The 288,358-nt window shown below is 41.0% G+C and overlaps 2 protein-coding genes across 3 annotated transcripts; one reads left to right on the forward strand and one right to left on the reverse strand.

Annotated features, from left to right (window-relative positions):
- Positions 1 to 7,078: 7,078 nt before the first annotated feature.
- Positions 7,079 to 211,091, forward strand: RASGRP1 (RAS guanyl releasing protein 1). 2 transcript variants are annotated; one of them, XM_059913669.1, is made up of 17 exons: positions 7,079 to 7,129; positions 131,740 to 131,921; positions 165,853 to 165,958; positions 175,068 to 175,130; positions 176,066 to 176,197; positions 178,129 to 178,282; positions 181,868 to 182,041; positions 183,054 to 183,170; positions 185,472 to 185,747; positions 187,252 to 187,332; positions 196,930 to 197,034; positions 197,887 to 197,996; positions 198,746 to 198,890; positions 199,626 to 199,662; positions 200,331 to 200,483; positions 201,341 to 201,726; positions 208,519 to 211,091. In XM_059913669.1, exons 2-17 carry the CDS (start codon positions 131,846 to 131,848, stop codon positions 208,651 to 208,653), a joined length of 2,250 nt encoding a protein of 749 aa, XP_059769652.1. In that variant the 5' UTR covers positions 7,079 to 7,129; positions 131,740 to 131,845; the 3' UTR covers positions 208,654 to 211,091. The 2 variants fall into 2 exon arrangements, with proteins under 2 accessions (XP_059769652.1, XP_059769651.1); XM_059913668.1 differs by lacking the exon at positions 7,079 to 7,129 and adding an exon at positions 126,940 to 127,278.
- Positions 211,092 to 213,843: 2,752 nt separating this feature from the next.
- On the reverse strand, positions 213,844 to 247,273 carry FAM98B (family with sequence similarity 98 member B). Its single transcript, XM_059915587.1, has 8 exons — positions 247,185 to 247,273; positions 238,975 to 239,120; positions 237,685 to 237,819; positions 232,084 to 232,262; positions 228,897 to 228,977; positions 228,177 to 228,293; positions 216,993 to 217,160; positions 213,844 to 214,907 (listed from the first exon to the last, which is right to left on the reverse strand). The coding sequence occupies exons 1-8, from the start codon at positions 247,253 to 247,255 to the stop codon at positions 214,572 to 214,574; spliced, it is 1,233 nt and encodes a 410-aa protein (XP_059771570.1). The 5' UTR covers positions 247,256 to 247,273; the 3' UTR covers positions 213,844 to 214,571.
- Positions 247,274 to 288,358: the final 41,085 nt, after the last annotated feature.

Genomic DNA, 288,358 nt, shown 5'->3' on the forward strand with positions numbered 1-288,358 from the left:
CATTCTGAGTGTTAAAAATAAAATCATAATGGGTCAGAGCAGATAGAAGTAAAATTCTGAGAGTCTCTGTGTCCTGGGAAAGAAAAGTGAGAGGAAGACTAGAGAGATATACAGTTAAAGAGACTGAAGAGGAGGTGCCGGGGTACCTAGCATTTCCACAGACAAAAAGGGAAAGATCACACACACAGACACACACAATTACACAGGAAGGAGAAGAATGGAAAGTTGGCAGAACAAAGAAAGGTATGAAGAATGGCTGCCCTTGAGGAATCTAGTAATTTCTTCAGATCACCAGTCATTGCAGTCTTTCAAAGAGTGAACTTCTACAGTTCTTCTCAATACACATCTCACTCTAAGAAGACATTTCTGGAAAAGACTATTAAAAACTTCAGTTATTAAGACAATTTCTCCTTTTTTTTTTTTTGGTTACAGATTCTATTTTAACAGTTGATCTTTCACCTGTAAGATCTACATTATGATTGCTTCTGGGAGTCTTTAAGAGGTTTCAAATTTAACACAATTAATCATAATATAATGAAGTAGTAAATAAGGCTTTGAAAATGTAAATCAATGCTAATTTTAGTATGTACTAACATTCAAAAAGATTTTCTCTTAACCTCCAACAACTACCTTTGCTATTTAATCAGGAGATTGTGGGGTGCTCCCTGGCCTGTCCTTAACCTCTTAAATCTTTTAGGAGCCCATTGTCCTTATCTACCCAAAGGCCAGTCCAAGCTTGGGTTAAAACTAGGTAGAAAAAAAAGAGAGGGTTTAGCACTTACCATCACCTGGTGGAGCAGGGCCAAGCTTGAAGAATCCTGGCAAATGAAACCAACAAAAGGGGCTGGTGCCGGCTCAGTGGGCCAGGGTAATTTTTTTACATATAATTAGAGTCTGTCACCTTTTATCTTGGGTCAGTGGACATATTCACCCCATTGGCAGCCCATTTAATCATTCACTCTATTCACTTGAATGTTTGAGAATTCTTTGGTGGGGACAAGCTCAAATAATTCATTTAAATAAAAGAAATGAGAGGGGAAATGGTTTTAAAACTCTTCGGACAATGTATTTAAAACTCATAATCTGTTGATACTGTAAAACAAAGAATGTCGTTCACCATCTGGTTCTACAAAGATTAAGTCACCAGCACTGCAGTCACTGACTACAGTACACCCTGGAAGGAATTCAGGATGAAGGACAGGATGAGACACTCTGTGCTTTGGGAAAACAGGCAAAACAGGCCCTTAGTTAGATAATGTTTCAGGAGAAAATTTTTTATGAACCTGGGTTCTTGCATCTTCCCATACTTAGAAAAGCATTAAAATGATTAACTGAAATACCTGTTCCTCATGACTAGCACTAACCTACCAAGATGTATGCTGGATTACACGTACTCCGTAGCCAAAATCACATACATACTGGCCTCTCCTTCCTCTTCGGAGCAGGTCCTCAGAGCTACCTGAGAGGCTGTCTCCCAGGCTACAGTCCTCAGTAAGTCCCCAAATAAATCTGAAAGTCACAGCTCTCAAGTTGTGCATTTTTTTTTCAGTCAACAGTAATGATGGCATCTTTCCTGAAATGATTGGGAGTCCACAGTCTCTGTCCTCAGCCCCCTGCCGTACTCACTGCCTGCGAGAGGTCACCCGCCAAGCACCACACTGTTGATGGCTACCAGCCATGCCTCTCACCAAAGCCCATGTTTCCCCATCAGAAAACACTAGAATGAAAGCTTCAGAAGGTCCCAGTCCAAGCACATCTTACTTACCCAGCACCTAGCACAGTAGCTCAGAGTACACATCCAATAAGTATTCATTGGATGAATGAATGAATGAATGAATGAATGTTTATTTCCAGTAGTCTATCACCAAGTCTGTTCACCAAACATATCCAGACTCAAACTCAGAATCTCCCCCTCTTGCCCTCCTGACACTATTCTGCAAGAAACCCGAATTTTAAACTTGCAATCAGCTTATGTTTCTCTTCTTTGGGCCCTATACTGGGTCCTACCAACTTCTCCTTTGATATATCTGAGTATCTCCTTTGTCCCCGGGTTAACAGTTAAGGCCACAGTACACACCTCAAGCTTTTCTTTTTTTTTTTTTTTTTGAGGTATAATTTTTTTTTCCAGTTTTATTGAGAAATAATTGACATAGAGCTGTGTATAAGTTCAAGGTGTGTAAGTTCAAGGTATACAGCATAATAATTTGATTTACGTACATTATGAAGTGACTATCACAGTAAGTTTAGTGAACATCCATCAACTCATACAGGTACAAGATTTTTAAAAATAGAAAAAAAAATTTTTCCTTGTGATGAGAACTGAGGATTCACTCTCTTAACAACTTTGATATGTTAATATAACATACAGTGGTGTTAATTATATTTACCGTGTTGTAAATTACATACCAAGCACTTATTTATCTTTTAACTGGAAGTGTGTCCCTCTTAATCTCCCTCACCTATTTCTTTCCTCCCCTCATATTCTTCCCCTCTGGCAAACACCTGTTTGTTCTCTGTATCTATATCTTTGTTGCTGTTTTGTTATGTTTGTTCATTTGCTTTGTTTTTTTAGATGTCACATATGAGTGAAATCTCATAGTATTTGTCTTTCTCTGTCTGACTTATTTCACCTAGCATAATACCCCCAAAGTCCATCCATGTTGTTGCCAATGGCAAGGTTTCATTCTTTTTTATGGCTGAGCAATAGTTCATTGTATATCTTCTTTATCCATTCATCTATTGATGCACACTTAGGCTGCTTCCATATCTTGGCTGTTGTAAATAATCTGTAGTGAACATAGGCATGCATATGTCTTTTCTAATGAGCGTTTTTGTTTTCTTCTGATAAATACCCAGGAGTGGAATTGCTGGATCAGATGATACTTCTATGTTTAAATTTTTGAGGAGTTTCCATACTGTTCTCCGTAGTGGCTGCATCAATATACATTCCTACCAACAGCGTACGAGGGTTATCTTTTCTCCACATCCTCGCCAACACTTGTTATTTGTTGTCTTTTCCATAAAAGCTTTCAATATAATAATAGTTATCCCTCTGATTTTCTCCCTGTTCCACACATCCAACAAACTAGTACTGTACCATGGAAGAGCTTCTTTACTTCCTAGCCTACAATGGCTTCACATTTATGCTCAGACCAAGCACAGAAGCAGGAATGGACTAAGGAGCAAGCACTGAATGACCCCTGTGCCACTGATACCCTGTGAGACTCTGGGAAGTTTGCCTCATCACCTTGAATCTCCATTGCTCCGTCAGTAAGATGCCAGGTTAGGAGTAGGTGGTTTCCAAAAATATGTCCACACTAAAATATCGCCATTAGTATCCTGCCAACTCCACTGAATCCTTCATTAATTTTGCATTCCTCATCCATTCAAACTATGTCCCCACCCCACAGCATATAGACAAGTTACCTTCTACTTCTATCAGGCTTCCTAATCTATACCACTAGGCTCAGTTCCACACTTAATCTTGGCTCATCCTACTTTTTTCTCCACGTGATGAACCCTACCTCCTTATCAGTCCAAATTCTGCACTTCCATCAAGGTCCAACTCAAATCCAACTTCTAGGAAACCTCCTCTATCTATGATGGCATGCTCTTTATCCAAGCACCTGTAACAAAGTGCCACTCTGTCTTCCCAAAGCAGATACTCCTAGAGAGGAAGGCCTCTGCAGGGAAATAACAATGAACCTCCAAGGTTCTAAACTTTTAAAAGCATGTGTTTGAGGTAAACATTAAAAACCAATTCTTGTCTATGTTTTGCTTTAAAGTTGCATGTCTAAATGGTAGGCAGAAATTTTTATCCTCTTGATAATTATTATGGAAGAATTTTTCTTTTGCAAGAATAGTGTATGTATTGCCAGAGATAAAGGAGATACTTCGAATGGATGAAATGCCAGAGAATATGCTCAAGTAACAATAGATGGATGACTTAAATGCCCAGTCAGGAGGGTATTTCCTATTAACTATAGGACTTTCATTTTGTTGAGCACTAAAATGAGTGGAGTATTCCACTGTAACAGGATACCGAATGAGTCTTTTCTTGTTGTCAAAGTTTTTGACACAGTCCCAAGCTGAGAACAGTAGAGGAAAGGTAGCCTCCCGTTCCAAGGAGAGATGTTAAACACACACAGGACTTAATAAAAATCAGGCACACTGACCCTGGGATTCCTAACCTCACTACATACCTGCAGCCTATTGAAGAGACATATGGAGGGAGGCATATATGAACACAGAAGTTGGGCCTCCTTCCCAAGTACAGAATTACAAGAATGTCATCCTGTTTGGGAAAACAAAATAGGATTCAGATTGTAATTAGATTGTCTCTGATAAGCTATAGGCCAAATAGGATAGGATAGTATTTAAGAACATGTATGCCCTAGGAATTATATGGCCTGGGTTCAAATTATGGCTCTGCCATTTACTAACAGGGAACCCCAGGGAATTCATCTCATCTTTAAGAGCCTATTTCCTCATCCTTAAAAATGCAGATCATAACAGTACCTACTTCACAAGGTTTTGTGAGGATTAAAAGAAGTAGAACTGATATTGTGCTTAGTACAGAGCCTGTCCCTTAGTAATGAATGTGAGCTATTACTATGTGCCAGACATTCAACCAGCCAGCAGGAGAAACTCAGCTCAGAAAGACTTTCTTCTCCATCTTGACCACAAATATTTATCCTTTATCTGAAAAATCCATTTCCTGTTTCAGATGAGATTTTGCTTCCTAAGAAAACAGCTACACATCTCAAGTACACATCTGGCTCATAGTGGCTAACAGAGAGACACAGCAGAAAGCAGGCAAAAATGATGAGAAACCTGTTTTCCCTAAAATTGCGCAGCTGGTGGGGGCCCTCGAGTGGAAGAATCATCCTCTCTGTTAAACTGTTTCCTGATTCTATCCACAAGCAGAGTTATCTTTCCATTTCTTCCTAATTGTGTGTGAGGGTAAAAAATTTAGGAGACATAGGGAGTTGTGTAAAGAGTTGCAAAATAAAAACTCTGAGTCCAGAACCACTGGCTCAAACAACTTTATTCTTAGGAAGGTGGTTGCCCTGTATAGATAAAAAGGGCTCTGCTGTTGATGATGACGTCACTGAGTTGAGTGCCAGTTCTGTTAACCATCAAGGGACAATGAGCCATGCGCATTATATTTTTCCATGTTACCAATAACTCACATTTTGCCTGGGTTAGAGCACATTCCTCTTGGTGCCAGGAATACACAGCTCTCTCTTCTGTAACTTGGCTGGTCTTGCCACAGATGATTCCTGTGACCCGGAATGTCTTACAGCCATGCTCAAACCAACTGAGCTAATTGGCTTAGACACTCTTAGGGATGATGCAGAGACCCCCACCTCTGGGATCACAACACCCTATGTCTAAAATGGCCTGTGGGAAATTTACAGGGTCATGGTCATGTTATTTACATGCAAATAGGAAAGGAAAATCCATTCCAGCAGGCCACATTCTAACTACAAATACCAGAAGAAGTTATAAATACACAAGAGGAAAGCCAAACACCCTGTTAGCATTTTCTCAGAATGCCTAGGAAAGTGAGCCAACTGCTTTAGTGGTTACAAAGGGCTTGGGCAAAATCCTATGGCCCTTGGCATCAGATGTTTTCCTTATGCTAATTTTGTAGATAGCAACTTTTGCGCAACATTTTCAGGGTTAAACCAAGGAAAGCATAAAATATATGTATTTTTTAGAGCTCCATTTATATTGCAGTCATTTCTCTGTGCTTCTCTTAGGGCAGCAGGAAGCCCAGATTGGCCTCTAGCCTTCCTCAAAAGTTTTCTCTGACCTGTTTCTTAACAACTGGAAGCTACCAGTAAACACTCAACTCACTACTTCCTCCTAGTTCAAGTTCAGTGTGAAGTTCAGATCTGATGTCTTTAGGGCAGGTTTCCAAGTCAGTCCATTGTCATCTTTCATGGCCAGCTGAAAGTTAAATTTTTTTTATTTTAAAGATTTCATTTAGCTTGCAGATTTGAACAGTTCATTAGCCCCAGTAGGAAAGGAATGAAAGCTTTATCTCGGGATAATTCGCCTGGGTTCTCTAGGAAAACCACCTGCAGTGCAGGATGTGAGGGAAAAGTTGACCCACAGCGCCATCTCCTGGTCCGTCTCATGCGTTACACTGAGAGTGAGAGGCGTCAGGGAACAGCTGAGCACTTCTAATAGTGACTTTCCGGACATAAAAGTACATCAAGCCAACAGTGGTGTCGATGAACAATCCCCAAAATATGAAAGTGTGAGCATGGCCTGCTCAGAAATCTCCAGGACATTGATTGGTGCAAGTATTAAAAATAACCAATGTGGTGTACACTCAGATACGCTAAAAGCGGGCAAGAACATTCAAGTGTTAAAAGGAAAAATGAAAAATGCCTCTGTAACAATGTGAGAAAACTTCCAGGAAGATACTAACAGGAGGATAAAAGAGTATCAATTATGATCACAAGCATATAAAAAGAATGGAATGTGGAAAAGTGAAAAGTGGGATGTATAAAGATGGCAACAAATGATTGATTGATTTTTCTAGTGTCACTTAATATTATGTTTTGTATGTACAACCTCACTTTGTGATGGTGTATCATACTCACAGGATACGTTCTCCCATATGGAAAAAAACCAAGTGCAGCCAACTCACACATAGTGACCACTATCAACCTTGCCCAACAAACCATTCTTTTTCTCTCCTAAATCAGCTGTAGATCATGTGTGTAAGGACTCGTGAAACTGGAATCATGGGAGAGCATTAATCCAGTATCACTAATCACCAGGAATTTAACATGCCAATCACACAGTCCCTACAACAGTCACTTCCAAACCTGGCTTATACAGAAAACCTCGGAGAGCTTTTTAAAAATTAATTTCTCATCCTTATTCCCAGATCTACTGCAACAGAAACTCTCGGTCTGGAACTCAAGAAATTGCAGGTTCAAATGCTGCCCAGGTGATTCTAAAAGTAACCAGCTCACAAGCTTACAATTGTGACCCCTGGAGGGTCACAGCTGTATCTGATTGAGAAGGGAACACAGACTCGATAAAATCCCTGCCTTGTCAGTCCTGCGCTGCTTTCAAGAGATGTAGCTTCAGCTCCAGATCGTCAAAGGTAAGCGTGCTTTACTACAAAAGTTTGCTAATACTTAACTGAGTTTCTTTGGGCCAGACTATTTTCAAATGAAGAAATAACGCAATTTGTGTATAATCTATGACTGCTTTCTTCCCAAATCTTTTCTCTAAGAACTGTGAAAGTTAAGATCATTTTAATATTCACCAAAATCTAAGTCCAGGAAGAAAAATGTCTTGGATGTTGGGGAGTGGGGTGCACAGTTACCCAAGAAGGAAACCCTTCTGGTCCAAGAACTGTCTGGGTGACTCTGGAACATTAACTGTGGCAATGAGCTAGTGGAGTAAGGCTGGCGGTTGGAAGATTAATTAAATGCACTTGTGGCAAATATGGAGTGAATTAATAAATGCCAGAACTAAGATGGGGATTGAAAGGAGGCATGTTTTCTTCAAAGTGGACCATGAATCCCACTTCCAAGAAAAGGCCACCCTGTATCCCCTCATCAGAATTCGCCTGTCACACCTTTTGAGTTTATCCCACTCTCACATCCCTCATCAGAGCCCACATATCACAGTATTGGAGTCGATCGGGCGGTGTGTGTTCTAATTCCCCGTCTGACAGATTCCAGTCTGCCCAGAGGACAGACCTGCATTCTCACCTTTTCATGCCCTGATGCACCTAGAATAGTACTTTGCCCACAATGGAAACTCATAAATATTGACCGATTTGGTTAAGGAGCAAGGGTGTGTTGCCACCGTCGGTGATTAGAACCAGCACTTTGTTTAAAACAGAAACTGCAATTCCTAAGGATAGAAATTACAAGAGAGAATAGACAGCCTCAGCAGGGGTGTCAAGTGCATTCAAAGAATCCTTTTGGCCCTGACTTCTTTGTCGTGACCGAGGGAGGAATGTGAGCTCAGGATGGTCTCTGCAGAAATACCTTCTCAAGTGGGCAGGAAGCAGAGCAGGAATTATGGGACTTGAGGAAACCTCTAGATTTCCCACCATATCCCGGAAATCTCACAACTAACCCTTCTGACAGTGAAAAAGGAAAGGCTGTTTGTAGATGGGGGGGCTCTGTGAGGTTCCCAGGGAGGAGAGTGGGATAGACTTCAAAACAGGTACTGAAGATCATGGCCTCCTGAAAGCTAAAGTGTTTTGACAGTCAAAGAAGCTCAGGGACGGGGGTCTGTTGAATGATTTACTAAAACCTTCTACAGTTCTGCTCTTGTTCACGCTGGTGGGGGAGGACAAGAGGAGGAGGAAGTCTACTACAAACAGGAAGTACAGAAGGGGCCAAACAGAAAGAAGCTTTATAACCAGAAATACCATTGTTGTTTTTCCCATCAGTGAAAACATTTGAGTAGCTTACGTATATACCAGTAGTCAGTTTCACAGAACACTATTTTCATTTTATTCCATTTCTCTCCGGAGTCTCTGCTAAGCTATGAGACATTGACTTTAGTCCCGTTAATCACTCTACAAGCACATGCTCTAAGTCATTAGTTTCAGAATGAGCTCATTTACTACAAATTCATACTATAGGTATGCCCCTCCCCACATTAAGCAAACCTGATGTACATAAAAATATGGATTTACACTAGCCATAAATTAGGGAGAGGTAGCCCTGTTTATAAAATAATTACTCACTGTAAAAGAGGATTTGTCACAGCTCCTTTGAAATTGTGAGCTTATGATACAATTTGAAAGCAACTTTTGGTGATTAAGAGCACATGCTCCAGAGTCTGACAGCTGGGTTCAATGTGAGCTCTGCTCGTTTCTCGCTGTGTGACTTTGGGCAAGTGAGACAACATATCTTTGCTTCAGTGTCTTCATTTGTAAAAAGAAGATATGATACAGTTCTTGGCACTGTGCCCGGCCCTCCTCTGCTGTAGAAAGTGTGGCACAGCACTGTCAGGGCCAGGTGAGGGGGAGGCACCTGGACCAGGTAGAAAATTTGACACTAAAGAGAAACTTATTTTCTCCAGAAAGAATACAACATACGTACGTCTTTTTGAAAAGCAAATAGATGTTATCCCTTTGGGAGCTGCAGGAAGAAATCACAAGTGCTATTATTTATTAGATACATACCTTTCCGTTTTATCTCAACCTTACTTTCTCTGACATCAAATTGATGACAAGATCTTCCCACCCAACTCAGAATCAATCCTACCCAGCTAAAAGGGGAAGGAAGTTTCCACAGCAGGGGAACCATAGCAGTCACATTTCTAATTAGTTGCTGAGTTTCTTCCCATCCGGAATGAAGAACGGTAGATGGTGGGTCAGTAGATGATAGAGTTGGTTGACAGCTGGATAACGAATCGCTCCTCAAACTATCAATGCTGAATGATAACCGTATCTAATTTCCGTGCATAGAAAAGTCATGCCTTCTGATCTTACACTTGTTAGCAGTAAACTTATGGTTGAAAAAACAATGATCATAAAAAATATTCTTTTCATTGTAATGAGGCCAGTTTAAAGCTAAGGTAAAGATACATTTAGCAAAAACTCAAAGCAAATGAAATGCTGGTTCAGGAAATATTCTTATGTTTTGATTTTGTCTGGGCCTAATAGCGTTTAAAAATAATGATCCAAATAATGCTAAGTGTTTTCTTATACATAATTGTGGGTAGAGTTCAAAATAAATAACTACACAGATTTTCTGAATACTCTAGTAGTTGTTACAGGTGGAGGGGGTGAATTTCTTGATTGGAAGTGTTGATATTTTGTTCACCATGGGGGGTTTTTTGGCATTGATTTTGATTTGTTTAAAAAACATTTCATTAAAATCTTTTTCTTGATTACTGAGGGTTTTGGGGACCCCTTAAATTTTGTGTCCAGGGTAATTAAATGCCTTACTTGTCTCACCCTTGTCCTGGCCCTGTTGGGGAAATGTGCACCACATCCTTAGTGAGAGGAGCTGCGGTCACATGGCAAAGGGCAAGGATATCAGGAAAGATGAAGAATCAGAGCTAGTAATGCAATCAAACACCACAGTTAGTTTTGACCATTTTTGTACTTTATTAATGGGAATTGTACAATGTATGTTCTGGCTTCTTTGTTAATGTTTGTGAAATGCATCCGTAGGGTTGTGTGTACTTGTAAATCATTCGTTCTTGTTGCTAAATAGAATTCCGTATTGCAAAGACATCACAATGTTGATGGGCATTTGAATAGTCACAGTCTAGAGCTATTATGAATAGTGCTGCTTTGAATGATCTAGTATAAATTTCTGTTAAATATCTATGCATTTTTGTTTGGGCACATACCTGGGAGTGGAATTGCTGGATCAGAAGGTGTGTGTATGTTCATTTTTAGTAGATACTGCTAGTTTTCTAATGATTCATTTATTTAGCTTTATTAAGTCTTTATCTGGTAATATAAGGCTTGCAGTTTGTTCTTCTTTTTCAAGATGGTCTTGGCTATCCTCGGCCCCTTGCATTTCTAAATGAAATTTAGAAGTAGCTTGTCCATTTGCACCAAAAAAAAAAAAAAAAACAATAAAAAACCTGATAGGATTTTTATTGGGTTTGTTTTAAATCTAAAAACTAAAAGTGGGGAGAATTGACACCTTTACAACATGCTTCCATGTCGTCTTAAATTTCTCAGTGTCTCATACTTTTGTTTGTCTACTTTGAAAAAAAATAGGTAGCCAATAAATACATAAAATAGGCAGTCAACAGATGCATGGTTGGCACAAGGCTTTAGGCTGAATTATATTTTTCAGCCGCACTACTCATCCCACCAACACCTGAACTCACCCTTCTCTTCCACCCCTCTGGGCCTTGCATGTGCCCTTCCTTCCGTCGGGTGGAATCCCTTCCTGCCTCTATCCCTCCTACCTGACAAAATCGAATATTCCTTGATGACTCAACTCAAATTTCACTGCTCTGTAGAGTTGGTAGATCTTCCTTGTGGTCTCCCACTGCATTCTCCTTTGGCTGGTTTTAAGTCACCACAGTGTATTGTTATGAGCTGCTTCAGTGCCCACTAAACTTCTGGGTGCTGACCAGAGCCACCCCAGCACTCGGTGGATATGTATTGGCTTACTGGGAGAAAAAAAAAAAGTTATTCCTTTTGCTGTTGTTGAGTTGTTTGGTTTAGGTGGTTTGTTGGCTGGTTTGCTTGTTTTGTCTTTGTGGGACTTCATTTTGGGTTTAAGTTTAGTCAAAGAAAAAATGTTGTATCTTAGTTTGGCCCTCTGGTCAAAACCTGTCAATCTGATTTTTGTTTCACGAATCATTTTGATTTGAAAATATTCATATACACTCAACCTCTTTCCAATAAGGCTTTGAAACAGATACATTGCTTGGTCTGATTCACTCCACAGCTTCTAGGTTAGTTTAAAAGAAAACTATTAACTACATTTTTTTCAAATACCAGTCACAGGAGAGCTCATGGCAAGGCAGTCACACCTCCAGTGACCACTAGGTGGCAGCTTCACTCTCACTATGACCAGCGTGACACGGTCTTGCACTGTCCAAGTAGTCTGGGGGTGCAGGATGAACCATGGGATGAAATTTGCTTAACTAGGCCTGTTGGTGGAAAAATAAAGGCCAAAAATCATCCCTGAAGAAAATGGAGTTACGGGGACTACAGCATGTGGAAAATGGAAAGGAATGCCATTAGACGTTGTTTCACTGAAAGGTTAGCAAAAACTAAATTGACCACATCCAAAAATTAGTGAGAAAGATGTACAATTACAGAGACAGGTCAGACGGTGTTGAAAGTCAAAGGAGTCTCTTGTTGGCCCCCCCCGATGGAACCCAGTCCCTTGGGATGGGGGAGGGGAGATAGGGTAAGGGTACTCGCTGGTAGGACTGAGCCCCTGGTAATGTTCGTAAATTCTCCTGTTTAGAGCCTCTAGACATCATTGGATGGGACTCTATCCAACTGTTTTTGGTTGAGTCTGTTGTCAGCCCTGAGATGATGTGCAGCGCATGCCAAAACTTTGCTCTGTGTTTGAGGAGTGGGGGCAGAGGACATGTATTAATCACCTATTCGGTACAAGCAACTTCATGGATTTTATTTCATTTAATCCTTACAACTTTATATGAATCAGGTAACCGTTATCCCATTTTACAGATAAGAAAGCTGAATTTCAGAGCAAGTATATATCTTATCCAAAACCACAGAGTGAGAGGTTGGGGATTGAAACCCAGCACTCTGACTGATACCATAACCCCAGGCTGATTCCCAAGAAATCCCACCTTCCTCTCCTGGGAATGATGAGCGCATCTCCCTCCTCAGATTGCTGTGGCATGAAGGGAGATGGTGCTCATAGAGAGCCCAGCACCATGTCTGGGGCACAGTCAGCACCAGCACCAGTAAACGGAGGTCACCAGAGGCGCAAGGTCCTTCCTCATCAAGGCCCTCCAAGCTGGAAGCTGCAGCCATTTTCTCTGGACCCCAGAAAAGACAGCGGCCTGGAGACAGACCTCGCTATTTCGCCCGTGTTGATCTCACCTAAAAGTGACATTCTCACCACCCAAAGAGGAACCTCTCAGAGGTCCTGCTGGAGGGGAACTGGGCCAGGGGGAAGTGACTGACCTGGAATAACTGCCCCTCCGTTGTCTGTAACCCGAGACTGGCTGGTTCCCCTCTTCTGGGTAACCACAAAAGGAACCTTGAGGGGCTCTGTTTGGTCTTTCTAGTTCTGACTCTAAGTTTGATAAGAGTCTTTACAGACCCAAAGTGTAAATCAGAGCCAGGGCTTGTCTCCACAGAAACCTAAGGAGGCTCCTGGAACAGCAAGTCCAGGCATTTCACGGGTCCATCCCCACAGGCCACCATGGACCTGAGGAAACTGACTGAATAATGAGCTCGGAGGAGACTGAAGGCTGAAAGTCTCAACCATCTTCTGTCAGGACTGGACTTCTTTTATAGCACAAATTCCTTCTGGCCTAGAATAGGGAAACTGAGGCCCATAGGAAGCAAGGCCTTGAGACCTTAGATGGGCCTGAGGAGACAGAGGCCCTGGGCAGCCGCCCTGCTGACGTTAAGACACCACAAAGAACCTGAGAAATCAAATTACTCATTCTTTCTCTTTCTCTGCTCCCAACCCCGCAAAGACTGCTCAGAAGGAAGACGGTCGAGGCTAGACCAAACTGCTAGATTCAGAGGGCACTGCCGCAGCTATGAGTTAATAACCACTGGGGATTACAGGCTACGTGAACAGGAGCAGCTTCTCCACTTTTCCCCCTGCCGGAGTGTGAGCTGGAAAAGAGGCTAAGGAGGAGAGGGAGAGAAAGGTTTGAAAGAAGAGCTAATAGCAAGGGGCCTGTAGCTTCTCCCCTGCCATCCTCACCACCACCACCACCACCACCACCACCACCACCACCACCAGCAAGCCTCAGGCCCTGTCCCGAGCGGGGTGGGGGGAAGGGAGGAAATAAGCAGGACTCCCCACAAGGCACCTGAGAGGAGAGATCATACGTTGCCCCCCCACCCCCACCCCAGCTGGAATTCCCTAAGCAGCAGCCACAATAGACACATCTGCCGCTGGGTCATGAGGAGGGAGGAGGTGGGGAGAGGGCAAGGTGTGGTCAGGTGGGAGGGGCCGGAGGTCATTTCCGGGCTTCCCTGGAGTGAAGTGTAATGGAGGAGAGCCATGAGTTTGCTTTTGGACACAGCGTGATCTGGAGGCCTTAAGCTACAAACTGAGACAACTTGCCAGCCCCGGGAGGACCCTTGAAGGAAAGAAGAGTCGCGTGGGGGCTGTGTGAGGGCCATCAGCCTGGAGTAAGGGGCCAGGGGCTGCCTCTGTGAAGCAGCAGAGAGAACGAGAAGCAGTAGGGGGTCCTATGTGCTTCCTGAAAAGGCCAGCCTCTAGCAACATCTCTCCCAGGGGCCAGGCAGGTGGCGATGCCGGCAACAATACCAGCAGAGAAGTAAACTCAGATGTGCCAAGAAAGGTACAGGACCAGAAGGAAGGATGCCCTCCCTACCACCGGCACATGGCCAGCCATGCAAAGGGACTTCTCTAACACTGGCTGCTACCAAGGAAATTGGGGTGCCAAAGCACGAAAATTATATTCATTTATAAAACATATTCCACTCTGTAGCCATTCGTATGAGTTTTCTGTTGCTGCTATAACAAATTACCATAACTTAAACAGCTTAAAGCACAAACATATTATGTCATAGTTCTGTGGGCCAGAAGTCCCATGAGGCTCCCGGGGCTAAAATCGAGGCATCAGCGGGGCTGTTCCTTTGTGGAGGCTCTAAGGGAGAGTCCATTTCTTTACTTATTCGGGTGTTGGCGGTTCCATGGGGTTGTGGGACTGAGGTCCCCATTTCCTTGCTGGCTGTCAGCTGGGGTCACCCTTAGCTCCTAGAGGGCTCTCTGTGTTCATTCACGTGGCCCCAGACATCTCAGAACCAATGCGGCGTCAAGTCCTTCTCACATTGCCCTCTCTTTGACCTTCTTCCACACTTGCAATTCTCTCTCTGGGCATACCCAGGAAAGGTTGTCTGCTTTAAAGGACTCCTGTGATTAGAATGGGCCCACTGGATAGTCCAGGATAATCTCTCCATCTCAAGGTCCACAACGCTAATCACACCTGCAAAACCCCTTTTTTGCCAAGTCAGGTAACATATTCGCAGGTCCTGGGGATTAGGATGTGAATGTCTTTGGGGAGCCATTATGCTGTCTACCATACCATTATACATTGAACAAGATTCGATTTAGTGCCTTAATGGGCCAGGCACAGTGCTAGGTGCTGGTTTCAGATGCCAGCATCAGGGGCTTCGGGCTAGGGAGAAAGCTGAGGTGGGGGCAGCACAGGGGGACATCTGTCTGACGGCTCCTCTGCAGCACCTAGGGAGCACCATTTACATAAAATGCAGTACAAACTGTACCCCTACCCCTACCCCGTTCACCTCCTTGGCTCCCCGGCCCTCGCCCCTGAATCATGCAGCCTGCAGCCTGGTCTGGAGTTTGCTGCAGGTCTCTGGAGAGGGTCATTCCAATTCTCTGGGAGGCTAAGGAGCTCGCCAGAGGACTGAGATGGAGGAACCTGCTAGATCCAGGTTCGGCCACAGCAGAAAGGACGACAAGTCCCGAGAGCCTTGGACACAGGCCTGGGTGCTGCCCCTGCCCTTTAGCCCATTTCCAGACCTGGTTCACAGTCCCCAGGGGACTAGAGAAGGAAACGCCCAGGGTGCTCTAGGGCCCCTTGTAACTCCATAGCATAAGAGAGACATGGGGAGAGGGCAGAAAAAAGGTTGGTTTCTCACTTATTGAAGCCCTTTCCGGCTGAGGCTCCCTGGCCTATATTTTACGGCCCCTGAGGTCATGGGAGCCACCAACTTGCTGGGTTTTTCTCAACCACAATCATGGTGAGTCAGCACAGTGGTTAGTTGTCAGCTGGGAGGCCACAGCCCCCAGCAGAGCCCCAGGTGGAGCGGTCCCCTGATCAGCCCATCCCCGTGGTCCTGCCGCCGTGTTCCTTCCAGGCCGGGGCCTCCCCAGCCTGGCTGGCCCCCTGGGGGCACACCTGAGCAGCCGTGCATCCAGCTGGGTGCAGGGCTTCCAAAGCCACAGTATGAAAGGTGAAGGTGAGGGATAAACCAGAAAAGAAGTCATCAGCCGGCTCCAACAAGCACAGGCTGGCATTTGGCCAATAGCACCTCAGGCTCTTTGCTTCCGGCCAAACTGGAGATCGGAGGGAGTCGGTAGGGCATTCTGCCTTCCTCTCTGCTCTAGAGTTCATATCTAGGAGCCAGGCCCTGACAACTAGAATCCTGCAGATAGCGTCCACCTCACGTCCCCACATTCTGGCCAACCAGGCTTCCAGTGGCAGGAATGGCTACCAGGAAGGGGTGTTCAGTACCTCTCATTTAAAAGGCTCTTCATACCACAAAACCCAAAATGCCAGTGGTGGTCACTTCTGCCCCTACCACTTAAAACCTGCTGGCAGGGGAGACCTTTAGGGGGTGATGCCCTCACAAACATAACATTCCTCGTTTTATCTTTTCTGCACCCCTCTTCAGGGCTAAGTCACTGGCGATTGCCCTGAGTGATACAAAGCCAGTTGGTAGCAGGGAGGAAACTTGTCAGCGATTACTACTCCAGACGACAGCTCTGTGGCCTGGAAGGCAAGTCTTACTCTAAAGAGCCCCTACCCCACCCCAGTCCTGAAGTACTCTGTAGCATCTCTTGCAGGGTACGTATGCCTCTGGGTTTCTGTTTAAGGACATTGGCCACCAGCTAAGCCTGGGAGAAAGCTTTCCTCTCGCATCTTCCCTTCCCCAAATAGCACCATTACAAGGGCCAGAATAATCAGTATCTCTCATCACAGGCACACTGAGCTTTCAGAACCAAGTATGACAGAGAACTCGGCTGCTGCTTATGACCAGGAAGGCACAAGGTTATTTGACCCCCTGCCTTCACAAGGTTTGAAGTTTGGAAAATTCTTGAAATTCATAGCTAAAATAAGAAATCTGGATTGTCTTGGATTTTGGTTAATATCTAGTAAATCTACTCATCTAGCCAGTAACCTCAGTGACTAATGAGTCTAACCAGGTTTTCAACTGAATCGAGTCTCCAGTAATTTTCCATTCAGGGCACCCAAGTTAAACATTACAAAGGCCCCTTTACTATTTGGTCACTATAAAATAATCAAAGCTCCAGTGAAAAGCGGTCGCCAGATATACAAGTGTTTCTGGGGTGGTTCTTGGACCCTATCCCTACAGGCAGCCTAAGAAGAGGGGGTTGTTTCCGCTCACCTGCAGAGTTGAGATGGCTAGAAATTTCCACAACAGTACTAAGCAACTGCCCAAAGGGTGATAGGAGCAGAGTATCTGATCAGGCAATTTCAGCATCTGAAAAGAGAAGAGTCAAGGCTAGTCTTTCTTTTCTTCCTGATAAAGCTAATCGCCTTAGGTTACTGCAGAGCATAAGACTTGGTGGCACAAAAAGAATAACAAAATTACAGAAAGTGTAATTTGGAGGCTCTGTCAAGATGAGCACACTCTATGCAAGTGGTGTAAATGCTCTGAAGCTCTGATGCTCACGGACAAGGGTGTCTGGAGCGGGAACGACGCCTGCATTCGTGTTCAGGCTCCCGAGGGGACAAAGCTCTTTGGTCTGCAGTTAACCAGTCCACTCTTCTTGACTTTAGAACACATCCACTTGGTGCGTGCTATTTTCTCACACATAATTTTCCCACAGTGGTTTCACATGTACATTCACATGAGTAAAATACCATAGTCCCCCATTATCCATGGTTTCACTTTCTGCAGTTTCAGCTACCCGTGGTCAACCACAGTCCAAAAATATTAAATGGAAAGTTTCAGAAACAAACAACTCGTAAGTTTTCAATTGTGCGACGTTCTGAGTAGCGTGATGAAATCTTGTGCCACCCTCCTCGGTCCTGCCAGGGGTATCAGCGCATCCCGCCCATTAGTGACATAGTAGCTGCCTGCGTTATCTGACTGTCCTGGTATCATGGGGCTTGTGTTCAAGTCACCCTTATTTTGCTTAGTAACAGCCCCAAAATGCAAGAGGAGTGATGCTGGCAATTCGGATAAGCCAAAGAGAAGCTGTAAAGTGCTTCCTTTAAGAGAAAAGTTGAAAGTCCTTGGTTTAATAAGGAAAGAAAAAAAAAAGTCATATGCTAAGGTTGACCTACAGCAAGAATGAATCTTCTATCCATAAAGTTGTGAAGAAGGAAGAAGAAATTCGTGCTAGTTTTGCTGTCGCACCTCAGACTGCACAAATTACAGCCACGGTGTGTGATAAGTGCTTAGTTAAGATGGAAAAGGTGTTAACATTTGTACAGTAAGGTATTTAGAGAGAGAGAGAGACCACGTTCACGTAACTTTTATTACAGTATTTTGTTTTAATTGTATTTTATTATTGTTGTTAATCTCTTACTGTGCCTAATTTATAAATTAAACTTTATCATAGGTATGCGTATAGGGTTTGGTGCTATGCGTGGTTTCAGGCACACACTGGGGGTCTTGGAACATATCCCCGTGGATAAGGGGAGGCTGCTGTGTGCTTTTTACACTTTGCTGGGTGTTGAAGTTGCTGCCTGATGGAAAGTCTTACGGCCTCCCCTTGCAGTGGCTTTCCCTGATACGGGGTTTGTGAAGCTCCAGAGTGCAAGACACACTCATCTAAACAATACCGCAAGGCAACCAAGTTTGCATTTTCTGCCCTGCTTCTCCAGCCTGCGTCCTCATGTGAAACCCTATCGAAGTGTGTCCTTGCCTCCTCGGACAGTAACCTGCTTCTAGAGTAGAAACTTCTTTCTCTTCGTTTGCTTTGGCAGTAACAGACCTCCTACCTCCCTTCTCGGTTCCATATCACCCCATGATATGAAACATCCCCATGCCCCAGCACTTTCCCACCTTGGACCAAGACCAGCATGGAATTGATCTCCCACGGTGCCTCCCCCTGTGTTTAGAATGTCCCAAACCCTGAGGTAAGGTTGCTCTGGTTCTTTGCGTGTACCCTTGAAAATCAGGTCAAATCCTACTGAGCTCTTTGGAGGAAGAAATCAGAGTTTACCTTCTTACTTAGAGCACCCCATCCCACGTCTGAGAAGAAAATTCCTTGTGACCTCTTCTCCCTTCAGGCCCTTGCCTGGGCTGGACTGCGGATGCAGAAAGGTGGCCAAGATGGAGGCTGATAGAGACGATTACCAGTAAGCACGGGTCCAGCCTTACCGCCTCCACGGCTCCTAGAGCCACAGCTTCCTGCGAGAAGGAAGAAGATCTGCCCTTTATCTTCGCTCCACTCTGCAGCCTGATGGCCTGGCCTGACTTTCTCCACCTGCCTCCTTGGCTTTCCTTCTCCCAGGGTTAGTCATCCTACCAGGGTTGCTTCCGGAGGGAAGTGGTTCAAAAAGAGGGACATCAAAGGGCAGACTTGTGGAAAGGTGGTGAGCCACAGAGGGGGCCTGAGAACCAAAAAGGGCTTTGGTTGAGGCTTGCATTCCCCCCAATCCTCAGCCCATTCCCTCAATCCACATGTATATTTTAAGTTAGAGGTCAACACAATCCCTGACATCTCTTCTTTCTGACCAGTATTTGTTACCCAGACTAACTCTGGGTCATTGAAGGGGTTTGAGTGAATACAGTGGTCCACACCTTCACTCTTACTTGGGATGGTCTTTGGGAAAGGAATCTTTCCCAGAGTCTCCCCTCCACAAGCAGTTTCACAGTAAGAGGGGAAGCTAGCACAACCCCTGGCCAGTCCCAGGGCGTATGATGTATAAAGTTTTTCACGACCTTTACATTTGAAATCCTCCTGTCTCTCCATAAATCTCCTAGTCCAACCCAGGAGGTAAGCAAAGCCTGGGAGACTCCCAGCTCAAAGGCCCCTTGCAGCTGTGCCCTAAATCAGCAATCCAGTGGAAGCCCACAAATCACAGGCCAGGGCGGGGCGCTGGCTGCACTTCTCCAGATCCTCACTAGAGGGAGACCTAACATATTTGTTCTTCCGAAACGCACCTGAATTTACCTGATGTTTATGAGGCCCAGATACTCTTACGTGTTGCTTGACTTCCTAACAACAAATGACTATAACAGCTGTATCTTTTGGGTGCTTAATGTTCAGAGAGCTTTCACATATTATCTCAGGTTGTCTTCTCACCACCAAAGGCGAGCACTATTCCCATTCCAGTCTTACAGGTGAGGACGCTGAGGTGCAAAGCGGGTCAGCAGTTTCCCCCAAATAAACGATGTAATTTATGCGTAAAGCACCATGGGAGCATGGATGAAACAATTAAATAATAGTTATAACGAATGTTTCTGGAGCTCTGTATGTCCAGCCCTGTGCCAAATGCTGCACGAACTTTCCTTAGCCCTCCCACCAGCTGGTCTGGAAATTACATCAGAAGCACGGGCAGGTGCTACCATCCAGGAGAGAGAGCACGTTTTTTAAAAGGCCCTGTCTTTGGACCATCTCCTCTTTTTGTCTCTTGTTCTGACCACAGATGTTTCAAATGCACTTGAACAGACCCAGCTTTCCCACAGCTTCCTCTAACGGCCTCTCATCCAAGTCTCAATGACAGTCATATCTGGGGTAACAATGGTGCTTCCTCTCACTTCCCCCAGGACCTCTAGCTACACCACTAGGAATTATTATTAGTCCCAATTTGGAGATGAGGAAACTGAAGCTCAGATAAGCTAAGTAATTTGTGCAAGTTCATTCAGCTTATAAAGGAAGAATTCTGGTGTCTGGGGAGGGAGGTATGCGTGGACATTGGTTAATGTCAAGCTCCAGAGCAAACAAGAAAAGTTAGGGCATCATAGGCAAAGGAAATGGCCTGGACAGAAGTACAAAGAAGCGTGTTTGATTAAGATCTCCAGACAGGTGTGTGTAGTGGGAGTACAGTTGGGCCTCCATATCCACAAGTTTTGCATGCGTGTATTCAACCAACTAGAATTGAAGATATTTGAAAAAACAATTCCAGAAACTTCCAAAAAGCAAACTTGAGTTTGCACTGCAGTGGCACTATTTACGTGGCATTTACATTGTATTAGGTATGATAAGCAATCTAGAGATGATTTAAAGTACACAGGAGGGTGTGCTTAGGTTTATATGCAAATACTACACCATTTTTATAAGAGACTTGAGCATCCACAGATTTTGGTATCCATGGGGCTCCTGGGACCAATCCCCCATGGATACCGAGGGACAGCCATATAGGGAGTGGAGGGACTGGTCTGCCAAGCTGAAAGATGGCACTCTCCTGTGAGCCACAGATTTTTTTTTTTTTTTAATTTATTTATTTTTGGCTGCGTTGGCTCTTCCTTGCTGTGTGCATGCTTTCTCCAGTTGTGGCGAGCAGGGGCTACTCTTAGTTGCAGTGCATGGGCTTCTCATTGCGGTGGCTTCTCTTGTTGCGGAGCACAGGCTCTAGACACGCGGGCATCTGTAGTTGTGGCTCGCAGGCTCTAGAGCGCAGGCTCAGTAGTTGTGGCGCACGGGCTTCGTTGCTCCGCGGCGTGTGGGAACTTCCTGGACCAGGGCTTGAACCCTTGTCCCCTGCATTGGGAGGCAGATTCTTAACCACTGCGCCACCAGGGAAGCCCCAGTTTTTTTTTTTTTAATTGAATTATAGTTGATTGTAAAATGTTGTATTAGTTTCAGGTGTACAGCACAGTGATTCAGTTTACATATATTGTTTTTCAGATTCTTTTCAATTATAGGTTATTACAAGATATTGAATATAGTTCCCTGTGCTATACAGTACGTCCTTGTTGTTTATCTGTTTTACATATAGTAGTATGTATATGTTAATTCCAAATTAATCCCTCCTCCTCTTTCCCCTTTGGTGACCATAAGTTTGTTTTCAATGTCTGTGAGTCTATTTCTGTTTTGTAAATAAGTTCATTTGTATTACTTTTTAGATTCCGCATGTAAGTGATATCATATGATATTTGTCTTTGTATACAAGTACAAATATTTGTATTTGTCAGACATATGATATATGTCTGACTTACTTAGTATGATAATTTCTAGGTCCAACCATGTTGCTGCAAATGGCATTATTTCATTCTTTTTTATGGCTGAGTAATATTCCATTCCCTCTCTCTCTCTCTCCCTCTCTCTCTCTCTCTCCCCCCCCCATCTTCGTCTCTCTCTATATATATATGTGTGTATATATATATGTGTGTATATATACCACATCTTTATCCATTCATCTGTCAATGGACATGTAGGTTGTTTCCATGTCTTGGCTATTATTAGTGCTGCATTGAACACTGGGGTGCATGTATCTTTTCAAATTAGGTTTTTTGCTTTTTCCAGATATATGCTCAGGAGTGGGATTGCTGGATCATATGATAACTCTATTTTTAGTTTTTTAAGCAACCTCCGTACTGTTCTCCATAGTGGCTGCACCAATTTACATTCCCACCAACCATGTAGGAGGGGTCCCTTTTCTCCACACCCTCTCCAGCATTTATTATTTGTAGACTTTTTGATGATGACCATTCTGAATGGCATGAGGTGATATCTCATTTTAGTTTTAATTCACATTTCTCTAATAATTAGCAATATTGAACATCTTTTCATGTGCTTTTTGGCCATCTGTATATCTTCCTCAGAGAAATGTCTATTTAGGCCTTCCTCCCATTTTGTGATTGGGTTGTTTGTTTTTTGATATTGAGTTGTATGAGTTGTTTGTATATTATGGAAATTAATCCCTTGTCGGCCACATCATTTGCAGATATTTTCTCCCAGTCCATAGGTTGTCTTTTCACTTTGTTTATAGTTTCCTTTTCTGTGCAAAAACTTTTAAGTTTAATTAGGTTCCATTTGTTTATTTTTGCTTTTGTTTCCATCACTCTAGAAGACAGATCCAAAAAAAATATTGCTGCGATTTATGTCAAAGAGTGTTCTGCCTATGTTTTCCTTTAAGAGTTTTATAGTATCAGGTCTTACATTTAGGTCTTTAATCCATTTTGAGTTTATTTTTGTATATGGTGTTACAGAATGTTCTAACATTATTCTTTTACATGTAGCTGTCCAGTTTTCCCAGCACCACTTATTGAAGAAACTGTCTTTTCTCCATTGTATATTCTTGCCTCCTTTGTCATAGATTAATTGATAGTAAGTGCATGGGTTTATTTCTGGGCTTTAAATTCTGTTCCATTGATCTATGTGTCTGTTTTTGTGGCAGTACCATACTGTTTTGATGACTGTAGCTTTGTAGTATAGTTGGAAGTCAGGGACCCTGATTCTTCCAGCTCCAGTCTCCTTTCTCAAAATTGTTTTGGCTATTCAAGGCTTTTGTGTTTCCATGGAAATTTTAAAACTATTCTAGTTCAGTGGAAACTGCCAATGGTAATTTGACAGGGATTGCATTGAATCTATAGACTACCTTGGGTAGTATGGTCATTTTAACGATGGATTCTTTCAATCCAAGAACACAGTAGATTTTTAAACAGAGTTTCCATGTGATCAGATCTACTTATTACTTAGACCTTTAACCAGAGTATTTCAAAATAATTTACTACTTTTGGTTGATTTTAGTTAATTAAAAAAACCCATGAGACAGGATAATAGTGCTATCACCCCCATTGTAGTGGTAAGGAAACTCAAGCAGAGAAGTTAAATGGCATGCTTAGGATCTTAGGTCATCAGTGACAAAGCAAAACCTGTGCCCTAATCTTCCAGCTCCTGGTCCTGAACTCTGTCCCTAACCGTGACCCAATGTTTGAGTCCAAGAAGACAGCCAGCCAGGCACACTTACCTGTACTAAAAAATACAGAGACCTCTGAGCCGCCCCCACCCACCATGGCCCTGCTCAGGGCCCCCTCACGCTGCACTGCCTCACACTGCACACTCTCCCACAGTTTTGCAGAGAAGTTCCTGCCACCTTTGGTCGGTCTTATATTTGGAGGTGCAAACATTTATTCAAACAGCAAGAAAGAAAATTCGGAGCCCAGCTGACCTTTTTCACTCTGCCTTTGATACTTCCCCTGTCCACGTCAGATCAAAAAAGAATAATTAATCTTCAGAAAACTGAGTTTCAACCAGTTTAAAGCATTTCATTGAAGAAGATACACTTCAATGTGGTGTTTAGCTCCTCAGTGATACTTGTAACCCTGTAACCCTGGGTAAACCCTTTGAAGAATTCTAAGAACCCTCTCACAGGAAAGAGCGGCTCTGGGGCCTCTGGCTGTTCTCTCTGGGTTCCTCTGAGCTCAGAGTTTTGAAGTCTGGGTGGGACCAAGAAAAGATGGTTGTGGGGAAGGGAGGGGGGAGGGGGGCAATCAAGGGACAGAAGAACCAGCCGTGCAAAACCTTGGTTTGACAAATATATCACTTCTGGGGACAGAGGGCCCCTCCTTAACACATGGCTACATCCCCTGCCCCCAGCACAGGAGAATAAATGTATTTTGATGATGTTGATTATGGCTCTTCCTTAGGCAAGGAAGAAAGGAGGTCATGCAGGAAAGGCAGGATGGAGGGACAAAATGAGTCAGTAGGAATACTAGTGAAACTAGGAGCTAGGATTCAGGGGACAGAAAAGGACAGAGTGGCAGCTGTATAAACCTGCCGCAAAAGCCAGGGCTCTGGAGAGAGAGTGGAATGCTGGTCTAACTGCATGATTTGGGGCAAGTTATGGAACCTTGTTGAGCCCATTTCTCCTCTGTAAGACGGAGATCATAGCAACATCTACCTCACAGAGTACCTGTGAAAATTGAGGGATAAACCACATAGAAGCACTTCGCCTGGTACCTGGCACCTACCAAGTGCCCAATAAATATGTTATTATTAATTAAAAATTCAAGATCGTCCTTCATAAAGAAAGTCTGTCACTTCTGTGAACTTTCTCTCATTGTTTTTTCTTTATTATGTCTACAAATGGTATTTGTTAAGTATATATATTTTAATTCTTCCTTCATCACCTTATCCATGTTCAGTTAATCAGTTTCTTATAAACAAAGCAAACCTCCCAGCCTGCTCTACGGTCAAAAGGACACCCTGGGGACTTCCCTGGTGGTACAGTGGCTAAGACTTCGCGCTCCCAATGCAGGGGGCCCAGGTTCGATCCCTGGTCAGGGAACTAGATTCTCACACGCATGCCGCAACTGAGTGTTCGCATGCCACAACTCAGGAGCCTGTGAGCCACAACTAAGACCCAGTGCAATCAAAAAAAAAAGGACACCCTGCCTCCTCTTTCTTGCTTCATTGTTAACTAAGTTTAGTTTTGTTTCTTATTTTCTGGGAAATGCTGTCGGCCCCAGGTTCCTCCTCCCCAGAGCCAGCAGCAGGGCACCATGGTTTCCATCTCACCAAGCACATAATGGAGCATCCTAGGGAGATAATGGATTCCAGAGAGCAAGGGGCCACTTACACAGAAGAGCCCGGAGTCTCTGGATAAAGGGTGACAGCACAGAAACCACACGAATGCACTCCTTCCATCACTGTCCTCCAAGTTTTCCTGTCTTCCATGATTAATTTCAATTAAGCTTTGCTTTTTAAACCCTTTGTCTGCCCCCTCCCCGGGGTCATTAGCTTTCATCCGGCACAGCAGCTGGCAGCCAGAGTTAGCCCTGACACTTCTCAGAAACCTCGAGAAGCCAGATAATTGGAGCCAGATAATTTTTTAGAAACCTTAACGTGGCTCTTTACCTTGAACGTTTTCAACTTTGACAGAAGCCACTGGAACATGGACCCTGAAGAAGTAATGTACCAGAGGGCGGGGAAAAGGTCACTAGCTTTGTCTGTTTTCCGTCCCAGGTGCTGAAGATGGTCAGGCCAGCATTGAGATAGACCAGTAAACCAGTTTATTTTGCAACTGATTTAGCAGCTATAGGTAGGTTTTAACTTTTTTATTTGTAAAAAGAATTATGTATTTTATGGAATTTTAACTCATTTTGTCGCCTTCCAACTCTGAAACCCAAAAGCTCTTTTACCAGCCAAACTGGGGAAGGGGTAAAACTGGGATGGGGTCAGAGCTGATAGGGTAACTACCAGATGACGTCTGGAGATTCTCATTCTAGAGCATTTGTCTACTGAAATCTTGACACATCTCTCCTTTTCTAACACTCTTGTTCCACCTCCCCACACTGCCGCTTGCACCGCACCCAGCCCCCCAAAAAAGAATTGAAGGCAGAGTTCTTGTCTGTACATCGAAGTAACAACTCCTATAATATATGTGTGCTGCCACTAGATGGCATCAAAGGTCCCAGTTCTATTGCTGTTCTTCGTGCGGGCTACCTGGCTGGGCATGAAGAATGCAGCGGTGAACAAAAAAGACAGAGTGCCAATCCCCCCAAAAAACTCCAAGTCTAGCAAGACAGACATTGAACAAAATATTATAAATAGTTAAATTGCAATGCTGGGAGGAAGCGTCAAGGGGCTAATGCTGGGAGTGGGCAGAGACAGAAAGCTCACCCCATGTTCTATGGGCTTTTGCACATGCTCCGGCCACTTTGCAGGTTGGTGGGGCCTTGTGACTGGTTCAGGGCAATGGGATGTGAGTGGAAACCATATGTGACGCTTTACAGCCAAAGCAGAGAAAAGCGAGTGTAATTTTTCCATGCTTCTCTCTCCCTTTGCTGTGGTAGCTGGTGACATGACAGATGCTCAAGCCTTTGTTAACCTGAACTCCCTGAGTGACTCTGTGGAGCAGAGCCCTCACTAATCCCCATGCTTCACCCCAAACCTTCACTGCTCACGGTGGGTAGGTAGCATGAATCTTTATTGAATTAAGCCATAGAGATGGGGGGGCGCAATAATTTGTTTCTGCAGTATAACCTAGAACATATGTTCGTCTGACTGAGGACCATACCATGCTTTCTAGTTGCAGGGATGGAAGTAAGTGAGATCCTTTTCCTCTAAATAAGTGGGCCTTGCATGAGAAGCACAGACGTGTGAGGATAGAGAAAGCACAAGCAAGCTGCATTGCCATCTCCAATCCTCCTGAGACCAGTGGGGAGAAAGGGAGACTCCCTAACCCAAGAGGCTAGGGGAGGTTAGCTTTTCTTACCATTCCAAGCCAGGTACTGAGCACGTGACAACAGAGCAGAGGGTATGATTTTTCCAGCAGACTCAGGTCAGGCCAGGGGAGGGCAGAGCTGCAGGCAGCTGATCTCAGCAGGACCAACTCACATTCTGTTGTCTCAGGCTGGCCGCAGAGATGACCGTGCGGTCTTTTTATAGCTGCCACACACATAATGAAGGAGAGCAGTCAGGTATTTCGTGGTTGGGCTAAACCAGGCACCAGTGACCCCCCCAGCCAGCTTTCTTTTCAGTTATGTATTTTGGGGGAACTTCTTTTTTTTTTTTTAATTAATTAATTTATTTATTTATTTATTGTTTTGGGTTTTTTTTTGGCTGCGTTGGGTTTTTCGTTGCTGCGCACGGGCTTTCTCTAGTTGCAGCGAGCACGGGCTACTCTTTGTTGCGGTGCGTGGGCTTCTCATTGTGGTGGCTTCTCTTGTTGCGGAGCACGGGCTCTAGGCGCATGGGCTTTAGTAGTTGTGGCACGTGGGCTCAGTAGTTGTGGCTCGCGGGCTCTAGAGCGCAGGCTCAGTAGCTGTGGCGCACGGGTTTAGTTGCTCTGCAGCAAGTGGGATCTTCTCGGACCAGGGCTCGAACCCATGTCCCCTGCATTGGCGGGCGGATTCTTAACCACTGTGCCACCAGGGAAGCCCCTGGGGGAACTTCTTATTCTGATATAATTTCATACTTACAGAAAAAAAAAATCTAAAAAGAGTGGAAAGAACACTCATTTGCCCTTTTGCCCAGATTCACTAGTCCACCTCAGAAGGGTTTCTAGAAACCAACTGATCTCTTTCATACCAAACATATCTTTAATGCCTAACTCAAACTTCAGTGTTAACATTCTAGTTTCATAAACCAGTTTTATATTTAAGACTTATAAAATTTGCAGGGTATCCTTAAGAGGTAAAGAGTTCTTTCAAACTCATAAAGAAAAAGTAAAACTCTTTGGAAAAATAGGCAAAGGCTATAAGTAGACAGTTACAAGAGAAGTAGAATTGGCAAATAGAACTATGAAAAAAATTCAACCTCTCTAGTAATTAAATATAAATTGAAACCTCATTTTCCACCAAACAGACTGACCAAGCTTTCCATGGGTGGTAATATTTGTAAAGGAGACAGTCTGAGGAAATGGACACTCTCATACACTAGTGGTGGTTCTGGAAATTACTGCAACTTTCTGATTGGCTTATCTGGCAACAAAAATCAATTTTTTTAAATGCACTTGTCTTTTAATGTAGCAATTTTAATTCTAGGAATTTATCTGAGGGAAATAGGCAACTAGGTGCCCCTGACCCTCCCATGAGCGGAAAGGTATTCATCATGACATCATTTTTATCTGAGTAAATGTCAAAAAGTAGGGACTTTGGTGAAATAAACAATGGTGTTTCGTACAAAGCACTAACACCACCTACACTGTACTTACCGAATGCCAGACTCTGTTCTCAACACTTTGCATATATTAACTCATCTAATCCTCCCAACGAATAGGCACTACAGTTACTGTCAGCATTTTACAGATGATGAAATTCAAGCGCAGAGAGGCTCACTAACTCATCCCGGGTCATAAAGCTGCTGAATGTGGAGCTAACCTTGGCACCCTGGCAGGCTGGCCCGAATCTGCCCTCTTAAGACATGCATCGTCCAACCTCACACAGGGTGTGTAAGCCTCTCTCTGCCGCCAGTAAGATGACAATATATTTATATTCACTGTCACGGAAAAGTGTTCATAATAGATGATGGAGAAAAAACAGATTATGAGATATTATGTACAGTGTGAAAACCACTTTAAATAAGGAATTATGTATGCATTTAGCTAAGGATGTATGAAACATATTTCTCTAACAAAAGATTAGCAGTGTTAGGATTGTGGTAGATTTTCGCTTCATTTTTCTTCTCTTTATTTTCTATGTTTTCTACAATGCTAGTGCAATTCTTGTAGTATAAAATTTTAAATGACTTTTTCCACTACCCAGTCCTGCCTTCTTCTCTTTCCTTCTACGGATATCGGTCCCAGGGGCACTCCCTAATAAACATCCTGCACACTAAACTCCATCTTAGTGTCAGCTTCCCAGAGAACCCAGCCTGGAAGAATTGGTGCCAAGAGTGGCCCAAGGAAGCAGGCAATGGAGTTATGTGTAGGAGCTGGGTCACTCACCATCCAGCTGGGGTGGCTGGACTACAGATGGCCCCTGATGCAATCACTAAAACTGTCCTGTGGTGAAATACACTAGTGCATAGATGGATGGGAATGCAAGAGCTCGTGTTATGTATTTGGTGTTAGAAAAGTACTGGGGAAAGAGTAACCTTGAGGGCAGTGAAAGAGGATGCTGTTGCTACACCGTGTTGAAGTTTCACAAAAAGAATATAGCTCAGAGTATGGCTGAGAGCATTTAGCAGTCCATTGAAAACCAAGTGACAAAGCCAGAGGCTCTCCATAAAAGCAAATGAAGAGGGTTTCCTCACCTGAAGATGGAGGACAAGGAAAGTTGAGGCCCAGACCTTAATAGGAAGTATAGCCCAAACTCCAGTGAAGGTTAAAACTCCCAGTCAAGGCAGGTTTGTTATACCAAAGTCAGGAAGTTGGTTGGGGGAAATGAATCCTGACCCATGGGATGGAATGTCTGGGTTGATTTCTCCCAAACACTTGAGTTAATTCCCAAACTCCTCTAAAACCTCTGAACCTGAAGAAATGATCCACTCTCTCACTTAAAGACAATGCAGAGGCCTCTACTCGCCCCAGCTACTGGCCACTTTGCTTACAACTAGGATTAAGTTGCAGCTCACCCAGCTGTAGACATGCTGGGCCTGGGAAGGCAAAAAGGGACTGCACCCCCAACAGAGCACCAGGCCCTACCTAGCAGGTACACACGTGAGATTGGATTCTGAGGGCACTTGATCAAGGAGGCTGGAACATAGCACTGAATAAGAGGAATTTTATTGAGTTGGAAGTATTTTTCTGAAATACAGATTTTAACATCCTGGTAAGGACCCCAAGAAATGGTACATACTTGCTACTAGGCTGTATTCTAGATACACGAAAAAGCAATGGCTCCTGGTAAATGAGAGAAAAATGCCAGAATTGTATTTCACAGGAAGACTAAGTACACTGGTGCAAGGCACACCAACATCACTAAGAAGTTCAGTGGTGGCTCTCCTTTGTAGACTGCTGGTGATGGTAAGAAAGCGATTACAGAACTAAGCTACCTGATAGTAATAGAGATAACAGGAACCCCACCCCACATCTTAAAAATAGAGGCCAGATAATGATGCTTAACTCTCAGAATGAATCTAATTATCATGAGTGGCAAGGTTGCAGTAATAGCCAAGAGGGTTTGGCCAAGACAGTTATAGAAATAGTTAATAGAACACAGCATCCCTCGGGACAAAATAGATGGGATTCAACAGAGCTACTCTCTGACTTACCATCAGAATAAACCAAAAACGGATGATCAAGAAGCTGAGGGCAATTGCCCCAATAAAAATCCGAGATCACTTGCCCAGTTATTGGACTTAACCCAGGTTTTAGATTAGAGCCAATGGTGGAAGGAAAGGCAGGGTTCCCAGAAGGAAGGACTTTGCAGAAGAAAATCTACAAATGGCCGATAACAATTCATGGAAACCTGCTGATACCAGTTGTCTTCAGAAACATGCAAATTAAAACCAAGATGAGACACCGTTTCACACCCATTAAAATGGCTATTACCTGGCATGAAAGACTGGCATTACCAAATGTTGAACAAAATGAGGAGTATTTGATTTGGGGATCCAAACTGAATCTCATAATCATCAGGTAGTAGACCTAGTGTAGTCAAAGCGCATGATCAGAAGCTAACGCGTCCCTCCCCCAGACCCAGAGAAGGATGTAAAGGGTTCAGGTTGTGAATCCTTTCTTTCATGGCTTTTTAAAAAAATTTTTTAACCTTTAATTCCACTGTGAAAATATATAACCTCTGAAAACTTTTCAATGTGTAACTTTTCTGGATTTTTTCCATGCTCTGCAAGCTGTAATTAAGCTGTATAAAATTAAGTAGACTTAATTTTAGATTTACAGAAAAATCAAGAAGATAGTATAGAGAGTTCCCATATACCCCTCACCCAGTTTCCCTATTATTAACATCTTACATTAGTAGGCCACATTTGTTATCATTAATGAACCAACATTTATACATTATTATTAACTAAAGTTCATGTTTTATTCAGTCTCCTTAGTTTTTCCCTAATGTCCTTTTTTCTGTTCCAGGATCCCATCCAGGACACCCCATTACACTTGGCTGTCATGTCTCCTTAGGCTCTTCTTGACTGTGGTAGTTTTAGACTTTCCTTGTTCTCGATGACCTTGACAGTTTTGAGGAGTGGTGGTCAGGTATATCGTAGGATGCCCCTGTGTACTGGAATTTGTCTGATAGTTTCCTCGTGGTAAGACTGAGGTTATGGGACTTCCTTGGCTTTTTTATCCTGTTTTGGATAACTTTGTAAATGATCCCAATTACTGGCTGAAGAGAGTTCTTTCTGATCTCCGGAAAACCTCAGCTTCTTGCTGCTTTAGTGGGTTGAGCTAATATTCAAATTCTGAGTGGAGTCAGAAATAGTAGAAGCAAAAGTATTGGAATATTTGCTTTCAAAAAAGATATACTCTTCACACTGCCAAGCCTATAAAGAAACCTAGTAATTACCATTAGCTTTTATTTAATTAGCATTTGTTTGAGTGGTACCACCTCCCCCATCACAAGGGTGCCAAAGTCTTATTTCAGCTCAATAAAGATGTTTTTCTAATCGCTTTATAATCCTTGTATTTTAATAAAATACCAAGGAGCAATTAGTTTTTATGAAGGTAATTGGCATTGAAATATTACTTGTGCTTGAGATTTAGTTTTTTTTTTCTTTCAATACATAAAAGTGCAATCACATGATGAAGAAAGCAAATTTGTGCATGTTTAATTGACTAACAATAGAAAAGCTGGCAGCTGCTCTTCTTGATGTACATTTGTGACATTTTGCTGTCTTATAAATACCTCAAACTGAACAAATAGACGGAAAATTTGAGGGGAAAAAAAAGGTGGTTTACTATATGAAAAATTTGAGTTTTCTTTGTATTGAGGTATAACTTATATATAGTAAAGTACACAGATCAGTGATCGATTTGATGAGTTTTGACAACTATTTTCCACTACCCCAGACAAAGCAAGGAGCTTTTCCATCACCCCAGAAAGTTCCCTTGTGCTTCTTTCCAGTGGATTCACCCGTCCCCCTTGACAGAGGGACCACTTTCTGATTTCCATCAGGGGTTTGTTTTGCTTAGACTTCATATAAATGCAATCATACTGTATGTAATTTTTTATGTTTAGCTTCTTTCATTTAACATATTTTGAGATTAGCCGTAATAGCAATTCAGCCCAGATCAAGGGAAATCATAGCCCTGCTAGGCTCTATGCAGGGCAGCCCCATCTGTAATATTTATTCCTCTCGGATAATTCTCTTTAGTTGAGACACTGACAATCTAGGGTGTCTCCAGAAGAAGTGTCTGGAAGTCAGTTAAGACCAAGGAACAGTTGAGAGAATTCAGACGTAGAAAACAGACTTTTATGAGGAAGAATAGAGAAGGAAAAGGGGGACAAGATAATGGTCGCACAATATTAGAAGGGCTGTCATCTGAAAGAGGAAATAGATTTTGTGTATGTAGTTCCAGAATTAGAACCTGTGGGTGGAAATTACTGGGAGGCAGTTTTTCAGCTCTATATAAAGAGGAACATCTTTCAACAACAGGTCATTGGGGTACCTTGAATAGCAGTTGAGTTTCTCATCACAGAGGATGTTGAAGTAGAGGCTCATAGCTGTTTATCTTGGATGCTGTTAAAGGACATCCCATTAGGTGGGAGAGGACATCTTCCTATGACTCCGTGGTTTTCAATTTAGACAAAGCTGGGCTTTACCTCCACTTTATACTAGTTGGTTCGTGTGGTTTTTGACCTCGTATATTTCACGTTGGCAACAAGGTCATGTGGTTTTCACTCCAAGCATCTCAGAACCAGCTGCTGACATGAAAACTTTCTAAGGCTGAGTATTCAGGGCCCAGAGTGGATTTTGTGTTCTTACTTTCAAAGCGTTCTTTACCAGAAAGGGTCCTTCTCAGCCTTGTTCTCCAAGCACCCTACTGGATAGCCACAGGCAGTATGAGGTCTTCATCCCTGATAAACAAGAATACAGCATCCACAAAGGCAAATGCTACCGAAGAGTCTGCCTTATCCTCCTTCAAGGTCCAGCTTGCAACTAAAATGAAAACTTAGGGCTCTGCAAATCTTTTATGAGCTGCCATCAGTGAGCTGGATAAATACAGAAAAGGGGTGATGAAAAGAGAGGAAATATTTATAAGAGAAGGCGGCTGTCCTCCAGGGAGCTGAAAGGTCTCCTTAATCTGCCTTCAACATCTGCACACACCCTTCCTCCCCAGTCTCCCAGCCTGCTGCCAGTAAGCCGAGGGGCAGCTGCCTGCTGTGAATAACTGAATGCTGGCTCCACCCCAAGCAACTGTCCTAGAAGAAAAGAAAGCAGAGGAAATCAGTTGATCGTCATCCAGCAGATCCCAAATTGACCTCTTATCACCTTCTACAGATACCAGTTCTAACAAGCATCTTCTTTGTCCTCGTAGCTTGTCTTTTCCCTTTTGCCTCCCCCAGCTACTTTTCAAGTTCCCATCCATCAGGAAACCACTTCTGTACGGTGCCTGGATCTGCCCCTCCCTTTTTTCTCAAAACCGCCCATCTCTGAGCAGCCTGCCGTGAATCTCACCCACCTGCTTCACTCCCTGACTCCACCTCTCACAGCTTGTAAACAGCCCGGCATGCCCGTGTGACCTCATTCATGTATTGCCTTAGGGCACAGGCAAGTCATTTTTAGAGATACACATAAGGTTTCCTAATAATGACTCAAGGAACACCTCCTTGACTTTTCAATCTGCGGACACTTGACAATGCGATGTTGGGCTGAAAGCACATTGCAGCCCAAGTTGTTCACCAAGAGCACACTTCCAATGCCGCCTGCGGAGAAGGCGTGCCCGGTGGTGGCTCTCTGGACCAAGAAAGATCTGATTTTTATAGCTGCTCCTTCCTCCCAAGACACTTGTGTGAGGCTCTGCCCTGGTCACATGCCTTGAGGAGAGCTAATGGGCAGGATTAGGCTAACTAAGCATTCAGGTGGGCACACAGAATGGCTAAAGCAACCTCAGCCCTTCCAAGCTGATTCTGCTTTCAGAGACCATCTAGCCGGCCCACTCACTCAGAGAGGGGAAGTGGCTTCTCCAACTCCTCCCTGTTAGTGAAGAAGCAAAGCCCAGGATAGGATGAAGCCACCCAACACACGAGAGAGAGGAAGAAAGAGAGACAAACTGTAGTCGTTGGGGAAATGTTGGCCCAGGGCCCGGGGCCAAGCCACCCAGCAGACCCTGGCAGGCAGGCAGCACATGGGCAAGAAAAGAGTGAGCCACAGAGGGCTGGACAGTCACCCTCACAGGCAGGAGCTGGGGGCGCCCTCAAAAACACAAAGCTGCCTTGAGAGCAGCCAGGGAAAACCTGTTGGCCCCAGAGCGCAGCCAGAATTCTCGGGGCAGTGCGAGTATTTAAGATGCAGCCTGCAAATGGCCCCCCATCTCCAGGAGATTTTTTTTCTCTTCTCTGCTAGCTCTCTCATGCGCTCTCCCTTTTTTTTTTTTTTTTAAAATACCAAACCAACACAGTAAAGTCCTAGACTTGAAGAGTATGTCAGCAAGGGCCCAGGGAACCTCTGACACACTCCCAAGCTGGTCAACCAGAGTGAGAGCCAAGGCCAGTCCTCAGGGCCATAGAATGACCATAGTGGTGATCCAGGCGGGGCAGGGAGCCAACTTCTACGTGCTTTGGGGGTAAGAGGCACAATCTCGGCAGTGGAGACATTGAAAGGAACGTCTCCTGGTTTCTGACCTCTAAGAAGGAAAATAAATCTAATTTGGGCAGTTCGAGGAAGCCAGAGGGATTTGCCAGCTCAGCATCTCCTCCACCCGCCATCCCCCTGCCCCGCCATCCCTCCCCCACCATCAGCAGCCCATGGGCTCTTTCACCTCCCTCCCTTCTCTGCTGCCAGCACTGTTCCTTCTGTGACCCCAATGTCCTTCCTAAGACTAGAGCAGGAGAGGGAAGGGGAGCTCCTCACGTGAGGTGGAAAATAAACTAATGGTGAAATTCAAAACAAAACAAAACAAAACAAAAAACAGAACTAGGCAGGGCTAGGGCAGGAACCCACATTTCTCAGTTTGGGCATGACTTACCTTATGCAAGGAGCTAAAACATGGATAAGATAGGTTATTGTGTCAGCGGGAAGCTGGTGTAACACAGGAAGAACTGGGATTGACTTGGTAAATTACATGTCTGACCTTGACTCTGTGAACCTGTTTTCTCATCTGTGAAATGGGACGGTAATACCTCCCTTACAGCTTCTGTACAGGAGGAAAAGGACATGCACATGGCCTGTGCTTCTTGACATTCACCATGTAAAGATTTCTGTGTCTTTTGCTGTCATTTAGCCAGACTCTGGCATTCATTTCAGGTTTAATGTCACCCCAAAACATACTCAAAATTGCCTCAAATATTTAAAATATGAAGCTTTAGCTAACTCTACATGCAACATCAAAATACTACTGTTTAAGGTGAATTTTTTTTAAGTTATTCATCTAGATCATCTGGGCTAGAGTCAAAGTTAGAGGAAATTTTCTAAAGTGTTTTGTGGCTCTTAACTGCTGTTGAAAACATCTGGGGCTTATTTTTCACCTTTGAAGAAGATATTGCCTCATAATTTTACATCTTATGGGACATCAGACACATTGACATGTTGGCTAGAGGTAGTGCACATGAGAAACCAATTCTGACTGAATGATACCTGGATGGAAACTTCTCCCTGAGAATCTCTTTCTTCAATTTCCAAATACTCTTAAAGAGCATAAAGGTCCTGCCAGTATTGAGAGAGGAAGGTGGGGAGAAAAGAGGGGGGAGGGGTGGAGAATTAGAGAGAGAGAGAGAACTGTGCTTTGTTGATAGGAGGCAGGAAATAGTGGGAGTCAGAGGGATCGAAGTCATCATTCGGGTGGGGAGAATGGGCCTGGAGCCTAGGCTGGGTTTGGGATGATCCCACTGGTTCCCGGACTAAGTGGTGAGTCACAGAGGCAGGAGGTGTGGAGAAGGGGAGGCTGTCCTTAATGACCTAATATGCCATCAGGGAAGGTCAAGGAGTTGGGCCTGCTCTCCCCCACCTCCTTCCCCAAGGAGCACACAGCACACACTCATGTCCCCAAGCTGTAGCCTATCCTTTTATGACTTCCTCTTCAGAGCTTCCTTGATGCTCTTCATAACCTGATTTCAGGTTATGATCCTGTTGTGGAGGAGGAAACACCCAGAGGAATCTGCCCCAGCTCTGTATCACCATCCCTCCCCACTCCAGATGGTTCTCATTGTGAAAGTTTACCTTCTGGGCTTTCAAATATGTTTATATTCTGCCTTGAAAAGCTACTGTGCCCACATCCCCTCTCTTCCAGGTCCTTTAGAAATACCCTGCTGTCTGCTCAAGGGGACCCCTATTTTTGTGGTCTCAGTCATAGGGCTGTTTACTTTGTCTCAGCATCCTACATACATTGTCACTTTTTAATCCTGACCCTAAGAAGCATGTAGTATTATCCTAATTTTAGAGAAGGAAAAGAGAATCTTTGGAGAGAAGATTACTCTCTCGGTACAGAAACAGGATTCTCAACAGGTTTGTCTCCATAATGTTACCCATTCTATAATAATTTCTCCCTAAACTTAATCCTCAATTAAAAGGAAATTTTAGAAAATTTTATTTTATATCGGAGTATAGTTGATTAACAATGTTGTGTAAGTTTTAGTTGTACAGCAAAGTGATTCAGTTATACATATACATGTATCTATTCTTTTTCAAATTCTTTTCCCATTTAGGTTATTACAGAATATCTAGCAGAGTTCCCTGTGCTATACAGTAGGTCCTTGTTGGTTATCAATTTTAAATGTAGTAGTATGTATATGTCAATCCCAAACTACCAATTTATCCTTCCCCCCACCTTTCCCCTTTGGTAACCATAAGTTTGTTTTCTAAGTCTGTGAGTCTGCTTCTGTTTTGTAAATAAGTTCATTTGTATCCTTTTTGTTTTAGATTCCATGTATAAGTGATATCATATAATATTTGCCTTTCTCTGTCTGGCTTAATTCACCTAGTATGATAATCTCTATGTCCATGCATGTTGCTACAAATGGCATTATTTCATTCTTTTTTTATGGCTGAGTAATATTCCACTGTTTATATGTACCACATCTTCTTTATCCATTCATCTGTCAATGGACATTTAGGTTGCTTCCATGTCTTGGCTGTTGTAAACAGTGCTGCAATGAACACTGGGGTGCATGTTTCCTTTTGAACCATGGTTTTCTCTGGATATATGCCCAGGAGTGGGATTACTGGATCATATGGTAACTCTATTTTTAATTTTTTAAGGAACCTCCATACTGTTCTCCATAGTAGCTGTACCAATTTACATTCCCACCAACAGTGTAGAAGGGTTCCCTTTTCTCCACACCCTCTCCAGCATTTATTGTTTGTAGACTTTTTGATGATGGCCATTTTGACTGGTGTGAGGTGGTATCTCATTGTAATTTTGACTTGCATTTCTCTAATAATTAGTGATGGTGAGCATCTTTTCATATGCCTCTTGGCCATCTGTATGTCTTATTTGGAGAAATGTCTATTTAGGTCTTCTCCCCATTTTTTGACTGGTTTTGTTTTGTTTTTTGATATTGAGCTTCATGAGCTGTTTGTAAATTTTCGAGATTAATCCCTGTCGGTTACATCGTTTTTGCAAATATTTTCTCCCATTCTGTGGTTCGTCTTTTTGTTTTGTTTATGGTTTCCTTTGTTGTGCAAAAGCTTTTGAGTTTAATTAGGTCCCATTCCTTTATTTTTGTTTTTATTTCCATTACTCTAGGAGACGGCTCAGAAAACATCTTGCTGCGATGTATGTCAAAGAGTGTTCTGCCTATGTTTTCCTCTAAGAGTTTTATAGTATCTGGTCTTACATTTAGATCTTTAATCCATTCTGAGTTTATTTTTGTGTATGGTGTTAAAGAATGTTCTAATTTCATTCCTTTACATATAGCTGTCCAGTTTTCCCAGCACCATTTATTGAAGAGATTATCTTTTGTCCACTGTATAGTCTTGCCTCCTTTGTTGTAGATTAATTGACCATAGGTACATGGGTTTATTTCTGGGCTTTCTATACTGTTCCATTGATCTATATTTCTGTTTTTGTGCCAGTACCATACTGTTTTGATGACTGTAGCTTTGTAGCATGTCTGAAGTCAGGGAGCCTGATTCTTCCAGCTCCATTTTTCTTTCTCAAGATTGCTTTAGCTGTTTGAGGTCTTGTGTCTCAAGAGGAATTTTTATTTTCTATCTTAAGAAAATAAATTGATGCCATGGATTTATCTTTGAAGCAAGGCAATAACATTCTTGGCTGCCTATCCAACAATTGCCATCTTCCTTCTTCTTAATATAACCCCAACTCTGTTTTTTATTCTACATAGCCAATATCTCTTAGGGAAACTAACTCCACTTCAGGTTCAGGATGGGACAGACTGGTATAAGAATAATCCCATACCTCTTGTCTAAAACAATTTCTAATTGTCTTAGAAATGAGCATGTGACCCAATTCTGACCAATAAGACATGAGGAGAAGTTTGATGGGGTCTTCTGAAAGTTTCTTTTTTGCTCTTAAGATAAAAACAGAAATAGTGTCTCTCTCTTTCCCACTGTATGTGAACAAGGAAGCAAACAGCCGCAATCACTACTGGCAGCCACCCAGTCATAAGAAGAGGAGCTTAGGATGAAGCCAGTATGGGGAATGTCACAGAAGAGAGATGAGAATAATATGACATCACTCACTGATATCACTAAAGTACTGGATAAACCAACCCTGAAGGCAACCTTCCACCTCTGGATTTTTTTTTTTAATTAATTAATTTATTTATTTTTTATATTTATTTTTGGCTGTGTTGGGTCTTCGTTTCTGCACGAGGGCTTCCTCTAGTTGCGGCAAGTGGGGGCCACTCTTCATCGCCATGCACGGGCCTCTCACTATCGCGGCCTCTCTTGCTGCAGAGCACAGGCTCCAGATGCGCAGGCTCAGTAGTTGTGGCTCACAGGCCCAGTTGCTCCGCGGCATGTGGGATCTTCCCAGACCAGGGCTCGAACCCATGTCCCCTGCATTAGCAGGCAGATTCTCAACCACTGCGCCACCAGGGAAGCCCCCACCTCTGGATTTTATGCCTAATAAGCAAATACATTTTTACATGATGTTAACAGATTTGATTTAGGTTGTTTGTTCTTCACAGCTGAAAGCATCTTTAACTGATGCTGGGATCTGTCACATCTCCAGCATCCACGTGACTGTGTACTCATCATTCACATTTTGAATGATGGTTGAGAGACCCCATACAACCCTCAATCAACAAACAAAAGCCAGGTTTTGGATGTGGCAAGTTTTGTGTGGTACCTTAAAGATGGAACAAATTTTTTGTCATTGGGCAGCCGCTGAAAGATGAAGTCAGTTTTCCCTTCCCTTGAGTCTGGGCTGGCCATATGGCCTCTTCTGACTAACACAGTGCAGTGAAAGTGACATTGGATAACTTCTGAGGCCTTAAGAGACTTGCAACTTTCATCATGCCACTTGGAACACTCCCTCTTAGAACACAGTGACCCTGTAAATCATCCACCTATCCTGTGACCATCTTGCCATGAAGAAGCCCAAGCTAACCATAAGAGAGAAAGAGACAGACAGGCAGACAGACCCTGTGGAGTTAGCACTGAGGTGCCAGACATGATAAAACCTTCTTGAATGCAGCCAAGTGAACCCCAGCAGACTCCGTAGAGAGCTAAGAAACACTCAGCTGAGCCCTATCCAAATTCATGACTCACAAATAAAAATAAATGAAGATTGTTATTTTAAGCCACGGAGTTTTGTGGTGGTTTATTGTACAGCCATAGATAACTGAAACGAGAAGAAAATATAGAAACTCTTTTTTTGCAAGCTTCAGTAACAGAAACAAAAAGCTTTCTGCTGAACCCTTGTCTGTCTAGAAACTTCATTAGTCAGCACACTCCATTCCCCCAGTGCCTCAGCTAATCCTGGATTTAAGAATGTATGACCACATAGTAAGATGGGGACACGTAGCAGGTGAGTGTAAGGATGATGTTGTTCTACTCCTGCTCGCCTCTACCGTCATCAGATCTTGGGTTCTCATCAGAGTTTTCAAAAGGCTAAAGAAAATGTGTGGGAGAATGATATGCACCCAAGGGGAGCCCACTTCCTTGGTCTCGTGAGCGTTCTCCATCTACATGCACACATGTACATCCACTAAGTGTGAGTTCTGGCCAGTTTCTAGTCTGTATGCTTGGCAGGACAGCAGTTATTCAAGCATTTGTCCCATAAAAAGTCAGTAGAATTGGAAATAGCCACCAGTTTCTTTTTAAGCCGAGCTGAAATTTTGAGCTAAATTCATTTTAACTAGGGATTTATGACGGGAAAGGAATAGTTCTAATTAAATAAGTATTAGCCTCAGACAGTGTGAATAATGACCCATTGGAAGTTTCCCAGTCCCCTAATAGCTAATTAACAGCTCATAACTGGCTTCCCTTTGTGTCTCAAGGCAAGCATGAAAAGGAGGCCTTGACTGACTAATGAGATCGGCTCAAACCGGATTAAAAATGAAAATTGGCTTTGCAGACTCCAGACCTGCAAATGCACTCCACGTGAAAAGAAAGGATTATTTTTAAGGCATCTGGGCAATCAATGTGGGAACAGAGCAGGCGTACAGCCGAAGGCATTGATCATTTGACAACCTCAGGGTGAAGCCTTTCGCAGCCGCCTAGACAGAGGACCCGATGGCCAGCTGAGAGGGAAATGGCCTCCCCATTGTCATGCTGTCTCAGGGTTTGAGAGCGAAAGCCAAATAGCCTTTGCAGAGACCAGTTCTTCCTCCGTCATGTTTGTATTTCAGATAAGTATTAAGGTAGACAGACAGCAAATTAGAAGCCAATAAATACCAATTTCCACCTCTGCAAGTCCATATTAGGAACTCTTCTTCCTCCATCCGAGCTGAAGACCAGCTCTTCACTGTTAAAGGAGATGTGCTCAGCTTTCCCGAGGCAGTTGTAAGCCTATACCGTGGCCACCTCCCACAGAACACTTACTGGAAAATGTTCTTGAATAGGCAGTCGTGGACTCCGGAAAAATACTGTGTGGATTTTCAGGAGCCCCTCTGCTGGAGATAACCACATCCCTTTTATGTGGCTGGTAGTTATAGTTACACTGGCTAAACCCTAGGCAAGCCCCTGCTTTTACCACCACTCCCCCTGCCCCCTCCCCAAAAATACTAAAATAGTATATAGAGCCAATATTTATTTGCCCCATAGTATTCCATTCAGTGCATGGACATTGCTTTCAGTCATGGTGGAGCAGTGGTGGCCAGGGGCTCCCCTATTACCATTAATACAGAGCACCCAGCCCACTTCTACCCCCCCCCTTTGAACTGAGAACCTGTTCTAATGGTGGGCCAGAGTGAGGCCACAGTTAAAGACGTGCTGATCTGGGGTCACCACAGAGCCGCTGGAAATCTTCATCACTTGGCTGACCCACAAACAGCAGATTAAATGTAGAGAGTGGAGGAGGAACAACTTCCTTTCTGAGTTTGTAAATAAAATGTATGACCTGCCCTAGTCAGGAAATGGGATGCTTTCCGTTAGCCAAATAGGTTGCCACTGTTCAAAAACTTAGGACGATGTTGAATTGAATTGAATTTTTATTTGATGATTTTTAAGAGGCATTGGAGACTTCATAGTGCTTTCAGTTCTTCATAACAAGCCTCATCAAAAAGTGAATAAGGGCTAATGAATAAAACAATCCAAAGATTGGAAAGCCAGTTTTACCAAGCTGGTTTGAATGTGTTATGCCTATCCTGCATCCCAGATGAAGATTCCTAACCTTCCAATAGTTCAGTATCTTTAGTTTCCCCCCTACCATGTTACCATGGTGAAGATAGAACCACGTCAAGGTTGCACAGTCCTTTTCCTTCTCTCTCAAGAACACCTCCAATGTGTGCTCCTCACTTTCATCCACCCAGATCAAAAGATCAATCAGAAGCCAAGAACCATCAGGGCTTTCCTGGTGGCACAGTGGTTTAGAATCCGCCTGCCAACGCAGGGGACACGGGTTCGAGCCCTGGGCTGGGAAGACCCCACATGCCGCAGAGCAGCTAAGCCCATGCGCCACAACTACTGAAGCCCGCACACCTAGAGCCCGTGCTCCATCCACAACAAGAAAATCTACTGCAATGAGAAGCCCGCGCACCGCAACGAAGACCCAACACAGCCAAAAATAAATAAATAAATAAATAAATTTATTTAAAAAAAGAAACGAAACCAAGAATCATCAGACCTTACACCAGACAACACAGAAACCAAGTCCACATCCAAAAAAATGTATGGAGTACACCTAGCCTTTATCTACTCCTTGCAAGGCTTAATGCCAACCCATTTGGTTTATTGCCAAGAAAGGTGGTAACTCTCAAGGGATGCTGCAGACGCACTAGACAGCAGTTAATTAACACTCTCTCAAGGTGAACAGAAGTGCTCTTCCAGGCTGGAAAGAATCTTTTTTTTTTTTTTTTTTCAGAACTGTGACTTGGCACTGACAGTTCAAAACTGTCAACAGTAATTTGGGGGACGGGAATATGTGTTTTTAGTTATTTTAATCAGCAGCATGTAGTGAGCACACTTCCACTGCAGAGTTCCATCTGCATAAGCTTTTATGGAAGATTGGAAATAACATCATGTCTGCCCTCAATTAGTTGATCGGGTGAAGAAGTTAGGACCAGCACAGACACCATTATAAAGGGTATAGGTAAGCCCATAAAAAGTAATATTACATTAATATTGTGAATGTATGGAGTAAGAATGACTAAAGGATGGCCGCCTTTTAAATTTGAGTTAAGCTGTTCAAGGATGAGGACATTTAAACTAGTGTCTTGGAGGGAGTGGTGAATGGGCATCAACAGCGGAGGGGCAAGCAAGGAAACCCTGTGCAAGGCCTGGCCAGAACATTTGATGGAGGAAGAACATTTAAACGATCCGTGCTCGGTATGGCTGGGGGAGAACAATAACTCCTTCAAAATTCAGGACTTAGTAAGAAAAAGAGGAGATTCAGGTGTTCTTTACATCTCATTCACGCTAAACAAGTTCCAGTATAGGGTGCCTCATGACTGATAGTATATTTTGAAGCCTTCACTCTTTTTTCCCTTTTTAAGGGCTATGGGTTGTGGTCAAATAGTAAAAGTCAGCACTTTCATTTACAGAAAAATCAGCATTTCCAGGGGACTTGGAAATAATGCCATTCTGAAATGCTTTGTCCTGACCGTTAAAACATTAATCCCAAAGGGAACCAGGATTTTTCATTTTCAAGGTCTACAAAAAGTTGATCTGATGTTTGATTTCTAATCATTTTCTTCGCTCCCTCCCATATAGTATTCCCAAATGATAGAATTCTAGTATTTAAGAATTTATTTTAAGGGTCATCTGGTCTAGTTCCCTTATTTTGAAGATGAGCAAACTGGGGCCTCAAGGGGCCCTGAGACTTGCCCAAGGCCATGAACAAACTAGGAGCCCCTCTTTCAGGGGGCTTTTGATGCCTACAATTCTTTCCCGTGGGTCCTTTTTCCCTAGTGAAATCCTGGGAAGAAAGTTCTTAAGAACAGTAAATTACCTTCACCACAATAAAGCAGTGAATCATGTACCAAAATTTCTCTCCCACCCATCACTTTATGCACTTCATCTTAAAGCTTCGTTTTTATTCTATGAAGGCAAAACAGCCTTTAAGGGTCGGATATTCTTAAGTCAGTCAATGTGGGAAGGGGGAGGTGAAAAAGGAGCTCTCCGAGGATAATCGCAATGAGAACAAAAGCTTTTGCAAATTATGCAATACATTATAATTATGCTCTAAAATTGCTCTTCAGCTGGAGGTGTCAATGGAGAGCATTACAATTTTTAAATAGTACTGTTCTGATGGAGATTCACGAACATTTGAGGTGTTCATGTGTGCGCATACATATTGAGGCAAACCACGGGGCTGTAAGCGTTCATGCAGAGCTCTGGTATCCTTTCCCCCACAATAAAAAAAAAAAAAGAAGAAGAAGAAGAAAAAGGAAAAAAAACTATCTAAATGTACATGCAAGCATTGCCCTTATGGACGAATCCTTGAGGGAAAAGAACTGGAGCTTTCAGTTCAACACATCTAAAAACACTCCAGGCTTCCTGAAGATGTGTGGTTTGAGTTTATGTGTCCTAAGCTGTCTGCCCACCCCCAGATGAAACTAGATGAGGAACAAGAGATTGAGTGTGTTCCTAGAGTGAACAGAAAAGAATGCTGGAAGCAAAGGGATCAAAGTATGAGAAAGTACAATGTATTGCTGTTTTCTGTATAGCTGTCTGAGCACAGCACTATGCTGGACATTTTGGGAAGTACAAGAAAGCAGACTTTTCTTATCTGTAGAATTAAGAAGGTCAATGATTTTAGCTACTGGCTCTTGCCATGCCTGTAATAAGAGAGTCATGATTTACAAAGGTATTATTTTTAAGTGTTGTTCTGAGTTTCAAATTCCTACCTTAGGTGATCCCATTTTTCTCTTCCTTGCCTTAAACTTTGACTGAATCAACAGTTTTTGTTGTTAATGTTTTTGTTCTTATATATCAATGAGTCCCAACCTGGCCTCGTATTAGAATCCCCTGGGGAATCTTAAAAACAACAACAACAGCAAAAAAAAGACCAGTTATATCAGAATTTCTAAGTCTGGGCATCAGTTTTTAGGAAAGCTCCCTCAGTGTTTCTGATGTGCAGCCATGAGTGAGAATCCTTGTTATAGATAGTATAACAAGATCATTCTGTAGAAACTTCAGTTAAAATCCGTTTTGCCTATTAATTTGGTCCAAAGTTCTGAATGTGTAAATAGGCCCCATGTGGGACATAAAACCAAAGGTGTCTATACCAAGACCTGTAGATGGCAGTAGATGACTCTAAGGTCCATAGAAAATTCCAGAATTTAGTTACTTCAAATCTGGGACCATTTTCTTATATGGACAATGCACTCTGGTTTGTCTGTAGCAAGTGCTACCTTTCTACTTCATTCTGTGGTTTTCTAAGGCAGTCTCTTGTCAAAATCTTTTCCCAGATTGACCACAAGCTCTTCCCATTCACAATGGCCCTGGAACTCCTTTTGCAAAATAGGCATGTGCTAGCCGGATGTATTGGTAATGGGTGTAATGCATCCCTTCCCAAAGCCTAGGTTTTATAACTAGATAGGCAACCTTTTGCTTCAAGAAGGGCATAAGCTCATGTGATAACAGTTGCTGCTTTCAGTAGCACTTCCTTCTCTACCTTGATTCTGCAACTGAGTCTGCACTGAGTGCAGGATGGGAGACTCTGAGATCAGGTGGGCACAGAGGGCAAGGAGGACAGTGCTGAGGACGAGGGGCAGCAGCATGGAATGGTGACCCATGGGGGGCATTCTATGTATGAGTGACCATGGAAAGCTAGACTTTAAATCTTGTACTAGAATCTTTCTTTGGAATATAATTTCTTTACATAAATATTTCTTTCTACATGCACACACACACACATATGAAATATATATATAAATTGATTTATATTTTTACCTTATATATAATATATAAATTTATAGAGATTTTGTACATTTATATGTTATATAAATAAAAGTTGTATATATGTACATATACATATATACATATACACACATGTATGTGTAAACTGGGGAAATATATCAGGGTGCTTGGTCAAATTCAACAGAAACTAATAATAATTTAAAAAGAAAAATAGAACCGGTTTGCAGGGCAGAAGTTGAGACACAGATGTAGAGAACAAACGTATGGACACCAAGGGGGGAAAACTGTGGTGGGGTGGGGATTGTGGTGTGCTGAATTGGGCAATTGGGATTGACATGTATACAGTGATGTGTATAAAATTGAAGACTGATTAAAAAAAAAAAAAGAAAAGAAAAGAAAAATAAATTTTTGGAAGGATACTGGGTACATCAGTGAATTGACAGAAAAGGTGAGAACCAGACTCAGAAAATATAAGTAAGTCATGCTATCTACGCTGCTTTGCTGATGCCACCTGGATCTAGTGTCACTGGACACTCACCATTAAAATTGCTGCTGGACCCTGGATTCTCCAACATGTGAATAACCCCAACTGTGCCATCAGGAGTAGGTGCCTTTGCTGAATGCAAGTAAAAGTTGGAAGCATCAGTAGAAACATAAGCAATAGACTGCAAGTTCTTTGAACCAAAGGAACATACCACATTCATCTCTCCGTTAAAACATTGCCTTGCACAAAATGGTACTCTATAAATACTTGTAAATTTTAAAAATGAAAGGAAATTAATCAGCATGACATGCCATGACATGAGATGACATGGAATAACATAGCATGAAATGGAGGCAACAAATGATGAGAAGCAGAATGTTATCACAGGATAATTTCTATGGAAGAATTTGAGTCTTAACTCTACCACTTAGGAATCTCAGACAATGGATTGTCATTTACTTCAACTTGGCCTCGATTTCTCCATGGTAAAAATAAGAATAATAATTGTCCTGCCCCTGTCATAGGATGATTTCAAGACTAGAATAAATGCTTTGAAAATAGACGCGCCATATTTTATAAGATAGAACTCTATGGGGTGCAAATAATTTCCTTCTAAAAAGCACAAATCAGAGGCCCTCAAGCAACACCCGCACCCCGCTTGCTAGTCCCAATCTAGAAAAACATTGCTTGTTTTAGGTTAGTCTACATGCGGATTACTTCCTAACTTAGTGATGCAATGGGGATTTCTTGGGGAAGATTCTTAGCTAGGTTGATGTGGACACCATGAAAGGAGAAGAAGAAGTAAGAACTGAGACAGTTTACAAGAGGGTTTATTTCCCAGGGTATCTGAATAAATTTAACTCCATCACACACACTACAACCCAGACCTCAACAAGACATTCAGCCTGATAACTTGACTTCTGCAGGAGTCCAGCATTTATTTAGGGGAAAATGATTTAGTGTGCATATTCAGTATTGAAGGACAGCAAAAGTCATGAATTAGGGCTTCTGGAGGACAGAGAATATTTCTTATACATGGGTATTTTTATGGGTATTTTTCTCCCCAGCACCTTAAATAATTTCTAGCACAGATTAGTATTTAATACATGCTGCTGAATTAACTAATGAATAAAGAATTAATCAGGTGGATATCTACGGTATGGTATAATACCATTTCCTTAGCCTGAATGCCAATGTGCTGTGTAAGTGAGCACATGGAAACGGTTAAAGAATGGGCTAATAGATGAAGGATAAATAAGAAAACAAAAATTTAGGGAGCTCCCATCCCCACCCCTACCCCTACCATCCTCAATCCAGTCTAAAATGCAACTCTAAGCAACCACTGATATTCCTGTGCTGTAACCCACTCTCTAAGCACTGATTAAAAAGAAATAATTTCCCTATGCATCTCATTCTCCCTGGGTATTGGCCTATTGCCCAGGGTTACAAGAGCAGAAGAATGGAGAATATTTGCAGAAGAGAGGAAATTTGTTACGACATCTTACATTTGTATAACACCGTATACGTTTTTTCAACAGACTTTATTTTTTAGAGCAGTTTTAGGTTCACAGCACAATTGAGAGGAAGGTACAGAAATTCCCACATTCCCCCTTCCCCCACACAAGCATAGTCTCCCTCATTATTAGCATCCCCCACCTGAGTGGTACATTCATTATAACTGATGAACCTATGGTGACAAAACATTATCACCCAAAGACCACGGTTTCCATTAGGGTTCACTCCTAGTGTTAATACGTTTTATGGGTTTGGACAAATGGATACTGTTCACAGATGTATGTTTTTCAAAGTATGTTTACTGTACTAATCCTCAGTAATCCTGAAAACAAGCTTATGAAGTGGGTACGATTTTTATCTACATTGAAATATACAGACCAATGAAGGGACTTATCCACCACTATGAATAGAAGGAACCCGGACAAGACCCCATGTCACCACAGTGAGGGGTCTTTCCATCCATGTCAGTCATTATCAATGACTTTACTGTACACAGTAAAGGGCTCAGGTGAGTCTGCCTCAGTCTCACACAAGACATGAAAGTGCTTAGTGAGGTGCTGATGCTGAGACTCAGGCCAAGAAATGCTGCTTACAAATAGACTGCACAGAAAGTGCTGTTTCTGAATCGCTATCCCAGGGAGGGAAGCTAAACAAAATGTAATGTCCCAAGTTGTTTTGTGGGTTTGGGGTCTTCTTGTTGGTTTTTTTTTTTTTTTTTTTTTTTTTTTTTGTACACTTCATCAGCTGAGATATTCTGTGCTGCAGAAGGAGCCAGGAGTAGAGGGAGAGAAGGGAGGAGGGGAGAGTGACAGAGTACAAGAATAGAACATTCTAATTAACAGCTATAAAGTGAGAACTATGCAGTGCTTTTAAGGGAGAGTACCCTTCCTTGAAAAGAGACGTAAATTGGGAAATCCACAGAGAAACAACCATAGATATTGGTATAGGAACTGGACTCCATTCTTGGGGTTTGTTTGTATACATCACACTGGAAATGCTGGCCACGCAATTCATCTTTGGACCTTAGCTTCCCCTTAACTCAAAGTTCATGAAAAAGTGACATGAATAAAGGAGGAGGTAGGAGCTAAAATATGTTACCAGTCCATCAGCAGAGACCAACGACATGGTCATCTCGACTTTTAAAGTGTTATTAACAACTTGAGAAGGTAAAGAGAAGCACATATGAAACAGAACAACTCAAGCCAATAAGTAATCAAGTGCTTTGGACTATGGGTGGGACCACAGTTCTCCAACAGAGGGTGCATATACCCCAAAAGGAGACACTGGAATCTTCACCTGGACTGTATGTCAGATAGTCACATGTCCTGAGGGAAGAATAGAGTATTTACAAGGAGGAAGAGTTGACAGTGGCTGCTCTATTTCCAATAATTGTGACAAATGGATTTGTCTGTCCCTGCTTGAATGAATTTATCAATTAGTTAGCAAAGACTAGATAATATAGCTCCCACAAAATGGACAAATGCCATGAATTTTTTTGGTAAATTATCCATGGGTTGAAAATAATATTAATGACTTTAGTACAAAATAACTACAAGAAACTGCCCGGGCTGACATTTCTACCTCTCCTGGAACAAGCTCCTCATCAGCTTCAATATAAGGTAAACACAAGGATGATCTTTTCAAATATGTCAGGGTGTCAACAAAGTTTTGAAATTATCAAAGAAGAAAAAGCATTTGAAACATAGACTTACATCCACTGTTATTAACAATGAACCATGTCGCTAAATGAGTATGTTTCCTTGAGATATAAACTAATAATATCATGAAGACATCACAATTAGCATGATATTTTAAAATATTGTTTATTTCCTTTTTATCTCAGCTTTTAAAATTTCCCTTTTTTCTACATAATGTTTAAGAGCAGTTGTATGTATATGCTTTAAAGAATCAGTAAATACGTATACTGGGAAATAGCTCAAAAATGCTCTGCTGGTAGGGATATGCCATCAGAAAAGCAAAGATCACTGGTTTAAGAGTGAACAGTGGAAATTCAGAGGGAGATAAATCAGTAAAAGGTGAGGTCAGGGAGAGTTTCACAGAACTTGGATTTGAAGGATGGGGTGCACAGAGAAGGTGAGTCCAGATGAAAGAAAAAGGTGTCAAGAATGGCATAAAAAAAGGATGCTAGAGAACAGACCTGACTTCTGAGGGCTTGGCAGTGGGGAGGAATAAAGGCTTAACAGCTCAATTTGAGACACATGTGCTTACTAGTAACAGGGAGTCAGCAAGTTTCCCTGACTTTTACTTCTTCCACTCTCATCCTGCCCTCTCTCCCTCAACTCCACCTTTCTGTAACCTCAGCTACATCCTCTGAAGGTGGCACCACAAACATATCTTCACCTGTAGGCTGACTTTTCCAGGTACCTGTTTGATATCTCCTCAAATCCCCACGACTCCTCAGATTCCACAAGTCCATACATGTCATCAATCTGAAAGAACCTCTTCACCCATCTCCATCTTCAAGCATCCGTACCTCTTTGCATTTCAACCAAGTAGAGAGAGCTCTTCACCTAGTATCGCTTTATTGTTCTAAGAGCTACATTTTATATCTTTTTAGAGAACTAAGAGCAGTTATCCATTCAGCAGATATTTATTAAGCACCTGCCATGTGCCAGGCACTGATCAGGGAACATCAGTGGAAAAAACACACAATGATCCCTGACATAGAGGAGCAAGGACATCTAAATTTAAGAAAATCAATAAATAAACCTACAGATAAAATGAAATGCCAAGGCCACCAATGACTGATCTTTGAGAAAAATTTATCTGAGATCTTTAGCAGCAACATCTATCACTTTACAGGGGCAATATGCTGGGGTTTTGGGAGTCAGTCCGACCTGGGTTCAAATCTCATCTCCGTCACTAACAAGCTTGTCTTCTTAGGCAAGTTACCTGAAGTCTATTTCCTTATCTGCAAAGTGGGCATAAAAATACAAAATTGAGATGTTGTACGTTTCTAAGAAATGAAATCTGTTAAGTGCTTTACACATAGTTAGTGCTCAATAAATGTTAGTTTCTTTCTTTTCTATAAATATGCCCATGTTGGCTTTGCTGAGAAATGATATGTGTGTGCCGATGACATACAAATAAGTCAAACTGAAAGGATAATTCGGGATGAGGGAGCTGAGGGGAAAATCCCTACCCAACCACTGCTGCCTCCTCTACGGAAGCTTCTCAATGTCCCTGTCAGAATTTGTTTTTCCTGGGCCCACTCTATTGTTTATAGACCACAGTGATTTTTACTGTGGCTATTTCTGTATCTCTGTCTCTGCATTCATTGAAGGCAGTGTCGTGTCGTGCTTCCTGTCCCCTTCGGCATCCAATTTGGTGCCAACCACAAATACAGGCCTCGTTGAATTCAGGTAGCAACTGAACACATCAGTGAAATATCTTGTTCATTGTGTCCTAGCAAGTCATTCTATATGACTAGTGGAGCGAATTATGGGATAGGTTCTGTATGAGCCAGCTTGGGCCATCATAACAAAGTACCAGAGACCTAAACATGGCCTTTCCTCTGTGCATGCAGAGAGCTGTCTTCCTCTTATAAGGACACCAATCGGCTGGGATTAGGGCCCCACCCTTATGACCTCATTTGACCTAAATTATCCCCTTAAAAGCCTTGTCTCCAGTTACAGCCACATAGGGGTTTGGGCTTCAACATATGAATTGGGGGGAGGGAAAGGGGACACACAGTTCAGTCCATAACAGATCCCTAGCTTTATTTTTGTCTACAAACAGAAATGCTAATTAAAGAAAGAGGGAGAGTCATGGTCCCTGATCTAATGAAATTCACATCTCCATCTATCAAGATTGAAAACAGAGTTAGAAATGAAGAGAAAGGCAGGAAATAATGAGGAGCCCCTGATTCTACCAGTGTGTAAATTATGTCAACAGGATAGGTAATGTATTCATCAGGGAATTAGGAGTCCAAAACTAAATGCCAATCTCAAGCAATGCATCTAACCTCTCTTACTTAATTTTCCATTCTATAAAATGAGATTAAGACATCCTGCTGCCAAAAAATAAAAAAATGATTTTGTAATTCATAAATAAACAAGGCAGGGACTTCCCTGGTGGCGCAGTGGTTAAGAACCCGCCTGCCAACGCAGGGGACACAGGTTCGTTCCCTGGTCGGGGAAGATCCCACATGCCCATGCGCCACAACTACTGAGCCTGCGCTCTAGAGCCCACGTGCTGCAACTACTGAGCCCACGTGCCTAGAGCTCGTGCTCTGCAGCAAGAGAAGCCACCGCAATGAGAAGCCCGCACACCACAACGAAGAGTAGTCCCCGCTCGCCACAACTAGAGAAAGCCTGCACGCAGCAACGAGACCCAATGCAGCCAAAAAATAAAAAAGATAAACAAGGCAATATTTTCCATTTTTAAAACTATCTCCTTTCCCCTTATTAACCTCTTCACAATCACTGCCTTCAAAACCATATTTGGTCTTGGTTATTTTTACATTGTATAGTGCTTGGGATGAATTTGCTCCCCAAACATAGGCAGTCCTTTGTGTTACTTTCTCTCCTTTGCAAGGCTTGGTATCTGAGTAGGAATTCTTGTTCTTGTCCCAGAGCAATTGAGAAGCTGCGTTTCTGATTTCTTGGCAGAGCAAGGAAAAAAAAAAAAAAACCACTCTACTGTGTCTTCTCTCCTAATTGAACCTCATCTACCTGAAAATTTCTCTTTCTGGGTCTTCCCCTCCACAAAAGCACAAATGCACAGGCAGCATTTTTTTTTTTTTTTTTAACAAAACAGGCATGGCCCAGCCTCTTTAATGAAGCTCAGCATGGTACTCCATTCTGGTCCCTGTATATAAATTTGAGTCAACTACACAACAACTAGCCAAGGTCAGAAAGACAGTGAGACAGTCAGAAGTCCCATTCACTAGTTTTCCACCTCTCTGTGTGCCTTTTGGGTACATTGTAGAATTGTACTTCCTGGTCCCTTTGGGATTTGGTGTAGCCATGAAACTGGTTCTAGCCAATGAAGGGAAGTGACTCATGTCACTTCTGGGTCCATCATTTATTTAGTTATGAGACTGTCCAGAGTGCTCTTCTGCTCTACCTTGGTGGCCAGCAATATTCCAGGTAGTAACTGCTTTGTCAGATTGGATCAGGAGGAAGGATGCAGAGAGAATCTCCCCATCTCCCCAAATCCCCCATTCACCAACCCAGGTCAGTTATGTAGCACATGTGAGAAATAAACTTTCACTGGGTAAAGCACCAACATTTTGGGATTCTTTGTTCCTGAAGCAAAACCTAGTCTATCCTGACTGATAAAGACAGCTACTATCATTTCTGACCCTCTCCCACACACATTCTTACAATCTCCTGAAGGATACAGTCTGTCCACCTTGGACATCACAATCCCACACACATGGTTGTTCAAGCGTACACAGCTAAATTTTACAAGAGAGACTATAGACTCTTGAGTTCACGTAAAACACATATGTTCATATAACTCAGTTTTCTGGATCCAAATTTAAAATGCTGAAATGTTCCATAATTTGAGAGCTCTTGTTCTAGACTTGCACTGTCTGACACGGTAGCCACGAGTCACATGTGCTATTGAGCACTCAGAATGTATGTAGTTAGTGCAACTGAGGAACCAAATTTTTAAGTTTAATCTAATTTTAATTCATTCAATATTTAAGTTAACGTAAAATATCTCAGATACTACTTATATTGATTATCTGTTGAAGTGGTAATATTTTGGATGTATTGAGCTACTTAGCTCAATAGATTATAGATTAATAAAAATATTTTTACCTATTTCTTCTTACCTTTTAAAATGCAGCTACTAGAAAATTTAAATTTATATATGTGGCTCACGTTATATTTCTGTGGAACAGAGCTAGTCTAGAACCTAAATTGCTCAGGGTTGCGATTCTTTATTCGGATCCTGCTTCTGTCTTCCAGTCCCAAACAGAACAATGCTGTCAAGTCCATTTAGTTTCTAAGGAGCAAGTTTTCCCTCCACGGCCCTAGAAGTCCCTAATTGGCTAAGGTTGAAAGGAGTGTTTCCGCTGCTTTGCTAAGCCCTGCAGAACTCTTCCCTAGGAATCCTACTGTGTGATTCTCGTCTCTGAGGCCAGCTCCCAGCCCTGCTGACGGCTCCTTCTCCAGCTAATCCTCCTTGGAGCGCTACTTTATGGTTTCCTGTTTCCCTGTGTGTCCTTTTTTCACAACTACCGCACAGATTATCCTTCTTAGACGTTATTTGCACCTGCATGCTGACTCATCTGAGACATCTTCCTAATCTCCTTAAGGAAATTACTGAAGACCGCTGTATTTATGTTTTAATCCCGAGCTTCTTGTGTAATGGAGGGTGGGAAGAGGAAGAGTGCCTATCAGTTTACCATAGGGTTTTAGGAAAGGAGAACATTTATTCTCACCTTCTTATGAAGAGGTTTGACTTAATCTATTGTTTTCCTTGAATGAGGTCTGAGAGACGAGGTTTCTCCTGGATACATTGCCCCTCTCAGAATGGCCAGTTAGAGAGCACAAGACTTCTGTTGGACAACCTTGCTTATCAGTGACATCATTCAGCACCTGTCCACAGATTTCTCCTGAGGCTCTTACAGTCTCTTGCTCTTCTTGGTGAAAGTTTAAAGCATTTTGGATGGTTTAAAGCCAGGTCATTAGGACAAGCTTACAGAATCTGCCAGAGCCTGGGGAAGCGCTAGCATGATGAGGCCTGGACTCCTTTCCTTACCCTCCTTTGCATCAGCTATTTATCTGGCCTTTGGTGCTTGGTTCCCTTTCAAAACCGCCCCTCTGAATGTCAAATAGCTGACCCAGTCTCACATTCTTCAAAGACAGGTAAAAGGTCCCCCCATCGTGACCTATCACCCAAAGTCTTACTGAAGCTGGTTATCATTTTTGGAGCCTGCAAAGATCAAACAATTCTTCTGTAGTTGCTCAGACAGCCACAGGAAAACTCCACCCCCTCCCCAACCTAACTTCCTGACCCCAAAACCCAGAGTCTAATCACTGAGCCAATAGCTTTAAGTTTGGGGTTTTGACAGCTACACAAAGCTGGGTTGCAAGAAAGTGGCTTCCAGACAAGGGTAAAGGAGAATGCACGAGGGGCCCTGCAAGTCTCCTCACTTTTAATCTGATGGTTCTTCTAATCTGCATCCTGCTTTGCATAGGTTTTCAGTTTGATTTCCTTCTCATTCCAGACCTTGAAGTTAATTCGTTTCAGAGATTAAAGTCAGGGAGTCATCTATTTTATGAAGTAGTCAGAGGAAAGACCTGCGTGCACCTTGCATCATCTCTGTCCCAAACTGGGAGTCCCAGAATACAGAGGCTGACACAGGGTAGAGATTCAAATCCAAACCGGTTACACTGGGCTTTAGACCAAATAAAACGTTGAATGTGAATAAAGAAGTGGATGAAGAGTTTATGTTAAGCGGTCACACCAAGCTTCTGACCTCAGCTCGCTGAGCTGACTTCATACTACTTAAACCTCAAGGCTTAGAGGCCAGAGCTACCCAGCATGCTGTGGATTGAGGGGCTGGCCTGCCTGGGCCTTGATCACTGCTCAGAAGTGCAAGTTTCACTCATATCAAAGGGCCTTTGCTTTTCTGCAGAGGAGTGTAGGAACACAAGTCAAGTAACACATGAGTGTTTTACACATGTATTTAAGTGTGTTTGGTGTTTTTGCCATTCATATTCTCTGATCTTAGAATCCAGAGCTTACCCTCTACCCACACTATCTCCCATTCATGAGCCACTAATTCCTGAAATGTCCCACTAAATAATTTGGCCTAAGGGTAAGAATATCCTCAGAAGGGATGATACATCAAAGCTCATTAATCATCTACATTATAGATGATTCTATAGTATCTTCTATGCCATCATGTTTTGAGAGAAGTTTAAGGTTGCCTGAGAAAGTATTTTAGAAAAAAGAAAAGTTTCCCTCCCTCACATCTCTGCACGGGGCCAGATCTGTACGGGGATGGGGATGGGAGAGGCAGGGAGTGGGGAGTAAGGACTGGGCATGGGGATGACCTGGTTCTGCTTCCTCTTTCTTGTCCAACGGGCCTTCACTTCAGCTTGCTCGGTGCTGGAGCGTCAAGGCCAGACCGGGGAGGGTTATCTTTGTCACCTGGAGGGGAAGGAGGTGTGGTTTTATTTTAACTTCAGCTTCCTTTGTTACTTGGGTGCAGCTCTCACAAGTGTTAACTTGCTCTGCTTCTGAGAGCTGAGTATTTGCTCCCCGAGCCCATGTATTTAGACGGAGAGGGGGGAAAAAACTATCCCTTTGAAGGGAAGGTGGGTGAAAGAGAAAGCCACATTAAACAACCAGCCCGTGTTAAATTTGGACTTGCTCCTATTTGTAAGGGGTTTAAAAATACCCCGGGGCCCTTTTCTGCTTTTGCACTTTTTTATCTAGCAGCTTACCCCATTTCCAAGCAGCCCTGCATAAAGGTACTTCCTCTGACTCTCTTATACCTGCTGAGAGTTTTGATATCAGTTCTCTCTGAAGGTTTCAGGGGCTCTAGAAATGCCTGTTAGAAGCTTGAAGACTCTGGCCCCAGCTAGGGAAGAAGATCTGCATTCAACCATGACAAACAATAATGAAGTATTCATCCTGCTCCACCCACCTGACACCCACCCCAATCCGACCAACGTAAACCCACACTGGAGGGGTGTGTCCCGGGAGGTGCTCACTCAAAGATCAGTTGATTTAATTGTTGTTGTGAGAGAGTTGTGGAGGGCACCCCTTTAACGTGGGTTTCCAGTGTCAGGAGAGCGTCTTGATCTGCCTCTGACAAGTTATGGAGGCATGGGGCTCTTCGCGGGACACAAAATCCTTTCTGTGTTCTATAAGAACGAGTTCTTAATTACCGCTCTCAAAATGAAAAAACAAATGGGAACAGACATCAATAAAGCCTAGGTTAAATATAATAGGGTGTAACCATAAGTGGGAAACTGAACAGTTGCAAAAAAAAAAAAAGAATGAGGAAGCTCTCTGGGCACTGATATGGAACAATCACCAAGAGATACTATTAAGTGATAAAAAAGTAAGGTACAGAAAGATGATAGTCTGCTACTAGTATAAAATAATCTTCCTTTTTTACACACATAGATTTTCGGAGATCCACAAAAGAGGATGTATTCTATATTGTTTCCCAGAGCTTCCAGAATGTTCAAGCCCCAGATTCCCTGAGGGACCCATCTGTCGAGTGCTTACTATATGCCAGGCACTGTCTCAAACAAATAAGATCCAGATATACTCAACACTACGAAGAATAACCCCATAAACACTCAGCTACCGCAGTGGTTAACTCATTGGCCCTCATTTCATCTCTAACCCCGACCACTGTCAAACTCTGCCACCTCCACGCCTGAACATACACATTCTTGGGATTATTCTGAAGGAAATCACAGACATCGTATCATTTTGTCCGTAAAAACTTCAATATAAATGTATAAAACATAATGACTAAGTTTTTAAACGTAACCACAATTAACAGCATTACACCTCCCCAAATTAACAGTAGTTCTTTAAAATCATCACACGTCCAGACCATGTTCACTCTCATGAGATGACCAGGAAAATTTGAACACTAACTGCGTTTGCATATAATTTTTTAGAGTTGATTTGTTCAAATCAGGATCTAAACAGGGTACATTGGCATTTGGCTGTGATTGACCTTGTCTATTTTCATCTTTATGGGGTTTTTTGAGATTTATTTGTTGAATAAACTGGGTTGCTTGACTTGCAGAGATTCTCACCTTCTGGATTTGGCTGATTGCATCCTCACAGTTTTGTTTCAGTTTTGTCTATTCAACTTCCTATGCAAATTGATGTTCGATCTAGAAGCCTAGTTTGACTCAGATTTAATCTTTTTTAGAAGAATACTTCATAGGCGGTGGTGTGTGCATCCATCAGGAGGCATATGATGTCTGTCTCTCTTTTGGTGATATTAGCAGCCATTGATGGTCATTACCTAGATCCATTATTTCAATTAGGAGTTGCAAAATAGTGTTATCCCAGTTCTGTCACTCTTCCTTGTTTACTGGAATACTCCCATAGAGAGAAAATTTTTAACTATTTGGTTATCCTGAGATGGAATTCTCACATGAAAAGAAAGATAAATGCTTGACCTTTTCCCTCTACTTACGAATAATTCAGGATAATGAGTTGGTCCTCCAACATCCTCCAAAGATGACCAGTTAGCATTTTTTTAGTATCTTTATGAATTCATGGGTTTTAACATACCTGATATATTTTAACTCATTGTGATTTTTAGCTTTTCTGATGCTCAAATGGCTCTATCTTCGGCCAGTGTGAAGTTCAAGTTGGTTCTTGGGAAATTCGACACAAGCCCAATAGTCTTTGATAACTTCCTTGCAAACTGGTATGACAGGATATCCAAACTCCTCTTGTCTGTTGTCTGCCTTCAGACCTGGAACATCCATTTCTCCGAAAATCCCTGGTTCCTTTTACTGGAAAATGTTATTTAGATGCTACAATCTAGCCACTAGGGGTGCTTATTGCTAATGGGTTGACCTCTTTTATGGAGGGAACCAGAAAAGAAGTATTAAAAAAAAATACATCATAGACTCATACTGATATTTTAATTTAATAGGATTACAGGGTTTTGCTTTGGTGATTTTGTATCCTTTTTTGTCTTACATGAAAGATCAAAGTTTCTAATCTCTTTAACATAATCTTTTATTTTATACTACAATATATGTAACCATTGCAGGTAATGATACAAACAATACCATCAGCAAGTTTTTTTGTATGTTTGTTGTTATTGCTATTGTTATTGTTTGGTTTCTTTTGCAGTTCTTTTTATCTTCACAGTTTACCACATTAGGATTGTACGGTCACATGACTGTCTTAAATCTTGTTTTTTCTTTTTAGGAATTGCTTCTTTAACTTTGATTTAATTCTTAAATAATTATATAAGACATTTACATTTGTATCAATGTTATATCTACAAAACAAGGTACATTCAGAAAAGTCTAGCTTCCATCTCTATTCTCTTTACCTTCCCTCTTCTTATTCCCTTAAGTAATTGTTTTATTTATTTTATGGTTCTTTAAATGTCATCCATGCACTAATATCACCCTTCCTGAGATAAATCTTAAAATACTATTGATATATACACTTTTTTGTCTTCACTTTTTCCACTAAAACATCTTATTGAGCTGATCACTCCATGGCCATGTATAAAAATAGCCTTCTTGGGGCTTCCCTGGTGGCGCAGTGGTTGAGAATCTGCCTGCCAATGCAGGGGACACAGGTTCGAGCCCTGGTCTGGGAAGATCCCACATGCCGCGGAGCAACTGGGCCCGTGAGCCGCAACTGCTGAGCCTGCGCGTCTGGAGCCTGTGCTCCGCAATAAGAGAGACCGTGATAGTGAGAGGCCCGCGCACCGCGATGAAGAGTGGCCCCCGCTTGCCACAACTAGAGAAAGCCCACGCACAGAAACGAAGACCCAACACAGCCAAAAAGAAAGAAAGAAAGAAGGAAATAATAAAAATAAAGGAATTCCTTTAAAAAAAAAGAAGAAAGAAAGAAAGCAAAGCACACTTAGGAAAAAAAGAACAAATTTAACCAAAGCCTGGTTAATATTAGTTAACAATCACTGAGTGCTTATAAAAAACAAAAACAAACAAACAAAAAAACTAGCCTTCTTCCTGTTTATAGCTGCATAGTATTCTACTGAAAGGATGTTCCATAGTTTATTCAACTAATTTCCAATTTTTTGCTATAAAAACAATTCTGTAATGTATAGTCATATATAAAAGTCTTTTTGTTGTTGTTGTTCTTTTACAACATATCTCCTTCCCAAAGGAGAAGTGCATATATAATTTTACTAGATGTGTCAACCATCCATTGTGCCTGTAACATTTTGCTGTCCAAACTAGCAATGTATGAGATTGTCTATTTCTCCACAGCCTCACCAACATAATATGTTATCAATATTTCAGATTTTTGCTGATCTGACAGGTGACAAAATTATATCTCAGTGAAGTTTTCATGTGTATTTCTGTTATTGTGAGGTCAAGCATCTTTTCATATGTTTAAGAACCATCTTCCTTTGTTTTTCTGTGAACTTTCTGCTCGTATTTCCAGCCCGTTTTTCATAGGTGTATTGGTGTATTATTTTCTATGTTTTTGGAAGCTCTTTTACATTAAAGTATTAGCTCCTTGCTATCTAAGTTGCAAATATTTCTTTCTAGATCTAATAACCCTTTTTAAACATATATTTTGATACCCTCATATAAAAACACTAAAACAGAAAGGAGTTAAAGAAGCTCCTAGGGCTTCCCTGGTGGCACAGTGGTTAAGAATCCGTCTGCCAATGCAGGGGACACGGGTTTGAGCCCTGGTCCGGGAAGATCCCACATGCCGCGGAGCAACTAAGCCCGTGCGCCACAGCCACTGAGCCTGCGCTCTAGAGCCCGCAAGCCACAACTACTGAGGCCCGTATGCCACAACTACTGAAGCCCACATGCCTAGAGCCCATGCTCCGCAACAGGAGAAGCCACCGCAATGAGAAGCCCGCGCACCACAATGAAGAGTAGCCCCCGCTTGCCGCAACTAGAGAAAGCCACGCACAGCAAAGGAGAACCAAAGCGGCCAAAAATAAATAAATAAAATAAATAATTTATAAATTAAAAAAAAAAGAAGCGCCTAAAGGCCAGGAAAAAAAGACTGCACATTTCATGGATAACAAAACATAGGTTAACAGTAGTTAATCACAAGAGGTATATCTATGGACTCTGGTTCTCCATGTCAGACTTTGGATGACAGCACATTTAGAGTCAGACGCCAGATTCCAGATCTGCCTGGATAATCCACAATACATCACCTCAACACTTGGTGCCTTTGGTTTCCATTTCTGCAAAACACCTAGCAGAGCACACTGTTTCCATTTATGTCAAGTTCATTTATTCAACAAACACTTCTGGACACCTTCCAGTTAGAGTGTACCAGTCAGGCAAGGTCTCACTGAGGTGGTGATATCTGAACTAAGACCTAAAAAGAGAGGCCAGCCATTGTGAATGAAGATCTAGGGAATGGATTTCCAGGCAAAGGGAACATCAAATGCTAAGTCATTCAAAGAGAAAAAGTTTGGAATGTTTAAGGAACACGAGTATAGGTGGAGAACCATGAGTGAAGGGACAAGTGTGGTGGGTGAGGTTGACAGCAGGGGCCAGGTTACATAGGCTTTCCTAGGTTAAGGTTAGGAGCTTGGGTTTCAACTGGCTTCCACTCTTGCCTGTGGCTCAGTTCTATTTTTTGCTGGTTTATTTGTTTTCCCCCATTGCATTAATTATTTTCACTCTATCTTTCTCACCTTACAACATTAGCAGTGGCTCTCTCCTACCATTCACTGCCCATTCTCTACCTTGGCCTCTGAGATTGGGAGCACCGTTCTTATTCTCCTGGGACCTGACAGCTCTTCTTCCTGGAGGAGAAAAGCAGTGTGAATGTGACCAGTTAACACACACAACCACTGCATTTAGCACAGTCACATAAGAGGCAATTCATTTTCTACACATAAAGGAAATACATGTTCACACATGCTAACACACGTACCTGGTCTTTGCCCAACACGGATGGATAATAATCCCTCATACATTTGCAAGCGCCTTCTTGTGCAAAGTACTTCTTGTCCAGGTACTTTATAAGTTTCTTGTGAGAGTTGTATTTATCTTTTGCACGCTCTGTAAATTCTTGGAACGTTATCACATACTTAATAAACATTAGTGGCGGCTTGTTTATTAATTAACTTTCCTTGGAGTTCCACTATTACGAAATCCTATTTCAGCTGCCATGCCACTATTGCAGGTGGTAACAACAATTAGAGAAGCCAAGAAAACTATTCAAACTGAACATTTTTCATGCTTTACCAGCCCCACCCCTCATGCCCCCCACTGCTGATAGTAAATGAGTCTTTCCCTACCTTAGGAAAATCTGTAAAATCTGGAAAGGGCAGTGAAGAGCTAAATGAATAATTCTCAAATGAATTAATACAACCTGCCAGGAGCATAAGAGACCTAGGACAAAATTTCAAATGCTAGCTTTTTCTTCATAGAATGCCTGTTTAATTTGGGAGACTAAATATTCTGCTTGAGAAACATGTTCCCTAATCACTTTTTATCTTTGGCTATACGTGACATTTCTCTTCTTCTGGATGACTGTTTTTAACTTAGTAATTTAATTTTCATTCCAGCAGACACTTATTCTCACACACAATTGAAGAAAGTATTTAAAAGGAAACCTAAAATACAAATGTCTTCTTAGATTCAATTAATATTTAATGAGTGCCTTCTAGATGTCTGGTACTTTTCACAAACACTACTTTATTTCATTTTCTTCTGGAGTAGTGTTTTTTTTTTTGTTTTTTGGTTTTTGGTTTTTTTAGTACCAGGCCAAATACTGGGGATGTGTATCAGTCAGGTTGGACTTTCTTATGCTGTAGTAACAAACAACCCCACATCATAGTGATTTAAAACAAAGAAAGTTTATTTTGTACTCACATTAAATGTGCACCATGGGTCGGATAGGGATCGGCTCACCATCTTCATCATTCTCACTCTGGGTCCTAGGTTGACAGACCAATAACTACCTGGCCAGTCAGGCAAAGGAACAGCCAGAGTATAAAGGGTCTGCCACTGGCAAATAACTTCAGTGGCCCAGGGTGGACACAAATCACCTTCAACATAACTCATTGGTCAGAACTAGTCATATGGCTTTAGGGGGGTCAAGAAGTACAATCCTACCACATGCCCAGAAGCAGAGAGTTAGAAATAGTCAGTGACCAGTATCAAGGACATTACAGGATAGACAATTTAAATGACATGCTTCTTGTCTTTGCTGGAGCAATCAATCCAGTTGGGGAGACAGATACATAAACAGAAAATTTCAAAAATTGTGTGGTAAGTGCAGACTGAAGTCTGCAAAGGTGGCTATGGGAGCACAGAGGGAGGGTGGTGAGTTCAAGATGGGAGGTGTGGAGGGTAGCAAAGGCTGTCCAATGAAGGGAATAGCTGAGTGAATAGTGAATGATAGGTTTACCCTCCAGCAGCTGGAACCAAGGCAGAGGCAAGAGATAGTACAATGTATGTAGAACGAGAAGCAGAGTATCATTGCAACATAGCTGAGTGTTAAGTGCTAGGCCAGAAGGGACAAGAGGCAGACTGTAGATGTAGGCAGAAGCCAGATCGTGCCATTGCAGGGAGCTTGAACCTTAGCCCAGGAGAAAGGGAAGTATTGGAGTGTTTAAAGCAGGAAAGTACTATGGTCAGTGTGTCCTCTCTTGGGGCATACAGTCCATTGTTCCTTCTTAACTTCTTCGGAAATGAGAGAAGAAGATGGTACTTAGAGAAAAATTGTGAAATCAACCCAAATTAGATCAAAGCTGAGAAATGGAAAGTTTCCATAAAGAGCAGAATGTCTCAAGCCCTAGCCAACTGGAACATCTATTAACTAATCTAAAGATATTTGGGGGTGGAGGGAAGAGAGGTTTTGTTCAGCCTTGAAAGCCTAAAAAGTGATTTTCACAAAGTCAAATACAGACTCTGTTCATCCAGCTCTGCCCAGAGGAGAGAGAAACGTCACAAATGGACTTTGAGAATTGCCCATCACATTGCTAAGGTCAAGCCAATTATGAGGTATTATCAGAGACTGTGCTGTTAAACAAAACCATTGTTTAAACAATTCTACTGTAATATGTAATCCCTACATAATGTGATATATTATTATACATTATAATAATGTAGTTTTTTATTTTAAAGTCAGTTTCATTTTATATTAAGGTAGTTATCCCAGCTTTCTTTGTTAAGTGTTTTCATGGTATCTCTTTTATCAGCATTTTATTTTCAGCTTTTTGTGAATTATACTTTATGTATTTTGAAACCATCATATATCTAGACTATAAGATTGTGAGTTTAAAAAAAAAAAGAAGGAAACCTGAACCACTGTATTTGAACCAGTGAATTTAGCCCAATTACATTTATCATGATTACTGATCTATTTGGCTGGATCTAATTCCATAGTTTTATTTTATGCTTTCTATTTCCCCTTCTTTCTCATTGCTGCTTTTTCTTAAATTCTGTTGGATTTATCACATCTCCTACTTTCTCTTTTGCTTTCTGCTGGTTTTGAAGTTATATTTTTTATTTCTATATTTTGAGGATAACTCTTAAATTCTACATACCAGATTAATCAACAAAATCTAAATTTAATCAATATTCCCAACTTCCTCACACATAATAGAAAAACACTAGAACTTTTAAAATTCGGTAAGCTCTTTCCTATCCTACATGTTATTGTTTTTTTCTACTTTAATTTCACTTTGAAATTACATCCCCACGATACTCTTCATTTTGTTGGTGCTATTATTGTTATTGTCTATATCACTCCTTATCAATTTCTCACTGTTTCATATCAAATATTATGCACTTTGAATTCCCAGACCTTGTAGGCAATATAATTTTGGATAGCAAGCCCATGCAAGGCATAGGTCTGTGATTGCATTTTCTCAGATCAGACTCTTTATTTTTCACCAAGAGCCATACAGAAACAGAGAAGTTTCGTTTTTGAGTCTTGGGCCATGGTGTAGATTTTTTTCTCTTTTGTCCTTTCACTGAGAGTACAGCCTCAGCTGTCCTGAATGTCCTGACTTTGGCAGACACCTCAGGTTCACTCCCCACATCATGCAAATTCTAGCTCCTTATTTCACATACTATGGTCCTCAAAGCCCACGGCCCTTGTTGCAGGAACCCATAACCCCCATACCAAGGGCAGCCAGGGTCCGTTTACAAGCTTACTGATCTTGTTTTCAGTTCCTTTTTCATTTCTGGGATCTAGGGATTTCCCTTTTTTTCCCTTGTAAACTCAACTATAAATTACAAAGAATTTTTCAACATTTTATTTAGCTTTTCTCAGAATTTGTAGTGGGAGAGTTTCAGGTTCTCTTAGTCTACTCTTTTGCCAGAGCCATAGATTTTCTATGTCGTGTGTGTGTATATGCATATATTTATATATACATATATGTGTTTGTATATGTTTTCTATATACTCTAATCTTCTCTATTTTCTATGTAGTCTACATATTTATATATACATATATATATATGTATTTATATATAAAGTATTTATACATAACTGCAACAATTGCACATAAACTCCCACAATTGCTTAAGGCCCAATTTCTATAAGAAATACCTTGTTATAATATAATGATGTAGAATTGCTCATAGTGGTTTCTGCTTCTCTGATTGAACCTTGACTAATACAAAGTTTGATACTGGGAGTGATTTGGTCGATTGCTTCTAAATGCACTGGAGGGGTTGGAAAAAGAAATAATGAGCTCAGAGCTTTAAATTCCCAACTCAAAATCTGTAGAAGAGGCCTAAAATACACATCTTCCCTAATAGAAACCTTTATCTCCTACAGCCTTAGGGTCAAGATTTCCAAAATTACACCCAAAATCTACTCTTGCAGGTGGCTGAATTACAATGCAAATTGACTTCCCTACCTTATAGTTTCCCAAGTTAAAGTTAGAGTAATAATTGTCAAAGAGTGGGGCCTTGAATATTGGGATGGGGCTCTATGGGTAAATTCCAATGAAGCTGGGCAACTTGAACTCCGAAACTCTACTAAGCCTACTTTGCCAGTAGAAGCAGTTCTTCCTTCCCTGTCCAAGGAGGTTAGTGTCCTTTTGCCTGAAGAACCTGTAATCACCTTCCCTGAGATATTTTGCATTGCAAGGAATTGGTGATCTTCCTTCCTTCCCACCAGCCTTTACTGCTCCTATACCTAGACTTGAGTCCCAGAAAATCCAAGAAGGCAAGGTACAAAGTGTGACTCATGAGGAGGTACAATAAACACCAGAAAAGTTGGATTATTTTGCCACTTTACATCAAAAGAAATCTCAGTAACAACCAGTTCCCAGACTTGAGCTAGTTCACAGAACCCCTTGAATTAAGAATAAGGACCCCCTTGAGTAAGGACCCTGCCGCACAGACTAAAAAATTGTATTGCAAATCCTCCTAACTTTCCCCAAAGGCACCTATGGCCATTTATCAAAGTGACTGTGCATTGGAGAAGGAAAAATAATCAGACTTTTCAGGGATTATTGGACGTTCACTAATTTCTGGAGATCCAAAGCACCACTGTGTCAACTAGTCAGTAGTAGTAGTAGTCCTAATGGAGGTTGGGTGACGAAGGGAGTTTTGACTCAAGTCTGGTTCATGGTAGTCACAGTGGATACCTAACCTCGGACAAGATCATCGTTGTACGCCACGGAGATTTTTGTGGTTGTTTGTTATTTAACATTAGTGTGGCAACAGATAACTGATATAATTGATCTAAGAAAGTTTAGGGGAGATTAAATTCAAAGGGCCTGATTTTTAAATGCAATAAGGCATTAGCCTTATTTACAGATACTGATACTGAAGGATAAGGGAAAGACAATTTACTTGTCCAAAGTCACAAAGGATAACATAGTAAGTCCCCTGCATACGAACGAGCTCCATTCTGACAGTGCATTTGTACGTCCAATTTGTTCGTAAGTCCAACAAAGTTAGCCTACGTGCCCAACTAACACAATTGACTACATAGTACTGTACTGTAATAGGTTTATAATACTTTTCACACAAATAATACATAAAAAACAACACAAAAAATAAAGAAAATATTTTTAATCTTACAGTACAGTACCTTGAAAAGTACAGTAGTACCAGCTACATCACCACTGCTTTTACACTCACTTCCAAACATCCTGGGCTTGAAATAAAGATACTGTACTACTGTACTCTATACAGTACTGTACAGTAAAGTACACAAAAGCACAACCATTTGTAGAGGATGCACGCATGTGACAATGTACGCCAGACACGTGAACTAACTTATGTGATTGGACATGTGAATGCACGTTCGCAACTTGAAGGTTCGTATGTAGGGAACTTACTGTATTAGAAAGTGCCCAGTTATTATTCTCTGTGTGATGACATGTAAAGAATGTGATTATATTTCAGACAGGGTGTCATGACCCATTTAACTAACAGACATTTGCAAGTAGGTGGTAGGATGTTAAAAATTATGTTCTAACTTTATTTACATTTTGCTATAGGCTAACTACAACTTAGCCAGCATGTTCATGGTTGCCTGTCTCTATTTCTACTTCTCGGCTTAGTATCTCACAGAATGGGTTATCACTATACTACTACTAATTTACTTTTTATCAAAGCATACCCCAAACTATGAGTCACCTTTTCCTTTAAGACAAAGTAGTAGAGTTCAAGTTTAGCTGTGTGCTAAGGGGCCAGCTATAAGGTGTGATTTTCAGGAGTGCAAGAAAATCAACTTGTCTTAATTCCCTTATTGGATTCTCTAAGTACCTGCTCTCTCCCATTAATCACCCCTTGGATTCTTATATTAAAAAGAGCTGGTAAAATTCAAATATTCCTTGACAAGGGTAACATCAAATACAAGTGTAAAAGATTTGCGGTTACTGGGGGCGGGGGGAGTTTGGAGGGAAGGGAAAGTGTGTGGAGGAGAAAGGTCAGGTCCAATGAGGTTGATGGAAGAGAAGCCCAGGTAGATGAGTCAGGGAGACATCCAAGCAGCTTCTCAGGAAGGAGAAAGGAAGCTGGGGGCAGGTTTATCTACTTCATTTGAAGGAGGCAGGTGGCCTCTTTCTAGGAGTCAGAGTGGGATATGATCAATTTCAAGAAGTCAAGAACAGAAGTGGTAAAACAGTAAAAATGATAGATTAGAAATTTGAAAACCTGGTGCTGGGCTCCAGCTTGACCACAGATAAGCTGTATGACTTTGGGCAGTAACTTCACCCCTTGTCCTCACTCTTCATCCCCCAAATGAGACTCCTCAGAGCACCTTTCCTGCTTTTCAGTACTGTGCGTTGTCCCCTGGCAGAGCCTCTGATCTAGATAAGAAGTACAACAGAAATTCTGTTTTTAATCCCAGCAAGTGGCATGTGAGTAGAGGTGTGGTGTTTAACCCTTAGAACAACCACATCCAGTCTTATCACTGAGGCTAATGTGCACATGACTCGAGAGGTCTTTGCCATCACTGGCATTGGCAGCCCTTGTTGATTTAACGGCACTGTTTCCAAAGAAGATTACTGCTAAGCCATGGTTGCTGTGATGTTCAAGGTAACAGGTGTTTGTGGTTTCAGAGTGGGTCTTTGTACTTCACCTCTTCCTTACTCACACTTGTCTTCAAGTCATAGCAGTCTCCTGGACGAGAAAAGCCCTGAATCTTTCCAACAGTTCTAAGACCTGCTACTTCACACCACACCAAAAATTATTGTTGTTCCTAATCTCTTCCATCTCTGGCTCCAGAGTTCGTTTACCAAAGAGGTCCAAAGGTAACCCATTCCCCCCTAACTTGGAGGAAATGGCTGCTACAGTGCACCCTTTAGCTGCTGTCCAGTTGTCAAGGGTCTTTGTAAATTCTTTGCCAATGCTGATTAATTCTCTCAACAGACCAGTAGGGAAATTTCTGTAGGAAACAGTTTTCCATATGACAAAACTGAGACAGGGAGCCTATGAACTGCCCTTTACTACAAGTTGGCCTGAGACTAGATCACAAGACACCAAAGTGACATGATACTCTCTCCCGTGGCTCTAAGTCTCTCACATTTGGAAATCCCTGATCCATTTACAAATTTCCCAAACTCCATCTTCACTGTTAAGAATATAAGCTTTGTGATTCTGTCAGACAGATATGGACTAAGCCAAGCTGATTCTATGAACATTTCATATTAACAATATTTATTGGGCTTTGTTTAGCATAATCCCACTTATGAGAAACGTACATCTTTGTTCCAACACATAGGAATGATCATCACAATCAGCCTATGGGATCTCCCACCCTTAGGCGGTAACATAAGACTCCTCCCAGCTAGTAGGTTAATGTGTAGAAGATATCAGATGGATCCAAACTTTGCTAGCCCAACTCGTGACTTAAGAGTGAAGAGGAAAGTCTCCCAAAGCTGTCCTATTTGGAATACTCATTTTAATTCATATTCAGTGGTAGAAACTAGAAAAGTTTCTCAGGAAGCCTTTGGCCCTACTCCAACCAACTTTCTCTTGGGCAACCTCTGAACTTCATCTGAGAGTACATTTACCAAAGAAACCCACAGCTAATCTATACTCCTCTAACTTTGGAGGAAATGAGTGGAGTTGGGTCAAAGAGAGGAGGGACATGACCTACACGTATACAAAGGGAATGTTCTCTTGAGCAGGGTGGACCCTTGAATACCCACCGTAGGTTCAGATGTACCCCAGCAGGCATTTGGGGAGTGGATTTGCCTAACCTCCTATGGACTAACTTGTACTTATTCCTTAGATCCAAGAGGAGTGAATAATGAGATCTGCCTGGAAATTTAATCAAGTTAGTTCAACCCTTTCAACCAATGAAAGATGGGCAGAAATACATGATACATCTTAAGGGTAGATAACTACGAATGAACATACTTTTACAATTGCCCACATTTCATTGGCCAAAGCACATTACATGACCAAGCTCAACATCAGTGGGGCAGAGAAATATATTCTACCTCTAGTAGGAGAAACTGCAATATCATATAGCAAAGGGCATTGATGCAGAGAAAGGTAAAAAGTTGAGAACAAATATCTATTGCTGCATAATACATTATCTTTAAAACAGCAAATATTTATTATCTCATGGCTTCCATGGGTCAGGAATCCAAGAGCAGCTTAGTTGAGTGATTCTGGCTCAGTGTCTGTCATGAAGTTTCAATCAAGTTGTCAGTCAGAGCTGCAGCTATCTGAGGCTTGATGGCTGAAGGCTCTGTTTCCAAGCTCACTGCCATGGTTGTTGGCTGACCTGTTCTTCTCCATATGGACGTCTCCAAAGGCTGCCTGAGTACCCCATGACTTGGTAGCCAGCTCCCCGCTGAGTGAGTGATCCGAGAGAGAGAGGGGAAAAAAAAGAGAACCCAAGACAGCCACTAAGTTTTGTCACTTCATCTCAGAAGTGACATACATCACATCTTTCATATTCTATTGGTCCCACACACCGACTCTGCTGTGTGAAAGGAGACTATACAAGGGTTTGGAAACCAGAAGGCAGGGATCATTGGGGGCCATCTTGGCTGTGATAGGTTGTAATAGCCTGTGATAGGTTGGCTATCACAGTTGTGATTTAAAATACCTTATTTAGTTATCCCCATAATCCGCTGAACTGTTTCCACACTGTAGTATTACTGGGTTCAAACCATTACAGCTAACCCAGGGCAATAGTATTTGTACAGATTTTTTTTGTCAAATCTTGTTAATTTTTATACCAAAAATAGTACTATAAATATCAATAGTTTTTCACCTTTGGGCTTTTTTTTTTTTTTTTTTTTTTACATATCTGTCTGCCTGTGCATACATTTTCTTCCAACCAGCACATACTCATTACCACTTATTCTCCATTCACCAGTCGCACAGATGAGTTCTCAAATATCACTCTTTCTGTGAAGCCTTTCCTGACTACTGCTCACCTCGGACGGTATCCTCCTATGTCTCCACAGCTTTTTGGACGTACCTCAGTGAAAAACCCTTAACCAATCACAGAGTATTTATATTCTTCTCGGTCTCCTTCATTAGACTGTGAGGCTGCCAGGGCCCAATATTTGGCATAATAGCAACTCAATAAATGTTTGAAGAAAGCATGAGAAGGAAGACAGGAGAAATAGAAGATAGGGCCTAATCTTAACAGGATTTCATTACACTGGTTTCCTACCATCTACTAGTTAAGCTTCTCCAATGTGTCAGGCAGTATTAGATGCTTTCATAGTCGTCATCTCATGAAATTCTTGCAATAATCTAATAAATAAGAATGATTTGGGGAGGGTTTGCCTATCAAGCTCAGAAAAGTTAAATAATTTTCCAAGGAAGTGGTAAAACCAGGATTTCATCCTTGATTCTTGCATTCTAAGCTCACATTCTTCACACCACCCCTTTCAGCCTCTGTAGGGAAGAGGCCCCTTGCTTTTACTATACTGAACAGTGTACCTACTACTTCCTAGAACGAGTTCTCTCGCTCAGTGATCCTCCCACATCAGTCGCTAAAAGTCATTTCTGAGGATATTCCTTCACTCTTCACCTGTGCTTTGATTCGGGTTCCAGAACCCCGAGCTGCGTAAAGCCTGGGAGCTCTCCCTTTCACCTAAGAGGATGAGTTGTGTCTGGAGGAGTAGACACATTACAGAGGAGCCTGGAGAAACCCAGAGCCCTGCAGGCAGGAGGCGCCCAGCAGCCAACTCCAGCTCCCTGGATCCGCTCACACCGAGGAAGCGAGCTGCCCCAGGCATCTCACTGCACATGGCCATCCCTGGAGCCAGGCTCTAGAGAGCCCTGCAGACTCTGACATTTAAAGGTCACACCTTCTAGGAAGTTGAGAGGATGAAATGAATGGCATACATGAAAGTATTAAGAATTCTTTGAGAGAAAACTGCGGCATAAATTCAAAATAGCATTAGCATATTTTTGAAAACCATTATTTACGTTAATTTCTTTTTTTCCCAGCCGGTTAACTTGGGCACATATGGATACACACATATAAAAGTTTTTAAATAAACACACACATAATACATAAATAAATATAATACTAATTTTTTTTTCATTATTTTTTATTATTATTTATTTATTTATTTTTGGCTGTGTTGGGTCTTCGTTTCTGTGCGTGGGCTTTCTCTAGTTGTGGCAAGCGGGGCCCACTCTTCATCGCGGTGCGCGGGCCTCTCACTGTCGTGGCCTCTCCTGTTGCGGAGCACAAGCTCCAGACGCGCAGGCTCAGTAGTTGTGGCTCACGGGCCCAGTTGCTCCGCGGCATGTGGGATCTTCCCAGACCAGGGCTCGAACCCGCGTCCCCAGCATTGGCAGGCAGACTCTCAACCACTGCGCCACCAGGGAAGCCCCTAATTTTTTTTAATTATAAATTGAATTAAGTCACAGATATGAGAGGGGAGTGTATTGCAGTCTTTTCTTTCTTTTTTCTTTTTTGCTGGCCTCCTCCTCCACCACACCTCCTGCCTCCAGAGTGCTAAAAACCTAGTAGATATCCTTCTGTATCTTTTCCTCCATGCACACACTCATACATATTCAATAATGGGTCATTACTTATTTAACAATAATGGGAACCAAATTATACAAGCTTTTCAGCATCATGCATTTTTCAGTCAAGAGTATGTCATAGAAATTCCCCCAAGTCAAATGGTACAGTTCCAAATTCTTCTTTTTAAAGTTACATGATATCTTATGATATGACCTTGGCCCACAATTTTTTTTTTAATCCACTCCCATCTTAATGAGCACTTACTTGTCTCCAGATTTTTTTTTTTTTTTTTTTTTTTACAAACAAGGCTGAATGTAGAGCTCCACATTTTGGTGTTTTATTTCTGTGGGCTGTATGCTCAGAAAAGCGATTGCTGGCTCTTAGAAATTGTTTCCAGTCTGATGGGACTAAAGAGATAGCTTATTGTTACTTACGGTGCATTTCTCTTGCTACTAGTGATTGTAAGCTTTTCTTCAGGTATTTGTTACCATGTTGGTTTTTCCCTAATGAATTGTTTTTTCTATATCCTTTGCCTTATTTTTGTTAGATAATTTGTCTTTTATTAATTTATGAGAGCTCTTCACATATTATAGAGAAAATCTTCTACAGTGGAATGATATTTTTCCATATTTATCATTTGTTTCTTGATGTTGTTCATGGTCTCCTTCGACTTCTCCTTGTCATTTCTGTGTGTGTATGTGTGTGTATGTGTGTTTGTATGTGTGTATGTATGTATGTATATATATTCTTATACTCTTTTATCTGTTCTTTTACAGTCTCTGGTTTTCCTGTCTTAGTTAAGAAAATGTTCTCTATCCGAGATTATTCATGAAGTTTCCTAGATTTTATTGTATTTTGTTGCATTAATTTTTTTGCATGTACATCTTTAGTCATCTGAAATTTATTTGACTTTCTGTAAGTTAGAGCTAATTTTATCTTTATCCAGATGAAGATGAAGAAACAGTTGTGCCAGCACCATTTGTTTAAAAATCCATCATTTCCTCACTGAATCACCTTAGAAGTATATTAAATCCTTCATATGCTTCAATTGTTTTCTAGTTTCTTTATTCTGTTATGCTAATCTATTTCTCTATTCCTAAAACAACATTATTCTTCTATGATTATAAAATGTTCTGATATCTGGTAAAGCAAAACCAACTCAAGAAAATCCCCCCTTCTTTTTATTCCCCTTTTTCTAGCTATTCTTGGACATTTATTCTCCTATGTGATATTTAAGATTGTTTTATCCAATTCCAAGGGGAAAGTCTATTGAGATTCTCATTGAAGTTTAATCAGATTTTTACATTAGTTTGAGGAAGATTTATTTACAATTCTAAGCTTTTTTATAAGAACAAAGTATGTCTTTACATATCTTTTATAATCATTATTGCTATTGGAAATGAAATATTTTCTCTATGTTCATTTTAAGTGCTTATGGTAATATGGAGAAAAGTTAATGATTTATATGCATTTATCGTATAGATAACCACCTACTTAATTCTTTTATTAATTCTAGTATTTTTTTTACTTGATCTTCTAATTTTCCAAGTATACAATTGCATATCCATCAGAAGAGATTATTTTTTTCTTCTTTTCCCAAAGTTTTTACAAATCATTTCATTTTTAAAAATACCATTGCACTCACTAGAATTCTAAGCCAATACTTAATAATAATATTGATGGAAGGCAGTCCCACTTGTTTCTGATTCTAACTGGAAAGGTTTTAGCAAGCTTGTATCATTTTGGAAAAGGATTTTTTCACTGTCTAGGACCTCATTTCCCAAGTCATCTTCATTTGCTGAGAGCTGCCCAGGAATTTCCCAGGGAACAGCATGTTCCTGCTTCCCTGTAGGTTCGTATAGAAGGGAGACTCAAACGGCAAGCAGAGGGACCACCAGGAGTGATGGAAGTCCTGCTCCCTCCATAAGAGAAGGGATTCCTTTAAGGAGTGTCACACTGTAAGCAGGAGTGAGAGCAGAGACTCTGGCCTCCGTGAAAATGAAGCCATCTGTGCTCTAGTAGGGAACTCTCCGCCTGTCACCAAGTCACCAGCTGCTCCCCTTCCCTTCTTTACAGGATCACTTACTTTCTAGCAAACTCTTCTTCAGTTCATCCCAAACCAAACTTCTCATTCCACAAACCTGGGCATGGAAAGCCCAGCCCCTCCTCTGGCTCTCCACAGGCTTTCCCTTCCATCACCCTCAGGACTCCTCTTCTGGAAGAAGTTCCACCTCTTCCTCCAAGTGGGACCCACTGGCGTGGGTTTCACAGGTCTCACTATGTACTACCCATCAATGACAAGTTTCTGCAGTAACAGACACTTTACTACAAATACACATGTACTATCTGGCCACCTAGGCGCCGCGCAGGAGGATATCTAATCACCATTAAAGAATTAAATCCCTAGATTTAATTTGACAATTGACAGTTGGATAATTCTTTGTTGTAGAAGGCTGTCCCGTGCAATGTAGGATGTTTAGCAGAATCCCTGGCCTCTTTACATGCCAGTAGCATCCCCATTTCCAACAGTGACAACCGAAAACGGCTCCAAACATTATCAAATGTTCCCTGGTGGGGGTGGGGTGAGGGCAGGAGGGCGCAAAACCTTCACAGTTGAGAAAAGCACTGCCCTAGGCTATGTGCCCTGAAGCATACTACCTAGAGTTGCCTGTGTGTGAAATAGCTTATTTGCAAATCATTGCCCGTAAATTGAAGCATCTGTCCTTGTCACTTTCAATTTAGAGCTTATTTGAAACTACTGCTTCTTTCCTCTCTTCAGAGTCATACTGCTTACGGCTTGCTTCTCTTGATTGGCAGGCACCCTGGCCTCTTGTTGAAGGATGATGGCTCAGAGATCCCGAAAGTTAATTTTATGTGTGCCACAGTGGGGTCAGTTCACACCAATGTTATCTATTTTTAGTTGCAAGAGTAGGATTATTTTTATTGATATTTAGCCTGCTGGCGTATCACTCAGCATGAAGTATGTGTACTTTTGTTCCTATTGATGATGGAGATAAAATATGTGCACCTTTCAGAATTGGCAATTTTCAAAAGGAAATTAGCTTTCCCCTGAGTGGCCTGACACTGCAGTTTGGTGGATGACATCCCAGTAGACAACCTACAAACAAACTCTTGACTCTAGAAGTAAGTGTGAGCTATTTATAGGCAAGAGATGATTTTCAAGTGGGTAGGTCAAAGGGAAAAACAAGCTGAAAAAAGCAAGGAAACTCCCATTCACCCAGTACCTTGAAGTAAGGAACTGTAGCGCCATTCGCCAAAATGGAAAGTCTGCATCACTGTTACTAATGGAGGAGTGATGTTTCGGTGAGTTTTCAGCTTGTTGAAAGCGTCAACCCACTTTGTTTGACTCAACCACAGACTCCATTTAAAACACAAAACCTGAAGACACATCCTTAAGACAAAGGAAACAAAGGGATTTCATACAGGATCTTGAAAACATCAATCAGATGACACGTATCCTAGCAACAGGGATGCTGGTAAAAGGCTGTCTGCTGTGAACGTGGGGCTCTTCACTCTGTTGGAGATAGGTTTCCACGTGCCTGTGGATACAGAGACCATCAGCATTGCGAAAGGCTGTCATGTCACTGCTGCCCTCCTTTTTGCTAAGGAAAATCAGAAAACTGTGCAGCATCCTTGGAAGGAAGTACAGTCTGGGGCAAGAGACTGGGTTGCAAGCAGCTCTGAGGTTGAAGGGGGCAGTGTCCTGAAAGGGGCAAGCCGGTGGGCTCTGCAAAGGCAAAGGTTGGTTCTTGAGGAGGTTGAGCTGCTTGGTCATTGGTCAGAGACAACAGTCTCCTTCCCAGTCAGCCTTTCAGAGCTGTATCTCATGGTGCTGGCTCTATGGCTGCCAGCTTCACTAGAATTTAGGACAAAGCTCAAGGCAAAGAGCAGCAGCTGGTTGATGGGAAGACTGTGACCCTTGGTTCCCAGACCATGGGGACAGACCCTGCTCTCTTTTAAGATGGCTCTGACTGAGCATGTAAGACCTATATCTAAGATATATAGATACTGTCAATCTTGACCAAGAATCAGCTAACTTTTTCTGTGAAGAGTAAGCTAGTAAATATTTCAGGCTTTTCATGCCATAAGGGAGCACCAAAGCAGCCCTAGACAATACATAAAAGAATGGTGTATCTGTCTCCAAATAAAACTTTACTCACAAAAATTGGTTAGTGGGCAGGAATTGGCCCACAGGCCACAGTTTGGTGACTCCTGATCTTGATGGAAAACATCAAACACAGCTAATTCTCCCCATCTGAAAAAGACCGCTCCCTCAAATCTGTCTGACCCCTGCCCTAGTTCAGGTCCTCATCTTCTCTGTTAACGCCTCTTCTGAACCCAGTCTTTCCCTTCTCCAACATATATTTTCCATTGCTGACAATATTATCCTCTTAGAATACACAATCAACCCTTGAACAACACGGGGTTTAAGAATGCTAACCCCCTGCATATCCCTGGATCCAGCCCACCGCTGGTCCAATAGTACTATAGTATTTACTATTGAAAAAAATCTGCTTGTAAGTGGGCCCGCAGAGTTCAAACCTGTGCTGTTCAAGGACTGACTGTATCGTGAACCCATCACTCCTGCCTCAAAACCCTCTAATAGGGCTTACCTGGTGGCGCAGTGGTTGAGGGTCTGCCTGCCAATGCAGGGGACACAGGTTCGAGCCCTGGTCTGGGAAGATCCCACATGCCGTAGAGCAGCTGGGCCCGTGAGCCACAATTACTGAGCCTGCGTGTCTGGAGCCTGTGCTCCGCAACAAGAGAGGCCGCGATAATGAGAGGCCCGCGCACCGCGATGAGGAGTGGCCCCCGCTTGCCGCAACTAGAGAAAGACCTAGCACAGAAACGAAGACCCAACACAGCCAAAAATAAATAAGTAAATAAATAAAATTAAAAAAAAAAAACCCTCTAATAGCTCCCCAATGCTTAGAGCAAAAAATACAAATTCCTCCATACAGCCTTCAAACCCTCCACAATCCACTCTGCCTTCCCACAGGCATCCTGAGCTCCCACCATGGTGCCAAGGTGCCCGTCCCCAAACATGCCAGGCAGTTATTGCCTCCAAACTTTGTCTACACGTGTTCTCTGCCCTGCAGGATCAGGCCCACAGTCCCTGCCTGCCGGTCATTCTCATCCTTAAACTGTCACTTCAGACTCACCTTCCCAAAGGCACCTTTCCTGTTTGCCTACTGTATATGATTTGCTCCCTTCAGTGGGCTCCCAGAGAGTTGATTTTATCTCTCTCTTAAAAACAGCATCCTTGAGTTACAGCTCTTGCCATCTGTTGCTCCCTATTCCATAAATCGTATGCTTCTTGGCTATCCCTTTTTTAGCTCTACATAGGCCACAGTATGCTCAATTCAATCATTCAATCGTTTATCCACCAACAGATGCGTTTTGTGCACCTGCTGTATACTTTGCGACGCTGTCAGTGGTGGGGAGACAGCCACAAACTAGACAATATCTGCTCTCAGGCTTATAGGATAGTGAGGAAAGACAGATCGAAGTAGGCAAACCAACAAACCAAAATATAAGGTCATTTCCGATTGAGAAAAACACCACTTAAAAAAAAAACAACCCAGGGTAATTTGTTAGGAAAACTGAGGGTGTGGGTAGGCACAAAGCTATTTTTGCTACAGGGCAGCAGGGGAGGCCCCTCTCTGGGCGGATGATATTTGAACTGATACCAAGTAATGATGATGAATTAAATAGTTGAGTGAGGGGAAGCAACCACTTATGCCAAGCTCTGCAGAGAGAAAGTACTTTTAAGTGTCCTTTAAATAAATAATAAATTTAAATATTTCTAATATTAAATAAATTATAATATAGTTCTTTAAAAAAATGAGGTAAGTGTATATATGCAGAGATGAAAAGATATCTAAGATGTACTGTTAAGTGAAAATAAGAGCAACTTGCAGAAGTGTGTAAAATTTTAAATTTTCTTTGAAATTAAATAATTCATGTACACAGATGTTAATCCATGCCCGAGAAATTTCTGGGAGGCACAGAAGTCAAAGTTAAGAGCGGTAACTTCTAGGGGTGATATCGAGGGGCTGCGATACTTTTGTTTTCCTTTCCACACCTGTCTAAACCATTGGAAAATTCAACAAGCATGTATCCCTTCGATAATTTTACACACCAAAAACTCTATTTCTCATGGGAAAAAGTTTCCTTTATGAAGCCTTCTTCAGTTTTTTTTTAGTCTGTAACTTCTGGGTGAATTTCTTCCTGACATGCTGGGAGAATTCTTCTTGTTCTCCTTACTGTTATTGAAACTTTTGTCTTTCTCTCCTCACTCCCAACAGCAAGCAACCCCAGCCCTTCAGTACCCTTTACACACACGTGCACACACACACACACACACACACACACAGATGCTCACCCTCAAAATCACCAAGGACATCTTTTTTGATATGCATCATGTCCTGAAGCGTTGAGATTCCCTGTTCTAAACAGGCTAGTGTTGCCAGATAAAATACAGGACCCCAGTTAAGTTTGAGTTGCAGATAAACAGTGAATAATTTTTTAATGTAAGTATGTCCCAAATATTGCATACTAGAAAATTATACTAAACAATAACTCTTTGCTCAGCTGAGATTCAAATTTAACTGAGTATCCTATATCTTATATTTGCTAAATCTGCCACTTTAAAACAGGCACACGTGCTGAATGAAAGATGCTAAAATCTTGGATGAAGGACATTAAATCTTCCCCATGAACATCTTTCCACTGAGTTAGACGTGCATTTTTCCAAACCCTGATTCTGTCTGAACATAGTCCCCGTGGCTCCCCTTTCATGGCCTTCTCAAAAAAATACCTACACATGATAGGGCTTGATTGTGTGCTTCAATATTTATTCTGTTGTCCTTCCTTGAGCCTCGTCTACAACCACTCTGCCTTAGTTACAGAGTCCAGAAGAGAGACCCCCTATCCTCATACCAATCCACGCCTTCATGATGGTGGACACAGAGCCAGGACTCTGCTTTTCCGCGGGCAGTGGTGCTGAGCCCTGATGACACACTAGAATCACCCAGAAAACTTTACAATATGCCCATGCCCAGACCCACCCCAGATAAAGTGATCGCAGAATCTCGAGCAGTGAGACCCAGTCTTTAACACGTTCTAAAGTTCCCCAGGTAACTCTAAGGTGCAGCCAACGCTGTGAACAATTGCCGTAACACCTAAGCCATCTGTACCCCATCTTCAAGCTTTAAGTCCCATAAAGTAGTGCCTCTCGAACTTTCTATGCAGATGGATAAGCTCGGGATGCTGTTAAAATGCAGATCCTGGCTTTTTCGGGAGGGGGTGACGCTGAGATGGGGGCGGCAGCAGCCGAAGCTAATGAAACTTAAAAGCTTTTGCACAGCAAAGGAAAACATAAACAAGAAGAAAAGACAACCCTCAGAATGGGAGAAAATATATGCAAATGAAGCAACTGACAAAGGATTAATCTCCAAAATTTACGAGCAGCTCATGCAACTCAATATCAAAAAAACAAACAACCCAATCCAAAAATGGGCAGAAGACCTAAATAGACATTTCTCCAAAGAAGATATACAGATTGCCAACAAACACATGAAAGGATGCTCAACATCACTAATCATTAGAGAAATGCAAATCAAAACTACAATGAGGTATCACCTCACACCAGTCAGAATGGCCATCATCAAAAAATCTACAAACAATAAATGCTGGTGAGGGTGTGGAGAAAAGGGAACCCTCTTGCACTGTTGGTGGGAATGTAAAAACTGATACAGCCACTATGGAGAACAGTATGGAGATTCCTTAAAAAACTAAGTATAGAACTACCATATGACTCAGCAATCCCACTACTGGGCATATACCCTGAGAAAACCATAATTCAAAAAGAGTCATGTACCACAATGTTCATTGCAGCTCTATTTACAATAGCCAGGACATGGAAGCAACCTAAGTGTCCATTGACAGATGAATGCATAAAGAAGATGTGGCACATATATACAATGGAATATTACTCAGCCATAAAAAGAAATGAAATTGAGTTATTTGCAGTGAGGTGGATGGACCTAGAGTCTGTCATACAGAGTGAAGTAAGAAAGAGAAAAACAAATACCGTATGCTAACACATATATATGGTCTCTAAAAAAAAAAAAAAATGGTTCTGAAGAACCTAGGGGCAGGGCAGGAATAAAGATGCAGATGTAGGGAATGGACTTGAGGACACGGGGAGTGGGAAGGGTAAGCTGGCATCTGAAGTGAGAGAGTGGCATGGACATATATACACTACCAAATGTAAAATAGATAGCTAGTGGGAAGCAGCCGCATAGCACAGGGAGATCAGCTCGGTGCTTTGTGACCACCTAGAGGGATGGGATAGGGAGGATGGGGGGGAGACGCAAGAGGGAGGAGATATGGGGATGTGTGTATATGTACAGCTGATTCACTTCGTTATAAAGCAGAAACCGGCACACCATTGAAAAGCAATTATACTCCAAAAAAGATGTTAAAAACAAAATGCAGATTCTGATTCCATAGTTCTGGGCGGGCAGGGGCGCTGAGAGTCTGCATTGATAACAAGCTCCCAGGTGCTGCTGCTGGTCCTTGAGACATACTTTAAGGAGCAAGGCCATTAATAGTAATAATAACAGCAGCAACAGGACTAAACCACCTTCAAATCAAAGTCATTGCTACTTTTTACTTTATAATCCATGTAATAAGCAAAATTTCTAATGAGACTGGTAATAAAAAGTTTCTTTGGATCCACAATAGTCCTAAGACTAGCACCATATGTGCACTCAGTTTCAAGTTGCAACTTCTTTGGATTCATTTCCTATCCGTGGGAAGCTAAAGAGAAAATAACAGTGGTTCAGGTTTCAGCACACAGATTTTTTTTTTTCCGATGCCAATAGTCTGAAACCTCAGGCTGACGTTTCCTTTCTAAGGGTCATGAAACCCAGCAGATCTGTCAGGCTCGGCTGTGGAATGACTTTTAACTCACAGCTATTTACAAAAAGGAGCCACCATGTCTTAGTGGACTGGCCACGTGATACGCTCGTTGGAGTCATGTAAATGGGCTAAGTGGCCTCAAGAGGGCCCTGCAGCCCTACGGCCCAAGTCCGTAACTCTGCACTGTCCCCCGGAACAGCCCCAACTGGCTTTCCAAGGGAACTTCCCATTTGCAGTGGACGGAAGTGAGGCTCTGGGGCTCCCCAGGCTCTGGTTTGAATCTCTGCTCTTTCACTGAGCGGCTCTGTGACCTAGGACAAGTCATGTCACTTGCTTTAAGCCTTAGATTCCTAGATATCGTCTGTAAAAAAGGAAACAGAAGAGATTACAGGCAGAGTGTTTGGTTAGCACGGTGCATGGCACATGAGTAACATTAAACTCTAGCTGTTATTGTGTCGGGTTCTCCTCCATCTCTAAGTCAAATGGAAACACTAGCCTTGATGTCCCTTACAGAGAAAAGCTGAATCACTGCATTCAAGTACAGCACATGCTGTCCTCTGTCCTGGCTTGGGTTCTAGCCTATGTGAAGGACAGCAACTGGTGGCCGCAAAGAAATACAGTAATAGCTACGTCATACCTGCACGTACTAAGAAATCATATCAGGCTTGAATGCAAACAAAATCCAACAGGTTTTTCTCCTACTTCATGGAAAAGGAAGTTTGTCTTGTGACCAGAGCTACTTCCTTTTAAGGCCAAGGAAGAGAGAACTAAGGACAGCTTGAGTTACCCTGTGCATCTTTTGCAGGAGCAGAGACTTACACTGTGATGCTCTTAGTGGGGTCTGCAAATGTCAGGAGAGAGTAGCCAATGAAAAGAAAAGTGCCATAGGTTTTTAATATGGATGAAAAGCTGCCTGCTCTCTCCTAAGCAAGTGAGGAACAAGAGAAGCAAGGAATTCAACCCTATTTACAGGGAATCTCTGGAATAAACGGGTAAACGGGAGAGGTGATGTTGTTCAGAACCATGTTTCAGTGCAAAACCTACCAGTATCGAGACTGGCTTCTGGAGGGCGATTTGTGACTTGTTTCAGCAAAGAGATGATTAAAATGTAAAAATAGCAGATAACCCTTGAAATGCCAGTGTCAGCCTCAAAGAACAGCTTCCAGAGATGAGGAGTGGGTGGACTTCCAGAGACACAGATTCAAAATCTAACTTTAGCCTGAACTTTCCAAAGCTGCTCAGCAGTACCGGGGGAAAGATTTAGTGTGAAGGCAGCTAAGAATAGCAGCTCAAATCAGACTATGGAATTAGATGAGTTTCAATCAACCACATGTCCCCCCAGTCTCTTACCTCCTCCCAGCCTCAGTGGGACATGAATACCCATAGCACTGGAGAGTTAGGGCTATAAGAGATGAGGCTCAGACCCGGAACAGTGACGACAAGAGCTGACATTTATTGAGTGATTAAGACTTGCAGGCCTTATGCTAAGTGCTTCCCAGAGATTGATTCATTTGATACTCACCCCCGAACTAGATGTAGCTTCATTTTACAAATGGGCATATTTATACTTTGAGATACCAAGAAACTAATCTAAGGTCACTCCACTGGTGAAGAGGTAGAACTTGGAAAAAGTGCTGGGAAATGGAAAGAAAAACTGAAAGAACTGGAAGATCAGGGGCTTTGACAAGGAGGAGAGACCTTCAAGGACAGAAAGGGCTAGATAACAGGGACATGCGTTGTCCACTTGTTCTATGAGAAATGAATAGAGACGTCTTGCACTGCAGCAAGGGGTAAGGAATTAGGTTAGATCTAAGGAAAAAAGATTCCAGATTGCAAAGCTATGTAACATAAGTATTCATTATTGAGGGACAATGAGAAACCGGCTGAGTTAATTTAAAAAAACAAAAACAAAAACATAGGGTGGTGTTGTGCTTCTCCAAGTATGTCCCACAGGACACTAGTTCTCTAAGACATTAACAGGTATCATCAATACTCAGAAAATATTGTGCTAAATGGATTTGAACAGATTTCTCTACTGGTGGAGCTCTAAGAGCTTTGAACAGCTAATATATGTTGTGAGTCTCTAGTGGCAGAATGGAGTAGGTGGTGTTCCCTGAACTTATTTGACCAGAACCCTTTTCATAATGGCCTTTGCTCAAATATGCATGGAGAAAACCTGGGGTTTTCTAAGATGATTTAAGCATGGAACTTCCTGGAGGCTGGGAACTGGCCTTGCCACTCAAAGTATAGTCCATGCACTCTGTCATTGGTATGGGCATCATTTAGGAGCTAGTGAGAAATGTGGAATCTTCACCCCACCCCAGACCTACAGAATCAGAACCGGCCTTTTAACAATGTGCCCTCATGATTTATTTGCAGGTTAAAGCTTGAGAAGCTCAAAATTTCTTCAAGTCTCAGGATTTAGCTAACATTAGCTGTCTGCGGCATAAAAAAACCTCCCCCAAATTTACTGTGTCTTGAAACACTAATGATTTATTTCTCATGATTCCGTAGGTTGACTTGGCTTAGTTGGTAGATTCTGCCTCAAGTGGCGTGGGCTGCATTCACGGACTGGACTGCAAGGTCCAAGTTTTCACTCATATATCTGGTGCCTCAGTGCTCTTCCCTGGGGCTTCTCTACATGGATAGATCAGGCTTTCTCAAAGCATTGAATTCTCAGGGTATTGGCCTTCTTACATGGAAGCTGGCTTCCAAAAAGGAAGAAAAAGATGCTGCCAATTCTATTAGGGCCTGGGCTTAAAAGTCCCAGAATATCACTTCTGCTGCATTCAATTTATTAGTCAAAACAAATCATGAGACTGATTAGATTCAAGGAGTGGGGAAATGGTTTCCACCTCTTGATGAGTGAAGTGGCATGTATATACAAGGAGAGAAGGAATTGGTGGTGGCCATCTTTGGAGGCCATCATACTGCCCCTCTTGGATGATATTAGATGCTGTGCATGAGCCCTGCCTAAAACTAAGTGCTTGAAAAGTGCGCTAATGTGTGTCCTGGACTGGCCCTTCCTCCAAGGTCAACAGACACTTCAACCCACTTTACAAAGGAAAGGTATGTCCCATCCACAGAGCATGTCAATACAAGAGGAGGGGTGGGAGAATGGGTTAAGTCTCATTATTTATCAACACCAACCAAAACTATTTATTCTGGACCTACTATGTTCCAGGAACTTATATCTGCATATATATCAGTGTACCATGCAGCTACAAGCCTACTCTCTGAAGCTTCCAGTCTAGTGTTAGGAAACAGTTGATAAATTAGTGAATCATTAAATAAACACAATAATTTTAGGAAGCGATAAGGACTATAAAGAAGATAAAATAGGGCAATATAATTGTGAGAGACTTCCTAAGTTCATTTAGATAGGAGGTCAGAGAAGGTCTCAGAGTGGGTGTGTCATTAAGCTGAGACCGGAAGGTTGGGAAGGAAGCAGCCATTCAAAGAAATGAGGTCAGAGTGGCAAAGGATGCAAGTACAAAGGCCCTGAGGCAGGGACATGCTCTACATGCTCAAGGGACAGAAGAAAGACCATTGTGCCTGGAGCACATTCCATAAGGGAACGGGAGCCCGAGATGAGGCTGGAGAGGTGGGTGAAGACCAAGGCTTCAAAGGGCTCTGTACGCAGAGTAGGAATATAAGAACCAGACCAGAGTAAGAATGTGATGTGCTCACATTATATCCTAAATGCAGTGGAAAGCCACTGGACGGTTTCATGCCGGAGGTGACACAACTTGATTTGCATTTTTACAGGAAGTCTCTGGCTGCTGTGTGAGAAACAGATTGGAGAGAAGAGCAGAAGCAGGGAGACAGGTTTAGGAGGCTAATGCGGCAATCTGGGCTAGAGGAAATGGCAGTTAGCACTCGGTGGGCTCTCAGTGCTGCAGGGCCCTGTGGAGTGGCCCTGTCTGTCCTCCCTATCCTCCTAGCATCAGGGAAGTACAGCCGACATCCTCCCAGCCCCTGTGGTTCCACTCCAAACAAAGACATCTTAATTGAAGCCTTCACAGAGTAGACTATTGCCCTGGATGTCTGTCTTTTTAGAATAAAATTTTCCTGGAGGTTCTTTTATACCTAGAAATAGGTATTGTGAGACATTCCATTTCCTTCCTTAATCTTCCAGGGTCCTGACCCTAAACCCCAATTGGGCCAATTGATTAGAAATCAATTAAAAACTTAATAAATGACCTTTGGTCATCACAAGCTTATCTTTCTACTCTGTTGGGTAGAAGTTGTAACGAACAGCCCAGGTAAACTACATGACAAGGAGAGAGGCCTGGAGAACAGAAGGATCTAGCAAAGCATAGCTTATTTCTGCCTTCATTTATTTCCCCCAAATCCTTTTTCAAAGTTCACAGCTAAGAGGAAAACAAGTAGATTGGGGGCTCAGCGCTAATGCCCACTTGCTCAGGTATTGGTAAGAGGAAAGGGACTCAGCTCCAGAGCTTGGAATAACAGTTGTGTTTTTGTAAGACTGTATTCCAGAAGCTGTTCCTTATAAACTAAGGCAACAGGGTGGATGGTAAGCTGGGCTGATAAGGGGAGGGGGGAGGGAGAGAGAAGGGAGACAAGGAGAAAAGATGGTTAAATAAAGAAGGAAAAAACAGTGATAATAGAACGTGAAAAGAAAGTGGTGAGGTCAGGGTCACCGAATCTCAAACCAGACGTACAAACTCAGTTTTCCAACCCCTTCTGAAAACATAGAGACTGAGGCAAAGTGGCACAAGTGGGACCAGAGCCCAGCTCTTCTGATTCTCAGAGCTTTTCCTCCTCCACATTGTGATTTTCAGGATTTTGTGAAAGTCTCCACATAGAACTAAGTGCAACAGAGCACCTCGCACTCTGTGGAACTCTGTAAATATTTAATGACGCTGAGCTAGGTAGTGATAAGTGCAATCATATCAGTATTAGCACAAATGTTTCCTCAGGTCCCTGAGTAGTTTTCAGTAAGGAAAAGTCAACGACAAGGGCAACAGCCAGGGTATAGAGCCGGGTAAAGATCTGTTGTTTATTTTTAGTTTGGAATTCCTCTCTGCTTCAGAGTTCATTTTCCATGGGGTTTCCTCCCTAGTAGCTGCTGTGTGAGATGCAGTTGGCTGTTGGAAAAAGAGGGAGACTTCTAAAGAAAAAGAAAGAATGATTCTCAGCCGCTCAGGGCTAATGGCATGGGCACCAGTCTAACCAGTGGCAGCTCCTTGCTGAGGAGCTGGAATCCCAAAGAGGAAAATGTCTGGCATAGGGCGTTCTATAAAATTTTGATGAGCAAATAAACACCCCTGACTCCTGCTCCATCTCTCAGCTCTTCTGGGCACAGAGGAAAGGTTTAAACATACAAAAGGAGAAGAAGAAAAAGTGAAAAATAAAAGAATAACGTGTCACTTCCTCTATTGCCTTTATGTCCCACTCAAAGGAGATCTATTTGAAAGTAAGGAGTGTCCCTCCTAAAACTGTTATTTAAACATCCAAGAACTGTTAGTTAAGCACCCAGAGGGTGACTGAAGGTGAGGTCCAGCTGTAATGTGGGGGCCACCTGCGAAGTGGCAGACATTAGATGAGTTAAGCCAAAGGCAAAACACAAGTAAGAGCCACTCCACATCTCCTGAGATCAAGGGATTCAAGACCAGTAGTGAGCTACGGGCACCTGGACATTTAAGAAGTGCTGGCCTCGGTGGAGAAGGGGAGGAGGAACCAGTAAGGAGGATCCTTAATTCCAGGTGGAGATGGGAGGGAAGGGGGCTCTGCACCGCAGTCCAAACACTGAGCAGAGCGCAGTCTCTGACACCTTGACCCACACAAGAAGGAGAGTGGAGGCTTAAAGGAGAAGAAGAAAAGTCAGTGAGTCACAATTTGTTTTTATACTGAGAGGTGGACACTCAGACGTCCAAGCAAACAGGAGGAAAGGAAACCCACTTTTTTGGTACACAGAGCTATCCAAAAACTCACTTCTGACCCCTTTAAAATGAGGGGGTTCATCTAATGGGAAACTCTGCAAAGCCAGTCCTTAGCACTAACATCTGTTAAGACCACATAGTCCTCTTGGTAATATATCACTTCTGTGAGATAATAAGTTCCTTGAGGGCAGGCCTCACATCTATTTCATCTCTGTATCTTTCAGCGTGGAGCTCAGGGGTTTGTACATAGAGGCACTCTGTCTGTTGAATGACTGATCATGGAGGAAGGCTGTTTCCATAGGCTCTCTAAGAAGCCTCTCATCTTTCCCCATTCAATCCATACTTTACTCCAAAGCCAGGTTAACCTTCATAATACACAATTCTGTGTATGCCATATCTGTCCTCAGAACTGTCCATGGTTCCCTGGTGCACACAGTTACAGCAAGTTCACTGTCCCTGGCTGATGTGCATGCCCACTCTAGCATGCCAGCCTTGTCTCACCCCATTCCCCTCTAAACCCTCTGCTTTCCACCCTCCACCTGCACCACTCCCTAATTCCCCAACACTCTCCATGCCTTTCCAGTGTGGGACCTTTCTTTGCATCTGCCATCTGCCTGGAATCCCAGCAGGAGGAGGAGCAGACTAGAGGTCTGGACACCTGGCTTGGAATCCCACCTCTACTAGTTCACTAGCTGTGTGATCTAAGGCAATTTTGTTTAAACCACTGAGTCTCATTTCTCCACCTTTAAAATGAGGGATCTTGGGCTTCCCTGGTGGCGCAGTGGTTGAGAGTCTGCCTGCCAATGCAGGGGACACGGGTTCGAGCCCTGGTCTGGGAGGATCCCACATGCTGCGGAGCGGCTGGGCCCGTGAGCCACAATTACTGAGCCTGCGCGTCTGGAGCCTGTGCTCCGCAACAAGAGAGGCCACGATAGTGAGAGGCCCGCGCACCGCGATGAAGTGGCCCCCGCTTGCCGCAACTGGAGAAAGCCCTCGCACAGAAACAAAGACCCAACACAGCCATTAAATAAAAAATAAATTAGTTAATTAATAAAAGCAATCTTTAAAAAAAAAAAATGAGGGATCTTATTAACTTCGCAGAGTTGTTGTAAACTGAGCTAAAACTAGATAACATTTGTGAAAGCAGCAGGCGTAGTAGGTGCCCAACACGTTTGTTCTTCCTCTTTATGACCCTTCATTTCTGAACACAAGTGACAGCTCCTTGCTATAAGCAGAAGACCCTCTCCCTCCCTGGCCTGAGCAGGCAGCTATGGAGGATATTCACGTCACAGTGAGGTAGGTGTCATCTCCAGCTCAAGACACATCCTCCTTGGAAGCAAACAGGCTGGCAGATGACATAGCTATGTGCCCTCAGACACACAAACCTGGAGCCATGGTGCTAGAAACTCTTTACAGGCTATCTAACCAGATCTCCTGATTTATAAATAAGGAAACTGAAGCCCAGCGAGGAGCCGAGCCTGGCCTCCTACCTTTTCTCTTTACTCTTCCCCATCCTGTGAACAAGGGCCAATACTCCTGAACCAGCCAGATGTACAGGAACGCCCTGGGGCTGAGCCTGGGACTGAAATCACAGGCCAAAAACTTCCTAGCAAGTGTCTAGCCCCTTGCCTTATTCCAGACAGGCAGGCACCTTCCACTCACCCAGCACTTATTGGACGCCTACAAAGTGCTGGGTCCACACCTGTGAGGGGGATATTAAGATGCCTGAGACAGACACCATCCCTCCCTTAAGATTCCCAGCCTAGCCAGAGAGGAGTCACGTGTTCGATTAATCCCCATGCACTGCGGGAACTGCGTCCACCTGGCAGTAGGAGCACCTAAGGACTGGGCCGTGCTCCCTGGGAGAGCAGAAAAATCTTCACAAAGGAGACAGATGAGTTGGACCTTGAAGAATAAGCAGCTCGCTAAGGGTACTGATGTTGGGCAGGGCGTTCCCACTCGGTCATTTATTTTCACTGTGCAAACAAGTCCAGTAGCACATGCTGGAGGGGAGGCTGTACACCCGTGCCCACTGGGGACTGTTCTCGTCACAACAGAAGATCCGGCTCCATGACGGGCAGCCCAGGACTCTCCCAAGCTGTACCAGGGTCAGGGATGTTTTTGAGCCAAATGCCAGTTACCCAATATTTCCTCTAATTTATTTGTTTTACTCTGATTACTTCCAAAGGTCCCTTATCACCTCCTTTACTGCTGGGATTGAGGTGGGCCTACATTAGAATAACCAGAACCTCAGATATGGAAGCCTTCATTCAGAGAAAAAGAGAGACAAAAGCAAGTGGGAAAGCCCTTCAGTGAGAAGTAGATGGGTAAACCTCCGAAAAGAAAAGGTATTTTTGCACAGTGGGCTGGTTGTGTACTCCAGGAAGCAGATGCCTAGACAGAGTTAAGAGTCCAGGAGATTTACTGGAGGTTAAGACCTGTGAAAGAGAAAGAGGAAAGAGGGCAGGAGTAGGTAGGGAAAGTCTTCAGACAATGATGTAGGTCTGACACCCGACAGGAAAGGAACAGAAGAGAGGATTGGGTAGAATGTTTGGGGGCAAAGATTGCTGACAGAGAAGAAATGACTGGCCCTTGTCCCCCTGAGCTCAGTCATGGCCAGGGCCGCCTGGGCGGTGCTTAATGGGTTCCAAAGCTGAGGCAGATCCCAAAGGAACCTGCCCTAAAAGCATGCCTCATGGCAGGTTCTCTCTTAAAGGGAGATCTGAGCAACACATCTCCACAGCTGCCAAACACTCGCATCATCTTGACGTAAAAGAACTTAGAGGAGAATCTACTGTCCTGATAGATGGTAGAAACTTGTTCTCCATGTGTGGGGAGTAAACCCTGATCTTAATATAACAGATTAATTGTAGGTTCTATTTGTTGGTTAATTACTGGTGTACCTGATAGGAAAAACTCAATCGCTACTGTTTGTGGCTGGACAGTTGAGGGTAAAGCTTTGCTCCTGGAGCTCTTAGCTCTCTAGGGACCAAATTCTTTGGTTAAGCAAGTCACTCAACTATCTGATCACTAAATGAAAAGAAGTATAAGTCAATGTTCTCAGCTAGATAGAGAGAGAGAATAGGGGAGAAAAAGAAGAATAATCCATGAGACCTTGAGCACCATGAATACAGGATCCCATTTTTTTCCCCCCAGTGAATGGCTTGCTGCTCCCAGTGTCTGGGATATGGAAGCCCTCAAAAAATATGGAATGAGTGAATAAATGGATGAAGAGATAAATGTTACCCACCACCTCTAGATAAAACAGTTCTTTCTTACACTTATTCCTCCCTGTGTTTAGCTTCTCAGACATATTTTGATTTTGTTTTCTATATTTTTCTTTACATGCCATGCTGCATCCATTGGGGTTCAGTGGTAGAGGACATAATCCTTTTTAACTAGTTTAAGTAGGAAGGGATTTATTAAATGCCTTATAGAATCACTGGGACGGGAAGGAACAGACTCTAGGTTGAGCTGCCAGGAAAGATTCCTGAAGCACACTGCAGAACCGGCCCATCAAGGGAGCTGCTGCCTCTTCTACAACAAGGAAGCTACCTCCACCAGAACTACACCACTGCCACAGCAACCAGGAAGGTGCCAAGACCTGGAATCCTCCACTGCTGCCAGCTCCAGATCACAACACACCTACTACAGTATGGATGAATGCCCCATACTCTGCCTCTCATCACCCATGTAAGTAATAGACTCTGGAAAGGCCAATTGCCTCCACATGCTTTTTGGCCCTCAGAAGCAGCAGAAGCATGGCTCATGACCCATGTCTGTCCTCCAGATCTACATGAGTGCCACTAATTGGTCAAATTTGAATCACTTCAGGAAGCCTAGCTTGCAGGGAGTTGAGAAAATGTAGTTTTTAGACTTCCAGCCTCTGCAGGATAGAAGAAGGCAATGTGGGAGGAGGGCAGAACGAATTGATGAGCCGTGTCGCCATATTCTCCTTTGCTGAAACCTCGGAGAAGATCTTATCCTCTTATCTTCTATCAATTGCAAAGTAAGCATGTTCAAGCCAATCCTAAGGTAGCATTGCATCCTCACTTGTGAAGAGATTTAAAACAACTTTTGTGTGTTTTCTATGGAGAAAGAAAAGCAGGAGTCATTGGTCTTTAGTTGTCTTCTACAAAGGGACATCATCTATGGACTTTGGCTCCCTGGATACTCCATTCAGAGTTCCATGAGGTCACTGATGTCCCTCTGTAATCATGACTTTTTGTGTGAGGTCAGGTAGTTAACAACCCTTAAAGAGTTCATAGCAACCCGAAATACAACGTCTAGGTTTGACTTTTGGTGCTCTTGTGACTTCTATGTCCCCATGTAGAGAGTTCTGGTGCAATCATTAAACCTTGCGGACATTACTCAGTAAAAAGGTATTTATTGAACACTTGCTGCGTGCCAAGCACCATTTGCGTATGTAATTGGCATGTTGAATAAGTATAACTCATAATGTATTTGGAATTGGTTTTGTCTCCCATTGTCTCTCTCTCTCTCTTTTTTTGTTGTTGTTGTTGTTGAAGTATAGTTGATTTAGAACATTGTGTTAGTTTCTGGTGTAGAGCAAAGTGATTCAGATATGTACAGATATAGATACATAATTTTGCAGATTCTTTTCCATTATAGGTTATTATAAGATATTGAATATAGTTCCCTGTGCTATACAGTAGGACCTTGTTGTTTATCTATTTTATATACAGTAGTTTGTGTCTACTTATCCCAGACTCCTAATTTATCTCTTCCACCTCCTTTCCCCTTTGGTAACCATAAGTTTGTTTTCTATGTCTGTGAGTCTGTTTCTGTTTTGTAAGTAAGTTCATTTGTATCATTTTTTTAGATTCCACATGTAAGTGATAATCACATGATAATTGTCTTTATCTGACTTACTTCACTTAGCATGATAATCTCTAGGTCCATCCATGTTGCTGCAAATGGCATTTTTTCGTTCTTTTTTATGGCTGTGTAATATTCCATTGTGTATATATACCACATCTTCTTTATCCATTCATCTGTTGATGGACATTTAGGTTGCTTCCATGTCTTGGCTCTTGCAAATTGTGCTGCTATGAACATTGTGGTGTACGTATCTTTTCGAATTAAGAGTTTTGCTCAGATATATGCCTAGGAGTGGGATTGCTGGATCATATGATAGTTCTATTTTTAGTTTTTTAAGGAATCTTCATACTGTTCTCCATAGTGACTGCACCAATTTACATTCCCACCGACAGTGTAGGTGTTTCCCATTGTCCCGTAACGATTTTTCAGGGGGTTAACTTTTCCTGCCCCTAGTTAAAAACCTTGGCAAGTATTGTGACATTTTTGCTCACTCCTAGGTAATAGAATAGTATTAGAGCCACTTTAAGCCACAAAGACATTCTCACTTTGGTCATGATAATGTCCAGTCCTGTGTAATAATCAAGAGGCTGAACTCAACTTAGTATTGAATCCCCTCTCCTCAGGTCTGTCTCAGGCTGGGAGCCCACAGTGGGGGAGGAGGGTTGACACTTCAGCCTTCCACTTCATGATCTTCCTCACTCCCTCACCATCATACCTAAAAGAGAGGAGGAGTGGGGAGAGCGGTGGGGATTGGACAGTACTTCCTTGTCTGGATAGCTGTGCTCTCTGGGCCTGGCACTTGCTAGTGTTGGTGTCCCTGGGCAGGTGAACTCTCTCTCTCATAAAGTGTTTTTGTAGCTCTTCATGGGCCTCCTGCTAGGCTCGTCTCCCCCGCAGCCCCTTTGACCTGGTGAATACATCTGTATTCTTGGTAGCCTCTTACAGCTCCTTCCTCATCCCCTGGGCATTGGGCAATGCATCTCTGGCCCCTTTTGATGGAGTTTCTCCTCTCCTCTCAAGACAGTACCTCTTTTGGACAGGAACCAAGATGGCTACATCTCATCCCTCTCCCAAGTGGCCTTCATCTAGTCCACAGGACATGGGGCGACATTTACGGCAGCCTTGCCCTGAAAAGTCCTTGATCTGGCTGAGGGGGTTGGGAGACATGAAACACATCCTCAGAGTTATTTCTTCCATAAATCTACAGAGGGTGTGCAGGTGGCAGATTTTGTTTCTTACTCCCTTTGGCAGCTGATAATTATCAAGTTGATACCTCAGTCAAAACAGAGGCAAGAATGGTCCCATTGTAACATCCTGTAACACATGCTTTCTAATGTCCCTTCACAGAGATTTGCCCCTCCCTTTTACAGAGAGTTCCTCAGCAATAGAAATCATGCTTGCGTTGTTCTTTTCTCCCCGACACATCCTTCAAGATCCATCTCATCTCCCATTCCTTTGGTGAAGCATGAAGTCTTTCTGACTGTTTAATGTTTCTCAACCTTTTTCACATGTCCCTGTCAAGTCTGCCTCTTGCATAAAGCCCTGATCCACCTGCATGCCCCCTAACACAACTCCCTCCTTGGACTCCCTTGGGACCTTTATATACATCAATTACTACATTATGTATTGGTTTTTTCTCCTACTATTTGCCATACATAGTAGCCTGAGAACTCTTCAAGGACAGCACCCATATCTTAGCCAACTCATACTACTAGCACCATACTTGGTCCATCAAAGACAAGCAATTCATTCATCCAACATGGGTTTATTGAGCAACCACTACAGGCACCGAGGACACCATGATGAACAAGACAGATGAAGCCTTCACCTTCATGGCACTTCAAGGAACTCATATGCCTTTGTAGCACCTCATGGAATACCCCTCAGAGGTCCCATCTGTGCTGGGCCCCTCAGAGATGTGGCCCAGTGAACTGGCACAGTGAGATTCTTCACTACTTAGCATGGAGGTCCATCACACTTCTAAACAGTTACCACAAATACTTCTGGAGAACTCTAACTTGTTCCACTAATGTGGACTCACTCGTTCAGTGACACAGTTTATTCAAAAAAGGCCTGGTAAGTGTCCTGTAAGTCTAATACTGGTGACTACTTTATGCTTTGTGAGAAAGGTGATGCTCCCCAGAGGAAAGTTTCTTCCTCATGAGTCACCTGAGTACACACCCAGCCCAGGGCTCCCCAGCAATGACATCAGGTCTGTGCACACAGAGCGGGAGAAAAAAACAGTGCTCACATAGCAAATGTTCTTGTCTTCACTTCTAATAAGAGAGTATGGCTCACTGAAGTTCTGGATTATAGGACTACTGTCTGTTGCAGTCCTTTGTGTGAGGATTGTGTGAGGTGGGGAGGACAGTAACAATGAGGCAGATCGTACCTGAACATTGGAGATGAAGAATACCTGAGTCTGAATCTGTCAGTGCTGGCAAACTCTACACATCAAACTCATTGACAACAAGAGTCTCCTCCCAGAGGATGACCTAAGGGCTATAGGGCCTGGAAGGCCCTCTACTCAAAAACCATTTCTCCCCTCCCTCCATATCACAAAGCAAGAAATTTTCACCATGGGACTTCAGCTGAGGTAGGATGTCTCTAGAAGCTCTGTGTTCGGATGGCCACAAAGGGCAGTGGGTATCAGAAATTCCAATCATGGTTGACAATGTAAGTCCTTGGGCCCTCAATATTTTGATTCAGAGAGCAGTCACAGCCCCAAACACTATGGAATTTGCTATAGCTTTTGCTATATTTGCTGTAGGATTCACTCTGCATGGATTCAGTCTGGGCTTGACATCAAAGGACACAGGATAGGCAAGACCTGACAAGGGAAAAGTTGACAGACCACGTTCAGACTCTGGGGTAACACAGAGAAGAGCACATGGGGCAAAGTTGTGGGAGGCCAGGTCCCAGAGGAAGAGATCCCTCAGAGAAGACAGACTCCACATCAGATCAGTGTACAGGTTGCTGGTTCCTGGGAAGAAGGAAGCTGGCAGGCCTGTGTTCACTGTGGAGCTATATATAACAAAGACACATGGCCAATATTTCTGTTAACGTCATTCTAGTTTCTCAGAAGCCTTCCTGAGCTAAGACTCCTCTATCCTCCATAAACCTTTCCTGTAGAAGAGGGTTCAGTCACATAACCAAGTCATGAGTCAGCTGAGCTGCCAACTTCCTGGAGAGCATCACCAAGCCTGAGGCTGGGCTCATGTTGGACTGAAGTGACTTTTCCAGGTGTCTTGAAACAGCCGATCCAGAACTTCCCTGCAAAGATGAGGTGGCACTTCAGCAAACACCACCGGTCCTCTCCTCTCACTTGGGACTGGTTATGCTTTATGGCACTAACAGCGGAGACTAGGAGTAGAAATGAGACCTCCTCAGAGCTAACTAGAGGTTACCTAGCTTTACCACCAGGACCAGCAGGAGTACTGCTCCACCCACCTTGCGAAAGACTGCTGCAAAAATAGGCCAAGCTGATGCTCACTCTGCAAATGTAGATGCAGAATGTAAGCATGATACTTCGCCTCAGTGGTTCTCCCTTTTGGACCTACTGCTCCTGTTGCATAGGTCTTGTTACTTCACCCACCTCCCACCCCTTAACAGATACCATGGAGATTCCAAATTCCCTGCATATGCTCCTCCTTTTCTGGAATGTTTCCCCCTTTTGTTTCTCTATCTCATACCTTCTAAGATTCAGCTCTAACTTTCAATCTTCTATCAAGGCATCCTTGACAACTCTGAACTCCAGAAATCCTAACTGTACTTGTAATCCGTAGGGTGGTTCTGAAATCTGGGGCAAAACAAAACTCTCTGAGGAGCTCTTTAAATATTTACCATCACCATCCTCAGACTGTCTGAACTTGAAATTTTGGGAGTCAGGATGGGAAATCTGTCTTTTTGTTTTTGTTTTCGGTTTGGGTTTGTTTGTTTTTTTATATGCCTGTAGATCCTCATTTAAGAGTCACTAGTCTCTAAAGAACCATATCGTATTTGATATATACTGTCGTAAGGGTTTTTACTGTTTGGAGTTTGCTACCTTTTTTTTCCTACCAATCCATCAGCTCCTCTGTCCAGGAGCAGGGCTACCCACTCACACACACACACACACACACACACACACACACACACACACACACACAGTTCAGTGCAGTACACGGTGAAGATATAATAAATTGTTGATGCTAGATTGCCACACCTGATGAGGAGAGAAGGAAATGGAGTGGTGGGAAAGTGAATGATTTATATTGTCTTATACGTCTTCCTTTTGTTGTGATTCTATGAAGAACAAATCCTATACATGCCCCGGACCATGCTGTAAAGAGCTGGTCTTAAAAGGGAAGGGTTGTGGCTAAATCCAGAGCACTGACAATGCCAAATGAAGATATAAATTAACAGGAACTCTCATTCAGTGCTGGTGGGAATGCAAAATGGTACAGCCACTTTGGGAGACAGTTTGGAAATTTCCTACAAAACTAAACATACTCTTAGCACACGATCCAGCAGTGGTACTACTTGGTATTTACTGAAATAAGCTGAAAATTTATGGCCACACAAAAACCCAATCATGGATATTTATATCTGCTTTATTCATAATTACCGAATCTTGGAAGCAACCAAGATGCCCTTCAGTAGGTGAATGGGTAAATAAACCATGGTACATCTGAACAATGGAATATATTATTCAGTGCTAAAAAGAAATAAGATATTAAGCCATGAAAAGACATGGAGGAAGCTCAAAAGCATATTACTAAGTGAAAGAAACCAATCTGAAAAGGCTTCATACTATGTGATTCCAACTATATGACATTTTGGAAAAGGCAAAACCATAGAGACAGTAAAAAGATCAGGGGTTGCAAGGGGTTGTGGGGAGGGAGGGATGAATAGATGGAGCACAGAGGGTTTTTAGAGCAGTGAAACTACTCTGTATGATACTATAATGATGGATACATGTCATTATTAATTTGTCCAAGCCCATAGAATGAAAAACACCAAGAGCGAACCTTAATGTAAACTATGGACTTTGGGCGATAATGATGGTTGACAATGGTTCATCAATTGTAACAAATGTCCCACTTCGGAGGAGGTTGGTAATGGGGGAGGCTGTGCACGTGTGGGGTGGGAGTATATGGGAAATCTCCATGCCTTCTGCTCAAATTTGCTGTAAAAATAAAGTCTATTTTTAAAAAGTGAAGGAGAGGGTTAGTTATCACTGTGCTGCGTGACAACTCATGCATTTCCATCAAGTCTCATTCTAGTAAAAGGAGGGTTATGATAAGGACACAGAGATGATGGCATCTTAGGAAAGGGAATTAAGTAAAGTCAAGCCTTAGGAGCACTGAAAAGCCATCAGAAATAGTAATAGTAATGATAATAGCTATTCTTTTGTGAGTGCTTATCCTGTGCCAGACACTGTGCTGGGCAATTCACCTGATGGCGATACCATCCTACTACCTTAAAGATGAGGAAATTGAGTCCTAGAGCAGTTAGGTAATTTGTCCATGTTCACAAATAACAGAGTCCAGATTAAAACCCTAGCCTGTCAGACCCCAGAGTTGGAGTGTTTAACCAGTCTTTTCATTTCTTAGCATCACGTGGCTCTTTTCTTCTCTGCCTCGCTCAGTAGAAGAGCTCCTTCTACTTTCTCACCTACTGGCACGTGATACAGAATGGCTGCCTCATCCCTAGAGCTTTTATAGAGACTCCTATCTCTATGACTCCCAATTCAGATTCTTGAGAGTATATGACTATCCAATGAATTGGCTGCCTTTGAGTCAGGTATTTATCCAGGAACCAATCAACTATAGCCAGGAGGGTCACCCCAGAGCTATGGGTAGCATAGATAAATTGCCAGATATGTACGTTATATCGGGACATCACTTACTATCCTTGGAAACAGAAACCTGGAGTAGGCATTGTAAATGTGCTGCTTGCCTCCTATGTAGAATCAGGCTAATAATGGCACATCCCCATCGTGCTATGATGAGATTTAAAGGAGTTAATCCATGGGAAGTGTATAGTGCATTACTCTGTGCCTGGTACAGAGTAATTGCTATGAATGGCATTATTATTCAAGCTGTACTACAACCATGTTTGCTCTGGTATTCTAGTATGCTATGCCCTTGACTCCCAACTTAGTTTGTTTGCCTGACCCACCTCTTTCAAGAACATATGCTTCGGGACTTCCTTGGCGGCGCAGTGGTTAAGAATCTGCCTGCCAATGCAGGGGACACAGGTTTGAGCCCTGGTCCGGGAAGATCCCACATGCCGCGGAGCAACTAAGCCCGTGCACCACAACTACTGAGCCTGTGCTCTAGAGCCTGCGAGCCACAACTACTGAAGCCCGTGCGCCTAGAGCCAGTGCTCTGCAACAAGAGAAGCCACTGCAATGAAAAGCCCACGCACCGCAACGAAGAGTAGCCCCCGCTCGCCACAACTAGAGAAAGCCCGCGTGCAGCAACGAAGACCCAACACAGCCAAAAATAAATAAATGTATTTTTAAAAAACCCAAAAACATATGCTTCAACAATTGCCAAACTCAGATGTCTCTGGAAACACATCCTCTTCCGGTGTGGGTTTGATAACACCCTTAGACAACAAAGGTGGATAATTCCGAGTCTGAAAATGTCCAGGGCTATTCTAAAGTGACCCAAACCAATGCTAGCTCTTATCTTTGGGAAGGTAGTTACAAAACCAGGTCTTAAAGGAAGAAAGTAGAATTCACAGAAGCAGTAGGCAGATATGCCCGACAGCAAATTCTGCTCCTGAAGGCATAGGTTTTGCTCCACTGGCCCATTTAACAAGGAAATCATTCATTAATGAGCATAAATAACAGGCAAAAAGGACTGTCAGACTGAGCTTGTCCAGACAGCCAAAGTGAGTTATGCATTTACACAATATCCCTTAGTGATGGCACCATACCTAGCTAGGGAATTTAAGCATTTCCAGAGGATTGCTATGAACCTCAGCATAGTTCTTCTAGAATCAATGTAAACAGTGTCTTATACAAAACAGGCATTCTGACTTTTGTTGATTCTGTAAAGAGTAGATAAAGAACAAAAGGAGGCGGTGCTGCCCTGAGGCATCATACAAACAAACAAGATAAGGTATTTCTCAGCCCAGGCATCACAACAGCCACGAACTTATGTTTGTGTTATTTCAAAATTTTCATTTGATTCCCAACTATTGCCCTGCAAACATAGTAAAGCCTCTATTCTCCAATTTTCCAGATGATAAGATTGAGGCCTAGCAAGTTACTACTATTGCCACTGCTAGTAAGAAGAGCTAGGAGGATTAGAACCCAGGTCTCCTGACTGACGTGTCATTTCACTGCCCCATGATGTGTCCCTGTGGTGTGCTCATGGTGAAAACTATAGAAGGAACCTTCCAAACAGTGGAATCACCTGGCTGAGAAATAATCGGCATCTCTTAAAATGTGTTCCTTAAATCACTATTGTGTCATTATGCTTTGAGAATATGCTTGGGAATTAATGCTCACCAAGTAGCCCATCTTGATTTATAATATACATTAGTTTATTAAAGGCTCGGAGCATTTGTACACAAAGAAATCTATATAATTCATATTAACCCTTTAATCCTCAAACCTATTTGACCATCAAACTCTTTTGGGGTATGTTATTTATTAATATCATACAGTGGAATATTCTTTGGAAAATGTTTTAGACTATGTTAAAAACAATCATTCAGTGACATAAGTAAATTAACTAAAAAATTATGCCTCATTCTGTTTTGCTTGATCCTCAGTTTCTTAGGCCCAAACAAATTTCTAGAAGTGATACTAATTCTAAGGAAGCTTTTTGGACATGCAGGGTGCTGTTAGGAGGCATATAAAGGGAGATGAAACTTGAAAGATTTGAAGTAGGCATTAAGAGGGCAGATTAATATAGAAATAGAGTTTCGGGCTTCCCTGGTGGCGCAGTGGTTAAGAATCCGCCTGCCAATGCAGAGGACACGGGTTTGAGCCCTGGTCTGGGAGGATCCCACATGCTGCGGAGCAACTAAGCCCGTGCGCCACAACTACTGAGCCTGCGCTCTAGAGCCCATGAGCCACAACTACTGAAGCCCACGTGCCACAACTACTGAAGCCCACGCGCCTAGAGCCCGTGCTCTGTAACAAGAGAAGCCACCACAATGAGAAGCCCGCGCACCGCAACGAAGAGTAGCCCCTGCTCGCCGCAACTAGAGAAAGCCTGTGTGCAGCAACGAAGACCCAACGCAGCCAAAAATAAATTAAAAAAATAAGTAAATAAATAAATAAGTTTATTAAAAAAAAAAAAGAAAGAAAGAAATAGAGTTTCTATTTCCAACTTCAGGTGGCCTAAGGAAACTCCAGGTAGCCTTCTCTCTTCATTTTTTCTCTCCCCCTACATACTTTTCATTTATCTAAGTCAGTTTCAGGGCTGTGAGGAGTGACATGGTTCTCCTTTCCTTCCTCATCTTGTGGCTTTCCCCCTAAAGAGAACTTTCTCTCATCCCCTGGGAAAATTGTCTTTCTGGAGATCAACAGCTTCTGTGAAGATGAAAGCAACCACCCTGTGGTTGCTGGGAACAATGATGGCAGCATTAAGGAGGAAGGGACTGTTAATTAAGCAACCAACATCCACTGCACAGAATGAACCTTTCGTTATTAAACTACTTTATCACACCTTCTTAGCAGTGGCCGGAGCTCCCCAGTTATCTACCAAAGCAACTTCCCTTGAAAGAATTAATTTTGAGACTTCTTGGCCCTACCCCTTTTACATCCGGATTAAATCATTGATCCAAGTTCCCAATTTACTGAACACATTTCCCACTCGGGGAAATGCACGAGCTTCCTCGCCTGTGGCCATTCCCAAAAGCAGTCATATTTTAAGATGTTTTTTCTAGTCTTTGTCCTCACCTGGGGCCGAGGGAGGGTTTAGGAGACTGGCCACTTTCTGTAACGTATTTTCCTTCTCACATGATCCAAAATGGCCTGGTGCTCCCAGAACTTTTCTCCGACTCATGTTCTCATCTCTAAGGTTTCTTCTGTACTATCAGAGCGGTTCTTCCAGGAAACAGCCTCAGTGTTTAAGACAACGTGCCCCAGAGAGCAGCCCCTTCTCTGGCCCACAGGCTGCGGACATCACTTCCTCAGTAGTCCAGCCTGCCCTTCAGAAACAGGGAATGTATTCCTTCTAGGAGGGCTTCTCAAGAGTGAGATGAGTTAACGCCTTCCTGAGCGCCTGCTGGGAGATGTAGAGAGGATTCCCAGCCACCACTTCCACCTTCCATGCCTCCACTATCTCCAGGACCCTGAAGCCGATGTTCCCCAACAAGACAGTACGCTCCTGAATGGTTCCTCTTGGGGAACCAGCTGACTGAGGGCTGCCCCCTCCGTTGTTTGGCTGATACTCTACAGCCAACCCTGAGCACTGCTGAGTCACCTTTCTGGGAAGTCCAGCCTGTTACCATCTCTTTTATCTCTTCCTCACTTGCTCAGAGCAAGAGCAAAGTTAACTTGCTAGACATTGCAGAGTGAAGGATGCTTTCTTGCGGAATTTAAGCACCCAGAGCAGAAAAAAGCACCCCTACTCAAATGATTCCCCTTCTCAGCTGCTTGTAATGCCCTTTTTACCATTTATATCACTCTACCTAGATTAGAAATGACACTTCTCTTAAAGGTTAAGGTAACACTTTTACCTAATAAATAGTTATGTAAATAATAACAAAATCAAACATATATGTGAAATGTACATAACTGCTTTATAAATATTAATGTTTATATTTCATAAATACAATATTAATAAACTCACATGACAATGTTATGAGATAGGTACTCTTATTATGTCCATTTTACAGACTAGAAAACTGAGGAAGAGAAAGGTAAAGTAAATTCCCTATTCAGCTAGTGCAGTGAGTGGCAGAGCTGGTGTTACCTTTTCCTCCTGGACTCTGTCCTGGTGTCCCCCTCATGGAGATGAAGGGAAGAGAGCAGGGCTGGGAAGCTGAGATGCCACCTAGAAATGGAGCATGAACCTGGTTGGGAGCTACCCTGCCTCCTCCCCCTGCATTCTCAGTAGGGTGAAATGGGCTGCTGGATTCTGTTGTGCTCAGGGCCAGTGGGGACTGAGTCCAGGAGGGTCCAGTGGATGGAAAATTACTAAGAGGAGACATCAAAGGTAGGGGTATTCTTGCTAAACTGGTCTAACAAGATTCTTACCTGCGAAGGCAGGCCAAAGACTTAGACATCAAAGATGGGGGACGAGGCACTTGATCAGATATCAAGGGTAGGGGGGGGGGCGTTCTTGCTCAACTGACTCAGCAGGATTCTTGCTAAAATTGCACCAAATAGGCCCAAGACAGGACAAGGTCAACACTTCCTCGAGAAAGGGGCTCAGAGAGAGATACCTGACGAAAATTTGGTCAAAGAGAGAGTCTTTGTCAACACACACACACACACCAGGTTTGCCCTCCTGCATTCCCCCTAGTGCTACTTCTTTTCTAAGAAATTGGGCCAAGTCAGGGATCAGAAGACTTGAGTTCTAATCAAGACTCAAGTTCCGCCTTGTTCTCCCTCTTCATCCTTGAGCTCTTTTTCACGAACTCCCTGAGAAGGTCCTGGATGGGGGGGAAAAGCAAGACAGAACCATCTCCTGGGGTCCAGTCACTAGCACTAGGTCTCAGTGGCCGGGTCAGGTGGAGAAGAGGCAGGAGAGTCAGAGCAAGTACCAGTTTCAAGGAGAGCTTAATGCTCATTTTAACTGGTTTTCAACTACATAATAATGTGGCAAGAGGGGAAAGCAGTGCCACCAAGGATTTTCTGACATGATTTCAAAGGATGTTTAGCATCCCTGCAGATTTAAGCACAAAGCAGGGTCAAGAAAAATGGCAAAAAACTTTGAAATGAGCAAAAAGATTATCGAGTATCCTTTCAGTGAAATGCAAGATACTGTCTGGAGGACCCTCCCAGGATTGTCTGATTCATTAGCGGTCTGTGCCTTTCTTGGTCTTCAACAATTTTGCAACTCTGTAGAGACAGACTTTAACTCATGGAGAGCTGAGAGCGATGCAAATGATTCCTGTTCATGAAAAACCAAACAAATTTTGTCCTGTGGAAAATAAAACTGATTTCCACCCTGTGAGACAGGCTGTTTTTGCATCTAGTAGCAAATTTAACTCAGCATTTCTGATTGCCTATATAAAGAACTGGACTTTAGCTTTGCCTTTGAACTAGTTGTCATATCTTACTAGGTCTCTCAATATTCATGAGTGAATATTTGATGTGTATTCAATTTGTAAGAGAGTCACAATTTTACCTTTTAAAAAAATTATTCTCTGACAATAGAGATTCCACAATTTGATAGCTAGCAATAAAAATCCTTTCTTACTCTTCTAGGGTGTGACCTTAAGATTAGACCAGTTGCTAGATCATGCTGACTTTCAAAAAGAGACAGCTTTAAAAGTAAATAAATCAAGTTTTAAAAGGTTCCTTGCAAGGGGACTAGGACTTAATTATTTTTGCATTAAAGTATAGTTGATTTACAATGTTGTGTTAATCTCTGCTGTACAGCAAAGTGACTCAGCTATACATATACATACATTCTTTTTTATATTCTTTTCTATTATGGTTTGTCTCAGAATATTGAATATAGTTCCCTGTGCTATACAGTAGGACCGTTTTGTTTATTCATTCTATATGTAATAGTTTGCATCTACTAACCCCAAACTCCCAATCCATCCCTCCCCCACCCTGAGGACTAGGACTCATACAGCATCTTTAATTCATTGGCAGAGACTTCCTGGAGCATTGAGATGCACCTGGGCCAACAGGAAAATATCAACTGGCAGTATCAGTGCAAAAGAAAGGATATGAGAGGTATATATGCCGGTACACCATGTGTACACTAGACCCACACTAGGGGAGCCTGGACAGAATCTTCTTAAAGAGAGGGATGCAGAAAACTAAGATGAAGAGAGCAAGAGAGAGAGTTCTAACTTGTATTACTTAAGTTACTTAAGAATTGGGGTTTCTTCAGTTTATTTTTATAGCCCCACTTACCTATTCTTGCTTTAATTGCTTGTGCTTTTGGTGTCATATATAAGAAATCATTGTCAAGATCAGTGGAATATTATTCAGTTTTTTCAAAGAAGGAAATCCTGCCACATGGTGACAACATGGATGAACCTGGAGGACGTTATACTAAGTGAAATAAGTCAGTCACAGCAGGACAAATACAGCATGATTCCACTTATATGAAGTGTCTAAAATCATCATAGAAACAGAGTAAAATGGTTGCCAGGGGCTAGGGGGGAGGAAAAATAGGGTTACCGTACAGTGGGTATAAAGTTTCATTTATACAAGATAAGTTCTAGAGATCCACTGTACACCACTGTGCCTATAGTCAGCAATACTGTACTGTACACTTACAAATTTTGTTAAGAGGGTAGATGTCATGTTAAGTGTTCTTACCACAATCAATCAAAAGTAACAAACTCAAAAAAAAAAGAATTAGTGACTGTTTAGATTCCAACTTTTCTCTGCAGTGTTCTTAATTCAGACATGGCAACATAGACCAGAATGTGGCTGTAATGATCAGGGGGTGGCCGCCGACATTACCGAGCAGCTGTTTCATTCCATGCTCCTGATTTTTGGTCTCCTTTATCCTACTTCATGTGAAAAAAAATAAGGTTGGAGGCAGTGAACAGGGGCCTTTTTTTTAAAAAAAAACACAAGGGTGCTTTATTTCAAGTCCATGCCATCTAAATCTACTGAGTACAGTAACCAGGACCGGAGAGGGGACGAATTAGAACCTAAACGACAACAACAACAGCACCAGGACGTTCGCCCCCTGCATTGTGAATCTTAGTTCAGAAGAATCCGTGCGCTGGCAAGGCAAGGGCCGCAGTCACAAACTGCTGACTCCCCAGCCTTGCTTTTCCCACTGCCCCTGATCCCCTCTGCAGATAAAAGCAGACCAGAAACATAACCACCAGGGCAAGGAGCCTGCTGTCACTAAATAAGGGGCAGAACGAGCCCCAAGAATCAGCTGGTTTCCAGGCCTGATCCAAAGCCCACCTGCATCTGAATCACCAGGAGAACTTATTAGAAATGCAGATGCATTTTCTCCATCCTGAAGATTGTGAACCAGTGGTGATTTGAGTATGCTTCAAAGTTTGTAAGTCATTATATTTCAGTCGAAATAACAAAAAGACGGGAGGATGGTGCTTATCCTCTGTGGGCCTTAAACACCAGTCAGGGCAGAATTCAAACTGGGGTCCAGATATCTCGACATGCAGGCTCTCCCCACTGCCCCACTGCCTCTCAGGCACAGTTAAGGTAGAGAAATAAAATGGGCTTGATCAAAGTGTTTTTCTCTTCACCATCTGCTTACCATTTTCAAACCATCTGTTCCTTCTCATGAACTATCTTGACTATTAAGGCACTAGAGGGTGGTGAGTAGAGCTGGATTCTGGACCAGGATTTAAATTCTGACTTTGCCACTTCCTAACTTTGAAACCCTGGGTAAGTTAATTCATGTCTCAGTGGCTCAGTTTTCTCATCTATAATAGTGGTATCTACTATTACTGTTGTGAGAGGTATCCTAATTAACACAAGCTGTGACAGTTTAACTAACACAGGTTATATGAATTCAAATTACAGTATACAAAGAACTCATCAATGGATTCAGTAAAGTTGCAGGATACAAAATTAACACACAGAAATCTGTTGCATTTCTATACACTAACAACAAAAGATCAGAAAGAGAAATTAAAGAAACAATCCCATTTACCATCATATCAAAAAGAATAAAATAACTAGGAATAAACCTACCTAAGGAGACAAAAGACCTGTACTCCGAAAACTATAAGATGCTGATGAAAGAAATCGAAGGTGACACAAAGAGATGAAAAGATATACCATGTTCTGGGATTAGAAGAATCAATATTGTCAAAATGACTATACTACCCAAGGCAATCTACAAATTCAGTGCAATCCCCATCAAATTACCAATGGCATTTCTCACAGAACTAGAACAAAAAAATCTTAAAATTTGTGTGGAGACACAAAAGACCCCAAATAGCCAAAGCAATCTTGAGGAGAAAACACAGAGCTGGAGGAATCAGGCTCCCTGACTTCAGACTGTACTACAAAGCTACAGTCATCAAAACAGTATGGTACTGGCACAAAGACAGACTTATATATCAATGCAACAGGATAGAAAGCCCAGAAATGAACCCACATACCTATGGTCAATTAATCTATGACAAAGGAGGCAAGACTATACAATGGAGGAAAGACAGTCTCTTCAATAAATGGTGCGGGGAAAACTGGACAGCTACATGTAAAAAAATGAAATGTGACCATTCTTTAACACCATACACAAAAATAAACTCAAAATGGATTAAAGACCTAAATGTAAGGCCAGATACTATAAAACTCTTAGAGGAAAACATAGGCACAACACTCTTTGATATACATCACAGCAAGATCTTTTCTGAGCCATCTCCTGGAGTAATGGCAATAAAAACAAAAATCAACAAATGAGACCTAATTAAACTCAAAACCTTCTGCACAGAAAAGGAAACCGTAAACAAAATGAAAAGATAACTCACAGAATGGGAGAAAATATTTGCAAACAATGTGACCGACAAGGGATTAGTCTCCAAAATTTACAAACAGTTCATGGGGCTCAATATAAAAAACACAAACAACCCAATCAAAAAATGGGCAGAAGACCTAAACAGACATTTCTCCAAAGAAGAAATACAGATGGCCAAAAAGCACATGAAAAGATGCTCAACATCACTAATTATCAGAGAAATGCAAATCAAAACTACAATGAGATATTACCTCACACCAGTCAGAATGGCCATCATCGAAAAATCTATAAGCAATAAATGCTGGAGAGGGTGTGGAGAAAAGGGAACCCTTTTGCACTGTTAGTGGGAATGTAAATTGGTACAGCCACTATGGAGAACAGTATGGAGGTTCCTTAAGGAAAAAAATATAGAGCTACCCTATGATCCAGCAATTCCACTCCTGGGCATATACCCAAAGAAAAACATGGCCCAGAAGGATACATGCACCCCAATGTTCATTGCAGTGCTGTTTACAACAGCCAAGACATGGAAGCAGTCTAAATGTTCATCGATAGATGAATGGATAAGGAAGATGTGGTACAAATATACAATGGAATATTACTCAGCCATTAAAAAGAATGAAATAATGCCATTTGCAACAACATTGATGGACCTAGAAATTATCATACTAAGTGAAGTAAGCCAGACAGAGAAAGACAAATATCATATGGTGTTGCTTATATGCAGAATCTAAAAAGAAATGGTACAAATGAACTTATTTACAAAACAGAAACAGACCCACAGACTTAGAGAACAAATTTATGGTTACCAGGGGGAAGGGTCGGGGGAAGGGATAGATTGGGAGTTTGGCATTGACATGTACACACTGCAGTGTTTAAAATATATAACCACTGTATATAACCACTGTGCTACTGTATAGCACAGGGAATGCTGTTCAATATTCTATAATAACCTAAATGGGAAAATAATTTGAAAAAGAATAGATACATATATATGTATAATTGAATCACTTTGCTGAAACTAACACAACGTTGTTAATCAACTGTGCTCCAATATAAAATAAATATTTTAAAAATTACTATATATATATATATATATATACATATATATATATATATATGACTCCCTGCCCAGCACAAGCAGAGGAAAGGCCACGTGAGGACCCAGGGAAAAGGTGGCCATCTGCAAGCCAGGAAGAGAGCCTTGTCAGAAACTGGATCTGCTGCCACCTTGATCTTAGACTCCTGGCCTCCAGTGCTGTGAGAAAATAATTTTCTGTTGTTTAAAAAAAAAATCAATATATGTATAGAGTTTAAAATAGAGCTTGATGTGTGTTAAGTGTTCCGTAAGTATTAACTGTCACCCTTATTACTCTTGGCTTCTCTCCTATGATTATGTCTTCAGGTAGGAGGAGGGTTTAACAATTAATTTAGCTATCATGGGTATAATACTGAGGCAATTTCCCAGCTACAACCTTAGCCCACTGGCCCATAACTCCCTCATTTGGCCCTATCAGTCAAGGTCACTGTCCTTGAAGTTCTGCCCAGGTGCGTGTTCAGTGGGGACTGAGCTTGGTTAGACCTTGGCATGAGGCAGGAACTCAAAGGGGAACCCAGTCATTGCCTCTGAGACTATGCAGTATGTCACTGGTAGTTACTTTCCCTTGGTGAGCTTCCCATAGAATTAAAGGTGTATTTTGGTGTTCTATCCCCTGATAAAAGTCAGAGGCATCTATTAAGACATGACACAGGCTCCTCAGATAAGAAAAATGTGAGACATCCCCTTCCCACCCCGACTGGATCTTGTTCTCATATACCCCACCCCAAGCTTTCCTACCAGACCCCCAGTTAGAGGACTCTTAGAGCAGAGATAAACGTCAAGATCAATTCAGCACAATTTGCAGAAGAAAAGGAGAACTAGATATCCTAAGCATTTATAGCATGAATCTTGTCTCTTTAAAAGAAGATGACGTTAAGAAGTGGTAACTACCAAACCAAAGTCTGTCATTTAAATAAAGAGCAAGCATTACTTATGACAGAGCTGAGTGTGTTGAAGTATGCCCTGGAAACGAGAATCACTTTAGATAATGACTCTTCTTGCTTTTAAGAGAATTCATGAGACTCGCTGTGCACACTGCATTGGAAAGTCACTAAAACCACTGAAGCATGTCACGTTCAGCACTCCTGGCCACAGAAGTCTTAGAACACCTGCAGGTAAGGCAGGTAAGAGCATCAGGAGTCTCTGAGATGCTACCTACTTATTAAACAACAATTATTTGTCCTGTGATGCCCTGGGCACTGGAGGCTACAGGGGACATAGGACATTGCTCTGCAGGACCACTTGCTGTCTGTCTGACTCTGAGTAAATAATGCAAATCCCTTTGAACTTCAGTTTCCTTGTCTGAGACATAGGGAGCAAAATACTTAAGTGTATTAGTTAGGATGCTTTTTCGGGGGTGTAAGTTACAGAAAAAGCATGACTCAAGTACTTTAACAATAATGGTCAGTCCCATCTCACGTATCAGCAAGTGTACAGGTATGCCAGGAGCTGGGGCCTGCCTCTGCTTTGCTTGCCTCTGGTCTCCTCCATCTGTGTTGGCTTCCTTTACATAGAAGTGCCAGGCAAACATCCAGACACCACAAGGTGCAGAGCAGGGAGAAGGGATATCTCTTCCTAAATGCCACTTCTTCATCAATGAGGAAGCCTTCCCAAACTCCCACCCCCACCAGCCAGGCTTCCCTCGTACCTCACTGGCTTGAATGGTTCACATGACCACCTGTGACCCAATCACTGGTGACAGATGCCACGATTGGTTTAAAGTATTCAGCACTTACCCCTAGGCTGAGGGCAGAATCAGCTTCCCCAAAGACAGGATGATAGGAGGACAAAAACCTAAATAATAGCAGGACTTTGTGGACGAGGAAGAAACAGTAGGTGGCTAATGCAGCAACCAATGGTGTTTACTACACCACCCCATGAAATTCTTGTGATGAACAGATGAGATGGTGAATGAAAATGGCTCACGCAATGCTTGGCACATGGGAATAATAATAGCTGACATTTTTGAGTACTTATAATGTGCCAGGCACTTTATATGAATTCTCTGATTTAATTAGTGCCCTGTGAGGTAGGTGCCATTATTATGCCCATTTTATGGATGAGGAGACTGGAACACAGGTCAGTTAAGTAACTTGATCAAGGCAGAGTCTGCATTTAAACTCAGGCACTCTGACTTAAAGTCCTGCTCTCATGCATTCATTCTCTAAGATTTACTGCACTGAAATGGTAGTCAAGTTCATTACCCCATCTCTGCCTTAATCTCAAGAAATGTGTAAATTTTGAGTTCAATGGGATTCGCACACATGAAAAATCAGAGAGCAATACAGTAAAGCAGCTAGTGACAAGGTCTGTGGTTTAAGAGAGGAAAGATGTAACCAATGTACATAGGGAAGACAGTAGGGGGTGATACTGCCAGGAAGGCAACAGGGGATGGGTCTCCATGGAGGTGTGAGTCTGAGAGGCAATGGAAAACATTCCAGACTGCTGTAGCAGCTTGGAGTTTTCAGGAATAAAAGGCCACTCTTACATGACTTGGGCAAAGGGCAGTGGCTTTGGAATCCACTCTTCGGAGATGGAGAAGCAGAGCAGAGCTCCAGCCACAATATCTGCTGTAGACTTGGGCTGGACCAAAGGTGGCGCTAGAGTTCAAACTTAAGGTAGTTGTGCACCTATCCTGGCCTCCACAGCCCCTCATCTCCCCAAGGATTAATCCCTGTGCCTGCATTTTGGGTACCCAAGCCCTCTGAGTGACAAGAGATCTACACCCAAACCTCACGTTCTTATGAAGAGTACCCTAAGTTTTCCAGGCAGAGAGGACATTAGAATGTTGATGGAATTCCATCCTCTAGATGGAATTTCCCAGAGGAATCTGACTCAAGGGAGAGGATTTCTCTCTATATCTTACACCACTTCCTGCAGCACCAACCTTCATGCCAAGAAACGCCCCCTCAAGGACATGTTCTGGGCAGGGTTTCAGGTCATGTTATCCTAAGTCGATGTTTTTGAATCAAATCACTGTGTCTACATCCTATTTAGAGTCTTACCTATTATCAGTTTCTTGTTTATCACCTTTTACCTTATTTAGTCTTAAAATTACTTCCCAAATTCCTCTGCAATCTGATATTTAGGCAACAGGTACCTTTCTAGGTTAATAAAATAGATCCAAGTTGGGAAAGGTTAGTCTTTGGAGTGAGAGATTGAGTTCAATTCGCAGCATGGTCACTCACCGCTGGGTGCCTCTGGACACCAGGTCTTTGTGAAGCAAAGACCACACACGCACAACAGTACATTTCCCCATCCCGATGGTGAGCAAAGTATAAGGAGGGCATCTAGATCATTGTCTGGCATATAATTGGTGTTTTAAATGTTAGTTTCTTCCTCCCTTCTGTCCTTTACCCTTTATAGGGGGTAGGGAGGAATGTTCAAATGTAGTAAAAGCAAAAGAACCTGTGTGTAGTTTTTAGGATGCCTGATTATGCCACTAAGTTGCTGTGTGCCCTGGGATGAGACCTTTACCTTCTCTGGTTCCATTTTCTCATCTATAAAAAGAGGAGGTTAGAGTCAATATTCAGAGTCACCTGTATATTTAAGATGATATGTTTATTATATACTATCTACATTCCCCAAGTTCAGAGTCACAGGAATTCCCCTAATTCATCTGTCTCATCTAGGCTCCAGACTCATCTCCCCCAAGTGGGTGTGGCCCAGTTTCTTCCCATTCAGCTTGGCCTGCAGGGTTCTTCCTGCCTCAAACCTGTTGTGAAATGGCTGTTATCTAAGACTAACAAGGACCTACTGACCACTTAGGGAGCAGGCATGGCGGGCCCCAGCAATAGTGATCTCAGACCCGTCTAGACAGCCAGCAGTTCATTGATAGCAAAGCACCTGATAGATGTCAGTGGGAGGGAATGTGAGGTCACCTCACCCTGTGGTTTGCAAACTGTGTGCCTCAGGGACCTGGAGGTCCCTCAGCACCCCTGGCAGCTGAGGGGCAGGGAGGCAACAACAGATGGGCCCTTTCCCACCAGAGTGGGTTCACCTCCGATTCATTCACTTCCCAGTTTTCGGCAGAGGGTTACCATGTAAATTTTAGGATTACTTGTTCTGGTTCTGTGAAAAATGTCATGGGTAATTTGATAGGGATCACATTAAATCTATAGATTGCTTTAAGTAGTGTGGCCATTTTAACAATATTAATTCTTCCAATCCAAGAACATGGGATATCTTTCCATTTCTTTCTCAGCATATAAGTCATTCACCTCCTTGGTGAGGTTTATTCTGAAGTATTTTTTCTATGTGATTATAAAAGGGATTTTTTTTTACATTCCCTTTCTGATATTTCATTGTTAGTGTAAAGAAATGCAACTGATTTCTGTGTGTTAATCTTGTATCCTGCTACCTTGCTGAATTCATTTATCAGTTCTAGTAATTTTTGTGTGGCGTCTTTAGGGTTTTTTATATATAGTATCATGTCTTCTTCATTTAATGACAACTTTACCTCTTCCCTACCAATTTGAATACCTCTTATTTCTTTTTCTTGTCTGATTGCTGTGGCTAAGACTTCCCATACTGTGTTGAAGAGAAGTGGTGAGAATGGGCATCCTTGTCTTGTTCCAGATTTTAGCAGGACGGCTTTCAGTTTTTCACCATTGAGTATTATATTGGCTGTGGGTTTGTCATAAATAGCTTTTATTATGTTGAGATATGTTGCCTCTATACCCACCTTGGTATGAGTTTTTATCATGAATGGATGTTGAATTTTATCAAATGCTTTTTCTGCATCTATTGAGATGATCATATAGTTTTTGTCTTTTCTTTTGTTGATGTGGTGTATCACATTGATTGATTTGTGTATGTTGAATCATGCTTGTGTCCCTGGGATGAATCCAACTTGGTCATGGTGTATGATCTTTTTTATGTGTTGTTGAATTCTCTTTGCTAATATTTTGTTGAGAATTTTTGCATCTATATTCATCAGAGATACTGGCCTGTAATTTTCTTTTTTAGTAGTGTCTTTGTCTGGTTTGGGTATCCTTTCAGACTTCTGACTTGCTGAACAGTGAGGTTATATATTTGTGTTGTGTTAAGTCAGTAAATTCAGAGTAATTGTTACAGTAGAACTAGGAAACGAATAGAGGAGGGTGGGAATATTGGTGTTGTGCTCGGAGCAGCTGAACGATCCTATTGTATAATGGTTGGGGGTGGGGGTAAGAATTTTTTTGCTTATCTATGTTTCTTATCTTTACCTAATTGAACACATATAACTTTTGTAATAAAAATGAGAAGTTATTATTTTCAAGAAGAGAACTCTTCTTGAGTTTTAGGACATTTCATCAAAGTCCTAAAAGAGAGCCAGCTAGGAGTCAGGCATCTGCAGCTTAGTGGGAGGGGAAGGGTCAACCGGAGTCAACAGGAGATACAACATGTGGTCTGGAATGTCTCTAATACCCATTAATTTACCCAGGGTGATAATGTCCAGGGACTCTTGAGGGATGGGTAGAGTAGCACTCAGGAACACCAGGCTTCCCCCAAATTGAACTGAGAGAATGAATTGAGAAGTGAGCAGGCACAAGAAGAAGAAGGGGAAAAAATGAGAAAAAATGCTTTAGGCAAAAAAGGAAAAATAAAAATATTAACATGAAGGGGAATCCTCAGACACTTTACAAATCAGTATGAAGGAGGCAGACAGAGCAAAGCTCAACAGGCTGGCCCACACTGAGCAGACACGTGACAGTGGAGGTTTATAGCAGCCTTCCAGCAGGTTCTTTAGGGTTCCTCCCAGGAAGCAGCCCTTCCTGCAGATTTTTCCTAGCCCCCTTTTTTCCCACCAGAATATACCTGACTCATTCTAAAGATAACTGTCATATACACTTAATTCAGTCAATGTCATGGGGGAAAAAAGGAAGGAGGCTCCTTCTAGAATAGCTCTGTCTGGTAGACAATGCAAGCTACATATGTCATTTTTAATCTTGAGTGGTCACATTAAAAAAAAAAACAATAAAAAGAAACAGATGAAACTAATTTTTATAATATATTTTATTTAACTCAATATAGCCAAAATATTATTTCAACATGTAGTCAATATTAAAATTACACTGATGAGATATTTTATGCTCTTTATTTCATGCTAAGTCTTCAGAATCTGATGTATATTTTGCACTTAAAGCACATCTCAATTTGGAGTAGCCACACTTCAAGTGCCCAATAGCCACATCTGGCTAGTAGCTATGGCACAGGACAGTGTGGTTCTCTATTAAAAGAAATTAAGTGACCCAATGACCAAAATCAGTGGGTAATTCTAATCTGGATTCTAGTTCTATAAAAGACATTCTTAGGGCAATTGAGAACATTTGAATAGGGACTGGACAAATGGAAAAAAAATTGACTGTGGACTAGTTATTGGATACTATTATAGAACTATTATTAGTTATAAGTGAAATACTATGGGTATGTGAGAGAGTGTCCTTATACTTAGGAGATTTAGGCTGAAGTATTCAGGGATAAAGTGTCATGATGTCTGAAAATTATTCTTGAAAAAATGTTCTTGAAAGAAAGCAAATATGGCAAACTGTTAATCATTACTGAATCTAGGTTGAAGGCAGATGGATGTCCTATGTACTATTTTTTCAACTTCCCTCTATGTTTGAAATTGATAATAAAAACTTAGGTAAAAGACACACACACACACACACACACACACACACACACACACACACACTCCTGCCCTAGACTCCATTCCAAACAGGGAAAATTTATCTGTTGGAGGCTCTTAATCTGCTGAACTAATTGTGTTAAAATATTTTTTATGGTAGAATATTTTATAGAGGAAGCAACATTGTTAGTAGTAAGAACACAAAATTTGAAGACAAAAGAACAAGATTCCATTTACTAGTTATATAACTTGAGTAGCCCTGTCTTAGAAAGCTTCAATTTCCTTATTACATATAATTATATAAAATATTTTATATATAAATATTATATCACACATTAATAATATATAATATATGTAATATATATAAATTTATAATTATATGTATTTTATATAATTATTATTACTATAAAATAATATTAAGATAGATGATAGATAGATAGATAGATAATCAGACAGACTATAGCCTTAAATTGTTACACAAAGGACATCTAGTATGGCCTTTTAAAGGGAACTTTGAATGGTAAAGACTCTACAGGAATCTCAAGCCAAGGAGCCAGCGAGTGAGGAAGCAGTTTTTGTTGAACGAACCCTGATGATATCATTTTGTTGTCTGTCCACCTGGAAAGAGAAAGGCTCTCCAAAGCCTCTGTCCCTGGCCACACACTCCTGAGCTGTGATGAGGAAGCCTTTGCCCTGTGCACGTGTCAGCACCACTGCTCCAGAGTTGACAAACAGAACCACCAGCAAGGGACAGATGGGCAGGCTCGGTTGAGTGACAGCTGGAAATGACTTTGAAACTATGAAATCCCAAATAATATCTGGAAGTAGAAAAATCCAAATTATGTGAGAAGGAGTCATCCCCATGGACGAAGAACACTTGACATCCACAAAAATATTTGTTTTGGAATCATATCCATGCATCCTTGGAGCACCACAGTCAGTGTAAGATGAAGAGAAAACAGACATGTGCATCCACATCTGTCATTTTAAACTCGGCCTCAGAGGAATTGGACATTTTGTCTAACTAGCACCAAAGGTCTGAGTTAGGAAGACTCTACTAACTAGAATAAAAGCTCCTGGAGGGGCTTTGCATGCCCGTGTTCTCCTTAAACACTGGTTGAATTGGATTGACTTTTTTTACTCACTGCCAGAGTCAGGAATAGAGTACAGGTCTCTTGTTCTAAGACACAAACCTCAAAATTCATTTATTATCCCCAAACATAGACACTATACAGATAACCATTTACCTCAGAAATCCTATTCTGGTGGGTTCCATTTCTTAGTCTGGCAAAGATCTTAATATTTGTGATGAAGTTATTCTGACCTCTTACTTTCCCCTTTGTTTTTTATGCTGTGAGGTCTCTCTTCCTTGCTTTTACTGAACTTCAGAGTTCTGAGATGATTTCTTTCCCTTTTCCATATAGGTAACTTCTACTGCCCTGCTCACTTTCACAGGTTTGCTTCCTTAAACAATCTCAACACTGAAAATTTACCCTCATAGGGTGCACACACTCAGAAACATACAAACACATGCACCTAGACAGACTCACATATTTGAAGACCACACTTAAATCCCAGAGTTCTTAGATTGCCCTCAAAAAGTCTTAGTCCAATCAGTTGCTCCAAACCTTAAAACATTGTAACAGCTAGTTATACTTCTAAAGTTTGGACCAACTGATGTGAAAAAGGCCAATGTCTTGTTTTGTTTTTGTTGGTTTGTTTGTTTGTTTTTTACTTAGGCTTAGTAAACACTTTCTTCATAGACATTTTTAAAATAGTAAAGTTCATCTCATACCTCTGGAATTACTAATCTCTGAAAGTATGGAGTCTGGATTAATGATGTTTTACTGTATCACTTATCTAACTGAAGAGCGTGGAATTCAGTCAAAGTAAATTGAGGTGAAAATTATCACAGATACTCCAACTGGAGTACCGCTGGGAAAACCAAGACTTCAGAAGTAAGTGACTTGTCTAGTGAGTTAAGCAAAGAAATGAAAAATTGAACTAACACTAATGTTTACTTAAAAGCTGAGGAAAACTCTGCAAAACTCAAAGGCTGATCGCCCTTGACCCCTTTCCAGGCCCTAACCCTTTTGAAACTAGTTCAGGGGCATCCTGGCTGGGCCAGCTCCTGAGAAGGAGAGAAGAGGAGAGTAAACCTCTGAGACTATCTTGGCCCCTCCAGAAATTTATCATTTTTCTGATTGACATTCTTAGGAAATTTTTTTTTCTCAGCAAAACAAGCTATGAAATTCAGAAGATTTTTAACATTTATATTCATAGTAAAATATATGCATATTTTCAGTTTACATGTACAAGTCCCTGATTAAAAACCAAAAATGACATAGTTAAGGTCAAGACTAAAACTGCTTTTAGGGATTGAGCTGAGTACTTGCTTCCCTAAACTACAAGACCAGGTGCAGCACAGAGCAAGTGTCGCAATGGAGATGATTTCGGGGACAGAGACAATTTTGACATACCAGTTTATTGTTTTTATTACATAGATTTCTCCCCTTTTTAATGAAACAAAAGAACTCAACAGAGGGGGAGCATATAAAAATCAAATTGTATAATATGAATCAATTATGAAGCCAACCAGACTCTTCAGATAATACCTGCTAGAAACCAGGGAACAGAAATGAGATGAAGAAAGGCAAAGACAAATGCCTTACCACCTGTGACATAATCTTTTCCGGAAAGACTCGGTGCTGTTTTGGTCAAGAGGCCAAGCTAGACTTTGAAGACATGATGCAATTCTCAGTTAGTTAATGGTTCACCTTGTGGCCCAAACCAAGTCACTTACCTGTGTGCCACGGCACAGACTCTTGTGAATAATGAGCAAAGAACAGGGATGGAAAGTCATCTGTGAACTAAGAGGAACCATCTGTCTACCAAAATCTCAGGAAAAACTCAGGAAGGTTTGCAGTTCCCCACCCCTCAGCCCTGAAAGTCTAGACTCTTTTAGAGAGTCCCCAGTCATGAAGTCTCAGTCTGGCATGTTTCCAGGGGACACTCACAGCCCTAACTCTCCCTCAGCAAACAAGTCCATCGTTAAGTGTCCATAAATAGGGTTCTTGCAGGTCTCAGAGTTCTGGATCCTCCTAGTCATGCCCAGAACAGGATTTGCTTTCTAAGTTCGACACCACAATGGATAAGACCTTCCTGAGTCCTCTAGATCAGCACTGGCTGAGATCTGAGTTAAACCTCCTTAGGGAACAACTAAGACCTCAGCAGCTTTCAAGAAAAGTGGGGGGGAAAAAAAAAAAAAAAAGACATAGGGAAGAAGGAACCTGGCAAACTGGCAACCATTTCCCTGAGTTCTATTATCTGCTGGAATGATGGTGTTTTCTGTTTGCTTCGTACCTGTAATGACAGCCATGCCCCTCATGAAATACAAGATGAGAATAAGTATAGATAGGACAGGAAAGGGTTAGCTATTTCTTCCTCTTCCAGATGAAACTTATGCCAGGCAGTGAGCACTTCCTATCTGTAAATGGCGACTGACCTGCCAATCAAAGTGTGCTTGGATTCCAGACTGCACAGTTTCATGTGCTTTCTCCCTGCAAAAATGAGCAACCTTGGTTCAGTCAGGGATGAAATCAGGAATACCAGAGACTGAAAGGACTTTTGTTTTAGACAATCTTTTGAAAGCCTAATTTCCTTTAGCTCTGGTCCTATTCATGTCACTCAACAATGAGTTACTGTTCAGAAGGAGCTCCATCTGCCAAAAATATTGGGTCTTGAGAGTCTGAATCTAAAGCTATCCCTGACTCTCAGAAGCCTATCCTAGGTTTGGGATATCCACAACCTTAGTAAAGTTATGGTGCAACAAATATTAAGACTATTATCAATCTCAGGCAACCCAACCCCCTGCCTCCAAGTGACGAGGGCAAAAAACACAAGACTGTTCAAAGGAAAAAAATCTTTCCCAGAGGATGAAATAGGATGGGACATAGTTAAGTGCTCAGGAACCTGGACCTATCATGCTTCTCTGTAGCAGAAACTAGAAAGTAGGCAAGCCTTCCTACTTACTGCATATCCACGTATTTCCTTATCTCTAGCCCCCATTTTATAGGCATCTTGGATAATTGGCCCTCTTACCCTTCCTTCATGTATTCCAGTGTCTGTAAGGACAGGTTTTGTCATGCACTCTTGGGGCTGGCAGAGATGCCAGACATCACATTAAACAGAAGATAAAATAAAAAGTGGTCCTCAAATGTCCTGGAAGAGAAAAAGGAAAGGTGAGACCCTGATGGAAATAGCAAGAAATGGAAGTTGACGTGTCATCTGTGAGTCTTTTAGAGAGGCTGGGAACCAGGAAGAGAAGCAGCACCGCTGAGTCAGGAACTTCCCAGCATGTAGATTTGCTGTGTGTTGAAAACAAGGCAAGCGAGGGACCCTTTTTCTTCAGTGACCAGATCTGTATCAGAAGCTGTAAGCACGTTGGGTGGGACCACAAGGTAGGGGGATACTGAGAGCACTGGGTTTCTGGGATGTTCCAGGAAAGGATGGTCCAAATGGGAAATTGAGGGACTAGGCAAAATAATGTAAACACCAGAAGTCAAAATCAAACTTAACTCCTAATTTGACCAGGTTAGACCAAAAGACTGAACTTATATTGGCACCTCAGAAAAATATTCACACCTGTTGAGGGTAGATTTTAAGATTGTAGTACAGTCATGAGAATTTTTTTGAAGTATAATGATGAGCTAAAACTCTCTTCACACAAATGAATAAACACGCAAAGAAAGCAGCACTCTTGGGTTGTAGTAAAGAAGCCCTAAGGAATAAGGCTTGAATCACTTGATAAAATAATTCCCCATTTTTAAAGAGAAGACCAAAGCCCCTAAAAAAGGAATCATGGAGAAGAAATTACAGTAGGAACTGCATTTTTAGTCCAATCTGCTAAGGAAACATTCACAGGTGTAGGCACACACACATACGCACACACACACGAGAGGTATGGTACATGTTATATGAGAAGTGACATAATAAGGTAACAAGGCCCCGACCAACGTATTAATAGCACATTGACAACAGTTATACTTTCACTTTTCAAATAACTGAAAGTGAAAACTTGGGCCTAAAGAAATCTTAGGTCAGTGGCTCTCCCTCCCCCAACCAATGGCCAAGTCTTTTCAGAGGCAATTCTAGTTTGAGCTGGGCCGACTATCAGTGTAACTAGACCAAAATTCTGACCCTTTGATGCTCTGGCTGTGGTTGATAAGACAGCTAAAAGCTCAGCACTTCATTGAGACCATCAACAATATGGTTAGTGCTGGTTACTGATCCTCTTTACTTCACCCAGAATTTTCTAATAGGCTATAGCCAATGAGATCAACTGTTTTGGGTACAAAATCTAATATGAGTGGGAGATGTAACAAAATGGTGATAAGCTTGGGCTCCAGAATCACACTGAACTGAAACCCAGCTTCATATTTCACTAGCTGTGTGTCCTTGCATGAGTCACTTAACCTTTTTGAGCCTTAAATCCCACCATCTATAAAGAGAGGACAACAAGGGTAGATCATCATAAAGTCTTTTTGTAAGAATGACATGAAATAATGTGTACTTATTTCTTGGCACAGTGCTTGACATGTAGGAAGTGCTCAATATGTCAGCTCATAGAATCATCGTGAGGAATCTAGGGTAAACAGAAAATACAGACAAAAAAGTAAAAAGTATTCTGTTTGATCGTAGAATCTAGCTCAGCATAGCCTAACATGTAAGTCGGCCCTTTTTTGTTTGTTTGGTTGGTTGTTTTTGCTGCCTACCAACTGCGCCCAATAGTCTAGCCTACTTTCTGCAATAGCCCAGGGGCTGCCACGTCTTTTCTGGCTAGGCCTCTGGGTACTATAGTTTCAAGTTCAAGTCTGACACGGAAGCAGTAGGTACTTACTCACTCCCTGGCACAGAGCTAGTATTCCTTATTCCCTACACCGACAGCCAGTTGGTCAGTAAGTACTGCTTTCTTGGCTCCTCCAAGCCGGGCCCTCTGGCCTTGAATGACCCTCCAGCGCCCCTAGTTTTATCTCGCCTCCCCAGGCAAACCTCCACTTTTCATGCAATTTCTCACCTCACTGCCCTCCAGGTCACCTTTCATATGCCTCCCTACCGGGTGTTCAAAAGGGACAGAGGGAGCCCCTCCTTGAAACTCACCTTTCCCCTTATATTTATACCAACATTTCTCAATAGCCAGAAGCCAGTACTCTCTCAGAGCCAGAAAAGAGCACTTGGTCTTTCTTGAAGGAGCCAGGCTCACTCCGAGGGCAGACTCAGGAGGCATGGGGCCAAGAGCCCACAGTACCTAGAGGGGCCCGCAAAGAGGTTCTAATTTCTTTTTAAAACCAAAGAAAAGAATGAAGGTGATAAGAACGTATGTATAATCATTGAATCCATTCCGGATTCTATTCATCTTTATGCCAACACAATCATAAAATATACTTTAAAATATATTTTTATGGAGGAAGGGGCTCACAAATACACTGTGGCCCTGCCACTCTTGCTGAGTTGAGAGTGGTCCTAAGTGAGGCAAACCTGAGGCAAACTCACCCACCTGAACCCTGCCTCCTACGTGACCCATTTATTTCCTCTGTCTGGTACAGGACAAAAAGTCACAGCGACTCAGATTTTTAAGAGGATTTTTTATATAGCACAGGTAACTGTACTCAGTATTTTGTAATAACCTGTAAGGGAAAAGAATCTGAAAAAAAATATATATATATATATATACATATAACCGAATCATATATATGTATAACCGAATCACTTTGCTGTATACCTGAAACTAACACAACATTGTAAATCAACTATACTTCAGTTTTTTAAAAAAGAGGATTTTTTAAACAACTGCCAACATTGATTATATAGAACTTGTCTGTTTCCATCATATGTCTAACCCAGACTTCTTCACACCTCCACCCAAATACAAACGATGCCAAAGCACTAACACAACATCAGGATCACACCTGCATGTGCCAAATTAAGAGCCAGCATGAGGTGACCTTCCTCAGGAAACAAAGCCTCATTTCTGGGGCACTTGAAAATCACACATAAATGGGCACTGATTGGATTTATCAAAGCATATGGTGATACTTTTCACTGATTGATTTAATTGAAAAATCAGTTAAGCTGCACACTTGGTTGATGGTTGGGTCTCCATCCATACTTATGAAGCCATCATGTAGACTACTCTAGCTGTACACTTTGTTCAGAGGCAAGTTTTCTCAGTTTGATGCAAGGTGCAGAAACAAAACAAAAGAACACAAGACAGAAAAGACAGTTTTCTTTTACAGTAAATTCTGGCTATCATTTGGACGAATGCCAAGAAATTTCTTCAACCAAAATGTGTTGAGTCTCTGTTACCAGTTAGACAGGGAGGCAGATCAATCTTGATCAATACTTGCAGCAAATTTAAGCCTTCAGCTTTGTTTTTGAATCAGTGAATTTCTGATTTTTATGATGCTGTCTTGGGTGTGACTATTATTGGTGAAACACAGTCTCTGTACCAAGGGAACACAGCTACCTACAGGGTTAAGTCACACCCTTTTTAGTCGGGCTCACTTCCCACCTCCAAATCCAGAGGAACAGGCAAGACAAGACTATTGCATCCCAATGTATCCTTTCCTAAGCCTGCTATCTGCCCATGAGAGTTTCACGCTCTATTCCCACCACAAAGAATCAGACTGAAGAAAAAGATACTTAACGTCCCACGTGGGGTGGAAAACTGGGCTTTGGCACAGGGGCGTGGGCTGGGGTGTTACAACTCCACTGTCAAATCAAGAAGTAAAATGCTTGTAAGTTGTGTGTGAAATGGCCTACTTCTTATTCTTCGTATTTCTTAAATATGAGTAAAATATGACCCCTTTTAAAGGGGAAAAAAATTTCTTCTAGACCCTTAAGGATGTGTCTGCCGGTGATCCCGGCGTGAGAAGCACCCACCCATATTAATTTACAATGATTTTCTCCATCGCTCACATGCAAGTGTCTTTATTAATACTCAGGAGTTTTCATTTTAATACTATGCTTATCACAGTACTTTTTTGAATGCATATTAAACAGTTTTTGTACTCAGAAAACCACATCCTTTGGCTGGTCCAGGCCACTTGAATCTTTCTATTAACTGGGTTTTTTTCGAGCTTTTACCCGTGTCTTTGTAGGTGTTAAATGATTAAGTAGTATTAGTGCTAGGGTGGTGCTAGGTGCACAATAGGAGTTTTAAAAATAGCGGTTGCATTACTAAACTAGTTTTAGCTTTTAAATTGTTGCTGTTCTGATTGCAACGCAGACATTTGAAACGCTCAGTGTTGAATGGTAATTAACTCAGCCCTCTCTCCAGCAGCGCTCAGCTCAAGCACCCAGAGGCTATCTTGGGAAGTGGCGTTAATTGAATCACATCTAAAGTGGAGCAAGGGACTCAAGGTGCTCATGGGGAACCCTTCAAAGTGAGAAGCGTCTCAGATTCTGCAAAGGCAAACTAAGATTAAGTCAGACTTGAGAACCTTATTTATGTGTTGGCAGAGGGTGGGGAGAATCAAAGTTCCTGTGTGTAGTTCAGCAAGGCACTCTGCTCTGCTTCTTCTTTACCTCTGCATCTTCCTCGTCTCTGAAACACGGGCCTCGCCTCTCCTCTTCCCTCACTTCTCTTTGGCTAGTGAGCTGTTCATCTCATCCTTTACATCTTAACCCACACCTCACTTCCTCTGAGAAGTCGGCTCCCCATCAACCAAGACTAGGGCAGGTGTCCCTTGGATGTGATTGCATAGCACTTACTAGTTTACCAAAACATTCACCTCGTGTGCCCACAACCTGGCACTCAAAACATTAATGTGTCCGCAGTGGTTGCTACGTGCCAGGCATAGACCATGTCATATAATCATTAGCAAAGTTGCATGAGGTAGGCCTTGTTTGTACCCATTTTTACAGACGTGGAAACTGAGGCTTAGAAAAGTTAACTTGCTCAGGGTCACATTACTAGGAAGCATGAGGGCTGAGATTCAAAATCAGTCTAACTCTAGAGCTCACACTTTGAACTACTGTGCCATTCTGCCTCCCAAATATTTGTGAAAAACATACTGTTTGATATTTTTTGATAAACTTGAACAAAGCAGATTCACCGACAACTTACCTTTTCTGGCCCCAGCTTCTGGTTTTTTAAAGCTATTCGGGCCAGAATCAGAAAGCAAGAAGTTCTATGCCAGAATGATTCAAAATAGGATTCATTGATGGACTAAATGCTTGTACACAATACAAAAATAAAAATTACAAAAGGGGAAAAAATGAAAAGCAAGATTCCCCGTACTCAGAGCCACCTAGTTCCCCTTTTCCAGAGATAACTACTGAGATCTATTATCATCATGAGAGGTAGCCCTAGAGCTGTATTTTGTAAACTATGATCCCAACCTACTAATGGATCAATTTTGAGGGTCCTGACCAACATTTGTTTTTTAATGTCATTAAAAAAAAAAAAGATTTGAAAGGATCATGTTTCACACAGCTTGTGTTTCAGTTTGACATGTACATCTGAGTCACAGGGTGTAAAATGTGATGTTACACTTCTCACCACGGAGTAATATTCAAAACTGTTGGAAAGCCACCGACCGGGCTTTTGGACAGAAGTTGGACATTATGAAGGCCGCTTCCACAGAGAACCTCCCGCCCTTACTTCCCATGAGTCACTTTGGAACTCAGCAGCCGGACCCTGTAAAGCAGAAGTCAGATCCCTTCCCTCCTCTGTTCAAAGTCTTCCAGGGACCCCCCCCCCCCATCTCACTGAGAGCAAAAGCCATGAGACAACATGTATTTCTGTTTGTTTGTTAATATCCTAAAACAATTCCAAAATCAAATAAAACATATGGGCTCCATGATGTAAAGAAATATGACCTGTGGCGGAGAGAGGGTCCCTGAGAAGGGGCTTCAACAGAGACGAGCAGCATCCTTCAGCTGAAAACAAGAATGGATATCTTAAAATACCATTTATATGACATTCATCAAATTCCCTTTAGAGAATCCTGGGGGTACCTTAAGGAGGTAGAACACTCTCCAGAAGAGCTGGCCCACGGACAGAGAGACTCCCCAAGAGGCATGGGCTGCCTCCATAAGAAGATGCCAAGGACAAAGAAACATGCAGGAGTCCAACCATAAGCCCCCAAACTACAGGCCCGGAGCAAAAGTGGCTGCTTCTCACGTGGGCAGTTTCTCTAGCTTTGGTCCATGGTGAGCGGCAGCAGGGATGTACAGTGTTCAGTGTGGGATGGCCAGTCACAATAATAAAGTAATGAGGCCAGTTCTCCCTGTCTCAGAAACAGGAGCGGCACTCAGCAGGAGAGGAAAGGATGGTGCCACATCCCCCCCCCCTTTTCTCTCTCCATCTCTCTTCACTCTCCCGTGGAGCTGTGTGTCCCTAAATGTGGCAGCTTTGTCCTCATTGGTCCATATGGGTGCCTCAACCGGAATACCCCATGGTGTCCCCATGAGAGCGGGGGTAACCCAACTCTGCGGTGGCAGCTCCTGGAAATCAGGGTATAACATCCTAGCATATTTGGACTCGTCTGTTTATTAGACACGTAAGCTCATGTGAACAGGGCTCTTATCTGTCATGTTCTCTATGAGATTCTCAATGCCAAGGACAGCATCTGACACTAAGTAGGGACCCAGTGAATGTATCTCAAATGGATGAAAAAATGTTAGACCACAGAGTGGAAGCTGTGGTGGCCAATAGGTACTCCAAGCATAACCAGTCATCAGGCAGATTCTGCAAGGTGGGTTTGCAGCCCTTGCCCCTGGAAGGCAGCCCTGCGTGTGCCCTCTGGGGTGATTTGCCAGTCTGCTATGCGTTTGGTATAACTGTGCCTGTGTGCATCTAGGTGAAAAGAGATGGCAGGCGGAAGGAAATACACAAGCAAGAGCACTGAGGCTTGTGAGGGCACAGGGCACAGCAATTACCAGCAGTGACCAAGTCACAACCTAACAGGTCAGGTGCCTGGGAGGGCATGGCTGGAGGCCAGGATGGACAGGTAAGGTTAGTTGTGAAGGTGAGCAACGTTAAGAAGTTTGTAGTTTATTCTGTAGGCAACTGGAGAATTCCTTGGCAGTTTGGAAGCAAAGAATGACATGATCAGGTAATTCTGAAAACAACGTGAAAAAAGGATCAGAGAAGAGGAGGTTCTACAACTAGGGAGCCCATTTATGAGGCTATGACACATGTTCAGGTTCAGAGATAACTGGGGCCAAGACATGTGGCCGTGGAGATGGAGAGGAAGCCCTGGGGGACGATTCGGGGAGGCGACCAGTTGGAAATATGGTTTGGGATGTTAGATATCAAGGTTAGATATTCAGACATGGGAGTCATTTGGGTCCTGTTGAAGTCATGGAAGAAATTAAAAACACCTAATTTGAAGAAAAAAAACCCCCACCGGATTTGAGTAATGGATCATTTAGAAAATCTGATGAAAACAGGTATTTTTAGTTGCAGAGGCTTCGCAGATACTCACCAAAAAGCCAAGTAAAAGGTCTGGGGATATCAGTTAAGAGCCCCTGGTTGAAAGAAGAAAGAATAACAGAGAAAGGGTCCCAAGGAATGACCTTACCCAAAGGGTGAGCAGAAGACGACAGTGGTCCCCAGCCTTTCTCAACTGTTACAGAGACATTGACTACTGCCTATCAAAGAGTTTGGAGAAGCAGAAAAGAGGATAAGCGAACAAGAGAAAAGAAGGAGCACTTTGTTCCTGAGGTCAGAGGTGTCTCAGCACCATGGAGACTAACCACATGGCAGAAGATGAAGAAAGAGATGGAGCTAACTTCTAATTTTTTAGGCGTTTGGAAAAGACAAATTGCTCAAGTAGGAACAGCCAGATAAGCCTCTTCAAAGAGTTCAGCTGGGCCCAGAAACCCAATCAGGTGCAAGTGGAATGCAGAGCTCTCAGGAAGCCTGAGAGGAAGAAGCTTCCTAGGTAGAAGCAGGCCTCTTTCTTTAGAAAACTGAGCAAGACTCACAAGACTTGTTTCTCGAATGAACTAATAGCTAATCATTTCTATACTTATTACGTAATGAACTGCAGGTGTATAGCTGCATACAACCGCCTGCAACTGTGTTCAGTATTGTGTGTATACACCCAGTAGCCTATCTAAACACATTTACATATATTTATGCATTTATATAAAGGTACGTGTTTAGCCATTTGGCATGTATACATATGCATATACAGTGTAAGTCTGGAAGAGTGTCATAATTTAATATTTATTAAATATCCAAATGTTCCTTCTATGTGTATGGCTGTGACCGAGGACTTGGTTCTATTACACAATGTTCATGAGGATTCTCTGGAGAAATTTCTTACCGCTCTCAGGATGAAAAGAGTTGATCTTCTCTTGAGCAATTTTTTTTTTTTTTTGTCTTGCATGTGACAGAAATTGAATTTTAGACAAGGCTTCCCTTTTGAACATGACTGCTAGAAATCCAGGAGACAAATCTTCGGTCCCACTTGGAGTAAGTGTTTTGGACTCTATGGAATGCATTAAAAAAAATTCATTTCTGGCTCCATTTTATGTACTTTAATTTTCACTTTTCATTTCATACACTTCTTTTTGTGAGTTACACACCTTTGTAAGCTATCTTGGACTGTTTGTTTGTTTGTTGTGTTTAGGATAAGGTGGCATATACGTATGAGGCTTTAAGGTCCAGAACATTATGGCTGGGATGGGACTTATTAATATGACTAGAGTTAGAGCATGTGACACTGATAATGGGTATGTTATTAGGACAATCCCACAGCGATTACAGGGAGTCAGCCAGATCTCAGCCCAGGCTGTGGTTCTCTCTGCTGTGTACTAGTTGTGTGATGGGAAGCATATTATTCTCTAACCCTTCATTTATTTCATCTTTAAAACAGTGACCTCTTGGTTTTTGGGGGAGGCGGCGTACATGAGGAATGTACAGAAAGCACTTAGCACAAGGCACTCAGTCAACATTAGTTACTGCTGTTACCACTATCTTTTCGGCAAGCAGGGGTAGGCAGCCATTTCTGACCAGATCTGCCGTCAGAAAGTCCTCCCCAGCCCTGACCCCTCTCTCCCATATCCACAGACGCCAGGCAGCTGTGTCCCGCCTGACCTGCAGCGCACCTGCACACTCGCTGCCTCCCGCAGGGTGTCTTGTTAATTGCTACCAACAAGACTCCCAAAGGCACAGGCTAAGGCGGACCCACAACCGTGTATTCGTTCTTTACCCCACCCCCGACTCTGCGCTCTGATATATACCAGAGAGGCCTGCGAGGGCACGAGGGGTCTTCGGGAGACTGGACTGAAATTCGGGAAGGCGGGAGCAGGGTGGGGGGCGGCTGTTGCCCCGAGAGCCGCCAGGTGAAGCCGGGTTCCCCCGGCTCCCAACCCCTCTCCTGGCGCTGGTTTGGTGATATCCAGGGCACCTGGAGCCTCCCCGCCCTTCCAGCTCCGCTTCCGTCTTCAGCCACGGGCCGGGAGAAGTAGCCGCCAGGGGTGAAAGGCGAGGTTGGAGGGAGGCGCAGGGCTCCGGGGACTACCGAGTAATGGGGGCAGGTTTCGGGGAAGAACTGAACAGCGCCACACATTTCCTCGGCGATAACATCAGCGCTTGTCAGGTGGTTGGAGCGGGCGTGTGTGCGCGCGTGCGCAAGGAGGAGGGCGAGGGGGCGCGCTCACACAAAGTTTGTGCCTGTGGGTTCGCCGCGGTCGGGCGTCCTGGGCGAGGAGGCCGGGGCGGAGGGGCCCGGCAGGCGGTGGTGGCGATGCGCCGCACCCCGCCGAGCCCGTCCCGCCGCGCTGGGTGAGGCGGCTCCTGGAGCGCGGCCGCGGCCATGGGCACCCTGGGCAAAGCGAGAGAAGCTCCGCGGTGAGTAGGGGCGTCCGTTTCCTTTCTTGGGGCGGGGGCCACAGCGCGCGCGGCCCCAGGACCTCGCCGGGATGGGAAGTGGGGGGGCCGGCACGGCGCCGCCGCCTCCGGGAAGTTGCGGGCCCGGGGTGCGGGCGGCAGCGGCGGCCGGTCGGGGTCTCGGCCGAAGTCTCGGCCGAAGTCGGGGGAGACGGGCGCGAGGGACGGACGAGCCCGGAGCGCCCTGCGCGTCTCGCCCGACGGACTGGGGAGGGAGCCGGCTTGCGCGGCCGCGCGGCCAGAGTTGGCCCGGCGAGCCCCGGAATCGCGCTTAGCGACCTGGTCCCCCGGCGCCGGGCCCCTGGAACTCCCACTCGCGGACTTTCCGCGCCCCCTGCACCTGCCGCAGCTCCTGCAGCGCCACCTGGCGGCCCGTCCGGCCCTGCGGACGTCGGGCCGGACCCAGAAGGCCAGCTGCCTTTGCCAGGAGTGCACCAGGGGTCAGTGAGCCACATAACCACCTGGGTGGAAACCTGCACTCGCCTTCACCCACCGTGATCCTAGAGACTTGTTTTAGGAGGGTCTTGGGGGTGACAGAAGATGAAGGAAAAGTGACCGTGAGTGAAAAAGCTATTGGCAGGAGAAGGAGGCCTGGAGGGGCCAGGCAACTTTGAGTTTGTCCCGCAAAGGGCCGGAACTGGACAACTGCCTGGCAACGGCCTGGGCTCAGCATAGGGCCGGGAAAGCCGTGCTCTTCCCACCTCCATCCACACAGACTCTGTTGCTCCTGGCCGTGCCCAGTCGAGGCAGGAAGCGTTGCCCTGCTGGACCTTATGGATCTAAAAGTTCTTGGTCCTTTGTGCCCTCCCCCACCCCGTCCTGTACCGTGAAGGTCCAGCACTTTGCCTTGCACCGGACTGAGAGGAGGAGCTTCAGTACATTCAACTGAGTCTGTATTATGGGAACGGGGAGAGGACAGGACTGGAAGAAATCCTCAGTAGAAACCAATAAAAGCCATCTTCCACTGCAAAGAAAGTTGTGGAAGCTTCCATTCGTTCTCCTTGTCCATTTCATCCCTTACTCTTCTGGGCTGAATTTCATGAAAAGTTCAACCCGAAATTGCAACCTCCACTGAGATACCTGAGGCTGGAGTGGATTGCACCTGAACCACTTCAGAGTTTTGACAGTCTCCTTCAGCAAACTGGATGGGGCCTTAGCAAGTTTTAGCCTCAGGAAACACTTTCAAGTTGTTTCTCTAGGGCGCTATTTTTTTTTTTTTTTTTAATACTTGAGGGAGCTGGTGAGGAGACATTTGCCTACTTTCCTTTAAAAATACATATGCCTTTGCAGACTTAGAGGTGAATTCATTCTATGTCTAAAATAAAGCATTTTATAAATCCTTATCTACAGCCATTTCACCAGAAGAGAACGATTTGAAGGTTTGTCACATAGCAGCCAGTCAAGAGACTCCACAGCAAAATTGCCCAGCTTCCTAGTTTATGGTGCACATAACCCCCATCTTCCTGACCTCTCAGGATGCCATTTGGGTTTTAGCAGTTTCTCTTCTCCCTGGTTTCTCCTGCCCAAGCCCTCTGAGTCTCAGCGGCCTCCCCCCGACTGCATCTCACCCTCCCTTCCCCGTCCCCTAAATACTCCCTTCAAGTTCATTCTTTCTGCTTGTATTTTACCAGTCCCTCCTAGTTCTGATAAAAGCATCTACCTCTGAGAATCACCTCCGGCACCAAAGTGGTTTCCCCTACAGGTGACACTAGGAAACATTGCCAGACTTAGAGCCAGGGCAGTTTTTGGAGTCGTGAATAGTTGATGCTACCAACTGAGGGAGAAAATGGAATTTTCCCTGGATTGGCCAGATGAGAGACAGAGGTAGACACCGACATCCCGGCCCCAGCTGGTAGAGCTGTGTGTGGAGACAGCCTCCAGTTGCCGTGGCCTCTTCTCTTGGGGCTAAGGAGAAGTAATATGGGAGGCCTAAGAGAAAAAGAGGCTTCTAACAAGAAAGACTTTGTTTTCATCTTTCCCAAGTCTGCCTTGGGTAGAGGTCTTAATGGTGAAGAGGCAGCAGCTAAGGCCAAAAGCTGACTTATCCCAACACTGGACAACCAGTGCCAGGTTTAGAGAGTCCTCACTGCTTCTGCGGAGGGAAGGGAGCATGGCATGGACACAGGAGGCTTGGCTTCTACCTGGCTCTGCACTGGTGCCCAGTCACATTGCCCTTCCCAGCCCAGACCTCCACATGCATGGGGGAAGGGCTTGGAGAATGACCATGGAGGGGCCATCCAGCTCTGGGGTCTGAGGACTTTTGGGGACCTGAAAAAGAAGTAGGACCCAAGATTCAGCCTTTATGTTATCAGCTATGCTTTTGGAGGATTTTACTTTTGTCTTAAGTTGAATTGACCTTTTCAGCTCCTCTTGCTAATTCTGATGTAGTGAAAGGTGCATAGTCCCAGGCACAGTAAATATTTATTAAACCAAATCAGAGAGGTGCCAAGTACAAATCCCAGATCAAGTACGTATGAGTTCTACAACCTTGTCTATGTCATTTAGCCTCTTTTAGACTCAGTTTCAACATCGTGAAATGGAGATAACATCTCTCTGGGCTGTAAGCTTTAAAGACCATGTAAATCCCCAGCCCAGAGCCTGCCATATCAAAGGTACTCAATTCAGGGTGGCCATTATTTTCTTTCATTTTCAGATGCTGATCTGATCTTGGGACTATCACAGGGCCTGGGTAAAAATCAGTAATGTCCAGAAACTTGATCAAGTCCTGTAACACCAACCTGATCTTTCAGAAATCACTGCCTTGGCTTAGCAGATTCCCAAGAGCCAGTTTCTGATTGGATTTCACTGAGCCCATCCTAGGTTGGAACAGATGGCAGTAGCCAATGCCAGACCAGCATTCTGGAGCTACTTTGAAAGGGAACTCGAAGGTCAGGGTGTTCCCTTCACTAGTCTGGCTTTGTACTAAGTGGTCCCACTGTCTTTTTAACAGGGTGGTTTCCCAAAATCCATGTGTGCCCTAGCATTTTATTTTGATCTGAGTACTTCTTCAGCTCCTTCTGAGTGAGGTTACATCTTGTCGAGAAGCTTTCCTCAACACTCCACTTAGAACTGTTTTTCCCTCCTCTGAGAACATCACACGTCTTGCCCTTGACACTCACAGGACAGTTATTTAAGATTTATAGAGTTATCTTTTCTTGGTCTGGTTCTGATTCTTCAACTAGATTTTTGTATTAAGGAACTTCCAGATCACCTTCATACTACAACAACTAACATATAATGAGTATGTTTTACAGTTTGCAAAGTACCTTCACAGACTATCTCACTGGTCCTCTCTGGCCTATCACACATGTGTTGCTCATAGGATAAGTACTTATGATTAATTAATGCCATCATGTGTTTATCAAATATATAGTGGTTAGTTAAAGTTATGGATCTACGGTATATTTCTTTTCTTCATCTCCTCTTTGGTAATAAACATGAAATAGCCAAAGCCACAGTAAGGAGAGGAGAATATACTCAAAGAAGTTATCAGCAACAACACCTATCACTAGTAAACCTTCAAAGATGATAGATATGTCTCTGTATGTTATGTTTATTTTTTTAATGGAAGGAAAAATAAAATGCTTAATTAACCTACTGATATCATTTTGCAAACAACTTGACTTACACTTATGAGGTCATGACCAAAGGTAAAGCTAAGTGAAAGTGGAGGAAGGTGACCTGTTGGGCTGTAAAGACATTTCCAGATTCAGACTTGTCCTTTTGTATTCACTTCTGGAATAAAGCTCTCATAATCAGTAAGGACTTGATAGGATAATGTTTAATCATAAAAATGACTCAGAATGATTATCAGTAATGAAAAACAGAATCTTAGAACCAACCAAGATTTGTGAAAAAGACAGGGCTAGCTTAAAATCTAAACACCGCCCCCATAACCCTCACCCCCTGCACGCGGGTCCTCGGGCTTTGCCTTCTCCCCCAAAATCCTTAAAGATGTTTCTGAGGCCACCTGACTTTCTCCAGTAACTCTGGTGTTGCTCAAGAGGAATGAATTTAGCTGAAGATGAGACCAAACTTAAACAATTCTTAAGACCCAAGTCAGTGGTCTCAGGGCTAAAATAAAAATTTATTGCTAGGAGCTAAAAACTGCCAAGAATAGTCTTGCGTCTGCCTCTTCCTTTCGGGAACTGGAGAAAGCAGGCCAAAGCAATCCTAACCCCAGGCTGAGGAGCCCTGTTCGTTGCAACCCTGAAGTCTCACCTTGCTATTAGTGTGAGAGATGTCTCTTTAACAGCTAACCAGTCCGTGTGGTGCCTTTACCAAGTGGGAGGGGTATGTCTTATCAGCCCAACTCCTGGGATTAATTGTCTTATCTCTACTCCTTTCCTCTTCAGTCTGCCTGCAGAGCAGCGTGGTCAGCCCCTGGCCGCTCTACTCTCCCCGCCTTTTCTCTTTCCCCAGGAAACCTCATGGCTGCAGAGCAGCCCCTAAAGCAAGACTAGAGGGGAAGCCCTCCAGCAGCCCCCTCCCCTCCCATCCCAGCCTGGCCCAGATCACCCAGTTCCGAATGATGGTGTCTCTGGGACATTTAGCCAAAGGAGCCAGCCTGGACGATCTCATCGACAGCTGTGTTCAATCTTTCGGTGAGTTGGCGAACTGCCCACATGCATAAAAATCGCTCTCTTACTTTGTTCTTCCTTAAAAAGTGCGTTATAGAATAGCAACCTAGATTGCATTTGGGGTTTAAAAATAGCTCTTGAGCCTTTGAAATGCTGGAGACTGTGCAGTGCTTATGGCACATGACTATGTGGGTGTAATAGGTCGTGATGAGAAGTGCGATTTAAAGCAAGAAAAGTTACTGAGGAGAGTTTGCATTTCCAATTTTCTCAGGATGGAGGTTTTTCTTGTGGTGAAAAATATGATAAAATGCAGTGGTACATCTGGTGCTTTTCTGTCCTTGTGTTCTTGGGGCACACAAAGACTAGGTCACCTGAGCAAACGCTGTTATCAAATAGAAATTCGAAAGCCTTTGGATCATTTGGACAATAAAGTCTTAATAATTCCCCTCACAATCTTGAGGGTGGTTGTGGAGGAATAGGAGAGGACCAGGCAAAGCCAGATGTCTGTGCCTGAAAGGTACTGGCAAATGAGCGGTGTGATTGAGGATTGAGGATCTATAAAATGAGCAGACAGACACATGGGCGGGGAGTTATCTAGGCGTGCACTCTGTCATCACCCGTACTCACAGTGAGGGACGAGCAACTTAGTGCAGCTGACAAGCAATTATCGACAAAGATGCCCTATTTGTAGGCACTGTCTTTCTTTTGACTGTTATATGTGAAGTAGTGATTGAAAAGTACTAAATGTTTGTTCCCGTTCCAAAAAAGAAATGATGGAAAATTCATAGAGTTTCAATATCACCGGCCCCCCTCCTTGCCCCTTTAGAAACCCCTCCACCTCCCACCGGGAAGCAGATAAGCATGTGTGTCTCCGCTCAGAAGCGCCAGCCCGCCCTGCCCCGGCGCCTCCCACGGAGCATAGGGGTAGCCCAACGTGCAGGACTGTTAGAACTCAGAGCTAGGGATTATTCATTGGCTGGACCTGTTTAGTGCTCAGTCAAACCTTATTTGTAGAATTCAGAAAAATTGACATTTTGGAGATTCTCATTTAGTATAATTTAGCAAAACATTGAAAAGAATAGTTTTGGTGGGGGACATATGTCTACGTATAGCTGATTCACTTTGTTATAAAGCAGAAATTAACACACCATTGTAAAGCAATTATACTCCAATAAAGATGTAAAAAAAAAAAAAAGAATAGTTTTGGTGATTCCACCATTTGGTTTAAAGCAGCCGTTCTCAAATGTTCCTGCAAAATCACATGGAGGTTTTTTTGTAAAACAGATTGCTGGGTCCCACCCGCAGGCTGGCTGCTCTAGCAGGTCTGGGGTGGGGCCCAAGAATTTACATTTCTGTCAGCTTCCCAGGTGCTGCTGCTGCAGCTTATCCAAGAACCTCACTTTGAGAATCACTGCTTTATTGTTTATTTTAGATTTTTTAACTTGGAAAAGAGGGAGTATTTTTACTAGTTTAGCATTAAATTTTAATTAAATTTCTATTTAGTTACACTTTAGTCTTTCAGCTGAGGATGAATTTGGGAGCAGAATGAATGGTTTTCTATTTCAAAATAATCTCTTTGGAAAATATCCATCCAAGGAGATAAGCTAGAAGATGGGGGGGATGGGTGGAAGCATGGCTGAAATGAGCCATTATTCATCATGCACTTTACTTTTACCTGGTTCCCAGCTTGATAAGCTGCAAAGTTCCTCACACAGTCGTGATAGTCTTATTTACTGGTCTTTAGCAGGGCACTCTATTTCATGAATAAGCATTTTTATTCTCTTTCCATTTCACTGTTGAGGAAACAAGGTCCAACAATATCTTTATCATGCCATCTTTCTTCCTCCCCTGCCCGCTCAGTTCAAGGCTGTTGCCCTAACCTTCAAATCATCATGACGTCAACCTGAAAAATACATGACCGATTCTCAGGTCCTGCAAAATAAAAAATAACCAAGCCTGACCCACTCCCCTCAGTGGATCCTAGCAGGGCTAAAGATACTGTTTCCTGGATTATGTTGAACTGAAAAGTACCTTAAAATCCCAAAGCTATTAAAAAAAAAAAAACCCATTGAGTCTAATAGTCTTTTATCCATTATCATGAAGTATCAATAGCCCCTAATTAAGCCCCTAATTGCATCTGACATTCGGCTGGGCCTTGCATGAGAGAATTACAGTGACCGAACCCCTATTCCATTATTCAAGCTTAGAATACCGAGGAATGCACCATTCGGGGAAAGAAAAAAATGTACCAAAGACAGGGCAATGATAAGGTAAGGTGTGCAGGAAGAATAAATTCTTTAAACCATGTAGGCTCTGAGTGAGTTCCCTCCAAGGGTGAGGGCATAGACTAGGGAGAGCAGCCATGGTCTGTTCAAACCCCTCTCGTGCAGGGCGTGGGAATGCTGCCGGAAGGGCAGCAAGGAGCCATCACAAGGCAAGGCTTTGCACCTGAGGTCCTGCAGGGTTTCCTGCCACAGAATTTACATGAAAGAGGCAAAAAAGAAAAGACACCCTATGTCTGGAGGGAATGGGAGATGACACTTTTGTCTGTGAATTCCACTCTGGTTATCACTTGACGTCTGGTGGGGCAGGGGTGTGGAGCTAGAGCTGGGGGCCGGGGAGGCCAAAGCCGGATTGTGACAAGCAGCCATCCACGGTAGGACATTGCTTGTGCTTCTGTAGGTCTCCTTGGAGGTGATCCGAGAATAGTAAAGAGCAAAGCTGATGTTTATCTTGAAACTTACCTTACTGGTTATTTTCTCTGATTAGTATAGAAGAGTTTTTGCTTTAGAGTAAAACAGTCTAGCATAATTTTTTGTTCATGAGTTTAGAAGTCTTCTCATTTGAATACCCATGGAAAGAGAGGGAAATAACGCCACCAAAGCATGGGGAAAGTTTTTGTATCAGGGGGAGTGGGGCGGGGGTCATCTCTCCCTTCAGACTCAGGTTTCAGCCACTCCTCCCAACAACTTGAAAGAAAAAAAAAAAAAAAGGGAGGAAATAAAACCTCTTTTGAACACAAAGACTGACTAATTAGTCCATTTACTTTTTACTACTGTCTCAACCTCACCTTGGTGCAGATGCTTTGAAGAGGTTTGAACTGACTACAGCTGTGCTGTCCAGTATGGCAGCCACTACCCACCTGTGGCTATTTACGTAGACATTTTAATTAATTACAATTATATCAAATGTAAAATTTAGTTCCTAAGCTTCACCAGCCATAGTTCAAGTGCTCAATAGCCGCAAGTGGTACCTGCTGCTGGACAGAGTAAATAGAAAATATTCCCTTCTTTGCAGAAAGTCCATTGGATAGCACTGGCCTGGGTAGATGGTTGAGCGGAAGGGGAAAAGCAGTGTGGGATTTGCATTTTTCTAGCAGCTCCAGCTAATAGTCTGAATACTGTCTAAGGCATCCTGGGCATTTGGCAGTCTTTACTGATGGCTTTCTCTTCAGTATTATTAACCATTAATTACCACCCACACTGTTCTCAGAGGAAGGACTTATTACAAGGCTGTTAGGGATGGGTGGCCTGCACGTACAAATTAAGGCCTCTAGCAAGCCTCTAGCAAGCCTCCCAATGCCACATACAAGGTTACAGATCTGTGATTAGAAATTCAGAGCCTTGAGTCATAGTGCGTTGCTTTCACCATGAAACAACCCACTCCCACCTTCTGTTTTAATCAGAGGTCATGCTTTACATTGTCACCATATTATTGCTTATTAATCCACGCTTCCACTGAACATAATGAGGCAAATCATCACAACCCTGGTACGTTTATGTCAAATGTATGTGAATCACACCATCTGTTTCAGAGGTAGGAAAGACCTATGAGATCATCTGGGCTTTTTATAATGTTTTCACTTTGTAAGAGGGCTGCCAGCTTTGAGGGCTGAATGGAAGGCTTCAGATGTCCCAGTTCTGCCCCCCTCTGAATGCAAGACAACTTCTGACAGCCTCAGAAAGAAAACTGCAAACATGTCCCAGCAAGGGACCCTCAGCAAGCAGCCCTCCTGCTCCCAGGTCGAGTGTGGGAAGAAACTCAACATCTTTGTCTTACCTGACAGCGAGAAAGGAAACACAGCTTAGCTAGTATCTTATTTATGGTGTGTTGTTTCTTTCTTTCTTGGAGGGCTATATGTATTGATTTTCTTTTAAACTCAAAACAACTCTGAAATAGGTCAGGTATTAGTGTCTCTATGGACAGAGGAGACAATAAGTGGAGCCTGTGAGAACTGAAACAACTTGCCTCGTGCCCCCAGCCCCCCAGCCCAGTCTAAAGAGAAAACACGCTCCCAGAAGCCTCTTGAAAGCTGAGCTGGGTCATGCTTAGGTCCTTCTCCTAGGGCAAGCTCCCTCCACTCGGGGGAGACCTGCATGCCCCACAGGACAAGTCTGTACTCTGTGCCCACAGTCTGCAGGCCTGGTGTCTCCCAGATTAGAAATTAAACTCCATTCAATGTAGGAAACATTTATTGGACCCCATCTATATACCAGATATCTGCTTGAAATTCTCTCAAACAAATTCTGAATTAATTAAAATTAGTGTGTGCATTGTATCTCCCAAACGAGAAAAACCTCCAGACTAATAGGTATGTTTCCCGTACCACTAACAGATGTATTTCCTGCAGTTGGATGTTAAAAGCATTGTATAGACCTCAGCTTACTAAGGGTAAAACACTACATCTATTTTTAAAGTTAGATCCAAAAAAGGCAAACACATACTTGTTGGGACTATTGTTCCCTCCATGGCAGAGGGAAGATTCAGTGTTCCTCACCACTCTGCAACTTAGTCTGTGCACCAAAGCCAAGTGCCCAGAGGCAACAAAAGCACAAGACCAGATGCCAAGGGCCGTGACGTTGAAGGGCAGTCGGACTCAGGAACCAGCAACTTCAAGGAACAAAGCCAAATGTAGGGTCAGGAAGGCTGGCCACTGTGAGGACAGGCCCTTTGTGAAGAAGACCACAGCTGTCCCAGTAGCCTCCTCAGTGGAATCTCCCATCTCTGGGAGTCATGGTTGCAAGATTTCGTATGTATAGGATGGTCCTTGGGGCACCCACGTCCTGAGGCTCCGGGGCATCAGAGCAGCTCCCGGGCATGACTGTTCTTAGCCCTCTGGAGTGAATTCGTATTCTATGATTGGGATGCTGAATATTGCAAGGAGCCTCCTTGCTGCATCTTTGATAGGCTGGCAGGTCTGCTCTCTCCAGGTGTGAGGCATGGTGACTAGAGGGAATTTCCCATCTCCTCCTTTCTTAGGCCTGGTGGGTTGGGCCTTGACCTGAATTGGCCCCATTCATCTTCACAACAGCTCTGTGAGGTGGATATTATTTTGCTCTTTTAATTAACAGGTAATTGAAGCTCAGGAATGTTAGTAACCCGTGGAAAGTGGCCAAACTCATTAGTGGGAGAGCCGCTGAGACCTGAACTCTGGCACTCCTGTTCTCTCCACTCTACCAGAGGTTCTCCAGCTTCAGCATGAACAGTCATCATTGTGGGGTGTGTTCAACATTCAGGTTCCTGAGGGTCAACTCCAGAGCTTTTCATTCAGTCGTGGTTTTGAAGGAGGTGACCCCACAAACTGATTTTGAGAAACACCATCCTACAGCACACTTGCTTCTTGGACATCCCAGAGCATTTTCTCAGGCTTTCTAGGGGAACACGGAAAACTTGAAGAATACAAATCCTCTGAAAAACGTTAGAGCAAATAGGTTTTCAACTATATGAACTAGACAATCACGAGGCGAAACCAGTGTCCTGGCCATCTCTAAAGCAATCAGTCCAGATCTAACTAGAGAGAGGCCTGCCTTTGAGCAGGTTTGCAACTCTGGGCCCACTTCTGTCCGATTTTCCTGCACTTCTATCCCTTTTCAAATGCAGAAACTCTTGAAAACTTCCCGCCTGTCAGTCTTTTGGCCGTGGAAATAAACGGAAAGTGGTGGTCTATTATTACTATGATTTGCTTCCTTGCACTCAAAGGCAGCATTCCCAACGTGCATTTCCACCTTTAAGCCACACTCGGACCAGTTTACTGTGGTGCTGGGGGCCTGGCTCCCTGGTGTATGCCAGTTCCCCGTGGGTCAGAGACGCAGAAGTAGTGGCTTAGCTGAGGGGACTGGAGAGGTGCTCCTCTGAGTACTTCTTCAAAAGCGCTGCTTTTGCAGCAGACTTTTTAAGGCCCTATATCGACATGAAGGTTGTTAAGTCCATGATGGAAACACATTAGGAAATAACGTGAAAGCAAAAACGGTGTGTTCAGTTGTTGGCTGTGGTTGGCAGTGAGACCACCGGGGAAGGTTATCTGAAGTGCAGACCCACCCCTGGCCCACCTCCTGTTGGTAGGACCTGCCTCCTTCTGCCTGGAGCTGTTACAGCTGCTGGACTCGGTGCCTTGGTCTGCCGGTAGTTTGGGCTACCAGCTAGTTGGGGTTGTCCTAGAGTGGTTATGAGGAAGACAGCAGGGAAAGAGCGAGAGAAGAAGCAGGGTCAGCTACACACGTCCTACGCAGACGCACAGGGCACCACACTTGACTGGATGCTGTCACAGTCTTGAAAGTCTTACTCTGTGAGAGCAGGTTGTTACATCGTCAGGAGTTTAGCAGGCCAATTGCTAAATACAGGCATCAATAAAAATTAAATTATATAAACTTACAGTTATATTAAAAATAAAAATAAACCCTCAAAACTCATCATTTCCTAGTATATTACCACATTTTACTGTCATCCATCTTCTTGAGATGGCCATTGTGTCTGTATCGTACAAATGCTATATAGTGATATACTATACATGTATAGCACATACGTATCATACATAGACATATAGTGGTGTGGAGATAGCTGCGTCTCTTCCCAGCTCCGTGGTCCGTGAAGTCACGCCAGGAGCTTGACGTTCCCTGTGTTGGGAGTATCTATTCCAGGGAAATGGGCAGACACTACCAATCGGTTCGTCTCGACCCCACCCCTGGAGAGGCCATCGTTAAGCATTTACCATCACCTTCCCCCAGCTACAGAGGATGCTTACACGGCAAAGGGAAAAGGCGGCAAGCTGAAAACTGGAAATTTTACTTTGTGTTACCTGTTTAGGAGAAAGTGTTATTTGCTGTTGTTTTGCTTCTTTCATCTATCTTATAAAACAACTCTCCATGTGTTCTTCAAAGAAAAAGAACCATATATCTTACAGATAAGGAGTCACATATCAGTGAAGTTGAGAAATTTTTTTGAAGTGACAGATCTGTGGTCACAAGAGGGGAAGGGGGCTGGGGGAGTGGGTGAAAGGGGTGAAAGAGGGTCAATTATATGGTGACAGATGGTAAGTAGGCTTTTGGGGGTGATCACTGTGTAGTGTATATACAAATATTGAATTATAGTGTTGTACACCTGAAACATATGTAACAGTAAAAAAAAAAATGTCACAGTGGAAATTTAAGACTGAGAGATTCTCATTTTAGAGTCGAAGTTATTCTGTGTTTTTGTTTTTTTAATTTACCTCCTCTAAAAATTCTCCGTGATTAAACTTTCCCTTATTCCTGATCAACTAAACCTCAATTTTGTGACTTCTGTTCTTCATTAATGCATTAATGCTAGCATTATATGCTGTCTCTCTTCGTTTCTGATTCCATCTGTTTAATCGTTTGCCTTCATTTCTCTCTATGTGGTAACAGGCACTATTGATACATAAAACCAAGCTTTTGTTGAGTGTGTTTTCATAAGTTTGTTTGCTAACTATATTTCTAATTTTGTGAGCTGTCCACGTCTTTGCCTATTTATCACTTGTTTAATGTTTTTATTATTAGAGGTTATGAAAGCTTTTTATGGTTTTTAAAAAAAAAAGCCTGTTAACTTTTTTTTTTAACTTGCTTTTTAATTAATTAATTTATTTATTTATTTTTGGCTGTGTTGGGTCTTCGTTTCTGTGCGAGGGCTTTCTCTAGCTGCAGCAAGCGGGGGCCACTCTTCATCGCGGTACGCGGGCCTCTCACCATCGCGGCCTCTCTTGTTGAAGAGCACAGGCTCCAGGCGCACAGGCTCAGTAATTGTGGCTCACGGGCCCAGTTGCTCCACGGCACGTGGGATCCTCCCAGACCAGGGCGCGAACCCGTGTCCCCTGCATTGGCAGGCAGACTCTCAACCACTGCACCACCAGGGAAGCCCCCTGTTAACTCTTTGATTGGCATTTGCTACAGGCATTTTTTTCCTCACTCTCATTTCAGTTTTTATGTTGTTTTTGGGACATTAATGAAATATTACATTTTTATGTCGTTAAATTTTTCATGTTTTCTTTGTCTTTTCCTTTATTAACTCTAAACTTGAAGAAAAAAAATCCCTATTCCAAAGATTTGGTGACTATTCCATTGTCATTTTAATAAAAGTTTTATTAAATCCATTGTATGATATAATTCCATATTCCACTATTGTGGATGATCAGTAAAACTTTGTCGATAGTTTTTGCTGAAAAAAAAAAAGAAGCCTTCAGTCTTGTTTTTGAGGTTGTCATTGGCTTAAACCCAGGGCGCCTGGACTGTCACTTTGTAACTCAGAGTCTCAATTTCCCCTCACTGTCATACTCCTGAAATGATTTCTGAGACTGAAAATGTATGGGAGAAGGCGTAATGGGGTCTCAATCATGATGTTGACTGTGAACTTGTAAGTCCTTTGGGAATTTGTCTGTTTTTAAAGAAAGTACTTTTGATTATTAGAAGAGCCAGTATCCTTAGGGTGAAGACTTAAAAGACCAACCAAATTTAAATCGATTTTTTCCCTAAATTATTAATATAGACTGAATCTATGTTGTACTTACATAGACTTTTTTATTGTGGTAAAATGTACATAACATAAAATTTACCACGTACATAGACTTTAAAATTTTTTCTAGTAATAGTTACCTTTTGAGTATTTACTATGAACAACACAGTGTTTATAGTAATATTTTTATATACATATTCTCATTTAATTCCCACTACTTTATAAGTTCTTGTATTTACAAAGATCTGACTATAACTCAGCTCACATACTTACTTTTTTTCCAGTTTTTTTTTTTTGAGACATAATTGACATACATCACTGTATAAGTTTAAGGTGTACAGCATAATGGTTTGATTGACATATATTGTGAAATGATTACCACAATAAGTTCAGCTAACATCCATCTTCTCATATTTGTATTTACAAAGATCTAATTGTAACTCAGCTCTCCTGTCTTACTTTTAAAATTTTAATAACTTTTTTTTTAACATCTTTATTGGAGTATAATTGCTAACATTTTAATAACTTTTAAAATTATTTATGTTCACTATAGAAAGCTTAGACAATACAGACTAGCAAAAAGAAGAAAATTGCATTCATCCATTCTACCACCAAAAGCAAGATAAGCACTATCGACACAGTTGGGTATATCGTCTAGATTCTCTTCTATGCATGTTTATGTACTGCAATCCTATTAACTATTTTATGGTAGATTGACTACAATTACCTCTTTGCTTTTCATAATTCACATTTTAAACAATTATGATCTTAAAATCAGTATTAGTATTTATAAAGAGGTGTGCTAGCACACAAAGTTGCTATTCCATCCTAAAATTGATTTTAAAAAATAATTCTGGCGTAATCTCTTCACATGTGAGGCATAAAAGTGAAGGTTGCTTGGCAACTAAAATGATTCTAATGAGGACTTAAAGACATTACAAGGACAGAAAAGTAGTTACTCATTTCTTTCCAATGCTAAATGCTAATTATGATAACCATGACCGATTATAGTTGTAATAAATGAAGGAAACAAAAAATGCTCCCATTAACTTAAAAGTCTAGAGGTGAGCTTTTCTTTTTTTTTTTTTTTTTTCTTTTATGTTTAGGGAAAGTCAGCAGGGTTTTGCTGGAGGGAAACAGAAACAGTGGAAACATCTTGTGTCTTTGTTAACTTTCTAAGAGAATCTTAAGAAGTAGCAACTGGGAAAGATACATGGTAGAAGCACAAAGATGCTACAATTTGGTACATTTGTGATTCTTCTGCGGAGAAGGTGGGCAGTGGTGTGAGGGAGGACATGCTGTCTGCTTTGGTTTTCTCCAAAGAGTGTTCAAGGGCCCTGGGGCGACTGCTGAGGTTCTTACCAAAATCTTCAGGCAGAAGATGCTGCCAGGATGGAGGTTGGATTAGAGGGACACCAGCAATTAATTGAAATGAACAAAGGGAGTAGGGACCAGAGGTACTGTTCTCGAGGGGGAAGGGGAAGCAGAGATTGGCAGTTTTATAGTGAAGGAGAGAGTGGAATAACCAGAGTAGTAAGGCAGTCAGGGATGAAGTCACTTGGGAGTTTCTGGGGTAGGGGAGCAAAGGTAGCTTTGTCTGGCTTCCCTCCACTGATGTCTGTGAACTGCTGTCCCCCCAGGACTTGTTTTTGTAATCTTGCGAAGAGCCGCATTTAAAGGAGGCACCCAGGACATTTAGGAAGCCAAGAAACGTCCCAGCATTATGATTTATGAGTCTATCTTGTTAGAATGTAGTTACAGCCTACAGAGTATCCTTAAGTCTGGTGAGCAGTTAATCCTTTCGGTTAATTTTGCATTCACTTATTTAATGCCAGATGCATAGGGATGTTTTCATGCTCCCTTCCCCGCTTCTTCCTCCCCAGCTCACTTGCATCCTGGGTTCCAGATTTACTCCACCCAAACCTCCTTTGGTGGGTTCACCATTTCCCTCCACTCCCAGGTAGTTCAAGGCACACAATGAGTCACTCCGGCTTCTGATGTGTTGCTTTCCAGAAGACAGCTGTAGTTCCCACACTCCTGGCTGCTGGACTTTGTCTTCAGTTATTGCCAAGGATGAGCCGAGCGCGTGGTGACTGGGGTTCTCCTGACTGTTTGGCGCTGCTTTAAATAAACCCGGAAGGACCTATTCCCCACAGTTACGGTGCCTGTGGCTCCCCCGCCGTCTCTGCCCTCAGTGGCTTAGAGTCCTGTTACCCGGTCAGCAACCACCAACATCTGCCCAAGATGGATTAGCTTCAGTTAACTGAGAAAGTGTGCCCTGAAAATTGCTAGAAAGATAGAGGAGGATTCTCTGGACTAAAAGAGATTTAAGGGACATTTCAACCAGTCATAACATGTGAACCTTTTTTCTAAATGTACACACACATGCATACTCATAATTATTATATAATTATATGTACTTGGAAATTTGTATGCTGAATGGATATTTGATGATATTAAGGAATTGCTATCAATTTTATTTGAGGCATGTTAATGACGCATTGGTTTTTTTTTTTCTTTTCTTAGGAGTTCTTATTTTTTAAAATACATACTGAAATAGTTACTGATGAAATATCATGTTTGGGATTTGCTTTTAAATAATATGGGAGGGAGAAGTGAGTGGGTTATAGATGAACTGGCCGTGTTCTGATCATTGTGGAAGCCAGATAGGTCCATAGAGGTCCCTTACATTGTTTTTGCCTACTATGGTATATGCTTATAATTTTCCATATTGAGATCTTAAAAAGAAAAGTATTCTCAAACCTAAGAAAAATAGATGATTAAGAATTCCAGAAAATTCAAAGGAATCTAGTCTAATTTTCTTTGGTGATGAAATAGAGTGCTATGTCGGTCTTAAAGAGGGAAGAGGAAAGTCAAGAATAAACATAGGGTACTTTGGTTGCACAGCACTGAAATACCTTATTCATGTCCTGTACTTGACATCCCACATCACATTCAGCCCACTCCCTGCTTCAGCACTGAGAAGTTGAATTCCCGGTATCCAGAAAGACCAAAACAAAACAAAAAACCCTGCAGACTTCAATCTTCAACCCTTCTATCAGAGGCAGGACTTGGAGTTACATGACTGAGAGAATGTAATACCCTCCTCCCCACCCCACATCATACACACACACACACACACACACACACAGAGTTTTGATCAGGGAAATGCCGTGGTCGTGATAGAGCCGTGGTCGTGATCCCAAGAAGGCAGTGAGCAGATTACAGAGGAGGCCATGGGAGGCCACGCAGCATGGTAGTCTTTGGAATCCACTCCTGGCTCTGCCATTTACCAAATGTTGGCCTTAGGCAAGTTATTTTACTGCAGTTTTCTCATCTGCAAAACAGATAATAATGGTGAAAGGTTTTAAAGGTCATTTTAGTTTGGGTGAAAATTAAATGTTTGTCTTAGATTTCCTCAGAAGCAGATCCTGAGACAAGGATTTGAATACAAATAGTTTACTTCGGAAGATGATCCTAGGAAAAAACTGGGAAGGCGGCTTATAAAGGATGCATTGTCAAGTGGGTTATTACTCTAGAATCAAGGTAGAAGACTTGAGAACTATCCTACCGAAGGCAAAGGAGCTGGGGTATTTATATGGCAAGTACCTCCAGTCGTTGTTTAAGGGCTGCTTCTAGGTGTTAATTCTCCAGCATGTTTTCTCCAGCACGTCTGGGCTGCCGTGCGCACAGGTGGGGATGGGAAGGACCTCCAAAGGAAGCCTTCAGGCAGGTGGAAGTTGGGCGGGCATACACTATAATGGGAGGGCCTGAGAGTATGTGGGTGGGGTACTGACGGCTCTGCTACAAAGTAAATGCTCAGTAAATGTTGGATGGGCAAATATAGGCTACATATAGATCCAGATAGATTCAGAGCTGGTTAATAATCATACTCAAAGTGTGTACATACAGGCATGGGTATGGATGGATGTCGCTCTGCAGGTGTAAACACTTATGAGTGGCTCTGGACATTTTCATCAGACTTAAACACAATCTATGTTTTTGTTAGACACACTGATGGAAATAAGTACATTAGACGGAAATCAAAGTTCAGGAAGATCAATATGAGCAAAGAACTTGGACAGCACTTCAATAGGAATAAATGTCTTGCACTGAAATGTAATAATATTGCTTTATATATATTCTGGATGGAGAAAAACTAGGGTAATTGTCATCTTATGAAAAATACCAAAGGATATTAGTAGATTTTAAATTCAGTATGAGCCTATAGTGCCATGTGACTTCTCAAAAAGTTAAAGTAATCTGGGATTGCCTTAATAGAAATAGACTTTCCAGGTTAAGGGACTAATACCCTGATTGAATTATGAGGTCTACTCATAGTGCTAGAACTTTTTGCCCTTAGCGAGTTTCTTAATGTTTCTGAGACTCAGTTTCTATCAACATGAAAGTTAATACATATCCTCTATATTGTTGTGAAGTGGATATCTTAGTAGAAAGAAATCATTTATGTAAAATTTTATCAAAATACCATTATAGTAGATAATCAAAAATAGATAAATCAAAAATAGTAGATAATCAGAATGTTAGGGTTAGGATTTAGGGTTTAGGGTTAGGTTATAGACTTGAATGTTAGTGTATCATCCTCCCAGATTAATAATGCAAACTGCCAAAGGGTGCATAATTGCATCTTGGAGATACAGGATGGAGATATCTGGTTGAAATGGCTGTGTCAAAAAAATTACCGGATGTTGTCATAATAGACACAGGCAGGTATGAACCTAGTACATAGTACTATAATTTTAAATTTTACATGAATATGAGCTATATTAATAGGTGTTTAGTGAATAAGACCCCAAAACGTAATTCCCTCATTTTTCAAACTATTAGGACAATGACAGAAATCCAACATGAACTATCTTACGGAATTTATTGAAGGAATACAGGTATTTCATATAACTGAAGCACAGAAGGAGTACAAGATACCTGTAGGCCTTGGAAACATCTGAAATTAGGGACTAGAACACCATCAGGAGATACCTGCACTAGAGTGCAGGGCATTATTAAATTTAGGTTTAGTCTCTGGGTTTTAAGACAGGAATGGAAGGCTAGAAAGAGTACAGAGGAGATAAATAGTTAAGGAATGATATAGAAATAAAATCTATGAGGATATAAGATGGCAGCACCTGAAAAGAAGACAAATTAGTGGTTTTTTCTTTCTTCTTAGTCTTAACAGTGTTAAGCATATGTATGTCTTGATAATGTTATGCATAGAAGAGTTAGTATGTATATGTCCTCCCAGAGGACAGATACAGAGTAAATGGACTTCCCATTTATACACATATTAAATATCAAAACACGAACTCCCGGTTCTAGCCAAGATAGATTATTGGGTATTGGAATTATTTTTCTGCTGTAAACAACTATAAAACTGGACCTAACATGTGAAGCAGCTATTTTTTTTTTTAACATGCATTTTAAAAATTTATTTGTTTATTTATTTATTTATTTTGGTTGAGCCGGGCTTAGTTGCGGCGTGTGGGATCTTTAGTTGGGGCATGCGGACTTCTTAGTTGCAGCTTTCGGATTTCTTAGTTGCGGCATGTGGACTCTTAGTTGTGGCATGTGGACTTCTTAGTTGCAGCATGCATGTGGGATCTCGTTCCCCCACCAGGGATCGAACCCAGGCCCCCTGCATTGGGAGTGCCGAGTCTTACCCACTGGACCACCAGGGAAGTCTGAAGCAACTATTTTTAGGTATTAGAAAACAGGACAGACTTGTGATTATGGATAAAATGAAAAGATATAAGATAACCTCAAAACTTATCTTGGCTTTCTCCTGGCACTATACAAATTGTTGTACAGAGCACTAGAACTCAGAGAGCAGCATCTTGCCTGGCAGAGGATACAGAGTTTGTGTTCAGGGCTTCTGGGATGGCTGGAATTTGTGGAGTAGGATATTGGAAAGAAGGGATCTCTTTTGTCCTTGGCCAAGTGCTAAACTGTATACAAATATGGTAAGACTCCATGCCACCAAACTGTTACTGGGGGTCTGTGAGTCAGAGGAGGTCTTATAGTCTGGGAAATATTGCAGTTTGGAACCAGCCAGAATGGAGAGATATAACACCTGAGGCATTCAGCTGAGACATGAAAAAGACCACACCACAGGAATAGGAGTACTAGAGCCCTAGAATAAGAGCTACTCTTGAGCCACCCTAACAAAGCCTAAATCCAGGCCTTGACAGGATGAGTTTAAAGCTCCAGTAAATTAAATGTGTCTATAAATTAACATGATCCAAATTCTAAACATTGTATCCACAGTGCCCAGCATGTAATATAAAATTACAAGACATTTTAAAAAGCAAGAAAATGTGACCCATAACCAGAAGGAAAAAAAGAGAAATAGACTCAGAGTTGACACAGATGTTGGAATTAGTAACTAGGGAATTTAAAACAGCTATTATAAATATGTTGAAGGACTCAGAGTAAGGTAAACAGAAGAGTAATTCAACAGATAAATGGAAACAATAAAATCAGAAGACTGACAGCACCAGCTGTTGGTGAGGATGTGGAGCATCTCGAACTCTTAAACATTATGAATGGGATGCAAAATGATATAATCACTTTGGAAAACTGTTTAGCAGTTTCTTATAAATATACACCTACCCTATGACCCATCAATTGTACTCCTAGGCGCTTATACAAGAGGAAGGAAAACATGCCCATGATGTGACTTATACAAGAATGTCCATAGCAGCTTTTGCCATAAAAATCCAAAACTGGAAACAACCCAGATATCATTCAACATCAGAAAGAATAAACAATACGCTATGTATACAATGGAATACCTACTCATCAATAAAAAGGAATGCACTGCTGATGTAGTCAACAGTGGTTAATCTCAAAAATGTTTTGCTTCATGAAAGAAGCATTACACACAAAAATACATACTGTATGATTCCAATATATGAAGTTCTAAAATAGGTAAAACTAATATATGATTTAAAAAAAATAAGAAAAATGGCTTTATGGCGGGCTGAGTTGGAGGAACTCACTGGGAAGATAAGGGAACTTACTGGGTCATAGAAATATGCTAGATCTTGAGAGGGTTTGGGTTATAAGGATGTATGTATTTGTCAGAAGACATCAAACTATATGTTAAAATTTGTGCTTTCCACTGTACCTCAGTAAGATAGAAAAATTTTTTTCAAAAAACAAACACCAAAACTGGCTAGCAGAAAACCGGTAGAAATTTCTTCTGTAGGAACTTTAAGTGAGAGGACGTCTTTTCACAATCTATTCCCGTGTGGTAGAGCTTGCTAGAAGGCAAAGCCAAGATTTTCAAGGCCTACCAGATAGCAAGTGAAGATGACTAACTTTTGTTTCATCTCTAGTTTAATCCTTTGGGTTCCTCTATGATTGTGTGTGATCAAATATGTGAGGGCCAAGATCTGAGGGACAAATGTCTAGTGACTCAGAAACCAGAGCCCCCTTCTGATGATCATTGGGCAGGGGTGGGGAGATAAATAAAACCCTGCCAAGAACATCCTTATTTAATCAGTTGACCTGCTGCTAGTGAAATACTCTTTGTAACACCCCACGAACTACAGAGGTGAAATGGCAGACTACTTGAAAGTTAATTCATGAGACCATGCCAGTGTAGAAGAGGGGTTCATTGAAATTTCCCAAGAGCCCACACATTTCATTTTAATCATACTTGTGAGTCTGTTCCAGTTGTTTTACCAGAGTTGCTGAAATACTATAAAACGACTAATGTTCAATCCCCTTATGGTTCCTCTCTCTGGCAGAAATATTAAGAGTGGTAAAAGGCCCAAGAGTTGGATGGTGGGAAAGGGAAAATGATTTGTTTTCATATCCTGGATAAAATGCCCCTGGCCAGACAAAGTACAGGAGGGTCATCCCTGGGATTGAGCTTTCGGTGCCCCTTCATTAATGCCTGGAAAGTGATAGACCCCAGTGGACACTTCCCAGGGTTCCAGGGAAGAGGGGAGAGAGAAGAGTGCCCGGACACCACAGGCAGAGACCCTTAATCAGCAGAACCTGTGAAGGCCCCAGGAGAACTGACATCCTTATGTTGGAGAGTGTGAAGGACCCTGGTCTCCGGCTTCAGGGATAAAATATCCCCTAAGAATATGGCTGTGCAAGCCCGAGGGAGAGGGGAGCTTTACTGATGTACAACGGGAAACTCCCTGTGGCCCAGATCAGTTACCTTTGATCATGGTCCTCTGGCTCACCCCACATTGATTTCTGATGTGCTTCATGAGTCCCCACCCAGGAGTCTGTAACGCTGGCACCAAATCACCTATTTGTTAAGTACTTCCCTTGTGTCTAGCCCTGAAAATGACTGAAAGACCTCACCACTGATTTCTGAAATTGGAAATGTCTTCATCAGGTCATTTAGTAGCTTATAGACCTACCCCAGGGCACGGAATAAACTAAGTGGTCTAAAGCAGTCTAATCAAACTTGACTGACCATCATATCATTGGAGAGATTTTTAAAAATACAAATTCTGTGTCCATCCCTGAATATTTTGATGCAATAGGTATGAGATAAGACCTTGGGATCTATTTGTGGGGAGGTCGTTTGGTTTATTTTTTGTCTCGTCTTATTTTTAAGCTAACCAGGAGGTCTTGAAAAGGCAGTCAGGTTTAATATATTCATTTACTTCTGGGTAAGCCTGAACATATGCACCCTAGGATAGAAAACCTTTGATTTTTTTCTCCTGAAACTCTCCATTAAATTAAGACCACCTCACTAGAAAAAGAAAAAAAAATCACCCACTAAAGCCCCAAAATTTACCAATTGTGAATTTTTTTTCATTATGTTATCTCGTCTCAGAGTGACAATTATTATACAAATATGACCAGAGGAATACTGAAGTCTCCAACACCTTAACACAGGAAGATCTTTCCTATGGTTTCCACAGGTGACCAGGTGTGTGGAAAGGTGAGAGGTAAAGGGGGAAAACACACCAAGTGGGGAAAGTATTGAAGTGCTTCCTACTACACAGCCTGCTCTTTACCTATTCAAACTGGCTACAGCATCCTCATTTTATCTAAATCACTAGCATGGATCAGGGACACATGTGCCAGCTGGTGCACATGAGAGGCCAAAGATGAAATAATGATATTGACCCACTGTGACCAAACTCTGAGCAAGCAGCTGAAGCCAAAGCCTTACCAACTTTCATACCCCATCCTTGCTGACTTCTTGTACATTTGGGGGTCTGAATTTGTTTGGAATTGGATGATCCAGCATCCCTGTGACAGATGGGGGAAGCCCTAGAGTCATTGCTGTCTTGTAATCATAGATGGCCATCTGTATGGTTCCTTGGCTTTTAAAGCAGTCTGGGAAGGATGTTGACAGGGAAGGAAATTGAGAGTTAAGATACTAATGCTGACCAAGTGTGGGAGGAAAAATAATCAATTCAAGTAACCGAGCTTCCTGAATAACAGCAAAACTAGTCGTGTTAGGCAAAAACCAACCTTTATTTCATGCTCTGATGTGATCTCACTGTAGCAGTAAGTGTACACACATGCCCACATACACACACACACACTCACCCACTCTGTAACCTTCCCTTAGTAGCTATGCAGTTAGGGAAAAGATGCAAGTAGAAATTAAAATAAGGTACTAGGTTCTTTAGAAATGATCCACCTTGAAAAGAGCCTTTAGGGCTCGGGTTGTAAGGTATAACCAGTTTTAAAAGATTGCTAGGTGAGAGGGTGCTGCTTTCCTCTTTCTGTAGACAGACCATCTGCTTTTGCAGAATTTTAAAGTAAAGATCAGAGTAAGGGCAACTCCCCAGTTTGGTATATGAGGTCCCCAACACTGTGACCCTTACCCACATTTTCATACTTCCTATCTACAAATGCTTTCTAATTAAACCAAACTGGACTTCGCATCCTTTCCTGAATATACTTTTAACTCTCTAATCTCCAAGAGTAGAAACCATTTCTTCCATCACCCAGTATGTCTTTACCTCCATCTTAGTCTGTCAATATTTGACCCCTCCTTCAAGACCCACCTCATGCCACCTCTTCATAAAGGTTGAGCCATTTCTTCTAGTCAAATCTAGCCTTCCCCTTTCCCCACACTGCCTTAGTGTTTTGTTTGTACCTCCCTCCAGGCCCTTCTGTGTTCTGTACCATATTATAGTCGGCAGCTTCTGGACAGTTGCTGGGACAGGACCCTGGTTATCTCTGCAATACCCACACTACTAGGCACAGCTCTCTTAGAACAAAGACCTTGGACTTGTTATGAGAACATCCAAGCCTGGAACACCATCCCTGCCGCTGGTGGTGGTATTATCCACGGGCCAGTTGTTCATCCAGGGTGATATTCAAAATACTTAGTAACTGGTACGGCACAGACCCCATCAGTCCACACAGATGCCACTTGGACAGATTGAACATCAGCCCTGTTTTTGTGCCTTTCTCATCTGCAAAGTGACTGTGTCCCTACCCACCTCACAAGGTGGATGTGATGGTCAAATGAGACCAAGCATGTGGAAGTACTGTGTAAGGTGAAAAGTGCTGTGCTCAGGCGTGTCCAGCTGTTTAGTGGTATTTTCAGTGCCGTGTGGGGTTGGTGGCCCTGCCCTCGGCATCCCCTCCTACTCTGATCAGAGCAGGCTCCAGGGCTGACCAAGGACTTGCTGATCAGTTGAGGACACAAGTCGAAGAAATCTTGGCATCAACCTATTATATCCCACAGAAACTCAGGATATCAGCTTCTTCAGGCATCTCCCGTTACCCTTTCAGTCCTGAAAATGTCAGTTTTTCAGTGGGTATATTTTGGCAATTCTTATCTAGATCGCAAGCCCAGGAAGGCTTTTTGAACTGTAGTCTAAGGTTTTCTCACTTGAGGAGAATTGTTCTATTGCACAATGACATTGAATTTCAGGACCCTTAAAGATATCTGGGAATCTCTGATTGTCACCGTGTCAAGGGGATGCTCTGTCTAGATCTGTAAACGGAATTAAATGCCAGTGGCGTTAACACAGATTGAAAGAAGAGCCTGAACATTAGGTCCTGCTTTTTGTCCTTATAGTTTCTTGATTCGTCTTTTTACCCTTTCTTCTTAAAAACTGTGATTATTCCCTTACCATCACCTCCCTGCATCCCCTCACATCTCAGGCATAAAAATCCTTTCTACATACATCTTTCTTCCAAAGACATATAACTCTTTCAATAAGTGCACAGCTACTGCTTTGTGTTTATCATTGGCTACTAGTCAGTATCTGTTCTTATACAGAGCAATCTCCCCTTATCTGAGGCTTTGCTTTCTGAAGTTTGTTACCCAAGGTCAACTGCAGTCTGAAAATATTAAATGGAAAATTCCAGAAGTAAATAATTCATAGGTTTTATTTCTTATTTTTTTATAGGATATTTTTAAATTTGTGTTTTTTTTTTTTTTATTGAAGTAGAGTTGATTTACAATATCATGTTAGTTTCAGGTGTACAGCAAAGTGATTCAGATACATATATATGTATATGTGTGTGTGTGTGTATATATATATATATATTCTTTTTCAGATTCTTTTCCCTTATAGGTTATTACAAAATATTCAGTACAGTTCCCTGTGCTATACAGTAAATCCTCATTGTTTATCTATTTTATATATAGTGGTGTGTATCTGTTAATCCCAAATTCCTAATTTATCCCTCCTCCCCTTTCCCCTTAGGTAACCATAAGTTTGTTTTCTATGTCTGTGAGACTGTTTCTGTTTTGTAAATAAGATCATTTGTACTCTTTTTTAGATTCCACGTATAAGTGATATCATAGGATATTTGTCTTTGTCTGGCTTAACTTCACTTAGTATGATAATCTCCAGGTCCATCCATGTTGCTGCAAATGGCGTTATTTCATTCTTTTTATGGCCAAGTAATATTCCGGGGTGTGTGTGTGTGTGTGTGTGTGTGTGTGTGTATATACACACACACACCCCCCACATCCTCTTTATCCATTCATCTGTCAATGGACATCTAGGTTGCTTCCATGTCTTGGCTATTGTAAATAGTGCTGCTGTGAACAAGGAGTTGCATGTATCTTTTCGAATTAGAGTTTTCTCTAGATATATGTAGTGGGATTGCAGGATCATATGGTAACTCTATTTTTAGTTTTTTAATTGCACGGCATTTCGAGTACGATGATGAAATCTCACCACCACCCTGCTCCCTCCTGCCCAGGACATGAATCATCCCTTTGTCCAGCAGATCCACACTGTAGACTCTACCCACTCGTTGGTATAGGAAGAAACATACATGGTGTATATAGTATAGGGTTTGGTACTATCTTTGGTTGCAGGCATCCACTGGGGGTGTTGGAATGTACCCCCCGTGGATAAGGGGGGACTACTGTCCTGTGATTTGGGTGAAAGAAATGGCCCCATTGTAATGTGCACAGCAGGGGACCGGAGACTGCAGGGAACTGACAGGAAGTCAGCAAACTCGTGTCCTTATCCTCAGAGGATCCCCATTTAGAAGGCAGTGCAGGACTGCAGAGACTACAGCCCTGGACTCAGAATGAGAAAATAACCAGCACAATAATTTGTAGTCCCTTCCTGCCACTTCCTAGCTGTGGGACTACAAATGAGTGGTAACGATGCGTTATTTTACCTCCCTTGAGTCTGTTTCTTCATGTGTGAACCAGCAGCGTCTACCCTGCAGAGCTGTGGCGAAAATTAGAATGCCTATAGCAGGGCTCTTTTGTGCCCGTCTCAAAAGGAGATGGTTCTTACTATGGTTCTTATTATGATTACAAGATACTGTTCAGCATAACCATCAGGAAACTTTGGAAAAATAAAAGTTTATTGCTTACAAGACCTGGAAATTACACAGCATACCTAGGGCCACACAGCAAGGTTGGGGTGGGGGGGAGGGAGAGAGGAGAGAAAGAAAGAGAAAGGGCACGCAGGCCAGGGGTTCTGAGTATATTGGGGTCAAGGGTGGGTCTAATGTTTGATGGGCTCAGTCTTTATGGGTGAATTTAAAACATAAGGTCAGGAGTTTAAAGCATGAGGAGAGGAAAAATCAAGTAGCCCAATGGTCAGTTATTGAAATCAACCACGATGTCTAAAACCAAGGAGCCTCAGTGCGGGGAGGTGGCCTGGCCCTTTATCTGGTCTTGTGGTTGGCCGTGTGTTTATTTGAAAGATAGCCGGCTTTGAAGGATGCCTCTTTGAAATGGATGCCTCAGCAATCAAAGCTTAGGTCAGGCCCTTGCGCTACAAAACAGAAAAAACAAATACAACTATCAGCACAATAGCCTAGCCCACCCAAGCACCAGGGATGCTCAGTACCTTCCCAGGTAGGCTGGCACCAGAAACCCTCCAGAGCTGAGATGGAAAGGATGTGCCTTTACTCTTCTCAACCCAGATTGAGCAGCAGTGGGATACGGTGGAAAGGACCGGGCTTGAGTTGAAAGACCTGGACTCAGGTCAGGCACTCACCACGCATGTGACTTTAAGCAGCTCACCTCACCTTACTCCGTTACCTCGTCTGTAAAATAATTAAAATAACACCCATCCTGCAGAGTTGGTGTGAGGTTCAAATAAGCTAACGTGCGAGGAGCGAAGGCCCTAATAAATGCGTGTTGTTAGTACTTCAGCAGTGGCGCGAGGTTTCGTGTGTTACGTGACTACCGTACTGTCAGGCAGCCTAGATCTTTGGGACCCGCCAGTCAACCAGATATCACAGTGGTTTGGACTTAGTGCAGGACCTTGTTCTCCCCAAAAGATATCAAAGTGCTTTCCTTATCTTGACTGATCTCCTGATTATCTCTCTGCTGGGAGGGATGGAGGCAAGATATTATCAAGCTTTTATTTGGCAAATGAGCAAATTGAGGCCCGGAAATGACAGAGCTATCCCAGGGCTTGGCAGCCTGGGTTCAGATCCCAGGACTGCCATTTACTAGCTAAATTTGGGCACGTTGCCTTACCCCCTTTTTAACTTCGGTTTCTTCATCTATCATGACGATACCACCTACCTCGTAGAGTTAATACATGTGAAGACCCTTTTGGAACAGGGCCTGGTACTGCACTCCATGTATGTTTAACAGCAGGAGAGCAACAGAGACCGCCAGCGGGAGAGGGAGAGAAAGTCAGGCTGGACTTTGAATGTAGTTCACTTGTTCCGGTCAGATGCTGTATTTCCTCCGGCAGAACACCAAATGGTGCTCCCGGCCTTCCCATCTTCCGATTGGTATCCACTTAGTGAGTTTCAGTTGCATTTTGGCTGTTTCTGTAAGACGGTGACACAGCACCAGTTCATGACTTGGGCTGCTTTGAAACCCCTTCTTATTTGGCTCTTGGCTCCTGAGTAGAGGGCAGTTTTTTCTTTCCTTCAGTTAATAAGAGATTCCTCACCCAACTGTGAAGTTCTCTCTTTCAGAGTCATTCCTGGGTCCTCATGCAGATTTCTCTCTAGCACCTCAGTAAACCCTGAGAAATCCTTCTGTCTTGAGGGCCCGAGGGGCGGGTTGCACTTAGAACCTAGAACTGGAAAGAAGTTTGGAAGGCCCCTACTTACTCTGCCGTGGATTGGAGCCATGCTTGCAGGAAGCCACATCTGGTCTCATTGGCACGGGCAGTGTGACAGACCAGCGTGGAGAGCCCCTCTTTGAGTTGTGGTTATAATGAAGTATTTCATGAAAAATCATTGTTCCACTCTGGAATAACCAAAGCCTAGCAGGAGCAAAATAGTGTTCCAAATCCAGCAAGAGAAATAAGAACAGTTCACCCCTGTGACAGTGCTTCCCAGTTTACTAAGCGTTTTTCTGTCTTTAATCAAAGGTAATCTAATCCTAACTACAACCAAAGAAGGGGCGAGGAGGCTTTCAGAATAACTTCTGTCTGATTACAAAAGATTTTACTCAGTCCTTTTACCATACGTGATGGTGTGATGTCTTTTGTCCAGGCCTGTTCATTGCAGAGAATTATGAGCCAAGGACAGTTTGTACGGTGAAAGCACAGTTTGTGGTGAGACAGCGTTGGGGGCAGTGCCATTTTATGGTAACGTACACCAATTGCTTCAGCCCTGTTGTGCACCGGAACGAGATTATCTAGGCGTCTAGGTCTGTTAGGATCAAATCAGTAGTGAGAAAAACTTTCTGAAGAAGGCTGAGTTCGTGGCTAACCAGTAAGTCCCAGACAGGCCTTGTGTTATTTCACTAGGTCAGTGTTTGGAAAGTTCCCTGAGTTGCTTCTTAATTCCTATCCAGCCTGTCAACAAATACGCAAAAAAAGGCTCAGGATTTAACAGACAAGATGGAAGTGATAGGAACGCGCTCCAGTAAGCAAGGAGAGAGCGGAGTGAGCGCTGCCCCAGATTCCCTTCCCTGTTGTGTTGTGTCTTTGTCTTGGGTCCGCGCCCCTTGTGCTGGCCTCCCTCCAGCCACCTGCGGGCAGCTCTCTATGTCCTCGGGAAGCTCAGCCGCGGCCCTGCTGCCCGTCCGCCCCCCGCCGGGCACACCCTTGTGGTGCTGTGCGGGGGACGGTCACTGTGTGAGCCAAGTGGGCTGCGTTGACAGCAGCTCACCAAGGACTCAAATCACAGCTTCTCTACCCAGCTGGACAATTCGATTGTTCCCAGGGACTTAGGTGGGCCCCGGAGAAGCGGCCACCTGCCCGGGGTGTTCAGTTGGTGCCGCCTTCCAACAACGGCTCTTAGAATTTGAGGTCATGGCTTCGTCCCAGAGTCCATCACCGGGTCGCAGAGTCCATCACCGGGCCTACCCCACACCCGTCGTGCCCCCTCCCGCCCCTTGTCTTTCAGTGCCGGCCCAGCCCCCCGACCTCCACACTCGGGACTGTGTCCAATTTGCAGAACTGAAGAGGACAGCTTCCCTCACGACTTCTCAGACCCCTGATTCTTGAGACGTGACAGGTCCGGATGGAGGCTGCAGTCCCCAAGGAAGGCCATGGCCTTGCTCAGCAGAGGCAATAGAGCTGAAAGCTCTTTTTCACTTAGGCAATTCGTGCGCATGGTTAGACATTTATAGATTGCAGTCGCTCATCCAAAAAATCTAGGTCATCCTTTACATAGAGCTTCACGCTTCGGAAGCAAAGCCGTGCGCAGGGAGGACTGTCCCCATTGCCGTCTGGTTTGGCTGAGGGAGTGGAGCTTCTGTTGCAGGAAGAGGTGGAGGTGGGCCGCTCAGGGGGCTGTGAGCTCTCAGGGCACTGGGTGTTTTCACCCACGTGGCCACAGGCTCTCTGGGGTCTAGTCGTCCTAGCTGAATGGTGCCAGTAACAGCCTTCGTGTTGATGTCATGAGAAGTGGTGGGTTTAAGGGTTCGGGTCTCCAGGAAGATTTTTAGTCTGTACCGTGACTGCAGCGAGAAGAGCAGGGTTGGTATGTGGATGTAGGGCTTTTTGGGGAGAAAAAGGAGATATGGGTGTAAGAGGTTTAGCCTTGTAGCATGCACGGCTGGAAGTCAGAGCTTTTCCCAGTACGCCTAGGCCTTACCCCACTGACTTCCCAGCAATCCCCCGAGGAGAGGTAGATGCCAAGGAAGGAGCCCTGGGCTGGGGGCCAGAGGGCCGATCCTGTCCAGGACCTTCCACTCACCAGCCCTAGACCATGGCCAACGCACGACACCTCAGTCCTCCTCTTTAAAATTGTGCGCACGGTGCCTGCTGCTTGCAGAGCGGTACAACTCAGGTGCCCAGCACAGGTGATTCTGTCCGTTGAGCCTCAGTGCTGTGAAAACAAAGTCTTGCTCTCAGGCGTTCCCGTCCAGGGAGAGCAGTGGCTCTCCAGCTGCTGGGGGCTTCAAGGACAGCTGTGTGTGCATGCTTGTGTTTATCTAGATGCCGGGCAACTTGAATGCCTGCCCCACCTCCCGCTCCACCACGCTGGCCCAGCAGGATGGTGAATAAATCCAATAGCACAACAGGAGCAAATGCAGTTCCTTCCCTTCACTAAGCGCCTCCAGGTCAGCCTCTCTGGGACAGGAGTTGAGAGAAGCCTGATTAGACCAAACCCCCTTTACGTAGGGGTCGATGAGCAGGTTTTTCTGTTCTCTGTGTCCCTGGCTTTGGCTGTCAGCACCCTCAGAGAGAAGAGGTGGGTCCGCCCAGCCCTAACCCACTTGGGTGAGACGCTGGTTAAAGGCCTGTTGCAGAAGTTTGAAATTGCAGCTCTCGGTTAAACTGAGGCTGCGTCTTGTCCAGGTCAAGGTGTCCCCCAGCCGGTGCAAATAAGTAATTTAAAGCTAATTGTCACCAAGATATTCAGAGCTCCTGGACAGCGTGCCGTGCCAAGGAACAGAAAATGCTCCAGCTAGACCTCCATTTTCTCACTCACGTGGCAGGCCCCCCGCCATGGGTCTGGGTATGACATACCAGGTTATCCCAGAGGGAACCAGAGCGGGGCTTAGATTTATGAGGGCTGGGAGCTTCCCTTCTCCCGAATTCTCACCCTACGTTAAAATGTTCTTCCTTGGGTTAGAGCACCAAGTACTCCAAGAAGTTAGGGTTAGGGTTATGCAGGCACCTGAGAGGATTCACCCATGCGTCCTCCCCTCCTCCCGAGGAACGCGATCCCCAGGATTAACTGGTCAGTCAGTCACCAGGCAAGGCCCAGAGGGCGTGAGATCAGGAGTGGGGTGAGGAGGAAAGCGGGTTTGGGAGCACCTGGGAACAGGTGCCAGGTAGGATGGAAGCTGAGCAGGCACCGCCCTTCCGACCCCGGGACCGGCAGCGTGGTGCTGAGAGCTGACTGCAAGCATCTCCTCCCAGCTCCACCGTCTGACTTCATATTGGTGGCTCGGCATTGGCCCCAGTGGGAGTATTAATACCACAGAAATGTGCAAACACTACAGATCAGGGTCCCCCTCACCCCCCCAGGAGAGCTGTTGTTGAAACTCTTACCAGTGCATCCCCAGTGGCGGCCACGCGGGTTCTCACGCTTGCCCTGTGAAGCGAGACTCCGTCCTTAGCAAATCACTTGCTTTCTCCTGGTTGGAAAAAAGATGAAGGTGCTGCCGGTACATGTTGTAAGCTGCTCAGGTAGTAGAAGCTCTGAGAGTTCAAAGTATGTGTGCGTCACCACATTCTTTCTTCACGTGCACTTCCTACCCCAGCTGCAGCTGTTGGCCCTAAAAAACCAGACCAACAAACAAACAACAAACCAGTAAACTTATTTTCAGCTTGTCAATTTTTCTGCACTCTCCAGACAGGATCTAATGAGTGTAATAGTCTTGCTGTCAAGTAGGGTTTATTTCTTTGGAACATTCATCGTGTTGTAATCCGTTCAGAACTCTGTGTGGTATCTGTCAGGTTCTGCCTGAATCCAGCCTCTCCTGTTACTGGAGATACTGACCTGCATTAGCAGCTGCAGCCCTGCTCTAGGCTCTGGATCCAAACCTGCCCCGTGGCTTTCTGATACTAGCTTTCCCATTACCATTTTCTGGCCCCTGGTTTCAACACACCTGTTCTTTTGTGTGATTCCCTCCCAGTGCTGATAGCTTGCTTACCCTCAATATACCAATTTCTGACATTCTGTCTTTGGTACATACAAAATCCCTTCGCACATCAAGGGATTTCCATGGAAACCGAAACAAAGGGGAAGAAAGGACTCTGCACTGGAGTTTTCTCTGGTGTTGGACATGTTTTATGTCCATTTTCCAGCGAGTCATTCCTGCCCCATCCCCCAGACAAGCCTTCACTGTAGGAAAGTTGCCCCCACCCCTTGTCAGCAAGATGCAGCGCCTCGAATGCAGCCATTTGCAAGTTTGTTGTCACAGGAGTCACATCATCAGGGAGCAGGGCATCACTCTAGGAGGCAAGCAGCTTATTTAAGATTAAACCACAGAAAGGAAGAAAAGAGTCTGTGGGCAGATTGAGAGGCAGAGGGCTAGACCAGATGGCCTCTTGAATCCTGAAGCTTTGGGTCACCTCACTGCAGATGGTAAGAGATGCTTCCTGAATCCCCACGACTGGATAGGATCTCTCCTTCCCCTGAACTTTGCCACCATTCAGCATGATCTCCACGGGTTTCACTTCTACCATTGACTGCCTGATATTATGAAGTATGTTGGGTGTATGTCTTATTCTCCAACTAGACAAGAGTTTTCTTATAGCTCTTCATATCTCCTTTGGTACCTAGGACAGTGCCTTGCACAGAGTCGATTAATTATAAAATGTTTTTAATTGAAGTAGAATGAAAGTTGCTCTATAGAGTAGTTAGAAAGCTGTATCCTCTCGTTGGAAGGGTGTTAAGTAGAGCCTAGTCAGCCAGTTACCTGTGATGCCTTTAGGAGGAAATAATGCAACGGCTAGAAGGTTGAGGTGGAAGACAGCTAAAGTCTTTTCCACCCTGAGATTCTGTGATTCCATGAAGCATAGCTAACGCCAACACTGAGTCTAATGATTAAAAACCAGTTGCTGGCTCACAGAGAAATGACTCTCCACATGGCTTTTCTGTTTGCACTGTGGAGCAAATGGTCCACAGGTCAGGTGGATCTTTGACTAGCATACTTCCCTAGCAGCACACATTGCTCCCCAGGTTGAGTGATGGAGTATGTAAGATGGGCATTTTATGTCACACTGAGGTTTCAACCCTTTAAAGAAGTCTCCCCCTGAAGTAGAAGGAGAAGCAGATGGTAATGAGAAAATGTGCACATTTTATTATGCATTGCACATTTTACTTATTAGAATTTTTAGTATGACACCCTACATTTTTCAAAAGCCTAAAGCTGCAAACAAAATTAAATTATTCACTGAAATGTTTAAATCAGCTTACAGCAATTATTTCAAATTATCAAAATAAAATCCAGCAGTCTGGAAGGTAGATTCCCCTTGACCAGCCACTTTGAAATCTGACTTTGAAAGGGAGGCTCTTCCCCTCAAGAAGGAAGAAGTGCTGCTCCGTGAGATGAGGGCGGGAAGGGAGTGCATCCTTGATGAGGTTGCAGGGAGGTCGATGCTCGAGTTGGGGAGAGGTGGTGGCGGGAATGAGGGCAAGTGAACATGCCAGGAAGTTCTCCTGTGGAAGACGGGGCACCGACGAGGGGGTTGTGAACCAAGGTGCCGAGACATGCCCTCCTGGCGTTACCATATGCCAGCCTGCCCTCCCACAGAGCACGTGAGGATTAACACGCCGTACTGGGGGACCATCACAGGACTCTGTGGAAGAGGGGGTGCAAGGCAAAAGTGGAGAATGACTGTGACTGTGAATCTTAGGCACAGCACCCTTCTTATTTTAAAGCTAACTTGAATGATCACTATCAATCCACCAAGGCATGTGAGAGTTTTTCAGAAATCATCAGATGCAAAAAGCTATCCTTTCAAATGTGCATTAATTGGTTCCAATCCGATATTCCAGTGGCATCTCTTAGACTTGTAGCCCTATAGGGACTGGAAGAGATCTTAAAACTCATCTACTCTAGCCCCCTCCCCCCATTTAATACTTGAATTCCCTATCCTGACAAATGGTCATGCAGTGTCTTGGGAAAAGCTGGGGATCTGGAATCAAATGGACCAGGAGCCAGATCCTGAGCTCCTCCACCCATGGTCTCTTTGACCTAAAACAAATGACCTAAGCTCTCTGTGCTTTGATTTCCTCAGCTATAAATTGTGAGCAGTACCAACACTGCAGAGGTGTTGTGAGAATTAGAAATAACGTCGTTAAAGTGCTGAGCGTAGCCCCTGGTATTGAGTAGGACTTCAGTAAATAATAGGTGCAATGCCAATTACAAAAATTGAATTAAATGTCCCTCCCCAGCCTCCTCTTGAATACAGAGGTCTGTGATGCAGATGCTTCCGTTGTTGGGCAGGCTTAATGGTTAGAATTTTCTGCCACGTGTTGTGCCCAGTTCTCTTTCCCATAACTTTTTCTATTCATCCTCTCTGGTTCTGCCATTTGTGGCCCCACAGAACAAGTCTAAACATTCTCCCACAGTTAACGTTACAAATATTTGAAGAAAATTTTAATATTTCTACTGAGTCTTCTCCATGGTAAACCTATTTGGGTCCTTGAATCCTTCTGTATGTGACTTGGTTTTCATCTCACCCAGGACACTCCTAAGCCCCTTTCCCTAATATATGAGCATCCATGGAAGGATGCTAGCCAGCCACAAAGAACAATTGAGATAGCAAGTCTTAGATTCTATTCATACTGAATAAGTCTGCGACTGTGTCCATAACTCCAGGAACATTCTAATGCATACCCTACAAATATATTTCAGTTTCTCCTGCTTTGTACCGTAACGTACGGGAATAGGAGCACGACTATATAATTCTGTGAGGAAAGGTGCATTATCAAAACTATATTGTCAGATGCTGACTTGAAAACTTACATCTGTATAATTGTGGTAGATTTGATTGTGTTATTGCCCCCTCTCCCAATTTTACCTTCTCTGTGTCAGTGATCTTTTCCATATGAGTTTGAGGTTCCTGCCCTTTGACTTGAGATTCAGCAGTGACTTTCTTTGGCCAACAGAATAAAGCAGAAGTGACAGCATGCCAGTTCTAAGCCTAGGCCTAAGAGGCCTTGGATATTTCCAGTTGCCCTACAGCGCCCTGCCATCACCATGAGAAGAGCATACCCCGCCTAGCCCACTGGTCCAGGGAAGTTGGGGGGGCACGTAGGATAGGAGCCCTAGCAAAGCCCAGCCTATATCAGCCAACCCCTAGCCAACTTACAGACACTTGAGGAAAAAAAAAAAAGATTACTGTTTTCAGTCACTGAATTTTGGGGTGTTATGCAGAATTTTTGTGGCAGGAGAAAAATATTACAGAAATTATGTGGGCCAGAAAACAGATAGCAGTATTAACCCCACCTCACCAGAGTGTAAGCTTAGAATAAGTAATGAAAGATTTATAAAACTATAAAAGGCTAGATGAATACTTCTTAAAAATGATTTATCAAATTGTAACTTTGTTCCTTTTATAAACTGTGGCCAAGAAGAAAATGTGTGTATATTATATATCATTAATGAAATAGCTAATGAAAAAAGCAAACTCAATATCCAAAGATACATGAAAAGTTAAGGGGTCTCCTATTTGGTGTAGTTCACTCATTTACTCAAGAAGTGTTTAATGAGTAACTGTCATGTATCAGCACTATTCTAGACCCTAGAGATATGGTTGTGGAAAAAACAGACAAGGTCAGGTCTCATGAAGCTTATATTCTAGCAGAGACTCAGAAAATAAAAATCAAATAAAAAAAGGTAACTTCAGATCACTGATAAGTGTTGTGAAGAAACTCAGACAGGATCATGGCTACCTTAGGTAGTTCAAGGAAGACCTTTCTGATGATGTGATGTTGAAACTGAGACATAAATGACATGAATGGGCCAAGGGAAGAAAGGCCACATAACGGAAATAACAAATGCAAAGTAGGAATAATCTTGGAGGGTTCGAGGTATAAACAGTGGTATAGAGAGGAGTAATATGGTATGAAATGAAGTGGGAGACTAACAGGGGCCAGAACATGTAGAGCTCTGTTGGCTGTAGCAAGGAGTCCATGTTTTATTACAAGTATAATGGAACCCATTGAAGCGTATTAAGCACATGACCTGATTTATGGGTTTTAGGAGCTCACTCCTGGCTGCTGTGTGAAGAGCAGTTTGTGGGTAGGTGGATAAGAGTGAAAACAGGGAGGTCAATTAGGTCATCATGGTAATGGCTACAACTAGCATGATGGCAAGGATGGGGAAACATGGAGAGGTTTGAGGCATATTTTGAAAGTAGAATCAAGACTTGCTAATGGATTGGATGTGAGGAAAAGTGAGAAATGAAGGATGACCCCTAGGTTTTTTGTTTGGGTAACTGAGAGGATGGCTGGTGGTACCATTTCCTGAGATGAGGAAAAATGGAGGAGAAGTGAATTAGGGGAGGGAGAGGTCATGAATTTTGTTTGGATGAGTTAAGTCAGAAATTACACATCTACGTGGATTCACCAAGTAGGATGTGGGACACACGAATTCGGTACTCAGGGCTGAAGATATCTGTTGGGCAGTCATGAGCATATCAATGGTATTTTCGCCAAAGGACTAGATGAATTCCCCTACCTAGAAGAAAGAAATTAAATTTTTTAAATTTAAAGCTTAAAAAGTTTTAGACTTTAAAAATTGTTAGAAAAAAAGGAAGTGGGAGGACTAAGCCGCAGAGCACAGTGACATTTAAAAGCTCAGCAAAGGAAGAGGAGACAGAACAAGAGCTGGAGAGGGAAACTGAGAGAGTGTGATGTTGTGGAAGCCAAGCGAAGAAAGTGCTCCAGGAAGAAGAGAGTTGTCAGCTTGGGTTGGGTTGGGTTGAATGCAACTCAAGTCATAAAGTAAGATGAGGACAGAGGCATGAACCCTTGGATTTGGCAATGTGGACCTTGAAAATAAAAGATTGGAGACCTTGAAAATAAAAGATTTTGTGGAATAAGAGAGGTAGGAGTCAAAAATGGTATGGATGAAAGGGAATGGGAGATGAGAAATTGATGACTGAGGTTTTGCTGAAAAGGGGAACAGAATGGAGAGGTGCCTAGAGTTTCAGGTTTTGTTTTACTTCATTTCGTTTTAAATAGGAGATTCTGGGGTGTGCTTAAATGCCAGTGGAAGTAAACCAGGAGAGAGAAAGAGGAAAGGTGATACTGGAAGAGAGAACGTGGACAAAGACAGTGTCAGTGTCCTTGAGAAAAAGGAGACCCAGAGCTCAGTGGAAGCATTGACCTGTGAAGTGCCTCCCATGGTAATAGAGGAAGGCAGGCAGTAAGAGTAATAGAATGCGGGTAAATTGGTGGATTTGGTGGTGGGAAGGTGAGCGATCTTGTCACGTTTGCTTATATTTTCTCAATGAACTATGACTTTAACTCATTATTTGCAAGTGAGCCAGAACTTCTGAATCCTGAACCCAAATGCACTATGTCCTTCATTTACCGTTTGGTACACTTGGAAAGAATGAAAATGATAACCCCTTTTGTATAATGTGCTTTAAAGAGCTAGCAAATGATAAAACAATTCATGTATATTCTTTCATTTGATATTTTCCCCTGAATCATTCAAGTTCCCAGCAGGGAACAGAATTCACATGGTTTGTTTAAATGAAGACACTTTAATGATGGGGGACTACTTACAGAGATGAGAGTGGAATTAAGAGATGCTGCACCCAGAGACTATCAACAGCCAGAAGTCATTACCACCATCAGGAGCAAAGGGTCAAGGGAGATTAGTATATAGTATTAGATCCCAGTGAGAGCTAGAGCCCTCAAAGAGGGACCAAGCAGCGTGATCAATCATTGAAGGGACCTGTAGCTACAGGGAAGTAGTGCCAAAGCAGAGCAGGAAGGAGAAAGAAATACCTACTTCTCTCTCCTCCCATCTCTTGCCGATGCATCCCAATGGCTGAACCCAACTGGAAGCTGGCTAGCAAGGAGCCTGGTGATGCAGTCCATGGTGAAGGACAGAGACTAGATCTGCAGTGAAAAACCAGCACAGCCCCTAACACTTCATGCCGTAAATGTTAAAAGATTTTGAAAACCACTCCAGGGGGAATCTTTGCACCCAATGCCATTGTATGGAATGCATCTTGTTATTTGGTACCAGCAGGATTTGGAAAACCCAAGTAAGGAGCTAACCATGATCTCTGATACAAATCATCATGGGTACTTGTAACCCACCCATAATCTCCAAAAGTCATGTTTGCCCATAGTCTTCCTCCTTTATTCCCATCCAGAGCGCATTGCCCATAAAACTAGGGAAGCTTACATTTCAGGGCCCCTCATTTGCATGAGCCCCCTTCCAAGGCCATGGGGCAGCCCTAGAAATGTATTCATATGGTCATATGTTTTTGTAAAACTAGCAAGAATAAGGTATTTTAACTGTAATCTGTTAAGACTATAACTTTTTTCCCTCTGACCCCAGAAAGGACTTCCTCCTTCCCCCGTTATATGCCTTTCAGGCATCACAAAGCCTGGATCTGCTTCTCCTTTCAACAGAGACTCGCATGTACCGGTGCAAACGTTATCCTTTCCCCACGATTCTACCACCTTTCCGGCAGTGTGGTTAATGAGCCTCAAAATGGACACTTGGGGGTGGGGAGAATGCAGCAGGAGGAGAAAGAGAAGCGAAGAACCGAGGGATGTGTGGTGCCAGAGTCAGTGGGGGCAGGGCGCTGGGCCTGCAGAGCCCGCACTCTGGTCTTCCACCGGGAGTGATGGGGGGCTGGCAGGTGTCCCACCAGGTAACTAATTCCTCTCTGGGGCCTCGCTCAGAAGCTGCTCTTTGTGTTTTCAGATGCAGACGGAAACCTGTGTCGAAGTAACCAACTGTTGCAAGTCATGCTGACCATGCACCGAATTCTCATTTCCTCTGCTGAACTGCTCCAGAAAGTTATCACTCTATATCCTTTAGCACAGTGCCTGGCAGTCCCCAAATGGGATTCGTTCAGCAGTATCTTGAAATTTGAAGGATGCTTTCACTTTGGTTGGCTTGGCATAACCGTGAGTGGTTAATGGGTTCATACGTCCTTTCAGGGAATGGTGTGCGTGTCTGTGTGCATGTGTGTGTGTGTACATATGTATGTACGCATATGTATGTGTGTGTATCTTCTGTTGGGCGAGGCAATGTTATTGATGCTGATTGCTCTGGGAAGAGGCCAAAGAAATCAACATGCAAACACAGTCTTCTTTGTTAGTTCTTGCTAGTGAAAAATACTTTTCCTGTAGATTAATCAAAATTCATATTCATCCCATGCAAATTGACAAGGGTGCAAGCATGACTCAAGTGATAAACTGCATTCTGGCTTTCCTGTGCAATTCTTCAGCCTTCCCCAGGTTCTGAAGAGAGCTTCCTGATGCCAGAGCATCTGGAGAGTCTGCTGGTGCCTTTTTGCTTCAGGCAGAGGCACTGGCTACGTGCCAAGCAAACCCTGCTGGATTCTAACCTTCTTTTGGGGTGTGAATGGAGTTGGGTGGAGAAAACGGCTGCCTTCTCCCTCTCCCTGATGACGGATGACACTGTGGGCTGTACGTGGGCTGAGACTGTTTAACACCTTGAAGCCCAGGTCCCTGGCACTGAGTCATGCTTTGTAGCTGTTCTCGTCCTTTACCACTCTCCTCAGCCATCCCTTTTCATCTCATGGCACACAGAAAAAAACATAAAAGCCGTAAAGACTGAATCTCTTCCCTAAAGCGACTGGTAAACCTTTACCTCTCATCTCAGAGGACATGTTTTCAGTGGCATTCCAAGGGTGCAGCCTTGGGAGGGGTCCACGTGATGAGAGGTGCAGGTAATAATTGGATGTCTGGTCTGCAGAGAATTTTAAAACCATAATAAAACAGACTCAAGAGTTGGTCTACTTTTTATTAACTCCACGTACCAGCAGTTCTAAACAAGGTCAGTGATTAAATACTCCTTGCTGAAAAAATTTTGTTGCTCTAAGGACTGAGCTGTACCTGGGGTGCCCGTCTTGGTGCCCCGCCGGGTACCTGCCCCCACGGTGGAACCAGAGCCCTCTTCTTCCCCGTCCTCCCTCCCACTCTCACAGAATCTTTCTCTTTTGGTTATCTCCCCTCTCTCCTGTCCTTTTAAACCCTGCCTCTTCAGGGGCACCTGCCCCTCAGCCTAAAACACATTCAAGTCTCCCCAACCTAAAAATAAACTCTCAACCCTGCCTCCCCTTCATTCCATTGATAGGGTTAGAAATGTGATGCACAGACTTCTTAAAATAGTCCGCACTCACTATCTCCCATCGCTCAACTCCCACTCGGTCCTTAACCCGACTGCGGCCTTCACCCCTGTACTCAGACTTTCCTCTGATGTCACCAGTGACCTCCTAGCTGCCAAGCCTGGTGGCTTTTGTTTCCACCCTTGTTTACAGCGATCTCCATGTAGAAGCATTGTTGACACCCCCTGCCTCTCCAGACTCCCTCCGGGGCCCCGGGAACTGCGCCTTCCCGGCTCTCCCTCCTCCTGGGCTGCCTTCCTCCACCTCTCCATCCAGCCTCTTCTTTGCGTACCTCCTCGAGATGGGGATAACATCCTGGTTTCTTCTCACTGCACTTCCCCTGGGTGATTTCCCACCAGGATTTCCACCACCATTCCTCTGAGGTCTTTCAAGTCCATATTTCTCTAACCCAAACCTTTTTTTTTTTTTTTTAACGGACCACTTTGTCCTGCAGACACTGCAATCTTAATATGCTTAAAATGTAACTCATTAACTCACCACCTCAACTACTACTACTATGAGTTCTGCTTTGACACCTGTATTTTCAGTTTCAGTTCATGGTATTGCTGCCCATCCGATGGTCTTAAAGCGGCAACATCAAAGCGCTCACAATCCTCCCTGCCTTTCACCTCCTACAGAGTCCGTCACCCAATCTCAGGGTTCCTGCGTCAGAAGTGACTCTTTCTCTTCTATCCGTTCCCATGCCTCTGCCTTCGTGTGGGCCCTCACGGTCTCTCTCCCCAGCCTCTGTCCCATCCTGGGCTTCTCATCTGCACAGCCACCCTCTCCCTCGTTTATCCACCTCTGCAGTTACTTTCCTGAGAAGCGAATCAGGCAGGCCATGCTCCAGAGCCTCTGCAAATAGAGGGTAATGGCAGGTCCTCGGTTGCCAGGAAATGGCCCTCCACACGCTGGCCCAGTGTGCCACTCCTGCTCCATCCTCAGCTCTCTCAGAAACCCTTTCCCCTCCACGGTGAACGTCTCAACATACCAGACTGGAGTGGCTCCTTTTACCTGTCAGTTAAAGAAGCTCGGATGGCTTCCTTTTGTTTCCTGTTTTTCCATTGTTAAAAGAGAGAGAGGAAAAAAAGTTAACAACATGCTTTGAATAGTTCAGATGCCTGAGAAGTACAGCCAGAACTGTCCTGGTACTTCATGGCCACAGCACTGCCTATGGAGATGTGGAGCCTGAAGCTTCCAGCAAACAATGACGATTACCCCAGGTCAGCAGATGCCTGAGCCCCTGATTACTGGCCTGCGTGTGCTGCTGTTTGCTTCATCTCCTCACGTGAGAAAGCAGTGCCTGCCTCGCTCGAGGCTGCCTCCGCTGTGGCACAAGGGCTCTGCGACCTTGGGAGGCTCTGCCCTCCTGGATGGCATCTGCGTGCCCACAGGCTCAGCCCTCACATGGAGACTCAGTGGGTTCACAGATCCTGCCCCACACATGGCATCTGGCACTGTGCACTGGGGAACAGACGTGTGAAGAGAAGGAGAGGGAGCAAACAGAAGGAAGATAAACTCCACGATAAAAGGCACCGTGTTGATTCTTATGTCCACCCAGTTGTTTTAAAAGAAAAGTGGGGTTTTTTTTTGTGCCTTCCTCATTAATAAGGAAGAAGTTAAAAATTTCAACAACTGGATCAAATAATAAAAATATAGACTCTAAGACGTATTTATCTAGAATGTGCCTTATGCTTGAATCTCTTTGCACCGAAGGGATGCATTTTCTTACCCATGTGGCATAAAGAAATGTAAATTCATGTCATTCTCACTCCTCCCATTTATGTCCAAAGAAAGGCAGGCATTGGAACCATTCACTTCATGAAATTTGCCAGTTGCCTAGGCTTATGTTTTGGATTGATTACCTTTGTTGGTGTGTGTGTGTGTGTGTGTGTGTGGTTTTGCGTCTTGTGTTTCTGTTTGACTTTGATGCTCGCAGGGACAGATTTTATAACAGTAAATCTATCAAAATTTAGGTTTTTTAAGTTAAAGTCATTTTATGAAACGTACAAATTTCACAGCCATAGTTTTTCTTTAGGGGTTCAAGTTTAGCTTGCAAATCTTACTGTTCTTCCTATAAGTCTAGAATGTCCCACCAAGCACTTTTAAGGAAACTTGAAAAATGTTTGGTTAATTGGAATAATGGTTTTAAACTACACTTATGAATTTTATTTCTTCTTCCAGTTTTATTGAGATATAACCGACATAAAATACTGTGTAAGTTTAAGGTTTGAACCATGATTCATGATAAGTTTAGTGAACATCTATCATCTCATATAGATACAAAATTAAAGAAATTTAAATTTCTTTTCTTGTGATGAGAACTTAGAATTTTCCCTCTTAGCAACTTTCATGTATAACATCGAGCAGTGTTAATTATATTTTTATCATGTTGTACATTACGTCCCTAGTACTTATTGATCTTATAAGTTTGTATCTTTTGACTGCCTTCATACAATCCCCCCTTTTCCCATCCCCTACCTCTGGTAACCACAAATCTGATCTATTTTTCTATGTTTGTTGTTTCTTTGCCCGTTTTTGAAGTATAATTAACCTACAACACTATGTTAGTTTCTGTTACATAACAGTGATTTGATATGTCTATACATGTCAAACTGGTCACCACAATAAGTCTAGTTACGGATATGTCACCCTACAAAGATATTACATAGTTATTAACTGTATTCCCCATACGGTGCATTTCTTACCCATGTCTCATTTATTTTGCAAATGGAAGTTTGTACCTCTTAATCTTCCTCACTTATTTCTTTCTTCCCCCTACTTCCCTCCCCTCTGGCAAACACCTGTTTGTTCTCTGTACCTATAACTCTGTTTTGTTATGTTTGTGCATTTGTTTTTTTAGATTCTACATATAAATAAAATCACACAGTATTTGTCTTTCTCTGTCTGACTTACTTCACTTAGCATGTACCCTCTGGGTCTATCCATGTTGTCTCAAATGGCAAGATTTCATTCTTTTTTATGGCTGAGTAATATTCCATTTGTGTGTGTGTGTGTGTGTGTGTGTGTGTGTACCACATCTTCTTTATCCTTTTGTCTCTTGATGGACACTTAGGTTGCTTCCATATCTTAGCTATTGTGAATAATGCTGCATTGAACACATGGCTGCATATATCTCTTCTAATTAGTGTTTTTGTTTTCTTCAGATAAATACGCAGGAGTGGAAATTCTGGACCATATGGTAGTTCTATTTTTAATTTTTTGAGGAACCTCCATACTGTTTTCCATAGTGGCTGTACCAATTTATGTTCCCAGCAACAGTGTGCTAGGGTTCTGTTTTCTCCACATCTTCACCAACACTTTTCATTTGTTGTCTTTTTGATAACAGCCATTCTAACAAGTGTGAGGTGATACCTCATTGTGGTTTTGATTTGCATTTTCCTGATGATTAGTAATGTTGAGCATCTTCTCATGTGGCTTTTGGCCATTTGTCTTCCTTGGGGAAAATGTATATGCAGATCCTCTGCCAGTTTTTTAATCAGGTTGGTTTTTTGATGTTGAGTTGTATGAGTTCTTTCTATGTTTTGGATATTAACCCCTTATTGGGTATATCATTTGCAGATATCTTCACCATTTAGTAGGTGGCCTTTTCATTTTGTTGATGGTTTCTTTTCCTTCACTGTGCGAAAGCTTTAGTTTGATATAGTCCCATTTGGTTTTTTTAATAAATTTATTTATTTATTTATTTATTTTTGGCTGCGTTGGGTCTTCGTTGCTGCGCACAGGCTTTCTCTAGTTGCAGTGAGCGGGGCTTCTCTTCGTTGCGGTGTGCAGGCTTCTCATTACAGTGGCTTCTCTTGTTGTGGAGCATGGGCTCTAGGTGAGCAGACTTCAGTAGTTGTGGCACACAGGCTCAATAGTTGTGGCTCGTGGGCTCTAGAGTGCAGGCTCAGTAGTTGTGGCACACAGGCTTAGTTTCTCCACAGCATGTGGGATCTTCCTGGCCCAGGGCTCGAACCTGTGTCCCCTGCACTGGCAGGCAGATTCTTAACCACTGTGCCATCAGGGAAGCCCTAGTCCTATTTGTTTATTTTTGCTTTTGTTTCCCTTGCCTGAGGAGACATATCCAAAAACAGTGTTATGGAGACTGATGTCAAAGATCATATGCCTATGTTTTCTTCTATAAGTTTTATGGTTTCAGGTCTTACATTTATGTTCGTAATCAGTTTTGAATTCATTTTTGTGCATAGTGTGACAGCATAGTCCAGTTTGATTCTTTTGCATGTAACTGTCCAGTTTCCGCAATACCATTTATTTAAGAGACTGTCTTTTCTCCATTGTATATTCTTGCCTCCTTTGTTTTAGATTAATTAATCATAAGTGTGTGGGTTAATTTCTGGGCTCTTTATTCTGTTCCATTGAGCTACTTGTTTGTTTTTGTGCCAGAACCATACAGTTTTGATGACTGTAGCTTTGTAGTATAGTCTGAAGTCTGGGAGTGTGATACCTCCAGCTCTGTTCTTCTTTCTCAAGATTGTTTTGGCTATTTGGGGACTTTTCTTTCGATAGAATTTTAGAATTATTTCTTTTAGTTCTGTGAAAAATGCCATTGGTATTTTGATAGGATTGCATTGAATCTGTAGGTTGCCTTGGGTAATATGGTCATTTTAACAATATTCTTCTAATCCATGAATATGGTATATCTTTCCATCTGTTCTGTCATCTTCAATTTTTTTCATCAGTGTCTTAAAGTTTTCTTAAGACACTGGGTCTTTTACTTACATAGTTGGATTTATTCCTGGATATTCTATCCTTTTAGATGTGATTTAAATGGGATTGTTTTCTTAATTTCTCTTTCTGATAGTTCCTTGTTAGTATATAGAAATGCAACAGATTTTTATATATTAATTTTGTACCCTGCAACTTTACTGAATTTTGATGAACTCTGGTAGTATTTTGGTGGTATCTTTAGGATTTTCTATGTATAGTATCATGTCATCTTCAAACAGTAACAGTTTTCCTTCTTCTTTTCCAATTTGGATTCATTTCTTTTTCTTGTCTGATTGCTCTGGCTAGGAATAAAAGTGGTGAGAGTGGGCATCCTTGTCTTGTTCCTGATCGTAGAGGAAATTCTTTCAGCTTTTCACCATTGAGTATGATGTTAGCTGTGGGCTTATAATATATGGCCTTTACTAAGTTGAGGTATGTTCCCTCTATACATCTTCATGGAAAGTTTTTTTTAATCATAAATTGTTGTTGAATTTTCTCAAATCCTTTTTCTGTATCTATTGAGATGATCATATGATTTTTATTCTTTATTTATATATTTTATTCTTCAATTTGTCAATGAGGTATATCCCACTGACTGATTTGTGGATATTAAACTATCCTTGCATTCATTGGATAAATTCCACTTGATCATGGTGTATAATTCTTTTAATATATTGTTGTATTTGGTTTGCTAATATTTTATTGAGAATTTTTGAATCTTATGTTCATCATATTTTTATCACTGATATTAGCCTGTAATTTTCTTTTTTTGTGATGTCCTTGCCTGGTTTTAGTATCAGGGTGATGCTGGCCTCATAGAATGAGTTAGGAAGTGTTCCTTCTTCTGCAGTTTTTTAGAATAGTTTGATAGGTGTTTACTCTTTTCTGAATGTTTGGTAGAATTCACCTGTGAAGCCATCTGGTCCTGGACTTTTGTTTGCTGAGAGTTTTTTTTTTTTTTTTTTAATTACTGATTCAATTTCATTATTGATAATTGGTCTGCTCATATTTTCTATTTCTTCCTGGCTCAGTCTTGGAAGATTGTACATGTCTAGGAATTTGTACCTTTCTTCTGGGTTGTCCATTTTATTGGCATGTAACTGTTTATAGCAATCTCTTAACATTCTTTTGTATTTCTGTGGTATTGATTGTAACTTCTTTTTTATTTCTGATTTTATTGATTTGGGCCCTCTCCCGTTTTTTTTCTTGAAGAGTCTAACTATTTAGATCTGAAGTGCATGTCTTGTAGGCAGCATACATATGGATCTTGGTTTTGTATCCATTCAGCCACTCCATGTCTTTTGATTGAAACATTTAGTCCATTTACATTTAAAGTAATTATTGATAGGTATGTACTTGTAATTTTAAATCTTATATTTTAGATTTTTTAAATACTTCAGAGGCTTTTCTTTTTTTTTTTTTTTTTTTTTTTTTTTTATAGCTACTTTATTTATTTATTTTTATTTTTGGCTGTGTTGGGTCTTCGGTTCGTGCGAGGGCTTTCTCTAGTTGCGGCAAGCGGGGGCCACTCTTCATCGCGGTGCGGGTACCGCTCTTCATCGCGGTGCGCGGGCCTTTCACTATCGCGGCCCCTCCCGTTGCGGGGCACAGGCTCCAGACGCGCAGGCTCAGTAGTTGTGGCTCACGGGCCTAGTTGCTCCGCGGCATGTGGGATCTTCCCAGACCAGGGCTCGAACCCGTGTCCCCTGCATTAGCAGGCAGACTCTCAACCACTGCGCCACCAGGGAAGCCCTTCAGAGGCTTTTCTGAATTCTAAATAGTTTTTATAACTTCAGTAAATTAAAATTATAAACAGTAAAGCTAACATTACCATAGATGTTCCAAAGCTATGCATAAACTTAATAAGATCTGAATTTAAAATCACAAGTGTAAATCCCTTAATTGTATATTCCAGATTGAAGTTTCAAGACTCTCATTCTAATATGCTCTTAGACATTACAGGTATATAAGATTTCAAAAGGCACAGATCCCTTCCTAATAAAAAAATCAGTAATATGATTTGGACTGTTTTTTACTTTGCTATATTTAAGTCTGAGTTTTCCAAGGGTTAAAATATGCATAGCCACTGAAAGAAGACTACACAGCCCCAGTTAATTGAGACATCTGCTGGCTGCTCAGTGGATTCCTCTCAGGGGCGCTGCTGAAATTCACGGAGCCCTGGATTGTGGTTAATTTGACATGGTTTTTAGAGGAGAAAGAGGGCAGTGTCTTGTGGGGCACACAGCCCACACAGCCTGATTCCTCAGTATGTTGATGGAAGAGGGTAGGACCACCCAGGTTCATCACTGGATTGGATTTTGCATTTCTATGACCTTTACAGTAAACACTTATTCTTTCCATATATCTCTAGAGATGCGTGAACTTGGTGGAACTTTGCTATTCTTTCTTGTTCTTAGAATGGCATCATTCTCGTGGAATATTCCAAATGATATTGATCCTTAATGTGCTCTCCAGTTGTATTTGGATCATTCACATGGCTTTTTCTGACTTGCTATTACAACCTGTAAGATCAATCTACTGATATTTTCTAGGCATATATTATCATTTTCGTATTATTGCCTTGATTATCATTACAATATATCTGAATATTTATTCCTTCCCTTTCTTCTAATTCAATGCACAGATTTTTTATCAGTTGCTGAAAAGATAAGAACAAGCTCTTCTTTTTAGCTTGTCTCCAGCAGACTTCTAGTCTTGGGCATGGGCAGAGGTCACTTGCCCCGTCTTTACTTCTTACAGGTCACCTGTGCGGGGGCATTGCTGTGCTGTTGACTTCCTACTTCTGCAGAGGAGATGCTGTGGCCTTCTTCCATAAGCGACTTCAGCATGGGCTAAAGTCACCATCTTTGTCCTTCATAAGCATACAGCTGCACACATTGAGTTGGTTTTATCCTATGGCCAGGGAGAGAAGAAACATTAAAAGAAACTATTTGCGGGGCTGGAGGAGGGTAGTTCTAGCAATACTCCCAAAGATGAAAAGTTGTTTGGTTTCTATAACAGAGGCTTCCATTTCCCTTAACCACAGCCATACCTATAAGGATGCCTTGGCAAAGAATTCACCAGGGCTTTGCCTGAAGATCTGCTATTTTGTAAGGTAACATTTCTGCATGCATTTGGGACTTTGTGGAGTGGGGTGAAATGAAAGAGCCAGAGACTCTAGCTCTTTCCTTGTCCTCCCTGCCTTTCCCTTCCTGACCATCTGTACAACATCTCTGGGCAGACCAGAAAGGGCAATTGTTAGTACTGGAAATTCCTCAAAGAGCATAGTCAGTTTTTTCTGATGTGCCTGAGCTTAATATTTTATACCAATGTTTTTGTCAACCTTACAGCATTTTGGTATCAAGTGACATAAGGGAAAGGTTATTTTGTTTGTTTTTATTCCTAAGTATAAAAGTAATGTAGCTCATATTAGAGCACTTTGAAAATATAGAGAAGAATATAACTATAGTAATAATCACTTATATCCTACTACCTATTTTGGTATATTTCCCTTGTCTCTTTCCAAGTAGGTTTTTTAACATAGTAGAGATCAAAATACATACAAAGTTTTGTATCCCGTAGTTTTCACTTTAAATCACAGGAATCTTCTCTAGTCATTAAAAACTTTTTATAAACATTTTTAATGGCCATATAATATCCTGAGGTATAATAAAGTGTAATTTAAAGATGCATTGTCCAATCTTTGGACGTTTGGTTTGTCTGCCATTGTCTTATTTATCATTCTCTCTGATACACATGGTTGTGCCTAAATCTTTGCAGTGGCTTCTTTCATTATGATTCACCTCATCATAGCATAGCCTTTAATATGTGGGGCGCAGAGGATTGTCAGTGGGTGGTTTTCTTCTCTTTCCCCCCACCCCCACTCCAGCTCCTTATATTCTGTATAGAGAATATAGATTCTATATTCCCAGGAATATAGAACAAACCAGCCCCTGTCTTTTTCTGAATCCTTTTTGCGGGAAGAACCCACCACAATGTGAGTCCTTGGCTTCAGTTTTGGCTTGTGTTTTTTTAAATCCCACCATGTAGGTATTGGATAACAGAATTCTGGATCATGTTTAAAATGGATGCCAGCTTGGCAAGCACTATGGAAGAGTTTCAGGAACTGGTGAAAGCTAACGGCCAGGAGCTGCACTGCCGCCTGATTGACACAACTCAAATGTGAGTGTCGCGGTTTTGACGCCTCTTTTGAAACCACCTCCCTCCTGTAATACAACCCAGGCCGCTCAGCAAGGCTCTGTGTCCCGCTGTGACGTCTGCTCTACCCACCCTAGGAAGCCCTCAGGCAGGTTCAAATGGCCTCATGAAAGAGAAAAGCTTGACATGTAGCAGGAAAGCAGAGAAGCCCCCTGGTGATAACGCTGTACGTGACTACTATCCAAGAGTAGGAAAAAAGAAGTCTCAGTGAACAAGAAATCAGCTAGCCAGATATTGACTAAAATTTATATAAGTCCCAAGAAACTGAAAGTGTGGTGACTAAATTGGTGCCTCTTCAGCAGCTAATGCCCGGAGGGCCCCTGCACTTATAAATGGGTAAGGGACTGCTGGAAAATGGACCGAGCAGAGGGTTTATAACATATTCGGTAGGCCAGAAAGTTCTGCAAGAGACACTTAGACCTATGCAGAGATGGAAAGGATCTCAGGAGTGTTGCATATTATTCCTTGGATTTCTTCTTTATGAGATGGTCCCACTCTGGAAAAATGAACGCCTGTCCTAATCTGGGGAGAGGAGCGTACACTCATCATATGCTAAGGTTTCCACAATGTGGCCCCTTTGTTTTAGAATAATACAGATCCCTAGGACATAGAATTCTAGGACTGAAACATATTTTCAAGATGATTTTATCCAACGTCCTGGGAAACTGAGGCTCAGCAAGACTTGCTTGTCTGGGGTCACACAGCTAGCTGAGTTAACGGCAGAGCAGAATCTGGACTGGGAGAGCCCTCAGTGCCCTGTGCCGTGGCCATGTGGACATGATTTCCAAATCACATGTCAGAGTCCCAGTTAAATCTACATAGCAGGTTGGACTCTCTGTACTTCTTTGCTTATAATTATAATAACTTGAGAGATAAAAGAAGGTTCTGCAGTAACAATGTCTTCATTTTTTAAATGCAGCACACAGGGCCCAGGGCAGTTCTCAAACCCTGATTTCCTTATCCCAATACACCCCTAGCTGACTTTCCTCTACCAGTATTTTCCACGGTATATTCTTTAGGAATTTAGTCAGTGGGATATTGCCCGACCAGATATACTTGAGAAATAGAGAGTTGAACTTCCTTTTTGCAATGCATCTCAGAGTCTGTAATATGCTCTTTGGCTCAGGGGGCTGCAGAATTTGTAGCATTTCCCAAACTCATTTGACCACAGAACCCTTTTGTCAAGAGACAAGGTTCTCAGGAATACAGGTTTGGGAAACACAGATCTGCAACCTGCTACCTTTCTCTTTGCTTCCTTAGTGTAGGAAATTGAGACTGAAGAAGAAACACATGGATTGATTACAAGAAAATGTGTGTGGGGCTAACTCTAGGGTTAGCTAGGCTTCCTTGGTCATTTCAGTGGCTGGGGACATTTGAGGAAAATGCCACAAGTCTGCCCAGAGTGACCACCTGTTCCTACACGTGACTCTCCAGCATGGCATCTCCTCTCTGTGGCTCTCTGTGCTCTTCCGGCACGAAAACTGCCCCACTCCCTTGAGATTTCCAACCACATAGAGTCCCCGTCACCCTCGTGAGATGAGGGAACACACAGAAGGCCTGGAGAGAGCAGACCTGCCAGGGCTACACAGAGGAGCCAGGACACTGTGAACAGTGCCCGAGACTCCGTCCTTCCCGCAGACTTAAGACAAATGCATCTTACCCAGTTCCCATGGCACGTTCAGAAGGCTCAAGGAAAACCATCAGAGCTTCCTAGTCGCCACCATAGGAAAAACTGATGTGGGGAAACTGTTAATGCATTGTTCTGACCAAGGAAAGTTAGGTAACGGTGCTTTGCATAGTCTTGTGGGAAGGGTTAATGGATTTATTTGCATTAAAAGGCAATTTTGATTTATTCTTCTTCCCTGTCTTCTCCCTTTCGTTTTTACCCACAAAAGCAATGCCCGTGACTGGTCCAGGAAACTGACTCAAAGGATAAAATCGAACACCAGCAAGAAACGGAAAGTCTCCCTGCTCTTTGACCATCTGGAACCAGAAGAGCTCTCCGAGCACCTTACCTACCTGGAGTTCAAGTCCTTCCGGAGGATATCTGTATGTACCTGAGGGGCCGGAGAAAAGCTTCCCTGGGATATCTCTGAAAACAAGCAGAGGCATTCAACAGGCCATCCACCTCCTAACCCTAGAGGCCCCCTCAGCGCTGGTAGGCTTTCCCATCAGACTTTGTGCCGTTGGGAAAGTCAGGACACGCTGCCTTATTTGCTGCTTCAGCTCTGCTCCACGCTCCCATCCTCCAAGCCCATCTCACCCAACCCACCACTCGCTCAAGTGGCAATACTGTGGGCACACATGATACCCTGCACACGTGAGTGTACACACGGCATGCATGTGCATACACACACACACACATTTTACTCCTGATAATCATGAGGCTTCCAGAATGTTTTTTTTAATTTTCCTCCAAAAAAATGAGGGTAAGTCCTGTAAGAGGACTTGAATTCATTCTAGAATAGGCTTTGGATGGCTGTGGGGAATCTCAAAATAAATCAGATGCTACTGGTCCAGCCCAGAATTTACCTAAACCCTTGAGGTGGTGCTGACATGGCCCAGCAGTCACCCCTGATTCTAGAGAGAAACTCTGCTGACCCAAACCTTGCTCACTGAAACTCCATGTGTGATACCAAAGAACACCGGCTCCATACAAGAGAACTTGCCAACAGAGCCTCACTGGCCGATGTGATTTCCTGAGAAATGACTCCACTCAGCCCCCAGCGCTATGGAAAGATAGAGTTTTCAGCTTTGCTCTAAAAGCAGAGACTACTAGTTGCTGGATGCATTTCTTAGATGCACCTGTTCCCTGATGAGGTGATGGAGGCCCAGGGGTGGCTTGGACCAGATCACACAGTTTATTAGAGTCAGAGCTGAGACCAGGATCACAAGCCTCTCTCGGTCACTCAGCACCAATTTATTGAGGCTGCTTGTGTTTGGAAGGAGAGCTGCAAACCAGGTTACAGGGGTTATTATAGCTTTTCTCCCATAATGTTGACAGCCTCCCTGTTTTCACACAGCTATTTTGCCAATCAGCCAGGAACCTCCCCGCCCCCTCCAGCCCAATTTGGAAATACGTCTCCAAGCATTCATCTGCACGGGGACCTCCAGTCTCCTCACTGGCTCCCCTCAGACAGAACCACAGGCCCCAATTGGAACGCTCCCCCTGGAGGGTTTCCATTTGGCAGTGCCTCTCCTGTCACGGGGGAAGGACACTGAAAAGAGCCATTTATCACACTGGAAATCTGAGCTGTACTGGGGCCCAATTGGTAGGACTGCTCTGTCAGGCCTGTGGGACGTCTGCTCCCTGCCAGGGCTCAGATCAGTGGAGGTGGAAGGGAAGAGTTAGTACAGAACAAGGCCTCTGCACCAGTGCCCCCCCAGTGTCGGTGCAGGGTTCTAGCTGCAAATGAAGGCGTCAGCTTGAACCTTATTTCTTTTGAAGGTCACGGTCGCCCCATAGAAGAAGACTTTTGGGGGGATCTTTTTGTTTTCCCTACACAGTTCTAAACACTTTTCCCCACGTAGGGTGGGAGGGAAATTTATCTCTGCTATGAATTGAGTGGCATTTGATATTTTCTGCTTATTATTATAATACTTTGGAGGGGGGAAGAATTATACTGAGATAATTCTTTTAAAAAACAAGTGGATTCAATATGTTACATTTAGAATGGGAGGGGTATATAAATGTATCCACTGGAATGAATCAGGGGAACTTTTTCTTAGAACCAGTAAGATTTGTGCTGTATATGTCTCTCTTAAGGAGTAGGTTTGTTCTACTCATATTTTTCCACCTATCAGCAAACACAGCACAGAAAAGTGGGGCTCAGTTAATTTGCATTCGTTTTATTTAGGTTATGAGATCTTCTCATCAGTGTATTACTAGTCAGGCAGGGCTAAGGTATGTACACTGATAACAACCCCCTCAACCCTTCCCACCCAATCTCAGTGGCCTAACAAAGCAAAAGTTTATTTTTCACTCCTGCTACACGTCTGACCAGGGGCCTCAGCTGACCACAGGTGCTCAGAGCCTGGGTGTGGGAGGCTTCATCTTGACATGGATCTTCACGATCTCTGCAGCCTGGAAAGGCAACATAGCCAATCATTCACTGGCTCTTCTATCTCAAAAGTCGTCACGTCTATCAGCAACTCCTAAATATCTAAAGATCTTTAGTGTGTGAAATGATAGTGTGCTCAACTTCCTAAAAGAATTTCCCTGAAAAGCATTCGTTCCAATACAATCCCAGCGAGAGGATTTTTCTTTATTTCTGGAATGTGCCTATTACTAATATAAACATCATTATTAAAACAGTTTCCTTGTTGCTGCAAAAAAAAAAAAAAAAAGTCATCACGTCACTTCCACTGACATTCTCCTGGCTAAACTGTGTCATGTGGTCACACCTGATCTCAAAGGGCAGAGTTGAGAAATGGAGAGCTGGAAATAGCTGGGGAACAGCACCGAAAACTCCCATGGGAGCATTGGAGCAGAGCAAACTCTCCTCCCTCTGTTATACTATTTGAGCAAAAGGATTGCTTGTGACAGGGACACAGTAGCTACAGTCATGACTTATACAGTGATCTTCTGGGACATTTCCAGCTTCACATCTGCTGTTTGTTTCATTGTCAGCCATAGTGAATGCCATTGCCCAGGTGAATGGGAAGCTGTGGTCCCCAAATAATAGCTAACCAGTGTCATGTACCCCACTCGCTTCACCCCTGCTCGAGTTGGTGAATAGAGGGAAATCCAAATAGGTCTGTTTGATCATGAGGTTAATAATATCCTGTTAGCACCACCTCACACTTACGTAGCACTTTGAAAAGTTACAGTGCTTTCACAGATGATCATGTTTGATCTTAATAACAATTCCGTGTCCTAAATAGGACGTTACCCCATTTTTAAGTTAAGAAGACAGCTAGGAGAGAGAGAAAAAGAGAGTGTGACACAGTAGATTTTGTGAGATTATCTTTTTTTTTTTCCCTTCAGCACCAGAGCTGGAACTAGTACTGAGATTTTTCTTTTTTTTTAATAAATTTATTTATTTATTTATTTATTTTTGGCTGTGTTGGGTCTCCGTTTCTGTGCGCAGGCTTTCTCTAGTTGCAGTGAGTGGGGGCTACTCTTCATCGCGGTGCGCGGGCTTCTCATTGTCGTGGCTTCTCTTGCTGTGGAGCACGGGCTCTAGGCGCACAGGCTCAGTAGTTCTGGCTCACGGGCTTAGTTGCTCCGTGGCATGTGGGATCTTCCTCAACCAGGGCTTGAACCTTTGTCCTCTGCATTGGCAGGCAGATTCTTAACCACTGCGCCACCAGGGAAGCCGCTGAGATTTTTCTTGTACACTGTATTCTTTAGAATTTAGAAGGGACACTATCCCTATCTACTCAACACAATATTTGGGTTAGCTTGTATGTGTACACATCCATTTAGGCCTAATGACTTTTGATGTAGAGGGACCATGCTGTGGGTAGAATAAGAAAGATGTCCTTCCTACCATCCTTGTCTGCAGGAGAGGAAGGCCAAGAGCTCCTCTGTCCCTTAGCAGATTCTAGCCATCAACTCAGCAGAGGTTAATATGCCCCTCGGGTCTCCCAGAATACCAGAGCTGCAGTCCAGATGAGTTTCTTTTTCCCCAGTTCTCCGATTATCAGAATTACCTTGTGAATAGCTGCGTGAAGGAGAACCCTACCATGGAGCGGTCCATTGCCCTGTGTAACGGCATCTCCCAGTGGGTACAACTGATGGTTCTCAGCCGCCCCACCCCCCAGCTCCGAGCTGAAGTCTTCATCAAGTTCATCCAGGTGGCTCAGGTGAGTGACTGGATTAAGACTTTAGGCCTGGGCTAAGAGGTAAATTATCCCCTCTTCCCCCAGCCTAGTCTATCCATTAGAGCTGCTTTCTCCTCATGAACCTCCTGGTGGGGTTTTTGCACCTTTACCTGTCCCCAGATCTAGATACGGTGACTCTTCTACATCCCACACAAGGGCAGTATGGAGAGGGCCCTACAGGCCATCTTCAAGGTCAGGATATGGTTAGATCTCTTTAGATCTTTAACATTTTTCAGAAGATGTTTACCAGCCTATATTGTTTTACCAAATGTGGCCCACATGGCAAAGGAAAGGGCAATTTCAGGTTTTAGTGGAGCTGGAACAGCCTGATTTAGGTCTGTGAGCCCATGTTGTGTTGAATGGCTGGGTTTAGTGTTTGAGGGGCAGAGCTTAGGCATCTGATAAGAGAAAAGCAGATACTGTGAACACGTATTTGAAATTTCACAGAGATTCTAGCATCTCTGTCCCAGTTACTGTCCTATATAGGCACTGGCGTTGCCCTCAGAAATAAAAGTCTGGCTACTTTGGGGTGAAGGATATAAAGGATTATGCTGAATGATATATTTTTTCAGCTCTAGATGTTCTAGACCAGTGTTTCTTTAAGTGTGGTACATGGACCACCTGCTCTGATGTTAACTAAAGGTACTTTAAAAGCACAGATCCCTAAGCTCAACCCCAGATCCAGGGAATCAGAACACCTGCACTTGGGTCCAGAAATCTTTGTGTTAAACAAGTACTTTGGGTGTTAGAAGCCACTGCTGTAGAGGGTGGTCCACAGACCAGCTGAAACTAAAGGAGGAAGACATGACGCTCTGCTAGATTTGGGACCTCCTGGTCTGGAATTATGCCTTAGGAAAGAAATGGACAGAAAATTGCAATACCTGATCGCTAGCCTTTGGCCAGAATTAGGAAGACTCATAACACAGAGATGAGAGGCAGCATCTTAGCTCCAATGTAACTGACATGTACAGTGACTCTGTTTTCTGTGTCACAGAAGCTCCACCAACTACAGAACTTCAATACGTTGATGGCTGTGATAGGAGGGCTCTGTCACAGCTCAATCTCCAGGCTCAAGGAGACAAGTTCACATGTCCCGCATGAAATCAATAAGGTCAGTGCTCCTGCCTCCTCCCGGGCCCCTTAGCAGCATTCCTAGGACCAGTGTCAGCGTTTCCTCCTTGAGGGGCAGCCCAGAGAGCATTTCCGAACCACACCATCCCTTTTCAACCAGGCAAAATACCAAGGAAGCAACCCCTAAGAAAACCCACAGGACAGGAACGGGGATGTCACAGATTTGAGAGTGACTGTGACTCAGTCTGGCCGCAGTGTTACTGCACCCATTCCCGCTGGTGATTTGAAGCAATGTGTGTGTCTTTCCCATGTTCGTATGCCACTGAGTATCCGGAGTCACCATCTTTAGTATCAACTCCCTTGCTCTAGCAAGGAAAAGTGGTTCAGTGACCATAGTTCAGTCTGCATTTCAAGTGAGGTTATTTAGTGACACGTTAGAAACCTAGCTAGCTGGAACCCTGGGAGAGTGACATTATGGAGAGCTGAATTTTCCCAGATAGTTGGAAATGAGCTTTTCAGGTACCATTTTTTAATAGATGGTATTTTATTGAGGAACATTTTTCTTAAGTGTCCTATGCACTTTCCTACGTTATTAATTAGATTTTATAGAAAGGACTTTAATCCTTTATATATGCGGCTGTTACCACACATGGAAACCACTATGATATAGTACAGATATGAATGCAGCTACTTATGGTATGGGTTTGATAACAACTGCTCTGAGTATTTCATCTCGTTTGGCCTCCCTTACTAAACTCAAACCCCAGTCCCCCCGCGAGCTGTCTTCTTAGGGAGAGATGTCTGAGCCTCGTTGCCCCATCCGTTTTCCCAGGTGTTCGGCCTCCTTTCGGAAAGCCTCTTATTAATCATCCTTGCTCTGACAATGCTGGGGTCTGGGGACACCGCTCCACCCCCACCTCCCAGTGGTCTGGTCACCTTATAATTCCCTGATAGTGCTGGCTGGGAGCAGGCAGAACAACTGAAAAGATTGCCTGTGTCTCAGAGGGAGAGAATCACAGAATTTAAAGTGCCTTCGTGTCATTTCGTTTACAAGATGTAGCTTGCTGCTCTGCAGCTTGGGGTCCCCCCATAGCAGTGCTTCCTGTCTGTAGCTGCTTGACCTTCAGGGTGGTCTGCATAGTGAATTCCTAAGTCCAGAATGAAAGCTAGTGTCCTCCAGTAGTTTATTTCACCTTCCAAGGGGAACAAAAATATCTCTGTCATCTTTGCTGCTAGTCTCTCGTCTTGCGAGCATTTCCCACACTCCACGCTCGCCCGCCCTATTTTCTAGAGGTGTGTGAGGAGGCTCTCTTGCCAGCCACATGACTGCCAGGGGCTGACTCCCAGACCTCAAGCTCTTCATCGGGCAGAAAGGGTACTCCTTTAGGCCACGATTCTATTACAGGAATTTCCGGCACAGTGTTTAAAATGGTTGTTTTGTGTTGTGACGTGACTGGCAGGCAGTCTCTCCTTCCTGTCTTTGCTTCTGAGAAGGCTGGTCACCACACATGGGGGTGGGGTTCTGTGAACCGCGTGCTGACTTAAAGCAGGCGCATTGGAAGGAACAGCAGACCTGGCTGTGCCCTTGCTGTGCTGGGAGCGGCCACGCGCGCTCTGGCCGCGGCAGAGCACAGGCTCTAACGCAGAGCCCCCCACGGCCTCCGCCTCGTCCTCTCTCAGTTCCGCTGCTGGGAATTGGTCCAGTCTGTTCAGTCTCCCTATCCAGGGTTTCGGTCCATGAGTGGAATGTCGCCTGCTTCCTAGGCATAGGTCCATCTTGAGACTCACCGAGCCAAGGCCCACAGAGCGCAGCATAAGGAATAACAGCACGCGATAGGTGACTGAAGCGCCACGCTGGAAACACACGCTTCCCCGCGCCAGCTGCGTGGGCAGCACACTTGAAGTGTTATGCGGTGCGGTGTCTTTGGAATCATTCAGAAGACACTAGGGAAGGGGACTGAATGGCTTGGGGTAGAGGTCAGAGAGACACTTACTATGCACTGTATACTCTTGTACTTTTTAAATCTTTTTTATCATGTGCTTATTTATTTTTTAAAAGAACAATTTTAGCATAAAAATGGTAAATAAAACCTCATCTAGAATTTTCCAGTTATGTAGTAAAGCACACCTTGCATTTTCTAAATCTACTCTGCGATGTTTGACGTAAGCTGGAGTTTTAACTGGGGAGTCAGAATCTACACCTTTAGATGGACCACCCCCTGCCTGACGAATCAGGGACGGAGTGAAATTATGGCAGGAGCTGAGAGTAAAAGGCGGCCGCTACAAAAACGCAGCCTGCCTGGATGGTACCTGTGACTGGGTCTCTTCCTCTGCTTTGTAGGTTCTGGGTGAGATGACCGAGCTGCTGTCCTCCTGCAGAAACTATGACAACTACCGGCGTGCCTACGGGGAGTGCACCCACTTCAAGATCCCCATCCTGGGGGTACACCTCAAGGACCTCATCTCCCTGTATGAAGCCATGCCCGACTATCTGGAGGAGGGGAAGGTGAACGTCCACAAGCTGCTGGCCCTTTACAATCATATCAACGAACTGGTCCAGCTGCAAGAGGTGGCCCCACCCCTGGAGGCCAACAAGGACCTGGTGCACCTGCTGACGGTGAGGCTCCATGGGAGACAAATTACTGGGCGCCACCTTATCAAAGATCAGCTCAGTTAGGCCTCACAAGAACTCTGTGAAGTGGATACTATCATTACCTCCATTTCATGGATGGGGATTCTGAGGCACAGAGACGTAACTTGTCAGAAGCCACACGTTATTAAGCAGCAGATCCTGGGCTCAGACCCGGGTGGTGGGACTCCGGGGCTGTGCTCTTAAGCACCATGCCCTTTGGACCTCTAGGAGTGTTCCCCTCTCCCTACAAAAGCCAGTCCTAAGCTCTCTGGGAGGAGCTGATAGCAAATCAGGATATAAGGCTTGGTAAGAGATTGGAGACAGTGGGTTTTCATTAAAAAAAAAGGACAAGGCAATGAGTTAAAAAAAAAAAAAAAATAGGTTCATTATTTGGGTCCTGCTACCACTGGCTTGGATCCCAGAGACATGTAAGCCAAGGGCAGGCGAACACTTGTAGTGATGCGGGAGACCAGGATTTGCACTTTGGGTGCGGGGTGAGGTCAGATGAACTCCCTTCCAGACCTGTGATTCTATAGTTATAGCTGTGTGACTGACTGTGGGCACATAACTCTCTCTGTTTCCTTCTCTGTAAAATCAGAGGGATTCATCTCTGCGATGACTTCTCCCTTCTCTTTCAGTTCTAAAATTTGACAATTTTTAATGTGCCTTTTTTTGCAGAATGGTATAATCACTGTAGCCTCTTCGTACCTCACAGGATTATTCTGATAGTGCCTCAGGCTTTGCATCCAGCTGGTGTCTAATGCCAGCCCTTTTGCTAGTTGTCCAGGTGACCTTGGCTAGTTTCAGCCTTAGACAGCATCATTTGAGGAAAGAGGCACTGAATCTTAACTTTCTTGGTTCACAAATTCTGTGAGGAAAACTGTAAGCATTTCCCCCCCAAAATATACATAAGCCATATATACTCAAAAATATGGATGTTTTTGAGTTCTGAAACCCCTGAAGCCCATCCATAGACTCCAGATTAAGAACAAGATTATTTCTAAGACCTCTCTCGTCTAAAATTTTATAGTTCTAAGGTATATGAAACTCTTAATATTGTTTGATATTACCTGTTATCATTTAAACTGGGTTCTGTTGCTGGAATCAAATTTTAATGGTATCAGGCCATGCAAACTGTCCTTTCAGATCATCCGTCTGCTTTGGGAGAGAACACGTGAGGTGTGGACCATCTGACTAGATAGGGCCTTTGGCCTAAGCTCTGCATAGAAGCTTAGCTATTAAACCATAGTTTAAAAGTGGGCATCTTGAGACTTCTCCAAAGTTTAAAAATATTTTAACAAGAACTAACACTTGCCCTACTGCAGTAGTAGATGTTATACCCCCAAAATTCTGTGAATTTTTAAAAACAAATGACTTACAGCCTAAAAGGGTAAACCACTAGAGAGGAAGAACCAAGAAAGAAACACATCGGCCCTGGGAAAGGCAAACAGCATCCTAGCAATTAACTCTGTTCTCCTTTGATTTGCAGTTATCCCTAGATCTCTACTACACTGAAGATGAAATCTACGAGCTTTCTTATGCCCGGGAACCCAGGAACCACAAAGCCCCAGTGAGTTTTTCATATTGACTCCCGTGTGTAACAGGTGCTTTACAAGCCTCTCATCGAGGCCATCCATCTTGGAATGGACTTTAGTTCAGTTTAAAAAGCATATTATGTTTTTACTATGTGCCCAACATTGTGCTAGGAATAAGGAAAGCTTCAACATATGTATTACGAATAGTTCCTGACCATAAAGAGCTTGTACACTCCTCGAGGGGATAAGACTAATATGTGAACAGTAAATAACTACATGCCATGAGTGTCAGGAGGAGTGAGGGAATCGGCCAGTGGGTTACTAGTTAGAGAAGGGATATAGCATGGTGGGCTGGAGTGACCTCTCCCGCCTATTAATTTTAAAGTGTCCTCAAGGCAGTGGTTTCTCTTCATGATTTGTTGATGATAATGATATGTATATTAATCAGATGCTCAGCTTCAGAGGACTTTCAACCTGGTAGATAGAAAAGCCCCCACATCTTGTATTCACGTGGGTCAGGAAGAGCAGTCTGCTGGGTCTTTTGACCTCTTCTGATGAGAAGTCCTCAAAATTGTACACAGTCCTGGCTGCACAGTAGGGACTTCACAGGTTATCTGGCCCTGGCTTCCTACAGGCAGGTGAAATAATTTCAGTCTTCCTTCTGAAGACCCAATAATTCCCAGTCTCCTGGGCAGCTCCCTAGCTCCAAAGCAAGTGGTACTCAAAGGTAGAGAGTTGCCCATACGTGAGAAATTCAGCTTATCTGTTCAGATGGCTGAATTTCATCGTTTCTATACAGAAAGATCAAGTTCTAGCATCCTGTTGTAACCAAAGATGTTTACTGAACATATTCGGCAGGTTTCAGGGTGTTAGAGGGCATTCCAACGAAAAGGGGACCTTCTTTCGATTTTTGAAGAGATTTTAATTTGGGCCAAGTCTCAGATACTTAGGAATGGATTCCATCTCAGCTCGTCTAGGCCTCACTTTTTTTTTTTCCTTCTGTGTCTTCCTGCCTTTTAGCTATTTTTCTCCTCATCCTTCTCTCTACTAAATAGTAAGTAGAGAACAGAGAGGAAAATTTTTTTTTTTTTTCATCCCCACCCCACCGCAGTTTTCCCCCCTTGGTGTCCATATGTCCATTCTCTACATCTGTGTCTCAACTTCTGCCCTGCAAACTGGCTCATCTGTACCATTTTTCTAGGTTCCACATACATGCATTAATATACGATATTTGTTTTTCTCTTTCTGACTTACTTCACTCTGTATGACAGTCTCTAGATCCATCCACTTCTCAACAAATGACTCAATTTCGTTCCTTTTTATGGCTGAGTAATATTCCATTGTATATATGTACCACAACTTCTTTATCCATTCGTCTGTTGATGGGCATTTAGGTTGCTTCCATGACCTGGCTATTGTAAATAGTGCTGCAATGAACATTCGGGTGCATGTGTCTTTTTGAATTACGGTTTTCTCTGGGTATATGCCCAGTAGTGGGATTGCTGGGTCATATGGTAATTCTATTTTTAGTTTTTTAAGGAACCTCCATATTGTTCTCCATAGTGGCTGTATCAATTTACATTCCCACCAACAGTGCAAGAGGGTTCCCTTTCCTCCACACCCTCTCCAGCATTTGTTGTTTGTAGATTTTCTGATGATGCCCATTCTAACAGGAGTGAGGTGATACCTCATTGTAGTTTTGATTTGCATTTCTCTAATAGTGATGTTGAGCATCTTTTCATGTGCTTCGTGGCCGTCTGTATGTCTTCTTTGGAGAAATGTCTATTTAGGTCTTCTGCCCATTTTTGGATTGGGGTGTTTGTTTCTTTAATATTGAGCTGCATGAGCTGTTTATATATTTTGGAGATTAATCCTTTGTCCGTTGATTCGTTTGCAAATATTTTCTCCCATTCTGAGGGTTGTCTTTTCGTCTTGTTTATGGTTTCCTTTGCTGTGCAAAAGCTTTGAAGTTTCATTAGGTCCCATTTGTTTATTTTTGTTTTTATTTCCATTACTCTAGGAGGTGGATCAAAAAAGATCTTGCTGTGATTTATGTCACAGAGTGTTCTTCCTATGTTTTCCTCTAAGAGTTTTATAGTGTCCAGTCTTATATTTAGGTCTCTAATCCATTTTGAGTTTATTTTTGTGTATGGTGCTAGGGAGTATTCTAATTTCATTCTTTTACATGTAGCTGTCCAGTTTACCCAGCACCACTTATTGAAGAGACTGTCTTTTCTCCATTGTATATCTTTGCCTCCTTTGTCATAGATTAGTTGACCATAGGTGCGTGGGTTAATCTCTGGGCTTTCTATCTTGTTCCATTGATCTATGTTTCTGTTTTTGTGCCAGTACCATATTGTCTTGATTACTGTAGCTTTGTAGTAGAGTCTGAAGTCAGGGAGTCTGATTCCTCCAGCTCCATTTTTTTCCCTCAAGACTGCTTTGGCTATTCGGGGTCTTTTGTGTCTCCATACAAATTTTAAGATGATTTGTTCTAGCTCCGTAAAAAATGCCATTGGTAATTTGATAGGGATTGCATTGAATCTGTAGATTGCTTTGGGTAGTATACTCATTTTCACAATGTGGATTCTTCCAATCCAAGAACATGGTATATCTCTCCATCTGTTGGTATCATCTTTAATTTCTTTCATCAGTGTCTTATAGTTTTCTGCATACAGGTCTTTTGTCTCCCTAGGTAGGTTTATTCCTAGGTATTTTATTCTTTTTGTTGCCATGGTAAATGAGAGTGTTTCCGTAATTTCTCTTTCAGATTTTTCATCATTAGTGTATAGGAATGCAAGAGATTTCTGTGCATTAATTTTGTATCCTGCAACTTTACCATATTCATTAATTAGCTCTAGCAGTTTTCTGGTGGCAGTTTTAGGATTCTCTATGTATAGTATCATGTCATCCGCAAACAGTGACAGTTTTACTTCTTCTTTTCCAATTTGTATTCCTTTTATTTCTTTTTCTTCTCTGATTGCCGTGGCTAGGACTTCCAGAACTATGTTGAATAATAGTGGTGAGAGTGGACATCCTTGTCTCGTTCCTGATCTTAGAGGAAATGCTTTCAGTTTTTCACCATTGAGAATGATGTTTGCTGTGGGTTTGTCATATATGGCCTTTATTATGTTGAGGTAGGTTCCCTCTGTGCCCACTTTCTGGAGAGTTTTTATCATAAATGGGTGTTGAATTTTGTCAAAAGCTTTCTCTGCATCTATTGAGATGATCATATGGTTTTTATTCTTCAATTTGTTAATATGGTGTATCACATTGATTGATTTGCGTATATTGAAGAATCCTTGCATCCCTGGGATAAATCCCACTTGATAGTGGTGTATGATCCTTTTAATGTGCTGTTGGATTCTGTTTGCTAGTATTTTGTTGAGGATTTTTGCATCTATGTTCATCAGTGATATTGGCCTGTAGTTTTCTTTCTTTGTGACATCTTTGTCTGGTTTTGGTATCAGGGTGATGGTGGCCTCATAGAATGAGTTTGGGAGTGTTCCTTCCTCTGCAATTTTTTGGAAGAATTTGAGAAGGATAGGTGTTAGCTCTTCTCTAAATGTTTGATAGAATTCACCTGTGAAGCCATCTGGTCCTGGACTTTTGTTTGTTGGAAGATTTTTAATCACAGTTTCAATTTCATTACTTGTGATTGGTCTGTTCATATTTTCTGTTTCTTCCTGGTTTAGTCTTGGAAGGTTATACCTTTCTAAAAATGTGTCCATTTCTTCCAGGTTGTCCATTTTATTGGCATAAAGTTGCTTGTAGTAGTCTCTTAGGATGCTTAGTATTTCTGCGGTGTCTGTTGTAACTTCTCCTTTTTCATTTCTGATTTTATTGATTTGAGTCCTCTCCCTCTTTTTCTTGATGAGTCTGGCTAATGGCTTATCAATTTTGTTTATCTTCTCAAAGAACCAGCTTTTAGTTTTATTGATCTTTGCTATTGTTTTCTTTGTTTCTATTTCATTTATTTCTGCTCTGATCTTTATGATTTCTTTCCTTCTGCTAACTTTGGGTTTTGTTTGTTCTTCTTTCTCTAGTTTCTTTAGGTGTAAGGTTAGATTATTTACTTGAGATTTTTCTTGTTTCTTTATGTAGGCTTGTATAGCTATGAACTTCCCTCTTAGAACTGCTTTCGCTGCATCCCATAGGTTTTGGGTCGTCGTGTTTTCATTGTCATTTGTCTCTAGGTATTTTTTGATTTCCTCTTTGATTTCTTCAGTGATCTCTTGGTTATTTAGTAATGTATTGTTTAGCCTCCATGTGTTTGTCTTTTTTACGTTTTTTTCCCTGTAATTCATTTCTAATCTCATAGCATTGTGGTCAGAAAAGATGCTTGATATGATTTCAATTTTCTTAAATTTACTGAGGCTTGATTTGTGACCCAAGATATGATCTATCCTGGAGAATGTTCCGTGCGCACTTGAGAAGAACGTGTAATCTGCTGTTTTTGGATGGAATGTCATATATATCAATTAAATCTATCTGGTCTATTGTGTCATTTAAAGCTTCTGTTTCCTTATTTATTTTCATTTTGGATGATCTGTCCATTGGTGTAAGTGAGGTGTTAAAGTCCCCCACTATGATTGTGTTACTGTCAATTTCCTCTTTTATAGCTGTTAGCAGTTGCCTTATGTATTGAGGTGCTCCTATGTTGGGTGCATATATATTTATAATTGTTATATCTTCTTCTTGGATTGATCCCTTGATCATTATGTAGTGTCCTTCCTTGTCTCTTGTAACATTCTTTATTTTAAAGTCTATTTTATCCGATATGAGTATAGCTATCCCAGCTTTCTTTTGATTTCCATTTGCATGGAATATCTTTTTCCATCCCCTCACTTTCAGTCTGTATGTGTCCCTAGGTCTAAAGTGGGTCTCTTGTAGACAGCATATATATGGGTCTTGTTTTTGTATCCATTCAGCCAGTCTATGTCTTTTGGTTGGAGCATTTAATCCATTCACGTTTAAGGTAATTATCGATATGTATGTTCCTATGACCATTTTCTTAATTGTTTTGGGTTTGTTTTTGTAGGTCCTTTTCTTCTCTTGTGTTTCCCACTTAGAGAAGTTCCTTTAGCATTTGTTGTAGAGCTGGTTTGGTGGTGCTGAATACTCTTAGCTTTTGCTTGTCTGTAAAGCTTTTGATTTCTCCATCAAATCTAAATGAGATCCTTGCCGGGTAGAGTAATCTTGGTTGTAGGTTCTTCCCTTTCATCACTTTAAGTATATCATGCCACTCCCTTCTGGCTTGCAGAGTTTCTGCTGAGAAATCAGCTGTTAACCTTATGGGAGTTCCCTTGTATGTTATTTGTCGTTTTTCCCTTGCTGCTTTCAATAATTTTTCTTTGTCTTTAATTTTTGCCACTTTGATTACTATGTGTCTCGGCATGTTTCTCCTTGGGTTTATCCTGTATGGGACTCTCTGCACTTCCTGGAGTTGGGTGGCTATGTCCTTTCCCATGTTAGGGAAGTTTTCGACTATAATCTCTCCAAATATTTTCTCTGGTCCTTTCTCTCTCTCTTCTCCTTCTGGGACCCCTATAATGCGAATGTTGTTGCGTTTAATGTTGTCCCAGAGGTCTCTTAGGCTGTCTTCATTTCTTTTCATTCTTTTTTCTTTATTCTGTTCCGCAGCAGTGAATTCCACCATTCTGTCTTCCAGGTCACTTATCCGTTCTTCTGCCTCAGTTACTCTGCTATTGATTCCTTCTAGTGTAGTTTTCATTTCAGTTATTGTATTGGTCATCTATGTTTGTTTGTTCTTTAATTCTTCTAGGTCTTTGTTAATCACTTCTTGCATCTTCTCAATCTTTGCCTCCATTCTTATTCCGAGGTCCTGGATCATCTTCACTATCATTATTCTGAATTCTTTTTCTGGAAGGTTGCCTATCTCCACTTCATTTAGTTGTTTTTCTGGGGTTTTTTCTTGTTCCTTCATCTGGTACATAGCCCTCTGCCTTTTCATCTTGTCTATCTTTCTGTAACTGTGGTTTTTGGTCCACAGGCTGCAGGATTATAGTTTTTCTTGCTTCTGCTGTCTGCCCTCTGGTGGTTGAAGCTATCTAAGAGGCTTGATGGGAGGCTCTGGTGGTGGGTAGAGCTGACTGTTGCTGTGGCAGTCAGAGCTCAGTAAAACTGGAAAATTTTTTTTTAATGTTATTGGAGTGTACCTGCTGTTCAGGTGTACAGCAAAGTGATTCAGTTATATGTATACATATATTCATTCTTTTTCAGATTCTTTTCTCATATAGGTTATCACAGAATATTGAGTAGAGTTTCCTGTGCCATACAGTAGGTCCTTGTTGGTTATCTGTTTTATATATAGTAGTGTGTGTATGTTAATCCCAACTTTCTGATTTATCCCTCCCCCCAACATTTCCCCTTTGGTAACCATCAGTTTGTTTTTGATATCTGTAAGTCTGTTTCTGTTTTGTAAATAAGTTCATTCGTATCATTTTTTAAATTAGATTCCACATATGAGTGATATCATATATTTGACTTACTTAGCATGATAATCTCTAGGTCTATCCACGTTGTTGCAAAGGGCATTATTTCATTCTTTTTTATGGCTGAGTAATATTCCATTGTATATATGTACATCTTCTTTATCCTTTCTTCTGTCGATGGACATTTAGGTTGCTTCCATGTCCTGGCTATTGTAAATAGTGCTGCAGTGAACACTGGGGTGCATGTATCTTTTCGAATTATGGTTTTCTCCAGGTATATGCCCAGGAGTGGGATTGCTGGATCATATGGTAGCTCTATTTTTAGCTTTTAACTGTTCTCCATAGTGCTTGTACCAATTTACATTCCCACCAACAGTGTAGGAGGGTTCCCTTTTCTCCACACCATCTCCAGCATTTATTGTTTGTAGACATTTTGATGATGGCCATTCTGAGCAGTGTGAGGTGATACCTCATGGTGGTTTTGATTTGCATTTCTCTGATAATTAGTGATGTTGACCATCTTTTCATGTGAATTTTGGCCATCTGTGTGTCTTCTTTGGAGAAATGTCTATTTAGATCTTCTGCCCATTTTTTGATTGGGTTGTTTTTTTTTTGATATAGAGCTGCATGAGTTGTTTATTTTGGAGATTAATCCTTTGTCGGCCACTTCATTTGCAAATATTTTCTCCCATTCTGTGGGTTGTCTTTTTGTTTTTTATGGTTTCCTTTGCTGTGCAAAAGCCTTTAAGTTTCATTAGGTCCCAGTTGTTTATTTTTGTTTTTATTTTCATTACTCTAGGAGGTGGATCAAAAAAGATCTTGCTGCGATTTATGTCAAAGAGTGTTCTGCCTATGTTTCCTTCTAAGAGTTTTATAGTGTCGGCCTTACATTTAGGTCTTGATCTGTTTTGAGTTTATTTTTGTGTATGGTGTTAGAGAATGTTCTAATTTCATTCTCTTACACATAGCTGTCCAGCTTTCCCAGCACCACTTATTGAAGAGACTGTCTTTCCTCCACTGTATATTCTTGTCTCCTTTATCATAGATTAATTGACCATAGGTGTGTAGGTTTATTTCTGGGTTTTCTGTCCTGTTCCATTGATCTGTATTTCTGTTTTTGCACCAATACCATACTGTTTTGATTACTGTAGCTTTGTAGTATAGTCTGAAGTCAGGGGGCCTGATTCCTCCAGCTCCATTTTTCTTTCTCAGGATGCTTTGGCTATTTGGGGTCTTTCGTGTTTCCATACAAATTTAAAAATTTTTTGTTCTAGTTCTGGTGAAAAATGTTCTAGTGAACATAAAAATGTTCTAGTGAAAAATGCCATTGGTAATTTGATAGGGATTACATTGAATCTGTCGATTACTTTGGGTAGTATAGTCATTTTGACAATATTTATTCTTCCAATCCAAGAACATGGTATATCTTTCCGTTTGTGTCATCCTCAGTTGCTTTCATCAGTGTCTTATAGTTTTCGGAGTACAGGTGTTTTGTCTCCTTAGGTTTATTCCTAGGTTCTTTTGATGCGATGGTAAATTAGGTTGTTTCCTTTATTTCTCATTCTGATCTTTCATTGTTAGTGTGTAGGAATACAAGAGATTTCTGTGTATTAATTTTGTATCCTGAAACTACCAAATGCAATGATGAGATCTAGTAGTTTTCTGGTAGAATCTTTAGGATGTTCTGTGTATAGTATCATGTCATCTGCAAACAGTGATAGTTTTACTTCTTTTCCAATTTGGATTCCTTTTATTTCTTTTTCTTTTCTGAGTGCCATGGCTAGGACTTCCAAAACTATGCTGAATAAAATTGGAGACAGACAGTGGACATCCTTGTCTTGTTCCTGATTTTAGAGGGAATGCTTTCAGCTTTTCACTATTGAGAATGATGTTAGCTGTGGGTTTGTCATATATGGCCTTTATTATGTTGAGGTAGGTCCCCTCTATGCCCACTTTCTGGAGAGTTTTTATCATAAATGGGTGTTGAATTTTGTCAAAAGCTTTTAACTGCATCTATTGAAATGATCATATGATTTTTTATGTTAATGTGGTGTATCACACTGATTGATTTGCGGATATTGAAAAATCCTTGCACCCCTATTCCTAAATCTTATTTGATCATGGTGTATGATCCTTTTAATGTATTGTTAGATTCGGTTTGCTAGTATTGATATTTTGTTGAGTATTTTTGCATCTATGTTCATCAGTGATACTGGCCTGTAATTTCTTTTGGGGGGGGGGCGGTATCTTTGTCTGGTTTTGGTATCAGGGTGATGGTGGCCTCCTAGAATGAGCTTGGGAGTGTTCCTTCCACTGCAATATTTTGGAAGAGTTTGAGAAGGACAGGTGTTAACTCTTCTCTAAATGTTTGATACAATTCACCTGTGAAGCCATCTGGTCCTGGACTTTTGTTTGTTGGAAGTTTTTAAATTACTGTTTCAGTTTCAGTACTTACTTGTAATTGGTCTGTTCATATTTTCTATTTCTTCCTAGTTCAGTCTTGGAGGTTATACCTTTCTAAGAATTTGTCCATTTCTTCTAGGTTGTCCATTTTATTGGCACAGAGTTGTTTGTAGTAGTCTGTATTTCTGTGGTATCAGTTGCAACTTCTTTTTCATTTATAATTTTATTGATTTGAGCCCTCTCCCTCTTTTTCTTGATGAGTCTGGCTAAAGGTTTATCAATTTTGTTTATCTTTTCAAAGAACCAGCTTTTAGTTTCATTGATCTTTGCTATTGTTTTCTTCATCTCTATTTCATTTATTTCTGCTCTGATCTTTATGATTTCTTTCCTTCTACTAACTTTGGGTTTTGTTTGTTCTCCTTTCTGTAGTTGCTTTAGAGAGAGAAAATTTAAATGATCTACTTTACTCTTTGTTAATAGCTTCAACAAAAGGTTTAATGGAGAGGGAAGTGAAACTCTAGGCATATTGAGAATTTTAAATTATCTTAGATGGAGACAGTGTGAGGAGCTGTTTGTAAACTGTAAAGCACAATACTTGTGTTAGCCAAGGTTACTGTTCTAGATTTCAGTTACGTGTGGGCCCTCTGCTCCTTGCCACTGCACATAGTTGAGGGTTGTCCACAGATGCAGCTACCAGGTAATGGGAAAGAAAGGAGCTGAAGGTTATAGCATTGCATTATAGTCATGGGGATTTCTCTGAATATTTCATTTTAGCCACTAACACCTTCAAAGCCACCAGTAGTAGTGGACTGGGCCTCTGGAGTATCTCCCAAACCTGATCCAAAGACCATAAGCAAACATGTTCAGAGGATGGTGGATGTAAGTACAGCTGTGTTTCCACAGACGAAAACCAAGGCACTGCCTGGCTTAGTTCTGTGTGGGAGGAGAGGGGAGCACAGTGGTAGAAACACAAAGGTAAGAAATTTGAAACTCGTTCCTATGTGAGCACAGGGAACCCGTTACTTCTCATATTGTGGCTGCAGAACAGTTCAGAAGTTACATTTTGCCAACACACTTTGGCCTCATATGGGGGCAGGTGTACCTCTTAAAGGCCTAGCAAGAGAGCATATATTTAAAGGTTGTCAGTTGATTTGGGGGCGGAGAGAGGTTGGAAAAGGTTTGAGTGTAAGTAAGGGTGATAAGGAGAATCTAAAATTGAAAAGTGTGGCACTGCTTGATTCAAGTCACTGTGCTAAATGCTGAGGAGGGGTACATACCTTCATATTTCTACATTTATCCTGTGAACCATTCCAGTGTAACAAGAAAAGTACGAGCCAGCAAGTGACAGAACAATTGGTAGAGGATTAAGAGGGGGTAGGGAGCACTTCCGACTGGGCTGTGAGTAGAAGCTACACAGAGAAGTGGCAATCTGAGCTGTGCAGTGAAGAAAGGGCAGAGTGAGGGGGGAACATCCCTCAGTGCAGTGAGCTAGGAGTACAGAGCAACTGGGGTGAGGGCATATTGACATGCTAATGGAATTGAAAGCATCTGGCCACCCTCCAGATGCTGGTACCTGCAGAGACCTGGGATGTGACCCACTGAATCTTGGCAGCAGCTTAAGGAGCAGGTTTCCTTGTTCCTCTCACTCAGACTGAGGTGTTCTGGCCCCTGTGTCATTTGACTATGATTGGTTTCTCTTTGGTAATCACCAAAGAAACTCCTTTTTCATAGTCTGTCTTCAAGAACTATGATCATGACCAGGATGGATACATTTCCCAGGAAGAATTTGAAAAGATTGCTGCGAGTTTTCCATTTTCCTTCTGTGTGATGGACAAAGACAGGTGAGGGTTTGTGTGTGGGAATATGTGGCTATGAACCTGTTGGTTAAGAATGCTTTATGGGTGTGTCACTAGAAGAATTTGTAAACTCAGATGTGTTGCTGATGTGGTCACTTAATGAATTTCGGTGCTAAGAGAGCCATTATCAAGCAAATGCCTCTCCGGCTTCAGTTTGGACCACAACAGACCATGAAAAATACATGTTTTAAATGCCTCAGAGTTGAAGACTCCATAATTCTGCCAGTTTAGGAATAGTCAACTGTAAGTAAGAAAAAGTTTAGTCTTCCTTCTTGCTTTGTCCTTACAGATTAGGAGGAACAACTAATATTTACTAATATTTTGCATATTTACTTTTCTCAAGAAGTTGGTTCTCTGTGTGAAACCAAATGTTTGGTTGGTGGGTTCCAGTTATATAGTAGGTGCTGCCTGAAGTCAGAAACCTCAGCATAAGATATTTCCCTATACCCACATTTCCATCACTTCCTTTTCAAGTCTTGTGGATAGTGGTTAAGTTAGTTAGGAAAACCTGGTTTAGCCAAAGAGTGACTCTGGAAATGAGTAATGCCATCTCACCTCCTTACACATGCTACCCAGGCATCCTTATTAAAAGGAGGGCTCACGGAAGTAACTGTCAGGTAATACATACTGTACTAACCCCTCAAGGATACAAAGAAAGTGAGTTTCTAAGGCTAGAAGCAGCGCAGCCTTGCTACCCAGCCCCGCTCACATCCTTGTTGCTCATTTGTGGGCAGGGAAGGCCTCATCAGCAGAGAAGAGATCACTGCCTACTTCATGAGGGCCAGCTCCATCTACTCCAAGCTGGGCCTGGGCTTTCCTCACAGCTTCCAAGAGACAACCTACCTGAAGCCCACTTTCTGTGACAACTGTGCTGGATTTGTGAGTTGTTCTCAGAGTGCTTCCGGGTTGAACGTGGGGAGGGGTATGAGACAGGTTAAGTGATTAAGCCAGGTACAGACCTCGTGCACCTATCAACTCTTCCTGCCTAGAGCCTAAGCAAACACCTACAATAACCTCGTCCTCAAAGGCATGGGTTTTACTTGCACTCATCTTTTCCCGTTTCCTCCTGATTTATTTTCTCCTCTGGTAGAAGGGCCTGGGATAAATGGTGAGGAAATGTTGAATTTGGGATATACTTTTAAAGTATTATATCCATATGCTGTTTCAGATGTTAGAAAAGAGAAATATGAGACATCCTCACCCCTTCAAAAGGAACTGCCTTTTAAGAAGTCACTTGGGCTCTGCCCCTCCTCTGTCCCACCCCGACCAACAGTTTCCTCCTAAACTCAGTCCCTGACCCCAGGATTCTGTATACTTGCTCTTTAGTTTGGAGTCTCAAGAAGCCTATTTGTCCTGTAATTCATCCACTTCAGGCCTGGGTCATAGATCCACTGTAGTAAGCTTCTTGAGACCATTTACCTCTGATCAGCACAAACTTTTCCTGTTTTCAGTTTAAGGCCAGGAGGGATTAAGACACATGAGAGATAAATGAGGTTTCCTTCCCACTTGAGGTAGTAGAATGAGGGAAAATAAAGAATGGATGTCAGTGTCTAGCCTCCTACCCAGTAGATGAAGGACCTGTGGTGCATTCTAACTCTCTTCTTTGTCTCACAGCTCTGGGGAGTGATCAAACAAGGGTATCGGTGTAAAGGTAAGGCCCAGCTTTGTCCAGTGTGTTGTCTTCCCTGGTCTGAGAGGCTTTCCTGTAAAGCATGTTCTACCCATAGTAGTTGTCGATTCAGTCCACAGCTTCTCAGCACACCTCACAACCTCATCTTGTTTGCCCTGGAAATAGGGATGATTGGCAGATTATGCTCTCATATGGTCATGGGTCCCCAAAGACAGGCACAGAATCACTTCGGAAACAAAAGATAAGTGATTACCAAAGGCCCTTGTCAGCTTTCCTTTTATCAGTGGATATCTCAGGATAATTGTCCTTCCTTATGACTAGAAAAGTTCAGAAGTAAAAGAGAAAAGACCTTCTTTTACTGCAAGGAAGAAAGAATAAGACCTAACAGCTGGGAGCCTCCAGAGGGGCTCCTTAGAGTAGGCAGTATGTGCAGGATGACCAAGAAAAACACCCGTTCTGTCTAGGAGAGCAGGATGTCACTTCTGATTCCCAGACTCATAAGGGCTGTGACAAGGTTGTGAGAGCCAGGGTTGACCCAGTGAGAAGAATGCTAAGTTCAACGGAAGTGTGAAGTGTCCTAGCTCCAGAAGACAGGACAGGCATGTGTGACGAGGGCACTGCATGCATGTGGTTTTGAGACCCTGGAGGAGAAAGTGAAAGACTTCCTGATCAGGGTGTCTTGTCCACAGACTGCGGGATGAACTGCCACAAACAATGCAAAGACCTGGTTGTGTTCGAGTGCAAGAAGCGAGCCAAGAACTCAACAGCTCCCACAGAGAACAGCACCTCTGTGGGGCCAGCGTCCAGCCTTTGCTTGTTGGGAGCCAAAGATCTGCTCCATGGTAAGCAGGCACTGGGAATGTTCATATTGGAAAGTGAAGGTGGACGAATACAGTTTTCAGGGAGGAAAGATTACCTTTATCCTTCCTACTTGTAATAAAAACCACCACAAATATGCTTGTGGAAGATATGCCTGTATATTTTGCACCCTGCATTTTAAGAGTTCCATTTCACCTGTGGGCACCACAATTCTGTCACACACAATGCAGACTTTCTTGGGAGAGAAGTGGCAGAGAGCAGCATGAAGGTCTGCGGCCTCAGAGTGAAGCCTGGAAAGGGGCTGCACCTAGAGGTTTCTCTTCTCCAGACCCTCTCTCCCCAGTCCCCAGAGCTTTGCCCAATAGTGACAAGAGGAGGACTTCTGAGGCTTTCCTAGAACTGCCAGGAAGTACACTAATAGGTAGGTTAAACATAGGTGTATCATGGGCAACAAATGAAAATTGCTGTAGAAGTGCTATTTGGCAAGGTCTGCTTGTCATGAAAAAACCGACTACTTTATCTATTAAATGGTAAATATAAACCCTAGACATACAGAAAGCTTGGGACGGAATCTTAGGCACGCTACCTTTTGGGGAGCAAAAGAAAGCAAGCAAATAGAAAAAAGCAACAGAAAAGGAGCCTTTAAGGATGGCCTTTCCTCAGGGTGGATGCAGCCTGACACCAGTGGCCATAGCTCAGCCAGCAAGGCCCCTGGATTTCAGCCCCCTTACCCCCTAAACTGCCTGCTTGAAAATGAGTCCACTTTGGGCCTATGGAACTCCTGTAACAATAAGAAGAGTCTCATTTGAAACCAATGTGTCAATATTGAGTCTCTGCTTTTCTGAGCCAAAGTACTAACATGTCACGTACCTTCCTCCAGCACCAGAGGAAGGACATTTCACATTCCCTAATGGGGAGGCTGTGGAACACAATGAGGAGAGTAAGGATCGGACCATCATGCTCATGGGAGTGTCCTCACAGAAGATTTCTGTTCGGCTGAAGAGGACTGTTGCCCACAAGGCCACCCAGACCGAAGCACTGTCTTGGCTTCGCAGTGAGGGCCCTTCCAGTCACTTTGTGCTATCTTCCCCAAGGAAGACAGCCCAGGATACTCTGTATGTACTTCCCAGCACTACATCTCCATGCCCCAGCCCAGTCTTGGTCAGAAAGCAGGCTTTCGTCAAGTGGGAGAATAAAGAATCCCTCATAAAATCAAAGGAGGAGCTCCGTCACCTCAGACTCCCAACCTACCAAGAGCTGGAACAGGTACCTTCTTTTTCCTTTTTTTCAGACTCTGAGAAAAGTGGGGCTAAACCAGGGAAGAACATGTAAACTGAAGATTCAGACCAGGTTGATGATTATTAGAACAATAAAGGGGGGAAAAAAAAAGATTGTGCTTTGTCTCAAACCAGTGGGGGCCCTGGTTCACATTACATAACTAGGACAGGATAGACAGGGCTCCTATTGCCATAAAGGTACAATCTCAAAGTGTTGGTACCAGGGCCCAAAGCTCTGTTCACAGTAGGCTCCTTGAGAAAAACCAGTTTCTATTGATCAGCTTTACTGTGGTGACACCACACCCTTTTTCTAGACTTAAACGCAAGCTGCCTAAATCCTCCCTCCCTAGAGGTCTTTGGGGACCTTCATGGTTGCCTGGACATCTTCCTAAAAGAAGGGAGGTGATCACTGTGCTATCAAAAAAAGGAAGAGAGTATTTAGCTCACTGCAGAAAAAGCCTCCTTCTTAATACAGAATGAGGGAACTCTTCTCTAAAACATGAGGGGATGTGCTGATTTACATACACACACACAGCTAAATCATCAACAGTAGTTGGAAAATGCACCACTGATTATAATCTATAGCAATATAATGTAAATGGTAACAGTTGTGGTAGCAGAGTTGCTTTTTTTCTGTTAGGCTCACAATGTCCTAATTATAAGTTATCTAATGGAGGTATTAGAAAAGACAAAATAAGGTTTACCAAGAAAAGAAGAATATGATGCCAAGGTTTGATAAGAAGGGGGATAATAAGGTTAAAAAAAGAGAAAAGAAAGTAGGAGCTAGGACAACTGGGGACAACAGGCAGTTGTCCAAATACTCAATTCCATAGGGTCATCACTAATTACTTGTTTGTTTGTTTAGAGTACAAAGCTCAGAATGAGAGCTGGTTTAGACAGACCTCTTGTCATGGGACAGTAGTTTCTTACCAAAGATAGGGTAAGGCCTGTCTGCCTTTTTTCCCCAAAACATCAAGGCTGGCAATGTGTTTTTGGAGGCCTATCAATCAGTACAAACACAAAACCAACATCTAACTGGCTAGAATTCCTTACATAATTCTACACACTACATAGTAAAACTGCCCAAGAGGTTCTCAGGATTCCCTGCCTGGTCCTCAGTGTTGCACCTTCCCTGTCAGGCCCCCAGGAATTGAATTGAAGAAACAAGTTAGATAATGTATGTGAAGCTCTTGGTTTGGTGCCTAGAACAAAAACATAATATTAGGAGGAACACTTGAGAAAAGAACAGATTTTCTGGATGAAAAGTACTCACTCATTCAGAATATTTTAAGACATGCTTTAAGAATCAATCAGAACATCTTCTGATGCGGGTGACACAAAGCCCTCTAGGGGTAGAAGCAGCCACAATCAACTTTCAAGAACAATGAAAGAAAGAAACCTTGAAAAGTGAACTTGATAGAGTAGAAAGAACTTCAGTCTTGGGGACAAAGATCTGTGCTTCTAGTCCCAGATCTTTCTTACTCCTGCTGTTAAACTCTGTGACCTGTTTGGGCCTCTGTAAAATACAGTCCATGCACTCTACAGCTTGTTTCAGATCCTGACATTTTACATGCCATGTAAAAGGAGCAATGTAGTTGTTGGCAACAATGACTTCTTGCTGCAAGAAGTGGGTGGTAGAAAGATTTCAGGTGAGTGAGTTAGTTAGGTCCAGTATTCATTCCTACCCAGTAATACCAGAGCTGGTAAACCCTCTTTACTTTTATCCTTGTCATTGGGACCTAAGGACCAGAATTCACTATGCATGTTTTAGAGTATTTAAAATAATATGTAATATTCATATTATAATAAATATTATACATTATTTTAAGTATGTGTATACCTCTAAACCAGCACAGGACAAAAGAAAATGCAAAGCCTCTGAGGTTCAAATCCCCACTCTGATACTATATCCACCTCTATTAATCATGTAACGCAGTACCTGGCACATAGCAAATACTTAATATTACACAGTAGCTAATAATAGACAGCTATCTAGGTAATTTATGTTGAGAAACAACTCATGTATCCCAAATTACCCCCCCATATTTTGGGGGGTAATCAGTATGGTATAAGTAAGGTAAAAACACGAGATGCAAAGTCTTGAAGACCAGCAACATCAGCATCATGGTGGCATGTGTTGCTCCTTTTTATCTCTCCCCTTTACAGCTAAACTGGTCATTCATAAACAAACAAAAGTGACTCTACACCTTACACCAGACCACCCAGTAGATTTCTACCCACCTGTGCTTCAGAGAAGAGAATAGCTTCATAGGACCTCAGAGAGGGCTGTGAAGCCAAGGGAGTTGGTGAGCCTGCCCCACGTCAACTTGCTGCTATCAGGAGGAAAAAGATCAGACTGGAAATAAATAAAATAGAGACCAGAAAAAAAAAATAGAAAGGATCAACACAATCGATTGTGAATAATCATTTAACAGTAACTGCCCTTAAAACGGCCAGTTGCACCACAGTAAACCAAAGCTTCATGTACACTGACAAAAGATAAACAAAATGGACAAACCTTTCTTCACACTAAGAAAAAAGAGGGACTTCCCTGGTGGTCCAGTGGTAAAGAATCTGCCTTCCAATGCAGGGGACGCAGGTTCAATCCCTGGTCGGGGAACTAAGATTCCCACATGCCGCAGGGCAACTAAGCCCACGTGCTCTGGAGCCCATGCGCTGCAATGAAAGGTCCCACATGCCGCAACGAAGATCCCGCGTGTTGCAACTAAGACCTGACACAGCCAGAGAGAGAGGGAGAGAAAGAAAGGGAGGGAGGGAGAAGGCTCAAATATGTAAAATTAAAATGACAAAAGGAGACATTACAACTGTTACTACACAAATACATAGGACCATAAGAGACTATTATGAATAATTATATGCCAACAAACTAGATAACCTAGAAGAAATGAATAAATTTACAGAAATACACAACCAAATAAGACTGAATCAAGAAAAAACAGAAAATCTGAACAGACCAATAACAGAGACATTGAATCAGTAATCAAAATCCTCCCAACACAGAAAACCCCAGGATCAGACAGCTTCACTGGCAAATTCTACCCAATACTCAAAGAATTAACACCAGTCCTTCTTAAAACCTTCCAAAAAATAGAGGAAATATTTGCAAACTCATTCTGCAAGGGCAGTTTCACCCTGATACCGAAGCCAGATAAGGAAACTATAAGAAAACCAAACTACAGACCAGTTTCACTGATGACTATACATGCAAAAATTCTCAACAAAATATTAGCAGACTGAACTCAAGAACACATCAAAAGATTTTTATACACTATGAAAAGTGGGGTTTATCCCTAGGATGCAAAGACAGTTCAACATAGGCAAATCAATAAATGTAATCATCACATTAGTAAAATGAAAGATAAAAATCATGTGGTCATCTCAACAGATGCAGAAAAACATCTGACAAAATACAACATCCTTTCATGATAAAAACCCTGCTCAGACTGGATAAAAGGAATATACCTCAACATAATAAGGGCCATATATGACAAACCCACAGCTAACATTATACTCAGTGGAGAAAATTTCAAAGCTTTTCCACCAAGAACAAGACGAGGATGCCCACTCTCACCACTTATTCAAGTACTGACAGTCTCAGCTAGAGCAATTAGGCAAGACAAGAAAGTAAAAAAGCATCCCAATCAGGAAAGAAGTAGCAAAACTGTCACTGTCTGCAGATGATGAGTCTGTATATAGAAAAACCTAAAGATTAAGCAAAAAAAAACTGTTGAAACTAATAAACATTTTCTGTTAAACTGCAGTATACAAAGTCAACTTATAGAATCAGTTGCATTTCTATATACACTAAAGACGAAACATCTGAAAAAGAAAGAAATCTTTCCCATTCACAATAGCATCAGAAACAACAGGAATAAATTTAATCAAGGAAATGAAAGATTTCTACAATGAAAACTACAAGACTTTGCAGAAAGAAATCGAAGACACAAATGGGAAGACATCCTGTGTTCATGGATCAGAAGAATTAAGATTGCTAAAATGTCTGGCAGAAGACCTGAATTCTTTCCTTCCAAAGAAGACATACAGATGGCCAAAAGGCTCATGAAAAGATGCTCATCATCACTAATTATTAGAGAAATGAAAATCAGAACTACAATGAGGTACCACGTCACACTGGTCAGAATGGCCATCATTAAAAAGTCTACAAATAATAAACGCTGGAGAGGGTGTGGAGAAAAGGGAACCCTCCTACACTGTTGGTGGGAATGTAAATTGGTGCAACCACTATGGAAAACAGTATGGAGGTTCCTTAAAAAACTAAAAGTAGAACTACCATGTGATCCAGCAATCCCATTCCTGGGCATATATCTGCACAAAACTATAATTCAGAAAGATACATGAACCCCGCTGTTCACAGCAGCACTATTTACAACAGCCAAGACATGGAAGCAAACTAAGTGCCCATCGATAGACGAACGGATAAAGATGTGGTATGGATTTAGTGGTATATGTATATATACAATGCAATACTACTCAGCCATAAAAAAGAATGAAATAATGTCACTTGCAGCAACATGGATGGACCTAGAGATTATCATACTAAGTGAAGTCAGTCAGAAAAATACCATATGATATCACTTACATGTGGAATCTAAAATATGACCTAAATGAACTTATCCATGAAACAGAAACATACAGACACAGAGAACAGACTTGTGGTTGCTGAGGGGGGTGGGGGAGGGGTGGACTGGGAATTTGGGATTAGCAGATGCAAACTATTAACATACAGAATGGATAAACAAGGTCCTACTGTACAGCACAGAGAACTATATTCAATATCCTGTGATAAACCATAATGGAAAAGAATATGAAAAAGAATATATATATGCGTATAACTGAATTACTTTGCTGTGCAGCAGAAACTAACACAACATTGTAAATCAACTAGACTTCAATAAAATAAATTTTTTCAAAAAGACTGTTAAAATATCCATACTCTCCAAAGCAATCTATAGATTCAATGCAATCCTCATCAAAATACCAATGGAATTCTTTACAGACATAGAAGAAAACAGTCCTAAAATTTGTATGGAACCACGAAAGATCCTGAATAACCAAAGTAATCCTGATGAAAGAGCACAAAGCTGGAGGTACCACACTTAATTTCAAATTATACTACAAAGCTACAGTAATAAAAACAGTATGGTACTGGCACAAAAACAGACACACAAACCAGTGGAACAGAAAAGAGCCCAGAATTAAATCCCTGCATATACAGTCAACTAATATATTCGACAAGGGAGCCCAGAGCACCCAAGCAGAAAGGAAAGTCTCTTCACAAATGGTGTTGGGAAAACTGGATAAGCACATGCAGAGCAATGAAATTCAACCCCCATCTTACACCACTGATAAAAATTCACTCAAAATGGATCAAAGAGGTAAACGTTTGAGACCTGATACTATGAAACTCCTAGAAAAAAACGAAGGAAGAAGCTCCTTGTCACTGGTCTTTGGCAATGAATTTTTGGATATGACACCAAAAGCAAAAAATCAGCAAATGAGACTACATTAACTAAAAAGCTTTTGCACAGCAAGGAAACCATCAATAAAATGAAAAGGCAATCAGCTGAATGGGGGAAGATATTTGCAAATGATATATCTGGTAAGGAATTCTTTAAAATATGTAAAGAACTCATACAACTCAATAACAACAAAATCTGATTACAAAACAGAAGAACTATATAGACTTTTTTCCCCAAAGAAAACATACAAATGGCTGACAGGTACATGAAAAGATGCTCCACATCACTAATCATCAGAGAAGTGCAATTCAAAACCACAATGAGATATCATCTCACACCTGTTAGGATGGCTATCATCAAGAACACAAGATAACAAGTGCTCATGAGGATGTTCAGAAAAGGGAACCCTCGTGCACTGCTGGGGGGAATGAAAATTGGTGCAGCCAATATGGAAAACACTATGGAGATTTCTCAAAAGACTGAAAAAAACTACTATATGATCCAGCAAAATTCCACTCCTGGGTATATATCCAAAGAAAATGAAAACACTAATTCAAAAAGATACACGCACCCCAATGTTCTTACCATTATTTACAATAGCCAAGATACAGAAGCAACTTAAGTGTCCATCAACAGATGAATTGATAAAGATGTATGTGTATATATATACACATATACATACATGCAATGGAATATTACTCAGCCATAAACAAAGAATGAAATTCTGCCATTTGCAACACTGGAAATCAACAGCTGCCTCTATAACTAAATCACTGCAAATTAAATAAATCCCAGTTTAGGGGGATGGGATAAAATTCTTATCTTTCTCAAAAGTCTGTTAGTTTTCAATGATTTGGAGGAGAAAATATGTAATATGATTATATATGTAATATCTCATGTGAACTATAATATCACATATTAGAGAATTCCAAGTCACTGCTTTCATACCTCAGACCTGACCAAGACTATTTCTGCCAAGTTTAGGTCTGCTACACAATATTCAAAGATTTTCTCATTATTCATCTATTGCCCAGGAATGGTTTATTCTGCCTGCTAGCCACTCACATCTTTGATATAACAAAACTAATTGTTGTTTACACATGCTCATTTGATCTTTAATGTGTTATTTTTTATTCAGGGCAAAATACGTGCCTTGAAAACACTTTTTAATTCTCAGCCATGGTGAATAGATGCCAATCAAGTGTAGTACTCCCAATACTGTAACTGATTTGCCATTCATAGCTGCTTTATTAACATACCTCTTTTTTTTTTTTTTTAAGGAAATAAATACCCTGAAAGCAGATAATAATGCTCTAAAGATCCAACTGAAATATGCACAGAAGAAGATAGAAACCCTCCAGCTTGCAAGAAGCAATCATGTCTTGGCACAGGTGGAGCAGGGCAACTGTTCTTAGCCCAGAAACTCAAGCAGCACAAACTGCAGAGTGTATCAGAGATCTCATTTCCTAACCCTCTTAACACGAAGACCTGGGAAACCTTAGACTGACTGGCTTTCAAAAGGGTACTTTTAAAGAAGGAAAGCTGGTTACTCTTTCGTTACTTGAAAGATTCCAACTGTACGGTATGGTTTTCTCTTCCAGCCAGTTGAATCAAAGGGAGGAAAGCTGAAGAATGCAAAATATTTGCCATTCATACCAGAATTTTTTTTTTCCCCTGGGACTAATATCCAAAGCATGATAAAAAACATGACTATAGTTTTCTGACAAGATAGCTTCTTCTAATCTATGCGGCCTGCCCAGCTGCTTCTTCCTTAGAACTAAAATCCCTGGAAAATGAATTTGTTTCCTTCCCGTTTTTTCCTGAGGCATTTATTTTGTTCCATCCAAAGCTTGCTTATAATGGAAAAATACTCACATTCCAAAAGTAGAATCGCTTCCTCTATATTTCAGCATTCTTTACAAATCCGGTTCCCACTTCACTACCTCACATCTAATCAATTTGCCTTTTCCCCTTCTTCCTCACTACGTTCTTACACACATGAGGATATCTACCTAGAAGAGAACTTCTAGAGATGTAGCCATAAATTTGGGGAGAGCAGGAAGGGGCTATTAAACAACATGACACCATCCAATTACAGGTCAACTCATAGTTTTAGTCTGAGTCATAAAAGAAGTAGCCTAATTAAGTACCTGGAAATGTGGCTATTAGCACCTCACACATGGCTGGCTAATTAGCTAAAACAAACATAACGCAAACATGTTTGTCCCTCGTATAATCTACACTGGATAGAATGAAGAATTTATGGCTTTTTAAAAATGTTTAACTCTCATATGCCATCCTATTTTTTTTTTCTTGAAGTTTCTGAACTGAATTTGTGATTGTACTGTCTTCACTATTAATACTATTTAGAAATAAGCTAATTGGATCAGAGGCTTCAATAATAGCTGATAGCATGTATATATGTACATATTATGTATATACAACATCAGACATGCATGTGGCTTGGAATTCTGTTTCTTCCTTAGTAAAATGTGTGAGTTAAACGACTTTTGGTCATGTACACAAATTCACAAAGTTCAGTTTGTTACAAGACAAATTGCTCAGAATGTAAATTGTATTGTTTGGCAAAATCACAAGAGTCCTGTGAGTCTTCTGTTAATGAAGGTTAATGATAAATGGGCTCATTTAATTATCTGGGCAACTATTCACAAACTTCTTTGTCAAACTCTTTATTTCTCTAAAAAAAATTCATATGATCATTTTCTTTGGGTGGGGATAACTTACCTTCCATGCTTGGAAAGCCTGACACCAAGCTGACTTAAAATTCATACACAAGTTGACCAACTGCCAAGCATATAATCTCAACAACCAAAAGTTCCAAACCTAAAGCCAACAACACCAAGTCTTAACCAGAAACAAATTATATATATAGTATAAGCTTCCTTGGAGAATTCAGATCATTTAAGAAGTTTCTTTGATGAAAGACCAGTTCCCATTTGCATACCTCCTTGTACTGAACTGAGCTTTAGTGAAAAAGCTAGTGACTAGCTTTCAGTTAGCGTTTTAAAGAATCACTTTACACACAAATCTACCTTTTTCTAAATCCAAACTCAGAAATCCCCATGGCAGGGCTGCTTAGGTCCACCACTTGGTATATAATCCTATAAGAAGTACTTTGCTACTTACTTACCTTATGTGGAACAAACATGAGTTTATAATCATCCTTAAAATTCATATTCTTCACCTATTCTTTTCCTCTGTCCAAAGATGGTACAATTCAATTTCTTTAAGCATAGTTATGAAACACAATTAAATTTTTTTCATTCTTCTTACCCAGGATCCAAAATACAGAGCCCAGGTTAGTTTCTATGTAAATAATTTGTGATCTAGAGGAATTCAAAAGGTCACAGTCTCCTTAAGTAGCCAAATTAACATGGCTAGAAAGTCTCAAGCATTCCAGAATTTATCACTGAAATGGATAGGAAGCAGTAGTTTCACCACAAGTCTTTATAGTCCAGCAAGGGCCAAATAAGTAGTGTATAAATTAATATTATTTGCTCTGAACTACATGGGATTAGTGGAATCTACAGAAATAATATGGAACAAATTTTTTGTTTGTCAAGCCTAGGATACAAATTTGTGTGTCTTGTATCAACTTGAAATAAGTTTGGGCATATATTTATCTGCTGAAACAAGGACAAATCTTGTTAACAACAATGTCACTTCTTATTTTCTTTGGTAATTGATTTGCTGTTTTACTGGCCAAATGTGAATTTCTGTTTAAAGATGTATAATGTAAAAGAACTGCAAGGAAAAAACAAAATGTACAGATTGTAAAGGTGGTGTTTTTTGATACCTAATATAAGTTTTCTTTGTGTAATATTTGTATGATAAAAGACATTAGGATCCCTACGGCATAGGTGTCCTGTGTTTCTTCTAGTTCTTGAACATACAGAAGCCTCACCTGAACTTTTACTATAATCGACAGCTGAGAGCACTCCCTACTTCTGTTAACCAAACTGAGTCTTCCTGAAAGGAAAAGCAAAGCAACTAATTATTCAGTATACATTTTTCTAAATCCTTCTATAACTACTATGAAGTAGTAACATACAGAAATATTCAACCTTTTCCCATCTTACTGCATAATGAATTACAGTGATCCCCAAATATTAAGTCTACAAATACTTAACACTGAAGGAGACAAATCTGAGGCTGTCATTCCTGTGGCTTTCAGCTTTAATTCCACAGTTCTATCTAAGAAAACTAGCAAGTAAAGAAGAGAAACTTTGAAGCTGTGGATGGAATTGGTAGAGGATGGTTCAATCTAGTGGACAGATCACCCAGAGCAATTCACTGGGCTCATGATTATTTAGAGTGATTAGAGATAGCTGTGATTTTTCCTTAATCATCAGCCAACTTTTGTTTAACTAGACCAATGAAGGGGGGTGGTGGGGCCGGGAGAACGGGGACAGATTCCAATCACTCAAATTCCATGGTGGAATGTATTCTGGTACACTTGGATGTGGTATATTTATCATTTTGGCATTTCATAGTACTTCATACAAAACAATGAAGTCACACTGACAACTTGGCCCTAGAAGAGAGATTAAACTACCTCCCCTCCTCCACCCACAATTCCCACTCCAAATATCTCTACCCTGTGCCCCTTACAAGGTATAGATAGTATCATTGCTTGGAACATTCTCCATCACAAATATTTTGGGAGTTATCATACCTTCTTTTGACACACATAAAGGTAATTAAATGTTTTTTGGTTTAAAATGTTTTTTTCTGTTTAGTGAGGCAAGATTTCCCTGATCTGCAGAACACAACGGAACAGGTTAAAAGGAAATAATTCATCTCTTCTTTTACCAAGAGCTTATGTGTAATGTTGTGGTAATTATGTATGGATGGACAAATCCAGGTAAGAGGTCAGTTACTTCTTTAATCCAGAAACTCCCAGTAAGATCATGTCTATAGGTGCTATTAGATACCACAAGATAGACCAAGGCAGGGAGAAGAAAAAAGGGGAGGAAAAATGAGGTAGTAGGAAAAAATAAAATTAAGAACTAGGCAAAAAAGGATGAAGAGGTGGCACAGAAGAAGGTGTTAAGATTTTAGGAAGCAGTGAAGTGCCATTCATCATACTCTGCATTTGTATTGCACTCAATTTATAAAGCATTTTCACATTATGGCCTTTCACATTAAGGCCCCAAATTGCCTTATTGCTATTCTAGATATTTCTTAGCAAACTTTCCTATGAAAGAAATTTTTACTGAAAGAAGATTTTCATGAAAATTCTACCTCACAGGAAAGAATACGATATTAGGTTCTAGACCACTCAGCTTTTCATTCAAGTGAAGTTTATAGGAATGTGTAAATAAGAGTGGTTCCGGCTCCAACAAGATTCCAGGAGCAAGTGCTAAACTTGGATAAGATTTACAGTGAGTAGCAGATAACCCAACAGCACTCCTATGAAGGTACAAAGAAATCTTACAGAAATTAATAAACTAATGTTTCTACCATTATTCGCCATAAACCGTTAGTAATAAAAGAAGCTGAAAGTAGTTGTAAACCCGTCCTGTATCAGCAACTAAAGCTCCTGAAAAGAAATGAAGCAGAAATGTAAAGGTTTTAAATGAATAGTTTAAGTAATAACTTTGAAATATTTTACTCCAGTGGTCATTGTGTATATATTTTTTTAAATTATTTATTTTTCAGAGTTCATAGCTACTGATAAAAGTGTTTCCTTATATGGAAAGCCTTTTCTTCAACTATCACAAATGAAATTAAATCTCTTCATTACATATAAAATTTTTGAAAAATCTAAGCTTACGAATAACCAAAAAAATTTGTTTTCCCATCCTGAACAAATTTCCTCGAAGGGTTAGCTTGAAAAATACATGGCCAAGACTGCAGTGTACACAATATGTAAAGGTTTAACATTATTTTAGATTTCCCCACAGGGTTTACTGTAAAACAAAACAACAAGAATAACACTGCCAAATATCAAATATCATTTGTCCACAGGTACTCAGCCTTCTATCTGTTGTCCTGGTTAGACCACAGAAAGTTGTTACGCACAAGAGTTGACCAGGAGCCTACAGATTTTAAAGTGGGATTGAAAAAATTTATGTGACTGTATCTTTTTCTCTCTCTACACCAAGAGAAAAATGCATTACTTGGGCCACCTCTTAAACCATTCACAACAGGCCTTTATAAATTCTCAACAAATTGGACTTGTACTTAGGTCTTTTTAAAACAACCTGAGAAGGCACAAGTATCACATTCCTTATTTGACAAATGAGGACAAATTAATCCTTGAGAGCTATGGCCATTTCAACCCATAGCACCCCTAGGCTAGTGTCATAATTTGAATTCACAACTCCTGATTCCCAAGCCTTTGACTGCTCCAACCACCAAACCACATTTAATCATTCCCCAACCCTTTGTTTCCCAAATCTAGCTGAGAATCAGAACTACCACAGGATACCCTGGCCCTACCTCTGATCTACTGAAACTGGATATGAGTGTCCTAATCCTGTGTAGCACAGTGCAGCCTGCCTTTTAATATTCGGAGACCTACAGTGATGGCACAAATGAAGAAGAAACCAATTTACAGAAATATTTTTCACACCATCATGTAAAACTAGTACATGTCTTTGTCCCTTTAGAGTAATTCTGACCTCAGTCTTTAATTCTGCTGTCAGTCAAACAAAATTATACAGATTTCAAATCCAGTTGTAAAATAAATCAAATATGCATAGCAAAAAACAGACTTCAGCTTCAATTAATAGAATTTTAACACAAACCTGGCTAGAGGAATTGCTCATATAAAAGAAAGAAAAAGTCAAGAAACCTTCCTCTTGAACACAACTATCAATCAGTCCCTTTCCCTATTTTGTAAAGTAGTATTAACAAACACAAAACACAGCCACAGGAATACAGATGAGGCAATAGTCTATATTCCTTTCCACTACAAGTGGGGTCATTTATGTGTTTCAGACCTGAATAAAATACAGGTAACAATCTAAATTCAATCATGACAATAAAATACTTTCTATTTTCCAAGTTTGATGGTAATAATATATTTACACTTTAAAAATAATTTTTGCTCGGTTTTTTTTTGTTTCTTAAAAAGACATAACATGCTCAAGAGTACACAGAATATGGAAAAAATCATCACTTTGTCTAAGAGATCAAATAGTAGTATAAAACAATGCTCTTGACATACTAAACCCAGTTCAAGAATGATATCATCAGGGAATCTAACATGGTGTTTACTTCAAAGATGACATTCAAGTAGTTATTTAGAACACTATGCCTAATGTATCTATTAAGAAGTAAGCCTGCTATCTAAATGCTGTAGCTTTTAATATCTTCTATATCCACCACCACCTCCTCCATATGGATCTCCATAACCTCTTCCACCATAGCCCCCTCTTCCTCCATAGCCCCCTCTTCCACCATAATCTCCCCTGCCTTGGAAACCTCCTCCTCTACCACCCCCTCCTCCACCTCCACTCCACCCCCCTCCCCCTCCCCAACCACCTCTTCCACTCCCACCACCTCCTCTACCACCACCTCCACCACCCCAACCACCCCTTCCACCGCCTTCTTGTCTCTTTTGCCAAGGGGGCATTTCAGGGGGTGGTGGTTCAATTTCATTCGGCCGTCCTCCCCTGTCAGGCACCCTTCCCATCAGCACCTGTGTAAAGAAATATTTTCTTTCAGTTTCCAATATTTTAAAAGTTAAAATTTACATAAAGGATACAGGCAATATTGAAGTTATTGTTCTAATCAAGAAACAGAAGTCAAATATTTAAGGACATGAAAGTATCAGACATGGCAGTATGAATTAATATTGAAAATACAAATGTGATTGTGTGACAAATTCCTCACAATGTGCTGTTATTTTTAAGCAATGTGGGGGAATATTTCTGAAACTTAAGGACTTGTTTAAATTTGTTTAGCAAATTTTATAACAAATGTTAGTACCCATCACACTAAGAAATTTTTTTAGCAAAACATTTACAATATACGTAAAATACATACCTTACATTAATTGACTTCATATCCATTTATGCAACAACTCTGGACTTTCTATTGCCATTGGTTTGGTAATAGATTATCCAATAAAAGACTATTTCTGAGCACATTTTATTTCAACAGAGTATGAAGTATATATGATAACATGTTCATCTCTGACTGCATTATACCCACATAATGGCTATAATCCAAGGTTATTGTTGTAAAGAGATACAAGGATTTTCAATAAACTATTCCTTTTTTATGAGAAATTAAGCTCACTAACTTTCAATGATGATACTAGTTACTATATTATAGAGAAAAGAGAGACTTGACACACTTCCTTAACCATGCTTTATAATGCTTTGAAGGATAAACCAAGGAAGAGTTTGCTTTAAGTCCCCAACTTTCTGTAGAAAGGAGCTACTTTATATGCCCGTGTACAGAGACCAACAGGAAGCAAATAGCTTCCTGCTAGTCTCTTTCAGGAAAGAAGATAAACCAGAACTGCCTCAACCAAAATGATCTATGAATCAGTTGTGTTCTATTTCCTTTGATTCTCCAATCAAAATCATGTTTTACTACTTTATGTCATAAATGAAAGACAAAAAGTACAACATCCTCACTGTGGGACAAGGTTCGAAGAAGGAAACATTCTTTTAAAAGTCAGCAATAACATCCTAATTACCAAATCCAAAAAATATCAGTAGCTTTTTTCTTGGTCGTTATCTTCATTGAGCTCTCCACCAAACATGCTATGTTGGTGGATATACAGGGACGCTGTTCCAAGATCTCATAATAAGATTCCCCTCAAATAATTAGACTATAAATTACAAACTCAGAAAAGAGATGGACAATGTCACTTAAAGAAATAGAACTCTTGATCCATCAAGACTAGCTTATAACCTGATACAAGACATTAAGTAACATATTTAAAGACAGAACACTTTAAGAAGAGAGGAGGTTGGTCTAAAATGGAAGCAGGAAGGCCCAAACACTGGTGCCTAACTTAGTAATAATTAGCAAAACTGACTTTACATACAGCCATCCCTTGATACAGGATACCTTTCTCACTGCACTGAGTGAGAAATGTTTTTAAATTACCCAAATCCCTTACTTCTGATTTCTTGCTCTTTTGTAGTAGTTTGTCATAGAGTGATCTATCTAAATGAAGAGTAAGTATATGCTAATCAAGCTGATATAAACATTCTAAATTAGTTTATTGTTGCCGCTGCTGTCGTAAAGTAAAAAATTCAGACTCTGAGCTTATTTAAGACCACTGTCAGAGCAATGGATCTATACTCTGAATCAGGAAATGGAACCTCCAAGAGATTCCGCAACTTGCCCAAGGTGATTGCTCTAAGTAAATGATAGAGCTAGGATGTGAACCCAAAGCATGTACTCTTCCCTTTACATCAAAGATCTAAGGAATATGTGAGTGCCCGAAATGACTCCTACAGATTTTTACTGACAAAAAATGATTACATTATCAGAAAGAAGGCAAATAATTCTTGCTAATGCTATTCATAAAAATAATTTTTAATTCCTCTAATTCAGATAAAACTGTGGTTTAATTTATGAATACAGAAATTCAAACAAACATGCACACAGAAAACATTACTAAGCCTAAACTGACTGAAGCCCCTCCACCACTCTCTTTTCTAGGAGTTCACTAGGATTAAAAGAAAAATGGATTAAATCTGTAAAAACATCAAACAAGGATATTATAAATTCATTATGCACTGTTACTGAAAGAAAAACCAACCTTATTAATGGCACATGCTGTCTTCTCCCGGCTGGAGCCACTACTTGTCCTGATGATCTTGGATAGATCTTCACGGGCAGCAAGTAGATGTGCCAAGGTTATTGTTGTCTTGGGTGACAAAGCATAACGCTTAGGCTGGTAAATTCTTGCTATGTCATCTGTTTTTATCTAAATGACAAAATTCAGGGAAAAAAAGGAACTAAAGAACATTTCAATGAAAGAGCAATGGTGGGACTTCCCTGGTGGTCCAGTGGTTAAGACTCCACCTTCCAATGCAGGGGACGTGGGTTCGATCCCTGGTCAGGGAACTAAGACCCCACATGCCGTGGGGCAACTCAGCCTACGCGCCCCAACTACTGAGCCCACGTGCTCTAGAGCCTGCGCGCCGCAACTAGAGAGCCCGTGCACCACAACTACTGAGAAGCCCGCATGCAATAACGAAAGATCCTGCATGCCACAACTAAAGATCCTGCATGCCACAACTAAAGATCCCACATACTACAACGAAGATCCCGCATGCCGCAACTAAAGATCCTGCATGCTGCAACAAAGATCCCGCGTGCCACAACTAAGACCCAACGCAGTCAAATTAATTACTTTTAAAAAAGGGAGATGGCAATCATAATCTTCAGAAAGAAAAAAAGGAGATAATAACACAAGCAAAGGAACAGAGAAGAGCAAAACATTCAAATATCTGATAATCTGTAAGTAGAATGAGAAAAAAAAAAAAAGCCCAACAGATGCTAAAAGACTATATAACTACCAGTAACAACTCATTAAAAAAGTAACCGAAAAAAAAAAAAAAATTCCATTCATATTAACAAAAAGCAAAATACCTAAAAATAGCTGTACCGAAAACACACACAGAACCTTTAAGAAGAAAACATTAGTAAATCTACAAAAACAAAAGTAAAACTTGAATAAACAGAAATACCAAGTTTCTGGATGGGGACATTGTGAGTATTGTCGGTTTCCCTCAAAATTAACATAGATTTACTGCAGTCCTACTGGAATGTTTTTTTGGGGGGAGTGGTGGGCAGGGAGGTAGGGGATATCTAAATCATCACTGCCTTAACAGTTAACATTCACTGACTACTTGTTAAATGAGCCAAGCTATTCTTCATCTAACATCATATCTTTAATCTTCAAAACATCCTTTTAGAGTGGTTGTATAGATAACACCATACTATCCTACCTCAGACTAATTAAATGGAACTGGTGGGGGGAATAGATTGATGAAACAAAAGAGGCAATTGAGGTTCAGGGCCTCATAAATGCATAAATGCAATAAACGATAGAGGAGGCATCAAAGATCAGTGAGACAAAAAGACATGAAGGAAACTTAAATGTCTATTATTAAGTGAAAGAAGCTAATCTGAAAATAATAATCTGTATGACTTCAACTATATGACATTCTGGAAAAAGCAAAACTATAGAAATAGTAAAAAGATTAAATGGGTTGCCAGGGGGTTGTGTGGAGGGAGGGAAGAATAGGCAAAGCAGAGAAGATTTTTCGGGCAGTGAAAATATTCTGTACGATACTATAATGGTGATACATGTCTTTGTGTATTTTTTCAAAACCACAAAATGTGCAGCACCAAGAGTGAAACCTAATATAAACTATGGGACTTTGGATAATAATGATGTATCAATGTAGGTTCATCAGCTGCAAAAATTTACTACTCTCGTGGGGGATGATGATGGGGAGGTTATGTGTGTGTGGGGGCAGGAGGTAAATGGAAATCTCAAAACCCTCTGTTCAATATTGCTATGAACCTTTAACTGCTCTAAAAATAAAGAATATTAAAACATTAAAAAAAAGAGCAATGAGAAAAGAAATAGATTTTTTAAATGGTGCTGCAATGAACTGTTGTCTATTTGTAAAATAATAATAATAATAATAATCAACATATAACTAAGGGGATTCCAAATATAATAAAGAGTTCGTTGTTTAACTACAAGCAACTATATGCCAATAAAATGGACAACCTAGAAGAAATGGATAAATTCTCAGAAAGATACAAGCTTCCAAGACTGAACCAGGAAGAAATAGAAAATATGAACAGATCAATCACAAGTACTGAAATTAAAAGTGATTTTAAAACTTCCAACAAACAAAAGTCCAGGACCAGATGGCTTCACAAGCGAATTCTGTCAAATATTTAGAGAAGAGTTAACACCTATCCTTCTCAAACGTGCAGAGAAAGTAACAACCCCCAAGCTAATTCTACAAGGCCACCATCACCCTGATACCAAAACCAGACAAAGATATCACAAAAAAAGAAAATTACAGGCCAATATCACTGATGAATATAGATGCAAAAATCCTCAACAAAATACTAGTAAACTAAATGCAACAACACATTAAAACGATCATACACCATGATCAAGTGGGATTTATCCCAGGGATATAAGGATTCTTCAACGTACATAAATCAATCAATGTGATACATGACATTAACAAACTGAAGAATAAAAACCATATGAGCATCTCAATAGATGCAGAAAAAGCTTCTGACAAAAATCAACAGCCATCTATGATACAAACTCTCCAGAAAGTGGACACAGTGGAAGCATATCTCAACATAGTAAAGGCCATATACAACAAACCCACAGCAAACATCATTCTCAATGGTGAAAAACTGAAAGCATTTCCTCTAAGATCAAGAACAAGACAACGATGTCCACTGTCTCCACTTTTATTCAACATAGATTTGAAAGTCCTAGCCATGGCAATCAGAGAAGAAAAAGAAATAAAAGGAATCCAAATAGGAAAAGAAGTAAAACTATCTGTTTGCACATGACGTGATACTATACATAGAAAATCCTAAAGATGATACCAGAAAACTACTAGAGCTCATCAATGAATTTGGTAAAGTTGTAGGATATAAAATTAATACACAGATATTTCTTGCATTCCTATACATTAACAACAAAAGATCAGAAAGAGAAATTAGGGAAACAATCCCATCTACCATTGCATCAAAAAGAAAAAAATACCTGTACTCAGGAGGCAAAAGACCTGTACTCAGAAAACTATAAGATACTGATGAAAGAAATCAAAGATGACACAAACAGATGGAAAGATATACCATGTTCTTGGATTGGAAGAAACAATATTATCAAAATGACTATACTACCCAAAGTAATCCACAGATTCGATGCAATCCCTATCAAATTATCAATAGCATTTTCCACAGAATTAGAACAAAAAAATTTTACAATTTGTATGGAGACACAAAGGACCCTGAATAGCCAAGGCAATCTTGAGAAAGAAAAACGGAGCTGGAGGAATCAGGCTCCCTGACTTCGGACTATACTACAAAGCTACAGTAACCAAAACAGTATGGTACTGGCACAAAAACAGAAATATAGATTAATGGAACAGTATAGAAAGCCCAGAGATAAACCCACACACCCATGGTCACCTAATCTATGACAAAGGAGGCAAGACTATAAACTGGAGAAAAGACAGTCTCTTCAATAAGTGGTGCTGGGGAAACTGGACAGCTACATGTAAAAGAAGGAAATTAGCACATTCCCTAACACCATACACAAAAATAAACTCAAAATGGATTAAAGACCTAAATGTAAGACCAGATACTATAAAACTCTTAGAGGAAAACATAGGCAGAACACTGACATAAACTGCAGCAAGATCTTTTTTGATCCTCCTCCGAGAGCAATGAAAACAAAAACAAATGGGACCTAATGAAACTTAAAAGCTTTTGCACAGCAAAGGAAACCATCAACAAAACTAAAAGAAAACCCACAGAATGGGAGAAAATATTTGCAAACAAAGTGACTGACAAGGGATTAATCTCCAAAATATACAAACCGCTCATGCAGCCTAATATCAAACAAACAAACAACCCAATCAAAAAATGGGCAGATCTAAATAGACATTTCTCCAAAGAAGACATACAGATGGCTAAAAAGCACATGAAAAGATGCTCAATATCACTAATTATTAGAGAATGCAAATCAAAACTACAATGAGGTATCACCTCACACTAGTTAGAATGGCCATCATCAAAAAATCTACATACAACAAATGTCGGAGAGGGTGTGGAGAAAAGGGAAACCTTTTGCACTGTTGATGGGAATGTAAATTGATACAGCCACTATGGAGAACAGTATGGAGTTTCCTCAAAAAACTAAAAATAGAATTACCATATGACCCAGCAATCCCACTACTGGGCATATACCCAGAGAAAACCACAATTCAAAAAGACACATGCACCCCAATGTTCATTGCAGCACTATTTACAATAGCCAGGTCATGGAAGCAACCTAAATGCCCATCAACAGACGAATGGATAAAGAAGATGTGGTACATATATACAATGAAATATTACTCAGCCATAAAAAGGAACGATATTGGGTCATTTGTTGAGACGTGGATGGATCTACAGACTGTCATACAGAGTGAAGTAAGTCAGAAAGAGAAAAACAAATATTGTATATTAACGCATATATGTGGAACCTAGAAAATGGTACAGATGAACCAGTTTGCTGAGCAGAAACTGAGACAGAGAAGTAGAGAAAAAACATATGGACACCAAGGGGGGAAAGTGGTGGGGGGCGGGGGTGGTGTGATGAATTGGGAGATTGGGATTGACATGTATACACTGATGTGTATAAAATGGATGACTAATAAGAAAAAAAAAATATCTGATAGTGGAATGGACTTGGAATCTTTGATCACCTAAGACAGTTCCTTGAACTTTGTAGGTGTCTAAAATAATATTCAGTAATTCTTTGCCAACTGTTGATCTTAATGAACTAAATCAGGCTTTTGTCTTAGCTTTCTTAATAAGTTATAACACAGAGAAAAGTGCATTAAGTCATAAGTTTAACTATAAACTTATGACTTATGTGAGTTATCTGAACTCCCACTAGTATAACCACTACTCAGACCAAGAAACAGAACTTTTCCCAGCACCTCGGAAGCCTTCCTTATACTATTTCCTGGTCATGACCCCTGCTTTCTGCCCCCATAATAACTATTACCTTCACCATAAATTTGTTTTGCCCAGTTTTGAATTTTTTAAAAAGAAACCATACAATGTATATAATTTTATGTCTGCCTTGTTTTGCTGAATATTGCTCATGAGTTTTATTTCTGTTGTTGCTTATAGCAATACTCACTTATTTTTACTGTCTTCTATATTTTATTATATAAATGCAAAATATATTCTAATGTTGATGAACAACAACAACAAAAAGAAATCCTGGGCATGGATTGACTTCGTGTTAAGAAACTCATTACAGGCAGGGAAAAAAATGACAAAATGAATATATAAGGTCAAGAATTTGTATGCCCAAAAAAAAAAAAAAAAGCACAAGAAAAGATGCTCAATATCACTAATTATTAGAGGAATGCAAATCAAAGCTACAATGAGGTATCACCTCACACTTGTTAGAATGGCCATCATCAAAAAATCTACAAACAATAAATGTTGGAGAGGGAGTGGAGAAAAGGGAACCCTCTTACACTGTTGGTGGGAATGTAAATTGGTACAGCCACTATGGAGAACAGTATGGAGATTCCTTAAAAAACTAAAAGTAGAGCTACCATATGATCTAGAAATCCCACTCATAGGCATATATCTGGAGAAAACCATAATTAGAAAGGGTAGATGCACCCCAATGTTCACTGCAGCACTATTTACAATAGCCAGGACATGGAAGCAACCTAAATGTCCATCGAAAGAGGAATGGATAACGAAGATGTGGTACATATATACAATGAAATATTACTCAGCCATAAAAAAGAATGAAATAATGCCATCTGCAGCAACATGGATGGACCTAGAGTTTATCATACTAAGTCAGACAGAGAAAGACAAGTATCATATGATATCGCTTATATGTGGAATCCAAAAAAATCGTACAAAAGAACCTATTTACAAAACAGAAATTGAGTCACAGATGTAGAAAACAAACTTATGGTTACCAAGGGGGAAAGGGAGGGGGGAGGGGTAAATTGGGAGATTCGGACTGACATATACACACTACTATATATAAAATAGATAACTAATAAGAACCTACTTTATAGCACAGGGAACTCTATTCAATACTCTGTAATGACCTATATGGGAATAGAATCTAAAAAAGAGTGGATATAGGTATATGTATAACTGACTCACTTTACTGTACAGCAGAAACTCACACAACATTGTAAATCAACTATACTCCAATAAAAAAATTAATTATAAATTTTTAAAAAGAGTTCACTGTTTAAAGTTTTATTTTAAACCGAAAAACTTAACCATATTATAGACTAAAATTTCTGCACATCAAAAGACATAAAACAAAAGACCACTGGGGAAAATATTTTCAACAAATAAAGCAACTAGCTAACTTCCTTAATATATAAAAAGCTCAATCAGAAGGAAAACAGGAAGACCTTAAGGGGAAAAAAAGACAAGACACAAATAGAAATTTCAAAAAAGAGGAAATTCAAATTACTAATAAGCTTATGAAAGAGTTCAACTGTACCACTAATAAAAAATATACAAGTTAAAACAATTTAGTCTTTTTTAACCATCAAGTTAGCCATAAAATTGGTAATATTCTAAATATTAAAGAAGCTAAAGTGAAGGCAAAATTTCATTTACCCTACTTGTAGGAACTTAAATTCATACAAACTTTGTAAAAAAACAATTTGGTGATGTGAATCAAGAGCATTAAGAGTCATAACCTTTCACACAGTAAATTTCCATTTAGGAATCCCTAGGAATCCAGGGGTTTCACATCTGCAGACATGGAGGGCTGATTGTGCAGTTACATGGGACAACATGGATGAACCTTGAAAGCATTATGCTAAGAAGCCAGACGTAAAAAGCCACATATTGTATGAATCCTTATATATATGAAATATCCAGACAGGCAAATCCAAAGAGACAGAAAGTAGGTTATAGTAGTGAGTGTCAGAGAAGGAAGGTGAAGGTACTGCAAGTGACCACTAATAGATGCATGTTTCTTTTGGCAGTGAGGGAAACGTTGTGGAATTAGATAATGGCACAGAATACAGTGAATATACTAAAAACCACTGAACTGTATACTTTAAGATGGTGAATTATATCTCAAAAAATAAGAAATAAATTAAAAATTAATTTAAAAAGGACACCGAAATAGAACTTTTAGAGATATGGGACAATGATCACAATATATTCAGTAAAAAAAAAAAAAAAAGCAAACTATAAAAGTATACTCAGTCTTATTTCAATACCCGCAAAATAACAGAGAAACCAGATTAACCATACTAATAAACATGTATAATCTTTTTGAAGGGCAGCTCTAGAGTGTGCATCAAAAGCATCATAATGCATATTCTTTGATCAAGAAATTCCACTTTTAGGAATATATCATGGACATGAACAAAAATTTAGCTGCCAAAAATTTCATTACAGGGTCAAAGGAGACAAAATTAAAGGAAAACTCAATGTCAATCAATAGAGTATATCTGTATGCAAAAGATTTTAAATGCTGTAGAACAATATTTGATGAGTCTTTCAACAACATCAGACACATGAAATAGGGAGAATAAGATAAAGATATATTAAATTTAACAGGAAAAGAAAACTCAGGGTATAAATGTATATACTCATATAATCAATTGAAAAGGATGGCATGAAAGGCCAAAATTTGACCTATACTCTGAGAAAAAAAATATTTTAAAAATCTTCCGGACTAAGGAAAAAACAACAAAAACACAAACTCCTTGTCCTAAAACATGATGAAAAAAGACCAACATGAGATGATAAAATATCAAGATATTTCCTAAAGGTATCTTCTCAAACACACTAAATTATTTTAAAAAATTAAAAATACACATATACTACAATAAAGAGAATGGAAAAGGGGATACAGGTCAGAAGGGAAAACCAACATCTCAGAAAATGAAACTGGGAGCCAAAAATAGGGGTTAACTGTCTATATGTGGAATAGTCTATTCTTCCAACCCCTGGTGCCATGTTGCCCCTCCTCCTCCTCTGGCCAAAGGAGAATAATGTACAGAAAAAAATGAGGCTTCCCTTCTTGAAAAAATGAGCAGCTACAGAGAAAAGACTTCTCCAAGTGAGCATCAGGAATTTCCACAGCACAGGAGGCAGCTCCAAAGTCTGACATCAACAATCCTGATCAACGACTACAGTTCCCAATCAGTTTTTCAGTGTCTTCTCTTAAATATGAACAAAGGACCATCATGATTTGAAGAAAGCCACCACAAGAGAGAGACCAAGAAAAACAAACCAAAAATTGCCCTGGAAGACACAGAAATAATTAAAGGGAAAAAAAAACACAAAACCTTTTATTAAAAAAATCTTTCATCCCCATTGAAGAAGACAGCACGTTCATAAAACAAGAAAAAAAAGAAAAAAGACATGAAAAAGGAAAACTCAAGAAGCAAAAAGAGTTCCTGGAAATGAAAAAATGATGGCAGAAACAAAAATTTAGTGCCAAGCACAGAATAAAATTGAGGACATTTCCAAGAAAGTCAATCAAAAAGGAAGAGATAGAAAATGAGAAAAAAAATAAAGCAACTCAAATGGATCTATCCAGGGGGTCTAATATCTGAATAACAAGAGTTTCAGAAAGAGAAAACAAAAGGGAAGAAATTAATAAAGAGAAATATAAAAGTTAAGAGTCTACAGATTGAAATGCCCACCTAATGTTTAGCACAATGAATTCAGGAAGACCCAGACTGACATATGCTGCGAAATTTCAGAACTCCAAGGATAAAGAAGAGAGTCCAACCACCAGGGAAGTCCCTGTTTTTCTTTAATTAACAATGATCTTATCCACTGCACCACCCAAATGTAAAATAGATAGCTAGTGGGAAGCAGCCGCATAGCACAGGGAGATCAGCTTGGTGCTTCGTGACCACCTAGAGGGGTGGGATACGGAGGGTGGGAGGGAGGGAGATGCAAGAGGGAAGAGATATGGGAACATATGTATATGTATAACTGATTCACTTTGTTATAAAGCAGAAACTAACACACCATTGTAAAGCAATTATACTCCAATAAAGATGTTTAAAAAAAAAAAAAAAACAATGATCATTTTTCTTTTCTTTTTTTTTTTTTTAACAATGATCTTTTGATGTTCCTACTACCTGGTTTCCTGCAAAAACTCCTATATATCCTGGCTCCTTCCTTACCTCTTCAGAGCAGTCCCTCAGAGTCATCTGAGAGGCTGTCTTCCAGGCTTAAGTCCTCAGCAAGTCTGTCAAATAAAATGTAATTCTCAAAAAAAAAAAAAAGAAAGAAGAAGAAGATGGTCCAAAAGCTCCCAAAGAAAAATAAAAGGTCATCCAAAAGGACAGGGAATGGCACTGGATTTCTCAACAGCAGCACTATATGCTAGAAAACAATGAAGCAATGCCTTCAATATTCTTAGAGAAAAATGTTTTCCACCTAGAATTTTATATTTACCCAAACTATCAATCAAATGTGGCAGCAGAATAAACGTATTTTCAGAATTCAAGGGTTCAGAAAAATCACTCCTATGCACCCTTTGTTAGGAAGTTATTTGTGGATTTACTATGGCAGATTGAGGGAATAAACAATAAAAGAGAAGGCCATGGGATCCAGGAAATAGTGGAGTAGCCAAGGATAGGCACGCAAACAGCCCAATTTGCAGTAGAAGGATACAAGCTTTTAGGAGGGAAAGTATAGAAAAGAGGACTCATTAGAATACTTGATTTTTAAAAGTATATTTAAAACAGAGAAAAAGAAAAGAAAAAAGCAGCAGCCGCATATGATAATGAAATACAATGCAGGAAAAAAATAAACTCCAATTAGAAGACATCTGGTAAACAGAATGGCTCCCCCAAGATCTCCACATCCTAATCCCTAGAACCTGTGACTATGTCACCTTGAAGATACAGATGCGAGTGAAGTTAGGGATCTTGAGATGGATTATCTGGGTAAGCCCAGTGTAATCATAAGGTTCCTGATAAGAGAGAGACAGCAGAAGGCATGTGACAATGGAAGCAGAAGGAGAAAGTCTGGAAGACCCTACACTATTGATTTTGAAGTTGGAGGATGAGGTCATGACTCGTACACAGGTGGTGTCTGGAAGCTAGTAAATGCAAGGAAACAGATTCTCCCCTGAAGTGTCTGGGAGGAACGCAACCCTGCCAATACCTTCGTTTTAGGACTTCTGATCTCTAGATCTGTAAGAAAATAAATGTGTATTATTTAAACCACGAAGTTTGTGGTAATTTATTACAGCAGCCATAGGAAACCAATGTGGGGCACCACATGGAGAGAGAGACCACCTAAGAGCCAAGATGACAAGTGAAGCACCCCAAGAAACAGTTAGCAAAACACAGACATGTGAGACAACCGTCTTGGATGTTCCAGCCTAACCCAGCCCAGGTATCAGTTGAATGAAGCTGCATAAATGACCCCAGTTGATACAATATGGGGGCAGGACAACTGCCCAGTTAATCCAAAGAATGTAATAATAATATCTGAGAGTAACAGGCATAGATTTACCCTCCTACCTGAAACAACTATAAAACTGGACAACCCATGTGAACCAGTGATTTTCAGACACTGGACATCAAGGAGCACAGGACACAATGATCCCTCAAACAGGGGAAGCAAATGTTTTCCTATAATTGTCCCAGCTTACAGTCTGGAGTGGAGGATCCCAGACGACGCCTGGGTACAGATTACAGGCATAAAATGGGAATGATGGGTGACAGCTCTCTAGAAAACTACCTGAAGAGATTCATATTTGGGAATGCCCCCACCCTCCAACCCCCTCTTCAACTGGAACACACTCCACAGCCTTAAGCCACCTTTAAGAAGGTTTGTTCAGGCATCAGTGCTACCTGACTCATTCCTAAATCCTTCTTTCTTGACCAGTCGCTCACTATATCTATCTCACTATCACATATGATGCCTTTTTTTAACGTATATCCTTGCATAAATTACAACATCTATGAGTTTTAAATAAATGTGAAAGATATGGGGAGAAATTAAGATATTTGCAAACAGGGACTTATACAAGACCAGGATCATTATTTAAGACCAGCAGTTGGCCTGGGCAGGAGCTTCAGACAGAGTGATAAAGTACAAATATGGCATCGTTACCTAACAGACAAGAGAGCCTGAAGAGCTGTCACAGAGTACCACCTACAGGACACAAATGGAAAAACAGCCTTACCTTTGCTCTATCAGACCATCCAAAGGACTGCACTGTTACATCTAATCGTTTCATCAACATCCGCCGACGGCACTCATATTCACAGGAAAGGGCATCATTGATTCTTTCCAGTTGTTCCTAAAGAATTTGGAAACAAAAATCATAACCTTTAGACTCATTATGCACAGAAAAGAAATTTCAGAATTGTGGTCAATACTTCCTATTAATTCAAAAGGTGGTACTTGATGGTCATTTTCTGATCCCATGAGGCTTTACAGTAAATTATTTAAATAATAAAGATATTTGATAGAACATTTAAAATATTCAGAAGATATTAAACATACAAATTAAACTCTACAATTGGTACAGTTTACCTGATCTTCAATCAAACATGTTAATTTAAGTAAAACGTCTACTTGCAAAGTAGTCTGGACCAATAAGGAAAGAAAATACCAACAACTTCCCATCTTGTTGGTGTTGAGCTACTACACTTTTCAAATTACAACTATACTAACATATTAGGCACTATAAATACTTTTGGCCAGGTTTTTTTTTTTTTTTAATTAATAATCTGAGTGAAGAAATGTTAGGACCTACTGCTCTAGAATATCATTCCATTTTAATTCTCCAATATAGAAAATGCATGCTACACACTGTAAAGTCTAGATGTCCATCTATAAAATTAAGTCATATTCACTACTTTAATTACATAAAGCTAATAAAAAAGGGGGGGTGACTTACCGCCTGTTCCAGACTTAAATCAATTTTTAGCAGTGGTTTTCCCACATGATTTTTCTGGACTTGTGAGAGAATATCTTTCACCTAAAATTAAACATAAAAGATTGTGAAAATGTATATCCCTAATTTAAAACAATCTTATTCTTGCTTAAAACGCTTTGAATGCTAGAGAATTAATAAAATGTTAAAGAGAAATAGTTAAAATATACCTTCACATACTAGGAAAGAATATCACTACAATGCAGAGTATCTTTCTCAAAGAAGCATTAGTTACATTAATTCAAGCTATAGCACACCTTTTCCAGAGTAAGAGATAATGTACATGGACAACTAAAGAAGTAGCTACTAAAAGGTTTTATTATGAGAATCTATAATGTTTTATGTGAAATAAATTCAGAGTTTCTTAAGATGGCACGCTCTTACATGCTGACAAATTCTCAAAAGGGATACTAAAACCTTTGCTGAGTATGTTGGTTTTACTCAATTAAATATTTTGTACACATTCCACTGTTCAGCAAGACAACACAGGAGAGCAAGCCCTCTCAATTAGTCGCCACATACACATTTCATTACTTTTGCAAAGGCACTGATTTGAATTACTTGAAACATTTTTATTTTGGTGAACAAGATTTAGACATTCGCTTTTGCTTTAGCAATATCACAGGTCATTCAAACAGAATGAAATATTTACAGTTGCTTAGTTATAAAGTAACTAGAGAAAATAATCAGGAAGAGTTCACATTTTGAGGAGTATGAACCTTATTTAATGTTGGGGGACCTCTTTTAAAAAGAATTAAAAATTATGAACACAAAATTAGCTTGGAAACTGGTGGTGGTAATGGGAAGTGACTGTAAATGGGCACATGGTTTCTTCTGAGAATCATGGAAATGTTCTAAAATTAGATTTTGATGATGTTGTACTCTGTAAATATACTAAAATTCATTGAATTGTACACTTTAAATGGGCGAATTTTATAGCACTTAAATTATATCTTGAGAAAGCTATTTTTGAAAAATGAGCTTAGAAAGAACTTGTGCAAATTAGGGGGTCCCAAAGCTTAAGCTTTACATCACAGTAAATCTACCACTACAACAGTGATTACTGACACTATTCTTACACATTGAAAAGAATTATTATTTTCTTAAAACATACCATTTCTGTAGATTCCTCACTATTGTAAATACCTTCGATTTTGATATTTCATATACTACTAAAAGTTTTAGTCATAACCCCTTACTCAAGAGGGACTCTGAATGCATGCTTAAGTTTCTCACATATAATCACATTTCCTGTATTTCAACATTAGATAACAGTTTTAATAACTTTGAGAATTACTTGTGATAAAGAGGGAGTTAAGAGCAGACTCTGAGGTTGACCACCTGGGTTTGAAACTCCAGTCTACCACTACTCCTACTTAGAAACTTGTCTAATTTATTAAATCTTTCAGTACCTCAATTTTCTCAAATGGCTGTTGTAAATAATAATATCACTACTTCATTACAGGTGATGTAAGAATGCAATGAGTTATTACATATAAACAGTGAGCACAGTAAATGCTGTATGTGTGCTGTTAATATTACTATAATTACTTTAGATTTACATTTGAACAGCTTCGAGCTAAAAAAATAATGATAAATTTCCTCCCCAATGGTGACAAAGTGTCTTCTGGACACATCGTACATAGAAGAAAATATGGAAATTTCTGCTTTTGATAGGAACTGAATGGAGAAGTAAGTCATTATAGGTAAATATTTAGCCATGATGGCCATAGTAACTACTACCTTATAATTAGCCTGCCAGCACTTGAACACAGGCATTACAGCCTGCTTTAAGTAGAAAAAAGAGGTTTGGGGGTATTTTTAAATTCTAACTGAAACTCATAAAAGGAAAAAACCTCTCTGGGATCAATATGTGGAAGCACTGGGAGATTAGGAAGAGTCTAGAAATCTGTCTCAATTTGAAATAGCCCCAGATATTTTAGCCAACCCCAGATCATTCTTAATCCAGAGAAACAAATTCTGAAGAGCAATTTATTAACTCTACACCAATGTTTCTGAGCTGGGATTCATAGGTTTATTCTTTGGTTTACAAGTTCTAGGGGAAAAAAATAAGTTTTTATACTGTGTTTTCATCTTAATGATACTAAAATTCTCTGACATTCAGTAAGACAAATCTTTTTATTTTTCAGTTCATAAATTATCAATGCAAAGAGTACTTTATTCAAGAATTTAGTTTAAAACAGCATGTCTAAAAACAGAGTTTTAGTACCTATTCTTGAGGGTGAGAATTTTCTTTTCCTTAAAAATGAATCTTGTATTATTCCCCTAGAGGACTCCTACAAAACCTAGGAATTAAGCCAGAATTTGGTCTGTGAGAGTATCATTCTCTCTAATCTATGGCTTGACTGGGAACAAGGATAGTTTAATAATTGAAAAAAAAAAAAAAGCTAGAAGTACACAGGTTTTAGTTGTTTTTAACTACTCCATCAGGGTACTCATTCATTTATTCACTATACAACAAACATTTACTAAACACTTATCCACCAGAAATTGTGCATTTCTTTGCTCACTGCCAAAGACAACCACACTGCAATTCTAACAACATCCATTAAAAAGAAATTTAGTTTGCCTTTGACTTCATAGGATAACTCTACTTCTTTCATTATACTGTAGTACAACCTTGTTTAGAAAAGGGACCCTTAAATTTGCAAAAGGATTTCTATCAGGGCAAACCTTAACAAAGCCTAGCACTCACTCATTAAGATCTGATTCCTGAATATTACTTATAGTCAAATTAGGTCACATGCATATTAACTCCAAATCCAAAATTTAGTTTACACGGAGATAAATGTTTCTTTAAATAGAATGTATATCTTGTACTTAAAGGAAATACAGCTGACCCTTGAACAACATGGGTTTGAACTGTGCTGGTCCACTTATATGTGAATTTTTTTCACTAAATAAAATTACAGTACTATCCAATCCACACGTGGTTGAATTTATAAATGGGAACCGCAGATACAGAGGGACAACAGTGAAGTTGTATGTTAATTATCAACTCTGCAGAGGGTCAGCACCCCTAAGTCCCACATTGTTCAAGGGTCAACTGTATTTTCATTTTTAATTCAACATTTACATATCAGCATTTAACTGAATTTGGGGGAAATGAAAAATAAAACAAATACAATACCTTTGATTCCACTTGGTTCAGCATAAGTGGAATGTCAGAAGTTGCTGACTTGGGAATACCAAGGGTATCGCAGATAGCTTGAACTTCCTGATAAATTTCACTATTTTTATCTAATTGAGAATTTTTACGTTTCTTGTTCTGTAATATCTGTAAAGCTTGAAGCTCTGTACTTAAAAATACTATAATAAGAAAAGGGAAAAACAAATAATGTTAAAATGCACAAGAATGCTTTAAAGATCCCACTTCTGGGTATACATGCAGAGGAGCGAAAATCAGGATCTCAAAGAGATCTTCACTACCATATTCACTACTGTATTGTTCATAATAGCCAAGATTTGGAAATAACCTAGGTGTCCTTCAACAGATGAATGGATAAGGAAAATGTGGTACATGTATACAATGGAATTATTATCCAGCTTTAAAAAAGAAGGAAATCCAGCCATTTGTGACAACATGGATGAACCTGGAGGACACTGTGCGAAGTGAAATAAGCCAGACGCAGAAAGACAAATACTAATGATATCACTTTTATGAGGAGTCTAAAACAGTCAAACTCCTAAAGTAGAAAGTAGAATGGTGATTGCCAGGCTGGGGAAGGAGGAAACAAGGAGTTTAGTTAAATATAAATTTTATATTCGTTAAATATAAATTTCTGAAGAAATGGTGATCTGTTTTATTGAAGTTTTAAAATCAGAGGGACCGGGACTTCCCTGGTGGCGCAGTGGTTAAGAATCTGCCTGCCAATGCAGGGGACACAGGTTCAATCCCTGGTCTGGGGAGATCCCACATGCCGCGGAGCAACTAAGCCCGTGTGCCACAACTACTGAGCCTGCGCTCTAGAGCACGCAAGCCACAACTACTGAAGCCTGCGCACCTAGAGCCTGTGCTCCACAACAAGAGAACCCACCGCAATGAGAAGCCCACGCACCACAACAAAGAGTAGTCCCCGCTCGCCGCAACTAGAGAAAGCCCGTGCGCAGCAACTAAGACCTAACGCAGCCAAAAAAAATAAGTTAAAAAATCAGAGGGACCTTGGCATAGTCCTCATAAGCAAAGTTTGATACGTACTGGTTATATAAGATGAATAAGTCCTAGAGATCCACTTTACAGCATAGTGCCTATAGTTAACAATACTATATCGTACACTTAAAAATTTGCTAAGATGGTAAATCTTACATTAAGTATTCTTATCACAAAAAGAAATAATAATAAAGAGGGCAGAAGGAAATTTTTTTTTAAAATAGTGCCTACTTGCAAAGAGTTTAAAGCCTAGTAGGAGAGACCCACCTGTACCTCAACAATTTTAAAATGCTTAAGAATGTGTAAGACTGATAAAATATTCTCTCTCTGATATGCACAGCTCAAGCCAGGGGAGAATGTATAGCTTTAATTGATCTATAAGCAGATAGAGCAATTTGAAAAACTGCCTTTAAGACAGACCACCCCAGGCTGTTCACAAGTCCTTTCACTGTCACCATTTTATTTCATCCTTTCAACAGCCATATTTTTAAAAATCATTCAAAAATCTTAGATGGAAAAAACAAAACAAACAAAACAAAACGGAAACAGACTCATATACACAGAGAACAAATGGGTAGCTGCCAGAGAGAAGGGGTGTGGGGGTGGGATAGAATAGGTGAAGGGGCTTAAGAGGTACAAACCTCCAGTTAGAAAAGGAATCAGCCACGGGGGTGTAACACACAATATAAAATACGGTCAGTAATACTGTAATAACTTTGTATGGGGACAGATGGTTACTAGATTTACCATGGTGACCATTTCATAATGTATGCAGATGTCAAATCACTATGTGGTATACCTGAAACTAACAATATTTTATGTGAACTCTATTTCAATTAAAAAAAAACTAAAAAATATTTTGGAAAGCAAAAAATTATCTTAAATCATTACAGTCCTTTTTAAAATTAAAATTAACTTTTACAACAGTAAAGATATTGGGGTTTGTTTTTATTTGTTTAAAGTTATACACACACACAGTTTAATACAGCAGTTTCGACTTCAGCTGAGCAGAAAAAATATCTGAGAAATTGTTTAAAAGTAAAAGTACCAGGGTCCCACCCTCAGAGATTCTGAACCAGTAGGTCTGAAGTAGGATCCGGGAATCTGTGTGGTTTTAGACCCAAGATGACTCTCATGGGCAGGCAGCATTGAGAGCCACTAATTTAAGATTTTTTCCATGTAATCTATATACGATAGTCTAAAGAACCCACAAAAAGTTAAGACCAACATGTATCAAACTTTGCATATGAGGACTATGCCAAGGTCCCTCTGATTTTTTTAACTTCATTAAGCAGATCACCAGTTCTTCAAAAATTTATAGTTTGTGCAGAACCATGGCTGAAGTCTGTCTTTGTTCTATGGAAACATGCTGTATGTAATAGTACAAACAAGAGTTCAGTCTAGTATTTAAAATGCTAATCCTCACAGATGGAAAATAATACAGTGAAAAGTCTTCTTCCCACCACAGATCCTCAGACTCCCCCTCCCCAGAGGCAATCACCAGTGTTAGTTTCTTGGACATATTTTTAGGCGCGCGCGTGCGCGCGCGCGCGTGTGTGTGTGTGTGGTATATGTCTCTACCACCCACGCACTTTTATTTCTTTTATAGAAACAAGAGCATACGATACATGTTCTGTATATTTTTTATTTACCAATATATCTTAGAGATCATTCCATATTTACACATTTTATCTACTCTCATTCTAATGGCTACAGAATGGTATCACTGTAAAGATGTACCATTTCTATTTAACTACTACAAACAATGCCATAATGAACATTCTTTTCATATATCTTTGTACAGTTAGTATGAACTCCTAGTCATTGAATTGCCAAGTCAAAAGACAGGTGAATTTTAATTGTGTTATTGAAAACTTGCCTTTCCAAAAGATTGTACCAATTATTCTCCCACCACACTACAATGCCTGTAGTATATGAGAATGCTTACTCCCCCCAAACTTGTATTATGACTTTTTTTTTCTGGTATTTGCTAGCCTGGTAAGTGAAAAATGGTATCCTGTCTTTTTTTTTTTTTTTTTTTTTTTGGTAACTCTAACTCTGGGGGATAACTGTGCATCTTTTCATGTTTAGAAGCAATTTTTTTTTTAACTTTTCTGTAGAATGCCTTTTCATGCCTTATGTACTTTACATATTTTTCCAGTGAGTTTTTATCTCTATAAAAGCTCTCCACATAGTAAGGAATGTGGCCCTTTTCATTTTACACACGTTGCAAACAATTCTAAAAGAACATGAAGAAGCTTATTATATCAGTATGTTTTAAAGCTAGTCAAACTAAAGATAAAAATGAAATAGATGCTGGTAAGATTGTGAATTGGTATAACCTTTCTGGAGCAAATTACGGCAATATATCTAGACCAGAGAATTTTTTTAAATGTTCATGATCTTTGTCTAAGTAACCAAAAATATGAACAAAGAAATTAATTTAAAATAGAAAAATCGGGACTTCCCTGGTGGCACAGTGGTTAAGAATCCGCCTGCCAACGCAGGGGACACGGGTTCAAGCCCTGGTCCGGGAAGATCCGACATGCGGCGGAGCAACTAAGCCCGTGCACCACAACTACTGAGTCTGTGCTCTAGACCCCGCGAGCCACAACTACTGAGCCCACGCGCCTAGAGCCCATGCTCTGCAACAACAGAAGCCACCGCAACGAAGAGTAGCCCCCACTCACCGCAACTAGAGAAAGCCTGCACGCAGCAACAAAGACCCAACATAGCCAAAAATAGATAGATAGATAGATAGATAAATAAATTAGAAAAATCCAAATACCCCCAAATTTGAAATCTATTAAGTAAAAATGCCCATTGCATAGAATGTTATGTAGCCAATTTAAATTATTTTTTCAAAAAATACTAAGTGATGGGAAAATGCTCACAATACATTAAATGAAGAAGAGGAAGAGCAGGAACTACATCTGTAACAGATCTCAATCTTATTTAAATACGTGTGTACAAAGGAAAAAGAGAAGGAAAAGGAAATACACTGAAAAGTTATTCACGATCCTCTCTGGGGAGTGAAATTATAAATTATTTTCTTCTTTTCATGTTTATCTACTTTGTAAGATTTCTATGACGAGCATGTATTTTTTCAACATGTAACATAAAATTTACCATTCTATTTTTAAGTGTACAGTGGCATTAAGTACATTCACACAGTTGTATAACCATCACCACCATCCATCCATCCATCTCCAGAACATTTTCGTCTTCCTAAATTGAAACTTCGTACTCATTTAACAATTCCCCATTTCACCCCACCTCCTGAGCATGTATTTTTATAATCAGAAAAAACTATACCAACTTCTCTTATATCTCCTCTTTACTTTTATTTGGACCAGAAACTTATATTACCATTATTGCTGAGCTTCTTAGAAGCAAAGGCAAAAAGGGAAACATGATGATTTACACAGTTCTCACTGACTAACATAAAGAATTACAGATTACCTATATCTAAGGTAAGGATAAGGTAATCTAAGGATTACCTATATCTATATGCAAGCTCCTCATGGCCAGTGCTTCTTACCTTCCTTTTTGTCCCAATACACCTAAGGGTTACCGTGACCTCCCATTAATAACAATGGTTCATTAAATCAGTGACTTACACTGAATGGGAGGAAGACAAGGAAATAGTGTAAGAAATGGGGGAAAGGGCACATAATTTTTATCCTCCCCAAAACACACAAGATAATTCAAATGTCAACACTTCCAACATCACCACTAGTTAAACACATAAACATGATTTCTGCTCTAATGAAACTAACATTTTAACACTAGAACATAGAGGAATATATCACATGCATCTTTTTATAAATGGTACAACCTAAAATAATAGAAATCTTCAATAATAGAAGATGTTAGAAAAATTCTTTCAAATAGTCACCGCTTGTAGAACTTTCAAAATAGCATGAAATTAAACTAACTGAATTAAAAAAAATTTTAAGGGAGCCAATATAAATAAATGGATGTTATTTATAGTAATTGTTTAGATATAGGTAATCTGTACTCCAAATTCACCCCTGATGAAAATAGGCCACACTCACTAAAATTCAAGTGGCACAAGGGCACAATTTTTTTTTTAAACTGATACATCCCTAATGCTCAGAGCAGTTTCTGGTACAGTAGAAAGTGATCAATAAATATTATTGAACCATCATTCAGTGCCTATCATCTAATAATCTGCTTAGCAGCCTAGTTTCAGAGAGTTTTAAGATTAAATAGGAGTTTGGAGATCACCACTTTAGCCAATTAGTCATAAATGTAAAGAGATGAATTAGGTGAAGGAAAAATTACTAAAGTACCATACAAGTCACAAACACTGGGCATTCTATATTGGCCAAATAAATCATAAGTGTTAGAAATCTTAAAGAGTACATTAGTAGAATTTATACTACATTTATATAAAAATCTCTGAGTCAGTTTCATATTTTAAGCCAAATATTAAAAACTTTCTAATACACAAAATATCTAATGCTTCATTAATTAAAGTTCATAAATCTTGACTTGAAAATAACACAAACCAGATTAAACACATGCATTTAAATTGTTCAAAGAAACATAACTTACATAGAAGTTTCAAACAGTCATCCTTCTTTTTTAAACGGTCTTTAATATCTCCTGATACGAGTACAGAATATGGACATGCCATTTCTTTTAAAAAGCCACTTATCTCAAGCTGGAAGCTTTCTAGATCATCTTTCCCTTTAAACAAGAAAAGGTATAAAACATTTACTAAATATTTACCATGTAATCTGATACTATCAAATCTACCACTAGTTGATTTTAATTTTATATTCAATTCCAAATTTTCACTTTGATATTAAATCCTTAAATGTGTGACCCCAAAAGCTTAGGTCAAAGTAACCAAAACATATTTCTACATATGGAAAGCAACACTTAAATTCAAGAACATAAGTATCTAATCATGAAATTATAAATATTTTTATATTTAAATCTCTGATATCTTCCAATGGGCTTTCCATAAAAGCAGATAAAATGGAAATATTTTATGTTAGTAACTGAAATATTAAAAGCATTATTGTGGCTATAATTATTAATTGGCTTCAGAGCAAATGATCCATTTCTATTGTATTTCTATGGATTTGGATAATAAATGCTATCATCGAATTAAGCCTCAGCGCTTATCTTTCTTTCATAATCTAATTATGTGGGAACTTCTGTCATAAGTTCTGAATTCAGCTTATTTTACTTAGCTTCAAGTGAATTCTATTAGATTTGGCAAGGAAAAAAACAATTTAAAAGTAAGGACAGCATCAGAAGGGAAGGCTACTGGTCTCCTAGCAAATGCCCCCTAAATTTTATTTTTCGTTTTATTACACTGTCTGAAATTCTACCAATCAAAGACCCACAAGAACTCCAGCTACCAATACAGTAGTGAATTAAATAAACCTTGTGAGCTAGTACAGGAGTTTTTTTATAAACGTATTCCTATGTGAATCCATGTCCTGAGTTATAGGTTTGGTAATACAACTTAAACTAGGGATTACATATATGGATACTTTAGGAAAAAAAAAAACCTTAATTCAAAATAAGCAGTATTCAAAAATTAAACTTTTTAAATAACCAAATTCAGACTCTTCTTTTTCTAAAGAACAATACTAAGTTCAAGACAGCAGATAAACAATAATTATTTATAATTTTATATAAATTTAAGAACCAATTTTGGATTAATCGATATAAAATTTAATCCAAAGATATTTAAATCACATATTGAAGTTCTTTGTAGCAATGACTTTTCTTTGTACAGTGAGCACATTATAGATAAAACTGTAAATCATAACCTATCATTTCATTTTACTAGTAAACAGAAAAGTAAATAAAACTCAATAGCAATACCAGCTGAAGTGATACTTTCTTCCAAGTTGCACAATGATTTTATTTGAGAGCCTAACCAAACACAGAGCTCTGAAAATTCAGGTGAAGATAGTCCACCCTCTGCTGCCTTCATAAGGGCTTGCTCTTCTAACAGTGGTCCCTCATACCTAGAAAGGAAGATATAAAAGGTTAAAACAAACAAACAAACAAAACCCTAATACACCTAATACTTTTTAATCAACGTCTGCTGCCTGTCTTTGTAAATAAAATATTATTGGAACACAGCCAACAAATGTACCCATTTACAAACTCTGGCTGTTTTCCTGCATTTGTGTCAGAGACAGTGCGGCAAGTAAAGCCTAAAATTTTTACTATCTGGTCTGTTATTAGAAATAGTTTGCTGATTTCTGCTCTATATAATTAACATTTGACTTTGTTTTAAAATTTTTTAGTAAAATTATCAACCAATTTTAAGATAAATATTACATATAACAAAGTCAAATAGAGTCTAATAACTATACTAGTTACAAGAATAAGAAAAAGGTAATATAGTGAAAAAAGAACAGATGCAAATTTAAACTTAAAAAATTAAAACTGAGGACATAGGAGATTATTTTAACCTTAACCATTTCTTTTATAATTTTATACTTTTAAACACTGCTACAAAGTGTATTTGAATAGAACCTTAAATTTTCAAACCATTTTTATATATTATCTTAATTGAATTTGATACCAGTTTTCTACTTTTACTGTTCTTTCTGTAACTGAGCTTTTTTTTTCTCACATTATTAAACTTATAAGTTTTAGCACAGTTGATGGGTTTTAATCCATTGCATTTATTTTTCTTTTGATACTCAAATTATCCTATCTCTGATTAGTGGGAGCCCATTCATGTTACTCAATGAGTCCTTTGACTTGTCCCCATTATTCTTTGAATATTTTCCTTGCTTTCTATGATAATATGTTCCTCCCCTATACCTGTAATCAGCCATTTCTCCAAGAAGCCCTGATTCTCTTTAATGGTATTTAGAATATACAATCTGGTAGTAAAGGTTAGTCACTGTATCTGTACCTTTTTAAAATAAATTATATCAGGAGTTCACACTGCTATTTCCAGTTCAAATTTAGAATTATAGGGTATTTACCTATTTTGTTTTACATTTTTATCTATTTTTCTCTTACAATGAAAATGCTGGTTTTTTATGACATTTACAGAATCCTAGTAAATATAAAAATAAACATAAATTACATACAGTTTCAGAATAGAAAAACCAGCATTATTACTAAAAATAAAATTAATGAAAACAATTTATATTTTTATCTTTAGAATATATTCCAGTAAGGATGTATAGAAAAACAATTCCTTTCCATGTGATTAAACCTCCTACTCAGTACACTGATAGATATTTTTTTCATTTTGCTTTTAATTTTTAGGGATTTGTCTCTCTTTTTTTGTTTTGATTTCATTTTAATTTTGCTTTACAATTATGTAAAACATTTATACGGTTTCAAAGTCTAAAACAAAACAAGGTACATTCAGACAATTCTAGCTTGCAATCTTAATACTGTTCCATCTAGTACTCTGTTTCCTCCCTTCCTCATAGGAAACGGTATTTATTAGTTTGGGGTTGTCAAACCATAATGTTTTTAAATATAAATATAAACATATACATACACACAAAAAATATATATATACATAAATGTATCCTTTTTAGATAAAAGGCAGCCTACTATCTACTGTTCTATTCCTTTTTTTAAACACATACACACGCACAGACACATATTTATATATACTAGAGATCTGTAGAGATACTACTCAAACATTTTTATAGTTGTATCCACTGTCTGCATATACCATATTTTATTTGCTATGCCCCCACTGAAGGACATTTTGGGTTTTTGTAATGCTTTGTTATTAAAAAAAATTGGGCAAATTTTTGTCAATGTATATCTGGGATAGATTTCTAGAGGTGGGATCACTGGATCAAAGGGTAAATGGCTATGTAACTTTGCTGGATAATGTTAAATTTGCCTATGCAGGAGATGTACCATTAAAGTAGAAGAGTATCCATTACCCATAACTTACCAAACATTTGACTCATATCAAACATTTGGATTTTTGACCATCTGGTATCTCAGTATAGTTTTAATTTACATTTCTCTTACGGCACGACTGTACATCTTTTGATATGTTTAAAAGGCCATTTGCGTTTCTTTTTCTCTAAATTCTCTGGTCATATTTCACGAAGGGTGAGTATTTTCAAAACCCCATTTTGCAGCTAAGAAATTAAGGCTCAACAAGGTTAGGATACCTGCCTTAAGTAGCAGGCCAGATGAATATTCCAATTCATCTACTCTTTACAGCAATGATTTGAAGTTATTATTATCCTAATTCTGTAGGACCAGAAGATAATATCAGAAGATAAATGACGACACTCTGATTTAAATCCAGATTTGACCCCAAATGCTCCATGTGAACTCAAACTTCTGTCTACACTAATAAGAAAACAAAGTAAATAACCTGGCCAGGTAATGCAGCCAGGTAAAGACAGCTGGGACTAGACCAGTCTCTGCTCCTCCAACCAAGACTGGTTCCCCTGTATTACCTTTCTACCATGTCTTACAGCACCTCTCATTGAGACTTAATAGTAAACATCTTATTTCCCCCTACTTGCTTTCACTTCTGCAATAAAGCAATAATCATAAGCTCCTGAAAAAATTTAACTAATTCATATTATTAGTAAGTTAATTTTACTGAAATGCCAATTATAAAATTCAACAAAAATTTACTAAATCACCAAAAATACTAAATCCTGAATACATAAGCTTTAATGCCTCAGTTCATCAAAATAGGTAAAAAGAAAAGATAAATGCATTTAACAAACCTGAATATCTAATAACAATCATAATCATATAGCAACTAACATTTATAAACTAATCTTAGGCCAGTGCTATGTGCTGTATGTATATTATCTTATTTAATTGCCACAATATCCTATAAGATCGGTATTATTATCATGCTTAGTTTGTCCTATAAATTCTTATTTAATTAGGAAAGTGCTACTCTTATTCCAAAGAGTAATTCCAAAGAGTAATAACTTAGTAGTAACTGGGGACACCTCCCCTAGGCCTAGACTCCCCCAGGGCCATGCACACTTGAACCATAGTTGCTGATCTGACACTGCTCTAAGCTGGGTGAACCAAACCTTCAGTCCAGTAGGGCCATTGGTAAACCTTCACGAAGACACAGCCGGGGTCTAATTTACTTTCTGTTTTCTATTTTCATCGGCCAACATATAAAATATTAGACCCTTTCTTTCCCCCTGTCATTTACCCACCCTACTGGCTTGTCTCTGATCCAGCTCTCCACTTCTTCCTGCTTCCCAAACTCTTCCATATGTTCCATCCATAAACAACAACTCTCCTATTCTGTCAATGTCTTCTCAGAAAGGTTTATCCCCACTACCTCTAGCTTTGGGTATTTTACTCTTAAGTGCCTCACAGTCAAATGGTGGGGTTTTTGTCCTCCTTGCTTCCCAATACAGCATCCATATCACTGCTCCCCCATTATCTTTTTTTTAATTGAAATATAGTTGATTTACAATGTTGTGTTAGTTTCAGATGCACAGCAAAGTGATTCAGTTATACAGACATATATATCTATTTTTTTTCAGACTCTTTTCCCTTATAGGTTATTACAAAATATTGAGTATAGTTCCCTGAGCTATACAGTAGGTCCCTGTTTACCTATTTTATATACAGTAGCATGTATATGTTAATCCCAAACTCCTAATTTACCCCTCCCCACCCACACCCTTTCCCCTTTGGTAACCATAAGTTTGTTTTCTATGTCCTGTGGGTCTATTTCTGTTTTGTATATAAGTTCATTTTTGTATCATTCTTTTTTTAGATTCCACATATAAGTGATATTATATGATATTTGTCTTTCTCTTGCTTACTTCATTTAGTATGATAATCTCTAAGTCCATCCATGTTGCTGCAAATGGCATTATTTCATTCTTTTTTATGACTAATATTCCATTGTATGAATACACCACATCTTCTTTATCCATTCCTCTGTCGATGGACATTTAGGTTGCTTCCATGTCTTGGCTATTATAAATAGTGCTGCAATGAACATTGGAGTGCATGTACTTTTTCAAATTATGGTTTTCTCCAGATGTATGCCCAGGAGTGGGACTGCAGGCTCATATGGTAGTTCTACTTTTTTTAAGGAACCTCCATACTGTTCTCCATAGTGGCTGCACCAATTTACATTCCCACCAACAGTGTAGGAGGGTTCCCTTTTCTCCACACCCTCTTCAGCATTTATTGTTTGTAGACTTTTTGAAGATGGTCATTCTGACCAGTGTGAGGTGATGGTAGTTTTGATTTGCATTTCTCTAATAATTAGAGATGTTGAGCATCTTTTCATGTGCTTTTTGGCCATCTGTATGTCTTCTTTGGAGAAATGTCTATTTAGATCTTCTGCCCATTTTTTGATTGACCCCCTCATTATCTTATAAATATCTCCTGCTCTCTCCAGGCTCAGGCCAGTCAGATTTGCCACCCTCTTTCTCTCGTGGTTTTCATCTATCAATCTCTTGGACACTCTTCAACATTCCCTGTGCTCAGTTTTTCCTCTCCATTCCTATTTTTTTCAATTATATTGAGTTTCTTCAAAGTCCATATGTATACCCTTTTCCAATACCCTGAGCTCTCAATTCCCTAACCTCCTCTTTTCCAACCTTTGCCACTGCACATAAGTAAGCCATGCCCAGATCATGCCATCACCTGGAACTACGTCACTTCCGAAATCACTAATTTGAACATGTCACTCCCTGACCATAGCCTACTATCTATCCTTCCAGCTTGCTCTTTTGAGCACACTTAATATCATCTCTACTTCAGTTCCTATGGTCCCTCCGCATTCTCTGTATTTCCTAGCTCCCGGCTGCCTTCACTTTCTTCCCTGTCCAATCGAGATTCCAAAGTGTATCATTTTATTTTGTTGCTCAATAAATACCTGTTGAAGAAATGAATCCTTTATACTGTCATCTCCTTCAGCTCTAATATCCAATCAAATCACTAAGACCAGTAATATACTTCTTTCTATACCCACTGCCACTGAGCAACCATCACTTCTTGCCTAGACTACTAACTAATTCTCCAATCTATTTTCCACCTTGCTGACAGAGGTAACTTTTCAAACTAGACATCTAATCCAGCAGTCCCCAACCTTTTTGGCACCAGGGACCAGTTTTGTGGAAGACAATTTTTCCACAGACAGGGGCAGGGGGGAGGGTAGGGGAGTTGGTTCAGCCGGTAACGTGAGCTGAGAGGAGCAGCAGATGAAGCTTCACTCGCTCCACGCTCACCCACTGCTCACCTCCTGCTGTGCGGCCTGGTTCCTAACAGGCCTCAGACCAGTACTGGTCCACGGCCCGGTGGTTGGGGACCCCTGATCTAATCACTCCCTTTTTTATTTAAAACTCTTCAATCATGTCGCATTGCTGTCATGACAAAGAACAAAATCTCAACATGGTCTAAAAGGTGCTGCATGCCCTGTTCCTCGCTGATCCAATCTTCTAACACTGGTCCTTGCTCTCTGCCCTCCGGCTACATCAGCCTCCTTCCAGTTCTCCTAATATGGCAGATCCTTTCCACTTTAAGGTCTTTCATATTCTGTTCTCACTGTAAGGACACCTTTGTCCTCCTTTCCCAGCCAACTTCACCTAGTTAACTCCTACTCACCCTTCCTATTTCAACTCAAATGTCACTTCCTCAGTAATCTGTCACTAACCCCTAAGACTACATAGGTCCTCCTGCCACATTATGTCACCCTGTTCTTTTCCTTTGAAACACTTATTTTAGTTTATAAATATTTGTGTGATCATGTCTTTTTCTCCACCAGACTGTAAGCTCCATTGGGACGGGAACCAAGTCTGTTTTGCTCACCAATGACTTCTCAGAACAGCGTCCAATACAGAGCTGCGCTCAGTAAATATGTGAAATAAATTTCCCTCCACAATGGTGGTTCTCAACCTAGGTTGTGAAGCTTTTTAAAAATATGCATGCTTATATTGCACCCCTGAAGATCATGATTCACTCAGCTGGTGGTATATACCAGACTGAAACATTTTTTTACAAGCTTCAAACATGATTTTGATGTATAACCAGGGTTGAGATACACTGTTCTACAAAATCATAGACTGTCAGAACTGAAAGAGACTTCTGAAATCTGATCCAGCCTGCTCCTTTCACAGATTAGGAAACTAAGTTATTACTACCCTGTTTTCGTTTATAATGTACTACATCACTAAACTGTTCTTTCACATAGATTTTCCCTTTTAATTCCTCCCTTTAATTCCCTATTTTATCTGATAAACTGAAGTACCTTCACTGATATCCTAAATGTTTTAATCACAACAGAAAATGCATTATTCACAATCTACATGGAGACTTTGAAACGCATGTTCAGTTACAACACATATTGTAAATAAACAATTACTCTTTTTTCACTTTTCATTATCATTATAGGAAAATTCAAACTTCAAAATCTTGTCCTTAATTATTCCAGGAAAAATCAGTTCAAAAGTGTGTAAACTGTTTTACTTTCTATATTGAATAATCTGAAACTAATTTTCCTTGATAAAAGCGAAGATTATACCAAACTTCATTTTTCAAAACACCTATAACATAAACAAATTCAAAGAATGAAAGAAATTTTAAAAAGCACTGACTTTCCATTTTTCAAAAACTATTTATAGAATCCCACTAGTCTTATCTGGAATACTTGGGAGCTCAAACTGTTTGGGTCCGAAACACTTTAATTATTTTAACTTTTTGTGTTGGTTACTTCCTTAACCAAGTTACGTGAAAACTTCCACGGGATTTCACAGAAGTAAAAATGCCCCCTAAATAATCACTGGCTCTGTTCTTTCACTTGACAAATATTTATTCAGGATCTAGTAAGTGCAAGGCTCTGTAACAATGAGTCGCTGCAAAGTAGGTACTATCAGGGTCCCAAAGAAGCAATTGATAGAGGAGCAAGTGGTTTTAAGAAAAATAAAAGGGGGGTAGGGGGTGGTTCGAGCTTCACGATAGCACTGCAAAGGCACAGCCTATCCTATCCAAGAAATTCCAGATGTGGCAGGGCACACAATTGTACAGATGGCTCCAATGTCTTTAATTAATGTGTATTTTTTTGACTTGCAACTATCTGGCCCTATGCTTACCTCTGTGCACTCTCTGCTTTGAACTTTTCTTCATTCATTTACCCATTCATCCAACCACTATTTATTGTAGCAGATCTGGTTGTAGGATGTTTGAGGGAACAAGACAGGTAAGGTACCTGTTCTCTTGGAGCTGACTTTTGCGTATTAGGGGGTGGAGGGTGGGGAGGGTGGATGTTCAAGAGACAATAAATAAATGTTCAGGACAAGATAATTTGGGATAGGGACCCCAGGGCTGTGAAGAAAAACAGGATGAGGCTGAAGGAGAGACTATTTTGCATGTATTGATACCCATGCCTGCAGGTATTAACATCATTCCAGGAGCTCTCATAGCACTTAACCACCCTGAATTGCAAACACCAGTAGACTCTTTATCGTCCCCGACTAGGTAACCTACTAGTAATCTGAAAACTGTCTTCTTCCTCGGCCTAGCACATAAATACGCATTAATGAATACAGATTAACACCAAATTAATATGTTGTTAATGAATGGAAGAAACGGTGAAATGAATGGACTTGCACTTAACTAAAACCCCTTTCTCGGGTCAAGGAAACAGGAGATTCGCTCCCGCGCCCTAATTAAGCCACAGGTTGTACAAGGTAGGAGACAACAGTGGACAGCTGCACTCCGGCTTCCAGCGCCTCGCCCCCGGCGCGTCAACAATAATAGCACCCGCGGGGCAGCAATTCCCCAAAGGAGTTCTGCCAGCCGGGCCCCTCCGCGCCTTCGCCGCGGGTCCCGGCTGCGGAGTTCCGAGGCAAGGAGTTCGGAAGAGGGGGCCAAGCGCCCCAGCTCTCCGGGCCTGCTCCACCCCCCAGGCGGATTTCTCTCCCGCCTTCCTCTTAACTCTGTCCGCGCCGGAGGCGGCGAGGCAGGGACGGAGGCCTGCACCGAGCGGCAAGAGCTCAGCGAAGGCCCACGGGGAGGAGACGGAGGCAGCCAAGCGGAGGGACAGCTTACGTTTGCGGGGGAAAGGCGGCCCCAGGACTACTCACCCCAGCGCCTCTAGAGTGTCAAGCACGTCCCCCTCCATCGTATCTTCGGGACCCGGTTCCGGCCCTCTCATGGTCCTACGGCCCAAAGCTGTTCCGCGCTCTAAGGAACCCGCCGGAAACCGGCGTCGCGGCGCCAAGGTTCCGGCCGGGTCTCAACCTGGACGGCCTAGGAGTGCCTCTGGCCCTGGGGGGACAAAATGTTCCCGGCCCGGAGGCAATTGGCTCTCCGGCCTAAAACCAATTTATGTAATAATGCTAACTTTTAAAAATAATAATAACAATAAATAGTAGAAATAAAAAGACTTCTTTGAGTTGTCTTAGCAAACATCGTGATTCTACCAAGTTCTCAACCGATCAGATTCCGGCTTTCTCTTTTTATAACAAAAATCCTTAAATGAAATATTAATTATCTTGAGCTAAAGTTGTACATAATATCATGTACCTACACAAATAATTTTTAAATGAATATACACAACAAAGCTCCAACTTTAAAGAAGAAATAGAGAAGGAAATTTATAACAAAATACTGTTTCATTATGAAATGTAGAAGATCAATGAAGTGATCAGATGCTTGCATCTATCTATAGAATCCTCTTCAACACACATACAGACTATGTGTTGCACTGCTGACAAAATATAGGCGACTTGTATAAAAAACAAAAACTCCATGGGCAGAATAGGGTAGCTGATGTGCTTTTCCAAAATTGTGACTGACTCTCCATAAAACTCCAAACAAACAAAACACAGTAGTCCCTCTGTGTACTATTTACGGAGAATTCAGTGCCTATCTAAAGAATACAAAAAATATTTTAGGGTTCATATGTAAAAGAGTCAGCATAGAGCATAAAATCATTAACAGTTATATCACCCAAATGAATAACCAAATGAACTATTGAAAGTTGTGCAAAACAGTGACTATTGGTCCTTGTAAACGACTGTCCCATGCCTCACAGAATACATAACATCCCTGGCCCTAATGCACTAAAGACACTAATGCTCTCACCTCCCAAATCACTGTTACAAATAAAAAGCTTACCAATAAATTTGTAAAATCCCCTGAGGGAAGCTTACACATAAATTTGAACAAATATCAATAATGACTCCTCTACCATATACCCAGGCTTAAGTATAAAATTATTTGCAGCTTAATGTATTTGAATTCATCTCTAAACCAAAGACAGAGAATGTATGTTCTAAGTGGTTATTGCCTCTCTCAAAGAGTTGAAGTCATAGAAAGTACTATTCTTAGTAACCTTAGGAGACATCAATAAGGACATTTCATAATGATAAATGTGTCAAGACAACACAATGCTATAACAACCCTAAATGTTTACTTGCTTAATAACCAGCCTCAAAATATATAAATAAAAAACTTAACAAACTTGAAGGGGAATTAGGCAAATCCACAATCACAGAGGAAGATTTTAAACACATTAACTGATGTAATAATCAGTTAAAAAAAAAAAAAAGAAAAAGAAAAAAATCAATAGACATACACAAGACTTGGAAAACATGATTTACAAATCTGATATAAGAATCACTGCTCCCCAAACCTTCAGAATATGAATTTTTTCAAGTTCATATATGTCATTTATAAAATTGACTTTATACTGTACCTGAAAGTAAGTTTCATCACTTTCAAAGACTGAAATCATAAAAAGTATGTTCTCTGACCACATTAGAATTAAACAAGGAATCAATAAGAAAAAAAGAAAACTAAACAAGTCCCCAAATATTTGATGTTTGGAATTTAAGCAATGCACTTCTAAATAATCAGATTAAACTAGAATTAAACTAGGGATTAAACTAAACAACAAATGGATATAAGAAAATATTTTCTAATACAAATATTAGAAATGATAAAAGATTGAAAATTAATTATCTAAGTATCAATCTCAAGAAGCCAAAAAGCAAACCAATTAAATTCAAAGAAACAAAAAGATAGAAATAATAAAGAGTAGACATCAATGAAATGAGGGAAAATACAATAAAGAAATTAAGCCAAATTTGAGTCTTTTTGCAAGGACTAATAGTATTGACAAACCTTTAGCCAAACTGATCAAGAAAAAATAAGTACAAAAGAAGAAGCAAATAACCAGTATCAGGAATGAAAAGGGGGACATTAGTACTGGTTATCAGATATTAGACAGTAAGAGGATGTTATGAATAATTTTATGCCAATAAATTTGAAAATTTAGATGAAATTGATAAATTCCTTGAGAACCACAATTTAACAGAAATGATACAAAGAAAATTTATAATATGAAAAGTTCTACATCTATTAAAGAAATTGAATGACAAATTAGAAATCACCCACAAAGAACACTCCAAGCCCAAAGTGTCTTCCTGATGAATTTCCCCAAACCCTTAAGAAAGAAAGAACACCAATCTTATACAAACATTTCCACAGACTAGAAAAACATGTAGTATTTTGCAATGCTTTTTAAGAGGACATTACCTTAAAACGAACATCAATAAGGACATTATTAAAAAGAATTTATTGACCAATTCCTCTCATGAACAGATACCTGCACTTACACAGTCACTTGAGTATGACAAAGTCACCATTGTAGTTCAGGTCTTTTCAATACATGGTGCTGGGTCAATGGGATATCCAAATCGTGCTACCTCATGCTATTATCAACACAAATAATCAATAAACAATCTATATTAAGGAATAGAAGAGAGTTTTATTCAAGCCAAGCTGAGGACTATAGCCAGGGAGCACAGATTCAAGAAGCACTTGAACTGTGTTCTGCCTGACTGCAAAATGTGGGAGGCTTATATAGGCAAAAACCACAAAGTTACAGAAGTTGTTTGTCAAGAAATAGGATTGGAGCTGGCAAGAAGTAAGGATGCTTGTTAAGCAAAGTTAGTTGATGTCCAAAATAGTTGCACAGTTACAGAGGGAGACCTTGAGACCATAAGGTTGCAGCTGGCAGTTGCTGGCAGATATTGTTTTGAAAATGAATGGTGGTATCCTTGAGTTTGATACAGCTCAGAAAATTCAAGTTCTCAGGGATGCAGAAACATGTCTGAAACCATATCCACAATGGCCACCAGGCTCCATTTGGGATGTGTGAACCCCAGTTACTCCATTTTAATTTTTAATTGATCTTAAATATGTCATCATTGAAATCTTTCCTTTAGAAAGCACTGATGATCAATTTTGGTCTCATGTCACTTTCATCGCTGGAATGGCTAATAACCTGCTCCAGATCCACTGAGTTCCTCAGAGCTGGGGTAGATTTGCCCCAGGAAACTCACATTGCGAGGAGGAAAAAGAAGAGTATGCTACACGCCTGGGTCACATTTGAGCCCAGATAGACTTCAGGGTATGGTTTCAGGCAGGTCGCGTTTTGATTACAATCGAGGTTAGTTGATCCCTCAGGGATGTAATTGAAACTGCACACCTCAGATTGGGACTCGAACCCATTTGCACTTCAGATGGGACTTGAATTCACAATCTCTGGCTTAGGAAGGGACTCAAACCCACAACCTCCCAGCTGAAATCACATACCTGGTCTCAGGAGTTAATGAAGCTCAGGTTCTTTATGTCTCAGCACAGAAGGAATTCTGCAAGAGGCAAAGAAGATAGGCAAGAAGTAGATTAATATAGGATGCTTGTGAAGGATACAAGTGGGCAGGCAAGGGGGCTCTAAGTGGGAAAGCAGGTTTATTTAGAGAGATACACGTTCCATATGTGTCTGTCTCAAAAGTGGAAAGCAGTCCTGGGAGATACACGCTCCATAGACAGAGTGTGGGCCCTCTCAAAGGTCTGGCGGTGGTTAGTTTTTATAGGGTGGGTAATTCCATAGGCTGATAATTGGGAGGATTATTCCAAATATTTTGGGGAAGGGGCAGGGATTTCCAGGACTTGGGCCACCACCCACTTTTTGGCCTTTTATGGTTGGCCTCAGAACTGTCATGGCACCTCTAGGTGTGTCATTTAGATGCTCATGTTTATATTACAATGAGCATAAAATGAAGCTCAAGGTCTACTGGAAGTCGAATCTTCCTCCATGTTGGGCCTAATTGGCTCTAACCAGTTTTTGTCATATCCTCAACAACTGTGTCATTCTTTTCATGGTTGTGCCCTGCTCCTTCCCCCCAACCACCGCCCCCCCAGCTCATTCTCCCTTCAGAGATTTTACTCCTGTAATTGTATGGGAAGCAGAGGGGCGATAGATGGTCTGTCTCCTGTAGCTGCTTCAGGGTTGAGTGGGGGCATTGACCCTGCCTGTCAGGGAGTAAAAATCTCTGGATGCCTTATTTAGGGGCTCTAGCTGCAGGACAGCTCCTTGTTTTAAGTCAGTGTGGGCTGGAATCCTCGCACAGCCATCCTCTTGATGTGGAGCTGTTAACTGCTTCCATAGGCTTCTTATGAATCGTCTTGAAGATGAAGCACTTTTGCAACAGCATCGGAGTACAATAATAACTGTCTATAAATAAGACTTAAAAGGCACCGTTCAATATCTGGTTACAGAGTAATCAATACAGAAACTTGGTTACAATAACCAGAATTACACCTGATTATATTTAATTTAATTACTTTTAATTTAACAGAGTTTGGGCTTGGTATAGTAACTTAAAGATATAATAATATTTGTTTCTATAGGATTCTTGGCCTGAATTTCCTATCTCTGGTGATAAGGGTGCCCTTCTACTTCCAGATGCAGGGGGTGCACTTTTCACATGGGAGATATACTTCCTGCTTTCAGGGAGACAGAAAGGAGAGTGAGAGCATCCCCCTTGCATTGGCTGTTTCTTAAGTAACTTTAATTCAAAATAATCAATATGCCATTGAGGCACATTTTGTGGTGGCCTACCTAGGGCCCCAATAGTTTCCTCTTCTGAAACGTCTCTGGAAGTTTCACGTATTAAAAGCTGAACTGGTAACTGTGAAGAGAATGGGTTAGCAGAGTCTTCCATTTCTTTGAACCAGTTTTTAGTTCTGAAAACAGCTCAGTTTAGTTAAATAGTTATATCTCATTTTAGGAGGTGGTGATACAGGTGTGCTCCCAAAGCTGGGACTATGGGGCAAGCAATCAGATATTTAATAAGAGGACTTTCATAGAAATGAAAGAAAAACAAAGGTTAATAATTAGAGCAACTTATAAACCAGTTTCTGGGCCCAAGAGGCAGTCAATCAAGATTTCTAGATGTCAGGGTCAAAGCATCTTTTGCAGTTTGAAATGTCTCTAATGATGTCATCAGGTGTTCAAGTAAACTTTCTGAGTGGCTCATACAGAAACAAGCATGAGAATTATTTAAATATGAGCTGTTGTTGAAATTTCTCTGAAGTTTGTATCAAGTCATTTAGCTTCAGGAAAAGGGCTTAGTTTGAGAATTCTGGAGAAATTGGATAGGGAGAAAAAGATAAGTGTTTCAATTCTGCTTAAAAATGTTTAATTTACCAAATTGTTTTAAGTCTCTAAAATTTTATCTGGAAAACGAATGATTAAAAATCAGTATTTTAGACAAAATGATAAAAAATTATAATCATATTTATCAGTTCATTCAATCCTATGTAATTTTTTCATTTTATTTTTGAATTTTATTTTTTATACAGCAGGTTATTAGTTATCTATTTTATACATCTTAGTGTATATGCATCAATCCCAATCTCCCAATTCATCCCACTACCACTACCCCCCCCGCCATGTAATTAATTCTTTTTTAAAGGATTTCGTTTGTTTTAAAATATTTGTTTGTTTGTTTGGCTGCACCAGGTCTTAGTTGCAGCATGCAGGATCTTCATTGCAGCACGTGGGTCTTTAGTTGCGGCTTGCAGCATCTTTAGTTGTGGCGTGCAGGATCTAGTTCCCTGACCAGGGAACGAACCCCGGGCCCCCTGCATTGGGAGCGTGGAGTCTTAACCACTGGACCACCAGGGAAGTCCCCCATGTAATTAATTCTTGTTCTCCTTGAGTCCAGTTTTTCCATTAGTTCCACTGACCTTGCCTGATGATTGAAGGTGATAGGGACACTGATAATTTCAAGAGGTTTGCAAGGTTTGTTTTTCTCTTTTTTTCTTTTTTGGCCGCACCGCATGGCATTTGGGATCTTAGTTCCCTGACCACGGAACAAACCCACGCCCCCCTGCAGTGGAAGCGCAGAGTCCTAACCACTGGACCACCAGGGATGTCTCCACAAGGTTTTTCTTAACACTTTCATCATTTGCCTCGTGAAGTGGGTGTCTTCATCACTAGACATTGTGAAAGGTATACCCCAAGTGGAAAACAAATTTTTAAAATAGTTTCTTTGCTATCATGAGGGCATCAGCCTCATGGCAAGAGGAGGCTTTCACACATCACATGAAAAAGGAGGTTTGCCAGGGAGCTGGGAAGAACCAAGCGACCATCTTGGGTTTCCCACTGCTCTGACTGTTTGTTTCCTTTATAGCTGTTGTTTACTCATCTTTTTTTTTTTTTTTTAATAAATTTATTTATTTATTTATTTTTGGCTGTGTTGGGTCTTCGTTGCTGCATGCGGGCTTTCTCTAGTTGCGGCAAGTGGGGGCTACTCTTCCTTGCGGTGCACGGGCTTCTCATTGTAGTGGCTTCTCTTGTTGCAGAGCATGGGCTCTAGGCACAAGGGCTTCAGTAGTTGTGGCACGCGGGCTCAGTAGTTGTGGCTCGTGGGCTCTAGAGCGCAGGCTCAGTAGTTGTGGCACACGGGCTTAATTGCTCTGCGGCATGTGGGATCTTCCCGGGCCAGGGCTCGAACCTGTGTCTCCTGCATTGGCAGGCGGATTCTTAACCACTGTGCCACCAGGGAAGCCCTGTTTACTCATCTTAAATTCTCTGATTCAGGAGCAGACTGTTGCCATGTTACAAGGACATCAGGATGGCAAAAGTCTGGCAATGAGGTATCAAATTTTTGCAGAAGCGGAATGGGCTTTATCCACATGTGTCACACTCTTTACAGATTCTTTTATTGTTTCTGCCTTTGTATGAAAGTCAGTCTGGGCATTTCCCTGATACTTGGGTTCAGTCCTCTTAGTGTGAGCTTCAATTTTGATGACAGATAACATTTTACCTCAGGACATACAAGCCTTCTAGAAATTTCACATAATATTCTGGAACATTTATATCTGTACAGGCACAACATAAAGGAGGCTTAACATTGCTTCTTATCTGATAATGCTTCTTATGTAATTTAACATATCAAATATACATGATTAGTTAAATGTCTCTCTTTTTGTAAGGAGAGAGGACATCCAAAGTTGTAAGTCAAAAGACTTTATTAGAATTTGATTTGGAGGAAGTTTGTCAAAAAATACCAAAAAAGTCTTAAAACACTTACTCAAATGGGGTCATAGGTCACTGCGAAACAATACTTATTCTCTAAACCAAGGTAATGAAAACGATTTCAAAGGCAACTACAGAAAGTTGCAACAGATTCCTTAAAAGGTTAAAGAAACTTTACAGTGTTTTATCAAAACCAGATAATTATTCCAAGAAGACTTTGTCTTCTTAATAGACAGAGAAAATCAGATTCTAGTTTTGTACCACCCTTACATTTAATATTAAAACTCATTTACTTAATTAAATTCATTCCAACCTTAGCCAGTCCTGATCACATACAAAATTCTTTTCTTAGGGTTTCTTTTCCACAAACTTTCTATAACTTCTTTTTTTACCTTCAGATTTTGTCCTATGCTTTCCCTCTTTCTTTTTTCAGCCTCTCTTAGGACAAAATTATTTTCTTTTCCTTTAACAAGATGCATTTCCATTCCTTATACTTTCTCTTACTGACAACATATATCCTACTTTACACATACATTTTTAAAATCTTATTATTTCTAATAACTTTAGTACAATATTTCAATAAAGCACAAAATATATTTATTAATAGTCTCAAACATATTTAGTCTCTCTATAATAAGGGGTCAAAAGTAGATAAAAATAGACTTCTTAAGCAATTAATGTTTCAGTATTTTATCTTTTAAAAATTATCTAGACATTCAATGAATTCCCATTATTTAATTTAACTTAGCAAAACTCTAAGGTTTAAGTTACCAAAAGTTTTGAGGAAACTATTTTTAAGTAGACATACCCTAAAACATAATTTTTCTTTTAGCTAAAAACTCTATCATTTATATCTATTTCATTACTTATAAAAATTTTATCATACCAAGTCATTTTTCTTGTTGACAAAATTTTGTAACAGAAATAAGATGAGGAAAGGTTTCCACACACTGTAAGTCCCCTCACTGGCAGGGAGATCAGCTGAGACAAAGGGGAAGCTTTGGAGCCTCAGAGGAGAGCACAGCAACCGGTTTGCTTTGCGGAGGGCAAAGCAGAGAGAGACCTGCACAATTGGTGCCACCACCTGGCACTCCCCAACCTGAAATGCCCCTCCACTGGGATGGGCGGGGGCTGGGGGCTGAGGCTCGGGCTTCAGAGGTCAGACCTGGGGAAAGGACTGGGGTTGGCTGTGTGGAGACAGCCTGAGGGGGCAAGGGTGTGGTGCACCATAACCCAGGGAATACAGGAAGGAGCCTGGGCCTGCCAAAAAGGCAAGGCGCCATTGTTGGGGGGGGGGTGTGAAAAGAGGGGAGGGACTGCCATAGGAGCTTCTCTCTCCACTCAAGCTCTCAGGTGGCAGGGCACTGCCTACATGAACTTCAGGGACGGGCGTGAGCTGCCACTACCATCTCAGACTCCAGAGGTGGGTGCAGACCGCTGCCACTGCTGAGGGTCCCACAAAAGGGTGCCAACTGCCGCCCCCACCTTCCTGGGAGTGTGTGTGGGCTGCACACCTGCACACACCCTATCAAGGGGATAACGGCCAGCACACACTGAGGAAAGAGATGGCAAGCATTCAAACCAGAAACAGCCTTCACACCAAAAAAATATTATACCCACACAAGCTACACAGGGCCACTCCCACATATAAATAGCCTCCAAGACTACAGTAGATAATTGTTTTTCCTTAGAGAAATATAAGCAAAGTGAAGAAGCAGAGGAACCACTCCCAGTTAAAAGACCGACAGAATTCCCCTGAAGGAACAAACAGTGAAACAGACCTCTTCAGTCTAATAGACACCGTGTTCAAAAGGAGGTAATGAAAATACTGAAGGAATTAAGAAAGGCTATCAACAGAAAAGCAGATTACTGTAAAAAGGAATTAGCAATTTTAAGGAGGAGTCAAGAAAAATTAGAAAACTAATTTGCCAAGACAATAACTGAGCTAAAGGCAATGAATAGTAGAATGAATAATGCAGAAAAAAGAATAAGTGATCTGGAAGAAAGAATAATGGAAATTATCCAATCAAAATGGCAGACAGAAACCAAATTTAAAAAAATGAAAGCAATATAAAAGACCTATGGGCTAATATAAACTGGGTCAATCTATGCATATAGGGATTCCAGAAGGAGAAGAAAGAGAAAAGAGGACTGAAAATGTATTTGAATAAATTATGGCTGAAAACTTCCCAAACCTAAAGAAGGAAACAGATATCCAGATACAGGAGGCACAAAGGGTCCCAAACAAGATGAACCCAAACAGACCTACACCAAGACATATTATAATAAAAATGGCAAAAGTTAAAGAGGATTCTGAAGGCAGCAAGAAAAAAACAAAGAGTTAATTACAAGGGAACCCCCATAAGGCTATCAGCTGATTTCTTTACAGGCAAGAAGGGAGTGGCAAAATATACTCAAAGTCTTGAAAGGAAAAAAAAACTTCAACCTAGAATACTCTACCCAGCAAGATTACCATTTAGAATAGGAGGTGAAATAAAGAATTTCTCAGACAAGCAAAAATGAAAAGAATACAGCAATACTAAACCTATCCTAAAAGAAATATTGAAAGTGTTCTCTGAATAGTAAAGAAGCAAGAAGATACAGGAAGGAGGAAATCATAATTGGAAAGTAAATCACTTAAATTTGCTAGTAAACAGATCGGAAAGAAAGAAAAAAAAACTATTTATGAAAGTGATGATAAACATAAGGAACAGCAAAAGGACAAACATGAAGAAGTGAAATAGGACATCAAAATCATAAAAGGTGGGGAAGGAGAGTAAGAAAATGTAGAATCTTTTCTTTAGAATGTACCTGAGCCTATATTACTATCAGTCTAAAGCAAGCAGATATAGGAAGGGGTTAACATACTTGAAAAACAAGGCAACCACAAATCAAAAACATACAGTAGATTCACAAAGTCCAAAAATAAGAGAACACAAGCATAAAATAGAAGGAAATCATCAAATCACAAAAAGAAAAAGGAACAAAGAAGAAACATCAAATCATCTGGAAAACAACGTTTAAAATGGCAATAAATACATATGTATCAATAATTACCTTAAATGTCAGTGGACTGAATACTCCAATCAAAAGACATAGAGTGGGGACTTCCCTGGTGGGGCAGTGGTTAAGAATCCACCGGCCAATGCAGGAGACATGGGTTCAAGCCCTGGTCCGGGAAGATCCCACATGCCACGGAGCAACTAAGCCTGTGTGCCACAACTACTGAGCCTGCACTCTAGAGCCCATGAGCCACAACTACTGAGCCCACCTGCCACAACAACTGAAGCCCGCATGCCTAGAGCCCGTGCTCCCAACAAGAGAAGCCACCACAATGAGAAGCTTGTGCACCGCAATGAAGAGTAGCCCCCCTCACTGCAACCAGAGAAAAGACCGCGTGCAGCAACGAAGACGCTACACAGCCAAAAATTAAATAAATAAAATAAAATAAATAAATTTATATATTTTTTAAAAAGACATAGAGTGGCAGGGAGGATAAAAAAATCAAGAGCCTACAATATGCTGCCTACAAGAGACCCATCTTAGGGCAAAGGACACACATAGATTGAAAGTGAGGGGATGGAAAAAGATATTTCACGCAAACGGAAGTGACAAGAAAGCAAGAGTTGCAATACTCATATCAGACAAAAATAGACTTTAAAACAAAGGCCATAAAGAAAGATAAAGAAGGACATTATGTAATGGTAAAAGGATCAATACAAGAGGATTTTACACCCATCAACATATATGCACCTAATATAGGAGCACCCAAATACATAAAACAAATGCTAACAGACATAAAGGGAGAAATCGATGGGAATACAATAATAGTAGGAAACTTTAACGCCCCACTCAAGTCAATGGGTAGATCTTCTAGACAGAAAATCAGTAAGGCAAAAGATCCTAAATGATACAATGGAACAGTTAGACTTAATTGATATTTTCAGGACATTACATCCAAAAAGCCCAGAATACACATTCTTTTCAAGTGCACATTGAACATTCTCTAGGATTGACCACATACTAGGGCACAAGACTAACCTCAACAAATTTAAGAGTATAGAAATTATTTCAAGCATCTTCTCTGACCACAATGGCATGAAACTAGAAATCAACCACAGGAAAAGAAATGAGAAAAAAATGATGACATAGAGCCTAAACGACGTGCTACTAAAAGACCAATGGGTTAACAAAGAAATCAAAAAGAAAATTTAAAAATACCTTGATAAAAATGACAATGAAGACACAACCATACAAAATCTATGTGATACAGCAAAAGCAGGTCTTCGAGGGATGTTCATAGCAATACAGGCCTTCCTCAAAAAACAAGAAAAATCTCAAATAAACAACCTAACATACCACCTAAAAGAATTACAAAACGAGGAACAAACAAAACCTAAAGTCAGAAAAAGGAAAAAATAATAATAAAGATCAGGGAGGAAATATATAAAATAGAGATTAGAAAACAATAGAAAGAAAATCAATAAAAAACCGAGAGCTGGTTCTTTGAAAGGGTAAACAAAATTGACAAACCTCTGGCCAGGCTCACCAAGAAGAAAAGAAAAGAGAGGAAACCCCAACAAACAAAATAAGAAATTAAAAAGGAGAAATCTCAACTGATACCACAGCAATACTAAAAAAACCATAAGAGAATACTATGAAGAACTATATGCCAAAAAATTTGACAACCTAGAAGAAATGGACAACTTTTGAGAAACATACAGCCCATCAAAACTGAATCAAGAAGAAATAGAGGGGGTCTGGGCAAGATGGCGGAAGAGTAAGACGCAGAGATCACCTTCCTTCCCACAGATACATTAGAAATACATCTACACGTGGAACTGCTCCTACAGAACACCCACTGAACGCTGGCAGAAGACGTCAGACCTCCCAAAAGGCAAGAAACTCCCCACGTACCTAGGCAGGGCAAAAGAAAAAAGAAATAGCAGAGACAAAAGACTAGGGACGGGACCTGCACCAGTGGGAGGGAGCTGTGAAGGAGGAAAGGTTTCCACACACTAGAAGCCCCTTCGTGGGCGGAGACTGCGGGTGGCAGAGGGGGGAAGCTTCGGAGCCGCGGAGGAGAGCGCAGCCACAGGGGTGCGGAGGGCAAAGCGGAGAGATTCCCGCACAGAGGATCCGTGCCGACCAGCCCGAGAGGCTAGTCTGCTCACCCGCCGGGGTGGGCGGGGGCTGGGAGCTGAGGCTTGGGCTTCCATTGGATCCCAGGGAGAGGACTGGGGTTGGCTGCATGAACACAGCCTGAAGTGGTTAGCGCACCACAGCTAGCCGGGAGGGAGTCCGGGAAAAGGTCTGCAGCTGCCGAAGAGGCAAGAGACTTTTTCTTGCCTCTTTGTTTCGTGGTGCGCAAGGAGAGGGGATTCAGAGCGCCGCCTAAATGAGCTCCAGAGACAGGCGCGAGCCGCGGCGATCAGCGCGGGCCCCAGAGACGAGCATGAGATGCTAAGGCTGCTGCTGCTGCCACCAAGAAGCCTGTGTGCGAGCACAGGTCACTCTCCACACCGCCCCTCCCGGGAGCCGGTGCAGCCCGCCACGGTCAGGGTCCCGTGATCCAGGGACAACTTCCCTGGGAGAACACACGGCGCGCCTCAGGCTGCCGCAACGTCACGCTGCCGCAACGTCACGCTGGCCTCTGCCGCCGCAGGCTCGCCCCGCATCCATGCCCCTCCCTCCCCCCGGCCTGAGTGAGCCAGAGCCCCCGAAGCAGCTGCTCCTTTAACCCCGTCCTGTGTGAGCGAAGAACAGACGCCCTCAGGCGACCTACACACAGAGGCGGGTCCAAATCCAAAGCTGAACCCCAGGAGCTGTATGAACAAAGAAGAGAAAGGGAAATCTCTCCCAGCAGCCTCAGAAGCAGCAGATTAAAGATCCACAAACAACTTGACGTACCTGCATCTGTTGAACACCTGAATAGACAACGAATCATCCCAAATTCCGGAGGTGGACTTTGGGAGCAGGATATATTAATTTTTCCCCTTTTCCTTTTTTTGTGAGTGTATATGTGTATGCTTCTGGGTGAGATTTTGTCTGTATAGCTTTGCTTTCACCATTTGTCCTAGTGTTCGGTCCGTCCGTTTTTTTTTTGTTTTTTTTTTACTTAAAAAATTTTTTTTGTTAATAAATTTTTTCTTAATAATTTTTTCCTTATTTTCTATTTTAAAAAATTAAAAAAATTTTTTTCTTAATTTTTTTCTTATTTTTTATTATAAAAAATTAATAAATTTATTTTAAAAAATTAAAAATTTTTTTCTTAACAATTTTTTTCTTATTTTTTATTATAATAGCTTTATTTTTTTTAATTTTATTTTATCCTCTTTCTTTCTTTCTTTCTATTTTTTCTCCCTTTTATTCTGAGCCGTGAGGATGAAAGGCTCTTGGTGCTCCAGCCAGGCATCAGGGTTGTGCCTCTGAGGTGGGAGAGCCAACTTCAGGACACTGGTCCACAAGAGACCTCCCAGCTCCACGTAATACCAAACGGTGAAAATCTCTCAGAGATCTCCATCTCAACATCAAGACCCAGCTTCACTCAACGACCAGCAAGCTACAGTGCTGGACACCCTATGCCAAACAACTAGCAAGACAGGAACACAGCCCCATCCATTAGCAGAGAGACTGCCTAATATCATAATAAGGCCACAGACACCCCAAAACACACCACCAGATGTGGACATGACCACCAGAAAGACAAGATCCAGCTTCATCCACCAGAACACAGACACTAGTCCCCTCCACCAGGAAGCCTACACAACCCACTGAACCAACCTTAGCCACTGGGGACAGATACCAAAAACAACGGGAACTACGAACCTGCAGCCTGTGAAAAGGAGACCCCAAACACAGTAAGATAAGCAAAATGAGAAGACAGAAAAACACACAGCTGATGAAGGAGCAGGGTCAAAACACACCAGACCTAACAAATGAAGAGGAAATAGGCAGTCTACCTGAAAAAGAATTCAGAATAATGATAGTGAAGATGATCCAAAATCTTGGAAATAGAATAGACAAAATGCAAGAAACATTTAACAATGACGTAGAAGAACTAAAGAGGAACCAAGCAATGATGAAAAACACAATAAATGAAATTAAAAATACTCTAGAAGGGATCAATAGCAGAATAACTGAGGCAGAAGAACGGATAAGTTACCTGGAAGATAAAATAGTGGAAATAACTACTGCAGAGCAGAATAAAGAAAAAAGAAAGAAAGGAACTGAGGACAGTCTCAGAGACCTCTGGGACAACATTAAATGCACCAACATTCGAATTATAGGGGTCCCAGAAGAAGAAGAGAAAAACAAAGGGACTGAGAAAATATTTGAAGAGATTATAGTTGAAAACTTCCCTAATATGGGAAAGGAAATAGTTAATCAAGTCCTGGAAGCACAGAGAGTCCCATACAGGATAAATCCAAGGAGAAACACGCCAAGACACATATTAATTAAACTATCAAAAATTAAATATAAAGAAAACATATTAAAAGCAGCAAGGGAAAAAACAACAAATAACACACAAGGGAATCCCCATAAGGTTAACAGCTGAACTTTCAGCAGAAACTCTGCAAGCCAGAAGGGAGTGGCAGGATATACTTAAAGTGATGAAGGAGAAAAACCTACAAACAAGGTTACTCTACCCAGCAAGGATCTCATTCAGATGTGATGGAGAAATTAAAACCTTTACAGACAAGCAAAAGCTGAGAGAGTTCAGCACCACCAAACCAGCTTTACAACAAATGCTAAAGGAACTTCTCTAGGCAAGAAACACAAGAGAAGGAAAACACCTACAATAACAAACCCAAAACCTTTAAGAAAAGGGGAATAGGAGCATACATATCGGTAATTACCTTAAATGTAAATGGATTAAATGCTCCCACCAAAAGACACAGACTGGCTGAATGGATACAAAAACAAGACCCGTATATATGCTGTCTACAAGAGACCCACTTCAGACCTAGGGACACATACAGACTGAAAGTGAGGGGATGGAAAAAGATATTTCATGCAAATGGAAATCAAAAGAAAGCTGGAGTAGCAATTCTCATATCAGACAAAATAGACTTTAAGAAAAGACTATTACAAGAGACAAAGAAGGACACTATATAATGATCAAGGGATCGAACCAAGAAGAAGGTATAACAATTGTAAATATTTATGCACCCAACATAGGAGCACCTCAATACATAAGGCAAATACTAACAGCCATAAAAGGGGAAATTGACAGTAACACAATCATAGTAGGGGACTTTAACACCCCACTTTCACCAATGGACAGATCATCCAAAATGAAAATAAATAAGGAAACACAAGTTTTAAATGATACATTAAACAAGATGGACTTAATTGATATTTATAGGACATTCCACCCAAAAACAACAGAATACACATTTTTCTCAAGTGCTCATGGAACATTCTCCAGGATAGATCATATCTTGGGTCACAAATCAAGCCTTGGTAAATTTAAGAAAATTGAAATCATATCAAGTATCTTTTCCGATCACAACGCTATGAGACTAGACATCAATTACAGGAAAAGATCTGTAAAAAATACAAACACATGGAGGCTACACAATACACTACTTAATAACAAAGTGATCACTGAAGAAATCAAAGGGGAAATCAAAAAATACCTAGAAACAAATGACAATGGAGACACGACGACCCAAAACCTATGGGATGCAGCAAAAGCACTTTTAAGAGGGAAGTTTATAGCAATACAAGCCTACATCAAGAAACAGGAAACATCTCGAATAAACAACCTAACCTTGCACCTAAAGCAATTAGAGAAAGAAGAACAAAAAAAAAAACCCCAAAGCTAGCAGAAGGAAAGAAATCAAAAAGATCAGATTAGCAATAAATGAAAAAGAAATGAAGGAGACAATAGCAAAGATCAATAAAACTAGAAGCTGGTTCTTTGAGAAGATAAACAAAATTGATAAACCATTAGTCAGACTCATCAAGAGAAAAAGGGAGAAGACTCAAATCAAAAGAATTAGAAATGAAAAAGGAGAAGTAACAACTGACACTGCAGAAATACAAACGATCATGAGAGATTACTACAAGCAACTCTATGCCAATAAAATGGACAACTTGGAAGAAATGGACAGATTCTTAGAAATGCACAACCTGCCGAGACTGAACCAGGAAGAAATAGAAAATATGAACAGACCAATCACAAGCACTGAAATTGAAACTGCAATTAAAAATCTTCCAACAAACAAAAGCCCAGGACCAGATGGCTTCACTGGCGAATTCTATCAAACATTTAGAGAAGAGCTAACACCTATCCTTCTCAAACTCTTCCAAAATATTGCAGAGGGAGGAACACTCCCCAACTCATTCTACGAGGCCACCATCACCCTGATACCAAAACCAGACAAAGATGTCACAAAGAAAGAAAACTACAGGCCAATATCACTGATGAACATAGATGCAAAAATCCTCAACAAAATACTAGCAAACAGAATCCAACAGCACATTAAAAGGATTATACACCATGATCAAGTGGGGTTTATTCCAGGAATGCAAGGATTCTTCAATATACGCAAATCAATCAACGTGATACATCATATTAAAAAACTGAAGGAGAAAAACCATATGATCATCTCAATAGATGCCGAGAAAGCTTTTGACAAAATTCAACACGCATTTATGATAAAAGCCCTGCAGAAAGTAGGCATAGAGGGAACTTTCCTCAACATAATAAAGGCCATATATGACAAACCCACAGCCAACATTGTCCTCAATGGTGAAAAACTGAAACCACTTTCACTAAGATCAGGAACAAGACAAGGTTGCCCACTCTCACCACTATTATTCAACATAGTTTTGGAAGTGTTAGCCACAGCAATCAGAGAAGAAAAAGAAATAAAAGGAATCCAAATCAGAAAAGAAGAAGTAAAGCTGTCACTGTTTGCAGATGACATGATACTATACATAGAGAATCCTAAAACTGCCACTAGAAAACTACTAGAGCTAATCAATGAATTTGGTAAAGTATCAGGATACAAAATTAATGCACAGAAATCTCTTGCATTCCTATACACTAATGATGAAAAATCTGAAAGTGAAATTAAGGAAACACTCCCATTTACCATTGCAACAAAAAGAATAAAATATCTAGGAATAAACCTACCTAAGGAGACAAAAGACCTGTATGCAGGAAACTATAAGACACTGATGAAAGAAACTGAAGATGATACAAACAGATGGAGAGATATACCATGTTCTTGGATTGGAAGAATCAATATTGTGAAAATGACTCTACTACCCAAAGCAATCTACAGATCCAATGCAATCCCTATCAAACTACCACTGGCATTTTTCACAGAACTAGAACAAAAAATTTCACAATTTGTATGGAAACACAAAAGACCCTGAATAGCCAGAGCAATCTTGAGAAAGAAAAACGGAGCTGGAGGAATCAGCCTCCTTGATTTCAGACTATACTACAAAGCTACAGTAACCAAGACAGTATGGTACTGGCACAAAAACAGAAATATAGGTCAATGGAACAGGATAGAAAGCCCAGAGATAAACCCACGCACATATGATCACCTTATCTTTGATAAAGGAGGCAAGAATATACAGTGGAGGAGAGACAGCCTCTTCAATAAGTGGTGCTGGGAAAACTGGACAGCTACGTGTAAAAGAATGAAATTAGAACGCTCCCTAACACCATACACAAAAATAAACTCAAAATGGATTAAAGACCTAAATGTAAGGCCAGACACTATCAAACTCTTAGAGGAAAGAGTTTAGGCAGTACATAGGCAGAACACTCTATGACATCAATCACAGCAAGATCCTTTTTGACCCACCTCCTAGAGAAATGGAAATAAAAACACAAATAAACAAATGGGACCTAATGAAACTTAAAAGCTTTTGCACAGCAAAGGAAACCATAAACAAGACCAAAAGACAACCCTTAGAATGGGAGAAAATATTTGCAAATGAAGCAACTGACAAAGGATTAATCTCCAAGATTTACAAGCAGCTCATGCAGCTCAATAACAAAAAAACAAACAACCCAATCCAAAAATGGGCAGAAGACCTAAATAGACATTTCTCCAAAGAAGATATACAGATTGCCAACAGACACATGAAAGAATGCTCAACATCCTTAATCATTAGAGAAATGCAAATCAAAACTACAATGAGATATCATCTCACACCGGTCAGAATGGCCATCATCCAAAAATCTAGAAACAATAAATGCTGGAGAGGGTGTGGAGAAAAGGGAACACTCTTGCACTGTTGGTGGGAATGTAAATTGATACAGCCACTATGGAGAACAGTATGGAGGTTCCTTAAAAAACTACAAATAGAACTACCATACGACCCAGCAATCCCACTACTGGGCATATACCCTGAGAAAACCATAATTCAAAAAGAGTCATGTACCAAAATGTTCATTGCAGCTCTATTTACAATAGCCAGGACATGGAAGCAACCTAAGTGTCCATCATCGGATGAATGGATAAAGAAGATGTGGCACATATATACAATGGAATATTACTCAGCCATAAAAAGAAACGAAATGGAGTTATTTGTAGTGAGGTGGATGGAGTTAGAGTCTGCCATACAGAGTGTAGTAAGTCAGAAAGAGAAAAACAAATACAGTATGCTAACACATATGTATGGAATCTAAGAAAGAAAAAAAAAGGTCATGAAGAACCTAGTGGCAAGATTGGAATAAAGACAGAGACCTACTAGAGAATGGACTTGAGGATATGGGGAGGGGGAGGGGTAAGATGTGACAGGGTGAGAGAGTGGCATGGACATATATACACTACCAAATGTAAAATAGATAGCTAGTGGGAAGCAGCCGCATAGCACAGGGAGATCCGCTCGGTGCTTTGTGACCACCTAGAGGGGTGGGATAGGGAGGGTGGGAGGGAGGGAGACGCAAGAGGGAAGAGATATGGGAACATATGTATATGTATAAAGGATTCACTTTGTTATAAAGCAGAAACTAACACACCATTGTAAAGCAATTATACTCCAATAAAGATGTTAAAAAAAAAGAAACAGATAATTTGAACACCTTGATCACTAGAAGGGAAATATAATCTGTAATTAAAAAAAAAAAAAAAACTCCCTACAAACAAAAGTCCAGGACCAGATGGCTTAACAGGCAAATTCTACCAAACATACAAAGAAGAACCTATACTGATCCTTCTCAAACTCTCCCAGAAGACTGAAGAGGAGGGAACACTCCCAAAGACATTCTATGAAGCCACCATCACCCTGATACCAAAACCAGACAAAGACACCATCAAAAAAAGAAAATTACAGGCCAATATCTTTGATGAATATAGATGCAAAAATTCTCAACAAAATAATAGCAAACCGAATCCAACAACACATTAAAAAGATCATACACAATGACCAAGTGGGATTCATCCCAAGTTCACAAGGATGGTTCAACATATGCAAATCAATCAATGCAATACACCACATCAACAAAGAAAAGTCAAAAGTCACATGATCATCTCAATAGATGCAGAAAAAGCATTCGACAAAATGTGACATCCATTCATGATAAAAACTCTTACCACAGTGGGTAAAGAGGGAACATATCTCAACAGAATAAAAGTCATTTATGACAAACCCATAGTCAATATAATACTCAGCAGTGAAAAGCTAAAAGCGTTCCCACTAAAATCTGGAATAAGACAAGGATGCACACTCTCGGCACTTCTATTCAACATACCACTGGAAGCCCTAGCTCCAGCAATCAGACAAGAAAAAGAAATAAAAGTATCCAGATTGGAAGGGAAGAGGTAAAACTCTATATGCAGATGACATGATACTACTGATATATATAGAAAACCCTAAGGACTCCACACAAAACTACTAGATCTAATAAATGAATTCAGCAAAGTAGCAGGATACAAGATCGACATTCAGAAATCAGTTTCATTTCTTTACACTAACAATGAAATAACAGTAAGGAAATGTAAACAAACAATCCCTTTTAAAATCACACCAAAAAAAAAAAAATACCTAGGAATAAATCTGACCAAGGAGGTCAAAGACTTATATGCTGAGAACTATAAAATATTAATAAAGGAAATTGAAGAGGATCCAAAGAAATGGAAAGATATCCCATGATCTTAGATTGGAATAATTCGTATTGTTAAAATGGCAATACTACCCAAAGCAATCTACAGATTTAATGCAATCCCTATCAAATTACCCATGACATTTTTCACAGAACTAGAACAAATAATCCAAAAATTTATATGGAACCATAAAAGACCCAGAATTGCCAAAGCAATCCTGACAAAAAAAACAAAGCAGGAGGCATAACTCTCCCAGACTTGAGATAATACTACAAAATCTACAGTAATCAAAACAGCGTGGTATTGGTACAAAAACAGACATACAGATCAATGGAACAGAATAGTGAGCCCAGAAGTAAACCCACACAATTATGGTCAATTAATGTTCTATAAAGGAGGCAAAAATATAAAATCAGAAAAAGTCTCTTCAACAAGTGGTGCTGGGAAAGTTGGACAGCTGAATGTAAATCAATGAAATTTGAACACACCTCTCACCATGCACAAAAATAAACTCAAAAAGGTTTAAAGACTTAAACATAAGACATGGCACCGTAAAACTTCTAGAAGAGAGCATAGGCAAAACATTCTCTGACATAAATCATACCAATGTTTTCTTAGGTCTCCCAAGGCAATAGAAATAAAAACAAAACTAAACAAATGGGACCTAATCAAACTTATAAGCTTTTGCACAGCAGAGGAACCATTAAAGAAAAATTAAAAGACAACCTATGTAATGGGAGAAAATATTTGCAAACAATGCAACGAACAAGGGCTTAATCCCCATAATATACAAACACCTCATACAACTCAACAACAAAAAAACAAACAACTCAATCGAAAAATGGGCAGAAGACCTTGATAGACATTTCTCCAAAAAAGACATACAAATGGCCAATAGGCACATGAAGATGCTCAACATCACTAATTATTCAAATATTGCAAATCAAAACTACCTCACACCAGTCAGAATGGCTATCTTTAAAAAGTCTACAAGTGGGACTTCCCTGGTGGCTCAGTGGTTAAGAATCCACCTGCCAATGCAGGGGACACGGGTTTGAGCCCTGGTCCGGGAGGATCCCACATGCCGCAGAGCAACTAAGCCCATGCGCCACAACTACTGAGCCCACATGTCACAACTACTGAAGCCCATGCACCTAGAGCCCATGCTCCACAGCAAGAGAAACCACCGCAATGAGAAGCCCGCACACCACAATGAAGAGTAGCCCCCGCTTGCCGCAACTAGAGGAAGCCCCCATGCAGCAACAAAGACCCAACACAACCAAGATAAATAAATAAATTAATTAATTAAATAAATAAATTTTTTTAAAAAGTCTACAAGTAACAAATGCTGGAGAGTGTGTGGAGAAAAGGGAACCCTCCTACACTTTTGGTGGGAATGTAAATTGGTACTGCCACTATGGAGAACAGTATGGAGGTTCCTCAAAAAACTAAAAATAGAGTTGCCATAGGATCCAGCAGTCCCATTCCTGGGCATCTATCTGGACAAAACTACAATTCAAAAAGATACATGCACCCCTATGTTCACAGCAGCACTATTCACAATAGCCAAGACATGGAAACCACCTAAATGTCCATCTACAGATGAATGGATAAAGAAGATGTGGTACATATATACAATGGAATACTACTCAGCCATAAAAAAGAATGAAATAATGCCATTTGCAGTGACATGGATAGACCTAGAGATTATCATACTAAGTGAAGTAAGTCAGAAAGAGAAAGGCAAATACCATATCACTTATATGTGAAATCTAACATATGGCACAAATGAACCTACCTACAAAACAGAAACAGACTCACAGACGTAGAGAACAGACTTGTGGTTGCCAAGGATTGGGGGAGGGAGAGGGATGGAGTAGGAGTTTGGGGTTAGTAGATGCAAACTATTACATTTAGAATGGATAAACAAAAGGTCCTGCTGTATAGCACAGGGAACTATATCCATTCTCCTGGGATAAACCATAATGGAAAAGAATATAAAAAAAGAATGTATATATGTGTATAAATGAGTCACTTTGCAGTACAGCAGAAATTAGGACAACATTGTAAATCAACTATATTTCAATAAAAAGTAAAAATAAAAGTAAAATCAATATTAATTTAATATTGAGTATTTCCCAGATCATGTGAACCTGAAATTCCTTTGGGTAGTTTCCATTATATTTCTGAGAATTTATACAAGTGTTTAATTTTCTTTAAGCCAATTAAATATAGTCCTTTTACAAGTTAATTTTGGTAATGCCATCTGAAGGTAGAAACATATATTTATAATATACATACATAGACATACATACATCCAGACAGACACAGACAGAGGTCTCAGTTTTCGTTTTAAGACTTAGTCATGAATCAGGGATTACAATATAAAACTCACTAGTCTATATAAAACAGATGGAATAAGTTAACTTTACTCATTTGAGTTTAAAAAGGCTTCGTTTCCATTTTTTTTTTCTTTTAGTTTTAGGTTCCTCTGATTGAGCCAAGGTTGTAGTGTCAGGCAATGTGGGCTGTGTTTACATTTCAAAGACATAAGATTTACAACTTTAAGGGAGAAAGAAAGAAAATGTAAGCTTTCTCTAGAAGGACTTTTGCTCCCTTAGGGTCAGAATTTTGAAAAGACATTTCATCAAGCTGGCTTTCTCACTGTGTATGCAAAAAACCAATTTTGGAATGTCAAAAGAGCCCCATTTTGGCCATTTAAGATCTAACTTATTTTTTGTTAAATCTTCCCATTTGTCAAGTACTTGCAATTATTGGCTCCCTACATGTTGTACATAAAACCAGCCAGAGTTCCAGTGGGTGCCTGCCCATCCTGGAGCTGGTAGGTTTTAAAAGCACAACTTTGCATTTTGTTTTTGTTTCATTTTACTACAAAGTCTGAACAATTTCTAAGGACAGTGTATTGGGTCAGAAGTGTGCTGCTTGGGTGGCACCCTTGGTTCACCTCTTTTGTGTCTTGGTTTTTCCTGCTGGCAGTCTAAAGCCACCATGCGGGCATGAAGCACTGGATGACCAATCCTTATGTGTGTGTGTCCCTTGGTAAGCCATCAGTTACTTAAGGTGTCATGATGGGGTTCCCTATGGGACCACTGCACATCGCAAGGATCAATCCTCAGACTCTTCTGCTAGGTTCTCAGTCACCTAAGAACACCTTGAGGCTGGAAGGAGCTAGTGTCCCTTCTCTTTGAAGCTGAATGAACTCAGTCTCTCATTTTGCTGTCAAACAGTTTGTTAAGACTATATAGATATAGATATAGGTATAGATAAATCTTTCCAATTTTAATCCAAATTAAGAGGTCAGCCAACCCAGTTCATTCCAAAATTCCCCCTAGGCTTTCCTTGCTTAGGAAATTCCCCCTAGGTCCCGTTCACCTAGGAAATGTACCAGTAACCCTGACCCCTTAAGACTCCTAATCTTAAGATCTTAACAGCTTGAATAAAAGTCAGGACCAACAACTTAAAATAAGGAGGTCCTGATATCAGGGGAGGAACTCACCGAATCACACGAAGAGTTCTGTAAAGCCAGGGGGCTCAGGGGCCCAGGCTGGGTACCATATGCCAGTTCAAAGTAGATTCCAGGTAACCTCAGGTGGGTTTCTCTAATATCCTGCCAACTACACCAAGCAATATTGATGCAAATAATTAACAAACAATCTATATTATGGAATAGAAGACAGCTTTATGTGAGCCAGGCTGAGGACTATAGCCTGGGAGACACAGATTCAAGAAGCACTTGAATTGTGTTTCACCTGACTACAAAACGGGGGAGGCTTATATAGGAAAAACCACAAAGTTATAGAAGTTGTTTGTCAAGAACTAGGATTGGGGCTGGCAAGAAGTAAGCATGCTTGTTAAGCAAGGTTAGTTGGTGTCCAAAATGGTTGCACATTACAATGGGAGACCTTGAGACCATAAGGTTGCAGCTGGCAGCCTCTGGCAGATACTGTTTTGAAAATGAATGGTGGTATCCTTGAGTTTGATACAGTTCAGAAAATTCACGTTCTCAGTGATGCAAGAACATGTCTGAAACCACATCCACAATGGCCACCAGGCTCCATTTTGCATGTCTGAACCCCAGTTACTCCATTTTAATTTTTAATTGATCTTAAATACATCATCACTATATACAAAAATCAATTCCAGAGGGACCATAGATGTAAATTACAAGATTAAACAAAGTTTCTAGAAGATAATATAAAATATATTCATGAAATCGGGATAGGCAGATGTTACTTAGTCTATTAGGGCTTTTCTGTCCTATTTAAGAAAATTCTGTCTATTCCACAGGATATATAGATACTTTATATTATATTGACAACTTGGTCTTTATAAAAATTAAGTTTATAAAAAGATCCCATTAAGAAATTGAGAAGGCAAGCTAAACAAGTGAGAGAAAATATCTACAATACATATATCTGACAAGGCTTCATATTCAGATTATGTAAAGAAATCCTTCAAATCAATAAGAAAAAGTCAAACAAGTCAAAGGGGGAAAAACTGGACAAAAGACTTAAATAGCCACTTTACAAAAGAGAGTATTCAAATGGTAAATAACTGTATGAAAGTGTTCAACCTCACTGCCATTACAAAAATGCAAATTAAAATAATACTGAGGACTTCCCTGGTGGTGCAGTGGTTAAGAATCCACCTGCCAATGCAGGGGACATGGGTTCGATCCCTGGTCCAGGAAGATCCAACATGCTGCGGAGCAACTAAGCCCTTGCGCCACAACTACTGAGCCTGCCCTCTAGAGCCCGCGAGCCACAACTAAGCAACTAAGCCCATGTGCCACAACTATTGAAGCCTGTGCGTCTAGAGCGCATGCTCCACAACAAGAGAAGCCACCACAGTGAGAAGCCCGCACACCACAGCAAAGAGTAGTCCCTGCTCACCACAACTAGAGAAAGCCCACGCACAGCAAGGAAGACCCAACACAGCCAAAAATAAATAATAATAATAACACTGAGATACCACTATATATATATAGACACACACACACACACACACACACAGAGAATGGCTAAAATTACAAAAGAACGCAATATCTAATGTCAGCAAGAATGTAAAACTAGAACTCTTACACACTATCAATGGGAACATAAATTTAGGAGGAAAAATTAAGCAGTGTTAATTAAAGCTGAACCTATACAATCCCTATGGCTCAGCACCAAAAGCCATGTACAAGAATGTTTACAGCAGCATTATTCATATCAGCCAAAGACTGGAAAGAATCCAAGTGTCTGTTTACAGTAGAATGGATAAATAAATTAAGGAGTAATCATGCAATGGAATGCTATATGCAAAGAAAATGGACAAACCACTGCCACATACAACATTACTGAACCATAGAAACACAACATTAAGCAAAAGCATCCAGGCATAAAAGAGTTCTTTCTACTGCAAGAATTCTTTAAATCTTTTAAAAAGACTTAAAAGCAGACAAATGGTGATAGAAGTCAAAATTGTGATCTTCTTTGGGAAGGGAGAATGACTGGCAGAGGTACAAGGGAGGGGCTCTCTGGTGTTGGTAATGTTCTGTATCTTGAGCAGATGTGTTCAATTTACAGACACTCATTGAGCTGTATACTTAGGAATTCTCTACTTGTCTGTATATATGTTTTACTTTATTTTTTTAAAGTTTACTTTAGAAATAAATTAATAATGTTGTACACTTAAAAATGGTTAAGATGGCAAATTTTTTATGTTGTGTATATATATATATATATATATATAGTCACAATAAAAAATGAATAATGTAAAGTACTCAAAATAGTGTCTGTACACAGTAAGCACATAATAAATGGTATCCATTAGCTTGGGTTCAGTAGAAAACAGAGTTTGTGGAAAAGCTTAGGTGGTAAGATGTTATTGGTAGGTCCAACCCTGGAGAAGCAAGAAGGATAGAAGAAGCAAGCGAGGCGGGAAAGTGGAGTGAATATATGGTAGTGCATCACCAAGCTGGCTACAGCTTGGTAACAACAATTGCATTGCTCTGCCTTTTCACTGATGTGCTATGAAGCTACTGAATTTCTCAATCATCCCTCTGGGTGAAAGATGAAGAATTTCAGCTAGCTCATGTTTCTGTTTGTCAAAGTTTGCTCCAAGAGGAGGATGACCCCCCCACACATCTAGGTTACATGTGCACCTCAGCAGCTATATTGAGTCCCCAGGGCAGAAAAATGCCAGGCACATGACATGGAAATAACACTACAGTGTGCCCACAAGTGGCCTGAAGATTTCAGAGCAGGCAAGGCAATGAGGCCTTCAGTCTGTAGGAGCAAGGGAGGCCACTTAACAGCACAAGCTATTGCTAGGGCCACTCTGGCCAGAGCACAATGTACATGCATGGCTCTGAGTGATGCCTAAACTAAGGCCAGTCAGTTCAGCCGTTGCTTCACTCAGAGCCACTTGCACTCACTTGTAATGTATTACATATCCTCCCTTCTTCCTTGACAGGGGAGATACAAGACTAATCAGTCAAAGTGGTAGACTCTGTAACCTCCTCAAAAGACTTTAAAATGATCAGCAAACCTGAATATCCAATAGGCCATTTCAGCATTCTATCAGGACAGCTGCTTCTCAGAGGGCACATGGTAGGTAGCACCTCTAAACATTTTTGTGTTTCATTCATTGTCTCACCATCTCTGTCATAAAATGGATAACTTATTTCAAGACAATACTGTCATCGGTAAAACATTCTGTGAGCCCTCAATTGGTGATGACAGCAGAGAAACTGTAGCCAGAAAAGGCAAAGTCTGATCCAGAAACAAAACCCTCTCTAAGATGGAATATAACCAACCTTCCACCAGGTGCCTGGGTGGAATCCCTAAGGAAAAAACCATCATCAGGCCTTAGCTTCCTACATGTTAGCATTCAGTAGTGCAATAAGGTAGTCTATATATCTTCTCTCCTTTTCTGCCTTACCTTCCTCTTCAATTCTTCTTGCTTCCCTAGGATTGAACTTACTAATAACATGTTAGTACCTAAGCTTTTGCCTCCAGCTGTGTTTTCTAGGGAACCCACACTAAGACAATTGATAGCATTGAGTGCTTCCTATGTACCTGCCACTGTTATAAACACTTTACCAATTTACTAATTTTTAAAGTAAACTTTTAAAAGAAATTAAAAGCAAAACACATACACAATCAAGTACTGAGTTCCTCAGCCTTGATGAAGGGAAACCCAAGTTGTTGGGTCAATGCATAACTCATCCTTGCTACCAGGGCTGCTCCATTCATGGGCTCTTTAGGAAAGCACTGCGGTGGCTGAGGATAGGGTCTGGCTGACAATCATGGGATGGAACATCCTGTCCTCCTGATTGTTGAGTGTTATCTTTTGTGCTAGACATGTTCCCATCAACCTTAAGATGAGACACAAAGATCCATTTCCATCGGGCCCACTCCCTTAGATCTAAACATTATCTCTCCCCCAGACCTCCTTTATCCCTAATTTTCCAGTCAAGACATTTGCTTTCCTGGGAGTCAATACCCATACCTCCAACATGCTGGACTGCAAGGAAAAACTGTTCTAAGACAGTCCCTGAGCTAGAGAAAAAGGAGGGTATTTACCAGCTCATCTCCTTCTATATCTTTCCCACTGGCCCCAAATTTCCTGCACTTAAGGTTGCATCATTTTCCCCCTTTGACACTCTATCTAGGTGCCAAATCCCATGTCCTGTGGTCTGGGTTTCCTCCAAGTGCAGAAGTACAGAAGGAGCCAGAAACTCCAGATGTGCATGGCTGGTTGGCCAAGAAACATGACAATGGCAAAAGAAGAGAACCTAGAACTCTAAGGACAAGAAACTAGTTGGCCTCAGACAGAGGCCCAGGAGGTGTCAGGCAGATGCAGTGGTAGCTGAGGTAAAGCAAGCAGCTACAAGTCCAGGAGGAAAGCCAAGAAGGCACATAAAATCTGTGTCCAATATACACATGGCCTAAAAGGCCATGCCTGATACGGCTGTTGCTTACCTCTCCACGTTCTTCACTTCACTGGCCTCTGATCACTTTCTCTGTTGAGCTGCATCCCTCATTCCCAGAGTGTACTCATTAATATTTGTAGAATAGAAAGAAGAGAATAGAACCGAACCACGGTATCCACAGATACATTGTTTTGGATTCTGTGAATATTGTAAAATTTCTGGCCTTAATATCATCTATTACCAGGAGGTATTAACTTCTGTGGCAATTCCTAGATTTCATTCAGGTCAATTTTACCTTCAAGACATCAGTAATAGTGCAGGAACATCATTAGACAGATTGGTTTGATTAGAGGAATGATGGTCCTTTACCCAGGGCCAACTACATAATGTGCATGTCCCAGTGCAAAATGAAAAAGTTAAAAAATTATGAATAATTTCAAGATGGTGGGAATTCCCTGGTGGTCCAGAGGTTAGGACTCCGTGCTCTCACTGCTGAAGGCCCGGGTTCAATCCCTGGTTGGGGAACAAAGAGCCCACAACCTGCGTAGCGTGGCATTAAACCAAGCATGGAGCTCTGCTAAAAGTAGGTTCAGTGCAACTGCACAGGTCACATGCCTATGAAGCTGGCCCTCCTGAACCCACCAAAAGGCAGAGGAGTTTATGAGTTCTAGTATTGAACTATCAGAGGCTGTACAGCAAAACTGTACTCTTCTGCATCAACCCCAAGAACCTGACTGGTCTCAGTGCATGCTGATATATTCATAAAATGGTCTGTGTTCAAACTTATCTTCTTGACTAAGGGAACTACCTCTACCTTACTAGTTGCCAAGAATGGGTGGGCCCTCCCAGACTATATTACATGTGTAGGAAATCCAAGGAGAGTTTCTACTGGCATCATACACACTGGAAAAAAACAATCAGTAGCCATACACTCTTTTTTTTTTATCAGCTCTTTGGGCCCCTGAGCAACATAAACAAGACTCTTGGAAAGTAGAAGTGTAAGACTATACCTCTGACCAATATGTAGTTACCAGGCAAATGATTCAGAGTAGGCCCTACACAAAGAGGTGTATAGCAAGGACCCTAAGAATCTCTTGAAGAATGCTTACAAATAATGCAATATGTAAAATTCATTTGAACATATCCTTGGAATTAGGGGTAAGTTCATTTGGAAAATACCTTGGCAATTGAAATAAGATACTTGGATTTGCAGACTAGAACCTACTATTTGAGGTGGATGCCTGACCTGAACCAACCAGATGTATGGAGGTGGGCAGTTGTGCTTGTTCCATGATTCTGCCTGTAATGTGATTATTTCCCAGTAGAACTTGAGCCAGACCTTTGACTTGGCAGCTGAAACTTGGTGCACCCAAATGGCCATGTGAGTAAACATAACAGGTACTTCCTTGCACCTGGGACTAAATATTCTGCTTGAAATGATGATATCCTCATTTGTAAGATAAGGTTCCTTATGCAAGCTGGGAAGAGGCATTACTGTGAATCTGAGAGACAAGAGGGTGGTCCCCTCAGTTGATACAGTATTATGTATGGTACTCAGGACAAAGTAACCACTATAACAATCCCAAAATCTCAGTGGATTAAGACAATATAAGTGTATATCTGTTCATGTCATAGTCCAAGAGGTGTTTGGTGGGAGAGTATGGCATATTGTGTTTCCAAAGATGATCATGACAATGTTATCAATACCATATGCACTTTGGCAAAGTGACTTTGCCACTCTCCCATCAAGAGGTAGAATTTATTTCTCCATTGAATCGAGGCAGGCCTGGTAACTTCCATCAATAGAATATGGTGGAACTGATGCTGTGCCAGTCTAGGTGTAGTCCTTAACTATCTGGCTCCTTCCACGTCCTGCCTCTTAGAATGCACACTTATGAGATGCTTCCTATTGGAACCCAGGCACCAGGCTAAGAGAAACTCAAGCTACATGGAGATGCCACATGGAGGCATGCCAGGTGACAGCCCCAGTTGGGTTTCCAAAAGATAGCCTGCATCAGCTGCCAGTGTGAGTGGACCCTCTTGGTCCATCAGTTGATTCATCAGATGACTGCAGTCCTAGCCAACAATTGCCTGCAATTGCATGAGAGATCTCAAGTAAGAACCACTAGCTGAGCCCAGGAAACTCACAGAATCATAAGAGATAATAATACACTGTTGTTTAAGCCATTAAGTTTTGAGGTTGTTTATTATGCAGCAGTTGGTAACCGGAAAAATATTCTTCCATGTCATAATTCAGGGACCTAGTATTCTTCTCATGACTCTGCTATTTTTGACACATAGCATAAAAAGGAAACTGAGAAATGGCAGTTTATACAAAGAGTTTTATGGTAAGATCTAGAAGAAAGCTCATCGCTTTCTGCCCACATTGGACAGATTAAAATTCAGTCACATTAACCCCAACCTATCTGCATGGAAGCTGGGAAATATAGTCTCCCCAAGTGCATAGAAGAAATAATTGATTGGTGAAGCCACTGAATTTTTTCTATCACAATATTCTTCTAAAAGACTTATTACTCCAATTAGGAACATCTGGCAGGGAGTATCTGAATCCCCTTGATCCCAATTGCTGGCTAGACATAACTCTCTCATTATTGTCTCCTGTCTGAAAGTTCTATTTTTTCTAGCATTGGTGACTGTAATACTGGCCTTTGCTTTGCATCAACCTCTAGGTCTCAGAATTCTGTTGTTTAGAAATGTACTAAAAACAAAATAAAAATAAAAATAAATCAGCAACAAAAACTCAACTCAGTTTGGCTTAACTAATAATTAGGTACATAATTCATTGGTTTACGTACCTAAAAAGTCCAAAATCCAGGCCAAACACATAGTGTAGTCAGGGCTCCAGATCTACTTATCCATTTCTCTATGAATCCCTGAGCTCTGGCCCTATGGTTGGCTTCATCCTCGAGAAGACTCCCCTCATGGTCACAAGATAGGTGCCAGTAGCAATCAAAACTACATACTTCTTCATTTACATTCAAAGGCAAAGAAATGCTTGCTTCCCACCACCACTGGAAATAAAACTAGAACTTCATTTGATTGGTCATCCTCCAATTAATCAGGTATATTAGAGATGGTTGCCTCCCTGACATCCATTCTCCATTCACCCTTCCTAACAAAACTTCAACTCAGTAGACATGCAAAGCCTTCCCATGCAACCATACACTTTAAAGTTAGCTGGTTACAGCCTTGGTCCAGAGGCAGGGTTATTTGGTCTAATTTTATGGCATTCTCCTTGTGAGAATAAAAATGTGACCTAAATTCATCAATAAGACACAGCAGGGGGGATCTATCCAACAAGAGGATATGACATTTGTAAATATTTATGCACCCAATATAGGAGCACCTAAGTAGATAAGCAAATGTTAACAATCCTAAAGGGAGAAATAGACAGCAATATAATAACATTAGGGGATTTTAATATCCCACTTTCATCAATGGATAGGTCATCCAAACAGAAAATCAATAAGGAAACATTGGCCTTAAATGACACATTAGACGAGACATGTTAACAGACATGTATAGGACATTCCATCCAAAAGCAACAGAAAACACATTTTGCTCAGGCACACATGGAACATTCTCCAGGATAAATCATATGTTAAGCCATAAAACAAGACTTAATAAATTCAAAAGATTGAAATCATATCAAGCATCTTTTCCAATCATAACGGTATGAAGCCAGAAATCACTTACAAGAAGAAAACTAAAAAATTCAGATACTTGGAGATAAAATAACATGGTACTGAACAACAATGGGTCAAAGAAGAACTCAAAAGAGAAAACAAAGAATACCTTGAGGCAAAGGAAAATGGAAATGCAACATGTCAAAACTTAAGGGATGCAGCAAAAGCAGTTCTGAGAGGGAAACACATAGTGGTAAATGTCTAAATTAAGAAACAAGGCAGTTCTCAAATAAACAAACTAACTTTATACCTCAAGAAGCTAAAAAAAGAAGAACAAATGAAGCCCAAAGTTAGTCGAAGGAAGGAAACAATAAAGATCAGAAGAGATCGATGAAGCAGAGACTAAAAGACAACAGAAAGATCAAAGAAACTGAGAGCTTATTTTTTGAAAAGATAAACAAAATTTAGCTAGACTCACCAAGAAGAAAAGAGAGGACTCAAATAAAATCAGAAATGAAAGAGGAGAAACTACAACTGACACTACAGAAATACAAAGGAACATAAGAGACTACTATGAACAATTTTAATTATATGCCAACAAATTGGACAACCTAGAAGAAATGGATAAACTCCTAGAAATATACAACCTACCAATACTGAATTATGAAGAAATAGAAAATCTGAACAGACTGATTACTAGTGATGAAACTGAACCAGTAATTAAAAACCTCCCAACAAACAAAAGCCCAGGATCAGACAGCTACACTGGTGAATTCAACCAAATATTTGAAGAGGAATTAATATCAATCCTTCTCAAACTCTTCTAAAAAATAGAAGAGGAAGGAACACTTCCAAACTCATTTTATGAGACCAGCATTACCGATACCAAAACCAGACAAGGACACTACCAAAAGGGAAAACAGGCCAATATCCCTGTTGAACAGAAATGCAAAAATCCTCAACAAGATATTAGCAAACCTAAATCAGCAATACGTTAAAAGAATCCTCTACCACAATCAAGTGGGATTTATTGCAGGAATGCAAGGCTTGTTTAACATCTGCAAATCAATCGATGTGATACACCACATTAACAAAATGAAGGATAAAAATCATATAATCATTTCAATAGATGCAGAAAAAGCATTTGACATAATGTTTCAATATCTATTTATGATAAAAAAAAAACTCAGTAAAGTGGATATAGCTGGAATATACCTCAACATAATAAAGGCCATATTAAGACAACCCCACAGTTGATATCACACTCAACAGTGAAAAGTTGAAAGCTTTTCCTCTAAGATCAGAAATAAGACAAGGTTGCCCATTCTCACCCCTTTTCTTCAACAAAGTATTGGAAGTCCTAGACAGAGCATGTAGGCAAAAGAAATAAAAGGTATCCAAATCAGAAACAAAGAAGTAAAACTGTCTCTATTTACAAATGACCTGATAATATATGCAGAAAGCCCCAAAGACTCTACAAAAAAAAAAAAAAAAAAAAAACCTGTTAGAATAAATGAATTCAGTAAACTTGCAGGATACAAAATCTATATACAAAAGTCTGTTGTGTTTCTATACAATAACAACAAACTGGCAGGAAGAGAAATTAAGAAAACAATCCCATTTACAACTGCATTAAACAGAAAAAATACTTGAGAATAAATTTAATCAAGAAGATGAAAAACTTGTACACTGAAAACTATAAGACATTGATGAAAGAAATTGAAGAAGATGCCAATAATGGAAAGATATTCTGTGCTCATGAATTGGAAGAATTAATATTGTGAAAATGTCCATATTACCTAAATCAATCTACAGAGTCAATACAATCTCTTCCAAAATTCCAATGACATTTTTCACAAAAATAGAACAAACAATCCTAAGATTTGTATGGAATCACAAAAGATCCCAAATAGGTAAAGCAATCTTGAGAAAGAAAAACATAGCTAAATTCATCACACTTCCTGATTTCAACTCTATTACAAAGGTATATTAATCAAAACAGTATGGTACTGGCATAAAAACAAACACATAGATCAATGTAACAAAATAGAGACCCCACATATAAACCCACACAGCTATCATCAATTAATTTATGACAAAGGAACCAAGAATACACAATGGAGAAAGGATAGTCTCTTCAATAACTGTTGTTGGGAAAACTGGACAGCCACATGCAAAAGCATAAAAATGGACTCCAAACTTACACCATACACAAATATCAACACAAAATGGAACAAGATATTTAACATAAAACCTGAAACCATAAAAATCCTAGAAGAAAAAAATAGACGGTAAGCTCCTTAATGTCCTTGACATCTTGGCAATACTATAGATAGATACTTTTTATTGTATCTATCTTGACAAAAAAAGCAAGAGCAACCAAAGCAAAAATAAACCACAGGACTACATCAAACTAAAAAGCTTCTGCATAGCAAAGCAAACCATCAACAAAATGAAAAGGCAACCTATGGAATGGGAGAAAATACTTGCAAATTGTATAACAAATAAGGGGTTAATATCCTATATACACACACACACACACACACACATATATATATATATAAAGAACTCTTACAACTCAGTAGTGAAAAACAATCCAATTAAAAAAATGGGCAGAGGATCTGAATAGACATTTTTTAAAGAAGACATACAGATGGCCAACAGGCACATGAAAAGGTGCTAAACATCACTAATCATCAGAGAAATGCAAATCAAAACCACAATGAGATATCACCTCACCTACTAGAATGGTTGTCATATATACACTACCAAATGTAAAATAGATAGCTAGTGGGAAGCAGCCGCATAGCACAGGGAGATCAGCTCAGTGCTTTGTGACCACCTAGAGGGGTGGGATAAGGAGGGTGGGAGGGAGGGAGAGGTGGGATAAGGAGGGTGGGAGGGAGGGAGATGCAAGAGGGAAGAGATATGGGAACATATGTATATGTATAACTGATTCAGTTTGTTATAAAGCAGAAACTTACACACCATTGTAAAGCAATTATACTCCAATAAAGATGTTTGAAAAAAAAAAATGAATGACAGTCAAAAAAAAAAAAAAAAGACAAGGGAACCTTTGTGCACTGCTGGTGGGATTGTAAATTGGTATGGCCACTGTAGAAAACAGTTTGGAGGTTCTTCAAATATTAAAAATAGAACTACCATATGATCCAACAATTCCACTTCTGGGTACTTACAAAGAAAACAAAAATACTAACTTGAAAAAATATCTGTATCCTGCCCCCCCTCCATGTTCATAACAGGATTATTTACAATAGCCTAGACATGGAAACAACATAAGTGTCCATCGATGGATGAAAAGATGAAGAAGTTGTGAGATATATATCTTGCAACAACATGGTTGGATCTTGAAGTCATCATGTTAAGTGAAATAAGTCAGAGAGAGAAAGACAAATACTGTATGATCTCACTTATATGTGGAATCTAAAACAACAACAAAACCCAACCAAACTCAGAGAAAAATAGATCTGATTTGTAGTTACTAGAGGCAGGGGGTGGGGGTGGGGGAACTGGAGGAAGGTGGTCAAAAGATACAGACTTCCAGTTTAAGAAAGATAAGCACCAGGTATGCAATGTACAACATGATAACTGCAATACTGACGTATGATAGAAAGGAAAGTTGTTAGGAGAGTAAATCCTCAGAGTTTTCCTCACAAGGAGAATTTTTTTTCTTTTCTTTTTATTGTATCTATATGAGATGATGGATGTTAACTAAACCTACTGTGGTAATCATTTCACAATGCATGTAAATCAAACCATCATGTTGTCTACCTTAAGCCTATATAGTAATATATGTCAATTATATCAATAAAACTGGAAAATTAAGAACAGAGTTGAAGAATTAACACTACTTTATTTTAAGATTTTCCATAAAGGTGTAGTAATTAAGACAGAATTTTTTTTTTAACATCTTTATTGGAGTATAATTGCTTTACAATGGTGTGCCAGTTTCTGCTGTACAACAATGTGAATCAGCTACATGTATATATAGATCACAATATCCCTTCCTTCTTGTGCCTCCCTCTCACCCTCCCTATCCCACCCCTCTAGGTGGTCACAAAGCACCGAGCTGATCTCCCTGTGCTATGTGGCTGCTTCCCACTAGCTATCTATTTTACATTTGGTAGTGTATATATGTCAGTGCAACTCTCTCACTTCATCCCATCTTACCCTTCCCCCTCCCCATGTCCTCAAGTCCATTTTCTATGTCTGCATCTTTATTCCTGTCCTGCCCCTAGCTTCTTCAGAACCTTTTTCTTTTTCTTAGATTCCATATATATATGTTAACATATGGTATTTTTCTCTTTCTGACTTCACTCTGTATGACAGACTCTAGGTCCATCCACCTCACTACAAACAACTCAATTTCGCTTCCTTTTATGAAGACAGCATGGTTTTATTGTAAAGACAGACAGATATATCGGTGGAACAGAGAAGAGTGTACATAAATAAACCTAAACACATATGGACATCTGTCTTTTGACCGAGGTACAAAGGCAATTCAGTGGAGAAAGGATAGATTGATTTTACAAATGGTGCTGGAAAAATTTAAATAATCACATGAAAAAGAAAAAAATAACTGATTTATATCTTTTATCATATACAAAATTTACCTTAAAATGGATCAGAGGTCTAAATATAAATCCTAACAATATAAAGCTTTAGAAGTAAACATAGGAGAAAATCTTCATGACTTTAGTGTAGGCCAAGATTTCTGAGATACGATGCCAAATACATAATCCAAAAAGGGAAAATTTGATAAATTGCACTTCATCAAAATTAAAAATTTTGCTCTTCAAAAGACACCATTAAAGGGCTTCCCTGGTGGCGCAGTGGTTGAGAATCTGCCTGCCAATGCAGGGGTCACGGGTTCGAGCCCTGGTCTGGGAGGATACCACATGCCGCGGAGCAACTAGGCCCGTGAGCCACAATTACTGAGCCTGTGCATCTGGAACCTGTGCTCTGCAACAAGAAAGGCCGCGATAGTGAGAGGCCCGTGCACCGCGATGAAGAGTGGCCCCCGCTTGCCACAACTGGAGAAAGCCCTCGCACAGAAACGAAAGACCCAACACAGCCATAAATAAATAAATAAATAAATAAAATTAAAAAAAAAAAAAAGATGAGATAACAAATGCTGGTATGAATGTGAAGAAAAGGGAACCCTTTTCTGTATTGTTGGTAGGATTTTAAATTGATACAGTCACTATGGAAAACAGTATGGAGTTTCCTCAAAAAAATTAAAAATAGCAATACCACATGATCCAGCAATTCTACTTCTGGGAATACATCCAAAGGAAACAAAAACACTAACTCGAAAACATATCTGCACTGCCTTGTTCATTGCAGCATTATTTACAATATCCAACACATGGAAAAAATTTAAGTGTCCATCAACGGCTAAAGAAGATATAATTTATGTATATACATATTATCCATATATGTACTATTTAGCCATAAAAAAGAAGGAAATCCTGTGGTTGTTACAATATGGATGGACCTAGAAAGCATTATGCTAAGTGAAATAAGTCAGACAGAGAAAGACAAATACTCTATGAGCTCACTTATTTGTGGAATCTGAAAACAGACAAACAAAACCACTAAACGTATAGAAATCAGATTTGTGGTTAGCAGAGGTGGGGGGTGGGGGGCAGGGACTGGATGGTCAAAAGGTACAAACTTCCAGTCAAAAGAGAAATAAGTACTGGGGATGTAATATACAACTTGAATATTATAGTTAACACTGCTGTATGGTATACTTGAAAGTTGCTAAGAGACTAAGTTCTATCAGTTCTCAACACAAGTAAGAAAACATTCTTATTCTTCATTTTTGTATCTAAATGAGATGATGGATGTTAAACTGATTGTGGTAATTATTTCATGATATATGTAGGTCAAGTTATCATGCTGTACACCTTAAACTTTTACAATGCTGTATGTCAATTATATCTCAATAAAACTGGGGGGAAAAGATCTTAGCAACTTTCAAATATACAATACAGTATTATTAACTGTAGTCACCATGCTGTACATTTCATCCCCAGGATTTATTTTCTTAAAACTAGAAGCTCATACCTTTTGACTACCTCCACCCATTTTACTAACACCTCACCCCTGTATTTTATATTTTTGGAGGAACATACACATTACTTTCCACAATGGCTGCATCATTTTACCTCACCACCAACAGTACACAAGGGGTCCCTTTTCTCCATATCCTCTCCAACACTTACCTCTTGTCTTTTTCTTTTCTAATATATTTAAAAATTGTTATTGGTGTATATCTCTTGCCTTTTAATGACAGCCATTGCAGCAGGTGTGAAGTGATACCTCATTGTGGTTTTTTTTTAATCAGTCATCAATTTTATGCACATCAGTGTATACATGTCAATCCCAATCGCCCTCATTGTGGTTTTGATTTGCATTTCCCTGATGATTAGTGATGTTGAGCATTTTTTCATGGACCTCTTGGCCATTTGTATGTCTTTTTTGGAAAAATGTCTATTCAGTTCCTCTGCCCATTTTAAAATCAAATTGTTTGGGGTTTTTTTTTTTTGTTTTTCTTTTGCTATTACATTTTATGAGTTATGTTTCAGATATTGACCACTTATCAGATACATGATTTCAGAATATTTCATCTCATTCTGTAGGTTGTCTTTTCATTTTGTTGGTTTCCTTTGCTGTGCAGAACTTTTTAGTTTGATGTAGTTCCACTTGTTTATTTTTGCTCTTGTTGCCTTTGCTTTTTGTGTCAAATCCAAAAAAATCATTGCCAAAATTGATGTCAAGGAGCTTCCATCTATGTTTTCTTCTAGAGTTTTATGGTGTCAGGCTGTACATTCAAGTCTTTAATCCATTTTGAGTTGATATTAGTTTATGGTGTAAGACAGGGTCCAGTTTTCCCAACAGCAGTTACTGAGACTATCCTTTCCCTATTGTACATTCTTGGCTCTTTTGTTGAAAATTAATTGACATATATGCATGGGTTTATTTCTGGGGTCTCTATTCTGTTTTATTGACCTATGCATCTGTTTTTATGCCAATACCATACTGTGTTGATTACTATAGCTTTGTAATAAAGTTTGAAATCAGGAAGCATGATGCCTCCATCTTTGCTTTTCTTTCTCGATATTGCTTTGGCTACTTTGGCTCTTTTGTTCCACACTAATTTTAGGATTATTTGTTCTATTTCTGTAAAAAATGCCATTGGAATTTTGATAGGGATTGCACTTAATCTTCAGATTGCTTTTGGTGGAATGGACATTCTCACAATATTAATTCTTCCAATCCATAAGCACAGAATATCTTTCCATTTATTGGTGCCTTCTTCAATTTCTCTCATCAATGTCATAGTTTTCAGTGAAAATGTAGACAATTGTTAATGACATTATCTTGAATTTCTTTGAAGTATAAAAAAAGTATTACAAAAAAATTATCATAAAGTTAGAAGTAGACATTTCCCTGTTTTATTTCACATAGTACTAAGTTATTAACTGGTAATTTTTATCCAGTTCAAACTACAAACACTCTCTTTTCTTGATGCATACATAATGCTAGGAACTTCTTTTAAATGGTAGACATGGTAACCTACAGCTACAAAATGCCAAATCAGATACCTAATTGATTAAGTTTGACTTTACATTTTTCAATTTCAAGCATTTATGATGATGAAGATTATGATCATGATCATGAACTACAAGCACCTGCAGCATATTGTGTACCCTACTGCACATAAACTTTTTGGGTTCCAAATCTCAATGCTGCCTTTTATGGAGGATAGTATTCTATCCTGTGTTGGTTCAACTGTAGAAAATCTTCATAGACAATGTTGTGTGACTGCCATACCACTAGGGGCTTTGGTGAATTGTGATGCCTATTTTATGAGAAACACTAACAAGCAATTAGAAAGGAAAACAAACTCAGAAATATTATAACAGTGGTTAATAATCCACCTGCCAATGCAGGGAATATGGGGTCAATCCCTGGTCTGGGAAGATCCCACATGCTGGACAGCAACTAAACCTGTGCACCACAACTACTGATCCTGAGCTCTAGAGCCCACAAGCCACAACTACTGAGCCCACATGCAACTACTGAAGCCCGTATACTCTAGGGCCTCCGTGCCACAACTACTGAGCCTGCACGCTGCAACTACTGAAGCCTGAATGCCTAGAGCCCATGATCCACAAGAGAAGCCACTGCAATGAGAAGCCCATGCACCACAACAAAGAGTAGCCCCCACTCACCGCAACCAGAGGAAGCCCATGTGCAGCAACAAAGACCCAATGCAGCCAAAAATATATATATAAATAAATAAGAAATTTTAAAAAATGAAATATTATATCTAATAAAGTCTGTTTTCCCAGAAGGAAATGATTTGGTTGTCTTTATGAAAACAAAAGTCTGTCATTTTTCCCTCCTCCAAACTTCTCAGCCTTATGCTAAGGATCCAAAAGCCTTGCTTGCTTTCAAAGGTTTTGGATGAAGACCAATAAAAATTCCTTTGACACTAAAGTGGATTCTCCCTGAAGAAAACTTGCTGGGAGGCTCACTATATGTCCCTTTCTTTAAAAGAAAATCTACTGACATTATAAATATACTTAGAATACTAGAATGAATTAATGTGATTTATCAGTGCTAGAATCTAGTTACTGTTAGTGGGGGACTTTAGCACCCCACTTACACCAATAGACAAATCATCCAGACAGAAAATCAATAAGAAAACACAGGCCTTAAATTGGTTAGACCAGATGGACTTAACTGATATTTATAGAACATTCCATCCGAAAGCAGCAGAATACACATTCTTCTCAAGTGCACATGGAACATTCTCCACGATATATCACATGCTGGGCTACAAAGCAAGCCCCGGTAAATTTAGGAAAATTGAAGTCATATCAAACATCTTTTCCAACAACAACGCTATGAGATTAGAAATCATTCACAAGAAAAAACTGTAAAAAGCACAAACAAGTGGAGGCTAAACAATATGTTACTAAACAACCAATGGATCACTGAAGAAATCAAAGAGGAAATTTTTTAAAACCTAGAGACAAATGACAAAGAAAACACGACAATCCAAAACCTATGGGACACAGCAAAAGCAGTTCTAAGAGGGAAGTTTATAGCAATACAATCTTACCTCAGGAAACAAGAAAAATCTCAAATAAACAACCTAACCTTACACCTAGAGCAACTAGGAAAAAAAGAACAAACAAAACCCAAAGTTAGTAGAAGG

The sequence above is a fragment of the Balaenoptera ricei genome, chromosome 2, assembly GCF_028023285.1.
Source record: "Balaenoptera ricei isolate mBalRic1 chromosome 2, mBalRic1.hap2, whole genome shotgun sequence".
NCBI lineage: Eukaryota > Metazoa > Chordata > Mammalia > Artiodactyla > Balaenopteridae > Balaenoptera > Balaenoptera ricei.

Excerpts from the sequence above, each read along its gene's own strand:
- FAM98B (XM_059915587.1), bottom strand. The coding sequence starts at position 247,255 with ATGAGAGGGCCGGAACCGGGTCCCGAAGATACGATGGAGGGGGACGTG. Across the intron at positions 239,121-247,184 it reads GACACTCTAGAGGCGCTGGG|GTATGAGGGACCACTGTTAG; the intron begins GTGAGTAGTCCT and ends CTTCCTTTCTAG. Across the intron at positions 217,161-228,176 it reads GATGGTCTGATAGAGCAAAG|ATAAAAACAGATGACATAGC; the intron begins GTAAGGCTGTTT and ends TTTGTCATTTAG.
- RASGRP1 (XM_059913668.1), top strand. The coding sequence starts at position 127,244 with ATGGGCACCCTGGGCAAAGCGAGAGAAGCTCCGCG. Across the intron at positions 183,171-185,471 it reads TCCCGCATGAAATCAATAAG|GTTCTGGGTGAGATGACCGA; the intron begins GTCAGTGCTCCT and ends TCTGCTTTGTAG. Across the intron at positions 198,891-199,625 it reads GTGACAACTGTGCTGGATTT|CTCTGGGGAGTGATCAAACA; the intron begins GTGAGTTGTTCT and ends TTTGTCTCACAG.